Source organism: Equus przewalskii, chromosome 4 (genome assembly GCF_037783145.1).
Source record: "Equus przewalskii isolate Varuska chromosome 4, EquPr2, whole genome shotgun sequence".
NCBI classification, from domain to species: domain Eukaryota; kingdom Metazoa; phylum Chordata; class Mammalia; order Perissodactyla; family Equidae; genus Equus; species Equus przewalskii.
The window spans coordinates 64,555,945-64,786,692 of NC_091834.1; the positions used below are offsets into that span (position 1 = coordinate 64,555,945).

The window sequence follows — 230,748 nt, forward strand, 5'->3', positions numbered from 1 at the left end:
GGGTCAGAGAGACACTTATCAAGATGACATGGAAGATACAGAGAAGCGAAGCCACATTCTTGACTTCCAGAAAATTTATAATACATCAAAGGAAATAAAACATAACTTTTTCCCTCATCTCCCCTAGTTTATTTTTTTTTAAGGGCCCTATTCAGTTCTCAGCAAAGTGGATATCTGGGAGGAGGTTTTGGGAAAACGCAGAAAAATCGCCTTGAAACTTCCACGTAATTATTTTAGTCTTATAGAGAGAGTGGATGGAAAGAATAGGCTGTGCCATTTGCTTTAGAGCCAGGTATCCCAAAGCCTAGATGCCCCTTCTAAGAATTAGTTTTATTTCTATGAAGAAAAAGGACATCGTAGTAACTGAAAGCACTTTTTTGAAGGTTACTCTTTGAGAATTGTGCTGAGTCAAATATTTTCATTTAATGCCCATATTGCTTAAAATTATATATCTTCATTTGATATTTATGTACATATGCGTGTATGTCTGTTGTTGGGTGTCAGTATGGACTCTCAATTTCTGCCCCAGGTAAAATAAAAAATGTGAAGATGCTTCCCTCCAACCCCAGTCACATCCTACAGTCTCCTTGTCATATCTGTGTGTGCCCTACCTCAGTTGTGGGCAATCTCTTCCTTTATTCCTCCTCATCACCAGGTATGCTTTTTCTATACCATCTCTGGGGTCCTGAGTCTGTCCAGATGGCTGAAGGCCACCTCTTGCAGGCAAAGAGGCCAGATCCATGGTAGAACATATTGGGCACTATATTTAAGAGAGTAAAGGAAAAAGACAACTAGAAAGCCCCAGTCCTCTTGCCCCAGCTTCTGTTTCACTGTGAATTCATCAGCAATCATGGTCTTACTCAGAGAGGTTGCTCCAGAGAGCATTCCAAAAGGAGGGTATAGGCAGAGTCCCCAAACCTAGGCAGATTCCCAAAACCTATCTGAAATATCCAAAGCCAAGACAGACATAGAATAAGATCAGGAAACGAATAGGCAGTTGGAGGAACCAGGCCAAGCAGGAGTAAGAATGAGAGCATAGGTTACAGGTCTGAGGTTTAAGGCTTTAGATTTGAGACCAAGTTAGAAAAGACCACTGAAGAAGCACAGCAGGTAAGCTAAGAAGCAGTAAGGAATCCTTAGGACTATTTCAGATGCTTTTCCACCATTCCCATCCCAATCAAATACACATGGGCATTTGTATCTTGCCTTCTGAATTACTGGAATGGTACGCCCGATCATGTCATTTGCCTTGGGGAGAGGGTCTTTGAAACTAGGACAATAGCTCTGGTTTCCAGCCAAACAGACACCACAAGAGGTGTCCAAGAACATAAAGAACAGGAATCTGTTGTTATTCTAGACTCCCTATTCCTTGGGCAAGATATAATTTTAACTCAGTATTACCATCCTTTTCTGATTTTATACTAACCAGGGTCACAACAGCCATCCAAGACTTCCTCGGACACCCCACATCCAGCCAATAGCTGACTTCATCACCTTGCTTGCTGAGCAGTGGGGCAGCAGTTGGAGCCCCTTCTCATATGATCTAGTGACGACATATTTGTGCAGAAAATCTAAAACTAGTTGGAGTTGGCAAGATCAGGGACTGTAGACCCCCTTGTCACTCTACCTTCAGAGTGCTAACCTCTTTTCTCCCTCTCAGATTCATTCCATAGATCAAATGACAGATGCATTCTCTGCAATAGTGAAAAAAAAGACATTCTCAGGGAAGCCTAGGTGCCTTCCTGAATCAGACAGAACCTCTTATTCAGCTGACATATGCAGGATATCCGATATATTCAGCACACATTACGTTTAGAGTAATGAATCTTCTCCTACTTAAGTGACAAGAGATTGGGCTTATTAATTTTTTTTCAGCAAATGCATCTTAACATTGGTATTTCTAAGATTCTTTATAACATTAAAACAGAGTTTAGTGTAGCTATATGCAGTATGATGTTTTGATTCTGATACAAATTTGTCATATATGAGAGAAGGGAGAAGAAAAGCTGGCAGTTCAGATAAGAGTAAATAATTGACTGAGAAGCTCTTTTATTTGAGAAAGATGTAAAAGTAGAAATTGAAATCATTGACATGAACTAGAGACTTTGAAAAACCTTTATTCTGGAACTGAAATTACCCAGATAATTCCTGGCAGTATTCCATCCAAGGTCAGGGGTAGTGATATAGACATACAGCCCTTATAGTCCACGTTCAATCTTTATATTTTCTCTTTAAAGGGAATTTCAGCTTCCCTGTGGGGTAGGGATGCTATATCTTGGGATGGGAAAGTAAAACGGGCCTGGGACAATTCGTGGTTGGAGAGTGATGGTCTATCTAGACCCGCTGGAGATAGTTTAGACGCAAGTAAGTAAGTGGACTTGAGAAGAGAGCTTACACAACAAAGCATTCAAACAGCAGAAAGGTGACCGAAGAATAATAATTATGGTCCATCAGAATAAGATTAACCTATAAGCCTTGAGTCCATGACAACACTTAAAAAGAAAAATTAACTGAAGAATGCTAATAGTATTATATAAGTTGGAATATAATTACACTTGTGAGGTGTTAGTGTTGTTTATAGTAAGAGGGTTATTTGTCAAACAATTAAGAGAGTCCGGCACTGAAGTTTAGCCAATCCAGGTTACCCATGACAAGCTGCTTCTGCTCTTGTGGAGGTTTTAAAGCACAAAGCAGTCCATACAGAGATGGGGGCCTATGTTCATCTCTGAATCTAACTGGGTTCATGATTGCTTTAACCAGTAGACGATGGTATGGTAGAGGTGATGCTATGTGATTTCAAAGGTTAGGTCATAAAAGGCCGTCCAGTTGTGCCTTATTTACAGGAATACTCACTTTTGAATCTCTGAGCCACCATGTACAATGTTCAATTACCCTGGGGTTGCCATGCTGTGAGGAAGACCGAGCCACATAGACAGACTAGGTGTAGACATTCTGGTCAACAGTCCCAACTGAGCTAAGCATTAGAGTCATCCCAGCTCCAGTGCCAAGCATGTCAGTGTAAAGCCCTCTGAAATATTCCAGCCTGATGTCATTTAAGTTACCCAAAGTTTTCAAGTCTCCCCATGATGTCTAGCCTTCCCTAGACAACATGGAGTAGTGACAAACCATTCCTGCTATGCCCTGTTCAAATACCTGATTTGCGGAATCTATCAGAACAATAAAATGGTTGCTGATTTGTGCCACTAAGTTTTGCAGTAGGTTATTACAGAACCATACCTAATAAGAACATATCTAGACTTTTAGGTAAGAACAAATTATGTGATTAAATTCTCAGGTATTTATGAAATGTTGTTCCATATTATTATGCTTTCGATTGTGCTTAGAGATTCAGATGTATAATACATTCCAAAGACAAAAAATCAAGTAAAGTAGAAAGATAACAGATCAAGAAATTTCTACGAATATAGCAGATTTTGAACCACAGCAAAATGTGCATCAAAACAGCATACAGATCTCCTCCCTAAGACTCTTATTAATTGAAGTTCCCAAGAAACTATCTTAGTACAGTGATTCTTAAATTTTAATACATATCAATATCACCAGAAATACTTGGTAAAAAAACAGAGGCCCAGGCCTTTACCTACTTAATGTGCCTGAGTCTCTCTTCTTTATTAACTCTCTAGATGATTCTGAAAGTACATTAATGTTTGACAACCACTGATACAGTGTTACGGAAAGTAAGTAGAGAAAAGGGTGGAATGTAGATAAGACGGCAGTACTTCCTGCCTCTCTACCCACTGCATGCAGGAAAACTTTGAGGAGAGGTTCAGTGAAGGCAAAGCACGTGTCCTTTTCCAGCATTTCTCAGACAGTTTCAGAGCAGACAGTTTTTAATTGCAGAGCCTTTTCCCCTGACTCGAGTGAACACCCCTTGCTCCCACACACATTACCAATCTGAGGTTATGTGGCGATACACTCACACTACAGAGAGGAAAGGACCAACTCACTTGCCAACTAAGTGTGTAAGGGTGGATGTGATCTATCTTCATCATACAGAAAAACCGCAGGTACAATTGCTTTGTTTAACTCAATGGTTCTCAAACTTGACTGCACATTGGAATCCCCAGAGAACTTTCAAAATTCCCCATTGCCCAAGCTGTACCACAGACTATTTACAACAAAATCTGGAAGTGGACCACAGGCAATGGTTATGCATAAGGCTCCCCAGGTGATTTGAAGTCTATCTAAGGTTGAAAATCACTGTCTCTAACTCAAATTCTCACAAATGAAGCTGATTCATCCTGGATTAAGAGAGAAATCTGGAACTTTAAGGGTACTCTTTCTATTAGGATCTTCTCATAATTTGGTATCAGCTAAAGTAGTTTAAGATATGAGAAAATGTGGGCCAGCCCCAGTGGTCTAGTGGTTAAGGTCAGCGTGCTCCACTTCGGCAGCCCAGGTTTGGTTCCTGGGCACAGACCTACATCACTTGTCTGTCATTGGCCATGCTGTGGTGGCAGCTCACATACAAAAAGAGGAAGACTGGCAACAGATGTTAGCTCAGGGTGAATCTTCCTCAGCAAAATAATAATAATAATAGTAATAAAATAAAATATGAGAAAATGTGCAGAAAGAGAAGTTCCAGAGATCTAACCGTCCATATTCCTGCCCCCTCCTTACGCTCTTCAGTCTAAATGACACAATCCTAAGATAAATTTTCTGTTGTCTGGAAGAAAGCATCTACCATGTCAGTATATGCAAATAGCAAGCTGTGTAGACCTCATCCCTTTCTAAGACGATAAAGCAAAAAGTGACAGCAATACATATGGAATCCAGAATATAAAAGAAGTCTTAGAACTCAATAAGAAGATAAATAACCCAATTTTTCATATAGGCAAAAGATTTGAATAGACATTGAACCACAGAAGATATACAAATGACTAATAAGAACACAAAAAGATGCTCAACACCATTAGGCACTAGAGAAATACAAATCACCTGCAACTAGGATATACAACTATGTACAGGGAGGGGGGTGGGGGTGGGAAATAAAGCAGAAAAAAAAAAACAGATTGGCAACAGTTGCAGCACAGGTGCCAATCCTTAAAAAAAAGGAAAATTGGTGACAGTTTTTAGCCCAGGTGCCAATCTTTAAAAAAAAAAAAATTAAAAAAAAAGGAATACAAATCAAAACCACATAAAATACCAGTTTATACCCATTAGAATGGCTGTAATGAGTAAGACAGACAATAACAAGTGATGGTGAGGATATGGAGAAACTGGAACCCTCATACATTGCTGATGGGAATATGAAATGGTGCAGCCACCTTGGAAAATAGTTTGGCTGTTTCTTAAAAATTAAACACACCACAACCAAGTAGAATTATCACAGGTACATGAGGCTGGTTTAACATTCAAAAGTCAATTAATGTAATTCATCACATCAACACACGACAAAAAATCATATCAATAGATACACAAAAGACGTTTGACAAAATCCAACTCTCAGTGTAAAACTCTCAGTAAATTAAGATAGAGAGGAATTTTCTCAACTTGATAGAGAAAATCCACAAAAAACTTACTTCTAACATCATGCTAAATGGCAAGAAATTCAAAACTTTCTGGCTAAAATCAGGAAAAAAGCAAAGATATCTCTGTTCACCATTCTTTGCAACATCATTCTGGAAGTCCTAGCTAGTACAACAAAAAAAGAAAAGAAAAGCTAATAAATTTGGAAGGAAGAAATAAAATTATCTTTGTTCATAGATGACATATTGTCTATGTATATAGAAAATCCAAAAGAATTAGCAAAAAAATCTCCTGGAACTAATAAGCAATTATAGCAAGATTAAAAGATAGGTTAATATACAAAAGTCAATTGCTTTCCTATATACCAGTAATGAAAAGTAGAATTTGAAAATTTAAAACATAATATCATTTATATTAGCCTCCCCAAATTAAATACTCAGGTAGAAATCTAAGAACATAGGTACAAGATATATATGAAGAAAACTGCAAAACTCTGATGAATTAAGTCAAAGGAGAACTAAATAAAGGGAGAGATATTCCATGTTCATGGATAGAAACTCAATATGGTCAAGATGTCAGTTCTTCTCAACTTAATCTATAGATTCAGTGCAATTTCAATCAAAATCCAGGAAGTTATTTTGTGGATATCAACAAAATGACTGTAAAGTTTATATAGAGAGGCAAATGACCCAGAATAGCCAAAACAATACTGAAGGAGAAGAACAAGTTGGAGGATTGACACTGTCTGACTTCAAGACTTACTATAAAGCTATAGTAATCAAGATAGTGTGGTACTGGCAAAAGAATAGACAGACAAATGAATAGAATAGAATAGAGAACTCAGAAATATAACCACACAAATGTAGTCAACTGATCTTTGACAAAGGAAAAAAGGCAATACAATGGAGCAGAGATAGTGGTCTCAATAAATGGTGCTGGGAAAACTGGACATCCACATGCCAAATAAATAAATAAATAATAAATCTAGACACAGAACTTACACCCTTCACAAAACTTAACTCAAAATGGATCATAGATCTAAGTAAAATAGAAAATTATAAAACTCCTAGAAGATTACATAGGAGAAAACCCAGAAGACCTTGGGTATGGTGACAACTTTTTAGATAAAACATCAAAGGCACAATCCAGGAAAAAATTACGTATAAGCTAGACTAAAATTACAACTCTGCTTTGCAAAATACACTATCAAGAGAATGAAAACACAATCCACAGACCAGAAAAAAATTAAATAAATAAAATTAAAATAAAAATTTTGCTTTGCAAAATACACCATCAAGAGAATGAAAACACAAGCCACAGACTGGGAAAAAATATTTGCAAATGACGCATCTGATAAAGGACAAGTATCCAATATTTATAAAGAACTCTTAAAACTCAACAATAAGAAAACATATAACCCACTTAAAAAATAGGCCTGAGGGGGCTGGCCCCGTGGCCGAGTGGTTAAGTTCGCGCGCTCCGCTGCAGGCGGCCCAGTGTTTCGTTGGTTCAAATCCTGGGCGCGGACATGGCACTGCTCATCAAACCACGCTGAGGCAGCCTCCCACATGCCACAACTAGAAGGACCCACAATGAAGAATATACAACTATGTACTGGGGAGCTTTGGGGAGAAAAAGGAAAAATAAAATCTTTAAAAAAAAAAAAATAGGCCTGAGACCTTAACAGACACATCAACTAAAGATACACAAATGGCAAATAAGCAAATGAAAAGATGCTCCACATCACATGTCATCAGGGAAATGCAAATTATAACAACATTTTAATACCACTATACACCTATTAGAATGGCTAAAATCTGGAACACTGAGAACACCATATGCTGGTGAGAATGTGGAGCAATAGGACTCTCACTCACTCCTAGTGGGAATGCAAAATGGTACAGCCACTTTAGAAGACAGTTTGGAGGTGTCTTACTAAACTAAGCATTACATACAAACTCTTCCCATATGCTCCAGCAATCACATTCCTTGGTATTTACCCAAAGGAGTTGAAAACCTGTCCACACAAAAACCTGCACACAGATGTTTATAGCAGCTTTATTCACAATTGCCAAAACTTGGAAGCAATCAAGATGTCCTTCAGTAGGTGAATGGATAAACTGTGGTATATTCAGATAATGGAATATTATTCAGTGCTAAAAAGAAATGAGCTACCAAGCTATGAAAAGACATGGAGGAATCTTAAATGCACCTTACTAAGTGAAAGAATCCAATCTGGAAAGGCTGCATGTATGCTTTCAATTATATGCCATTCTGGAAAAGACAAAACTATTCTAAAACGATTTTGTTCCAAAACTAAAACTGGAGACAGTAAAAAGATCAGTAATTGACAGGGTTAGGGGACAGAAAGATGAATAGGCAGAGCACAGAGGATTTTTAAGGCAGTGAAAATACTCTGTACGATATTATAATGGTGGATCCATGTCACTATGTATATGTCCAAAACCACAGAACGTACAACAGCAAGAGTGAACTATAAAGTATGGACTTGGGGTGACTATGATGTGTCAACATAAGTTCATCAGTGGTAACAAATGTACCATTCTGGTCAGTGATATTGCTAACGCAAGAGGCTATGTATGTGTCGGGGAAGGGGGTATTTGGGAAATCTCTGTACCTTCCTCTTAATTTTGCTGTGAACCTAAAATGATTCTCAAAGAGTAAGTCTTAAAAAAAAGAATAAAGGGAAAGAATAAATTGACATATTAATGCCTTTTGTTTTCACTTTTAAAATTTATTTTAACTGGTTTAAAAATTAAACTAAATAAAAAGTAAAAAGAAAGATTCAAACATAAATTTATCATACAACTCAGATATTCCACTACTAGGAATCTATTCAAGAGAGATGAAAATATTTGTCCTCAAAGATTTGTGCATGAATGTTTATAGCAACATTATTCACAATCGCCAAAAGTGGAAATGACCCCAAAAGTCAATCAACTGGTAAATGGATATGTAAAATGTGGCATATGCAAACAATGGAACACTTTCAAAGTTAAAAAGAAAAGAAGTACTGATCCATGCTACAATATGGATGAACCTCAAAGACATGAAATATGAAAGAAGCCAACCCAAAAGTCAACATATTTTATGATTCTATTTACATAAAATGCTCAGAAAAGGCAAATCAATAGAGATAGAAAGTTAATTAATGGTTTTCCAAGGCTGGGGTGCATATCAGGAAGGACTGAAAATCAATGTAAGAGGTCTTTTTTGGATAACAGAACTGTTCTAAAATTTGATTATGGTCATGATGGTTCCAGAACTCTGTAAATTTACTTAGTCAATTGAATTATATACATCAAATTGGCAAATTTTATGGTATTTAAATTATATCACAATAAAACTGTTTTTAGAAAGACACAATGTGGAATTGGCTTTAAAGTTCTGAAAAAATAGGGGAAAAATAAAAATAAACATACAAAAATAAAGAAGATTAATTTGAAAAACATCACTTTAAGGAATAGAAGAAAAATTTAAGCTGCAGGAAGTTTTTGAAAAACTCATGAACTCTATAATTAGCTAAATATATTGAGTATTTACTATATATCAGGTACTATTCTAAGTGTTTTATAGGATTTTATCATATAAAAAATCCTATAAGGTTGATATTGCATCCCCTTTTATGGACGTAGAAACTGAGCCTAACTGGAGATAAAATATGAGATGATAGAATAAAAAGACAGACTTAGATTAAAAGGAAGATGATAGTGCTAATTCAGGGAATTAATAATGCCATCCAACAATTGTAAGTGGTATTAGAGAGAATAAAGACCCAAAACTAGTTTAGTGATGATCAGAATGGGACTGAAGACATCACAGACAATGCAGAGGAAAAGGAGAGAGATTAGCATGATCAGAGAATACATGATAGATAGATATGGATGACATAAAATGAGGACCAAAGAAAGGATAATAGTGTTCTGGGGGATACAAGAAAGAACCAACATAAGACAAATATTAAAGATATTATTTAAAGTTTACTCTTAGCTGAGGAGAATTCTAAATATAAATGACACTACAATTAACAAGAATAAATACCAGATAACAGTGTACCAAAAACTGCACTGAGCACTTCACACACAGCAACTCGTTTGACCATAACAGCAACCCCAAGAAGCACACACTATAATTATTCCCATTTTACAGATGATCCTTAGAGTGAGATGATTGTATATCTCCAGTTTGTCTAGGACAATGCTAGTTTACTCCTGTTGTAATATAATCAATGAAATAGGAGTAGAAGTTACTGGAAGAGGTTTCTGGAAAAGCTCCTTTAAAAAGCGCTGAGGAACCATTTGCTTTTCCTCCTTCCACCTTCCATTGGCTGGAATGCAAACATGATGGGACTGGAGTGTCCATCTTACAACCATATGCTGACCATGAGGATGGAAATCATTCACCAAGGATGTCAGAGCAGGAAGATACAAGGTGACTAGGACACTGATGACATCATGGAACCACTTCACCACCCCTGGCCTGCCACTGCTTCTTGACTCTTTGTTACTTGAGAGGAAGGAAAAAAACTCTCCTGCTTAAACCACACTTTTTCAGGTCTCTATTTCTGGCACCCAAAAGCGATTCTTAACTAATGCAGGATCATAAAATTAACATAGAACAAACCAAAATCCAATGTGAAAACAATAATGTGTGACAGAGAGTCACTTTGTCAATTGATATCATCCATGAGTATGCATCATAAATTTTTCTTTGATAAGAAATACAATAATACAACATCATTTGACAATAATACAACATAAAAATACATGGAGGAAAGCCTGTGGCAAATATAAAGAGAAACTTACAGGATTTCAATTATATTGGGAAACATAAGCAAACTTCTCCAGGTCTTGGAAAAATCAAGTAGACAAACTCTAATAGGGAAGAAAATAGAGGTCTGAAGAATACAGTAGAATTAATGAATGCCTTGATGCATATTCATATGTAAGTGTGTGTGAATTTAATTGTCTTGTAAATAGAATTCCATAGAGTTTTTCAAAAATCAATTATGTGAAAATTTAAAAATATTTCAAAATATGGATCTTGTCTCCAAAACATAATTCAAGAAATAAATAAAAATATAAAATTACATTGGATTGAATAAAAATATTTGAACAAAAAAACAAAAAACATTTGAAGTCACTCACAAGTAATTCTTAGGTCCAAGAAAAAATCAAAACACATATTATATGTATTGTATGAAATAATGAAATTAAGAATAACACATGTCAAAATCTATATGACATAGCTAAAAGCATATTCACAGGAAAATTCATTGCCTTAAATATGAAAGAATGAAAATAAATGTTAAGCATTTAATCCAAGAGTTCAGATAAGGTACAGCAAAATTAAGAAAAAAGAAGAAGGAATAGATAAAAAAGAAGCAATTATTAATCAAGAAAATATTTTGAGGAAATTATCAGACAGGTGCTCAAAGGTGATTGTTCAGTGCACAGTGCCTGAAAAATCAGAAACAACTTAAATCTCAGTTAATATAGGGATGATTGAATAAATAATTGGAATGTCATATATTAGCATTACAAAAAGATACTAAAAATAAACACTATATTCATTGATATAAAAGCCTATAATATGTGAAATTAAAAAGCAGAATGCAAACAGGGTGTGAAATGGAATAAAGGAAACCACGTTTGGAATGGAGAGGACGGAAGGTGGGCCTCTCAGGCACTACCACTTTGTGTCACTTATGCACCCCAACGGGAGGAAGCCTCAATTACAGACCCCAACAGAAAGAAACATGTCTTTCATTCCCAGCAGGATGATGTCTCTACTTTACTACCCCAGCAGGAGGAAGGAGGATTTCTCCTTGCCCAGCAACAAGCCCTGCCAATGAAACTGTTGTAACTCAGCCAATGAGAAGTCATCACCACCCAGAACTCTCATTTTCCTCAATGGACTTTTGTTCAAAGCACCCCCTCTCAACTTCCTCCTTTTTCTCTATGAAGTGACTTTCCTCTCCTTTGTTTGCCTGTACAGTTATATAACATCTACATAATATCTTTTATGTCAACAAGGGACCACATTTACAACAGTGGTCCAATAAGATTAGTGCCATATTGCCTTGGTGTGTAGTAGGCTATCCCATCTAGGTTTGTGTAAGTCACTCTATGATGTTCACACAACAAAAAAAATCACCTAACAATACATTTCTCAGAACGTATCCCCATTGTTCAGTGACGTATGGCTATAGTTTTTGCTATAGCATGCTTGTCCCAAATTGTGTTTCTCTGCTATTCCCAAATAAATTCATTTTTCTGGTAAAATAGCTGGCTGTTTTGTTTTTAAGGTCAACAAGAGTGTATGGTGCGATCTCACTTGGGGACTGAGGAATACATAAGCAGTTAATATAACTATAGTCTCTGCATATCCAGGTATTTATTTAGAGTAGGGAAGTTTTACTACTATAATTAGAAAAGTACAACCCTAAAAGCATGGACTGCTAATTCATATTTCTTCCCATGTCCTCTTTAAAGTAGAACGTTGTGTTCCAGTTCTTTAGGGAATATATCGCTTAATCACTGTAACATGTGTAACCTCTCATACCTATTAAAGCCAGCAATTACCAGATGTATTACTGCACTTATCTTTGCTCCGGGAGCCCAAGGGTTTTTCTCTCTGCTTTCAAAGCAATTTTCTCTCAGAGGATACTATTATTTCACACTAACAATTTAGAGCCCTCACCACCACATGAGAATGCAAGGCAAAGAGAACGGGACTATGGTGAGTTAACCGGCGTGAAGAGTCAATGATTGCCTGCAATTCCGTTTCTCTACTTGAAAAGCTCTCCTTTCCCCAGAGCTCTCTGCCCCTTTAAAATGGGGAAACTTGCACCCACTTTAAAGCAATATTCTGGGAATGAAATGCTGAGAAACACCGCAAGCACCCAGCACTGGGGTTAGGAGGAATTCCCCCTTTCCCTGCCCCATATTCTTTCCTACTCCTGCCTGTGTAATTAAAACTCCTCCAACCAATCCATATTTACATAGATTCTACAAGAGGCATTTACAAAGTCAAGGCCTAGGTGCAGCAGCTGTGATATATCTTACTAAAAAATGTGCAGCATCATGATTATGGTGAGCTTCGACTGTCGGCTCATTCCTTTGAGAGAAAAGTCATGGGGAGTAGAAGGTCTATTCGCACCTTAACCCTGAGAAATTCAGTCTCTGCAGGCGGTGCACATTCTGGGATGAGAGGATCAAAATCCTGCCAGAGGATGTTAATTTCCATTGTCCTAAATACACAATTACCATTCTGCACGCTGGTGGAAAAAGAAAAGTTGCCTGCTTCATTCAAAGTAATTACAAACACCAAACCCAAACGTAAAGCTCAAAACTGTGATGTTTGTTTCCTCTGAACTCAGAATATGAATTCCCTTTACTACTCACTTGGAGATTAGTCACACTCTGCCCGTGTCACCTACTGCTTTTGTGTTATTTTACTCTCCTCTCTGTGATTTAACCTGGAGCGTTTTATGTCTGTTCTCCCCAGTGAAACCACAAACCTCCCCACAGCACCTGATACAATGTCCTCCTCAATTAGCAATTGCTTCAGAGATTCTTTTGTGACCAACATTTTCAATTCAACACGACACACATTTTCAAACAGTTTGGAGGTGTCAAAAAACAACTTGGCACATTGGTAAGAAGAAACTTTATTTGAAAGGATTGTTGCAAGAGGGAGAAAGGCATCATTGCAATGATAGGAGAAGGGGGACCGTTGCAATAGGGCTAATGTTCCCCCCAGGAGATCTGAAAGAGCCTTAAGGGTTCAGCAAAGGAGGTTCATGAGGCTGAAAGAGGCAGGTGTGGAGAAGAGGAATGGATGGAGCGGCATGATCTGACGTTAGAGGGGAGAACGTTTGCCCAAGCAGTCAGACCATTCATGTGGAGGGCTGCTAAGGAGGGGCTGTAAGCCGGCTCAGGCTGAGGGCAAAGTTCAGCTTAGGGGAAGCACAGAATCTTAACCAAAGTTTGTTTAACCAGCATTTTGTTCTGATTGATCAGTGGGTATAAACCAGTTTAGCTAACTGTTTATGAGGCAAAGAAAGGGAACTGGAGGGTCTGTGTCCGGCCTTGTTATAGGTGTCAATGACCCACAGGGGGCATCCATGAGTATGATCTACATGAGAAGAGGAATGATGGTTACTTGCAGAAGCGTTTCTTGAACGTAAAGAAATGATTAATGTCTCTGTTTCCCAGGATCACCCGGCTCAGGTAAAGTTTAGATTGTTAGAGGATACAAAAAGATGAGGGGGCAGCTTCAGGAATTTGGAGACTAAATAAAGAGACAAGAAAAATTTACACACATAAAAAATCAGTCATAATTAAGAAGAAGGCAAGAAGGAAGACGTTAGCACTAATGGACAAGCATTATCTCACCTAATTCTCCCACACCATCATAGGGCAGGCACTATCATCAGCCCATTAGCAGACGAGGAAGAGAGGTCTGGGGCTGTCCACGGACTCACCGAAAGAGAGGCAACAGAGCCAACTTTGGATCCAAATAACATTGACAGTCCAGGTCAGAGTTAATACACGAAAAGTTCAAAATTTCAAAACCCCCTATCTGCAGGATCACTTTCTGCGGTTTTGGTTATCCATGGTCAGCTGCGGTCCAAAAACATTAAATGGAAAGTTCCATAAATAAACAATTCATAGGTTTTAAATTGAGTACGGTTCTGAGTGGCATGATGAAATCTCACACTGTCCAGCTTAGTCCTGCCTGGGACGTGAATCATCCCTTTGTCCAGTGTATCCGTGCTGGATATGCAACCCACACGTTCGTCATTTAGCAGCCCGTCATTTAGCAGCTCTCTCAGTTATCAGATCAACTGCTGAGGTTTCGCAGTGCTTGTGTTCAAGCAACCTTTACTTTACTTAATAATGGCCCCAAAGTGCAAGAGTAGTGATGCTGGCAACCCGGATATGCCAGAGAAGCCATAAAGTGTTTCCTTTAAGTGAAAAGGTGAAAGTTCCCAACTTAATAAGCAAAGAAAAAAAATCATATGCTGAGGTTGCTAACATCTACGGTAAGAACAAAGCTTCTATCTGTGAAATTATGAAGAAAGAAAAAGAAATTCACACTAGATTTGCTATCGCACCTCAAACTGCAAAAATTATGGCCACAGTGCACGATAATTGCTTAGTTAAGATGGAAAAGGCATTAAATTTGCACAGTAAGATATTTTGAGAGAGAGAGACCACATTCACATAACTTTTATTACGGTATATTGTTACAATTGTTCTATTGTATTATTAGTGGTTGTTAATCTATTATTGTGCCTAATTTATAAATTAAACTTTATCATAGGTGTGTGTATATATAAGAGAAAACATAGTATATATAGGATTTGATACTATCCACTGTTTCAAGCATCCATTAGGGGTCTTAGAATTTATCCCTCTCAGATAAGGGGTGAACTACCATAACGAATGAGTTCTGGGAAGGTCAGGAAATATCCGGGGGCTCCAGAACTCTCTGTCTCATTTACATAGGAATAACGAGAACCCTGTGGCCTTTCAGACTGCAATTAGGCGGAATGGCAATCCCTATTGATATGGACCCCAAAAACCATTAAAAATACATATATAAAAAACAAGTTGAAATATTTTGCCTATAATTTTTATTATAGCCAAAGTTTATGAACTCTTTCCTTTTAGCTTTATAGGAAAACAATATATTGGTTCCAGAACATAAATATTGTAGCCAAAGCTCTTATAATAAAACTATGAAGTAGGACGCTGTGAGGAATTTGTGGAACCTTGAGCATCTCTCTCCCAAACCTCTCCATCATTCTGTTTGCTGAAGCTGAAAGTCCTGTCCGAAGGGCAAAGCTTTTCATACTAGGAAGGTTAAGACTTAAAAAATAAATGCCCCTCACAGACAACTCCAAGGGGTAGGTGGCTGATATGAGACTGATTTTGAGCAAAGGTTTTCATAGTAGAGATGAAGAAGGGAGCCAGAAACCTGGGAAGGTGACCTTTGTCTAGAAAGGGAAGAGGTGGAAAGTGGAGGGCAAAGATACAGAAAGATCTAAAAACCAATCCAAGAAAATCCTCCTTCTTCGTAATGATCAAAATATGTGGAGATAATATTTAAAACTAAATTTGTTTATTCCTTTACCTCCTATTTATAAAATCCCATTACTTGTAGCTCAAGGGCATTCCCTGTGAGGCTAAGGAGCTGGGCACTCAACAGGCATATGAAAAGAAGTTCAACATTATTAACTATCAGGGAAATGCAAATCAAAACTACAATGAGATATCACCTCACTCCCATCAGAATGGCTATAATTAACAAGACAGGAAACAATAAGCATTGGAGAGGATGTAGAGAGAAGAAAACCCTCATACACTGCTGGTCGGAGTGCAAACTGGTGCAGCTACTCCGGAAAGCAGTCAAAAAATTAAGAATAGATCTACCACATGATCTAGCTATTCCACTGCTGGGTATTTATCCAAAGAACATGAAAACACAAATACATAAAGACACATGCACCCCTACGTTGATTGGAGCATTATTCGCAATAGCCAAGACTTGGAAGCAACCTAGGTGCCCATCAGGGGACGAATGGACAAAGAAGATGTGGTATATATATACACAGTGGAATACTACTCAGCCATCAGAAAAGATGAAATCCGTCCATTTGTGACAACATGGGTGGACCTTGAGGGTATTATGCTAAGTGAAATAAGTCAGAGGGAGAAAGTCAAATACCACATGATCTCACTCATAAGGAGAAGATAAAAACAACGACAAACAAACACATAGAAACAGAGATCGGATTGGTGGTTACCAGAGAGGAAGAGGGGAGGGAGGAGGGCGAAAGGGGTGATTAGGCACATGTATTTGATGATGGATTGTAACTAGTCTTTGGGTGGTGAACCTGATGTAATCTACACAGAAATCGAAATATATAATGATGTACACCTGAAATTTATATAATGTTATAAACCAACGTTATTTCAATTAAAAAAAAAGAGCTGGGCACTCGTCACTGCTTTGGAGGAAAAGAGTAACTGTAGGCTGGGTGATTTGTGAGCCAATGGCAGAGGGTCTTGTGGAAGCCAAGTCAGCTCCCAGCTGTCCTTTCATTGACATCAGGGAATAGCCCATAGTCAGCAATGGCCAGCATGTCCCCATAGACTGCCCATTAGGTGTAATGGTTATCTATGCCCTGGGATTTGGGGAAACTCCCCACATTCTGGCAATGGAAGGCCGGCTGGGAATCAGCCAGCCTGATTTCATGTGGTCCCTGACGTTGGCCACAGAGGGTGTTTGTTTCAGCTGAGGCTTTCAGGTTCTCCATCACGGCAGGAACACTGTCCATGTCTCAATAGCTACTAGAGATTGGAGAGTGACCAAGGCAGTGAGGAAGGAGGGATGGTTTCACTGACAGTCTTGGGCAATGTGCAGTGCCTTCCTCCAAACTAAATGCTTAACTGATAATCAGGAAAGGGTGGGGGAGTCTGAGGAGAGGAGAACTGGACCATAGCACGGACACAGGTGCACCAAAAAAATAAAAGGTGAGGGGTCGGCCTGGTGGCATAGTGGTTGAGTTCACGTGCTCCACTTTGGTAGCCTGGGGTTTGTAAGTTTGGATCATGGGCACAGACATACACATCACTCATCAAGCCACGCTGTGGCAGCGTCCCACATATGAAATAGAGGAAGATTGGCACAGATGTTAGCTCAGCAACAATCTTCCTCAAGCAAAAAGAGCAAGATTGGAAGCAGATGTTAGCTCAGGGCCAATCTTCATCACCAAAAAAAGTAAATAAAATAAAATAAAAAATAAAATGATGAAACTTCCAGACACCACTTCTTTTCCAAAGCCCCACAGCCTAAATGTGCCTCAGAAGCATGAAGAATAAGTGATACCTCGTAGTGCAGTTTCATAGCAGTTCATGTGAATTTCTGTTTTGATGTCTCCAAGCCTTGGTGACGTCTTCTTGAGATGCCCAGTCCAGGACCTATTGCCTTCTCAGGACAGAACTAAACTGCTACCTCCCTGGGATCAGAAAGGCAGAACGCATTACTGAACCACCCCAAGGGCAGAGAAAATCTAAGGCCGGAGCTGGGGTTTTATAACCCATACTCCCTTCCCTACCTGAAAATTCTTCCTTCAGGCTCTCATTGATATTTTTTAAGGAAGGCAATACTTAGTCCTAGAAAGGTGTTCCAAATTGCATGCCTGAGTGTCTCCAAAATGGAGGTTAGCTATGACTTCCTGGTGCTGAGAAACAGAGAACAAAACCTGGTGGCCCAATGACAAAGAAATGGAAAAATTCCCTGTGTCTCTGCTCCTCTGAGACTACAGGTACCCAGTGGCTCAAACTGGGTCTTGAGAAAGTAGAGCCCAGAAATGAGGTCTGCTCACTGCGGGTCCCAGGAGCACCAGAAGCACCAGAAGCAGCCCTCGGGGCTGAAGACCTGGCAGGAGCAGACAATTAGGACAGCTGCCCCAGAATGAATGTCGCAGGCAGCCAGCAAAAACCACAGACCGGGAGCCAGGTGCTAGAGATTGCTGTCCTCCTAGGACAGTGTTTCTCTTCCTTGGAGGCACATTAGAATCACCTGGGGAGCTTTTAAAAATCCCAGTGCCCAGGTTGCACCCCAGAACAATCTAATCAGAACCTTTGGGGTGGCACCCAGCATTCGTATTTTTTAAAGCACCCCATCTTATTCCAGGGTGCAGCCAAGACTGAGAACCCTGCCCTGGTACGCAGTGAACATGAAAACACAGGGCTTGGAGAGGACGCCCAGCTTTTACAGGGACTGAGGGATATGAGGCTCACTTGATTGCAATCTGTTGGGAAGCCATTTACCAAGGCTTGGGTTGGGGGGTTGGCAAGGTGAGGGAATGGTGGGCTGCCTCTACTGATATACTTAGCAGAGACCAGAGCTCTCAAAACAAGATAGGGTCACTGTGAACATCACCAGCAGGCCCTGCCTGGAGCTAGGCCCCCAGCACCATTGGACACTCAGGGCAGAGATTCCCACTGCACCTTGACAACATGCTGGGTTTGCGATTGTTGGTGTTATTGGTTAACAGCTAACTGATACAAAGCATTGAATTTTCAAATAATTTATGGGTTTTTTGTTAAAATAGAAAAGTTTCAAGGTCACCCTTATAGCAACATTACACTCATGCACTCACGTTCTGATGGTTTCCTTCATTCAACAAATATCTATTTAATACCTACTATACTCATGCCAATCACTATGCTAGACACTGAAGATACAGTGCGCAACATAACAGCTGTGGTTCCTGCTACTGAGGAGCTTATCATCGATCAAAGGGCAGAGATACTTAAACAAAGTATTAAATTGAGATAAGCATAATGATGGGTTAAGTAAAGGCTACCAGGAGGACACAAAGCAACAGGCTCTTGGTAAAGGTTCAAGGAAGCTCTTTCCTGCCATGACGCCTGACTGGTAAGTAAGTGTTAAAGAGCAAAGGATGATGTTACAACTAACAAGGAGGAATTGCCCCAAACTAGGAGCCCTTTCCCAAAGTTATGCAGAGCCACCATCCATGAAGGAAATTAATAGTTGTGGCAATTATTAACTATCATAATACTGTAATATAGTTTAGTTCCCTACAGGTTTGGGGGAATTTATCAGAATCTCAGTAATGTGGGAGGGAACGTTCCAGGTATGTGAACAACATTTTTCATATGCATCATATTAAAGGACCACAGAGTTAATGCAGGAAACATGTCTAAAGGTAATCACACTCATCTTATGCCTAAATGTCAATGGATTGATGCATTTCAGTCCCTCCTTAACTCCACTTATGCCCCCCACTCAACATCTCTCAGTTCATCCTTCTGACGACCCCATGAGCTTTGGTGTGCTTCTCTGGCATGGTGCTTCTCAAACACTAGCAGTCCTCAGAATCAACTAGAGGGTTTGTTAAAACATGAATTCCCTAGCCCCACCTCTAGATATTTTGATTCAGTAGGTCTGGGGTGGGGCCTCATAATCTCCATTTCTAGCAAGCTCCCAGGCGATGATGTCGATGCTTCTAGGCCAAGGGCCACATCTTGAGTATCTCTAGTCCTTGAGAGAAAATTCCAACTAAATTTGCAGCCAGCTGAGACTCTGCTCCATTCTTTATCTCTGACTACAATATCCAGAGAAGCTTACGAAGCAGGATGCAGGCTTGGAAACTGCTATCCAATTTTTGCTTTGTACCCATGGAAATGAACTTCCATAGCCCCTTGATTTCAGCCTGATATGGATGGGCAAGAAGAAACACCCAGAGGCCATGCTGCAGTAGATCTCTGCACGTGTTGAGATCTTCTCCTTTCGCCCCAGACCAGACTCTAGAATTGCTGCTGCCATTCTTCTGTTCTGTTGCAGCCATAGGCCAAGCAATGATGCACCTGGGCAAAGTATGCAGAAAAAAGGGCACAACTAGAAACCTCCGTCTCAGCCTATCTCCTGTCCATGGCACCCAGCACTTCCCTGCTCTAGGTTGCCATTTCCCCTCCCACCTCCCACCTTTTTCACGCTGTGATCTGACCAGCCTCTGACCCACATCTAGAATGTTCTCAAAGAAAAGTGCAGAAACTGTAAATGTATGTAGCTTGTACACATTTCACAAGTGGAACACCCTCATGTAACTATCACTCTGATCAAGAAACAGAGTATTACCAGCATCTCAGAAGCCTCTTCCTAGCCCATTCCAGCCACTACGCACTCAAGGGTTTCTTAGCTTTTATTTTATATAAGTGAACTTAAACAGCATGCATTCATTTGTGTCTAACTTTTCTATAACTTAAAATTATGATGTGAGACTTATGCGTGTTATTCCCAGTAGTGATAGATCATTCATTCTCATTGTCTTATGCTTTGCATGGTATGAATATCCTACAATTTATTTGTCCACTTTGCTGTTGATGATCACTTAGGTAGTTTCCAATGAGGGGTAATTACAAACAGAGCTGCTCTATTCATCTTTACATTTTTTTGGTTAACATAAGTGCCCATTTGTGTTGGGAAACTACTGGGTCATAGAATATGCATAGTTCAGCTTTAGATAATACTGCCAGGAAGTTTTCCAAAGGGCTTACACCAGTCACATCGCTACAGTAGTGTATGATCATTCTTCATCCTGCTCATCCTTACCGACACATGGTGTTTCCCAGCTTTATCATTTAAGCCTTTCTAGCAGATAGCTGATAGCTTTACTCTTAGTCCTGTGATCCATCAATGCCCCTCTCATTTTATGCAATCTCTAGGGACGGATTCAGGTGAGGAACAAGAAGCCATGTGTATTAGTTGCAGTTCTCGAGAGAAACAGAACCAAAAGGATATATATTTATATAGATATTGTGGAGGCCTGGAATTGGCCACCCCAAGATATGTCTCTTTGGTATGAGGATTGTTTGGGGCTGGTTACTTTTAAACTGCGGACAGGAAAGCAACTCTGAAAAGCAGAGTTTACTTACCCTTTGTTAAGAAACATTTACATTCTAAAGGAAATCTCCATCTGTAAAAGCGTCTCCCTCTCTGTACCAGGAAGAGGGGGGGATGACCTTATCTCTAGAAACTCTTTATCAATGCAGAAGACAAGGACTTAAATCTGCATCTTGTTTACTGTACTTGTGTGGTAATCTCCCATGATCAACTCCCCTTCCACCCCCGACATCCTCCTTTGTCTTTAGCTGAAGACGATATTTAAGGTGGTGCCTTCAGCCATTTTGGCGAGTTGCTCAGGTTGCCTGACCCTCTCCCATGTATACATGTTATAAAGCTGTGTTTAATTTTCTACTGCTATTCTGTCTCATGTGAATTTAATTCGTTCTCCAGCCAGAAGAACCCAGAGAGGGTAGAGGAAATGTCTTCCTCCCCTATGATATATTTATTTATATTATATTTCTATGTATTTATATTTTATATTTAAATATGTATTTATATTTATATTTAATAAATATTTATATGTAAATGTATGTCTATCCAATAGGATATACATAGAGAGAGAGGGAAAGAGAGAGAGAGAGATTATAAAGAATTGGCTCCTGTGATTCTAGAGGCTGAGAAGTCCCAAGATCTGTAATTAGCAAGCCAGAGAACCAGGATGCTGGTGTGTGGTCTAGTCTAAAAACTGTCAAGCTTGAGACCCAGGAAGAGCTGATGTTTCAGTTCAAGTCCAAAGGCCTGAAAAGACCAATGTTCCAGCTCAAAGCAGTCAGGCAGGGGGAGCTCCCTCATATTTGCAGGAGGATCAGCCTTTTTGTTCTATTCAGTTGATTGGATGAAAGCCACCCACATCAGGGAGGGCCATCTGCTTTACTCAGTCTCCTGTTTCAAAAATTAATCTCATCCAGAAACATCCTCAGACACATCAAGAATAATGTTTGACCAAATATCTAGGCACCTGGCTCCTTAGTGAAGTTGACACATAAAATTAACCATCACACCATGTTAGTTTTCCATCTGCAAACATTCCTTTAAACTGCTGTACTGTATTTCATGTGTATACACATACACATATACATATATATACATATACATCTACATATACATATGTGTATGTATATATACACATATATAGTAATATATTTTATAAATAAAAAATGTACTGTTTCATTTAATATTATGTTTGTGAGTTTCATCTATAATGTTATATTTCCTAAGATTATTTATCCTCATTGATGTATAGCATTTCCTTGTGTGACTACATGGAAATTTATTTATCCGTCCACTGTTGATGGGCATGTGGGTAGTTTCCAGTTTGGAGCTTCTCACTGACTTTGTCATCATGAATATTTAGGTTGCTTCTGATTTGTCTCTAAACAATGTTGCAAAGGCATCTTGTCGCATGTCTCCTTGAGCATGTACATAAATGTTTCTCTTGAGTAGCCACAGGTTAAGAAACCATCCATCCGGACCATGAGTGGAGGAAAAAAAAAGCACAACCAGAAAGTTCCCTCTTAACCTATTCCCTGCTTATGGCATCTACAATTTTCTCTCTCTCCACCCTCCCCACACTATGACTTAACCAGCTTTTGCCCTTTCTCAGAATGTCTCAGAGATTTTGTTTTATGAGTTTTTATTGAAGTAAAACATACCTACCAAAAGTGCATACATTTTATGTGTGTAGTGCAATGAAGTTCCCTAAATTAAATATACATAACCCAGGTATATAAGAAACCAAGATAAAGAGATGGAAAATTTCTAGCATCAAGAAACGGAAGGATGCATTATAGGCTACATAATTTCAGCTTTGCTGGAAACTGCCAAATTGCTCTTCAAAGTAACCATGTCATCTAACTCTTTCACCAGAAGAGAAAAAGTATACCCATTTCATCTCATTGTTGTCAACACTTGGGGTTGTCACACCCTAGTTTTCACTATGCCAATAGATTAAAATTCTGTCATTGCTTCAAGTTGCTTTTCCTTAATTTTTAATGTGATTGAGCATCTTTTCATATCTGTTTGTCAGTCAGAATATTCTTTGCTCATTTTGCTATTGGGTTGTCATCCTGTTTTGACCTTTTCCCTAGGAGCCCACAGCTCATCCAGTTTTCTGGAAAGCTCACTCCTATTTGCTATCCCTTCCTATAGACAATATCTTCTCATCTCTAGTACACTGTACTCTTCCTGGGCTGGACGGATTATACTAAATCTTTCCCAGGAAATTTCCCGGGCACTCCAGTCTTTTGTGATCATCGCTAAACCTGCTACTTCTTATGCCAGGCGTTATTAGGTAGTGGCTGCACATATTTGGCTCACAGAGCGTTTCAATTTAAGTCATCAAGTATTTATGCTTGGTTGCAAAACAAGCAGCTTAGTCCTTTTGTTTTACACCTGGCCTGCTACTCTTACTCATGTTAACTTCACTCCTCGATAGGCATTTGAGGTTCCATGCACATCAGTGTATGCTACAGTGAAAGCACCCCTCTCTGGGAACTTCTGAAGAGGTCAGTTATCAACTCATTTCCATCACCAGCTGGGGGATCTTGGGCAAGTCATTTCACATCTGAGAGCCAGTCTCTTCTAGTGAAAATGAGGACATAAGGATACGTTCCCTGGCTATGGCACAGAGTGATTTTGGACATCCAATGAAAGAACATCGAAGTGCTAAGAGTATTTACCAGGCATCACTCCCAGTCACATCATGAGGGGTCGTGGCTTACTGACTAATACAGCCCCCCCAGGTTTTCTGAGAGCTGCCCTGTGAAAACCTAGAGAAGAAATGCAGGTGTGAATACCAGTGTGCTATTTGCTCACATTTACTGAAATAACGTGCAGGCTACTAAGTAAATGGCTGGGTAAGGATTTTAAGTCAAAAGCCAACCTCAACTGAAACAAATGTGTAATTATGATTTGATTTCAGAAGTGCAAACATGATCTGAATTAATTGACCTGCTGCGTAGTCCAAATTCCTGTATTATCGAAGCTGGAGCAGAAGTGGAGTGCACTCTGGAAGTTAGGAAAAGCACAACTCACCAGGGAGGCCTATCCAAGGAGCCATGTGGGTCACTATAGGGGGGTTCCCACCTGTTCTCAGGGTGAGGCCCCCGCCCTGGGCGGGACTGCTGGTGATGAGGCTGTGCTGGCTACTGGATCGGAGCTGCTGAGGAGAGAGCGGCACGTGGATTCTCCCTGTCGTCAGGCAGAGCTCTTCATTGAGGTGGGCTCCAGGAGGGCTCTGAGCCTCTGCTCAGCCAAGCTCCAGCCAGAAGCCTTGGGAGGCAGAGGAGGCGCTGAGCTGCAGCTGCTGCCCAGCTCTCAGGCGGGAGCTGGACTCTCTTCCTCTGCTGCAGGCACGGGGACAGCCAGGCTCAACTCCGCCTGAGCCATGCCAGCCAACCTCACAGAGGGCAGCCCCAATTCCAACGGGACCATGCAGACACTGGATTCCTCCCCAGTCCTTTGCACCGGCACAGTGACTTTCACTGAAGTGGTGGAAGGAGAGGAATGGGGCTCCTTCTACTACTCCTTCAGGGTAAGTTTCCTGCCTTCCACTCTGAACACTGATTTTAAATAATGAGACAAGTAGAATTTAAGAGACTCAGTTAAAGAATTCTAGCCAATATATGTGGATGGGTGTAGTTTTTTCTCTTTACTGAAAAGAGTAAAAGAAAAATGATGAGCTAAAGCAACGAGTTTTTCATACTATGCAAGGACGTATATTATAGTTTATTATGAATACTGCTGGAGCTTTTCTGCTGCTGCTGAAAATGTGTGAATAATGAGTAGCGTTTATGAGTGGATGATTTTTTTATTTTCCCCCTTTCCTTAGGTGAAAGCACTTTTAATTAATCCTAGAGTAGTGCTTGAAATGTCTGTTTCTTGTGGGGGTTATTTCTGTGACTTTTTGCTAGGAATATCAGAGATGTGGAAAGCCCACATGCCCCAGGACAGTGCCTGGTGCAACGAGAGACACAGCACTGAATAAGGAAGGAAAGACCACGCTTTCTTTGTTGAGCCTTCCACTGAATATCAGTGAGAAATAGATTGTTTGGCTGTAGTTGGCGGTGCCACCGTTTACAACAAGTTGCCGCGTAGAACAAACGAGGATCTTGGAGTTTGGTGAGTTTCACCTTCAAAGTATCCAACGGCAACATTGAGGAAATGATCCTTATTAAGCTTATACTGTTCCATCTTCTGCAACAAGATCATAGCCAGGAACAAACCGGCATCTAGAAAACAACAGTTTCCTGCTTCTTGCATCAGCTGGGGCAACAGGTTATTTCACGCGCTGCCTGATGGTGCATTCAGTCATTGCAATAATTCCCAGGTCAGGATCAAACGGGTCTCTTATACCAATAGGGAAAATACTTCAAGAAAAATTCTAGCAGCTTTTTTTTTTTTAATCCTCTGAGTGTTCTTGAAATTATTTGATTTTTACTCGCCAAGGTAGAAATACTGTAATATCCACCTCTCGACTGGAGCTTTGCTTCTTTTTGAACACTCGGAATAAAACTTTCAGCAGGGAGCTGTCCCGGGAGGCAGCCTAGCGCTGCTCAAGGACCAAGAGACAACGTAGCAAAGCAGAGCCCGGACAAGTTACTTAGGCTGGCTGCAGGGGACTCAGTCCCTTAGAGCCACCTCCTAATGCGTGCGCACGCACAGCCCAGCTACCCAGCTCCACGATAGAAAATAGAAACTGAAATTGGAGTTCGTTGCCGTTTACCGCTGACTGAATAATCCCCCTCTATGAAGTCAGCCTGCAGACCCAGAGATTCTGTCTCAGAGAAGCAAGCTTTGTGCACCCAGGAAGCACACGGCTCCTTTCAGTGACACTGCCTCCGTAGCCTCTTTGATATTTATAGAACAGGACAGCAAACAAAATGAAGACAGACTGGCCATTGCAAAAGGGATAATAATCAGCGATAAGGCAGTTGGTCTGATACTCAGGTAATAATCATTCTCAGCTAAAATCTCATTTGCCATTTTTTGAATACAGCTCCTGAGGGGATGTTTTGAATATTTGGACAAACAAATCCTGGCTCACTCTCTAGTAATGTCTGCTCTCCGTCCTGGCAATATCAGCTCTAGGCACTAAAGAAATCACATCATTTTTATCTCGTCCCTAGTGATATGCTTGCTGTCAAACAACTGGGACCACTGGAGGAGGAAAGGAGCAGAAAGAGAGGAATTATGTCTGGCCAGGAGCTTAGAATGTTCCATTTCTTTTTTTGAGAGATGCAATCATTGACTACAACACAGTGATTTTTAGTTACACAGCAGTCAGCGGTGGTGTTTGTGGGACCCTAGCTTAAATGTCCTAGTGTGACTTTTTTTCATGGTCCCCTTTGAGCCCAAGCCATTTTGATGCACTGTTGATACAGAAATAGTTCTGGTGCAAAACTCGTGTTCACTGTGATCCTTTTACCCCACATTCTTCTCAAGAAGAAAGTCAGAGCTTTGCTTCTTGACCATCTTACAGATGTGTCCTTTTAATCTCCAATGACTTTACCAAAAGCAGTAAAAATATCATAAAAGTTAAAATGGTAACAACAGTAAAAGTAGCAGAAATAATAACAACACAATAGCCGTACATCTCATTTGCTGTGGGTTTTCTTGGTGCCAGGAACCTTTCTAAAGGACTTCTGTGAAGTATTTCGTTTAATTATTGCAACCTATCATGTATCTTTCCATCTGGAATTGCCTTCCATCTTCATCTAAATTTCACCCATTCTTTAAGGCTCCCTTGGGTTGCTTCCTCCATCATGCCCCTTGACTCATCCCTCCTCTGAGTCCCAGTAGTGTCATGGAGTGTACCTCTCTCCTTGCCACTTAATCCAGCTCTGTCCTCAACTGCTATGTCAATATGTGTCAGGTAAATGTGTAACAGTCATTAAGTTCCTTGAGTGAAAGGAATACCTAACGTTTGTTTCATATTCTCTCCAGAAACCAGCACCATGCTAGGCATACTCAATAAATATTTACTGCATAAATGAAGTGCAGTGTTCTGTTTTCTGTCACCTGCCTATGTTTTACGCGGCTGGGCAACAGAAAGCTTGCTTTCTCAGTGACAGAGGTGGGGGTCTTGTTCACCGTGGCTCCACATGTCTGCCTCTGCCCTGCCTGGTTTCTACCAGCTGTAGAGATCCTTCTCTGCAGGCACATTCTGCTCATCCTTATCCCATTTCTAAGCCCACATGACCAAGGTAAGTTACAGATTCCAGTGAGTGGGGTATGGAATTAGTTTTGGCACCAAAGACTGGTAACAAGTACCTGGTGTAGCCCTAAGGAACCCGTTCCCACCATGTTACAACCTTACCTAGTCTCAGCTGTCTTGCTCAGTCTACATGCCTGGGCTTCTAACCTGGTTTCCTACCCAGCACTCTAGTTCTCCTTGGAACCCCAAAGCTTTCTTGGCGGGAGGCAAGACATCCCTGACTAGATCTTACTAGCCCTTTCTTTACGGGCTTAGAGCCTTTTCCTCCTTCTCACCTCTACTCCTAAATTCTTGCCCTTGCTTCCCACTGCTCTAACCTACTCTGCATCCTAAGGATGTCCTTGGATATCACCAGGAAGGTTGGAGGTGAGTGCACCACCCCTTCCTCCATCACGGGCTTCATGTGACTAACCCTTTGTGGTCCTGGGTTCAAGATTCTCAGCTCATCCCCTGGTTTCATACATGGTTTCCAATTTCTCAGACTTTCAAGGTCCATCCAGTTCACCTCCTCAAGTCCCGGCCCCCAGCACTATATGGGCTTCAAGAATCTACCAGAAGTTTTCAAGGAGGCTGGGACCTAGTTCATCAGCAAGCGGATAGGGGACCTGAATATAAACCTGTCCAAGTGGAAGACAAAGATGAAATTCTTCATAATAGCCCTTAATTTCGTGGGTGAATTCTCTAGCAATGTTTCCTGAATCTCTGATTCTTAATGATGAGAAAATTAATTCAAAGTAACTGGGAGGGAAATCTGTCTGAATTAGTAAATTGCCTAAATTATAAAATAATGCAAATGAACTCAGTTCTATTACTCTCAGGTGAGGGGAGAAACATGAACCAAGACTGCCAAATATTACCTAATGACGATCTTTTATGGAATCTCCTTCCCTGGGGAGTTACAAATGATATGCAATTAGCCTAATTATTCTTTACAGGTAAATGGTTGCTTCTAAGTGCTTGGGGGTGATTGGACACAGTTGCTTCCCTTGGTTTGCACACACTCCTGCAAGCTGTCTTACTGTTAATTTTCTTGACACACCCATCCTCCATTAAGATAACAATAGCAAATTCCAGTTCAACTCATGTCCCAGTTATCTCACATTGGGCTTTAGCAAGAGCTCAGTTTAAGAAGCTTAGGTATACCCTGCTTGTTTTCATTATATTTAGGTTGACAATTTGTTTCTAAGAACTCATCCTACTTACTAAGTACTATCATTTTCACCTCCAGTGACTGTCATTTCAACTCCTCTCTGCAAACTTGTCTGCTTCCTTGAACCCTCCTTTTGTCCTATAATACCCCTTTGGGACTTCTTGTCTCCTTTCCTGCCTTGGACCGCAGAACAAGATCAGTTATGCCCTTTCTGCAATCCAGGAGCCCTGGGTCTCTGACCTTCCAATGTATCTCCTGCAAGTCATAACAGGAGGTCCTGCATTTACATCATGCATTTTTTTGTCCTCTTCTAATTAGTTTTACTCAATATGTTCATTTTGAGTTTCTACAGTTGAATTCTGCAGCTGTTCATAGGAAATTACTACTAGTTTTGCTCAGTGAAATCATTATTAAAGATCTGCTATTTACTGCCTGTTTCTACTACCCAGACTTAGCACTCCACTTTCCAATCTCCTACCCTGGGGAAGCTCTACCATGTCCAATTTCACTCCACATCACTGAGAAAGGCACAAATGTCACTGGTTGGCTCCACAACGGCGTCATGCCATTCCCAAGCAATGTACTCTAGTGTGTGAAAAAGGAAAACTTCAACTAAATTTCTCTTTGCATTACTAATACATCTGATGGCAGGAAACACAGTCCTAGTTAGTTCAGATAAACTCAGTCATTGCAGAGTTTTCAGCCAAAGAAGGGCTTTCCTATTTTCTGACTCAGGGAAGGCATCTGAGCTCTAGGGATGGTGCTTCTAGAGTGTGTTTACGTGTGTCTGGTGGGAGTGAGGGAGGGGAGCTGACCTAGGGAGGAATCTGGGCAAGTAGACATCAGAAGAGTCCTGTTTTGCCTTCAGAAGTGGTCATCCTGGTTCCAGACCCTTGTCCAGATCCCCATCTGGCCCAAGGCAGGCCCTTACTGTTTTCTGCTGTAGGATCCCTGTGTCACATTTCCTTCAAGTACACAAGTGCTCACATCTCCCTCTCTCCCTCTCTCAATCCTGGCTAAATTTCTGTGTCCTTACTGGAATGAAAAGTTTGGGTGCTTCCCTCCCAACTCTGGGCTATAGAAAACACGTGGTGTTGTCTGTGGTCCTCTCTCTTTACCCATGTGGCCATAAGAACTGTACAACTCCTCCTCATGACGGCTGGGAAAATCCCTAAGGGCTGCATTCCCTGGGTCTTATACAGTAAGTGGACCTCAGCACCCTTCTACTCCTGTGCTCCCAAACTGAGTGGGCGTTGTTTCTTCCTCTCTCTTGTTGTGCTAACCTTTGGAGGGGGCGATACAATGTTTTCTCATCTGTGTCTAAATTTCCTCCCATTCTGTACCACTGTTGTAACCTCTAACACTCCCGTCTTCTTTCTCTGTCATGGGGAAACTGACTCCACTGCTTTCTTCCAAACTTATTATTCCAAGCTCTCAGCTCTGAATACTCAAAAGACACATCCTCTTGCAAGGAAGAAAATAATTTCTCATCAAGCTATTTATGAAATCCTCCACGAAGGTATTTTGAAAGCCGGACGCTGACTTGTTTCACTGTCTGTATTGATAGAATAAAAATTGCACCCTGAGGGCAGATGGAGTAAAGCTCTCTGACTGCCTGAGCTGGGGGAGATTTTGTCAAGGAACTAGGAAGGATCGCATCCATTAATGCTTCAAAATGTCATCCTGTCATCTTTGAAATAATTTCCTGTTGATGTAGTGGGTAAGAATGTTTCGATCCATGTACTCAAGTGGACAAGAAAATGTAACTTTACTTTTCTGTAACTGAACTTAGCTTCTCTCTAGACTTCTCAGTCCACCTGATTGCAGAAGAAGTAGCCTAGTCATCCTTAGGTAAACTGAGGCTCTGAAGCCTTCCCCATCATTTTAGGGACGGACCAGCTCTAAAGCCAGACTGCTGGTGTCAGGTCCCAGCGCCACCAGTATCTAGTCGTGTGACTTTAGGCAGTTCACTTCTGCCTGTGCCTTAGTTTCTTCATCTGACAAATGAGGCTGTAAGAAAAACAAAATTCAACTAAGTTTTATAGATCCTATTGGCTTTATTCAATGACTCATGAATCGGGCAGCATCCCATCTAGCAAAGAGAAAGGAGCTCTGAGAGACCTTGTAGGACAACAGGGGAGAGACAAGGAAGTTACTAGTAGAGTGGACTGTTTGTGGCGAGGTCACTTTCCTTTAGAGGATGGCAGGGATCTATCAGGCAGCATGCCTCACTAGTGTGGACCAGATAACTCCAGGTTGACTGGCTTGAGATTCCACTCCCGGGAGAGGTTGAAACTGTAATTAAGTTAGGTATTAAATCTTGGTTTGGTGATGTGAGCTTAACCCCTATTTTGGCCGTGTTGTCTCTCTTTTTCTTTAAACAATGCTAATCATTGAATGTGCTTCAGAGGGTTGCTGTAACGAGCTAAGTAACTGGATGCCTGTGAAGCCGTTAAGAATGGAGAGTGGCCTAGACTACAGTGTTCAATAAATGTTAATTATTATATCCCCAGGAATTGGTTGTTTCACTCATTTCAAAAGCTATTTACTGAGAGATGAGGAGCCCACAGTCTCTATATGGAAGAAGCTTCTAAAGATTCTGGGAGAGATCACTGTGGATGAAGCTCTTCAGGACAACTTTAACACGCGTTAGGTCCCTAAACAGTGGTGGTGAATTCAGCTGTTTCTTTCCATTAGACCATGAAAAATGTAGAACAAGATATCTAGAGAAGATTCCATTTCTTAGATCATCCTGACATGATGTCTAATTTTTATCTATGCAAGCTTAATGACCCACTACAAGAAGGGCTATTGACAGAGCTGGGAAATGATGTCCCATCCAGAGAAAGGAAGGATGGGCTTCTACTGTGGCAAAGAAGATTTTCTATACAACAAGATGGCAAAACCACTCAAGGTCAAGGTCACGAAGAAGTCATTAAGGAGTAATCAGGGTGTTTTTTTTTTTCCCTCAGGCAATATTGATGGCTGCCTAAAATGCCTATACTTGTTAGCGCTTTACAATTAACAACATGATTTCACAGTATTTCATTTGATATTCCATCAGCTCTAGGAGGGTTAAAATATGTGAACATTAAGTCTGAGAGAAGTTAAAGGTAGGAACTGCCTAAAAAATGAAATAAGAAAGAAAACTAGAAAAAAAGAAAGATTTTAGTCAGGATAGGTTAGGGTCTGCAACAATAAAACTAAACCCTGAATCTCAGTGGTTTAACACAGTGAAAGTATTTTTCTCTCCTGTCCCAGTTTTAGGCAGGTCAACTTGTAACTCTGCATTCTAGAACAAGTGGTTTCCAAGGGAGATGACAAACCTTCTCTTATCTACTTTGACTTAAAATGACAAATGACTTTGACTCTGATTCCATTGGCAAGAATTAATTAGCTGATGGGCGTGAGAAATGTAGCTTAACTGAATGCCCCCAGTGTGGGGAACACAGTGTACTGCTCTAAAGCTTGGTTTGATCTTCACCGTCTGCATGATAAAACCCAAAGTCTTCAGCCTCGCCGCCTGTCACAGTCTGACCTGACCGCGCTCCCTGCTCCTCTCCTCACATCCTGGACCACGCTGGGCTGAATGTCTCACCGCATTCTAAGGAAATGAGATTCTGTTTACCTTTGGCAGAAATGCCTTTCTCACACCTTTTCCTTCTGATGTCACACCTAAGCTTGATTGCCCCCTTTTCTGTGAAGGCTTCAGATTCGTTTAATAGTCCAGCACCATCGCACTCCTTGTGCTCTGAAAGCACGTCAAATCTCATGACTCATCTCTTGACATGCATGTCCACCTACACACACAAACACAGACACACACACACCCACAGACATGAACACGGACACACAGACACACAGAGACACAAATGTACACAGACATGTGCAGTGTGCACGTGAACACAGACACACACATACACAGATACACACGTACACACACACACCCCAGATATCAGTCATTTAGGGGCACCTCTAGATTTCACTACCACTAGTATAGTGTCTGACATATAGCAGATAAATGGCCAATAAGTATTTTGTTGAATGAAACAGCACATCAAGAAACAAACTACATAACAAGTTTATTCCTAAGGTCTCAATAAATTCACGTGAACAGTTAGAGTGGAGTCTCTCTTCTACAAGCCATTGGGTTTGAATTTTAAAAGTGCTATGATTTGGAGGAGTCCTGGTGCCACAGCAGGCCATATTGGTGGGGGGTGGTGTGGAGACAGAACTTTAGACTTGAAGCGAACACCACCAAGGTCTGTCTGTTGTCCTTCACAAGCTGCCAGCACTGGTTCCACACCTGGAGACCGTTGACCTCTGAGCTCGAGACAGCAGGCAGGTATTGGGAAAGGCACATGTTAACATTCGCATGCCTGTTCTCCATTTATGTGTTCTCATGCCTGATTATAGAAGCTCAGCCACAGAGCTCCTCTGCAAGGTACAGTGGGCAGAGGGCAACATCTGTAGCCAATAGGAGCTGCTTCAATAGGGTGTATGGATCCAGCCTCATCTACTAGAATCTCAGTCAGTCACACATGATTCCTGTCTGCTGCCTCTGGACACTTCAAGCAGAAAATGTATCTGTCTTGTGAACAGTGAGACTACAGCTGCTTTCTTTGGGTAAGATCCTGTACTAGGTACAAGGGAGCCAAAGAGGATTTATCATTATCCTAAGGGGCTGGTAAACTAATGTTTTAATTCAACAAATATTACTAAAATGACTTCAGCCTTGTAAATTCTTAACACCTATAGATAAACATAAATATGTCTCACTCAATTTAATTTAAATTTTAAAATAAATTAAATATCATGTCTAAAAATAAATCAAAGTATAATAATGTAGAATACAATCTTTTAAACTATGTTCTTTCCCTCCCCATATGTTGTATACCCCTTCACCCTACCAAGTTGAGAATTGCAGATTGGCTTGACTGAGTGGTACCTTAGGCACTGGGGGTTCAGAGATGGACAAAACAGGTACTTGCCCTCAGGCAGCTCTGCCTAATTGAGAAAACAGACATATAGTCAATAATTATGATATAAGTATAAGAGAAGAGGATGTAGGCACTTAGATAAGGGAAGAAAAGGAGGGGGCTGGGCAGGGGCGGTATAAATAAATTGAAAAGAAGGATTTCTGCATAAAAAATCAAATGGAGCTGCATAGAACACAAGTAGATTGAAGCTCTGGATTTAGGTGGATGAGTTAGAGAGGCAAAAAGACCCAATGGACCATTAGACTTAACAATATGTATTTTTTTTCCTTATAGGCAAAAAGAAATCTTTGAAATTTTATTAGCAAAAATGTTGACAGTGAAATCTGTGACTTTAGAGAGATTAATCAGGCTGCAGAGTGTTGGACGGATTGGAGGGAAGGGTCACTGGGAACAGAGAGTCCGTTATGATGACCCAGTGAGAGGTATGGGTGCTCAGTCTGACAAGGATTGTCTGGGAGCTGAAAGGAAGAAGCAATGGGACGTCATGTCGGATCACATGCAGGTCCTTGGGCAATCAGAAAAGGTTGGCAGAGGCAGAGAAGAAAGACGATATGGGGGTTAAAATTGATAAGCTGATTCTAAAATATACATGGAAAGGCAAAGGAAGTTGAATAGCCACAATAATTCTGAAAAAGAATAAAGTTGGAGAACTCACACTAGCTGGTTTACAGACCTACTGTAAAGCTACATGTGGTTCTGAGGAAAAGATAGACATCCAGAAATGGAACAGAGTAGAGAGTGCAGAAATAGACCCACACATATATAGCCAATTAATTTTTGACAAAGGTAAAAAGGCAATCCAACGGAGAAAAGCACAAATGGTGCTGGAACAAAAGGATAACCGTATGTAAAAAGTGAACTCCTGCCAAAATCTTACACACTATAAAAATTACCCCCAAATGGATCATACCCCTAAGTATAAAACCTCAAACAAAACATCTAAAAGAAAATATAGGAGAAAAGCTCTGTGACCTTGGATTAGGCAAAGATTTCTCACATACAACATTAAAGGCATATCCATAAAGGAAAAATTTGACAAATTGGACTTCATTAAATTGAGTTTCTATAACTTGAAAGACACTAGTAAGAGATTAAAAAGGCTAATTACATAGTAGAAGAAAATATCTATATTTTACATATTTAATAAGTAATTTTTATTTAGAACGTATCAAAAATTGTCAAAGCTCAATAAGCAGGAAAAAAAATCCCAATTAAAAAAATAACAAAAGTTTTGAACTGACATCTCTTATCAACAGAGTGATTAAGAATTGCCTTTCAGGAAATCTGCAAAGTTGTGAAGCCAGAGCATGCACGAAAGAAGAAATCAGGACCTGAAAGGACCTCAGGACCAATTATCCTCCTCACAGAACCCAAGGACGGGGACATGACTAGAACTTGAAAGTTGGACTCTTATCAGAAGCATAGGATCCCTCATTCAGGAAGATCCGGTGTTAAAATTCATTTCCCACCTCATCACAAGTGTTTGGAACCCCATCGTAAATGTCTAGAACGCCATTGTAAATGTTTAAAACCTTAACATAAATGCTTGAAGCCCACCAATCAAGAACTGTCTCGCTAGCGTTTCTGGGTGCCAGCCTGTTCTCCTTAACCTCTTAAATTTCCCCCAAATCCTGAATTGGGGAGACAGATCTGAGGGCACACACCCCCCCGTCTCCCTGCAGGTGGATCTCGAAGAATAAAGCACATTTCTCCCCCAAAGGCTGATGCCATAATTAATTGGCTTGTTTACGAGCATTGGGCAGAGAACCCCTATTTTGTTCAGTGAAAGGACCACAGACAGTCAAATAGGCATTCCATTTATTCCACATTTTGGGCAGTTCAGGGCTAGCTCTGCTCCTATTTCTCTTCCTATTATTATCTAGATTAGAAACAGATTGAATAGACTTTTATGAACATTGATTCAGACTGGACTGTATTTTTCTGAGTAACCAACAAGTATCTCACTCTTCCGAAAGAAAAAGGCCTTAAATTTTTCAGAATGATTCTTTACTTTCCAGATAATGACAACGCTATTCATGTGTAATTTTATGGAAAAATACTAAAAGCACTTTAAAAACATTAGCTCAAAAACTACCCAAAACATCAGCTCATTTGTTTGAGACTGCTCAATAGGAGGACTTTTTATTCTCCCCTCATAGCGTATAGAATCACATCCTTTTCTGACTTGGGCTCTGGACCCTGAAGCCAGTTCTATATCGTGCCACCCTGACCACATCACAGGGCTCTCTGGCCCCAGGCGGCTCTGCTGAGGGAGCAGAACTGAGATGGCTTCTCTGCAGGATGGTGAAGTAGGGGAGGCTACAATTGTTACCTTTTGGGGAGAGAAGGAGGGAGGTAGTGGTGGAGGAGTTATACTCGCTAATTACCTGTGAGGACCACCCCCCACACCCAGCCCCAGAGGAGTGGACGGTGAAGGAGGACTGATGCCCTTCCCCTTAAAGACCAGCCTCTTAGACTCTCCACCCACCCAGACACTTCATCCTCCCACGCTCTCCAGCCACCCAGAACATTCCCCTATTGCCAAAGTTAAATAAAGCAGAAACTTCCTGGGACTCCCCCTTTTTGAGTTCCATTTTTGGAAGGAAAGAGACTTCTGCAGATAACAGTAGGTAATTGGAGAGGAATAAGAAGCAAGCAGAACCTTGACAGGATTCACAAGAACCCAGATTAAGCTTTCCTGGCCTCTCACAAGCCACTCCTTTCCCTTCCCAGCCTCCTCTGTCTGCTCTCCTCCCTATCAGGGCATTCAACGTGGACTTTGCACGCTCTGCTTAAAAAAATTTTTTTTCTCCCACCTCTTTTCCCTAGTTCTCCTTTCATCTCAAAATTTTTTTCCTCAAGGAGCAGTGTTGCAAGTCTTAACATAAAAGCAGTTCTGAGTAAATGAATTCCTTCCCTCAGGTGTCTCTCCCCGCAGCTCCCTTAACCATCTATGGCTATTTGCATTTTAAAGAGGACTTTGCTTAATGTAAATAAACCCCTACTCTCCTGAGCTCCTGGGGCCTGAGACTGCAAGGAAGGTCATCCTGGGTCTAGAGGATTGTTGGAGTATCTTGAAGAAGCAACAGCAACAGGGAAGAAGGTGCCCTTTCCTTCTTCTTCCCTCTCCTCAAGTCTCTTTGTGTTGCTCCTCTGCCGGGCTGGAGCCATGACTCACCCAGGCCTGCTGTATTCCAGGCTCTGCATGGGACCAGAGAGCTCCCACAGCACTCAGAATTCCACTCGCATATTGAACAGAAGTCAAGGACCATTATTCACAACTCATAATTTAATAAAAAAAGGAAAGGGAATATTGTTAGTGCCCAAATGCAAGTTTCCTTTCTTTCCTCTAGTATTGTGGACTATTGCCCTTGGCATCACATAGCAATCTATGCAAATAGAAAATATTCTTTTGATTAAGAATAAATTTGATTCCCTTTCCAATCCATTTAGTTCCTTTTGAGGGTCTTTTTTTTTTTTTTTTGCCTAGGTTGGGATAAATTCAAAAGGTATGCAAGAATACAGAAACTATTAGCCAAAAATAAAACTTAGAATAATTTATTGAATGCTATTTCTGCCAAGCACTTAGTCTTTTCCATTGATTGTTTTATTTATTCCTTCATTATGCAGGTTAAGCTAGATTATGCTGTGGCAACAAAAAAGCAGATATCATCAGAGAGTTAAAACCATGATGTTTATATCCTGCTGTTGCCACATGCTCATTATTGGTTAACAAGGGGCCTCTGTTTATTGTAGTCACTCAGGGACCCAGGCTGATGGAAACTCTATCTCAACACAGGCTTCCATAATATAAGACTCAGAAGACAGACAGACAAACAGAATAGTGAACCCCGCACTGACTTTTATAGCTGCTGCCCAGAAATGACACATATCACTTCTGCTCACAATTCACTGGCCAAAGTAGGCTCGTGGTCAGATCTGGTCTCAATGGAACAGAGAAATATAATCTTCCCTCTGAGAAAGGCAGGGGATATTGGCAATCCTAACAGTAACTCCTCTAACTCTAAAACAGGCATTATTATGCTGATTTACAGAGCAGCAAAGTGAGGCTCAGAGAAGATAAATTCACACAGTAGTTAATAGTCCAAAGATTAGAACCCAGATCTGGTACCAAAGCACATGATGTTTCCATCCTATCAGAACTTCCCAAAGGATATTCCACAGAACTCTAATTAAGAGAGTTGCTGAGCAGATAAAAGGGGACTATGGCCAAAAAGGTTTGGAAACAGCACACATTATATATCATCATATGCTTAGAGGATGTATTAGCCTATTTAAGTCTCTGAGAAGTCTTACAGAAAAGAAACCTGTTTAGTTCTGCCTAACCTGCGTTTCCCAAATTTGTTTGACTGCAGACATTACTTCGGTACCTCTAATGATGCTCCATGGAGAATGGTCCCTGAAAGCTCAGAAAACGCTCTGCCATGTCATGTTCTCTCCCTAAGGAACCTGCAGAATAACCTAACAGAGCCACATCTTTAGGCAGATGAAGCCCAGAGAGATAGTGATCTTCCTAAGGTCGCACAGCCAGTAAATAGCAGAGTCAGGACAAGAACAGTGGTCTCTAGGTTTCTGAGTCAGATCTCCTGGGCAGCTTGTTGGGAGGATCATGAAAATATGAGGGTACTTTAGAAACTAGAAAACACTAGTCAAAGTAAGATAGCATTAATTCTCAATGCTAAGCATGAGTGAAATATATAAAATATTTGAATAAATGAAAAAACATGTGGTGCTCCAGGACAGGAAGATTTAATTTTGTGAAGATATTGATGAGGATTATTTTGGACTGGTTACTTTTGAAAGCTGCAGGCAGGAAGGAAACTCTGAAGGGTGGAATTTGCTTGCCCTTTGATGAGAGACATTTGCATTTGTGAAGGAAGTCTCCATCTGTGGGGGTGTCTTCCTCTCTGTACCAGGAGGAAGGGGGGATGACCTTATCTCTAGAAACTCTTAATGGGGAAGGCAAGGACTTAAGTCTGCATAATAATCTTGCTCGTGTTTACTGTGCTTGTCTGGTAACCTCATGTAACTGACTCCCCGCCCCCCACCCCCCACCACCACCAACATCCTCCTTTGTCTTTAGCTGAAGATGGCATTTAAGGTGGTGGCTTCAGCCATTTACTTAATCCAATGTGATTCTTATCTAAAGTTGTAGGACTACCCAATAACCAGACCCCACCTGCAGTGATACCATTTTAACGACGTTTTTTTTTTACATATTCTTTCCTTTGTCTTGTAAAGAGATAACTCACATACCTATGCCTTAAATTTAGCCCTACCCTCAACCCATGTTTGCAGCTCTCACTCCCCATGGGTCCTGTCCCCATGTTTGCAGCTCTCACTCCCCATGGGTCCTGTCCCCATGCCTGCGGCTCTTACTGACCATGGGTCCTGTCCCCATGCTTGCAGCTCTTACTGCCTATGGGTCCTGTCCCCATGCCTGCAGCTCTTACTGCCTATGGGTTCTGTCCCCATGCTATTTCATACTATTCTCTGAATAAAAGAGCACTACTGTCAGACCTTGAGAGTCCAAGAAATCTTTCTTTCAACTCCTTGGCTCACCAAGCCTGCATCAGATATCAATTCTTCCCAAGTTATCTTATAATGTTTAAAACAATTTTAGTCAAAATTTCAATGTGACTGTATTAATTTGACAAAATCATTCAAAAAGTCATTGAAAAAAAAACCAGGCGAGAAAAGCTAAGAGATTTAAATATAAAGGCTAATGAGGAAGAGGGATTTTTTTTCCCTATTGGTTATTAATAAAGATAAATCTACATTAAGCAAAACATTTTATAATTAGTACAATAATTAACAGACCAATAATAACAAATAGTTAGCCCTGAAAATAAAATCCTAGTACATATATGAACTTAATACTACAAAGAAGCTATAAAAATTTGTAAGAAAGGATGATTGGTTTGGCAATGATGGGGTGCAGGGCAGGCCTCCCCAAGATGCGCCACTGTGGTATGCAGATTATTTCAAGCTGAAGACAATAAAGGCTCAGACTCAGCAAGAACATTCGACCTTTCCCCCCAACTACCTAAAACAAATTTAAAATAAAGGCCTGTCTCCAGGACAGGCCATCACCATAGATAACTTTGGGTTCAGTAAACTGGGAGGATCCTTGCTAAGCCCACTCTTATCAAAGTTCTATTTACCAAACACTTGCTTTTCCATTTCCATGTGGGTTGCCTTCTTTCCCTTTGAAGCCCCAAATCACTACCCCAAATGTCCTCCTTCTCTGTAGCTGAAGATACGTTAAACAGGTAGCCTCAACCAGTTGGCTGAGTTGCTCAGTCTGCCTGAGCCTCTTCCATGTATACTTGTTATAAAGCTTTGTTTCATTTTCTCCTGTTATTCTGTCTCATGTCAATTTAATTCATTCTCCGGCCAGAACAACCCAGAGCAGGTAGAGGAAATGTCTTCCTCCCCTGTGGCAACAAAAAGGGTGGATGTATGATGATTCTTATCCCATGTAAAGATATAAGATCAATTTCAGTTGGATTTGGAACTCAGTTTTTTAAAAATAACTAGAAAAAAAGTATAATTATCAGACTGATTTTGGGATGAGCAAGGACTTTCTGAGCCTAAAAATAAAAATTTAAAGGGAAACAACTGAGAAAATTATTTGCAATAAAAATAAATATGTATAATATTATAGTCAATAATATATATAATAATTATATGACAAGTATAACGTGATTAAAGTGCTTAATACATAAAGACCAGAGCCTTTAGAAGAAAAGAAGATATTTCTAATAGGGAAGATGAGCAAAGAAAATAAAAAGAATTTTAGATACAGTGTAGAGTTAAAAGAACATATAAAAATATTTTCTAGTGGTCTGAACAATACAAACAACAATAAAATATAATATGAGATATCAGATTGGGTAATATTAAAGAAAAATATTACATAAAGCATGTGACAGTTCTATAAAACTGTTGGTGGGGAAGTAAATCGGGACAACAAACCCAACTTTTCCTGAGAGAATTTTGGTAATATACAGCAAGCCTAAACAATGTATTTGCACTTTGATTTAGTAATTCTGCTTGCAGGATTGAACCATAAGAATTCTAAAGAAAGGGTCAAAGAAACTTCAGACACAATCTTAGATTTAAGCTGTTTTATTCAGTATGTATCTGAGAATAGAAGAGTAAAATTGTTACATAACCATAGGATGGAGTATTAAGGAATATTATCAACCTAAAACAACCACTGCTCCGTGTTCAATATCAAAGGTTCTTCTAAAGCACAATAAAATGTAAATATAGTATGTAATGTAAATATAGTCCAAGTTTTATAAGCTAAATAGATATTCAAGCAGAAAATATGGAAAAGAATATAACAAAATGGGAAAGTGAGAAATTCTCTTTGGATGGTAAGTTTTTATCTTTGTACTTTTTTTTTATCTTACTAAATTTTTGATGGTGAGCACATATTACTTTTATTATCAGAAACATGTAATGATAATCATGTAAAATGCACCATGCAGCCTCTCAAATAGATTTTGCACATTGTATTTCCATGAGAACAAATGAAAGGATCAATTTCCTCTGCAGTGAAACCTTAAAGGAGGCTCTGAAAGTGTGCCGATGGAGGGAGAGCAGGGTCCAGACAAGTACTGGCCCCTGAGGATCACATGCGGAAGGGTCTGGGAGCTGCCAATGTCTCTGTAGTAATGAACTATGTGGGTGGGAGAGGGATGTGATCTTTACATAATTAAGGCTACACATTTCCAGAGCCACAGCAGAATTCAGGAATTTGCTGGGGGCAATGCGATGATTCTCCCATTTCATTTCTTTTCCCCCTCTCTTGTATAGCTCCCCATATAACTGTTTTCCCACTCCAACCCCCAGATGAGATTGATAGTGATTTCTGGTTAGGCGTGCAACCTGTGAACTATCTATTCCTTTGAAAATCCATTTTTCCAATCTTGCATCATTTTTCTGTTTTCATTGGGATGGGCTGAACCAGAAAGTGTGCTTGGACATCATGTCAAACAGAGAACAGTAGGAAGGTGGATTAGACAGAGGTAAGCTTCAGGCTAGAGGACTAACCTGGCCTGGTGATCTGGCCCCTGCTAGGAAACCAGGGCTTCTGAGCATAGATCCAAAGTGGTGTGGCCAACTCCATCAAAGTCCAAGAAGCTCAGGTGGGAGTGATGCTTGGAGGCAGGTAGGTGGCTGCATCTGTAGACCGCAGATAGGCTCCCATGGAGTGACTGATGAGAAGTGGAGGGACTCGCACCTGACCCTGGACAGGGGTGGCTTGCAAGACTCAGATAGCATATAAGGGACCAGAACATGCAGGCAAGGAAATGAAGGGACAAATGGAAACCAAGGCAGATGACCAGCTGTATGAATTGGGTGCACACTAACTCATTAGCATTTTAAACTCTGCTGACCAACCACCCAACTTAGATGCACAGAAAATGAAGCCCCCAAGAGAAGCAATTTAGGACATCTCCCTGGAATCCTTGTACTGAGCCCCTCTCATGCTCCCTTCCCCTACCTGTTCTTATCTACCAGATGATCAGCTCCATACCCTGGCCTCCCATCTGCTTCTACTCTTCCATTTGCTAGCTCTCCCAGGTTTCTTTTAGCTCTTGATTCTGAGTGTCCTAGACAGACTGGAAACTACAGACTGAAGGATCAGTGTCTGAGTTGAGATGGGCTCTCAGGGGCAATGTTCCTCAGACGCTTTCCCATTTATTAGTGCCTCCAAAACAGAAAAAAATTCCCAGAGGCTTATATTTTTTAATTATGTGGATCATCAGGAAGAATAGTTCCTTGATATTTTTATTACATAGTGATTACTTTGGTTTCTACTACACTGTAGAGATTTGGACCTAATTTATCCAAATGTTAGTTTTCTATATTTCAGTGGTCCAAAGCTCAAATAGCAATTTTAGTGTTAATCTCCATTCTTGGTACATAGTAGATGCCTCTTTTGTTTGTTCAACAAATATTAATTACTACCTGCACTTGGAGCCCGGTGGGTTTTCAGATGATTTCTAACATCTGTGTTCTGGCATGTTATGGGAATTCAGATGGAATCCCAAAATTTAATCGCCTCAAATCTTCCAATACACCCTATTTGTGATTAATCTGGAGATCCTCATGTGACCCAAGAATGGGTCACAAGAAGGGACTCACGTTAAAATGAATGTGGGACTCCGACATTTCTGTTTCTGGTGAAATCTGAGAATTTACTAGTAACCAGAAAGCTAAATCAGACAGTCATGCAAATACAGTCCCATGCACCAAACTTTGATTGGAATGAGAAAAACTAGGCAGTGGGAAATTAACATTGTTAATTAGATACTAAACATGACCTGCAGCAATAATGATAAAATACTCCAGACCAATAGCTAACCCTTTCTGGTCAGAGTAGAAAGAGCCAATGCAGTTGTTCAATATGTCCTGGAGGCTAAGAAATAATCATTAGGCAGTGAATCACTTTCCTGTTCAGCTCCAGTTTGAAGGAGCTAAATTTATATTCTGTCCCCTGTGATAATGGTGTTGAGGGGTAAGGCAAAGGCAGTTCAGGCCATGGAGACAATTAGAGATGATTCCAGATGGAGAAGAGTCTTCTCTTTTGATACCAGGTTCTTCTAACTCAAGACAAAGACCCAGGGTGGTCCTTGCCCCATTTTTTAAATAGTTGCTTTTCGGGACAAAGGATCACTTTCTCATTAGAAGCCCTTCTCTGCTCTGTGACAACACCTCATGTTCGCGGATGGCCCCTCTCTGGCCTCTTTAACCTGAAAGTTTTCGCCCCTCACTTAGACTGTTGCCAGGCATGCTACTTCTTTGCTTGGCTACTTCTACTCATTTTTTCAGACTCAACTCACATATTAATTTCTCCAAGTTCCATGTTTTGACAGGCATGACCAGCCCCTCCTCAAGTTCTACAACACGTCCCTTACTTGGGATTCTACAACATCTCTATTATGGTAGCTCACATTGAAAATTACTGTTTGTATATGTGCCTCCACCATCAGACTCTGAGCTCCTTGACTTAGCCTGCCTTCTCTCCCCAAAGCATATTGAACTTTGCTACTAGATTCTCAATAAATATTTGTTGAAGTTGATTATACAGAATGCAACCCAGCATAATCATGTTCACAACAACATGATTTGAAGGACAGTTTCCCACTTCAGGACTGAGTATCATTTCTACACCAACATATCTGTTCCAAGGCTCTCCCCTTGGGGTAAATGCCTTCCCCTCTGATATACTACATGGGAATTCACAGAATAACTCTTAGCCCACAACTATTTGGGACCATCTTGGGCCACAGCCCTGCTGTCAATCTCAGCAGACCAGGCTGCCACACCACCTCCTAATCCTTTCACATCTCTCTTCTTCATGCGGGAGGCCCACCAGCCCTTAGTCGGAGGGTGCAATCTACATCCATGCTCTGGACCCCTGTTAAAGCGAAGTGAAAAGCCTTACAAAAATACGAAACTGGAATTAACATCCACACTTAGATATAGCTTTATGGAATTTTCCTATTTTTTAATAAGAGTAATTAATTTGAAAATCTACTTACATATTTTTCATAATTGAGTATTAGAAACGAAGGCTACCCTCAGTAATCAAAGATAGAGTTCCCATAGTTCCAAGTAAAACAGTTAGAAAAGGCGAGTGCAGATAGAGAGTTGTGATGACAATAATTCACTTGCATTTGCGAGGGTGTCTCCCAGCTGAGTTCCTGGGAGGGTGGTGAAAGTGCAGATTTTCCAAAGGGGCATCATCAGGAGGTGATGACTATGGGGAAGAAGCCCAGGTGGGCACTCCTGAGCAAGCCCAGTCCTACCTGCACGCCTCCTGGTTGGCCGTCACTGGTTGTCAACCCCCTGGCAGTGCTTCTGAAGCAGCAGGGAGGGCAAGACACAGGGAGAAGTTGGGACAAACTCCTGAATGAGAGGTTCCCAACTTTTCAGAAATGGCTCCTGTCCAGGGGTTTCCAGAGCCTCCTAATGTATCTCATTCCCACAGTCTAATTAAGCAGCTCCAGCAATCCAAAGCTTTGCAGTCTGTTCCTCCCGGTCTCACTTGAGATTGTGCACTCCCTGGTTACAGAGTGACTCATCCTCGATGGAATTAGACATTTTCAGATATCAGCTTTTGATATTGCCAACCCACCTAAGCAAACTAATGAGACCTGGAGCAGCCTCAGAGCCCAGGTGCCGTGAATGTTGGGTGGCATACGGGTCTCAGTGACAGGACAGCACAGCTTCTTTTCCTGCTCGCTGAGAACTGAGGCTGAATCATAACCTTTCTGAGACTTCATTTCCTCTCTTGGCATGTAAGATATTTTTGCTCCTTCCAGTGTCTGCGATATTCATCTGCAACATCGCAGAAATAACAATAACCATAAAATGAACAATGAAAATGTAAGGAGTACAGAAAGTTCCGTGATGCAGCTGTATCTTCTGTGATGTTCTTGACTACTGTTGTGTGGAAGCCACACATGGCTCCAGTGTCCACCTATTCAAACACATATTGAGCATTGACCTTACGCTCAGTCCTGGACAACACAGTTTGACACCGACCCAGCTCCGGACACCCAGGTTCAGACAAGTTTTGGGTCAGAAGGTGTTTCCTACTTGAAAATCGAACGTAAATGAGGCAAGTTCACCACCAACTGGTCCCAGATTGGAGCAGAAAACTGCTACAGTAAGCAAGGCATGGACTTTTCAGTCAAGCAAAATGGTGTTCGAATCTCAGCTGCATCACTTATGAGCCAGGTAGCCCAGGTTAGAAGTTCTCTGAGTCCCATTTCCCTACCTGTAAGATTGAAGACAGTGACAGCTCATCAGTCAGGTTGTGATGATTAAGTGAGAAGTATGTAAAGCTTCTCAAATGGTGAGTGGCAAGTGAAGATCAACCAATAACAAACATTTATTAACACCTACTGTACATTACAAACTCAGTCAGTCAGGTGCTAGGCAACACATTCAAACAATATTAATTCCCATTCACCCTATGATTGTTAAAGGTACTTCAGACTGGTTTTTTTTTTCCAGATTCCAGTACTCCACTGGAAAAGAAGATTATTATTCCTTGAATTTGGATAAATCATGTCTTCCTCTCCAGACAAATCTGACATGTCTAATTTCAGCTAGAGTACCCAAGTAAATGTCATGCATTTCCTGATGTAGTTCCCATTTCAGGTAACCTTTTCTGTGATACTTATAAGTACCCTTGCACTTGTCATCCGACAACTATTTCTTAAGCACTTTCTGTGGGGATGACAGAATGCCAGCCTGGAATGGAGACCCAGACCTAATGCCTGCCTTCATGGGCATCCATTTGTCTCTAGAGGCATATCCCATGGTGCGCTTGGGATATTATGGGATATCCCAGGATATCCCACAGATATCAGCCCTGTGACATCACCAGCATCTTCAAGGGAATCCAGCAATTCATCCCTCGAAATCCCAGGTTGTAATTTTCTGATCTGCAGAGGGCTGATGTCACCGCTTGGTCTCATAAACTTGAGGTTGAAAACCAATTAGTTGTGAGCCCACAACCATGTAACTGAGTTGAAAGCACTGTAGTCTTTAGCCATTTAAAAATTCCAAATTCGCCTATTACTTCCACTCAGTGCAAACTTCTGTCTGGAATTTTTCCTCAGACGACCACTAGGGGGCATTTAATCCCCAACTATACTCGGCAATAATTCTGAGAATGGTGTTGGGACACCATCAGTCCCTTGGCGGGTACCAGGGTGCAGAGGTGGAGTGCCTGTTAGGCTCAGGTGAAATTCCAATAGACTGGAACTGAAAATATGACAAAAAGCATGAATTCAAGCATCATTTTGAAATGGTAGTGAGTTATTTATAAATCACTCCTCAAATCTATATGTAGTCAATGAAACTAAGGAAAGAGATAAACCAATTTTTATTGTGTGTATACTATGCATCAGGCACTGAGCTAGAAATCTCCATTTTCATTATCATATCTATTCATCACAAGTATCCTGGGGCAGATTCTACTTTTATCTTCATTTTATCAATGAGAAAACAGGCTCAGAGAGGTTATCACTTATTGATGTATCACACATCTAGAAAGTAGCAAAGAATCTCACTCCACATCAGCTTGATTTTAAAGCCCACCCACTTTTCTACCAAATCGCTCACCTGATTGTGATGCTCAAATGCCTTTGAACTTGTTTCCTCAATTCCCATTGTCATAATTTTCCAAATCCTCATATTACCCTGGGATTTGTGTGTATGTGCATGTGAATGCATGGGTAAGAATGCTATGAATAAATGATCTTACAACTAAGTGTTTTCATACTTAATGATCCTTGTACTACTTGGTGAAACAGGATTTAAATTTGGCTGAGTATAATTTATACACTCTACATTTTTTTCTTTTTTTTTTAACTTGAGGAAGATTTGCCCTGAACTAACATCTGTGCCAATCTTACTCTATTTTGTATGTGGGTTGCCACCACAGTGTGGCCACTGATGGTGGTGTAGGTTGGCCCCCAGGAACCAGGCCTAGGCCGCCAAAGCAGAGCACAATGAACTTAACCACTAGGCCATGGGGCCAGCCCCTACACTCTACATGTTTTATCTTCCCTTGTGATGCCAAGACGTTACACTGTAGACAATTAATTGATGCTGAATGAATTAACAAACAAATAAACAAACATGGCTCTTAGGAAGACTCCAGAATGCAACAGTGGGGGATTTCCTCCATCTGGAAATTTCCTGAAGCTTGTGAGATAAGGTTAGATTGTCTTCAAATAGAAAACCCCCAAGCAGGATGAGGGGGCCTGAAGTCATGGGATTTGCTCAGCCTACCTCATAGCCATCATCTAATCCCAAAGAGAATAGACCCTGACCTATTTACAGAGCGCCTTGTGTCTACCAGCCCAAAGCACAGTTTGGGCAAGCTCCTAACATAAAGGTTCAGCCAAGCCAGCACCAGCTATGCCAGCCCTCCTGAGGCCTGACTTTGAACTCACTGATACATCTAGCCAGGATATTTGATTTGCAGTGTTTGTCACGCTGTGCTTCCCAGCAGAGCAGATCTGAGCCCCAAGCTTACTTGGAAGAGATTGGACGCCTGGGTCAGGATTGTGCAGTACAAAGACAAAGAAAACAGCCCATCCATGCCCACTGGGAGGCCAGAGATCTCCTCCCCTGGAGAGAAATGTGATTTCTGGAAATCTGACCTTTGGTGCCAGCAGCATAATCACCAGCTCGCCATGAAAAAAGCAGACCATTTACCCACTTCCGGGTTGTTTTTCTGGAAACATGACCTAATCATACTAACCACAGGCAGTTGGTTAAGTGAAGAAAGGGGAGCATGCAGAGAGAGATATTCTGGAAAAAACGTGGACCCACGTTAGTTCAAAATTACCCAGAATTCACTTGATTAATTTTTGTCCTCTAATTCTCATCCAAAAGGCCTTCAGAGTGTAATTTTAGTTGGAAAAAAATCTCGTGTCAGAAGTAGAAAATAGGGAAGGTTGATGGAAAATTGGAGGAATCTCTATCAGGTTTAGACGTTCTGAGGGCAGGGCAGACTGACTCATTTACTCTCTCACATGAAGTAAGAGTCTCCCCAGAGAATCAGTGCAGGGGAGGCTGGCCCCGGGGGAATTACACTACAGGAAGCGATCAAAAGCTCAGACTGTGGCAGATTTCTGTGGGAAGTTCACTGAATGTTGCTGACCTGATGGCCGAGATGGGCGACCAACTGCTTTCTCCCAGTAGAAGGAATGTGGGCAACTGGGCAGGGCCTTAGATGGTGCTGGTAAGGACAGACTCTCAGGAAGGAGGCTGTATCCACTAGCCCTGTATCCACTACCTTCCTGACACCCTACCATCACCGGCAGAGTAGCATGCCTCCATTATCTGCTTCCAGAATTTTCTCTCTCCCCACTCCCCACGGAGATCTGTATTTCTGGTCTGGCAAAGAAATATTAGAAGCATTCTTTTTCCTTCTTTCTTCATCTGAGGCTGAAAGAGTTCAACAGAGGTCAACTTGGTACAGTACAGGTGTGGAAATGAACCACCCCTACCATCACCCAGGCTGAGAAAATTTGCTGGACACAATACAGTGTTCTGTAATTCGAAGAAAAGAAATTACTTAAAAGCATCGAAATGCTTCTTCCTATGAAACAGATTTCCTGAAAGAAACAGGAGAAAATCTTAGAAAATCTCTCATTTGCATTCTCAGCAGGGCTTGAAAGGACTTTGCACGCCCACACCTGTCACACCACCTGCTCTAGGCTCTCCTTCATCTTTTCCTGAACCATAAACACCTTCCAGGACACCATCATCTTCTCTGAGGGCAGACTATATTAGGACTATGTTGGGGACATGGATGGCTCATCCCGCACCCCAGCCCTCAACTGCATGATCTATCAGCATCATAGTGTCAGCAAGACCTCCTGCTGACAGAGAATTCCAAGCCATCTAGTTTCTAACATTGGTCCCCAAATTGCTCTACAAGTTTAAAAGGTAGGCCCTGCAAGTTCAAACCACTCATTTATGGCCAACCACCTACACACCAGCTGCTGAATGAGAAACCACAATCTAGTCCATCAAAGGCCTCCCCTGCTGGATCCGCTCCTGATGGCGTAACTGTCCATCAATCTCAAAGGAGAGAATTCTCTTAGAAAAACTCATTCCCTCAGTCCACCCACAATAGCTCTTTTTATAATAATTAGTTTCCATTCCTGATGCTTTCTCAATGCCACCCATATCTAGACCTCTAGAGAAATGAATCATCCAGAAGAATACGCTCCTCCTGCTCAGAAAAGCACTTGAGAAAAAGTACATGGCCTGGTCTTGGGCAAAGACCCCACTCTCCAAAGGGGAGATAACATAAGCATGCTGGAGTTGAGGTATCTGCCACCTGTGCCCTTCAAAGTAGCAGAGATTGTCAACTCTGTGGTCCTCCCACTCCACTTGTGTACCCACCCTCCCCCCAGCACCGCCACAATGCCCATCCTCCTCAACTTCCACCACTAGGCAGTTCCAAGGCCCTGACCTCCACCCAGGGCCTCAGGAACCCATCTGTAAATCTGAGAAGGAGAACCTAAATATCAGCTTGATAAAGTGCAGGACTCATGGAGATGCTAGCTCCAGCTGGACTTCTGGAAGGATACGGGCTGGAGGAGCAACTGTGAGACACTGCCCCTAGCTCTGGAACCCAAGAGAGCAGGTTCAGGCTTCCACCTGGCAATGCAAGGGAATCCCAGTCATGTTATGGTCAGGGAGAATTAGATGCTAAGAAAATCTGGGCTGACTCAGTACGCTTATCAGCTCCCTCTTCTCCGTCAGTCCATATGCTTCCCTACGTCTTCAACGTATTTCCAGTACGTTTAATCCATTTCTTTTAATTGAAATATTGTATTCCATTGAAAGTATGAAAGTACCATCTTTTATTTAGTCATTCCTCCAACTGACTTAAAAAGCAAGTTCCACAATGTGTAGAGTATAGTAAATATCAAACTAATATCCACACAAAAACTACTATATATTTGCTATGGATATGTATGTGTGTGTGTGTATGTCAGTGTGTGTGTGTGTGGGGGGGGGTGTTTATAAAGTATTTTTCAAAGGATTGGAAGGATATACAATGTACTCAAAATGATGTTTACCTTCTGGGAGAGGGGAGTTGATCAAGATGGAGAGTGATGAAGGGAATTGAGATTTATCTGAATTGTTAGACTTCCTAAAGAAGAATTATTCATCTGTTATTGTATAATATAAAATTAATTTACTTTAAGAAAAAATGCTGCCCCGATGCCTCAGACACTCAGGGAGTGTATTAGTCAGGGTTCTGCACAGAAAACAGAACCAACAGGTGTATATAGGAACGCAGAGAGAGAAGGACTTATTTTGAGGAAATTGCTTACGTGCTTGTGGCGGCTGGCAAGTCTGACATCCATAAAGGGGGCAGCAGACTGGAAATTCAGCCACGATTCTTATGTTACTCAAGGAATTCTTGAGGAAGAATTCCTTCTTCTCTAGGAAATCTCAGTTTTTGCTCTGAAGGCTCACAACTCATTGGATGAGACCCACCCATATTATGGAGGGTAATCTGCTTTACTCAAAGTCAAGTGATTGTAGATGTTGCTCACATCCACAGAATATTTTCACAGCAACGTCTTGCACTAGCATTGGTCAAACAGCTGCGCTCTCTAGCCTGGCCAAGCTGAGACATACAATTTTACCACCACAGGGGTTTCTTCAGGCTCTTCTGATCTTCTCCTCGAAACAGAAGCAGCTCTCAGATTTCTGTCTTAGACTTCTGCATTCTGACCAGAATTCTTCCCAGACCTTTTGGGTTGATGCCTCTTGGCTTTTGATTTCAGGCTCACTTCTGGATCGCCTTGGCCCCACACTCTTCACTCAGGGCCCAGCCCTACCCTGCTCCTCTGTCCAGTCTATCCCAGAGCCCTGGCCCTCTGCTTATTCTGGGCGATGGACTTTAAACAGATGAAAAGCTCTGTTTGAAGGAATCACGAAAAAAATTTTAGGAAGGACTTGGAATATTAAATGAGTAGCATTCCTGATTTTTTTGTTTGTTTGTTTTTACTAACTATACATTATTCAGTGGAACTTTAATATTGCTATATTATAAAATTCTGCCAAAGGAAAAAAGAGTAAGATAACCCATAATCACATTACCCTAAAATAACCACTCTTAACATTTCAGTCTACTGCAGTCTTTTACCTACGTGTATAATTTTGCAGCGTTGTAATCATACCCAATATGCAATTTTATCATGTTTCTCCACCTACCATTATAAGCATTTTTAATGTTACTACATAATCTTCACGGCTGTCATCGTTAATAGCTACACAATAGTTCACTGAATTGAAGTGCCTTATTTACTTAACTATCCTGTTATCTTTAAACAATTTCCAATTTCTTCTTACAATAAATATGCACATCTTTCTGATTGTAGTGTTCTTTATTCATACATTGAATTCTTTCACATGGACTTAAAATTGCTTGGTCAAGGCATATATACATATATATTTTTGTCTCGACATATATTCCAAATAGATTGTTTTTTAAGTTAGCATCAATTTATACTGCTATCAGTGCAAATAAGGACCACTGTGTCTTTGTTCTCTTGAGAGAGAGCTTTGACGGATGGGGATAGGAGAACAGGCGGAAGACATTCCAGCAACAACCCTGAGCCTTGCATTCTATAAAGTACCCTGGCCCTCACTGGGGCACCGGTTTTGTGTTGCTTTGTTTCTTACAGACTGAGCAGCTGATAACTCTGTGGGTCCTCTTTGTTTTCACCATTGTTGGAAACTCCATCGTGCTGTTCTCCATATGGAGGAGGAAGAGGAAGTCGAGAATGACCTTCTTTGTGACCCAGCTGGCCATCACAGGTAAGTAACTACGCAGGTGGGAGAGGAGGAGGCTGTGTGTAAAATTGCTATGGCTCCTCACTTCCAATTATTTTACCACTAGAAATGGTATCTTATCAGTCCAAAGGCATCAGCAAATGTGGGAGTAAATTCTATAGGGATATAAATCCCATGTTTGAATTTTTCTTCCAGGAAATTTAACACATTTAAATATCCATAAGATTCCATTATTAAAATAACTCAGTATACACAGACTTGAAAGTACCATCATCAGTGCCACGAAAGGGTTCTATAAGGTTTCACGCTTTCTATACACAGAAGCCTCCCTAGTTCACTAAGGTAGTATTAGTATATCATACTATGTTATGAGCTTAAGGAATATATCCCAGAAAATGGACCAGCATTATCTTTATTCAATACTAAATGTCAAGTCTCAAGTGTTTTGCAGATTTGAGTCTGTGGGCATTGCTTTTTAAATGTAAGTGATGTGTGACACCACTACTGGGCATAGTATAAGGACATGAGATAATATCCAGGATCAAGATGCCAAAATGTGGATTTTGGGAATGGCCAGTACAGTCAAAGTGCGAATGCATCACACCTAGAGGGGCAATGGTGATACATTCTTAAGCTAAAAAAATGATCTGTGAAAGAAAGAAACCCACAGAGATGGGTAGAGTCCAAATAGATAGGGCCCACATTCAAAAGGATAACATAACCAGGGAGAGTCATGTTGCACAGGCCAGAGAAGAGAGTGGGCATATGGGATTCCCAGAGAGTCCAGCCTGAGACAGGCTTGGTGTCCTGAGTTCTAGGAACAAGATGGCAATCACATGAGTTCAATTTGGGTCAGACTGTAAGGCAAATGCAAAAAATTGTTTCAAAGTGTTAAGTGCTAACAAGAATCAATGGTAGATGACTGTCAGAAAGGGTTGTTTGGTACATTTCAACCTGTGCTGTACTCTCAGTTGCGGTAATGGCAGTGGAGAGTTCTTGGGAATTTAGTCTTGGGTCACAATATTACACTGTAACTTACAAGAGAACCTTAGCCGTACATTGTTGATAGCCTGAAATTCCCCTACTTCTTTCTCAAACAAAGTGTAGAAATCCCATCTGTCTGAGTTACAGTGACCAGGATGAAAAATAAAGGCACCCTTGAGAAACATAGAGATGGTAAGAGGAACCTGAGCTAAAAAGTGCAACTTATGATGGGTAAAACTCTAGGCTATCCTGTAAGCAGGAGCCCCATTTCTCACTGCTATGATTGTAGGAGTAAAGAGTAATTAGGATTATCCAGCTAACGCTAAGATGAGAAATCCCTCGATGAGGGTGTAATAATTTACTTTCGTTATATTTCCTCAATTGCAGCCCACATTTTATGGAACTATGTGTTCCATTAGAGTGTAAGAATTTAGAGATGGCAAGGAGATCAGCATGAAATTTAAAGTATTGTCAAAAATAATCATTAAATGAATAACTGAAATTTTACCATCTATTATCAAAGAGAAAAGTTGTGTGTTCTATTCAAATCCATAGTCTGCCATATTGACCTGGGCTTAACTTCTGATGATTGTTCTACCTAGTCTGTTTTTTATTTGCTAATTTCCTCTGGAAAAACTCAAGAGGTCAGACCAGGAGCATTTCAAGATAAGAATTCTTGGAGAGGAAAGTTTTGCCGAGAAAGCTAAGTTATTATTTAAGATATGAAAATTTCCTCCATATACCTTTCACGATGGTCTCAGATCCTTTGGTAAGAAAGCTGAGAATATTTATCTGAGTCTTCAGTATGTATATTAAGGTTATTCAGCTATCAACTGAAGGATCCTATTCTTTGAGATTTATATAAATTTGATTCGAGACCCCTATTCCATGTTAATGAGCTCCCCAAGATTTGTTCCGATTTTCTGGACTTTATATTCTTACTCATCACTTCTGCTTCTTACTCCCTAACTCCACTCAACTGCTCTCTTTCACGGCCATCTCACTTTCCCTAGTTAGTCTTTTTTTTTTTTTTAAATCCATACTGACCCTAAGAAGGCATTCAGCTCCCTTTTATTTTCTTTAAAATGATCCACAGAAACATGACTTTCTATGTTTAAAAGACTTTACTAAATGTTTCAGGCAACAGAGGGAGATTGCATTACAGCAAAGCAAATATATTAAAATTAAATATTATATAGTTTCAAAACTTTCAGCTGCCACCAGAAATTTCTTGATTTACCTTGCTTTAGGCTTGTGTCTTATTTTCATTTTTCTACTTTCTCTCTCCTAGAAATACCTATTTATTATATGCCAAGGAGTTTTTTCTCCTATTCTTTTCAAACCACGACCTTGGGGATATTACATCTTCCAAAAGAACAAAAAAATCAGGCATTTTTTTTTAACAAAGGAAGTTCCTCCCTAAAAAAGAACCCTGGAGCCAGCTACAAAAATAGAGAAACAAACATACACATTCATGTTTATACTTACTTATGTACTTACATATGTCATGGATAAAAATAAAGTAGTCTGAATTGTATATAACTGTAAGATACATAATGATAGTTCAAGAATATATTATGTGATCTTCAGCTTTCAAAAATTTTGAACTTGTTCGTTTAAGAATAATACTCCTACCTACAACAATTAGAAAATCTGGACAAGTGTAAACATTTATTAGAATGTATCACAGAGCTACCAAGACAGCAAAGACTTTAGAAGCCAAGATGCCATAGAGCAGGGAACCCTGAGATGTAAGTCCAATATTTGGCACCACTATTCCTCTTAAGACGTTAGCTGATTTAAAAGCAGAGGGTGGGAGCTTAAGAGCTGACTAGAACTTTTGTCAGCCTTACTGGACTGATTGGGCAAAAATTGCTCTGCCAAAGTGTAGGGGCTTTCATAAATACCCCATGGTTTCTATTGGGACTGCTGAAAAGCTACAACTTAAAAGTAAGAGTAAACTGAAAATAGGGCTGGCCCTGTGGCCAAGTGGTTAAGTTTGCACGCTCCGCTGCAGGCGGCCCAGTGTTTCGTTGGTTTGAATCCTGGGTACAGACATGGCACTGCTCATCAGACCACACTGAGGCAGCGTCCCACATGCCACAACTAGAAGGACCCACAACGAAGAATATACAACTATATACTGGGGGGCTTTGGGGAGAAAAAGGAAAAAAATAAAATCTTTAAAAAAAAAAAGAGTGAACTGAAAATAGATCAGCCCTCACAAAGACTGAAATACAGCTCAAACCCTGAACTGGAGTAACATGACCTACCTCTGCACTTACTCAAACTTCTGCCAAGAACAAAAGTAAATCCTCTATGGATGAAGATAACATCATCAATAACATCAAATTACCCATAATATTTCATGCATAATGTTCATCACTTTTAACAAATAACTGAGGATGCAAAAAGGCTATAATTGACTAAAAACAAGGAGAAAATAGACAATAAAAAGAGTTGCTCAAGAGGTTCAGCTATTGGAGTTATCAGACACGTAGTTTACTACTGTTACTAATCTGTTTAAGAAGTTGAGAGATAGGATGAAGGATTAAATGTCATAGAAAATAAGCAAACAGAAAATTTAAGAGTAAAATATGTAAAATAACCAAAGCTATTAATATAAAATACAATAGATGGGTTTAGTAACAAATTAAACATAGCTAAAGAGAAATTATTAAACTGGAAGATAGGTCATAAAAAAATAATCAAATTGAAGCATGGAGAATGTAAATACAGAAAGAAAATGAGAAACGTATGGGCACAGTGAAAAGGATTCCCAGAACAAGATAAGACAGAGTGGGAAGAAACAATATTTGAAGATATAGTGACCATCAATTTTCCGAAACTTCTTGAAAGACATCAAACCATAGATTCACAAAGTACCATAAAGGTAAGCAGGACTAAAAAGCAAACAATCAAACAAATACAAAGTGAATTAAAACACATGAAAATTATGAGACTAAGTAAACTCTACATAATCTTGAATTTGAATTGGAAGTTATGTTAACTCATGGTGTATTTTATGTTTAAAAAAGAATCCTTATCTTTTAGGGATACATACAACATGTTTACAGGTAACGTAAAAACATGTCTTGGATTTGCTTCCAAATAATTTGAGTGCAGAGTTGGGTATACATAGATACCCCAAAAAATTGATAAGTAGTGGAGTTTCTTTATTCTTCTTATACTATTTTCTCTACTCTTACATATATTTGCAATTTTTCATAATATAAAATTTAAAACAGAAAGAAAAAATATACATGATAGCAATGGAACAAAAAAAGGGACTTGGGGAGTTAAAGAGTTTGAAGTCCTTGGATTGTCTTGGATATAGTAAAAGCACTAATTTATATTAGATACTAATAAGTCAAGGACCCAACAAAATCTATAAAATTCAGGTGCCATCTAGTAAGTAACCAAAGAGAAAATCTATCTGATTTCAAAATATTTGATTATTTAAAACTTCTCCATATGATTAAAAGAACATTTTATAATTTTCGCAGATTTCTTGTTTTCTTCCCAATAATTCTAAAAAGCTATTATTGAAGTAATGAGTCACCATAAGAGTAGTTTACTCCTATCCTTTCCTCTTTCTCCAAACCACACCAAACAGTCTCTATTGATTAGCTTTTTTGTTCTACTCTCAGTCCCTTTCACTTCAGATAACAGACCCTATTTCATGATTTTTATTTAAGTGCTCTGAATGCATTCACTTGCGTTTTCCCCTATACTAAATGATTTGGGGTATACGTGCATTTCTAAAGTACCTATTGCAATAACACTTCAGGACCTAAAAAAAAAAAAAGTCAGGGAAGTGTGTTGAAATCTTTAGGATAACCCTTCAAATTATAAAAAAGTATATTACCAGCAATCTAAAGGAGATGTAAAATGAAATATTTAAAATACACAAACATATATAAATTTATGTATAGTATACATGGGTTATGTATAATCTAAAAGAAGTTAAGAAAGGAGAGAGAAAAATACTACAATTATTAGAACAGGAAACACAAATAAGCTTGTACATTTATCTTCAAATATATCAGTAATTGCAATAATTGTAAAGGGACTAAATACTGCAAATAAAATAACAAGATTGTCAGACTAGATTTAAAAATGTCTACTTTAATCTCTTATAAAAGATATATACCTTAAATATAAGGATAAAGAAACATTAAAATAAAAGGAAAGTAAAAGGATAGTAAAGTAAAAGGATGAAAAAATAATAAACTGAGAAACACAAACTAAAAGAAAGCTGATGCAGTTGTATACATATATCAAAAATTTAAATTTTCACTGTGCTTCTTGGAATCACTGTAGCCATGTGTGTCAGCATTTGCTTTGGTGGGAGCACAAATGAAGACAGGAGGACTTCTAGCACTAGTAATGTTCTATTTATTCACCGTGATCATAGTTACATGGATATGTTCCCTTTGTGATAATTCATCAAATTATATACTTATTATTTGTGCACTTTATACAGTTTATTTCAATAAAAAGTTATTTATAAAGCACATCATTTCAATATAGAGCAGGGGTCGCAATCTCAATTGCCTTCAGGAGTCGAGCAGTTAATGCAAATGTGTGAAAGAGCCTGGGGAAGAGACGAGCAGAGATGGAGACTCAGGTGAACTGGAGAATGAATGCTGCACCTAAGGGCATTCAAACTCAATTTTTGTCAAACACTGTGCTGATCAAAAAAACCACACCTACAGGCCAAATCTGGCCTAAGGGCCACTGGTTTACAACTGCTGATATATAAAATGTTTAAATCAGAATTTGAAAAGCTTGTGCCCTTATAAAATTCTAGCCCACCCCTAAAAGTATGAATCCAACCTTCAGTTTGTGAGTAGAACATTAAGCTTTTTGGGTGGGGTTGGGGAGAGTGAGGGCAACGTGGGGAGCTCGACATTTATAATGGTTTAGGCAAATCACGTGTTTGACAAAGTTTTAAAATTCATTCATTTGTCTCAAAGTTTTAAAATCCATCTCAAAGAAGATGCTATGTTGGGGCCAGTCCTTTGGCTGAGTGGTTAAGTCCATGCGCTCTGCTTCGGCAGCCCAGGGTTTCGCTGGTCTGGATCCTGGATGTGGACATGGCACCACTCATCAAGCCGAGCTGAGGCAGCGTCCCACACAACACAGCCAGAGGAACCTGCAACTAGAATATACAACTATGTACTGTGGGACTTTGGGGAAAAGAGGAAAAAAAGGGAAGAAGAAGAAGATTGGCAACAGATGTTAGCTCAGGTGCCAGTCTTTAAAGAAAAAGACAAAAAAGAAGATGCTATGTTAGGGCTTTCTTCTCCAGTTTCTTTTGTTATAATGTTTTTTAAAAAACTGAACCATTATGTGCTGCAGGAACACTAACAATGTGAGTGAAAACATAAAAGAAATTTCCTAATGATATCAAGTGCAACCTATATAACCTGAGGTCTTCATGATTATCAGATGACCACTTAGATTAAGAAGAAAAGTCAAGATCAACACATACTCATACCTGCTTATCACTGAAACTCTTCTATCAGAGAACCATGTATTGGTTCTCTATATGAGGAAAAAATGGTGACGAAACACTGGCCCTATAAAACACTGATGTTATAACAGAGGCTGATGGCTTAAACTCAGCATGAATGAGTTGCTCTCACATAAAGATGCTGCTATGATTAGTGTGTCCCTGCAATGCCAATACATTTGCATAAATATAGCTATAATAGTATAGGTTTTCCTCTTGGCATTAAGAAGAGGATGTCTTAGTCTGCACAAACTGTCATAACAAATACTGTAGACAAAGTGGCTTAAACACCAGAAATTTATTCTCCCACAGTTCTGGAGGCTGGAAGTCTGAGATCAGAGGAGTGCCAGCCTGGTTGGGTTCTGGTGAGAGCTCTCTTCCTGGCTTTCAGAGGGCTGCCTTCTCGCTATGTCCTCACATGGCCTATCCTCGTGCCTGCACATGGAGAGAGAAGCTCTATGCTGTCTCTTCTGACATGTGCACTAATCCTACCAGATCAAAACCCTACCCTTATGACCTCACAACATTAATTGCTTTGGTAAAGGACCTACATTCAAATACAGTCACTGGGGATTAGGGCTTCAACATATGAATTTTGGTGGGACACAACTATTCAGTCCATAACAGAGGGAAAAAGCTAGGTGCAACAGAGAATTACAAATGGCTCAGAATGGGTGGAACACAGCATGGGGGGATGGAGACCCTGGATGAAGAAAGATAGTAGTAAGAAATAAGAGGAAGTGGTAAATGGGAGCTTCATAGGCCTTGCAAAGATGTTCAGGCTTTACTTGAGCACATCCTCTGTCCTGCTAGCTTTGTTCAGTCCACCACCACCTTTTATGTGGATTACTGCAAAAGCATTAAGGTATAAGAAGTGACAAAACAAATACTTAAATTAATCCATGGCCAGGTTTTGCCTGTAAGAGAGGAACACAAGAGAGCAAGGAAGTTAAACTTGTTGTCAAGAGGGTGATAGAAGTGTTGGACCAAAAAGACTATGTCTGTAGAAAGAAATGAAAGTAGGGCAGGTCAGAAAGACATAAACACAGTGGAGGGTTAAGGATGAGAGGTCTCCACAAAGTCTTAAGGTGACTTTAGTCAGAGCACCTGAGCAAAGAGGTGGAAGGAAGTGAAGATGCACTCAAGAAGCAAGATATTCTCAGGTGAGTGTTGCAGAGATGGTATAGTTTGTTGTATCCATTGTACTGAGGAGCTAAAGTGAAGTGGCAGGAAAGTCATTAGCAAATGGGGCCACAATAATGGAAGCTAAATTTTGTTAAATGCTTATTATGTATCAGCCTCCATGTTAAACGCTTTATGTAGATTATCTCATTTAATCCTCTCCATAGTTCTATGACCTAGCCCTGCCATAATCCCCTTTTTACAGACTTGGAAATTAAGACTCAAAGAGATTCAGACCTTGCAGTGCATGGTGGACCAGAAATTAAAACCCAGGCAGTCTTTCTCCCAGTCTTGAGATTTTAATCATGATTGGGTGCACCTTCCCAAGGGGCCAATGTGTAGGGTGGGTGATCCATGGGTACACTGAACCACCTCAGGATAATGGAAACCTGGTTAGAGGAAGCAAAAGTGAGAGTTTGGCGCCAACATATTTAATAAATGAGTGGTACTGACCAAGCTAGAGCATAAGAGTAACTAGGATACGAGGATGTGAGAGCTGAATATAAACCTCAAAGGATGTTTGAAAGTGCTATGATTCAGTTTAAAAATATCTGTAGCTGACCCCAGTTGGCTGAATTTGTAGCCTGCACAGTGGGTGCCAGGATTGCCTTACTAGTGGACAACTCCACATGCAGGACAGGACAGCAAGAAGTCCTTCTGCCCCATCCCAATGCCTCTCAAACCTGTTGACGTTAGCTGAAATGTCTGTCACTGGAGAACCACTTCTTTGAAGGCTGTTAAAGTGAAAGTACTCCAAAAACAGACCTCGTGCTTCACTTTGTTTGTTGCTTCCCAGTGAATGAAATTCTTAGAAAGGGAGGGTCCTGGAGGGAACAGACAGCAAGGGGTGGGGAGGCGGCAACGCCATTGAAGACAAATTGCGCCCATTTCAGACTTTTCCACTTCAAATCCTTTGGGGAGGCATCGGGAGTTACATAAAGGCAAACAAAATTTAATAGTTCCAAATTTGGGAAAGAGCCAGCTCTGGCAACATTTTTAGTTTTCTAATTTAGTCAACACTCTGAATGAAGACAGAATATTTTCAAAGTATCTATTCTTCTATCAACTAGTGTACAAAATCACTCTTTAAAATACACAAAAATTTCCACAAACATCACTTTGAATGAATATTTTGCTTCGCCAGTGTTTTAGGTTATTCAAACTTGGGTTTGAATCTCACAATTCTACTCCCTAGGTCTGTGGCTTTGGAAAAGTGAGTTAATTTCTCTGAATATCAGTTTCCTAATCCAAAAAGTGGGATACCTCCCAGAGATGTGGAGAGGATTAAATGAGATCCTATCTATGATGTGCCCAATACAGTGTGAGGCACAGAGTAATTGTTCAATAAACGCTAGTTGTTAATGTTACCATTGTAGTTGTTTCATTCATCGAATTGAAATGAATGAAATGACTAATTTAAAATCCTTCAGTCACTTGCTGAAGAAAGTTCTCCAAAAGGCCTGAAGTTCATTGCCGCTCTCAGCTCATTTGCTCTTTTATTCAGGACAATGTACTTTGCTCAGGTGTGTCTTTGTCTCTCAAGTGTTGCTTTGAGGGATAACTAAACCTTTTTCATATAAACATATTCTTAAATCATCAGATTTAACTGACATCATCAGTGACACAAATATTTGGAACACTACAGAGACATTATAACTGACTCTTCTGAGGGAGAAAAATAAGCACTAACAGTTGTTATTGGGTAAAGCAACACTAATGCCCTTCATTAAACAATATTTCCTGTCAAGTTCCACCTCTTGACAACAGCCTCCTACTTTTAGACCAGGAGACATGAGTGATTCACTGAGGAACATTTTGACTTCTATTTGGTCTTTTATTTATTTACTTGGTGAAATCAGTTGGAATTCTATTCAGCCACACATCCGTGAAATCTAGATAATGGTGGCTTAAGTTTATAAGGATTTATTTTGAACTAATGTAAAGAATTTTACAGATAGGCAGTCCAGGGCTCATATCCTGCTTCCTTATTGTTGGGGAGCCAGGCTGCTCTATATTGCTGCTCTATTAAAGGACTTTCATCCCCAAGGTCAGCTCCTGGTACAGATGGCCCTTGGTTCCAGATGGCTGCAAGAACTCCTGCCATCATTCACAAATTCTAGTGAACAGGAAGGAAGAGGAGAGGATAGACAAGAGGGGCCCATGCCAGCTATCTGTCCTCTTTTTAAGTGGAATTCCCAGAACTCCCACCCGTTAACTTTTGCTTGCATTTCATCTGCCATCTCTTACTGAAGAAAAAGCTATTTGTTTGCTTCTTTGTTTTTAACATGGGCCCATTGGCCAGAAAATGTCAGATTTCTTTTCCTAAGGAAGAATGAGAGAATAGAGGTAGGTAGCAGTCTCTGGCATAGCTTGTCTTCCATACTCTAATCTCCATTCAGAACTGAGAAGTTTAGACAATGAATCTCTGTTTGACCACCCATTCCCCTGCTTTGAGAATGCTTCCTCCAGAGTGCCATGCTCTCTTCTGACCTCTTATCTTAGCAGCCAGCACTTGGCATGCCCTCCATACATGGCAGTAACCCACTGAGTGATTGCCCTTTAAGTGGATAATCTCCCATTGTTGACTATTTACATTTCCCACACCTCCCCCAATTTTGGCTATTATCAGCAATTCTGCCTTGAGTATTCTCACAATTAAATCTCGTAAGAATTTATTATTTATCTAGGAAAGTTTATAGAAGCTGACTTACTGCATTAAAGAAAGACACTTTGGTGACTTTCAAATTGACCGATATCTTTGGGGTCACTCAGTGGTAAAAGATGATGGAAAATGTCATAAGACAATTCTCTAGAAGCCATCAACATAGATCCACAAGGAGTCTTGTTTAAAAAAGTCCCTGAAAACAAAAGCCTTATTGGTTTGCAATAGCTCTAGAATCATCCCCAGTTCCTTGAGGGCAGAGATTCTGTCTTCATCTGCTAATGATACTTACACACCTACTCAAGTATAATTGGCTTATTTTAAAAAGAAGCATTTTTCTTCCACCCTAGCCAGTGTGTCAGAGAAGAATCCACACCTGATTTGTCTTTTTTTTTCCCACAGTAACTATAGCAGCACTCATGTATTTGTGAAAACAAAGAACACATCACTTACCAGAATATTTGAATGGAGAAGTGTTTTAATTTTGCGTCTGTATGTTTTAACTCACTTTCCCCTTCTCCACATTTCTGATTCCTTCAAAACAATCTTAACTAATTCTTCTTTATATATTCCATTAGGAATTTTGGCTGTAGGATTAGTCTTGAGAATGGAAGGAAACCAGAAAATCTTGAAGCTGCACATTCTGCAGTTTTTAGCACTTCCATTCTAACAATTTTCTGTATGAATTTAATGCCTGTTTATATTCTATGAGCTAAAGTGCCAATTAAAATTTATTAGTCATTTCTCATCTTCAAGACTGATTTGTCTGTTTTATTCAAATGCAATAAAGAACGGGAGCTAATGAGAGCAACTCCTGTTGCGTGTTCCACAAAGGAAAGATAGAAAACATATTTTTTGGCACACATTCAAATAATTTCCTTCTTCTGATAGGCCCAAATCTTCTCATTTTGCTAAAGGAAATTAGCTTTGCCTCAAAGCATTTTCTGGAGAACAATTTGCTAATGAACTCAGGAATTCTCCACCCTCGAAACCCTCCTGCTAATTATCTGACAGAAGAGAAAATTGAGAAGTTCAGCAAGGAGGTGAGACCAGGAGTGCTGAGGTGTCCAAAGCCACATGTGGAGTTCACTACTACTTTCCTATGCTGATTTCATTCATTTTTTTTCCTTAATTCTTGAGTCTCATACTCAATTCATTTACTTATTTTAATTCTGCTCACTCATTTTTTTTCAGCTTTGTTGAGATAAAATTGACAGATAACATGTGTAAGTTCAAGGTGTACAAAGGAATAATTTGATACATGTATATTTTGTGAAATGATTACCGTAATAAGTTTAGTTGGCACACATCATCTCTCATTGTTAAAATTTGTGTGTTAAGAACTTTTAAAAATATACTCTCTTAGCAACTTTCAAACATACAATACAGTATTGTTGACTATCAATATAGTCTATCAATATAGTTGACTATCAATATAGTTGATTATCGTCACCGTGTCATACGTTACATCCCCGGAATGCATCCATCTTATACCTGGAAGTTTGTACCCTTTGACCACCTTCACTCATTCCCCCCATCCCCCAACCCCCACCTCTGGCAACCACCAACCTGTTCTCTGTATCTACGAGTTTGGTTTTTTTAGATTCCACATGCAAGTGAGATCATACAGTATTTGTCTTTCTCTGTTTGACTGATCTCACTTAGTGTAATACCCTCAAGATTCATCTACATTGTCACAAATGGCAGGATCTCCTTCTTTGTTATGGCTGAATAATATTCCATTGTGTGTGTGTGTGTGTGTGTATACATTCTTTATCCATTCATCCACTCATGGACACTTTTGTTTCCACGTCTTGGCTATTGTATATAATGCTGCACTGAACATGGGTGCAGGTATCTCTTAAAGATTGAGATTTCAATTCCTTCAGCTATATACCCAGGAGTGGAATTACTGGATGATACGGTAGTTCTATTTTTAATTTTTTTAATTGAAGTAAAATTGGTATAAAACATCATATAAATTTCAGGTATTTTTAGTTTTTTGAGGAAACTCTATACTGTTTTCTATAGCAGCTCTACCAATTTATACTTTTACCAACAACGTACAAGAATAAGGATTCCCTTTTCTCCATACCTTACTAACACTTGCTGTTTCTTGTCTTTTTGATGATAGCCATTCTAGCATGTGTGAGGTTGTATCTTATTTTGATTTTGATTTGCATTTCTCTGATGATTAGTGATGCTGACCACCTTTCCTGTACCTGTTGGCCATTTGAATATTTTCTTTGGAAAACTTCTATTCGGGTCCTATGCCCATAATTTAAATGGATTATTTCTTTTTCGGCTATTGAGTTGTATGAGTTCCTTATATATTTTGGATCTTAACCCTTACCAGATAGATGGTTTACAAATATTTTCTCCCATTCCGGAGGTTGCCTTTTCATTTTGTTGATCATTTCTTTTGTTGTTCAGAAGGTTTTTGGTTTGATGTAGTCCCACTGCTTTATTTTTGCTTTTGCAGCTTTGTGCTTTGGGTGTCGTATCCATGAAATTATTGCCAAGACCAGTATCAAGGAGCTTTTTCCCTATATATTCTTTAGGAGTTTTAGGATTTCAAGCTTTACATTTGTCTTTAATCCATTTCAAGTTTTTTGTGAGTAGTGTAAGATATCAGTTTCATCTTTCTGCATGTGATTATCCAGTTTTCCCAGCACAATTTATTGAAAAGACTATCTTGTCTCCATTGAATATTCTTAGCTCCCTTGTCAAATATTAGTTGACTATATATGCATGGGTTTATTTCTGGGATCTTGATTCTGTTCCATTCATCCATGTGTTTGTATTTAAGCCAGTATCATGCTGTTTTGATTACTATAGCTTTTTATTAGATTTCAAATCGGAAAGTTTGAAAAAGAAAAGATGCCTCCAGCTTTGTTCTTTCTCAGGATTGCTTTGGCTATTTGAGGTCTTTTGTGTTTCCACGTGAATTTTAGGAATTTTTCTATTTCTGTGAAAAATGCCATTGGAATCTTGATAGGGATTGCATTGAATCTATTGATTGCTTTGGGTACTGTGGACATTTTAACAATATAATTCTTCCTATCCATGAACAAGGGGTATCTTTCCATCTATTTGTGTCTTCAGTTTCTTTCATCAATGTCTTATCGTTTTCCATGTACAGAGCTTTCATTTCCTTGGTTAAATTTATTCCCAAGTATTCTACTGCTTTTGATGCTATTATAAATGAGATTGCTTTCTTTATCTATCTTTTAGATATGTTAGTGCATAGAAATGCAACTGATCTTTGTGTGTTGATTTTGTATCCTGCAGCTCAAATCAGGTAGAAAGGCCCACTGAGCTCCATAGCCAGATGGTACGCCACACTGGGCTCTTCAGGTGGGTAGAGCCACTGGTTTGGATCTCTGCTCAGGTACAGCTGTGAGGAGGAATGCTCATATCTGACAAGATATGAGCACTGGTTACTAAAAGTCCCGCCCTTCATATCCATTTGTATCTCCTCCTCAGCCATCAAGCCTCGCAGATTTTTCTGGTGATCCTTGCGAGGTGAGACCCTAGCAGGCCTCCTAGGATGCATCCTGCAACACTGGGGAGCTGGATGTCCACCTTGCAATCTTTGTTTCCCACTGGAGAAAGTGTAGGCCCAGGTGGCCCCTCTTGGTGTGGCATTGCTCCTGCCTGGGGAAAGGCAACGTAGTCAGAGTGTAGCCACTCCTCTCCCCCTTCTAATGTGGTCCTTCCTGGTCTCTGTGGTCCATGAGGGTGCTTCAGCCTCACTCCTGGAGTCTGGGATTTTCACAAGCATGTCTTGTCTATGGACAGTTGCCAGTTGGTCTTCTTGTGAAGGGGACTGAAGTCAGGAATGACCTGTTGCCATCTAGATGACATTACTTGTAATTCTTCTCATTCATGATGAAAACCTTTAAGACTATGCATTTTTTCTGCTTCATAAATTTTTATATGAGATAATGTTATTGTTTGTATTTTCTAAATATCTCATTTGTGAAGTTTTTATTTCTTCTTTCATACAATAACCACCTAGTAGTTTTTGGTTATTGTTACTTTTATTTTTAATTTCTAAGGGACTTTATTTTCCTTTAACATTTTATAATTCACACTTACTTTTATTGGCTTGCAGTCAAAGAATATTTTTGGAAGAATTCCTGCTCTTTGGAATTTACTAAAAGTAACTTTGAGGTGTAACATGTAATCATTTATTTTGAAACATATTTAATGCATACTAAAAAATAGGATAATTAATGTTGTGAGAATAAAAAAATACCACTCAGATGAGAACAAGAAATGGTTGTTTATTCAGAGTTTGCTAGAGCAAGGGAGTCAGCCACCCTCCTTTGTTTTGGCAGAGACTCAAAGGTAGGCAGAAGAGTAGGAAAACTTTATAATGGAAGAAAAGGGAAGACATAGGGTATGCCCTGATTGGAGGCTGTCAGCCCCAATTGGAAGCTGTAGCCAGGGTAACTAGAAGCACGGCATCCTATATGATTGGTTAGCAGTGCATATTTGGCTTTCTCTGGTTGGTCCTAAGTTGGAAGCAGGTCAAAAATTAGGGAAGCTGTCAGTCATTAATCAAGTCCTGGCAATTTGGGGTGGATTACTACAACACTCATCATTTGGCTTTCTGGATAGGTTGATACAGAGGCTAGGTTGGCTTCTTTGACTGGTTCTTGCAGGTTGTGGGTCAAAATTCTATTTTTGTATACAGTCTGGGCATTTAACAATGCATATTTAGTCCCTCAATATATTCTTTGTACTTATCTTTTTGAATTTGCCCTTATTAATTATACTCTTCAAATTTTCTCTATTTTCATATATTTCTGACCTATCTGATATGTCATGGATGACTAACAGTGCTGTTAAGAACTTTCACACTTTCTTTCATTTTCTCCTAATAGTTTTTATCAATATTTATTTCATAAATTTTAACATTTTATTTGGTTCCTAAAGGCTCCTGACTAGTTTATCTTTAATATAGATTTGTGTGCTTTATACTACACACACACACAATCCTTTCAGTTTCATTTATTAACTTTGCTTTGAAGTTTATGTGATATTAATATTAAGTGCATCTATTTCCTTTTTATTGCATTTATTTGCCAAACACTGGACTAAACATTTTAATAACCTCTCATTTAAAAAATATATTTATGGCATTTGTCTTCTGCTTTGTGGCTATGCTTGCAATAATTATCAACAGATCTTTCTATGTCTGAATGTTTCAATGCTCCCCAACAGTTGGCTTCCCCATTCTTTGTTCCTCTATTTTGATACAGCTCTCAATTTTCTGGAGTACTTGAGTGATAATTTTTTTCCCCTTTCAGGGTGGGTACCTGGATAGCAGTCTCAAGCACCCAGCATTTATGTAAAAGTCTTTCTCTTGCCTCCACAACAATGACAATATATATGGGTATAGAAATATTGACTTCACAACTCAGATCTCCATAGATGTTGCTCCATTAACTCCTGGCATTTTGTGTTACAAGGGAGAAGTTTAAAGTTAGCCTGGGATTTCTTCCTTTGTAAGTTATCAAATTTTGTCTTTTGTTTCTAGGTTTTTTTTCTTTGAGGATTCACGCTTTTACCTGGTTATTTCTATTTGTTGGTCTGTTAGATCAGTTCTGCTCTTTGCCAAGTCATCTCTCTTGATTTGCAGATTAAAATGATTTCTTAGCTCATTTTATTTTTGTCTGAATATTGAATACTGAATTCTGAATAGTAATTCAGTATTCAGACAAAAATAAATATTAGTAAATTTGTCTGAATAGTGAATACTGAATATTGTCTGAATTATCTTCCGTTCGTTCTGATCTTATGTTTAGGAGAACTATCCACACATCAGTAACTATGGTCTTTCTCTCTCATCATCTAAATATCTTGGTCGTATTCCTCTATGTTTGGAAGAGTTATTTCAACTTTTCCTAATCATTGATATGATTTTGATTCCATTATTAGCTGTATTAACTCTACTTTTTATTGTTTCTGAAGTATCTTAAAAGTTGCCTTTCCTATGATCAGTTTCAAATATTCGTTATATTATCTAGTGTCTTTTTATTTCTGTCAACGTCTCAGTATTTCCTTTTTCACAACTATCTAATGTCTTATTATCTCATCTTTCACCTTTTATTCCATAATGTCAAAGTGTTCCTAAAATGTAAAAAGAACACAAAACACACTGCTGAAAATTTCGGTATGTTTCCTGAACTAGAGTTTTTTTGAATGTATATTCTTTTCCTGACATTTGTGTGTTCTTTTCTACTTCCTTAATGCCACAAAATCTCTCTACCTTACGACTCACTCATTTCGCCAAAAGTTGTTTAATTGGCCTCATCTGAATAAATGCGTGTGCCTTTCCTTTAGATTATCCCAACAGTGGCTGCGTAATACCTTCATTGTTTCCTACTCTGAGAAGAGCTGGTCTGTGTTTATAAAGAAAATCAGTTCCACTTGAGCAGGAAAAGAAGGTGTTATCCCATCACTATGGGAATAATTTAACTAAAAGGAGCGAACTCTTCTCCCAGAAAAGCCTTTTCTTCTGCAGAGAAATTGGGTTTCTTTTTGTTCCCTGCCTTTGCTCCACCGCTAGCACACAGCGTGACCCAGGAAGGCACTTACCCTCACTAAGCGTTCATTTTCTCATCTCTAAGATGAAGAGGTTATCTGGATGTCTTAAGAGGACAAAGTGAACTGGTTTTTATAGTCCTGTGCTTCTAATTAGAAATTTCCAGTTATAAAAGTTAAGGAGAATTTTTACATCTTCAGATAACTGCTAATTAAACAACTTTTGCTATAATGAGTGCCGGTCACCTTTATGAACTAGCTCTGTCACTTAATGGGAGTATCTGGCTCTGGCCCACACAGGAGAAATGTGGCCAATGGAATGTAGTCATGAGGTTGACTCACTCCCCTGTTTCTTGCTGCCTCACTGGGCTTCCCAAGTCAACATGCTACAATTCCACACTTGGCTTATTTATTCACTCCCGCCTTTAGTCATTCAGAAAATAGTATTAAGCATTTACTATGATGAGGCACGGTTCTAGGTACTAAGGGCAAGCTGGTGTACTTGGTTATAAGGGACAGTTCAAACAATACAGCAATAAAGGGGACAATTTTGCTTTTGTCACGCAAAGCTCAGCGGCAGACTAAGCCTTGGGTTTGATTTGCTCTAGCAATTCAGCAATGCCCTTAAGGACTCTGTCTCTGACATGGTATAAGGCTTTACCCGAAGCCGAAGCCGTGTTCCCCATCCCTGTTATAGGATGCTATATTACTTTCCTAGGGCTGCCATAACAAAGACCACAGACTGTGGGGCTTAAACAACAGAAACTTATTTTCTCACAGTTCTGGAAGCTAGAAGTCCAAGATGAAGATGTTTGGCAAGTTTGGTTTCCTCTGAGGCCTCTCGCCTTGCCTTGAAGATGGTCATCTTCTGCCTTTGTCTTCATTTGGTCTTTACTCTGCATGTGTGAATGTCTGTGTCCCAATCTCTTTCTTCCTATAAGGACACTAATCGTATAGATTAGGGCCCACCCCCATGACCATATGCTTACTAATAACTCCTAAGGAATTCTTATCCACATGATGGAGAAAGACTGACTTCTAGAAGCTTTCTTAGAAGTGTAGGAAGGCATCCTTCCCAGCAGTGCTTGGCAAGCCTCTATGTGCCCCTCACTGACCTAACTTGAGTTTTATGCTCATATTTGAACTAACTGGTATGAACAAGTTATGCAGTTACGCTGATGAGGACAGGCTGAAGTCAGTGCCCCACTCCTAGAGGTTCGGCTTTCCCCAAAATACATGGGCTGAGCAGGTGGGGTGGCTACTTGAATTGAAAGCCATGCTGCTTAGCAAAAGAAGGAGAAGTAGTTGTTGGAGAGGTAACCTTAATGCCTACTACGAATGGTAAGGGGAAAAAAGACAGGGTCCCTCATGAGCTTCTAGGTAGGAGCAGGAAAATGAGATTTTTCTCAGGGCTTCGGGACAAGGGTCGCTGGGCAGTTAGTGCCTGGATTCCAGAGCAAGGCAAAATATGCCTTTGCATAAGAGTTGGAGATTAAAAACATTATAACGCTGCCTGAAAAAAGTAATATTTATGAAATTATAAATTTAACTTATTCCATTCAACTCAGGGGAACTTATACAGATCAGATAAACTGCAATTGTGTTTCTCGTCCTGATATTTCTATAGAAAGGTGAGTGGTGAGCACTAACCTTGAGGATGTCTACAAATCTCATCCCTTTCAAGCTTATAGTAAGCTTGTGAGATAAATAGCCCCATTTTCAGATGAGGATCGTGAGGTTCAGAGGGGATAAGAGGCCTGCCAAAAGTCTTCGAGTGCCTTTTGCACTTCACCATTGTGCCTCTTCAGTGTGAGGGGCGCAGGAATGAGAACCTGGAGTTGCAGGTGGTCATTTTTCCCTAAAGGGGCTTGAGAGCCACTAAGCATCTGTTTAAGACACCTTTGAGAATTCGGCAGCCTCCTACCCTTTCCAGGAGTCCTTGGGGTCACACGCTGAGGATTCCCAGGAGTAGAGAGACTTAATTAGTAGCCCCCCTTATCCACGGGGAATACGTTCCAAGATCTAAAACCACGGATAGTGCCAAACCCTGTATATACCATGTTTTTTCCTATATATACATATCTATGGTAAAGTTTAATTTATAAATTAGACACAGTAAAAGATTAACAACAATAACTAATAGTAAAATAGAACAATTATAACAACATACTATAATAAAGGTTACCATAGATCTTGACAACCTCAGCATACGATTTTTTTTCTTCCCTTATTAAGTAGAGAACTTTCACCTTTTGACTTAAAGGAAGCACTTTATGGCTTCTCTTTGGCATGTCCGGATTGCCAGCGTCACTGCTCTTGCACTTTGGGACCATTATTAAGTAAAATAAGGGTGACTCAAAAACGAGCACTGTGATAGCTGACAGTGGATCTGATAACAGAGCGGCTACTAAGTGAGTAATGGGCAGGCAGCGTGTACAGCTGCAGATATGCGGAAAAAGGGGCGATTCACGTCCTGGGCAGGAGGGAGTGGGAGGGCACAAGATTTCATCACAATTGTGTGCAATTAAAAATCTATGAATTGTTTATTTCTGGAATTTCTCACTGAATATTTTTGGACCACAGTTGACCACTGGTAACCGAAACCATGGGAAGTGAAACCTCGGCTAAGGGGGGACTGCTATATACAGGCAGGTATGCAGCTCTGTCCTGTGCAACTGTGCCCTTGGCTTAGCTATGACTGCCTCTGTTCTGGATGAACTCTGCCAAAAACTCAACGTCAAGAATTGCTGCCTGTCCCTAGTTTTAATAATTAAAGGAAGTTTTACAACTTCCAGTGACTCTTAACTCAGTTTTCTTTGGCTTACTATTTCTTGGGCATTAACAGTGCTGTTATTGTTACACAGACAAAGGCTGGACATGATCTATGATCAATTTCTTCCTCCATAATAATCTCATTGCATCCGCCTGAATTCCCAAGGTTTTTTGTACCATTTGGTCATTGTCTCAAAATTCAAGGAATCAACACTCATGTTAAAATATGTTCTTGTAGCATGATTTTTAGGCCAGTCCACTTTACAATGCTGCAGATTTATATATCCCACTGCTTTCTCAACGTGTCTAAAAATGCCCTTCTTCCTGCACAGCTTTCCCATTCTCCACCAATGCCAACACATCTTTGCAGTTGCTTAGAACAAACATGAAGTCATCCTAGATTCCTCTTTTTCTGTCACACCACACATCTGATCATCAGGAAATTATCTGACTTAAAAAAAGTACATCTGAAATACAACCACTTCTTGCCATTTCTGTTGCTTCCAGTCTGTTTGAGCTATCATCGTCTCTTGCACAGATTACTTCAGTAACTTCCTAATAAGTTTTCCAGCTTCTATATGTGCTTCTTATAGTCTACACCAAGAGTGGCAAACAATGGCCCACAAGCCAAATCCAGTCAGCTACCTGTTTTTGTAAATGAAGTTTTATTGTAACACACCCAGGCCCGTTTGTTTACATGTTGTCTATGGCTACTTTCGTGTTAAAACAACAGAGTTGAATAGATGAGACAGAGATTGTATGGCCCACAAAGCCCAAAATATTTACTATCTATCACTTTAAAGAAAAAACTTCTGGCCTCTGGAATATTCTTAACTTGGCAGTCTGAAAGATCCTTTTGAAACAAAAATCAGATCAGGTCATGCCTCTGCTCACATCCCTTCTATGACTCCCCATTCTACTAGGAGTAAAATCCAAAAGGATTTACGAAGGCCTACAATGTTACATGATCTGGCTTTTCCATTACCTCTCTGACTTCCTCCCTACTGCTCTCCCCCTCATTCACTCTAATCCAGCCCAAAGGCTCTTTACTGTTCTTCCAAAATGCCAGGCACAATACCACCTCAGGGCCTTTGCTCATGCTGTATTCTGCCTGGAGAACTCTTTCTCCAGATGTCTACATGGCTCACTTTCTCATATTCTTCAAATCTTTGCTCCAATATCATTTTTTATGGGGCTTTCCCTGAACAACCTAATGAATACAGCCCACCAGTCCCAGACCCCAGAATTCCTGAGACTTCATTCACTCTATTCTACTTTTCCTTTTATTTCACAGCAGTTGTTACATTCTACTATGCTATAATTTACGTATGTTTTGAGTTTATTGTTGATTGCTTGCCTACCCTCCCTAAAATATAGTGTGGGGATCTTTGTTCCATAGAAAAGGACCTGACACAGAGTAGTCATTCAATAAATATTTATTGATGGTGTGAATGAATGGGAAACAAATATAAAATATTTATAGGCCGTAACACTCTACTAAGCATAATGGGAGAACAAACACACACACACACACAAATGTGACATATTTCTTTACATCAAGAATTTACTACCACATACACAGTTGAAGAAATTCAGGGAAAGTACAATGGAATGTAATTAGCACTGAAATGACTAGTATAGCCAAATGAACAAAGTAGATTGAAGACAAAGAGCAAAGAAGGACAGGGTTGTTTGGGAAGGATTTGTGGAATGCCATGAACCACTCCCAGAATAATGGAGAGAAGTAAATGGATTGCATTAAACAGTGGGCGGCAGGAGGATTCCGTAGTATTCCATATGAAGGGCCCAGAACAAACAAAGCCAGGTAAGCAAGAAGATGAATCTTTACCATGCCTGCTGCTCAGTAATTATCAGTCAGCCCTAACTTAATCCAATGCTGAAGTTTTGATCTTCCTCCATCAATCAGTCAGTCAATGAATCAATCAATGAGACATTGAGGAGCTTGGTTTAATCCTTCTGGAGGGTCTGTGCAGAGAAGGCAAGCTATGGAAGGGAACGCGGTGCCTCCTGGAGGACACCTGGCAAGGTAGTGCTGGAAGAGTGCAGGTGAGGGGCACGGCTTTAGTCGAGCGTCTTTGCATCTGCATGTAGGAAGTCCTGGTGGGCATTCACGGAGCCCCTTCCCAGGACATGGAAGTGAGGGGAAGAAGTTCTCTTTTAATGATTAAATTTACTAAACCAATCCATGATGTGAAAAGGCAGAATCTTCTAGACCCACTGAAATAATTTTACTATAGTTTAATCAGTGATATTAAATTCTCTATATAAGTAATATAATTTATAATGATACATGTATAGATATATAGTATATATAGATATATATCTATATATTAGATATATACATTACATATCTATATGTAACTATATATAATATATGCAGACATTATATTATATATAATATACAGGATATATATTTTATAATGTATACAGATATAATATATAGATACATATTGTATCTGTATTTCTATACATATGATGTAGATATATAGATATAGGTATATAGATTCAAAGGAACTAACAATCTGAAATTTTTTAATAAAAAGAAAGATACTTTGGAATTAGGTATGTACTACTGGCCACAAAAGAGATGCACAAAATCAGGTCAGTAGAGTGGTGTTCTGTCCTTTGAATCAAGGACATGTCGTCAGGCCTCACCATGATTATATATCTATTCAATCAGCCAAAACCCATTAGGCGTCTGCTACGTTCCCGGCTTATGCGAAGTGTCAGGAATTGAGTGGAGAGAAAAACAGACAGTGCGCCTGGCCCTGTGGAGCGGAAGTCTAGCACAGATGCAGATACTAAACATATGCTAGTAGAGAAGGGTGGGAGGGGTCTCCAAGACCAGCCACCAATTCTTGCTCTGATTCATGACCATGAAACCCCTTTCAGATGACTACCTCGGTTTCTCAAGCAGACCGTCATCAGAAAACTGTGAGTTTTTTGGGGGTGGCTATAGATCGGAAGCCCACTTTCTGGCCCTGCTGTGCTGAGGACTAATGCACAGACCCTGGCCAATTCCCCATAGGAATGCCCTTTGTAAGTACACTGCCCTCCTCAGAGAGACCTTCCCACTCGCTTCAAAGTGCCCTATCAGGAGAAATGTTTTCTTGGGCTTCCTTTACTTTTCCATTTATATTTTTCTCATCTGTTCCCCCTTTTTGGCCCCTCTCTGTCTTCCCCCAAATAAGCTTGTCTTGACTTACCTTGAGTTCATTTTGCCAGATCGCCTGTTGTTAATTCAACTTCGTCATTGCCCCTCTCAGGATTTTCCTTTGCATCACAGCAGAGAAATCAGCATGTCCCAGAATGGTTTTTCCCATTTGCTTCCAAGTCAGATTCTGCCTCGGAGAATCTACGCCTTGAGGGGTACAGACGTGAGACTGGGAAGACAGAAGAGAAGGCGAGAGCATTATTCTCTAGCGGCAGGTCTGACAGAGCATGAGCAGATGCTAAACATGAGATTACCATCAGCACCTTCTAAACAAGTGCTTGGAAATTACCTGATTTCCAGGTGCTTCCAAAGATTCTTAAGGTTTGCGGAGACCCCAGGTGAGCTCCCACAAACCACCTGTTTTGATGCTGCAGGCGGCAAAGGCCATCTGCAGTAGCTCTCTAGCCATTCAGGTGCTTTTCAATTTCATGAACTGAAGCCAAAACTTCCCTTCCCTCTTAAGTCTCCAATTCCCCATATCCAAAAACTCTCCTCCTTGGAATACCTGGAAAGGCCGCTTTCTAACCAAACCCGACAAGTTCGAGTTTGGCAGGTTTGTGGGGGAAGGAGTAATCCTAGTTCTTTTGGCCCTCCCCTCCAGATCCTTAGATTAAATATGCAATGGTCTCCCCTCAGAGAGAAGAGAGAAGCTGAGGACGGGAGGGAAGAAATCCACTGTCTGTGAGTCTAGATTCCACTATTAGTGACTAAGCTGTCCTTTGTGCTTCGTACATTGAAGTCACAAAAGCCATGAATAATTAGAAGCTTGAAAAGAAGTTCTTCAGCCAATAAGAGATAGACCTTTCGGGACCGGCCCCATGGCCAAGTGGTTAAGTTCCCGCGCTCTGCTTCAGCGGCCCAGGGTTTCACCAGTTCGGATCCTGGGCGTGGACATGGCACCGCTCATCAAGCCATTCTGAGGCAGCATCCCACATGCCACAACTAGAAGGACCCACAACTAAAAATATACAACTATGTACCAGGGGGCTTTGGTGAGAAAACGGGGGAAAAATCTTAAAAAAAAAAAAAAAAGAGATAGACCTTTCTATTTAGCCTGATATTTGATAACTGAGAAGCTCTCCTGGGTCTGTGGCCTATTCGATGGGGAAATACTGGTTTGGGATCTACTATACGCAAAGCCTTCTGCGAGGCCCTCTGGAGAAGAGTGACGTTAGTAAGAAAAGTCTTTCATTGGGGTCTGCCATAGAGCAGGGAGAAATCAAAGTTGTTAATTGAAATGATGAAAGACAAAGGAAAATGTCATGAAAAAAATCCATAAAAGCAAGAGCTAAGAGAGTTTCAAAGAAGGTGAAATTATATTTTCATGAGAGAACTCAGGAAGGCCTTTCTGGAAGACGTAGATCTTAAATGCTGGATAGATTTCCCAAAGAGATAGTCAGGGAGCTGTCCTGGCCTAGAAAATAAGATGCCAAAAGGTATGTGGTATTCTCAGAATATGGCCAACAGCCTTGCTTCGCTAGAGAATGGGGACTCCATAAAATTACAAGCACTGGAAGCAGCTCATAGAGCCCACAGGGCTAGTGGTTCCCAGTCATCCTGCAGATAAGAATCAACTGCAATAGCCGTTAAAAAAGATAATACACTAATGTCCAGGCCCCACACTGAAGATTCTGATTTAATTGGTCTGGAGCCAAGCCAAGACATTAGTATTTTTTCACAGTTCCCCAGATGATTTTAATATGCGGCTAGCATTGAGAAACACTAAGACGATGCCCATGAAATGCCTAGCACACATCTTGCTCTAGAAATGTTAACTTTTGTTCTCGGCTGTCATTTTTGGGAGATCTGAGAGTTGGGTGCAGGCTTCCTGGAGGAGCATCCTTTCCATGGCCCCACAGCTGCCTAGAAGCTCTGGATAAAACCAGACAGCACACTTCTCAGCACCGGCTGCACATTCCCATCAACCGGGAATTTGCAAAAGTACCAGTGCCCAGTCCTGCCCTGACCAATTAAATCAGCATCTCTGCGGTGGAACCCAGATATCAATTTTTTCCCTGTTAATTATTCCACAATCTGCAGCCATATGAACTGTTCTCTATTTCCCTGTTATAATGGACTAACAGCTCTCTATGCCATTTCACTTTTCACAATATGCCTAGTATTGTAGCTGCTTGTTTATATTCTCTCTCCCACTGTACTGTCATCCACTGAGATTAAGGATTATGTTGTGTTTCATTTTGTTTTTAGACAATCTCTTTCCCCTTGCACTCAGCCCCCAGCAAAGTCCTAACATATGACATATTTTCAAGTCATATTAATGTAATTAATTGCATAAGGCCACAGATACCCATCTGGAACTCTCTGAGTTCTCCAATCTTCTTCTCCATTTACAATACTTTCCATGTTTTCTTTTTGTTGTTTTGTTTTAATGTTCTTCACACTGTAGCCAAAGTGATCTTTCAAAATTCAAATCCATTATTGATGCTGAGCGGTGGGTGTAATAGTATATATATAATGATGTAGTTAACATGCAGGTTAGTTATAACGTTCCATTGATTTCTGTGTATGGAAGAAGGCATCCACAATTTATAAAGGTTCCAGTGATTCAAAAGTGTACCCAAAGTTAAGAACCAGCTCTAGGGGTAGGCTGAGGCCAGATTGTGGAAGTCTTCAGGGACCAGGAGTTGGAGTGTAATAAATTAGGGCACGGGGTCATCACTGAAGTCTTTGAGCAGAGACACAGCTTAAGCAGAGATGTGTTTAAGCATGTAAAACAAAACACAGCAAGTGAATATAAGAAGGAGACTTGATTACTTCTGTAGAGTCCTTTATTCATTTCTCAAAGGACTTATGTAATCATCTCCATTCTGTTTCCAGTTCCCTTCCTTCCTTAATTATTTCTTTCTCTGTTCACTTGCCCTGATAGCCTTATATTCATTTGAGTATCTGTCAAAGGGTCACATTTCAGTATATTAATTCTCTTGCTGAAGGTTACAGCTTGAACTCCCATCTGCTAGTTTTATTAAAATCTAAATAGAGAAAAACCCCTCTCCATTATCTGAGAGATCCGTGTGAGCAGCCTGGCCCCATTAGCTGTTGTCTGCAGTGGAGATGGATTACGAGCGGGCATGATCTTAAGGACTCGGCTCTCCGGTGGTTGTTAAGAAGAAGCACAGCCTGGGCAGAGAGGCTGCCTGCCTGAGCGATAGCTACCATCGCTGGTCCCCAAAGCAAACCGAATTTCAATTGTCAGATCCATCCTGCTGGAACAAAAGAACACAACTGTGAGTTTAATAATCTAGAACATCATTTCATGTTTCTGAATGAATTTGCATCTTTTAAAAGAGTTAGCACATTCACGGTTTTGCTAGCACAGTCTTTGTGGTTTGCGCAGTCTTTGCTAGCACAGTAGGGAAAAAATGCTCAAAAATATTCTAGAAAGAAGGAAAGGAAATCAGCTTAAAATGTTAGGTGGGGCAGCCTCTGGAATTCCTCCTTTGTAGCCCACCTTCACTCCCCATTTCAAATTAGAACTTCTTGAAGAAACATATATTTACAATTTAATAATTTAGTTCAAAGGCAGAAAGTAAAATCTCCAGATTTCAGAAATGGAAAGGAAATCCTTAGGCAGGAAGGCTATGGGAGCAGAAGCCCTGGAGAATGTAGCAGAGATAAAGATGGAATACTTAGCTGCTGTGTTTTCACGTCTCTGTAGGGAGGTCAAGCCTCCAGGACTAGAGCATAGAACGGGGCTCACTGAATAAAGCCTGGAGCTGGGGAGACCCTGCACTGTCTGTGATTAGGAAATGGAAACTCTCCCCACTGGCTGGGAAGCCAGCCATCTGTCTCAGGCCTTGTCCCAGGTCCCTCCAGATGTAGGAACTTCAAGAAACAGGATTTCGAACCAACTGTGCACCGTACACTGGGCACCATGTCTACTGGACACCTCCAGAGAACATCGTTCACATAAACAAGGGTCCCCTGTGCTGATCAGGAAACCAAGCAGGGCACAATGAGGCAGCTCGTGCTTTATCGGATGCCTAAAAATCCCCACTGCCAGTAACATTGTACCACCCACTCACTTTCTAATGTCCAAAATTCTGTGAGACAGGACACATTCATTTTGCTAAAATATAAAAGTTCCAGGGAGAAGATGCATAGGAAGACTTACGGGTCACATAGACCTCAGTGTAAATTAATTTCCCAGCTTCCTTTTCTGAAAGCAGCTTAGGTGGAAAATATACTTGAGATGAAAAGTGTGCTCTAAATTCTGTTAATGAAGAGTCTTGCTGCTCGAACCCTGAGATGATTATAACAAAAGCACAGCCATCCAGCCATAGGAGGAAACGAGCAGATGAATGACATTTGCAAACATATAAAATGATGACAAACATCACAACTTTCTAGGCACTTTACCTGGTACCTTAGAAAATTTGAACAGGAGAGAATATGTATAGGTAGCGGCTTCCAGAAACAGGGTTTCTGGTTCAAATCCTGGCTCTCCTGCTTTCTACTGGAAATCTTCTTCTTTTTCTTTTTTTTTTTTTTTGGTGAGGAAGATTGGCCCTGAACTAACATCTGTTGCCAATCTTCTTTTTTTTCTTTTTTCTCACCAAAGCCCTCCAGTACATAGTTGTATATCCTAGTTGTAGGTTCTTCTAGTTCTTGTGTGTGGGATGCCACCTCAGCATGGCTTGATGAGCAGTGCTAGGTCTGCACCCAGGATCTGAACTGGTGAACCCTGGGCCACTGAAGCAGAGCGTGGGAACTTAACCGCTTGGCCATGGGGCTGACCCCTCTATTGGAAATCTTGCAATGTAATTACTTGACTTCTTTTGCTCCAATTTTGTCATCTGTCCAATGGAGATGAAAGTAGTTTCTTTTTCATGAGGTTAATACAATAATTACATGGGATCATGAAGTAAAGTGCTTACTACCATGTCTGACACGAGTCCTAAATAAATGTTAGGTATCAGGATTTCACCAAGATCCTTTAAAGTACTAGACAGGCATCTCTACTGCCTCTTTACTCTCTTTCCCATCTAAATGCCTAAGACAGGCCACTTCTCACCTTTCCACAGGTGCCGTGCAATTCCTAGAACACAGAACTGCACTGTGGGGTCTCACTCCAGGATGAGGGCATCACAGCTTAAGGGTCCTAATTCCTTTCTCTGGCTCTGTGTATCCCAAGTCTCTAACTTGCCTCTGTCCTTGTCTGCTTCACACAACACTGAGCAGATTACATGGAGCCCTCTAGCTGCTCTTCTGCGGATGAGAGCTTCTCTTAGAGGAAGAGAGGCCAGACAATTCCCTCCTTGGTGTGCTTTATGGGGTGCCTAAAAATCCCCACTGCCAATAACATTGTACCACCCACTCACTTTCTAATGTCCAAAGTTCTGTGAGACAGGACACATTCATTTTGCTAAAATATAAAAGTTCCAGGGAGAAGATGCATAGGAAGACTTACGGGTCACATAGACCTCAGTGTAAATTAATTTCCCAGATTCCTTTTCTGAAAGCAGCTTAGGTGATGGGGAGATGTATGAGAGAATGAAAAGCCTGAGGATGTGAGATGCCACTGAGAAGGGAAAGGACCCAAATTAGAACCCCAGAGACAGTCACTGTGCAGGTGCTGTTAGATGCGGAGCTGTTTCCACTCCTGCTCCGAAATGGCCGTGCCCCAAAATGAGACCAACGCCCCAAAGGCCCAGTAGGGCTCTCAAGGTCTCCCCCTCGGAAGAGACTACTTTCAGATCCTGGGATTGTGGAGCGTGTAATGGTAACCCGAGGAGCTACCCATCAGAGAACAGGAAGTAATCAGTGTGCACATCCCGCAGGCGTGGGCCCTGGAACCAAAGGCATTTTCATTAGGACGCATCCTACAGGGGAACTTGTGAGTGCCACCAAACATGTCAAGTGGCTTCCCTCCCTTCCACTTAAACGATTTGGGATCCCCAGGCCCTATCAAAGTGCCACTGTGGCCCTTTGGGGGAGCATAAGCACAGGAACAAACATAACAGATGGTCAAACGCAGCCAGGAGTTGCCCTGGCATCCTACTTTAGAGCAGCAGTTTAAAACATTGTAGTTTACCTGTTTAAAACTAACCTTGAGGTCCCCAAAGAACTTTTGTTTGTGTGGGTTAACTTATCTTTACAGATGTTCACCACTTTAGAAATTAAAATTGAGAAATTTTTTAAATAATTATTGTCATTTTAAGTAACAATAATAAAAAGTTAACACAAACAACATACATTACGAAAAGTAACTATATTTCTGAAACAAAACCCAAAAATGGTTGCATTGTTTCTTCATCAGTCAGCTGTGATATTATGCGTTCTAGGGAATTATCAAGCAGGAGGTGGGGAGAGTTATGGGAACTCCCAAATTTGTAGTCAGTTGGGCAGGAGGGTGTGTCACCTGGGCACCCCATTTGAGGCTGGCATCTGAAGTGGAGGCAGTGTTCTGGGACTGAGCCCTTAACCTATGGTGTCTATGCTAACTCTGAGAGTTAGTGTCAGAATTGTGTTGAATTGTTGGACACCCAGTTGGTGTCAGAGAATTAGAGACATGTCACGTAGCCTCCGGAAAAGTCCACTGTGCACGCATGAAAGAATGAGAGTGAAAAAAGCCAATAACATCTTAGCATTGTTGTAAAAATAGTCTTGACTTTGCAGACCTCCCTAAAAGGCTCTATGGACCCCCAGGAGCCCTTAAACCTCACTTGAAGACTGCTGTTTTAGAGAACTGTCTTCTGTGATTGGGCTGTTCTGAAACTATCTGTTCCTTGGCTCCTGAATACCTCAGGCATATCTCGAAGGTCCAAGGAAAGGTTAGAAACAGCTTTTTCATGGTTAAGAGCACGTCTAGATACAAGTTCAAGACCACAAGGAGTCCTGGAGTTTGCAAACTACTTATGGATTAGGATAGAATAGAATGCTTGCAGGTTTCCTTGCTGACCCTCTATGTTGGTGAGTCTGGAGGCCAGAGAGGAAGCAGCCCTGGCCTAAAGAATGCAGACTGAAAGGACCTGAGTCTGCCATGTCATCGCTGCACAGGCTGGGGGAAAGTCAGCACAGCCTTCCGAGATTTCCTCATTTGCAAAGTAAAGATAATAGGCCAGGACTCTGCAGATATGACCTTATTTCACTCACATGCACATTTTGCACGCAGAGACATGCAAATTCCGGGAGATACTGTTACCCCTTTTTACAGGGGAGACATCACATGCTCAATCAAGTTCCCAGTAGACACAAGGTGACCCTGTCCTCTTGGAACCCAGGTTCATTTGGCCTCAAAGCCCATGCGTTTCCTAGTCCTGCTGGCTGGGTGAGAAGGCGTCCAGAGTGGCAGGAAGCAGAGAGAGGTGAAGAACAGACTTTGTTCTGTAAGTTTATCCAGAGCCTGTGGCACATGGTAACCATGCCAGGAGTGTGTGAGCACTCAGTATCTAATAGCTTCCCGGGGAGGATTATACAATGAGTGGAAATAGCATAGTACCTGATTGCTTGTCAGAAGGCCGGAGTGAGGGTAAAGGCCCTCAGAGCATGCAAATCCCTTTCCCCCAACCCTGCACCTCTAGGGGAGAGATGAAAGGGAAGCTTTTTCCTGTCCTTCCATTTAGATGCTGTTGCCAGGCATAATTTGCTGCAAGTGTTTCCTGTCTCACGACTTAGTTAGAAGAATGGAGTCAGATGGTTAGCATGTTAGATTGTTCAGAGCTATACTGAAGCAGCAGGCGACCTAGAAAAGATCTACTCTAAGAAAAAATTGGTAACACGCTGTCCCTCAATACTGATGGCATTCTGTCTCCATATGCCCTGTTAAGAAGTTTCAGAAATATTATTGGAAACAAGAAAAGGATTTTTCATACAACTGGCACTTTACTAAATAAATGTATATTTCATACCTGATTCTTTAATGAGGATTTAAAATGTATTCTCATACTGCTGCCAGAGTACGTTCTTAAATCACAGACAGATTGTTTTCATTCTCTTATGCAAAAAATCTAGATGGACTTCCAGTTCAAGATTGTGCTTGGCTCCCAGCCCTCAATGCAATCTATCCCATTTTCTCACTTTAAAAATATAAGAAAAAACGAAAACTCCCATTACATTGAAAACCACCCTTTACAGACTATCTAATGTCAGAACCAGAGAGGAACTGACACTACTTACTTACAAGGCAGATGGCATTGCATTGAGAAACTCCAAGTCAAGGAGCTGTCTATGCCACATCTAGACTAATTTCACAGAATACAGACTGTGAACAAAGGCAAGACAGAGGCACTCTCCGCAGCCTGCTCTGACCCACTGCATAAGGAGAAGCCCATCCCTAAATGCTGCTGAGCCACAAGGCAAGCAGAGGGTAAACTCTTTACCCCTTAACTACTTTCTGGAAAAGAATAAAAGTCCCAGGCAAAACAAAAGGCATGACATAGGAGCAGACTCAGGATATAACGCCACATGCAGTCCCACAAGTAAAGCGCTGAGTGCAAGAATTGAGGGCAGTCCTCTAGTAACAGACCCAGGTTAGGAGTTACGTGTGGTTTGTTTGAGGGGTGTGTGTATGTGTATATGGTTTGTGTGTATAGGTGGTGTGTGTGTGGCGTATGTAGGTAGTATGTGTGGTGTGTGTATGTGTATGTGGTGTGTGCAAGTAGTGCATATGTGTGCGTGTGGTGTGTGTGTGGTATACGTACATGCATACATACGCATGCAATATGTGTGTGGGGGGGTGTGCATATGTGTGTGTGTATATCTAACTATAATAATTAAGAGTCCTAAAGAGTCAAGCAATTGAAGGAGAGGGAAGACTTCCTTTGGCTAAATACCCATCAAAAACTTGGAATTGGCCCTAAACAGTGCACATTGACCTGGCCTCTTGATGCATCTCGGGAAAAGGTATACTTGGTTCACCATACGCTAAACAAAGAGCAGGAACGAGAGTAATTCATTTGTCATATCTGTTTCTAGTCATCAAATCTGAAAAGAAATCTGTTTATTTTTTGAAGAAAATAAGGAAGCCATCAAATAATTTGAAACTATAGAAGCATACTTTATACCAAGGAAAAGGAAACAACATCTGGAAGGCTCAGAAGAAAAGGATATCTCTGAAAAAAATGTACCTCAATGACTAGAAAAAGACATTTCCGGGAAATGTTTTAGTGTCATCCAAAGATGTAAGAAGGCATCAATAGGAACAGTATCATAAGCAGAAAGGCAGGATGAAGAAAGAAATGAGAGAATATGAAAGGAGCCGTTGTGGGGAAAAGAGCAATCAAAACAGCACATGAAGCAACAACCGAAAAAGGCCCAATCCATGGTGTGGAAAACCCCAACCATTACTGGAAGGACAAATTTGAGAAGCCTTTCCAGAATGCCAAGAGAAAGGCTAAGGAAGAAATAGGAATGGAAGACAGCAAAGAGGGTTCCTGGATGAGAAACACGAAGAAAAGGAAGAAAAGCAGAATCGAACCTGTACCAGAAGAAATTCTGCCTGACCTTAAAAACAAGTGGGGGAAGGGGAGCTTGTATAAGCAGATTCCAAGGGCTCACTATGTTTAGGTACAGTAATTAAAAATACACCCCCGCCCCCACTTGTACCACCATCTAGTCACACCTGAGCAAAGTATTTTTATTCATTCACTCAACAAATACTTACTTTATTCCAGCTAAGTGCCAGACACTGCAATTACAAGAGTTAAAGAAAAAGTCCCCAAAGTTTTAGGTAGAAGAAAATTGTTTACTTACAATACACACAATGACTTTAGATTTCTTTGCCAAACCAAACATCAGAACATTGTGGAAAGGTAGCTATAGTTTTAAGGGGATAGTTTGTGGCTCAGAGATTTCATATGCTGCCAAGTTGCCATTTGTGTGTGAAGGTAACAAAATGACGTGCCAATGCACAGTGGTTTAAAACCATGGCATTAATGTTGAACGTTGAAAAATATACTTAAAGTTGTTCCACAACCAGTAGAGAGTTGGAACACAATTAAAAGCCTAAGATTGAGGAAGTCATAATACAGAAGTCCTGAAATTATTAAAATACAGAGAAGCATAAATAATTGGTACATGAGGCTATAAATTGAAAATACATATCAAATATTATACTAAATAAAGAAGATATATAAATGTACATACTCTTAACTCAACAATTTCATTAGTTAAAAAAATTTCCCAAGGAAATATTTAAGGATGGGTATAATGCTTTCTAAACAAAGATATAATTTACAATGTTACTTATAAAGTGAAAAAAATTAGAATAAGACAAAACAACGGTGGCATTTGTTATATAAACAATAATTTATACGTATAATGAAATACAATAGAACAATGTAGAGAAAATCCATTGATAGGATAATGAGCTGTGATATGTTGTCATGTAAAAAAAAAACAAGTAAAACCCCAATATTTACAGTACAATTCTACTTTGAAAAAATATTTATGCATGTAAGTAGAAAATTAGGTTTAGGAATCTCTGCAGTTAAATGCTAATAGTTGTTATGTCTGGGTGGTAAGATTTTGTATGCTTGTTATTTTTTGTTTCATGTTGGTTTGGTTTTGGCTCATCTGGATTTTCTAGTTTTTCTGCCAATTACATGTACAAGACTTAAACAAGGCTGTGGCACAATATGATTTTCAAGGGTAGAGACAGGATAGCAGGACCAGTATGAGAGACACTGTGATTGAAGCAAACCAAGTGAGAGATGATGGCAGCCTGAAGCCAGACAGGGGCAGTAGGAATGGGTGGGCAGACTTGGGTGATTCCAGAGACAAGGAACTGACAAGGCTGGAGATTGGTTGGATATGGGAGTGAGGCTCCAGATAATTACAGTGTGGTAAGAAATCATGCCTCCTCTGAGTGTTAAAGGATAAGGAAGAATCGGCTAGATGGAGAGAGGGGAAGGTCGTTTCAAACAGAAGTGTGTGTCCCACTATTTGACCTGTCTTACAGCCGCCTTTCCCAACCAAATTACAAACACACTCACCAAATTTGAATTAACATTTTCAAAGGGAGCAGAAAGCACGGTCCCTCTGGAACCTCTGAGCATGCTAAGTCAGAGCAAATCCGTCCATCCTGGCTGTAACAGTCCCCAGACACTGCAGCCCAAGGCTGCTTTGCAGAAAGAGGTTATTCTCCGCTGAGCACCTCATTTACTCCTGACTTGAGAACTCCTGGGAATCCTGGATCAGCCAAGCACAGTGCACCTAGTATTTCTACGAAATCTTCATTTGACGCCAATGACTGGCAATAGCTGAATGATGTCCCATTGTCTAGTAATAATCACTGTGACCTTCATGGAGACTGAAGTGTCCTTTCCCCAGGGACTTGCTCCAAAATACCGCCCAGCAGATCTGAGCTCCTGTCAGAACATGAAGATTCATCATGCTGACAGCCTCTCCCGGAGGACTCCAAGTGCCTGAGAATTTGAACAAAGCATCCTTTTATATGCAGGAGGAAGGGGACACAAATTTCCAAATGGCACAAAATAAGGTGGACTGTAATTATCTAGCCTCTGTAGACATTTGAAGTAGGAATATGTCATTGAGATTTCCATTTCAAATCTTCATCGAAATTCTTTATCAAAAGACTTCTTCTTCACTTGATCTATTCAACATTTCTTACCAGGTATAGTTTATAACAATAATAATCATCATCATAATAAAATAATATGAACTGTAGTTTGCCTTACCCTTTTAAAGATAAAAGATAAAGAGTTTAACTTTAAAACAATCACAGGACGAAGGTAACCCAATTTCTACAGATGTCAGAAAGAAAACTTCTACATTTGGCTGAACCAAAACCCATCTACCTCCCACATTAAGGAGTTAGACTTTTGTTTTAATAAAATGCTATTATCAAGACAGATAATCACTCATTATACTTTCACTTCGACCTTTGCCCTCAAGCTCGCCCAAACCTGAATTACCAGCTGGTTTCTCCAACAGCATAATTAATGTTGACTTTCTTTTCATCACCTCCTATACTAGGACTGGAAAAATGGTATAGTATGAAGGAAGATCTCTAAACAGTATACCATATTGCCACAGAAACAGATGCAGAAAAAAACCCTTAGGACTCTAGAGAAAGAAAGCATATTATATAAGTTTTCCCCTAGAGTTTGGCAGCCTTTGTTTATAGTTGGATATAAACTCATTCAGTTCTACAAATAAGCCCACACAGATTTACTTCCTGACATCTGTTCTCTCCTCCCAGGATCTGGAAGGTTTGTTTCTTCTGATAAAGTATAAAATGTTTGTGGAGATAAGGTGTATCCAGAAAGAGAGAGAAAGCAGACATCCTGGCACCCAGGAAGCGGGATTTTTTTAACCACTCCCTCAAAGTTATCTTACTCAGGTGGTTTTGGAACAATGTTTTGAAACTCTCTGGAGTGGGTTATTTGCTGGTATGCACATAGGGGTTAGGAGGATGACGTCACAGAGTCTAGAATCAAATCCCAGCTCTATGTCTCACCAACTGGATGAACATGGCACGTCAATTAACTAAGTCAGAATTTTCCCACTTATTAAGTGGAGATGATAATATATGAAAATTAATGAGATTATATATGCAAAGTGCTTAGCACAGTGTCTAGATTACAGCAGGAAATCAATAAATGGGAGGAATTATTATTATATTATATGAAAAGCACAAAACAGATAGTACTACATTATGCACGATGCCCTCTTTTTATTGGACAGAAATAATTCAACACAAATCCCAAAATATCTGCTGCCTGTGAGGTTAAATCAGAGAAATGTCTAATGGTAATAGACAACAAATGTTACCAAGCTACCGAAATAGATGATCCATTTGAATTCCACTTTAAAAAGCAAGAAAAAAGGAAGGGGACCTCTAAAACCCTTCTCAGCACAAAGAACAGACTCTCAGAACAGTAGACTGCCAACTGCAAGGTGACTGCAGATACAACTTGCATTACCACTCCTGAAATCACTCATATTCCAAGAAGAGAAAATACTTGTAAGACTGGAATTTAATACAGCAAAGCCAAAAAAAGACATCACAATGAATAACATTCATAGTAACACTTACAGAGAATTGACTATGTCCTATCAACTAGACCGAATCCTCTGCTCAGATTAGCTCTTTCTAGCCCAACAGCCACCCTAGGGTAAGTGTTAGTTTCATCTCCAGCTGCAATTCAGGGTACTGAGGACAGAGGGATTAAGTAATTTAGCCAGGCTGCACACCTCATAGGCAGTGGAGCATCAGATCACGCGTCCTCCTAATCCGTACTGGGTAAAGGAGGCGTACTGGAGGTGGGCTGGGCTAGGCTGGGCTGGGGGGTGTGGGAGTGGGGTTCATGCCACCAGATCCAGTTTTTATCTGGGATGGTGATGCTAAATAGAGAGATGAGCCAGTGCCTCAGCCCTGACAAAGTTCAAAATCTCCACATGGAGCTAATGCTCATGCCTTAGTCTCTAAAATAATTAGACTTTGATCTGGCAAAATGAAAGTGGAGAAATTCTCCCTCAACTCTTGTCTGCTCACCTAAGGTTTTTCAGGAACCATCCAAGCATTTGAACAACAGTGACATCGTCTCCAAAGAAATCATCTCAGCTCCAAGTCTGGTCTTATGAAAGGTCCTCAGGAAAAACTCCTCTTCTGGGCTTGAGACCTCTGACAACCACATGCAATGGTTTTCTTCTCACAGGAAGCCAACAGGCATTGTACTGGAGTAGAATTCGCTACCCCAAAATGTCTCTTTGGCTTGATTATTTTTAACAACACAAGACTCAGGAAGAAACTTTGACCTTCCCTCTAACTGCCTAAAAGAATTTAAGATAGAAGGCCTGTTCCAGGAAGGAACTATCACCGTAGATAACCATAGTATAACATGAGTTAAGTGTGGTAGGCATGAAGGAACCCAGCAAGGCTCATTTGATCAAAATCCTCTCCATGTCCCGCTGTATCTGCATGACATGGTGCACATTTGTTTACCAAACATTTGCTTTTCCATCTGCATGTGAATTGTTTCCCTCCCCTTTGAAGTCCCAAACCACTACTCCCAGCATCCTCTTTTGTCTTTAGCTGAAGATGGTATTTAAGGTGGTGACTTTGGTCATTTTGGTGAGTTACTCAGTTTCCTGAGTTTCTCCCATGTATACATGTTACTAAACTTGTTTGACTTTCTCTTATTATTCTGTCTCATGTCAATTTAATTCCTAGACCAGACAGAAGAACCTGAAAGGGTAGAGGAAAATTTCTCCCTTCTTTGTGGCGTGAAGACTGCGGCAATTGATCATGGTTTCTGTGGGCCTCTTCTCAGATAAGCTGCAAATAGGAGCAAAGAGAGAGCATAAAATGTCTATAAATTCTTCATTACAGTCCCTTTTTGCTGAGAAAGCATTTTTGCTTGCTTTTTATATTTCTATTGAAGAAAAGAGAGAAATTTTTTTTCCTGTGTCCCAAGAGAAAAATGAAAGATTCAATTTCACAGTGTGCCCACAATTTCTGACCTAAGGAAAGTAATTAAGGGATCCAAACTCTTTCCACCTACCCTTTGCAAGAACCATCACCCATTTTCCCCCTCAGAGGTTCAGCTCTGAGTCAAACCATTCTGAGCACGTCATCCTCTCCCAGAGAGCCTTGTCAGCCCCAGGGTCCAGGCTATGCAGAATCCCCCTCTGGCTGGGGGCTGTAGTAGTGCTGGCAATCACTGGAGACTGCTTAACCTTACACTTGAGAGAGAATACAGGAGGAGTAAAATGCCTTCACTGATTCCTGTTTGCCTCTGACTCCTGAAATTTCCATCTCCTTGGGAATAAAAGAATCAAAGTATGCTCAATCCCAGAGAAGAGTGGCATCCATGAGCTTTGCAAGCTTTAAACATCTTGAAAAAATAGACCAACTTCTGATAGAAAAATCAATGAACACACACAGAGTTTCTGAAGTTCAAAAGAAACTTCCCTAAGGAATTTAACTAATGCAATTTAGTAAGAAGACAACATAATAAAAGATGTAAGTAAAGAAATGAGTGAAATTATCAGTTTGCAAATGATATGACTATCTAAGAAGAAAGCACAAGATTGTTTTGAAAACCCACTGGGCCTAAGAAGAGATTTAATTAAAGTAGCTGATTACATAACCAACAAATATAAAAAGCAATTTGCTTTTCTATATACTAGCAATAACCTATTAGAAAATATAATAAAAAACTGAAGATTGAATTTTCCATAGCAACCAATATACAAAATGCATATGAACACACTTTAAAATAAATGGAGTGACTTAAGCAAAGAAAATTACAGGTGTTTACTGAGCAACATTTTAAAAATTTAATAATTGAAAATCCATTCAATGTTTCTGGTCAGAAGACACCATATTGGGAAGATTCGATTCTCCTCAGATCAAAATTTTAGTTTCATGCAATTCAGATGAAAGCTCCAACCAGATTTTTAATTTTAAAACCAGCAGATATTATTTTAAGCACATCTGGAGACAGATGCTCTTGATATTTTCCAAGAAATGTGAGAAAAGGAAAACTGTGTAAAATGTAGTCACTCATCTGAAGACAAAGCTGTGTTGGCTTAAGATTGGAAAGTGAGGGAACAGATGAAAAGCCAGAAACAAATCAAATATACATAAGTCTTTAGGAGTGCTTTTGAAATGAAAAGGGGAAAAAAAGGTAGTTGAACAAACAGCGACGGGACGCGTGCTCCGGCAGATTGATGCCCCTGCCTGCCCGAACACGCTCAACTCTGCCGCCGGCTGCCCTCCCTTCTGACTTGCACAGTCCTCCCCCAAAGCTATTCCTGCTAGATACTCAATGTTCCCTCCTCAGTGAGGCCTTCCTTGACCTCCCTAACTAAAATAGCAGCCTGCAGAGGGTTTGAGGAATTTCGGGGCTGATCAATAAAAAAGATATGACCATGAGGTGGCAGTAACGCACACAAGCTTTGTTTAGGCACCTTGACAAGTTTGCGTGTGAGGGAGTCCCTCACAGCAACCGATGGCCCAGAGGCTAAGGCGCAGGGGTCACTGCTCAGAAGGGGAGGAGGACAAGCGGAGGAGGGGCGAGATCGATCCGAGAGGGGTTTCCGCGTCTAGGTGATGTCACTCAGCTGCACAGTAGGCAGTCTAGGGGCAGGGAGCTCCAAAGTTGACAGCATTTGCTTGGCGTCTTTATAGCGCAGGAGTTTATCTTATTAGGGCTAGCAGATGTTGGGCACAGGGTATACAAAGCAGAGTAGGCTCTGGATGGCTAAAAATCTGTTTTGGGGGGCCCGGCCTGGTGGCCCAGGGGTTAAGTTTGCACTTTCTGCGTCGGCCTGGTTAGAGTTGGATCCCAGTTGCCGACCCTACGCACCACTTGTCTACCCACTGTGGCAGGCATCCCACATAAAATAGAGGAAGATGGGCACAGATGTTAGCTCAGAGCCAGTCTTCCTCAGCAAAAAGAGGAGGATTGGCAGCAGATGCTGGCTCAGGGTTAATCTTCCTCAAAAAATAAACATAAAAATAAATAAATAATTTTTAAAAATCTGTTTTGGGGGGGCTATATTTAAAACAATGGGATGTAAAAGTTTGAGTTTGGTGCCAGCCTGCTGAGAAGTAAGCAAGCAAGGAGCCAATATACAGAAGCTGACCTTAGCTTATTCATCTAACACACCACCACCCCATTCTGTGGCTCCTTACCCTACTTCATACTTTGTTATGGCACTTACCACTCTGTGATATTATAATCCATATTTATTTGGGCTTTATGTTCATTATCTGTTTTTCTCATTACAATGTTAACTCTGTGAACACAGAAACTGTGTCATCCTTGTTCCTTGCTGTTTCTCCAGTGCCAAAAAATCAAGTGTCTGAACAGAATGGGAGCTCAATGAACATTTGTCAGAGGAAGGAAGAGAGGAAAGAAGGGAGGAGGGAGCTATACTAAAATAAGCATCAAAATCGGTGAAGGATTCCAATAGAAGCATAAAATTGTTTTTAGGAAAAAATTTCAATAATTAGGGTGGAGAGAATTTTTCCAAGTGGGACATCAAAGTAAAAATTGTTGAGAAAGACTAACAAATTTGCCTAAAAAATGCAAAACATAAAATTTAAATCATAAAATTAATTTTTAAAAAATAAAATTATAAACTAATTTAAATATAAGTAGTATTTACATAGCCGATGAAGAGTTAATTTACTCACCAAATATGGACTTCTGAAAAGTCAATAAGAAGATAAATAAGTAATAAAAAAATAAACACAAATATGTGAACAGGAAGATAAAAGGAAATGCAATTCACCATGAGCCAATTTTAAATGTTTAATGTTGTCATCAATTAAATAAATGCAAATTAAAAACAGTGAGCTGCCCTATTTGCCTGTTAAGAAAAGGAAGTAGGTTTCAAGAAATTGGTAGCGCATCAGGCCATTTTTATCAGATCAAATCTGAAATGGTGTAAACAAAACATTAGAAAGTGTTTATCCCTGGGTCATATTTTGCTTGTTGGTACTTTCTCATTTTCAACCAATATGTACCACTTATGTAGTAAAAAGCAATTATACATAAAAAATAAATAGTTGTAATAAACCTCTGGCTCCCAGGATGGACCAATTCTGAAAATAATTTTCTGGTACCAAGACCTGCCTGGGTCTGTTGCACCTTTCAGCATCAGAGAAAAGAGGGTGATTTTTCTCTGCTTTGGATGAGGGACAGAGGATGAGGGTTAATACCACACAGATGGATCTTGAAGGCCCAGTAGAGGTTTTCCAGGTGGTCAATGGAGGAAGGAATTATAGGCAGAAGAATAGAATGTGCAAAGGGGCAGGGGCGCAAAACAACATGGGGCACAGTAGCGTCTTAATAAAAACAGGTGGCAATCTGAATCCTCAGTTTCCAGAATTCACAACTGGTGCTAAAAGTCTATCATGTAACAGGCCTCAGTTTGAAGTTCATCTCGCTGGTAATGGGTAAAAGACAGAGTTTTTGATGGAACTTGCAAAGTAAAGGTCAGCAAGAAGAGTGCCTGCCTCTAATCTCTCCGCGGGGAGTGCTGGGACAGGTCATGAGTGTAGTTCCAGGGGAGGGACCAGCTGCTCAGCTTTCTTATTCGTCAAGGGATTGGGCAGGTTTATCAATGAGGAGAAGGGAGTGGTGGGGGCAGGAAAAGGGCTGCTTGGGCACTAGGCAGTGTGGTTTAGATGTCAGTTGTTTACAGCAGTTGTTTAGGAAAGCCAGCTGCCAGCTTGAGCCCCAAGGGAAGTTGAGTTCAGATGCAGCCCCGTCACCTTCCATGGGAAAAATCCATTGTCCCGACTGGCTCATCATCCAGGCAACCCAACAAGAGTTATCAGGGTTGCCTTTGGACTATTCCATTTATCCATATCAGAATCTCAAGGTCGCTTTTGTACAATTCTGGTGTCGATACCAGAGGTCCATGACACTTTATTAATTCTGCTGAGGCTGGATTTGACTTACCCATGCTTTAAGGGTAGTGTGCAGAACACATCACTAAACCAGCGAGTGGGGCTAGCTGACCATCCAGGGTCACATCTCTACTAGGCTTATTTTTCTGTATTTATCAGCACATACACATGAACACTTTTACGATGAGGCTGTTATTTTGTGAAAAGTAGGCACAGCAAGGGTGCTAAATGCCAATGCTAGTGGTGGCCATAAAGAGCAAGAAACAGATAGTTTTAAACAGAAAAGAGATGTTCTGGATAAATGCCAAAGAAGAGATATGTATCTATTTGTTAAAGCTTGAATGTTAAGTCCACCGTTTAGAAATAAGTAAAAGTGATTCATGAATCTGTTTTAATGACTGCCTGAACCAATTCAAAAATTGCTCATCCACTTAGAGATAAAATAAATGAATGATGAAATGGTGGTTAACTTGGAGCGTTAGCAGGTGTTTGACTTTACAGGAACCCAAGCACAGCGAAAGTACCATTAAGGCTTTGATAGCATATGCTGAAAAATAAAAGTTGGTTGTAAATTTTAGGAAATATTTTTTTCTTTTCAGAATTTAGATAATAGGCCTTTGTGAGGAGGAGGCTTCTTAATCATACCTCTGTACAAATGTGGACTCTATAGAAATGATTAACATCATTCATGGTTCTTGGTCCATGCTACTGTAGACATGTAATACAATATTGTGTGGAGGTTATTTTCACGAAAAATTTACTGTAATTGCTATTTAAATTACCTTAGTTCTGCATTTATAGAGTCATGGAATTCACAATTTTTTTAGTTATAATATACTGCATTATACGGAAAGAAATTATGACATTCAAAAATACGGAGTTTACAACTGTCTTGAGATATTTCCCTTACGAATACCAAAGACTACTTTGGCACTGCTATGGGGCAAACTGGGAAGGAAAAGGCTTGGGGGTGATATTGAGGAGATGGGAGGGTGGAAGCCCCCCGTGAGGTTGTATCTCAAGGCATGCATAGGCATCAGGGTCAGGGAAGGGTCACAATCATAGGAGTGACAGAATCAGATAGGTTTCCCTGGAAATCAGTTCCCCTGAAAGATTCCCCTGGAAGGGCTGTGGAGGACAGATTGGTAAGGAGCCAGATGGGAGGAGAGTTGGCAATCTAGACTATTTTAGTAGTCCTAAAAAGATGATGAGGATCTCAGGTGAGCCTCAAATCCAGTGGTGCTCAACCCTGGCTGGATACTAGAGTCACTTGGGGAGATTTTGAAACGACAGATTCCTAAACACCATTCCAGATCAATTACATTAGAATCTCTGGGGGTGACGCCTGGCATCAGTATCTTTTAAAGTTCCTCAGATGATTGTGATGCTAGATGAGAGTTGAGAACGCTGCACTAAACCCAGCAATGGCAATAGATGTGGGTATATTCAAAAAACATTTAGGAGATGGAACTTGGTGACGACTGACTGATAGAAACGGAGAAACAAGAAGAATCTAACTTCAAGATGTAGGTCTTTGACAGCTTGGAGGATAAAGTGACACTTATTAAGGTGGACAACATGGAGGACCTTCTCAAATTGAACACATTTCAAGCTTTGAATACACCGGAACGTGAAGTCTCTTCAAATCCTAACCTGCCCTCCAAACCTACAACCTTGGAGTGGCAATCAGCAAGGAAAGCCTCTGTTATTAGAAAAATAATTCTTTGCTAATGTTGGGGAAATTATATCCTCTCAAAAGTCACAAGAAAAAATGGCTTGACTATGGATGCCTGTTCTCAAGGGCAATCAATATCGAAACAGCAACATCTCATTTTGAGGATCTTGCTCCTATCTGAGATTAAATTTATCATTTCTTTTCTTTAAGATTGAGGTGGATCATCTGCTTAGAGGACGGTGTTTCTCAGCAAATTGATCTAAATGGCCATGAAGTTCCATAGAAATTATTAGATTTTAGTCTTCTCGAAAACCCATGGCCACTTGCAAGTGTACTCTCAGTAATCTTCTGGTGGCCTTACCTATTCTTCTCTTGCTTGCTCTCTCCTCATTTAATGGTTGTACTTTTCTCTGAGACAGTGTTTCTCTCAGGCAGGATCTCTTCACAAGGGACCCCGGCAGCAGAAGGCTTATATTATCCTTAGAGCTAGTAACCAATAACCATGGCCATGGGATGGACTACTCCGATTGGCCAAGCCTGAGTCATGAATCCACTCTAGGTGGAAGAAAGGGAGTCAACACCACCTAAATCATGTGGATTAGGACCTAGTCGAGGGAAAGATAAATGAGATACTCTCGTCAGGAGAAGAAATATGCACCTGGTAAGCAAAAACAACAGGTAATCATTAAAACTTCAGTAAGTCTCCAATTTTCCATTCCCGAGCCTCACTAGGGTGGTGTGAATCCCAGGCATGATCCAGGGATTACTGTGTTCCCTTACCCATCTCCATGCATAGCCACATGCGGAGGCCGAGAAGGCCACGCTTCATGGGGAGGCCCTGGAGGTTTTAGAGAAAAGATCACCCTGGAGACAGAAGCTAAAATGAAGGCCAACTTGTTGCACTGTTCATAGCAGGGCCATCCCTCTTGTTTCCTGTCCCAGAGCCCTGTGCCTCTCCTCTGTTTTGCTGACTTTGATAAATGAATAAACAAATAAATGAATAAAGGAACATATATTTGGGTCCTACAAAAACATTCCCCATAAGCCCCATGCCAGCCTTCCTTCTTTCCTCCAAAAAATAAATTGAGTGATTATTGGAATATAAGAGCTGAAAAAGTGAGAGCTCTCAAATCAGGATTCAGAGAAAACAAAATGGGACTTGTAAAGGTAACACTTAATGAGTTAACTTCCAAAAGCCTGAAACAGAGCTTTAAAAATGTTCATTTCTTTAAAATAGTAGTTAAGGTTTTGATCATTTCCCTTGAGGAAGTCATCTAAAACTGCTGAGAAAGCTTTTTGCAAGAGATTTTCATCACAGGGCTATTTATAACAGCAGAAAATTATCAACAACTTAAATGTCCAACATTGAAAGAACAGTTAAATAACATATTCTATATCTCCTCAAAAGATATAATATGCCATTTAAAATGGTGTTAATAACAAATTTGTAATAGTATAGAAAACATCTCATAAAGTAAATGAAAAGCAACAGGGAAAATTATATATGCATAATGAACTCCAGCTATACAAAAAATTAAAGCTTATGTAGAAAAAAGAATGTAAATGACTGCTGTTTTGGTGATGATAAAACATATGATCCTCCTTCTCTCTCAACTTTCTACTTTTCTCTAGTTTCCATATTTTTGGTAAGCATAGCCAGTGTTCGGTTTTAGTCATTTGATTAGCCTGTCAGCAGAATTTGACACAGCTGATCAGTCTAGAAACTTTCTAGACTTGCCTTCCAGAACACCATACTCTCCAGGTTTTGCTCTCGCCCCACTGGTTCCCCCTTCCCTGTCTCTTTTCCTTGTTCCTTGTTTTCTCCCTGATCTCTTAGTGTTGGGTCCCAGAACTTGGTCCACCCACCTTTACTCTTCTCTAGCCACACCCACTTTCTTAGTGATCTCATACAGCAGCATGACTTTGCATATTATCTACATGCTAATAACTCTCCTGTTTCTATCTCCAGACTAGACCTCACTCCTGAACTCTAGATTTGAATATACAACCCAGTACTAGACATCGCCTCAAAATGATATCTCAAACAATTCACATCCAAAGGTTAATTCTTGATCTTTTTCCCCCAAACCTACTCTACTTGGACCCTTTCCCATCTGTATTAGTCCAGATTTGGTCAAGAAATCAGTATCATTCTAATTATTATAGGAATAAATGGATATAGTAGATAAATTGGTGTTTTCCCAAGTGTGAGCAAAGCTGGAAGAGTAACGATCAAGAAGATTGAAGCCAGAAAGTCAAGGAAAGACCCCCAAAAGCTGGTGGTTCTCAAATGTCCTCTGGGCAACTACAGCAATTCTCAAGGTCTATAGCAAAGCTCCCATGAATTGTCTCAACTGCAGAAGTAAAGCAGGCTCTTCCAGAAGCCTGAGAAGCCACTGTGAACCTCACAGCCACCCACACATCTGCTACTGACAGTAATGGCCACTCCTCACTTTTACTTTTCAAATCTCTCATTGGAAAACTCTAGGGCCGTCCTGTGGCCGAGTGGTTAAGTTCGCGCGCTCCGCTTCCACAGCCCAGGGTTTCTCTGGTTTGGACCCTGGGCACGGACATGGCATCGCTCGTCAGGCCACATTGAGGCGGCGTCCCACATGCCACAACTAGGAGGACCCACAACTAAAAATACACAACTATGTTCTGGGGGGATTTGGGGAGAAAAAAAAAGAAGATTGGCAACAGCTGTTAGCTCAGGTGCCAATCTTTAAAAAAAAAAAGAAAGAAAGAAAGAAAAACTCTAACCTGGAACCATATAGAGAAGGAAAATGTAGAAAATGCAGTTCCTAGATTCTCCTCTGCCATGTGGACGAGTCCCCTAGAAGTAGATGGAAGGATGTAAGGTAGGTAACGGACAATCCAGCACAGCATTCCAATTGACAGCAATGCCATTCTTCTGTTTCTCAGGACAAAATCCTTGGAGTTTGACTCTTCTTTCTCACTCTACTTCCAATGTGCCAGGAAATCCAGCTGTTCCAACCTTCAAATATATCCAATACTGACTACTTCTACTGATATTACCTTGGTCCCAGCCATGTCTGTCTGAATTCTTGCAGTGGCCTCTTAACTGATATCCCTGCTTCTACCCTTGCCATCCCCACCCCTAGACACTTATCGCAGCAGCCAAAGGGATTCTTCTGAAACATGTCAGATAATGTCATGCTCCTGCTCAAAACCCTCCAGTGGCTCCCCATTTCATTCAGTGAAAATTCTATAATGTCCTATGAGACTTTACATGATCTCCCCTCCCGCCATGCCCCTCTGATCTCACCATCTACTATCTCCCTTTTTGCACGTTATCCATTCCACAATAGAGCTATGTAATAAACTAACCTGAAACTCAGTTGCCTAAAATGACAATCATTTATCTTTGTCATGATTTGCAGGTCAGCTGAAGGTAGGCTGGTCTAATCTGGGCTTGGCTCCAGCCTTTAGGTTGTGATTCCCGTGTGCTCCGTATGTCTCGCATTTCACTTGCAGGGGGAAAACTGGGGCTATATCCTTCACATGGTAAGAGAAGAGGCACAAGAGAACAATTTGACCAAAAAGTATGCTTTGTCTTTAAAGAACCTTGTTTTTCAAATATCTCCTTTCTTTAGAACCTTCAAATCCTCTCTCTATACAGGTGTGTTCCCATCAACCCAGAAAAGGTGGAAGCATTCACCTTCTGAAGAAACAAAATGTTACCTTTATCACGAGTCCCCCTCAAGCTTCCAAGTCTCTGTCTTCCCATCTAAACTTCTCAAAAGAATCCAACCCTCTCTGTCTTCAATGCCCTCGCTGCCCATCGTGGTTCTGGTTTTGCTCTCATGTGAGTTATGAACGATCTTTTTCTAGTTGCATAATGCAGTCCTTATCTGCCGGACTGTTGTGCCACGCCTGTCACTGATCATCACTCCCTCCTCTGTGAAACTCTCTTGAACTTGGTTTCTGTAACTAGACCCTTGTTATTCCCCCTCATTCTTCTCTGACTTCTGTCTTCATCTCCTTTTTTCCACTTGCCTCTAAATTGTCAGCGTTTTCAGGTGGCCCTTAGAGCCTCTCATCTTCTCCCTCTACTCTCCCTGGGTGATTCTCTATGTTTTGCCTATATCCTACATCATAATGAAATTGTCCTCTGCATCTCTGCTCCTCTGCCTAGCTTATCCTCTATCACCTACCTCCCTTCTCCTTCTCTCCCTAAACTCCAGTGTAACCCATCTAATATATAATTGGAACGTACCATTTTCTACTCAGAAATCTCCAAAGCTCTGGACTGCTTGTAAGCCTCTCTCTATGCTGTTTCCCCTGCCTGGAATTTCCTGTCCTGATCCTTCCTAAACAAACCCTACTCATTCTTTGTGCTACAAGCCAGTGTCATCTTCTCCAAGAAACTTCTCTCTTTGGTTAACCTCATACTAGATAATAAAAGTGTCTGTTTGTGTGTTTGTTTTACACACAAAGCTGAATTCCTTGACTGTGGGTACGGTGTTGTACTCCTTCATTTTTTGTCCTTTTCCCCCGCTTCTTACCCAGATTAAATGCTTAGTCATTTTTAATTAATCTTTCTTACATACTCAATTCCCTCTGCTCTGCCTCTTTTCATCATGTTGCTTGGCAAAACCACAACCCTGGTAAAATCTCATTTTCCATCTCTTTGCACTTAGGTAAAACAGGCTGATAAAATGACAGCACACTATGCTGCTGACTACCCTTACTTTAATAACTTGGACTCAAATAAGTCATTAATTCCGCCCAGCAACCATATGCCTATTCCCCTACGGTTAGTTGAATTCTCTAAATAAATACATCATATATTTACCAAAGACTGTAGATGTTTTTAAATGTTTGCACTTTTTCGTATGACCTTGTGATGAGAACGCAGTATTTCATACTACATCTCTCACTTTCCTAAACTATTTCTTACCTTCTCTCTCCTCCAACTTCCAACATCTTCTCTTTCATTCTCCTTCCCTCCAGATGACTTTGCTTCTATTCCACTAAGAAAACCAAAGTAGCAGAAGGGAACTTCCTCATTGTCCTGCAATCCTATACCTTTCTGCCAACATCAACATCCATATTCCCTGCCTTCCCATCTGGTGACAGGGGTAAATTCTCCGTGCTCCCAAGGCCAACCAATTTTCTCATGCTTTAGATATCAGTACCTGTTACCTACTCTGGTTCATTGCTCCAGGAATTTCCTCCCACGCCAATTAAGTTTTCCCCTTTCTGCTAGATACTAACTATCAACATTTAGCATGCTGTTGTTTCTCAACGACTTGAAAAACAAAAAATCAAAAAAGAGTTTATTCATCCAACTTATCCCTCCAGCTACCACTCTATTTCTTTACCACCCTTTAGAGGAATACTTCCTGAAGGAGTTGTCTATATTCGTTGCAACCAATTCCTCTCCACCCATTCCCATTCAAATCAATCAGTCAGGCTTTTGTCCTACCATATCAGTAAAGCTGCTTTGGTTTAAATGTCCTCTATTACCTTCATACTCTAAACCTACGAGCCAATTATCAAGCTTCAATTTATTTGAACTTACAGCAGTATTTTACATAACTGATCATTCTCTTTTCCTGAAAACACTTTTCTACTTGGCTTCAAGGCACCAAAATCTCCTGGTTCTGCGTCTATTCTGCAGACTGCTCCTCTTCAGTCTCTTTTATTTGTTCTTTCTCTTATTTCTGATCTCATATCAATAGAACGTTTTCAATTCTGAGATCAATGATTTGATCTGCACTTGATGGCATTATCCTGTCTCATGACTTTCAAAACATTTATATGCTGATGATCCCCAAAGTTGTATCTCCATCCTGGAGTTCTCTCTTGAACTCAAATTTCCTAAGTCCAACACATGCGATGTTTGTTTTCTACACCCCCCCACCAGAGTGTAAGCTCCATCAGAGAAAGATTTTTATCTGTTTTATTCACTATGCCTTGAACAGTGCCTGGCACATAGTGGGCATTTAATAACTATTTGTTGAATGAGTGAATTGGTAATGCCATACCAGCTCTCTTTTGCTTACTGTTTGCATGGAGTATCTTTTTCATTCTGTTTGTGCCTTTGAGTCTAAAGTGAATCTCTTTTAAACAGCGTATAGTTGGATAATGATTTTTATCCTTTCTGCCAATCTCTGCCTTTTAGTTGGAGAGTTTAGACCATTGACATTTAAAGTAATTACTGACAAGAACAGACTTACTTCTGCCATTGTGCTATTTGTTTTCAGCTTATAGATTTTTGTTCCTGAATTCCTTTATTACTGCCACCTTTTGTGAATGATTGTTTTCTTGTAGTGTTTAGTTCTTCTCATTTTTTCTGTATTTTTTTAGTTAAGATTTTTTTTCTTAGTGTTACCCTGGGGATTAAAATTAACATCTTAACTTTATAACTGTTATAATCTGTATAATCGTTTGAATTAATACCAACTTAGTTTCACCAGGATACAAAAACCCTCCTCCTTTACAGCTCTACCCCCTTTTCTGTTGTAATTGTCACAAATTACATCTTTATACATTGTGTGTCCATTAACATATATTTATAATTATTGCTTTATGCATTTGTCTTTTAAGTCATATAGAACAAAAAAGAAAAGTTACAAACCAAAAATGCAATAGCACTGGCTTTTATGTTTACCTATGTAGCTAACTTTACTGTTGTTCTTTAATTTTTCCCAATGGATTCTAGTTGCTCTCTAGCGGCCTTTCATTTCAGCTTGAAGGATTCCCTTTAGTATTTCTTCTAGGGCATGTCTACTTGTCAGGTACTCCATTTTTCATCTAGGAATATCTTAATTTCTCTTTTATTTTTAAAAGACAATTTTGCTGGATAGAGAATTTTTGATTGAAAGTTTTTTCTTTCAGTACTTCAAATGTGTCATCCCACTGCCTTCTGGCCTCCACGGTTTCTGAAGAGAAACCTACTGTTAATCTCATGGAGAATCCCTTGTGGCAAGTCACTTCTCTTTTACTGCTTTCAAGGTTCTCCCTGTCTTTGGCTTTCAACAGTTTAGCTGTAAAGTGTCTTTAGTGTAGATCTCTATGTTTATCCTGCTTGGAGTTCATTGGACTTTCTACATCTATAGAGTCATGTCTTCAAATTTGGGAAGGTTTTGGCTATTATTTCTTCAAATATTCTTTCTATCCCTTTCTCTTTCTGTCTCCTCTCCCAATGAGACTCCCTGAAGTGAAAGCTTAGGATCTTCTAAGGACTTTCCTGAGAATTCGTCCAGCCCTGAGTACATACATGAACTTCTTGATTCACCTGTATACACAGGTACTTTTAAAAGCCCTTATTCCACCACATATCTTCTTTCCCAACCTCATCCTTATCAAGACTTTTTGATCTGTCTCTTGCTTGTCCCTACCATTTTCCCTTGCTCTGTGCTACTGTGTTCAACACCTTTGCCTTTAAATGGTTTCAGCAAGTGCCACATGGGAGACTCTTCGGTGCTGGGAATGCGCTGAGTCAGATGAAATAAAGGCACGCTTTGTACCAGTCCTTGAGGTGGCTGCCAGACAGGTCAAAACAAACCACCACAGCTCTTTGAAAATAAGGGTTGTATTGTTCGCTGTGGCACAAGCAACCTGCATCAGGGGTGCAGTGTTTTCACGACCACTGCTGATCTGGAGAGTAGGGGGTGGCAAGCAGGCAATTTAAAAGGCCATAGCACTCTTACCACAATGCAGCAACTTCTTTCTGTGTTATCTTTCCCCTAGTTGTCGTAAGTATTTTACTATATTCCAGACTTCCGTCAAAGTCGATCCTGGCAGTTTTTGCTGGCTTATTAGTTGCTGGAGGCTGGAACCCTGGAGTACCCTCCTCTGACATTTTTGGTAACATCACCTCACCTTTTTCTTAAGGTAGACTCTTGGATAATTTATTTTCACACTTTCTTCTTTTCTAATATAAACATTTAGAAAGCATAAGTATTTCTCAAAGACACTTTAATTACGTCTCGCAAGTTCAGGTAAGTATTATTTTCATTAGCATCTCATTATGATTAATTAATCTATAATTTCTGCTATGATTTCTTTTTTGACAGATTGTTATGTGTGTTTTTTAATTTTCAAAAGTACCAGGCTTGTCTAGTTATATCTTTCTCATTGTTTTCTAGCTTAATTTCTTGTATGTTTTAGATATTTTAAAATTGGCTAAAACTTGACAGAAGGCCTAAAACATAATAATTTTACAACATGCCATGTGCCTTTGAAAATATGAGTTCTCTAGATTTAAGAAGTATTAGTTATATATTTACATCAGGTCAAGGTTGCTCACTGTGTCATTCAAATGTCCTCTATCCTTAGTGAATTTTTTATCTACTTGATCTATAAATAACTAAAAGAGATTGCTAAACTCTGCAGTCATGGTGGTGGATTTGTCTATTTCTCCCTGTAGTTCTATCAATTTTTTACTTAATTTATTCTAACAGGTTTAAAATTGCTGCAGTTTCCTGGTGAATTAGACTTTTAATCAATGTTCAGTAACTTTCTTTACCTCTAGCAGTGCTTTTAGCTTTAAAGAAGGTTTTACTTATATTGATGTAGCTATAGCATCTTTCTTTTAGTTAATATTTGCCTGATATGTCCTTTTTTTATTCTAACATTTTCTGTTTTTATGTTTTAGGTGCTTCCTTTTTTTCTTTCTTAGAGCCAGTATTTGTGTGTCTAGCCCCGCATCCAGTTTGACCACCTGCTACAAGGAGGGCAGTAGACCTCAGGATAAGAGGAACAGGGAGAGCAGAGGACTTGGAAAGAAGCCCTGATCCTGGCACCTGACAGGGGTCCAACAAATGTTTGTTGAACTGTCAAAGCGAATTAGATGGCCAGGTCTTCTTCCTAGCGTTGGCCTTGAACTCAGATAAAGTCTCCCCATGACATCTTTGTGTTGGAACTCTAGGTGTCACATTAAGAAGCCCTGATCCCCAAGACCTTCTGTTCATGATGAACACTCCATTTGGTTTGTGATTCAAAACAGCCATTATCTCCGTGAAGCTATTTCCTCATCCTAAAGCTGTGGCATTGTCTGAAACTAGTATGGGATATTTAAAACCAGGACTTTGTCAGGTTTCCTGTATCTGAGGACTGGCATCCTTCATTGATTATAGGAAATTCCTAGCCACTATGTCTTTGAGTAATGCCTCTTTTCCATGCTTTTTATCTTCTCCTTCGGGAACTCCAGTGAGATTTTTGTTGGACTTTCTCATTCGATTCTCTTTGTCTCTTAACTTCTCTTTGATCTCCTTCTTTGTCTCTCTCTATTGCCTTCAATGTAATTTCTTCAAACCCATCTCCAAGCTTCTTAATTCTCTTTTCTTCTGGCTCCAGTCTACTGTTTAACTTGTTTATTGAGATACTAATTTTAATTCTCACATAATTTTCCTTCATTTCTAAAAGCTCTATTTTGTTCTTGTTTTAATGTATCTGGTCAATTAGAGAGGAATTTTCTAATTCTATCAAACTTATAATGCCCTGCTTTATTTCTTTCAATATATTTTTAGATGTTATATAATATTGTTTAGCTGATAATTCCAATACGTAAAATCTTTGCATATCTGATTCCTGTGTATACATAGATGTTTATGTTTGCACAGAGGAGTTTTCCAAAGGCCATAGTACACTCATGAGAGAATGGAAGTAAAAAAGGCAAATAAAATCTTAGTATTATTATGAAAGTAATTTTGACCTGGTAGAATGAAGGTCTCAGGGACTCTTAGGGGTCCTCAGACCCCACTTTGAGAATCACTTCCCTAAAGCATCCATTGATTTAATGAATTATTTATCTCCTATGCATCCAGAATTACCCTTGGAAATTGCCCTTGGGACCTTTGGGAAAGTGCCAACCTTGGGAATATTGAGAAAATTAAAACACCAATTATTTTCCATAGGGCTTAATTTTCTCTGAAACTCTGGTTGAGAAAGACTGCAAGCAATAAAAACAGCATGTCTAATGTAACGATATAAGGTTTTTGCTTCTTAAACAATGTGTTTTTCTCCCTCCCCTCTTTAGAATTTCTGTCACTACATAATCTGCTATTTGGAAGACTGTATCATGAGGTTTTTACCGCCACAATGAAGGTTTATTGAAAGAACATGAAAACAAAATAGTCTACTTCTTAGCTTTTCAGTTCAAGTGCTTTGGAAGAAAAGATGAAAAACCAGGGCCCAGTCCCCTGGCTAAGTGGTTCAAGTTCCACGGGTTCTGCTTTGGCAGCCCAGGTTCGCAGGTTCAGATCCCAGGCACGGACCTACTCCACTCACTAACCACACTGTGGAGATGTCCCACATACTGAAAAAAAAATACGGAAGTATTGGCACAAATGTTAGCTCAGGGCTAATCTTCCTCAAGCATACAAAAGAAAAAGAAAAAGAAAAAGAAAGAGAGAGAGAGAGAGATGAAAAGCCAGGCTACCTGGATTCAGGAACGGCCAAGGGTGAGGAAAGCGCGCGCAGGAGACAGCTCAGCTGTCAGGGCTTTGCTGAGAAGGAGATCTTGAGCCTGAGCTGCTCCAGGGCAAACGTTGAGGGGGATATGGGAGGGAAGATACAAGTTAGAGAAATTCAAGAGCGGGGGATCTGTGACCCAGTTTCTCAAGAGATAGTCCACAGAGTGGAAGGCACTGGGTTCCCCCTCCACCCAGTACTGAAAGTGAGATGAAATGTCTACATGGATGTCTAGGCAGAGAACTGAAACAGCCACATACAGTCTGTGCACCCTGCGTCCTGGTGCAGGAGCAGAGAATGTATTCTGAGCAACCAAGAACAAGAGCTGGTGGCCTTAATGGGGACCTGCAATTAGAACAAGGGCGGCACCACTTTGATCCGCTGACAACCAAAGGCAAGACAGGGTGCAGGACATCTCAGTAGATGCCAATGAGGATAAGAGATGACACCAAGGACCAGAAACCCCACACACGCATGCACACATACACACACAAGTACATGCACGTGCACATGCACCCACATAGACAACTTGATACTATGTAAACTTTCTAGAACTTTAAGAGGAATACAGAGACACGGGAAGAGCAAACACTTAATTGACTGCAATTAAGCTTTTGACATCCAGCAGAGTAGGAGTTCATACTAGCAATTAATTTCTGTTTAGAAGATGAAGAATGTTATTTTTCTTCTACAACTACAAACAAAAATGTAATGAATGCTCACATTCTAGGGTCCCTCAGCTGCCGTGACAGGTGGGAGGAGGTGAAGAGGGGATGGAGGGAAGGGATCTGGGCACGGCCGCCTCGCTGCTTTCTTACTATGGGGACCCCATCACAAATGAGGCTCGTCGTGGCTCTAGGCATGTTTACTGCCTGGTTCTGCTCAGCAAGGCTCTCAGCCAGAGAACATAATTGATGTGCACCCAGCCGGGGCTCTTGCCAGCTCATGGAGCAAGGGCCTCTAATTCAGAGAAAAAGGAATTGGGCCTCTGTCAGTCATGTACCTTTTATACTTTCATATGAGCATCAGTCAGACCCTGATTTCAGTCTGACAAACAGGGAAAAATAAAACTGTCAGAATCCGGCATGCTCTTTACTGGTACTTTTAGCTTGGTAATGGAAGGGAATGTTATTGCTCTAGGTATTTGCATAATCTCTATTGATCAAGGCTCCTTGATGCCACTATTCTTCATGCTAAGTGCTGGCAGCAAGGGAGGACTGTTTAGGTCTCGCATCGCAGCCTCTTCATACTCAGACGGGGTCACGGTTCTGACACTGCTCAAGAATGGGGCGAGAAGTCCCCATTGTGATGGAACAAGAGGCAGCCTCAGGCTGGGGCAACAGGGTGAGATGGGGAATGAGGCAGTTGGGTTTTATTCACAGCTTTGCCACAGCTTTGCTGTGTGACCTTGGGCAAGCTGCCAGCCCATTCTGTTTCTCTCTGCATTCCACACTGCCTGGAACCCCTCCATTAGAGAGTCCCTTCTGGGCCAAGGTTTAATGCCCCCATTAAAATGAAAATGCTGTTGAGAGAATAAGTGGCTTTAGCCATCAGCCCTGGAGAATTAGTCTGTCAATTGTTTACAACAGAGAGCTCTTTGGTTTTGGTGGCTGAAGTGGGGCGAGAACACATAGGAGGAAGTCAACTGGAGTATTGGGAATCTCCTGCTGGGGAGGGGGTGGGTGACACAAGGAAGGATCCCAGTGAGTCACTATAGAATCCTAGACACAGGTCTGGGAGACACGGCTTGGGTTATTGCATCCATCTCCCCACAATGCCTGAATCCCTGACAAACAGTCTGAGGATCTTCCCATAATCTCCTCCAGTAAAGGAGATAATCAACTCCCCCTAGCGCGAGCAACTTGGAAGCTCCAAGACATTACTGAGAAAAGGCCCTGAGGCCAGCCACATACTAGTCTGATGTCCAATGCTTCTCCCAGATGACAGCCCTTAAGGGAATGTATGACAAGCACACATTAGAGAGTGACCTTGAATTTTCTCTTCTTCCAGATAAATAACGTCTTATACCTTCTCTGCAAAGTGTGCAACCCCAACAAAGCTGAGCCGCCTTCTGGCCAGTCTCAGCCTGAAGTTGTACTCGAAAGAAACATCCAACTTCAGTCTAAAGGAACTCTCTCAGAAGCAATGGCATTTATCAGTGGTAATAAATTGCGCGAAACACAGCAAAATGTCTTAAAATTCCTCTCTATTCATCCTTTTATCTCTCTCAAAGTCTCCATCAGCTGCTCAGAATCTCTTCATTCTCTGTCCCCTAGGCTCTCTCTTCCCAAAATTTCTTCCTAAACCTTCCAAGGAAAGAGAGAAGGGGGTAGAAAGTGAACTGAGGAGAAAAAAGGAAGGAAAGCTTGCATTATTGAGAGCCTGTTATGTTCCAAACTCTTTTGACATTTAATCTTGGCAAAGTATACTTATCTCAATTTTGTAAGGTCATAACTAAGACCCAAGATGTCTAAGAAAGTTGCACAAGGTCACAGAGCAATTAAGTGCCAAACAATGGCTTCAGATAGTGCCCATGTCACAGGCAAGACCCAATTACACTCAAAATAATTCATATCCTCCTGAGAGCCTGAGAGCCAAGCCTCGCAGACCAGGGGTGGGGCACTGAATAGGCCAGAAAGTCCAGAGGAGACTGGCTGCTAATCACAGATGGGCCGTGATTATGACAACTACTCCAATTAAAGTCCAATTTCACCTCCTTAGAAGGTTTCTTTTATATTCTGAGTCTGATGGGAAGTTCACATCTTAAAAATGGAGATCAGTTGAATATTTAAAATTCAGCACTCCCTTAAGGCTTGAAGAAGACTCTTCCTGTGTTTGTCCTTAATCTTTTGTTTTTATCTGATATTAGTGTCCAGAATTTCACTAGGTATTCGGGGGATTGGGGAGTAGAGAGAAGCTTGAGTTGCAAGTCTTATCCATGAGTCTCTCACAATCTAGTTGGAAAAACTAGTAAATTAAATGTATATTAAATGATGTGACAATATGTGCTATGTCGTATTTTCATGCCTGACTCATGCTGCTCTCTATACCTGGACACCCTTCTCTCACTCTGATCTGTCTAGCAAAGCCCTGCTCATTCTTCAAGGTACAGAGCTCAAGGGGCACCTCCGTGCAGCCTGGCTTGTCCTCTTGGTTCCTACTCCAGCAGATTTGATCAGTCACCACATCCTTTGTACAGATATCATGCAATGCTGCGTTTAGTTATCTTGCATGCCTCCCTTTGACTCTAGAATATGAGCAAGTTGAGAACAGGAATGGAGTTTTCTTCCTTATATTCCCAGCACATGGCATGGTACCTGAAGCCTGGTGGACAGCAATCAACAGTTATTGACTGATGATCATTTAAAGAAGTGCTAAATGAAGTGATGTAAATCAGGGTCCTTCAGGGAAACATAGTGGGAACTGTATGGAGGGGATGGAACTTGCATTGGGTCTTAGAGAATGGATAGCATTTGGGGTTGTTGATGCTGCCAAAGGTTCAGGAGAAAGTCACTAGCTAGAAGGATAAGATGGAATAAAACTTCAGAAATACAAGGATGTCTTCCCAGGTGTTTCATGGTGGTCCTGGTTTCAAATATTCCATCCTGTTGTCTGATATTGCTCTAGCTTCAGAATGAGGAAAATGGTTTCACGGGGAAGATGATGTTAGCCTGAATCACAAACACAGTTGAGTACTCATCACGACCAGAAGTCTGCCCAAAGGATACCTAGAGTTTCAAAAACAAAGAAGGCATTTCGTTACTTTATCTGGGTCCCAGTTCAACACTGGGAAGAAGGCCCAGCCATCTTGAAGCCACCAAATTCACTTTGACAGTTCAACGAACATGTGCAGAAAGTTTGGCAGTTCCAAGAGGGTCACCAGCACTGGAGCTCCTTCCCGTTTCCTCTGCTTTCCCTGACCGTCTTCTGAGGTCTACCTTTGTAGTAGGTGGCCAACTGGATATAGGATTAAGTACATCAAAATTTGCTCTTGGGGGCCAACCTCACAGCCGAGTGGTTAAGTTCGCAAGCTCTGCTTTGGTGGCCCAGGGTTTCGCTAGTTGGGATACTGGGTGCCGGCATGGCACTGATCGTCAGGTCACATTGAGGCAGTATCCCACATGCCACAACTAGAAGGACCCACAACAAAAAAAATATGCAACTATGTACTGGGGGGATTTGGGGAGAAAAAACAGGAAAAACAAAAAGATGAAGATTGGCAACAGTTGTTAGCTTAGGTGCTAATCTTTAAAAGAAAACAAAACAAAAAAACTTGTTCTCAGACAGAGGATCTTCAGGGCGGTGAAAATACTCTGTGTGGCACTAAAATGGTGGGTACATGTTCTTATACATTTGTCCAAACCCCTAGGATGTACAGAGCCAAGAGTGAGCCCTTATGTACACTGTGGACTTTGGATGATTACGATGAGTCAGTAGGTTCATCAACTGAAACGAATGCACCAATTTGGCGCCAGATGTTGATAATGGGGTGACTCCACTCGTGCGAGGGCTGGGAGCATTTGGGAACTCACCGTACTTTCCGCTCAATTTTGTGGAAATCTAAAACGTCTCTAAAAAAATAGACTTTATAAAATAAAACAAAAACTTGCTCTCAGGACATAATTAGAAGAAAATAAATACACACAATATATACAAGCAGACATGTTCTTGTGCATTCAGTAGCCGTCTCTGGATATTCTGTTTAATGCTAGGAATAGTGGCTGCTTTGGGGGAAGGGACTGAGTGACTGAGATAAAAAGTAGGAGAAGGGTGCCATTCTGATTGCTAATTTTTACTATTTTTATTTTATTATTTTTTATGAGGATTAATCCTGTGCGCACATTATAAGCATCAGCTGATGACTATTCACAAACTGAATACCCTGTGCAACCAGCACCCAAATCAAGAAACAGAGCATTACCAGCTGCCCTCGAGCCCCCTCCACTGACTTCCATCATTACCCCTCACCTCCAATGGTAATCCCCGAGGCAAAGATGAGTTTCATCTTATTTTATACTTTATCTACATGGAATCTTATAGTGTGTATGCTATTTGTGTCTAGCTCCTTTTGCTCGGCATTCTGTTCAAGAGATTCATCAACATTATTGCATGTTGTTGTATACGGTTCTCTCTCTACTCTACAGATCTACAATTGATTTCTCTATTCTACTAGTTACGGGCATTTGGGTAATTTCCAGTTAAAAGCTTTTATGCTATATTACTGCCTTGACCATTCCAGGACACATCGTTTTGCGAGACACTTATTTTTATTACTTGTACAACTTTTGTGTGCTTGTATTACTTTAAAAAAAAATGCTTTAAAAACACCTTCCAGGGCATTTTAACTTGGATCAGAGACTTAGTTCGAACTTGCCTGCTGACAAGTAGGCAGAAACGAATAATAATAGCAACTATTTACTGAATGCTCACTGAGCCAACTCTTTGCAAAATGAACAACAAAAATATCGTTACATATATTTCTCATTTAATCCTCCAAATTACCTGAACTAGAGGTACTCTCATTACTCCCATTTTAGACCTGTGGAAGCCGAGTCTGAGAGAGGTTCATAACCAGCCCAAAGTCATACAGTTAGCAAGTGGAGAACTACAATACAAACACAGGGCCCTGATTCTAAAGCTCTTGCTTCAACCTCCAACTGCAGAGCCTCCATGAGGCAGGGCTGGGCCTTCAGGGAGCCCGTCAGCGTGCGGAGGAGGAGCTGGAACTACAGCACCTCGGACTGCCAGCTCAGCGCAACACAACGGCATGAATTGTTCTTTTCCCCCTTCATGTCCTAATTAATCAAATCCTTTTGAACATGAAACAGAGCGAGACTGGATTTTTGCAAAGATGAAAGAGAGGAATCTGTTCCCATCTGGTACCTTCAAAACTCTCCTGTGTAAGCCAGCAGGGAGCCCTTGAATGCAACCTGCGTGGCAATTTAATAATTCTCCAAGAATGCCAGATTTGGCAAAGTCACAAGCAATCTGGATCCACCAGTACTTGGACATAATGGGAAGATCAGGGTTTAAGGTCTAGAGGTAGGATCAGACATATTTTTCTGTAAAGAGCCAGATAGCAAACATTTTAATCTTTTTGGGCCCTATGATCTCTGTCGCAGCCACACAACTCTGCCGTTGTAGCAAGAAAGCAGCTGTGGGCAATATGGGAGTGAATGGGCATGGCTGTGTTCCCGTAAGACTTGATTCTTGGATACTGAAATTTGAATTTCACATAATTTTCATGAGCCATAAAATATTTTTCTTTTGATTTTTTTCAACCATTAAAACATTTAAAAAGCCATTCTTAATTTGAAAACTACAAAAACAGGTGATGGAGTATGGAGATCTGGATTTAAATCTTGGCTTATCATTATCATTTCTGAGCCTTTCAACGCATTACTTAAATTCTCCTGGCTTCATGTCTCCCTTGAGGAAATGAGCAGAGCAGGTCCCATGCATCCAGGGCCTCTTTTGTGGCTGGCACTGAGGCACATGCTTTATATGCTGTACTTAATTTAATCCTCATAATGACCACAAGATGCAGAAATTATATTATCGCCTTTCTTGGGACAGTCACGGTGATAGAAAGAGATTCTGTATGTAATTATACCTGACCTGGACTTCCTTGTTTGCTGCGGTTGACCCTTCTTCTCATATGCAGAAGTCTCTATGGTGGTTCAATAACAGTGTTCCTGCTTCTTCTAAGCTTCTGTGATTTTTCTGAGTATCTGTAGGTGTGCTGTACCTTAGAGTGAGTCGTTTCATCTAATTAGAATTACTCTATTCAATTAGAATTACATAAAAGTCCAATTTACACTCCAAATTTCACTGAACCAAAAGCCGAGTGCATGCTCTGAATGGTCACTAATTCCATTTATGTGCACAGTAGAGAGTTCAGCTCAGATACACTCATACAGAACACTACATTAAATAAGATAATGTATGTTAAATGCCTAGCACAATGCCTGGGACAAATGTAGTCAGCCAATATTTGTCCCCACCCTGCTTGGTGACAAGGATCAGACTCAGAGAGCTATTTCTTGGGAAATGTGACTGTTGCCCGGAAAGATGGAGCCAGACCTTATAAGACACACCGAAACAAGCAAACCTTTCCCGAGGAAATAAATGCAGTGTCCTGTAAGTGCGTACTAGCTCTGAAGCCCAGCCAACTTTCTTGTTCCCAGGCTGATCCTTCAGTTTCTGCCTTAATCAGTCACCCACTTGGTTGGGCATTGCTTCCTCTCGCTCTGCTCTTCTAGCGAACTGACCTTGACCAAAACCCTCCAGCTTTCTTCTGACCCTGCCATTTGGTTCTGCTTCTCTCTTTTGCCTGTTTGTTCCTACCTTCTGACATCTCCTCTGAGCTTTTGCTCCCTTCCCCACTCAACACAGACAACTCACTTCTGTCCCAATGCATTATACTGCAGCTCAGACTCTTCTAGATAACTCTGAACTTGGACACCTCAGCTTGCTTTACAAGAACATTTGGAAAGAATCATTTCATTGCTCAGAGGCCCTCAAGAGGCAGAATGGTAGGGGGTGGTGAAGAGAGAGCCTAGACTCTGGAACTACCCTGCCTGGTTTTGAATTCTGGCTCCTCTACACACTAACAGTTGAGTGAGTTACTGACCCTGTCTGTGCCTCAGTTTCGTCACCTATAAAATGAGGGTTATAATAATAGCAACCACTTCATAGGATTGTGGTGAGGATTAAGTTAGTTCTTATCTACAAAGTGCTTAAAGCAATGCCCAACACATGGTAAGCACTGTATCTGTTAGCTCGTGTGATTGCTTGTTTGTTTTTTAATAACATCTATATGTCTGGGCCCTAGACCACCCTACCACCAAAGAGGGTACAGATGTAGAGTCTCGCAGGCCCTAAGGGACAGATAGCCTGCCTACAAGTCTTTCTCTGTGCAAATAAGGAACACACACATTGCACAAGATCTTGCCAGGAGGGCCTATACTGGTCTGAATGAGAAGAAACTTACCAAACAATTATAAAACTCACTTCCTAATATAACAGCACCCTTTGCTCAGCATGTTGCCCACATCCTCAGTGCTGTGCAAGTTCACAGATGCTGCAACCTGTAGGCTGTGCCCCTATGGGCTGAGCAACCATATCACGTATCCTTCCAACCAGCACATTTTGCATTTCTAGCTTCTTATTTTGATGTAATTTCAGGATTATAGAAAATCTTCAAAAATAGTACAAAATATTTCCATGTACCCTGTATTCATAGTCCTCAAATGTTAACATTTTTCCGCATTTGCTTTATCAATTCCTTCTGTCTATCTATCTGTCCAGCTATATCTCTCTGTCTATCCATCTGTCCATCCATCTAAATATGTACTACTATGTAATCTACAAACTTGACTTAAATTTCACCAATTGTCCTAAGAACATCCTTTATGGCAAAAGAAAATCCTGGGTCTTGTATCCCAGTCAGTTGTCATGTATCTTTAGTCTTCTTTAATCTGGAATAGTTCCTGAGTCTTTGTGATTTATGCCGTCAACACAAATAGTACAGGTTAGTTAAATAGTACAGGTTAGGTATTTTGTGAATGTCCCTCAATTTGGATTTGAGTGGTGTTTCCTCCTGATTAGATTTAGGTTATACACTTTTGAGAGGTATGCCACAGGAACGACGCTTCCATTCCTCTTAGTATATAATATCAGAAGGCACAGAATATCAGTTTGTCTCATAAGCGGTGATGTTGTTGTATTATTTCTCCAATGTAAAGATACTACTTTTCCCTTGGCAATTAACAAGTACCTTAAGACTGTATAACTATCCTGTTATTCCTCAAACTTTCACTTACAACTCTTAGCATCCAGGGCAGATTTTTGCCTGAATCATCTGTGAAGTTTTCCAAATGATGATTTTCTATTTCAATCATCGCTTCTGCGTTCATTAGTTGGCTTTCTGCTATAAGGAGGAGCTTTCCCTTCTCCCCCTGACTTATTGACTTATATCAGTATGGACTCATGGATTTGCATTTTTATTCAATGAGTTATAATTTGATGATTCTCATCGTTTATTTTGATGCTTAGATTGCCAATTGGCCAGGGACAGCCCTACAACTTGGCTCTTGTTGCTTTTGAAGTGTTTCTCAACAATTGTTCTCTCAAGTATTGGCTTGGTTCTATTTACCTTGTCAGTCAATCCGTTAATTTAATCACCACTGTCTTCTTAGTGGATGTCCAATGTATTAAATTAATTACCATGCCTTAGAGCAAATAAAATTACCAGTCTTTATGGTAGATCTATTTTAAAAAAATCCTCAACCTCTTATTTATCCATTTTTTTTGGAAAGCTATCTTCCAGCAAACTGGCTGGGAGCTCAAGATTTATGGCAAAACACTCCCTCTCATTCCTAATCCATGCAGCTCTCTGTAGAGTCGTTCAATTCTATTCATTGCCTCTTCACCAATAAGATGCACCGAGGTTTTATTTGCCAAGCATTTTACTAAGCACTTTACATGCATTATCTCATTTAACCTTCACAATAGTCTTATAAGTCAGTTACTCTTATTATAAGATTTTTAGAAGAACCTGATTTTCATGGTGCTTAGTGACATGCCCCAGATTGCACAGCTATCATATGGCAGAGCCAGCACTCAAAACCCTGCAGTGAGGCTCCAAGACTCATGCTGCATTCACTGCTTATACATGTAACAGCATACCCAATATAATGAAAAATACACAGTAAAATATGAGGATCATGGAACATGTCAAATCGTAACTACAGAGACAAAGAAAAATTAGGTTTTGAGGTACTACACAGTTACTGCAGCTGAGCATATTCCATTGTGTGCTTGCTGGGGGCCAAAACTAAGGGTGAAACTCATCAGATATGATTCTTTTGAGCCTTGAGGGAAACGTACGGCAAGATGTTTCCTGATCAGGAACAGTGATTCTGTGGAGCTTTATATACAGGACTTTGATAATACATCAGGAAAATGTCCTCAACAACGTCCTTATGACGAGTGAATAAGAGATTCTCACAGACCTTCAATAGGAGCCAAAAGCCTGATGCCTAAGCTCAGGCGTGTAGACCGCGCGGCAGATGGCTCTGAGCATAGCAGTCATCAGCGATAGTAGTTTCTAGATCCAGATAGCTTTCTCAGTGGCTTTAGTTTTGAACAAGCTGAATTTTTGCTACGATCTTAGATTATGTGAAGAGGCGGCCTTTAAGACCATCCCTAGACAGCGCGTGATCTTGCGTCCCTTCCTGCCTTACCTTTTGCTGCTCATGGGGTTCTCTGGGAAACAGATGCTGAAACAGAATAAGGCATGCAAAGGTTTTGGGGGAAGTAACACCTATGAAAAGAAAGAGGAAGAAGTAGGACAGGAGGACCCATCAGAACATGGTGGCGACCTTACAGTCTCTGCCAGCTCATTAAAGGATTCCCATGTTGAATAAAAGTGACTGGACACTTCTACCTGCACCTCTCTCAGTCACTGGCAGAGCTTGTACTAATAATAGCATAATCTCAACCAGAAAGCTGAGGCAAACCCTAGCCTAACATCTGGAGGATGCCAGTGAACCACACACCTCATCTGGACAATGAATTCTTTCTTGAAGAGGGGTCTGAGCAGCGTATTTCCATGTCTACCTCACCACCCTATGAATAAACCTGTACTTGGTTGCCACAGGGTAAAATAAGAACCAAATATTTCTTATTACAATCTACCACTTCCATCCCAACTTGCTACAATTCAGCTGTTCTCCAGCAAGAACTGCAAAGAAAAAAAGACATTCAAGGGACTCATTCCTTGGCTATCTACAAATGGAACTCTCCTCTCCTTCACTTGGATTTCTAAACAACCCAGACCACTGATGTCAATTCTTCTTACTAACAGAATCTCATTAAAAGAGGAAACAAGTTGTCGATTTCTTATATTTACACTCAGAGTCAGTTTGAGCCCCATATTACACAATGTTGATTGTTTACTACCAGGTCTCAAGAAATTTCCCCTTAAAGTGAAGAGAAGAAACAGTAATGACTCAGTACCTTATTTTCCCTCATTTCAAGAAACTGTATGAGCTTGCTGAAACTGATGTTTGCACATGCGTAAGAGTTATTCACCACTCAGCAATGAACAATGACGCAGGCCAGCCAGTTGGCCTCACTCAACGAGATTCTTGGCTTTTGCACACATCAGAAGCAAAGAGAATAGATTTTAGGACGACTTGGGTTTCTTTAATTAGACACATGATTTTTATTTGTTTGGTAGACCAATGGAGAAAAGGAGAGGCTGGTGGTATTTATGACTTGTTAAGACTAATTGAAAATCTCAGGAACAAAGCTTTCTGTGAAGACAGTGCTCTAATGAGAATGAATGTGATGATTATTTACCTAATTGAGCAGTAATGATTGAGGTGCAGGCCACTTTCCTGGGATTAATAAAGAGCTGGGGAGTTGACAGTTTGGGCCATTAAGCTCTGCTAGTACTTGATCTTGGAGAAGGGCACAGTGCCAAGATCATATTAGTATTGTAAAATGTGTCCAAAACTTAGAAACACAAGAACTTATTTTTTTGAGAAATAATTTTAATTGGCAATTAAGTACTTGACATCAGTTTGGGCAATGCAAGTTCTATTATTAAACAAACTTCCACATAAAGTCTTCAAATCTTATTCCATTTAGAGCATACTCAAGCATTTGGTTGTTAGAGAAAAGTGGGAGAGAGAGAGACCCTTAGCAATACCAAAAGTAGCTTCTTGTGCACCCACGAGCAAACAACCTATTATCCTCTCCCTTGCTTTTAAAAACAAAACAAACAACAACACTAAAGACATTGAGTTGAGCTGGAAGCATTGCACACCCTGGAGAGTCAGAGTTGACATTGTTACCAGTGTCCCTCCAGGAAAACCACACCACCTTTCATCCAGTGCAACAAATGTTCTTGTGCTCCTCACTTGCCAAAAAAAAGCGTTAGTCAGCTTACTAGGCGTTCAGGATTCCTATAGTTCTGCTCTGCATGGAAAAGTTCAAACATCAGCTGAAAGCAAGAAGGAATAGTGCTTCAACTTGCTCTCTATGCAGGCTGAATCCTACACGGGCGGACTTGCATTTTCAACAAGTTTGCAAATCTATTTAATAGCCATTTCCTCCTTATCTAGCAAGCACTGAATGTCTTGTAAGACAATATAAAAAGGGATGAGACTATAAGCATGAGTAAGTCACAGCCCCCACCAATCAGGAGCAGAGATCTTACAATCCAGACAGCTCTTTTACTTTTTTGGGGAGGGAAGGATAGCCCTGAGCTAACTACTGCTGATCGTCCCCTTTTTGCTGAGGAAGACTGGCCCTAAGCTAACATCCGTGCTCATCTTCCTCTACTTTATACATGGGACGCCTACCACAGCATGGCTTTTGCCATGTCCACACCTGGGATCCAAACCGGCGATCCCGGGGCCGCCAAGAAGCAGAGCATGCGCACTTAACTGCTGCGCCACTGGGCCACCCCAGACAGCTCTTTCAGAAGTCTACTTGAGGATAAAAATTTCTAATCATGTTCCTCCGTCTAGCATCTCGATTCTGTAGTCATTATCTTAATCCACAGTGAAGGAGATGGTTAATGTGTCTCAGTCTGCTCTGTGAAACCACCCTTGCTGCAGCCAGCCAATCAAGCAAGAGCAGTAATAATGTAGTTGTTTATTTAATGGAAAGTTACTAAGCTCTTAAAATATAACAAGACAAAATTAGGGGCTGGAGATATGAGGATGAATAAGAAATAATCTCTATTCTCACATATTGTAGTGGAATTAGAGAGAAATACAAAAAATATATGCATTCATGTGTTATAGGTACTTTGAGGGAAGGGCAGAGAGAGGCCCAGAGGAGAGAATCAGCCAATCTCAGTAGTCAGGAAAGGCTTCATAAGGAAGTAAACTGGAATTAACCTAGAGGGAGTTAGGAGATGTCCTTCCTGTAGAGGTGCATAAGGAACCTCCCAAGTCAAGGGAGCAACATAAACAAAGGAGCTGGCAGAGGGAACAGCTGGGGAAGCTCATGGAACAGTAAGGAGTTCCCAATAGAAGCTCTCACAGCCACATCTTCTTAAGCACCTCACTGAATTAACCAACCCTCTCCATTCTTTGTGCAAAACAGCCTCATTAACTGAATACCCATGACTCGCAGGGCAGCCCCCAGTGAGCCTGTCCATTTCTTCTCCCATCTCTTGGGTTTTAGGAGTCAGAGGTGTTTGTTCCCCAACCAGTTTACACTGGTCGAACTCATTATTGAAATTGTATAATTTAACTAATATTAAAGAATTGTTGTTTCTGTGAAAATTAAATTGGATACTTTGGAAAGGCTCGATATTTTTTTTTTACTGAGTAATTAAAAAAAGCTGCAATAGAATTAAGCTCAAGGAATGCAACTATAAAAGAATGAAGGAGGATTATAAAAATCCCTACAATGAGATTCTGCCCCAAATTGCTTTGCTAGTATCTCAAGTTCTCACTCCAATTTAAAGAAACCAAAACTGGAAATCATGAAAGATGCATTATGGATGTGTTTTACGCACAAAAAAAAGATGATGAATACAATCAAATAAAAATCTTGGCCCTACATTAAAGAAATGAAAACTAAATGCATATTAGTGTTTTATATTAAAATGTTTTAAGGTAGGTTTGTGTGTGTGTGTGTTTGTGTGCTTCCTTTCTTTAACCAACATTTTGGTCAGTTAGCCAACTGTCAGTATTGATGTGTCAACACTGATGTTGAGAGAGTTTCTCTTATAGAACGAATTTAAGATGGGATGAAAAAAGATCAGACTGAAGAAGGAAGCGGGAGAGCTCCAAACGTCACAATAGGGCATTTGGAGTTTATTTTGTAGACCAGGGCTTGGCAAACTACAGCCTGCAGCCTGAAGTTTATTTTTATAAATAAAGTTTTATTGGGAGACAGCCATGCCCATTCAGTTAAGGATTGTCTACGGCTCCTTCCACACTACAATGGCAGAGTTGAGCAGTTGTTGCAGAGACTACGTTTGGATACGCAAGGAAGCTTTAGGCCATGCCTGCAGGAAAGGCATGAAACCCCGCCCTCCTACCCAGTCACATCTCTCAACAAAAACCTTAGGCCGCTGTGAGACCAAATAGTGTTCCCCAGAGCACAGGGAAAGGCACAGAAACAAACAGTAAAAACCTCTCAACTCTTGGGGATGGAGGCATAAAGTGGCTGGCCCAGGATACCATACTGATACCATTAGAAGTCTCCTACCACTGGGGAAGGGCATGAAACTCTCTCACACACGAGACCCACAACAGATACAGACAGGAGTTCCATTGCCATGAAGAGGTATGGGAACCCTGAGAATGCCCCACCCCCAAGGGCCAAGCACACAGGTCTATGTAAGACTGAGGCTGAGCCAGGACAAAACAGAGCCGTACAACCATCAGCTTAGCAAGCACTGAGCAACAGGCAGTAGCATGTTATAGGAATACAGACGCAATTCAAGGCAGCGGGTGGGGCATTAAAACCCTCCAGCACCCAGCTCCCACCCTAATAAAGCATCCAAAGAGGACTCTGAAGGCTGTAGGGGGCTGAGGATAACTAACATCATTAACCGTTAGGGAAATGCAAGTTGAAGCCATGATGAGAGACCAGTACACACCTAGTCAAATGACTAAGAAAAAACATACTGACCATACCAAGTGCTGGCAAGGACACAGCAGCACTGCATCTCTCGCACATTTTTGGTGGGAATCGCAGTGGTGCAGCAACTCTGGAAAACTGTTGGGCAGTTTCTAACGAAGTTAAACATATACTTACCCTGTGGCCTGACAATCCTCCTCCTGGGTTTTTACTCTAGGAGGATGAAAGCTGATGTTCACACAAAATCTTATACATGAATGTTTATGTCGGCTTTATTTGGAACAGCCAAAAACTGGAAACAAACTCCAATATAATAAGCTTAACCTCCTGTATTCTCAGGAGGCACCACCATCTACCAGGAACCCCAGCCAGGAAGCCATAATACATTGTAGACTTCTCCCTCTGTCTCACACTTAAAGTACGAATACTCAGTCACCAAATCCTCCCTGTTTTACCTTAGAAAGTATATCTCAAATCTGCGTCCGTCTCTATATCCCTACTCCTATTTGACATGCACTCGGTCCTAATCATCTCCTTCTTGAACTTCTGCACAGTTCCCTAACAGATATAGTGGTAATTCCAGTATTGGACCTACCAAATTGGTCCCCTCAACAGTGGCTAAAGAAATCTATTTAAAACACATTTGAATATATAAACATTCAATAGCTTCCACAGTATATAGGAAAACGCGCAAGCTCCTTTTTGGCATGAGAGACCCTGAAAGGTCTAGATTCTTGTCTCTCTAGCCCTGTTTCTTGCCACTTTCAAGCTCCTGTTCTAGGCGGTTGCAACAGCAAACTGGTGTTGTTTCATGTACACAAGCCGTTTCGTTTCTCATCTCACTTTTGCTCAACTTCATAACTTGTTCATGCTGTCTTCTGTCCCTTGAATCAATGTCTTTCTCTTGCTTTCCACCTGACCTATCCTTACTGACGCTTTAGGGTTCAGCTCAGGCGTCACCTCATTCTTGATTTCTCCCCACTCCACCCATATTCATGCTTCAACTGGGAACCCACGTTCATGGTTGCAAGAAACTGTTGACGGAACGATAAAGCCTGCTGTGAGCCTGTTTTGGCTTTTCTGAGTATAACAGTTTCCTAGGATCTTTCATCGGACAAATTTTAAAAAGCAGGAGTAATACATGGACGTGATTAAGCCTTTAAAGTATACCCTTTGTTCCCAAGCTTCTGTTAATTACCATTTAGGAAAGGCTTATTTGCAATGTACTCAATTACTTAGGTAACTAAATGGCTTTTTACTTATCAGATACTGCATCGTTTGCTTAATAGCAAATAACAAATGCGGTGGCACAGTTCCATTAATAGTCTACTGCAAGACATGGGCTTATTTAAGATTGAGCTCCAGGGGAAAAAAGAAATCTTGCAGGAGTGCATTCTAATTGTTCATATAGCCACTTAGATCTGAAGAAACATAAGTTTAGTTTTTTCCCATTATTTTTAATGAGATATTTTACTTGAATACCCAAGCAGCTCCAATGTCCATTCCACTCATTCATCCAGTTCATTCCCGCTGTGAAAAGCTTCAGGAAATCCCTATTTGATCAGGTCACTACCCACAAATCTCAAGGCCCTGCTCAAGTCTGACGTTTCAGTTAGAACTTCTCCAACTGTCCAGAACTGTCACGAGATTTCTCTTCTTCAGTCTTTTGAAACTTTTCTTGTAGTTCCCATGCACTTACCAACGCTTCTCATTGTTGTTACCTATAGAGAAACAAAAAGGAAGGGACAGACAGACATAAAACTGGGAGGGCCACCTACTGTTTTGGGGTGGACCGTAACGTGTGAATGGTCAAGGAAAGCTTCTGGAGAAGGGGACATGTCACCTAGATATTGAAAGCAAATAATTCAATAGGCTAATACATGGAGGGAGGCCATTCCAAGCAGAGGAAACGTATATCTGACAATACAAATGTGTGATGAATATGATGTTCAATATAAAAATGCTGGATGGGGCCTCGGCAAGAGGGAGGCAAGGCCAGATCATGGAAGGCCTTTCTGCTAAACCAGGAGGCTAAGGCCTTATCCTGCTAACAGTGAAGATTTAGAAAGGGAAGCTTTGCCTCCCCAGTTTCTCTAGAGGAATAAAAGAAACTTCTGTGGGTGAGCAGCCCTATAAATAAAAGGGAGCCAGGCCAGGAATAAGCTCAAGGGAAGAAGACAGGGACTCTTTCCTGCACACTAGTCTGGGGAGTAAAAGAGAACAGATATAACAAGAATTAGAAAGAAAAGTAAGAAGATATGAAAGAAGGAAAGAAGGAAGTAGGGAATGAACGAGGGAAGAAAGAGAAAAAGAAAAGAAGGAAGGAAGGGAAGATACAGACACTGGCATCGAAGAGTCTGGGTTACAAGCCCGGGTTCACCTCTAACTTGCTACGAAATCTGAGGAAAATGTTCTAACTTCACTTATTTTACTCATCCATAAAACGGGGAACTTATCTTGTAGTTTTTTGCGAGATTAAAAAATCTTTAGATACTTTAAATACTTAGAATCTTGCCAAGGATATAATAACTGCTTAATAACATCCCTTAAGTTCATGCCCAATGTTGTACAGAAGCCTGAATTAAGAGTAGTAATTCTCCTTTAAAGCACAGAACCAGCTCTAGCTTCATAAGATATTAACATTGAGGGGAGTTGGGTGATGGGTACATGAAACTTCTCTATTTTTGCAACTTCTTGTGAGTCTTTAATTATTCCAAAATTAAAAAAAAAAAAAAAGCCATGGTGACTTTTTCAAACTACAGTAACAATTCTTTTGACAAATATGTGCTGAGGACCTACTACATTCCATACTCTGCTCAAGAAGCTGGGCTCCTTCTGTTCCAATATTAACAAACCTCATTTTCCAGTGTTCACAAAAGGAATTAACCAAACGACAGCATGATTTTCAGTTTTTGCTATTTCTCTTTAGCAGAAACCCAGCAATAAAAACCAATCATTGGAAATGGAATTGTGAATGTCCTAGCTTCATCCCCAAAGTTGGAGTTTCTTTTTTTTTCAGCTGTTCAGTTTTCTGAGAGCCTACATCTAGCTGAGTGCATATTCTTAATTTCTGAGTAAGGTTCTGCCCAATCCTCTGTCTGAGTAGAATTGCACAAAACCACAAACTCTCTCCCATAAAGCCTAGCAGTGTTTCTCAACAAAGCCACGATTGAAATTTTGATCCGAACAATTTATTAAAGGGTACAGTCCATGTGTCATCCAGGATGTAGCTGACATTCGCGTGTCTTTGCACAACCCAAAGCCAGGGTGCATATCTTCATGACAATAATGACAACTCAAATTCAGCCCCCACTCACCCTCCTACCACAACAAGGCATGGCACCCTAGAGCATGAATAATCTGCACAACTCCATTGAGAGCCTGCTGCAGAATGCTTAGCATCCCTGGCCGCATCCACTGATTGTCTGCAGTCAATCTTAACTTCAGAGTTTCAAGTAGCTTACCTGTGTTCCACCCATACCTTCCTTTCCCTCATTGCGTAGACACAGTTCTCCCTCCATCTGCTGATCACAGCCATTTACTCTTGCAAAACTGGTGACTCTCCTTGCCTGCTGGTTCCCAGACACAAGGAGTCCAAAGTGCCCTTATGACAGCCATAGCTTTTAGTTCCAAGGGATCCTTGCTATGTCCCCTGGCATGATCGCACTTCCTTTTGAGACTAAGATCGCCAGCCTGAAGAGCACAGAGGTACACAAAACTCCCCGGGGGGTGGTGACTGGGAGTGATGTTAAGTGAGGCTATTCCTGCTTCTACCCTTTGATTCTCAAACCTATGTATACCTCCTGTGAATGACGTGTTACTATAAAGAGGCCTCTGATTTAATGCATATGCAACATTTGAAAGGATAGCACTCCATCCTTTCAAGTATTGCCATTAAGCTAGCACTTCGTCTGTGCCTTCAATAGTCCAATCCAGTGCTCTAGGACAACAGCTACTTATGGGTGGTGCACTATGTGATGTAAACAGTGGATTTCACGATCATGGGTTCAATCCTACGCCCCCTTCACTATGCAGTGAGTCCCCTGATCAGATACTATGTTGTATGGGATTCCATTCCTAGTGGGCAATCTGAAATTGTCTAGAGGGTGGTGAGTGGTGTTGACTACAGCTCAGAGGTCAGGGAAGACAAGTTCATAACCAGAATAGGTAAATCTCTGAGAGGAAGGACACCTATCCCTTGCAGGATGGAAGGGGCCCAATGTACTCGACTTGTCACAAAGTAATCAGGTCTTCTCGAGAAATAGTACCACACTGGGGCTCAGTGTTGGTCTCCATTGTTGGCAAGTTGGACGTTCAAAGACAGCAGTAGCTGGATTGGCCACAATAAATAGTATCCCTCATGTTGACCAATAAATGGTCTTCCCGCATGTGTTGCAGAGCCTCCTCCCCTGCTCCAGGCCCACTCAAGGCCATCAAACTTCCATGTCATTCAGTATATGAGCCAGAGCAATATTCCTAGATTTGGAATGTGGGGCCTCCAAAACTCAAAGAGGCCCACCAGGTATTGTGCTTCCTTTCTTGAGATAGGGGCCTGAAACGCAGCAATTTCTCTTTTGCTTTGGGGAGAAGAGTATTCTAGCTGTTCCTCACTACTGGACCACTGAAACTTTACTGATGTGGCACATCCCATAATTTTCACAGGGTTTATCCCCCACCCTCCAGTGTACATGTGTCTTATCAGGGCCTCTAACATACTAGACAACTCTTGTCCTGCCCAATAACATGATGTTATCAATGTGAATGGATCAATGGGATGTTCTGAAGAATGTCCAGATAGTCCAGGCCTCCTCAGTCCTTATTATGACAGAGGATGGGAGAGTTAACACAGACCTGAGCAAAACAGTAAAGGAATATTGTTGTCTTTTTCATGTAAATGCAAACTCTTTCTAATCTTTTCGGGTCAGATTAAAAAAAAAAAAAAAAAACACTTTTGCCAAATCAATATCTGCATGTCATGTACCTGAGGCCATATTAATGTACTCTAGCAAAGATACCACACCTGGTACGGCTGCTGCAATTAGGGCTACTACTTCTTTGAGCTTCTGGCAGTCTACAGTCATTTTCCAAGATCCAGCCAGTTTCTGCAGGGACAAAACTGGTAAATTGAGGACTTCCACTTGGCCTTCCTCACTGTAATGAGGAAACCAGTATGGAGTTATTACAACTGCCAAAGATATTAATCCCAATCAGACATTCACAGACTAGAGAAACGACCAGCGGAAGGCCTACAGATCTAGCGGACCATTCCATTGCAGCCAGGATTCTAATTATCACCTGGTCCTATAAGATTCCACTCTTATAGTGCAGCCGTAATGACGCTTCAGCATCTAGGTATCATATCAACGTAGACTTTGTGCCTCATAGTCCTCAAAATGTTTAGATATTCTTTCTTCCCCGGTGTACAGTCTCCTAAATAAATGGCCATAGGTCTCTTTGGGAAAAGAATAGGAGAATCTGTACAGTACATACTAACAATAGTGCTACAAGAGCTGGCTCCATGACCACCTCTCCTACCATTCACCCTGGCCTGCAGATAGGAGTCACCACTGAGCTTCTGCCTAATGCTGGTGCCCCTCTCACCAGTGCATTCCTGGTGTCCTTGATGAATAATGTGTCTTCTGAGCCTTTCCATGGAAGATAATTCTCTAATTGTTCTTCTGGCTTCACATAATTTATCCAATACAATATGACCACTTCCCTCGGACTTTTTATTCTTTTCTCTACTGCTTGCTAGGGCAACTCAGGCATTTCCATTTTGTCTGTGAAGGACCATCACTCTCTCCAGCCTTCTAACAGCTACCCTAGCAATGAGTTTTCCCTGCCTCTCAGGTCCTTGACAGAGCGCTATATCCCATGTCCCAAGAAAGTGACCCAAATCAATGAATTCTTGCTATCCAGCCTTAAGGTTCAGTCCTATCCATCAATCAGCAGAGAACCCCTACAACACTGTTTTGAGAAAGATTCTGGATCACATGATCAATTGTAATATTTGCATTGGAAGGGTGAGAGGAAGCTTCTAGACATATAACATATTTTACCATTTCTGCTATAGACCTCTGTACAACTTACATAGTCTGTAACTATAGAATTAAGTAAAGAGGATCATAGGAGCTCATAGTCTCTGATCTTGGTCTCAGATCTTGACCTCAGTTCCTCTGTGGTTTAACCAACTAAGTTAATTAAAATGATAGCTCATGCAGTTGACTTTTTCCAAGGGCAGATGTTGAAAGGGGAAAGGAGAAGAAAGCAGAGGATCCTGGGGGCGGGAGGATTGGAATTCGGTGGTAGAGAGGTAACTAGAGATTCAAGTTGTAAAACAATGCGTGCAGAAAGTGGAATTTGAGGAATTATTCTCAAAGACACATATTTTCTTGTTCTCTATTTTGTCCTTTATTGAAATTCACACAGTCCTTGTTTTAGTACAGGTCTAAATCCCCTTAAAACTCCTCTTCTGTGACTTGAAAGGTCCACTCTATGATTAGTATGATTTTCCTTTAGTCGTTATCAAAATCCTTCCTAGGTGGCTACATCTGAGTGGTAATGAGGCTCCAGTCATAAAAGTCAAACAAGTCCTGCCTTGCCTTACTTTTCCTCAATGGCCATCTGATAAATCTGAAAAAACATTTCCCCAGAAATTCATTTCTGCTATGGCAAAGCTGCAAATCTGGAAAAGACTGAAATTAACCACTTGCGTGTTTTTGTTAGACTCTTTCACAGGACTGGTCAACATCTTGACCGATATCATCTGGCGATTCACTGGAGACTTCATGGCCCCTGATCTGGTTTGCCGAGTGGTCCGCTATTTGCAGGTATGTAGCACCTTCCAAAGGTGATGAGACAAACTGACACCAAAATTAACTCATGGATTCTTCCTAAGAAAAATGATATAACATCTATGCAGCAAACTGCTCACTTCCTCCTAGTAGAAAGGACAAACAAAATTTGTAAGATTTTTTAATGTCTTTTGCTAAAAGTAATACATATATAAAGAAAACACAAATAAGCAATAATAACATAAATGTTCATATTGAAGGATTAAGTAAAATTTCTGGGTTAACATTAAGACATTTGACATATTGTGGCTGTCTTAATCCATTCAGGCTGCTATAACAAAAATATCACAGAATATTATACAATCACTGATAACTCATCAAATTTGAGCAGCAAAGGCTAAAATAGTGCTCTCAGAATATGAGCTGAGGACTCCCACATGACAATTCTCTGAATTCTTATTAAAAAATGCTAATTCCTGGACTTACTTCAGATCTCCTGAGATAGGTCCTGAGAATCAAGACGTTTTGCTTGCTGATTCTGCATGTTGACTCTTCACACAGGAAATTTTGAGAGCTCCTGGGCTTTAAGTTGTAGTGGGGGCCAGGAAGTAGGTAGGGAAGAGAAAGAAAAGAATTGAGAGAAATTTTCCTATTACTAGGCAAAGGAAAAATTAGATGAAGTCGTGTGAAAGACACTTTTACACAGGGAGATGCTATCCTAAGCCCATTTTAAAAGGGCTCTCAAGCTGGCTTCAAAAAATGCTCCAGAGCCTGCTGAAAAGCACAGCTCTCAAACATGATGCTGTTGGATTACTGTCTCTGCCCAGTGGGGATGGTGCTTAATATCCTGCAGAAGCAGGATGTCCAAAAGAGCAGTGTCTCGTCCTGGGGAGGATGAGCAGCCTCACAGGGCAACCCCAGGGTACCTTTGTGTTCAGAGCTCCCTGAATGGGAAGAAGTGGGTGGAGGTGGAAACAGTCTCATTAGGAATGAACGTGAAGCTGTGCAAGGATTAGTCTGGATAGAGAACTGCTAGAAAAGAGCTTAGTCAATAGGATAGCCGGATTCCCGTGCCCTAGGCTTGCCCTATTCAGCTGAGTCTGAACCACTTCTTCTTACTCATTTTTGGTCAATACTTTGTTCATATCTACAAATGCCACTGTAAGTGACTGTGCATGAGAAAAGGACAGATAAACACGAAGATAAGAAGGTCCCCACTGGAGCCCGTTTATTGCCAACTAACAAATGTTTACTCAGATCTTCAGAATTTAAATGAGCTTTCCTGCTATTCTCCTTGTGCCTCCTACCCTGCCCCAGGCCACTGCAGGCAGAGGCCTCTCTCCCTGGATGCCCTGTATTTTTTTTTTAGGAAGATTAGCCTTGATCTAACATCCACCACCAACCCTCTTATTGCTAAGGAAGATTGGCCCTGAGCTAACATCTGCACCCATCTTCTTCATTTTTGTGGGATGCCACCCCAGCGTGGCTTGATAAGCAGTGCTACGTCTGCGTCCAGGATCCGAACGCACAAGCCCCAGACCGCTGAAGAGGAGAGTACAAACTTAACCGCTCTGACTCCAGGCTGGCCCCACCTTCCCTCTTGATGAACAGTCTGGAAAGGCTGGAGCAGCAGCCCCCACGGACAGTGGTTACCAGAGACTGATAAACACAAATTCCCTTGTAACTCATTTCTTTTCTTCCTGCTTGAGAGAATGAAGATATAAAGCAGAGAAAGAAAATACCAGAGAGTAAGTGGCTTATAAACAGCAAACACTTATTTCTCACAGCTCTGGAGGCTGGTAGTCCAAGATCAGGATGCCAGCGTGGTCAGAGGAAGGCCCTCTTCTGGGTCTCAGACTTCTCTTTGCATCCTCAGATGACAGAATGGTCTAGGGAGCTCTGTCAGGCCTCCTTTGCTCTTTTATATGGGCACTAATCCCATTCACGAGGACTCCACTCTCATGACATAACCATCTACCAAAGACCCCACTCATCATCATGCTGGGTATTAAGATTCCAACATATAAAAATGGGGGAAACAAACTTTTAGACCATACATAGCAGTGCCTAAATAATGTCCAGAAAACATGTCAAATTGGGTTTTTTTTTTGCCTTTTTCCCCCTCAAACTAACCTAACACTGGCTACTATTCTTTTTGAAAAACTTTGGCAGTTTGTTAAAAATAAGTATTGTCTCTGGTTGTTTAAACTTGCATTTCATGTATTACCACCTAAATTCGGTCTTTAAAAATATCTATTGGCATTTGAATTTCTTCTCCTCTAAATTGCCTGTTATCTGTTTTCAATTATTTTACAGCTAGGATACTTGTTATTTTCTGAGTTATTGCTAAGATTTATTTTTGGATTAAACATAGTTACGCTTTGCTTCAATATAAGAATATGCTTCAATATAATATATATATATATATAGTGTAAAGTATTACACATACAACATATGCATATATTATATGATTAATATAGTATATACATATATAATATAGATTAAAACATTTCAACTAAGTATGGAAAGAATAGACTATTTCATAACTGCTATTAGGAGTAATGTGTTCTGTTTCTGAGTTCTTAAAATTATTTTCCATTAATATATTTCTATTTTGATGCCAGTACTTTAGGTCTAAATTATTGTAGCTTTATGGACACATAATGCGTTTCTGGAAAACTTTATCCTGCTATATTCCATTTCTTTGTAGGATTTTTTAGAATCTTTGCATCCATATTCATAAGCGAGATTATGATTTTCATTTGTTCGATCATTTTCAGATCTTGATAATGGAGTTAATCTTCAGAAAATGAGCAGAGAGTTGTTACAACTGCAATCTTCTTTTGCGCTCTGAACATAACCTTGAAAGTTTGGTAGACGTAAAAGAGCCCCTATTACTCTCGGGGGTGCTATTTTCTCAGGGGTAATTTTTGAAAACATATTTTAATTTCTTCTTGAGGATTTTTGCTTCTTTGTAGATAAATGTTTTCAATTGCTTATTGTATCAATTGCTGAGAAACAAATCATACCAAAATCTAGTGGCTTGAAACAATAAACTTTTATTATCTCACAGTTTCTATTAGCCAAGCATTTGGCAACAGTTGGGTCTGGCAGATCTAGCTAAAGGCTTATTATAAGCTTAGTTAGGAGTTGCCTAGGACTACAGTCATTAGAAATTCTGACCAGGGCTGGACAATCACTTTCAAGGTGGTTCACTCACATAGCTGGCAAATTAGTGCTGGCTTTTGGCAGAGCACTCATTCTTCCTCACAGGGACTTTTCCACAGCTCCTCACAACATAGCAACCAGATTTCCCAAGAACAAGCTATCCAAGAGACCAAGGTGGAAGTAGGAACATATTTTATGAACTAGCCTAAGAAGTCAGACACCATCACCTACACATTATTCTATTGGTCACACAAATCAGTGCTGTCTCAGTATAGGGAGAAGGGAACCACAAAAGAGAGTAAAACCAGGAGACAAGGACCACTGGGGATATCTCAAAGGCTGACTGCCACACTGATGTTTATCGAGAATATGTTGTAATCTGTTTTTTTTTCTAATTGTTAACTTTAAAATGTCTTCTTGATCCAGAATTATTCATATCAGTAATATTTCTTCCAATAGTATTTACAATGATAATACTATATTAAAATATATCTTGGTGACATAGCAAAAATGGCAGAATAAGAAACTCTTATAATTTTATCCTTCATAAAGGCAACAAGAAAGCAAAAATTGTCAGAATCAAATTTTTAACCACTCTAGAAATTCACCAAAATTTTGCAACAATCAGGGGAGCATTTTTTTCAATAAAATAGCTGAATTTCAGTAAGAAAAATGGTATTTGGAGTCTTTTAGCTTCCACTAGTCTAATTCTCCAGTTTTCAGCTTTGCGGTAGCCTTAAAAATTAACATCTTGGGCGCCAGACCCGTGGCTGAGTGCTTAAGTTCACGTCCTCCGCTTCAGTGGGCCAAGGTTTCACTGGTTCGGATCCTGAGCGTGGACATGGCACTGTTCATCAGGCCATGCTGAGGTGGCATCCCACATGCCACAACTAGCAGGACCCACAGCTGAAAATATACAAGTATGTACCGGGGGGCTTTGGGGAGAAGAAGAAAAAGAAAAAAAAATTAACAGCTCACATTCACAGTGAAAACAAATAGTCTGGCAGCCATTAGAGAAAGAAGGAGAGGACTTGAGCTCTTTAAAAGCTTCATTCTTGGGAAATTGTCATCATTTGACTTGTCTGGTAATTCTCTGTAAGATCCCACTTGCAAGACTGTCTATATTTTGCTGATTCAGGACTTGCCCACTGTGAAAAGCCTTTTCCCTACTGGCATTTGTCAAAAACAATTACAGACAACTGATAAAATTCACACATGCTTGAGGTATTGGATAACAATTTAAGAAAACAGTAGATAGATTTAAAACTAAGCTTAGGGGCTGGCCCCGTGGCCGAGCGGTTAAGTTCGCACGCTCCGCTGCAGGCGGCCCAGTGTTTCGTTGGTTCGAATCCTGGGCACGGACATGACACTGCTCATCAAACCACGCTGAGGCAGCGTCCCACATGCCACAACTAGAAGGACCCACAACAAAGAATATATAACTATGTACCGGGGGGCTTTGGGGAGAAAAAGGAAAAAATAAAATCTTAAAAAAAAAAAAAAAAACTAAGCTTAAAAATATAAGCTTGGAAATGAGCTATTCATAGGGACTTTGAAAATCTCTGACGTAGTCCTGAGAATCTGGAAAACCAAGTCCATACTGAGGACTGTACCTCTGCTCAACAAAAAAAAAACAGAAAAGGCCCTAAGCTGTCAACTTTGGCTGACTTGAGGCTTTGTGCAAGAACGAAGTGAAGGTAAAGACAGAGTTTTCAGCTGCCTGGCTGAATGTCAAAACTATGCCCCAAAATTCACACTGACCCTCTCTGCAATGACTGGGAAACATATTGGTTCCAGGCATTTAAGAAAATCTCTTTTCCATTATTAGCTAACCACTAAGCTGAGGAGTTTAGTGACTGCACAGAACAAATAATGCACACTTTACAGAATTTTTTCAGAAAAGTCACTAAGCAAACAACAACTATAAAAATCAGCAACAAGCACAAATCCTAGAGAGGAATACAAATTCAATTTCCAGAGTCATCAGTTTTCAACAACAACGATAAAAATAGAGGACACATAAAGAAACAAGAAAGTGTGGCCCAATCACATGGGAAAGAAAATCAAAAGAAACTGTTCCTGAGGAAGCCCAGACATTAGATTTACTTGACAAAGACTCTAAATCTGATATTTTAAATATGTTCAAAAAGCTAAAGGAACCATGTGTAAAGAACTAAGGGAAAGTATGAAAACAATGTCTCAGCAAATAGAGAATAACAAGAAGATGTAGAAAGTATAAAACAAAACCAAATAGAAATTCTAGAGTTGAAAAGTACAATAAGTGAAATGAAAATTTCACTAGAGGGGATCAACAGAAAGTTTAAGCAGGTGGAAAAGACAATGAGCAAACTTAAAAATGAGCTGATTTAAATTATCCGACCAGAGGAATAGAAAGAAAAAATATGAAGAAAAATTAACACAGCCTCAGAGACCTATAAGGCACCATCAAGTATACCAACACAGTCATATTGGGAGTCCAGGAAGAGAAGAAAGAGAGAAGGGGGCAGAGATAATACTTGAAGAAATGATGGCTGAAAACTTACCAAATTCAATCAATAACATTAATCTACACACCTGAGAAGTTCAGTAAATTCCAAATAGGGTAAACTTAAAGAAATCCACACATAAATACATCACAATCAAACTCTGAAGACAAAGACAAGGAAAGAATCTTGAAAGACGCAGGAGGAAAGCAACTCATCATGTACAAGCTTTCCTCAACAACATCGGCTAGTTTCTCATGAGAAAGCACAGAAGCCCATAGAGAATTAGATAACATATTTAAAGTGGTGAAAGAAGAAGAAAAACATGAGAATTCTATATCCAGTAAAACTTCTTCAAAATGAAAGAAGAACTTAAGACATTGCCAGATTAAAAAAAACTGAGAGAATTTGTTACTGGCACATCTCGCCATAAGAAATTTTAAGGGGAGTCCTTCAAGCTGAAATAAAAGGATGCTAGACAACATCCATTCATGATTTTTTAAAAACTCTTAGCAAACTAAGAATAGATGGAAACTTCTTCAACTTCAACTTCAATGAAGATCATCTACAAACCACATACAGCTAACAACTTATTTAATCTTGAGAACATAGAAGCTTTCCCAGTGAGATCAGGAACAAGGCAGGAATGTGCCTTCTCACCACTACTTTTCAACATTGTACCGGAAGTCCTAGCTAATGCAATGAGACAAGAAAAGAAAAGAAAAGTTACATGGATTGGGAAAGAATAAATAAAAGTGTCTTTGTTCACAGAATATATGATAGTTTATGTAGAAAGTCCAAAAGAATCTGACAAAAATAAATTTCTGGAACTACTAAGTGATTATAGCAAGGTTGCAGGATATAAAGTTATTATACAAAAGTCAATCACTTTCCTATATACCAACAATGAACATGTGGAATTTGAAATTAAAAGTATAATACCATTTACATTAGCCCCTCCCATAAAATTAAATACTGATGTATAAATCTTATAAAATATGTATAAGGTCTCTATGAGAAAAATTACAAAATTCTGATCAAAGAAATCCAAGAGAACTAAACAAATGGAGACTATTCCATGATGAAGTATAGGAGGACTCAATATTGTCAAAATGTCAGTTCTTCTCAACTTGATCTATAGATTCAACACAATCTCAATCAAATCCCAGCAAGTTATTTTGTGAATAATTGACAAACTAATTTTAAAATTTATATGGAAAGGCAAAAGACACAGAATATCCAACAAAACATTGAAGGAGAAGAACAAAGTTAGAGGACTGACACTACCTGACTTCAAGACTTACTATAAAGCTGTAGTAATCAAGACAGAGTTGTACAGGCCAAAGAATAGATGAGTAGACCGATGAATAGCAAGATCAAAGAATAGCCAGCCCCAAAACAAGCATGCATAAATATAGCCAACTGATCTTGGGCAAAAGAATAAAGAGAATACAGTGGAGCAAATATAGACTTTTCAGCAAATAGTACCAGAACAGCTGTACATCCACCTGCAAAAAAAAAAAAAAAAGGAATTCAGACACAGACCTTATATCCATTAAAAAATTAACTCAAAAATGGATCACAGACTTAAGCATAAAATGCAAAACTATAAAATTCCTGTAAGTTAAATGAGAGAAAATCTAGATGACCTTGGGTATGGCAATGACTTTTTAGATACAACACCAAAGGCATAATCCATGAAAGAAAGAATTAATAAGCCATACTTCACTGAAATTAAAACCTTCAGCTCAGCAAAATACACTGTCAAGAGAATGAAAAGACCAGCCACAGACTGGGATAAAATATTTGCAAAAGACATATCTGACAAAGGACTGTTATCAAAAATATACAAAAAACTCTTAAAACTCAACAATAAGATAACAAGCAAACTGATGGGAAAAAGTGCCAAAGGCCTGAACAGGTGCTTCACCTGAGAAGATGTATATGGCTAAAAGCGTATGAAAAGATGTTCAGCATCACATATCATTAGGCAATTGCAAATTGAAACAATGATATACCAATGCACAACTATTAGAATGGACAAAATCCAGAGCCCTAACAACACCAAATGCTGCTGAGGACGTGGAGCAACAGGAACTCTCATTTATTGCTGGTAGGAATGTAGACTAGTACAGCTTCTTTGGAACACACTTTGGCAGTTTTGTACAAAACTGAACATATGGTCCAGCAATTGTGCTTCTTGGTATTTACCCAAATTAGCTGAAAACTTATGTCCATACAAAAGCCTGTACGCAAATGTTTATAACAGTTTTATGCATACTTGCCAAAACTTGGAAGCAACCAAGATGTCCTTCTGTAGGTGAATAGATAAATAAACTGTAGTCCATCCAGATGATGGAATATTATTCAGCACTAAAAAGAAATGAGTCAGCAATCCATGAAAAGACATGTAGGAATCTTAATGCATATTATTAAATGAAAGAAACCAGTCTGAAAAAGCTAGATACTGTATGATTCCAACTATATGGACTTCTGGAAAAGGCAAAATAAGGAGACTGTAAAAGGATCAGTGGTTGCCAGGGGTTAAGGGAGACAGAGGATTTTTAGGAGAGTGAAACTGCTCGGTGTGATACTCTAATGATGGATACATGCAATTATACATTTGTCAAAACCCATAGACTGTACAACATCATGAGTGAACCCTAATGCAAAGTGTAGACTTTGAGTGATAATGATGTGTCAATGAAGGTTTAGTGATTGTAACAAATGTATCACACTTGTGTGGGATTTGGGTAACAAGAGAGGCTATGCATATGTAAGGATTGTGGGCTTGCAGGAAATCTCTGAACCTTTCACTCAGTTTTCCTTTAAACTTAAAATTGCTCTAAAAAGTAATGCCTATTAAAAAATGGAATGAAATATCCAAGAACTGCGGGAAAATTACAAAACACATAATAAACATGTAATGGAAACACCAGAAGGAGATGAAAGAAAGGAGCAGAAAAAGCATTTGAAGCAATAATGGATGAAAATTTTCCAAAATTAATGATAGACACCAAGCAACAGATCCAGGAATCTCAGAGAGCTCCAAAGCAAGATAAATATGAGAAAAATCTACTCCTAGACATATCATATTCAAACAGAAAACCAAAGACAAACAGAAAATTGTGAGAGAAGTTAGAGGAGGGGAGAAAACCTCACCTATAAAAAAACTAATGATTACCTCTGACTTCCTATCAGAAACCATGCAAGCATGTAGAGAGTGGAGTACAAAATTACACAAGTCTTAAACTGATATCCATGTAAAGAAGGGAAGAGCATCAGAGAAAAATAAGCAAAAGTAAAACAAAATCTTGTATTTTTCTTATTCTCAAGTGATCTATAGATAACTGCTAAATGTAACAATAGCAACAAAGTATTGGATGATTATAGAGTACGGATCAGGGAATTGTACTGTCAGACCACAATGAAATTAAACTAAATATCTGTAACAGAAGGATAGCTTGAAAATCTCAAAATATTTAGAGATTAAATAACACATTTTTAAGTAACATATGAGTCAAAGAAATAATGAAAACATAATTTGTAGGATGCAGTAAGAGCAGTGTTGAGAGAAATTTATAACATTGAATCCTTGTATTAGAAAAGAAAAAAGATCTAAAATCAATAGTCTAATCTTCCACCTTAGGAAACTAGAGAAAGAAGATCCATGGAAACCTAAAGCAAGTAGAATTTTTTTAAAAATTAAAGCAGAACCTTCTCTTGCTTTGGGGTCCTCTGAGATTCTCTTCTTCCACACTGTTAAGTCATAAGCTCATGTCTATTTAAAGAAAGGAAGAACAGCAGAGAAGGAGTAAATGAAGATTCGTATACAGTAGTCAATTGCTTTTTTAATATTCCGGCAATAAACAATTTGAATTTAAAATTAAAAACACAATACCATTCACCTTAGCATTAAAAAAATGAAATACTTAGGTATAAATCTAACAAAATATGTACAAGATCAATACAAAGAAAACTACAATGCTCTGATGAAAGAAATCAAAGAATATTTAAATAAACGGACAGATATTCCAGGTTCATAGACAGGAAGACTCGCTATTGTTAAGATGTCCATTCTGCCCAAGGTGATTTATAAATTCAACGAAATCCCAATCAAAATCCCACTAAGTTACTTCATGGAGTAGACAATCTCTAAAGTATATATGGACAGGCAAAAGACACAGAATAGCCAACACAATACCAAAGAAGAAGTTTAAAGGACTGACGCTATCTGATTCAAGACTTACTATAAAGCTACAGGAATCAAGACAGCATAATATTAGCAAAAGAATTGACGCATTGATCAATGGAAGAGAATAGAGAGCCCAGAAACACATGCACACCAATACAGTCAGTGGATCTTTGACAAAGGAGCAAAGGCAACGCAATGGAGAAAAGATAGTCTATTCCAGAAATGGCATAGACTGCTGGAGTCATTGGACATCCACATGCCAAAAAAATAGCAATTCTAACCACAGACCTAACACCTTTCACAAAAACTAACTCAATATGGATCATAGACTGAATGAACTGTGCAATACTATTAAACTACTAGAAGATGACATAGGATAAAATCTAAGGAGCTTCGGATTCCTCAGTGACTGTTTCGATACAACACCAAAAGCACAATCCGTGAAAGAAAAAATTTAAAAGGTGGACTTTATGAAAATTAAAAACATCTTCTCTGTGAAAGATACTATTAAGAGAAGGAAAAGACAAGGCACAGAATGGGAAAAATGTTTGAGTAATACATATTTGATAAAAGTTTTGTATCCAAAATATATAAAGAATGCTTTAAACTCGGCAATAAGAAAACAGCCCACTTGAAAATGGGCAAAAAAAATCTGAGTGGACACTTCACCAAAGAAAATACACAGATGGCAAACAAACATATGGAAAGAAGCTCAACTAATGTTATATGGCATTAGGGAATTGCAAATTAAAACAACAGTGAGATACCACTACACACCTATTAGAATGGCTAAAGTTCAGAGGCTGACCCCATGGCCGAATGGTGAAGTTCGCACGCTCCGCTGGAGGCGGCCCAGAGTTTTGTCAGTTCGAATCCTGGGCGTGGACATGGCACTGCTCATCAAGCCATGCTGAGGCGGCATCCCACATGCCACAACTAGAAGGACCCACAACTAAGAATATACAACTATGTACCGGGGGGCTTTGGGGAGAAAAAGGAAAGAAATAAAAAAAATCTTAAAAAAAAAAAAAGAGTAGCTAAAGTTCAAAAAACCGACAATGCAAAATTAGTATTTCATCCTCAGCTACTGAGGATGTGTAGCAATAGAGACTCTCATTCTTTCCTTGTGAGAATGCAAAATGGTACAGCCACTTTGGAAGAAAGTTTGGCAGTTTCTTATAAAACTGAACATACAGTTGAGCGCCTAGGCATTTACCCAATTGAGTTGACAACTTATGTTCCCACAAAAGCTTGCGCAAGAATGTTTATAGCAGTTTTATTTATAACTGCCAAAAACTAGAAGCAAGATGTTCTTCAAAAGCCAAATGGGAAGATAAACTATGGTATATCCATACAATGAAATATTATTCAGCAATTAAAAAAAAATGAGCTAGCAAGCCACAAAATGATACATAGAATAAATAAACTGTTACATTCAATAACGGAATATTGTTCAGCAATAAAACAAAATGAGCTATCAAGCCATGAAAAGTCATGGAGGAATCTTAAATGCACATGCTAAGTGTGAAGAAGCCAGTCTGAAAGACTGCATACTGTGTGATTCCAACTATGTGACATTCTGGAAAAGGTAAAACTGTGGAAACAGTAAAAATCAGTGGTTGCTAGGAATTGAGAGAGATTTGAATAGGTAAAGGACAGGAGATTTTTAGGGCAGTGAAACTTTTCTGTAAGATATTGTAATGGTGGCTACATGACATTATGCAATTATCAAAATCCATAGAAGTGTACCACACAAAGAGTGAAACAATACAAACCATGGACTTTAGTTAATAAATGTATCAATATTGATTCATCAGTTTTAACAAAGGAACCACACTGATGTAAGATGTTAATAATAAGGGAAAGTGTGTATGTGTGTATGTGTGGGGGGAGTAATATGGGAATTCTGTACTATCTGTTCAATTTTTTCTATAAATCTAAAATTTTTCTAAAAGTAAATTTTATTAATTTTTTTAAAGTCAGTCCAAGAATCCTCCTTTAAATGAATATGAACCCAATCTGGCATTTTTCTAAGTGAAAATTCTCTAAGCTTCCTGTGTTTAAGTTTCACTTCTCTGCAAGATTTTCTTTGGTTTCATAGTTCCTGGGTCATTTTTGTCAGAATTGAGGAGTGGGGTAGTGAGAATTCAGACATATGTCCTTAAGCTGCCGTCTGTTCTCCAAAAGGCATCCCATATGTTGTTGATGTGTAGAATTTTCATTGTTGACATTTATGAATTGACTATAATTGTACTTTGATTTCCTTCTTGACTCAAGCTAATTATAAGGGTGTTTAAATTTCCAAGTGGTATTTAAAAAAAAACATGATACTAATTTCAGCTTTTATTGCTTGTTTTAAATATGTGAATTGCATAAGTTCCACTTTTTGGAATCTATTGAGGGTTATTTTTTTTCTTGGTAGTTTAATATGTGACCAATTTTTGAAATTTCATTTAGATTTTTCAATAATGTATGTTATTCTTAGTTTGTTTAATTTTTTCTATCTAGGCATTATTGTGTTTTTTCATCTGTAAAACTTTGAACACTTTAGTTATATATATTTAGTGTTCTGTTACTTGTTACTTGTAAGTTTATGAATATTCTACTGCCACTTACATTGTATCTTTTATCAATATAAATAATTGCTTTATCCCAACTAGTGCTATTTGTTTTTAATTTAATTTGTCTAATAGTACTATTGTAATGAACGTTGCCTTTTAGTTTTTAGTTGCTTGGTACGCCTTTGATCATCACTCTATTTTTAAACTTTAATAATCATTTGGTTTTAGAGGTTTCTTTTCTAAACAGTACACAGTGGGATTTGGGGAAGGGTTTTGTAAACAGTTTTTGGTTTAGTGAGGGAGCTTAAGCCATTTACATTTTTTGTGACAAATGGTGTTTGGTGTCATTTCAGTCACCTCATTTTAATCTTTCTGTGTTGAATTGTTTTCCTATCTGTTCTTCCTTTTTTATTTGGTTACGAATTATAGTAGGCTGAAAAATGGCCCCCTAAAGATATCTGAATCCTAACCCCTGAAACCTAGGTATGTTACCTTACATGGCAAAAAAGGATTTTGTAGACGTGATTAAGTTAAGGATTTTGAAATCGGAAGATTGTTCTGGTGGGTCCAAATGTGATCATACATCTCCTTGTAAGAGAGAGGCAGAGGGAGATTTGACACCCAGAAGAAGAGAAGGCAGTGTAACCACAAACTCAGAGATGGGGTTGATGTGGCCACAAGTCAAGGAACATGGGCAGCCACCTGATGCTGGAAAAGACAAGGGATGGAGTCTCCTTCAGAGGCTGTGGAGGGAAGTGGCCCAGCCAACACCTTAATTTGGACTCGTTACAATGCTTTCAGACTTCTGGTCTCTCCAGGACTGTGAGAGAATAAGTTTATATTGTTTTAAACCACAAAGTTTGTGGTAATTTGTTGCAGTAGCCATGGGAAACCAATACCTTCTTTTATCTCTATTTTTATTTCATTCTATCATAGCTGACCTTTAATTTTTAAATTTAATGTCTCTATTAAAGTAAAAAACAAAAGAGATGTCTAAATGGAAATTTAACATGATTTCTCTCTCCCCTCGCTCAACTCCCCAGATTTTTCCCCTGGAATGTTTCCTAACTGTATTCAAAGTAATTTTGTAAACATTTCGTGTTTTTCTGGCTCATTGGTTACCGTAGCTGTTACTGTTCTATCCCCTTCCCTCTGCTTGAGTTCTTAATTCTGAAACAATTCTGAATCCACAGAAATATTTCCTCAAGGAAGATTTTTTCAGGAAGGGTATGTGATATTTTCTTCCTTTTTATGTATCTAAGAAAATTATTCTGTGCCTTGGCACAGAAATGATATTTACAAACTTCTTGGATCATAATTTTCTTTTCAAACCTCTGAACATGTTTTGATACTGTTTTCTGACATTTGTTTTTGTGGAGGAGAGGCGTGACAATTTGGGGTGCATTTCTTTTAAGTAACCTTTAAGGTATATATTTTTTACCCTGCCTAGATATTTGAAGACCCTTGAAATTAGATGCTCTTGTTGACCATGTCTTAAAGTAGATCTCTTTTTATGACTGTCACCTGCTCCTCCGGGCACTCTTTACTGTGCCTTTCCTCCTGCTTCAAAGTCTGAACTTGTGTCGGCCGCTTCTCTCAGCACAGCCACAGGTGGTTGAGATTCTTAAGGCCTTCTCCCCGCGACATCCCACTCTACAGGGTTCTGCCCTAGGAAGCTCTCTTTCCCATCCTTCTCTGATGCCACCTCTTCAACTGGGTGTGGCCAGCCTTACCAATTCTGAGTTCATGGATCACACATGCAAATCCCAATTTTGTCTAGGCAGTCATCTGATTTTTTTTGGGGGGGGGGTTAATTTGGCCATCATTTTTCACTCTGTCATATATCACCTTTTTAGCAAGAGGAGAATTTCTTCTTATATCCTTTAGGGCAGCCTTCAGTCTCTCATCAGTCCTCAGAATCCCCTCCCTGTGACACCTTCCACAACATTAGCACTGAGGTGCATTTGTAGTAGTGTTAGAGAAGTAAAAATAATAAAGAACAATAATGTAGTCGATTGCTATTTGCCTAGGCCAGGGAAAGAACAAAAAGGCACAAATTCAGGACAAAATTATTATCAAAGTGATGTTTTTTCTATTTTGCTTTAGAAGAAATTCAGATACTCACCCCAAGACTTCAGTCTTCAAGTTACTTTTCCACTGGCTCTGGATTTGACCCAAAGGTTACAAAGCAGGATATGGCTGGAATCTTGGTAGAAATGAGGCTCAAAGTCACATTTTCCACCTTGCCTATCCTTTCAGAGATATTTCATTTAACTACATTTTTGAGTATGCTCTTCATATGCAATATACTAACCTATTATATTCCAATTTTTTTCTCTGCAAAGTATGCAAATTACACTGTAATTAACACAAGATAATTTAAGGGCACGAGTCAGGTTAATAAAAGAAGATGGGAAGGAGGAAGAGGAGACCCAAGGACTGACTAGTGACCAGCTCTGCTAGAGAAGTGCTGGAGGAGGGAGAGCTCTGAGGGTGTCAGCACAGACGATGACAAATGCTTCAACACACCACGTAGTCTCCCTGAAGCCAGATCCTTTCTATCTGTCAACAACTCACACTGATAAAAGGCAAATGAACTTTTGTTTCTAATTATTCTGGAATGTCAATTGTGGCAGAGAAAATTAATTTAGCTTTAAAAGTCAATTACAAACAAATGTACCATGCAAATGTCAAGAGGGACTGATCCTGAAATACGGAGTCTCCAAGAAGCCAAATGAATGAGTGAGCAAGTGAAAGCTGGAAACCTTCTCACCTGCCACCGCTGGTAACGCAAATTCCAGTGCCAAGAACCACAATCCGCTTCCTGACGTGGGCAGGCAGTCATTCCTCTCCCTAACCCAGACCTCACCCCTCCATTGGTTCAGTGCTCAGGTTTCCAAATAGCACAAAATGTTCTTCTTTCTTGATGTACATTCCTCACTTCTATGAAGTCATCCACCTCCTCTCATTTCTGCCTTCAGGTTGTGCTGCTCTACGCCTCTACCTATGTCCTGGTGTCTCTCAGCATAGACAGATACCACGCCATCGTCTACCCCATGAAGTTCCTGCAAGGAGGTGAGCTGGCTTGACCAAGTGCTATTCTGTAAGGAGTCATCCTTGAGGGAAGGTGGGATTGTTATCGCTAATATTATACCCTTAACAATGGTTCTCTTCCTCCCCGTTTCTTCTCCTCCTCCCCCACGTCATGGATCTGACGGTCCAAAAAAATATAGGAAAGAAAGTTTGGGTGCCTGAGAAAATGCTGATGGTCCACGGGTGGCTAAGAACCACTAGGGAAGGTGGTTTGCTGACCATTCACCTTGGTGCTAATGCCTCCAGCTTTGTCCTTTAGAGCAGTGTTGACACACAAACCTGTCCAAAAAATGAACACCCCAGCTTCAACTTGTTCATTTTCCAGAAACAAACCCCTTGCCGTCCTTGTCCCAAAACCATAGAAATAATTGGAAAGATATTTTTAGTTGATAATCATCCTGGAAACAAGGAAAATCCTTCTCAATCCATAGATAGTGAGGAATTCCTAAAAGAAAGAAGAAGCTGGGTCAGAGGGAAGACTGAAACCACATAGCCCAAAATACCCACAGATGATGCCGCAGCACTGTGGGAGGAGTATTGGGAGCACGTCCTGAAGGGACCGTGTAAACTCTCAGAGCAAGAAGGACTCAAGGTAACTGGCAGGGTGATTCCTGGAACACAATGAGGAGGGTTAATCACAGCATGTCTCCCTTCCTGCCATCCTCCCCCTTCCCAGACGGATAGCTAGGATGGAGGTCCCGGGATGGTGGGTACCTAGTCACAGGTCTAATTGTCCATTACTCTGTCTACAGGCAGAGCCCACTCTCCTCCATGACCCCTTAAAGCAAGTAAGCACTCAACGTTTGTGGACCTGCCCTATGCTCTCCCGAGCAGGCTGTGAAAACTGATAAAATGAGGAACCTAGTATGAAACCTTGACTACAAAGATGAGGTGCAATCAAATATCATAAAAAATGTGACGAAGCCGAACTGGAAAATAGATAATACATTTAAAATACCATTCTGCAGAATTTACACCTAAGGAAGCAAAATTAGTAGAGCAAGCAGAATTTTAGAATTAAGTTGAATTAATGTCATCAGTTACTCTTGAGTACATTAGACAGTCTTGGCACAGATACTTTGAACGGCAAATTAACAATATCTAATTAAAATATAAAATGTGCTGCCCTTTGACATAGAAATTCTACTTCTCGATATCGTCTCTGGAGAAACACCCACATGTGTGTGTGTATACGCATGTGTCGTGTATTGTAGCCTTACTTAGACTAGCAGGAACTCAGTGCGAACCTTGATGTCCCTCAATGGAGGAATGTCTATCCCACATAGGTTTCAGTTGCTTAGGTTTCTTGATTGCATACTATGTGCCATTCATGATTCTACGTTCTTTAGGTATGTTAAACACTTCAATTCTCACAACAGCTCTGTGAGGTAGGTTTTATTATTATCTGCACCTTACAGTCTGGGCAATTGCAATTCAGAGAGTTAAAGTAACTCGTCCAAGGTCACACAGCTAGTAGGTACAAGGGGCAGGATTTGAACCCAGACGTGGTCTGTCTGGGTCTAGCTTGGATGCCCTTAACTACTACACATCCTGCTTCTCAATGAGGAGATAATTGAGCCATGGGCAGTAGTACACACTCACGTGAAAAGATCTACATCACAATTTGAGTGATAAAAACAATGAATACAATAATCCATGCAATATAACATTAACGTAAAGAAGGAAACTCAAAACAATGCTAGACATTGTGTACAAAGAATGAGAAAGTTAAGAGCAGAAGGAGAGAAGGCAAGAAAAAGGGAGGTCCCACAATAATAAGAATCGCCTACAAGGACACACACTAACCTGTCCTCATTTCTGGGGAGTTGGACTAGCCATAGTGACCACAGGGACTTACATGCAAGAAGGTAATTTCACACCAGAAACATATTGTTGTGTTGGGTGCAATTAAAAGTAATTCAAATTAGAATTTACACCCTTTTTAGGCATTTTCTAGGTTTCGTGTGTGTTTCTATGGAAGCTGTGCAACCAGCACCAAGCCTCCTGGACACTGTCAGGCCCTAGTGGTTATCGTAGAGAAGGAGGCAGAGAATGGGATGAGGGGAAACTAGAGAGACAGTTTATGATGTGTGTATGCAAGAATGTAATACACTGATTCATCCATCTACTTATTTACGCCCAGCAGGCTCCAGCAAGAGTTGAATGTAGTGTATACAAAAAGACACCTACATTAGAGTGTTTCAAGGGGAAGAAATAGGAGCGAAGGGAAAATAAGTATAAGAAAATGTGTAAAGGGTGTCCCAGGATACTTGCTGGAGCTGAAGACTTCAGGATCCATAGCCAAGAGGGAAACATGGTCAGTTACATATCTCATCATATACATCAGGCCAAAAAAAAATCAACTGTTTAGCTCAGGGGAAATATGACTAGTTCTAGGAGACACTGTGCAATATCACAAACAGACTCCTAAATTACCAGAAAGGCAGCAATGAATATTATAGCGTTCTTTTAAAGATGTGAAGCAATTTATTTCATCACTACAAAATTAACAGAGGCTCGATGTAGGGCGCTTGGAAAATAATCATCTCCAATAGCTTTGGGGAAAGATGAAAGCTTGGAAACAGACATTAGCCATTTTCCCTTCTTCTGCCCCATTCCAACTGAAGTCATGGAAGAAACATACAAATGGGGGAGACCTGTAGCTGGGATGGGAGCCAAGGAGAGATGCCATCCAAATATCAGAAATTTCAAGGAATTCCCAGTACACAGCGAGCAGGTTTAACATGGGGATCAAGCCCCCTCAGAAAGCTGCATGGCCTTGTAGGAAGTCGGAAAGGTCCTCATAGTTATAGGGTGAGGTGGTAGGTGAGAAGAGGGCGTGAGAGGGTCCAGGGAACCTACGCTGGAGTCGTCTTGGGGCTACAGCTCATGGGAGTTCAAGGGCAGCTGTAAGGGGCAGCGTTAGGAGTTTATGCATCTTATCTGAGAAGCCAGGAGAAGGAGATTTCTCATGGAGCAGCAGAGCTCTCCCACGAAGAATGGAGCAGGTGGAAGCCGGGAGGGAGTCCCACGTGGCTGAGCAGACACAAGGCAGTGACAACCAAACCAGAGGAAGGAGAGGACACTGGGAGGCCACATTTTACTGATTTTTTTTACTGCTTTTCACTGAAGTGGTAGTTTCCTTAGCCAGCAACTCCAGAGAAGTTGACGATTTTCAGGCTCTTCAGGAAAAAGTAAATATGAGAACAATTGGGAAAACATCAACTAATAATGAAGCTAGATCTGCAGTGCCAGAAATTAAAACATAATATAAAACTTGATAATTAAAACAAGATGACACTGGAACCAGAATAACCTAATGTAAAGCATGTGGAATACCAAATCAGTTAGAAAAGAATGAATTAGTCAGTACGTGGTGCTAGAATAGCTCTCCAGCCATTTAAAAATACGTTAAATCACCACCTGTCACAGCTAATTACAGAGAAATTCCAGTTGGACTGAAAAAGTAAAAATTTTAAACATGAAAGGATATGGGTGTGGGTAAAACTTTTACAGTTTTGGTGTGGAAAAGATCTTTCTAGGAATAATACCAAAAGCAGAGACAATAAGCAAAACATAGATTTTACTATATAAAAATTTAAAATTATTTATATAAATAATAAACATTGTAAACATGTTTAAAAAACAAAATGACAAATAGAAAACATTTACATATAACAGGCAAAGAGCTAAAGATCCTTATAAAGAACTCTGGCAAAGCGATTAGAACATACCAATTGAAAAAGTAGGCAAAGGACATGCACAAAGTGTTAAGAAACAGGGAAACACAAATGAATAAAAGATATACAGAAATGCTCTTTTCACTACTAATTATGGAACTGCAAGATTAGACATTTGCATAGAAAATCTTACCAACCAAATAACAAGATTAAGAGGAAGAATCTTCTGGGGGTGAGAGAATATAAGTAAATGGGAACTTCTGTACACTTCCTGTGGGAGCCTAAAAATTGTAGACACTTTTGGGGGAAATTTAACAATATTTTCCCAAATCTTCTGATTATAAGAGTTCATCCTAAGGAAACAACCAGAGCAGTGCCAAGAGATACCTATGAATTATTTATAATAAAAAATAATTGGAAACCATTTAAATACTTAATAATAGGCTACTGATAAAATCGGAGTTTGAGGTAACCATGGAAAAATGTTATTTTATCAGTACTCTTCAAAGGGCACTTCACACACTGGCCCACTGAGGGCTCAATTTGTGGAACTACTCCAGGGCAGGTCTGGAAGTTTCTGGTTCTCACCCAGCTTCAACCTGAGCTACCTGGGCTTCCTGCACTGGGCTGAAGATAAAATTATATTTGAGAAAAGCTCTTACTACCTGAAAAATTCTGAATGCCACTTGTATAGACGCAGAATTCTTGACACAAAAAGATGGTCAAATTGTTTTTAGAGAAAATAATTAGGTTAAAGCATATATATTATTATTTCATCTTTATATATATGTAATCTATACATTATGTATGAATGTATTATCAAAATTTAAACTGGATGTTTCTGGGGGTGCCACTATGCTACAACAGAAGGACGCCAGACGGACCAAGGCTGCGTCCCTGCCTTTGAAGATCAGCAGCGTAACCAGAGGCACGCATTCGCACAGCAAACCATTAAATGTATATGGGACAAACGGAGCTCCCTGATACTATGGGAACGGATGCCTCGACATTTCAAGTCAGGAGAGGGGAAGTAGCAATTAGGGGGCACGGCCCTTATGCCAGGCAGGGTGTCAGCTTCTGTGCAGGGGTTCTCCCTAATCTCTCTCATCCTTGCATCAGCCCCAGATGCGGGTCCTGTGATCCCCATTTACACATGAGGAAACTGAGGCCCTGGGAGGTCCAGAGTTCCTCTCACATAGAGATCCTTTTCTATACTCGACTCCAATTGTGCTCCCCAAAGGATGTTTCCAGATGCCCAGCCATCCCTCTCTTTTCTTTGAGCAGAAAAGCAAGCCAAGGTCCTCATTGTGATTGCCTGGGGCCTCTCTTTCCTGTTCTCCATTCCCACCCTGATCATATTTGGGAAAAGGAAGCTCCCCAGTGGTGAAGTACAGTGCTGGGCCCTGTGGCCTGATGACTCCTACTGGACCCCGTACATGACCATCGTGGCCTTCCTGGTGTACTTCATCCCTCTGACCATCATCAGGTAAGAGGCCAGCAGGCCAGACCCACGGGGGCCTTCCTGGGTTGCCAACTGCTGCTCTCTCCCCTGTAGGCCACTCATTATTCCTAGTGTCCTTGGGAGAACAGGCCAGGCCACAGGATTTTACCTAAAGCTACTATGTGCTAAGTCCAACTGCTCCAAAGCGGAAGAAGGAGGAGGGAACTAACCTTTTCTGAGTAACATGGAACAGGCTTTGTACTAAATGACTACCAATTATCCCATTAACCACACTACAACTCTATGAAATAACTATTGCTGTCCCCATCTTATGAATGATAAAATTCAAGCTCAGAGAGGTTAAGTAACTTACCCAACATCACACAGGATTTAAACCCAGGTTTGTCGCGTGTCAAACCTGTTCTTTCTCCTATATCATGCAGCCTTTCAAATATAAGACCTGGTACCGCTTTCATAAATCTTGTAATTGAAAAAGTAGACATACTTGAAACAAAACTGAATAAAAAGCACAGTACGCACAAAAACCATGCTAGAGAGTGTGTGCAGTGAGGTCAGGTAACGGCAGGGAACACTTTCTGGAAGCCACCATTGAAGGAGGGAAGGATTCAGACAGGAGAAGGGGAAGGTGGAAAGAAAGCAGGTTTCCTGGCCAGCAGAGGTCAGAGTGTGTGGCGACAAGGAAGGACAGGCAGACAGTGCCTGTGGGGGAGAAGTTGGCAATAAGCTCTTTCTGGGTGGGGTGAGGCTCCATGGTGAAGGGCCTTAGCAACCAAGCCATAGGAGGTTCTTTTTGTCCTGCAGCCAATGGTGAGCCAAAGATGGTCTTTCAGCTGTGAAGACCATGACCACCTGGACAAGGCAGGGTCTCACTAGGTCACATGGCAGGATCGCCTCTGAGAGGGTGGCCCTGCAAGGGTGGATGGGATGGGGGACTGCAGGGAGTTATCTAGCATGTTGAGTGTGTACGTGGACCATGCTGCTCCTGCACCTCTCATGCATCCCCAAGCCCGCCATGATGTGTCCCATAACTTGTCCTGGGAGATGGAAGACCAGCCTTGGATATTGACAGTATAAACAATGCTGTGATAAAAATCTTTGTACTTAAAATTATTCATGAGTCTCTGATGATTTCCTCGGAGCTCAGTTTAGTGGAATTGCTAGAGCAAAGATGATGTCCATTTTAAGACTTGTGACAGATATTCATAAACCGCCCTCCAGAAAAGGCATATTCCTGCCAACAGCAAACAGGAGCTCTGACTGTTCTTCCACTGACCCAACAGAAGTGGTACCATGTCTTCCTTACATCTTTGCCAAACATAGAAGTTAAAAAATGTATCTCATTGTTTCAATATGCTATTCTTTGATTATTAAGGGGTTAGGTATTTTTCAAATGTTTTCTGACTTTATGGGTTATCGTTTGTTCGTGCTTTTGGCTCATCTTTATTCTCGTAAAATACTAAAGCTGGAGAAATGCTGTCCATCATATAGTCCAGCCCCTGAATTTTCACAAGAGTAGACTTAGGGCTAAAAGAAGCAAAATGACTTGCTCTCCATCAGAGGTCAAGCTGGGCAGGAGCACGGTGACCTCCATGACCAGCCCAGCAGCCTTGCTGAGATTTGAGATTGTCCCGTGATCTCTGTGAATTCACAAATTAACATCTACATTTTTATCTCAACTCACTGCCTTCCTCTCCGCCAACTTGAACTTGGGAGGAAACTTGAAGGAAAGGTGAAGGTTATTTAGACAGTCAGTCGTAGGTAAGTCATAGCTGCGTTCGAGGGGCACAGGGAAGAGGAGAGAGGCTAGTCATAGTGGTAAGAAAGCAGCTCAGGCTGTCACCGGCAACTGACGCATTGATTTCAGTAACAGTGCATGTCCTCGCTTCTCTCCTGATTGACTTCCCATCAGCTGGTGAAATCAGTCAAAACTCCTGCTCAGCGGGGCGGATACAGTGCGCGAGCCACGTGGCTCATGATGCGCTGTCTGAACAGATCTATCATTTGGCTCTTTTACTGTCCTAAATTCCCCCCATTAATTCGAGCTGCTTCTTCCCACCAGGACCTCTCCCGAAACTTGCCTGCAGCCCAAGTTGTGCATTATTTAGTGTTATTGGGAAAAGCAAAGTATGATTTGGTGATTAGAAGGGATGTCTTCAAAAGCAAGTTTCACTCAGCGCTCATCAGACTAAGGCCTCCTTAAATCCTCTTCACACTCCTTGCTTCCAGCCACGGCAGAACTAAGGAAGTCCCAAATGAGCTCCCTCAGTCCTTGCGCTTCTCTGAAGCGTTTCCTACCTGCCCAGTCGTTACGTTCACTCTTCCGTGGTCAGGCTCCTGCCGAAGAAAGAGCTTCTCTCTGGGCACACAGCATCCTCTACCTCGGTCAGCTCCTCCTCTCTTCTTGAACCAAGACCAGGCCCTGGTGGAATTTTGTGAGGAATTTGTTTTCCAACTAGTTCCTAGGATAAGTTGCTTCAATTTTGTCTCTCAGAGCTAAGGTTTAAGTCCTTTTTTGTTTTCTTTCTTTCCTTTTTAACCACACTTTGCCCTCTGAGTTTGATTCTGTTGCTTTTGGCTCTTTTAGATAAAGTTAAACTCTTAATTCCAAGCTTAACTAGACAAAAGATACCACTCGAAGAAGGCGTTCACTCACTTTGTTAACCGTTCCTCATCTTCATTATTACTCATGCATGCCATATACATGTATATATCTTTACCAAATTGATATGTGCTATATATATATATATATATATATATATATATATATATATACACATATATATACGTAATAGGAGTTGTATTATCTGTTGCAAACTCTCCTGAGAGCTGTGTATGAGTAAAGAGTTAGCTGTTCTGTCATCAACTAAATCAGGCTCCTGAGACTTGAAAGCGTAGTGACTGACAGTAAAGGCAATATATTGTTTTCTGGGTCAACACAACTCCTGTTGTTTCAAAATTCACTTGACATAACTATCTAACTCTTTCTGAGGAGGTTATTAGCCTTGGTGTAATTGCTGTACTTTGGCTATGGTTATTTTCTTACCATCTCATTGATTTCTCATTCTCCTATCATTTTTATTTCTAGGAGATAAAGGTAAAGACATAAAAGATCCATGGCTGACAATTGCAAAGGAATAAGTAGAAAAAAGCATGTTTGTCATAGAGCATTGATTTGTGTTATATGAAGATACCAATTTGTTTTGCTTGAGGAATGGGCACCAGACTGTGGGAAATCCCCATGCTGAGGCTGGTAGCCTTGTGGAATACAAGGCCATGATGAGCCAAAGGACCCCAGGGGCCTGCCCAGCACTGTCCATGGGCGTGAGGTCCAAGGCCAAAGAAGAAGACCCCTCACATCGGTGAAGGAAGTGACATCCTATACTGTTACCCAAGGGGTGATAAGAGTTATGTCTTTTGAAAAAGCCATTCTTACTAGTTTGCTAGGTTATGGTAGATGTTTGTGATTAAATTTCCAATATCCATTCCACTCTAAGCTACACATGGCAACCCCTCCTCTCGGGCATGTGAATGGTTCAGGAATGGCCATGTGATCCAGTTCTAACCAATGAAATGTGAAGGAGTATCTCCTAAGAGCTTTTGGAAAAGATGGTTTCTCATCTTCTTCTGGACATCGCTGTCTCTGGATTGCACCTGGAGCTGTTGCGAAGACACCTACACTGAAAAAGAAAAGAGGAAGGGATGGAAGGAACCCAGATTTCTAAAGGTCAGCTTTGAGAGGCCAGCCTGGCAGGGGTTAAGTTCTCATGTTCTGCTTCAGCGGCCCAGGGTTCGCGGGTTCGGATCCCTGGTGTGGACATGGCACCGCTTGGTAGGCGTCCCACATATAAAGCAGAGGAAGATGGTCATGGATGTTAGCTCAGGGCCAGTCTTCCTCAGAAAAGAGAGGAGGATTGGTGGCGAATGTTAGCTCAGGGCTAATCTTCCTCAAAGAAGGAAAGAAAGAAAGTTCAGCTTTGACCCTTTGAAGTCCCAAATATGGGAAAAAAGAAATATTCTAATTGTTTAGACCAATTTGAGTTGGGAGTTTCCTGTACCTTGCTACAAAAAACATCCTCACTGATACCCAACTGTCCATACTTACTGGTTCCAGACATCAGTGAATTTATCTGAACTTCTGAAGTCATCAGAGTAAACTCTGACCTTTAGGAAATGTCAGTTAATTCAGTGGTACCAAGTGAATCACTAAGGGCATCCCTTTGATTGGCTTTCTGTGTCCTGAGAGCCCACTGAACCTGATACCAATAGACTGTATATATCAGGACTTTAAGTTTTTCTTAGCTTCTTAAGTACCAAGCTATTACTACATTTTCCCCAAAAGTTGTGTCTGCCTTCACATCTCCCTGAGCCCAACTACACACAGATATGCTTCTGAGACCCTGACCCTTTATGCCTCTTTCCACTCATTCATCATTCCCAGAAATACCTGTAGGGCACATATACTCTGCCAGACACTGGTCCAGGCTAGGGAGATAGAGAAATGGCAAGACATACATAGTGTCTGGGTTCAGGGATCTTCCTGTATAACAGAGAAGGCAACCAATTAAGAGAGAAGTTACAACACAATGTAATGAGCGTTATGGCAGAGTATAGAGAGTCCTATGGGATCCATAGCAGGGGGGGATCTAGGAATCAAAGAGGGCATTCAGGAAGTAAATAGAAACATATAAACCACATGTAGCCCAAATACATGCCCCAGAGGAAATTGTGCACCCTCCTTGCTGTGAGACAACATCATATGCTGGTTAACAAGCCTTTGAAGTCAGAGGATCCAGACTATGGTACACCTCTGCCATCCTCCAGCTTTTTAAACTCAGACAAGTTACCGAACCTCTCAAAGTTGAAGTCTTCCCATCTAGCAAATGGAAATAATACTAGCATCGACCCTATAAAGTAGTTGTAGAGAGTAAATGAGATAATTTCCACTAAGGGCTTGGAATAATTCTTGGTTGACTGTTATAGTGAGCAAGACGCTACCACTGTCACTATCAACATCACATCAGAGCTTTGGTGGCCAACAGACCTTGATTTGAATCTCATCTCTGACACTCTCTAGTCATGGACCTCACCCTTGTTATCCATAAAATGGGGGCAATAAAGTCCTCTGCCCATAGTTCATATATGAAATCATAAAGTAAGAACTTGTGTGAAATAAAACTGACAATCAATATGTATTAAGCATTTACCACACAGTGCCCAGTACCATGTTAACTGATGAAGTTAATGAGACAAGGATGTAAAGTGCTTTAGAGAGAGACTGGCATACTGCAGGGCTCAATACTGCCCGCTTCCCTCCTGACCATGCCCTCATGGATACTGGGGTGAGAAGTGGGGCACACGACTCTTGTTTCTCTTTCAGGATTCCTAAACCAAATGGCTCAGATTGCTTCCAGAGCATATTCTCTCTTCCCTATCTTCAGGCCACGCTACCGTAGTCATTTCACAAAGAGATGGAATAAAATGCAAAGACAATTGAGTCGGTAGACACTCCCATGACTATCGCCATCTTTCACTCAGTCTAATTAAATGACTTCCTATCCACTCTTTAGCCTTTTCAATCTCTGCTCCACACCACAGCCAGGGCCATCATTTTTATTTGGGAAATTGCTAATCATACAAAAGAGTACGAAATAAAAAGTAAAAATCTTCCTCCCACTTCCCTCCCTGTCCCACTCCTCAGAAGTGGCACTGTTAAGAATTTCTTGTATACCCTTCCAGGACTGTTCAATTTCTATCCCAGCATATACCTATGCATAGAAACAGATTAAATATACTGAAGAATGTCTGATCTTTGAAAGAAAATGTTTCATTTCACTTTCCTGCTTAAGCCCTTCAGTGGATTTCCATTGTTTCAGGATAAAGTTCAAAACCTTTAACCCCACACACAAGGCCATGCATGATCTGGTCCTTGCCTCACTCTCCATCCTCCTCTTAGGCCACACAAACTGTCTATGCACATGCTTCAGCCACACTGTCTTTCTCTAAGTTCTTCACATGTGCCATGCTCCATCCTGCCTCTGTGCCTTTGCATATGCTGCTCCCCCTGCCTGAATGATCACCCCCATCTGCATTTAAAAAACTATTTTATCGTTCAGATCTTAGCTGAAATTTCACCTCCTCTGGGAAGGCTTCCCTGACCCCCGGAACCAGTCAGGGTCCCTATTACATACTCTTGCATCACCCCACATTTTATCTTCACAGCATTCTACTCCATTGTAATCATACATTACTTGCATAATAAATGATTATAAGCAGGGTGATGATGTTCAAGGTGAAGAAGGCCAGGAAGGTTGTGGGAGGCTTCAGATGTCCTGCTTAAGAGACTGGATATTATCTTACAGGAAAGTGGAGGCACTGGTGGGGTTTTACGTCAGGGAATGGCTGTCTGTCCTAGACCTCCAGTTGAGATGGCAGCCTGGGCATTCGAGATGGTAGCAGAGTGCTCGAAGATTATGGAATAATCAGGCAAGAGATTATAAGGGGTGCTCCCTTCATCAGCGCATATGTTAAAACTGGAACAATACAGAGAAGATTAGCATGGCTCCTGCATAAGGATGACACACAAGTTCATGAAGCTTTCCATATTTTTGCATTTAATGGGTACAGAGATTCCGTTGGGGAAGATGAGAAAGTTCTGGAGAGGGATGATGGTGATGTGCACAACATTGTAAATGTGCTTAATGCCCCTGAACTGGACACTTAAAAATGATTGGAATGGGAAATTTTATGTTATGTTTATGTTACCACAATAAAAAAAATCATCAAAATATACAAAAGAGATTGTAAGTTTCCGAACTGATGCTGAAGAGCAGGAATGGAGAGGAAGGTACAAATTATGGAGATATCAAGGGGGCAATCCACAGAACTTGCTGATTAACTGGATGAAAGAAATGAGAGGGAGGAGAAAGGAGGCCAATATAATTCAGAGGTCTCTCTGATGCATGATGTTACACTCTGAGAAGCCCTTGATTTGGATAATAAATGAAGGGGGCACCTGGGTTTTCCCAGCTACCAGTGAAGCTGGAACTGGCTTTCCACTTGCCTGATGGTCCTAAGCACATGAGGTGGGGGCCACATAGGCCCAAACCCCTAACACATTAGACTTTTCTTCATTTTCTATTATGTGTATGGTTGATGGTCAATAAATATTTGAATTATTGATCAATTAAGCACTGGGAGTGCATTGATAATACACAATTAATGCTTCAAGGTGGTTGTAACCTTGCTTCGTATTTCATTTCCCTGGAAGAAAAGTTTCCTGCTATAACAGATACTTAACTTAGAGTAAAGAACAGGCGCCTAGTAATGTTTTTCTCATTTTTTCCTTAACGTAGACATACAAATTCCAGAAAAGTCCCCGGGCAGGTATATGAGAAGGAGCAAGGATACCACAAAAAGGCCCCAAGCTTTCCTGGAGCCCTTGGAGGGGTTCACTGAGCAAGAAAGGGAAAAGCAACAGGAGCAGAGGGTTTACCACAGTCATTCATTGTTATATTCTAAACATTATTAAAAGCAATTAGTGCTTTGTCAGCTACTGCAGACTAGAGCCCTGTTTTAAACCAGTGACTCTCAAGAGCGAAGTCTATGCAGTTTTAAAACAAAGCGGTACTTTCTCCCAAAGTTTTTAGTCGAAGTACTTAATATATTCAAAATGTCAAATAACATTTTTAAAGGATATAAATTTTTATATTTATCAAAGGGAACGTAAGATACAAAATTTGCTGATGCTTTTGAATCATTAATGCATTTTCCTGTTAGACAGAGATTATATCAAGAGTAGATGTGATATGATGTGAAAAATGGAGAAAGAAGAAGGTAAGGAAAATGACATTTATTGAGTCTCTGCTAATTTTCAAGCACTGTGCTTGGCACATTAAATGTCACGTTTGATCTCTAAAAGACTCTTAAGAGGTTTGTATGATTAACTCCATTTTACGGTCTCAACTGAGGCCCAATGTCTTAGTCCATTCAGGCTATTATGACGAAATACTACAGAATAGGTGCCTTGTAAATAACAGAAATTGATTTCTCCCAGTTCTGGAGGCTGGAAGTCTGAGATCACGGCTGGGTGAGGGCCCTTGTTGAGGTTGCAGACTTCTTGTTGAATCCTTACATAGTGGAAGGGGCTTGGGAGCTCTGCCGGGTCTCTTCTTATGAGGACACTAATCCCATTTGTGAGGGGTTAGACTTCTTGTTGAATCCTTACATAGTGGAAGGGGCTTGGGAGCTCTGCCAGGTCTCTTCTTACGAGGACACTAATCCCATTTGTGAGGGGTCTACCCTCATGACCTAATCATCTCCCAAAGGCCCCACCTCCAAACATCATCATATTGGGCATTAGGATTTCAAGATATGAATTTTGGAACGACACAAACATTCAGCTCAAATTACTAAGTGTATTAGTTATCTATTGCTGGATAACAAATTTCATGAACCTGGTGACTTAAACCATTATACCTTAATTATCTCATAGTTTCTGAGAGTCAGGAGTCTGGAAATGGCTTACCCGATTCATTTGCTCAGACAAGGCAGCCATCAATGTGTCTGGGGTGCCATCAGAGGCTCAACTGGAGAAAGATCTTCTTCTCAGCTCCCACTGGTTCTTGAGAATTAATCTCCTGGGACTGTAGGACTCATGGCAGCTTGCTTCTTCCAAGCCAACAACGGAGAGAGACACTAGCGAGACAGGAGCTACACTCTTATGTAACCACAGGCATCCATCCCCTCACCTTCACCCAATGCATTGATTACAAGCAAGTCACAGGTCCCGCCACACTCAAGGGGAGAGGATCACATGAAGGTATGAACACCAGAGGCAGGAATCATGGGGCCACAATAAAAACAGTCTAAAGTCAAGGTCACACAACCAGCAAGTAGAAGAACTGGTTACAAATCTAAATCTTTCTGACTCCAAATCCTGTATTTGGATTCTGATCTCAGCTATATCTCTCACCACTTGAATTATCTTACAGAAATCCTTTAACTTCACCAGTCTTAGCCTCCTCATGTGAAAAACAAGTAGCTGGGTCCAGCTCTGTGGCCTAGTAGTTAAATTCAGTGCACTCTGCTTTGGCAGCCCAGGTTCATGGGTTCCGTTGCCTGGCATGGACCTACACTGTTTGTCAGCCATGCTGTGGTGGCAACCCACATATAAAGTAGAGAAAGATTGGCACAGATGTTAGCTCAGGATGAACCTTCCTCAACAACAACAACAACAACAAGTAGCTGCATCCGCTGATCTTTATGGTGCCTCTTGGTTTTGACCGGCTGTGATTCTATAATCAGCAAGTGTAGGGGGCAGGCGGGGTTGAGAGACGCTCATCCATACCTCACAATCAGGGAGGCGGGAGCCATCCTCTCCCTGTGTCCTCACAGTAGGGATCCATCAGCCATTTTAATATCACCTTTGGTCCTTTCCACAGCGTCATCTATGCCATTGTGATCCGAACTATTTGGACTAAAAGCAAAGCCAGTGAGACGGTGATTTCCAACTGCTCAGGTAAGCCTCCACTCTGCATTGCCCCACTCAACTCTTGGCTGATTTTGTTTCTGCAGAGGTTTTTCCTTGAAAATATGAGCTTAGGTTTTCTGGATCTAACAAGCCCGCTCTGTTACGTCAGGGCCCAGCTCGCAGATCAGACCCATCAAAGGCTGTCCTGGGCAGGCTCTGCCTTCTCCAGGCGGCCTCCCTGAAAACTGGAAGAAGGAAGAGGGACTTTGGGCCTGGCTAAGCTGTCTCAGCACAGAGTCCCCTGAAGCAGGCCTTGAGCCAAGATCCAAGTCTCTCAGGCCTGGCCAAGAAGCACCCTGGAGGACATTGTGATGAAAAGAGAGGACTGACTGAGGAGGACACCACACATGCAGCAAAACACGAGGATAGCCACTTCTATTGGACTTGAATTTACAGATGGAGAAAACTGCCATCTATCCAGAGAGCAATGCTGGACTCTAAGTCAGTCAAGGCACGGTCCATGCTTTCCCCACTGTCCCAACACACCAACTCACACCAGACCCAGTCAGAGATCGCTGCTATAGCCGGTCCCCGAATTCCATTTCAGTAAACCTGAGCGCAGAGCACCTCCTGCACGGCTGGTGCTGACACTTGGAAGCCTACCCTGCTTCCCAGGCAAACACTGCTGGACCGGACTGAGGTCAACACGGAGATAACACAGCAAACCAACTGCCGGAAAGAGAGGAGAAAAGGCTCCTGATTTTCTATTTATTATAATGTGACTACTTCTGTAGGAGGGATCTAGCTCTGCTCAGGTTCCGTGCTTCCTGCTATTCCTTGTACACACATACACACACAACACAGGCCCACATGCACAAATGCACGCATTCACACACCCAGTCACACATCCACCTTCTTATATGCTCATAGGCACACATGTATACATACTCACCCACACGGACTCACACAGGGCAGCAAGGTACAACACAGATATCTGGGATGAGAAGAGAGGGTTCCAGTTCCAGACGTGCCACGAAGAGCTATGCCACCTTGCAAAGTCATTTAAGCTCTCTGAGCTCCGAGTGGTTAAAATGAGAGGACAGACCAGAGTTTCTCCAAGTCCTCTTAATTTCAGACTTTGAACTGAGATCTTTACTGGGCCAAGAGGGAGATCGTTCTCCTCCCTCTTAGAGCTACTTCTTCCAGTGTGGCTGTGAGAAAGTCAAGAGGACTCACAAGTACTGTTGGGCACTAATAATCTATGTCCCTTTCCCTCGGAGAACTAGTAGAGATGTATGAGTCTTAGTGGCTTCATCTGAGTTCGGTTCAGTTCTGCTGTGTTCCTCCACACATCAGGAGTGGGACAAAGGACTGGGAATCCCAAGTGGAGAAATAGCACAGGTCTTGAGTACAGGAAGTGTACAGTCTCGTGCATTGGGTCTCAGCCCTGGCTGCACAATAGCATTGCCTGGGGAGCTTTGCAAATGCACCAGTGCCTCGACACCACTGCCTGAGAGATTTTGATTCACTCAGTCTGGAATGGGGTCTGGGCATCGTTACTTGAAAAGCTCTTTGGATGATTTTAATGTGTGATGAGGTTTGACAACCCCTAGTCTAGTAGGAGACAGTCACAGGCGGCTGACTTTCACGTTGAGTGATGAGAGTAACCCAGAAGTGTGCACTGGCTGCTTGGAAATTTTTCACCTGTGAAGAACCTATCACTCAGCTTGTGACTCATTCTGGCCTCCACACAGATCCTTGTGCCTGCTTCGTGCTCGTGTAATCTCCTCACCCTGCTTTTTTTCTAGAAAAGAAAGAGCGATCAGAGAGGATAAACACAAATGTATTCATTTTATTCATTGTGAGTGTCTCTGGTCAAAGTCAGAATATTTGTCTGAAAAAAAAATAGATGAGAGCTTCCTTCCTCTATCAGATATCAAATAAATACATTAAATACTATAATTGTTGAAGAGGGTATCCCTATCATAGAGTTATACAAACAGGAGAATAGAACACAACAGAAACTCTAAAGGAAACCTTGGGAATTTAGGGTGTGATGAAGTATTGCAAACTGATAGGGAAATAGAGATAGTTCAATAACTAATATTGAGAGAACTGCCCAGCAATTTGGAAATAAATACGCTTAGATTCCTATCTCTTATGCTATAAGGAAGTAAACTTCTGATTAGAGGTTTATATGAAAGAGAGAAACAGAAAATAAAGAAAATATAAGAACATTGTTTATAATCAGGAAAAAATGAAAAAGTTCTGAATACCCTATAATGATGGATTGAGCATAATAATTGCATAGCCATATAATGAGATATTACAGCTATAAGAATTATTGTATAGTATACTTATTGCAGTAGAAAGATGTCTACAAAGTATTATATTAAGAAGGAGAAAAAAGTATGATATCGTTTTTATAAATATGTGAATATATAATATACATTAGAATATGTATGTGTATGTACAGATAGATGATAGCTGAATGGATGGATGGATAGAAAGACAACGAGCGAGAGAGAAAGTCAGGACAAATACCAAATGTTATAGTGATTATCTTTGAGTGGTAGAATTATAGTTGATTTTTCTTTTCTTTTTTTTTCTTTCCACCTCTCTGTGTGTTAAAATTTTCTACAATTACATAAGTTGTATAATATGAAATAGTAGCCTAGTGGCCCTTTAGCCTGGGTAAATAGCCATTATTATGCTAGCTGTATAAACGAGATATTCATTTTTTTTTAAAATCATCACTCAGTCCCCACAAAAAGTACACTTTCAATGCACTTCCCTGTGTAAACTTCATGCTTGGACCCCAAGAGACCCAAGACTGAGACTCTCTCTCTATATATATATACACATAGTTCTTGAATCTATGAATCTTTAAACTTTCAAAACTTACATGCTCAGTGAATGGGTATTGACCAAGATCAGATATATCCTGATATATAGATAGGCTCTACATGCCGAGCCTTCCATGAGGCGTGAAATTCCCACCAATGGAGTCAGTCCTTCTTTGTCAAGGTACTATCTCTAGGAGAGCCCAGGAGAAGTACATTTGTCACCTAGGCTGAGTAATGTGCACTATACAAGCAACATATTGATCAAGTTATCCCTTAACAGAGTGCACGCCTCGTTTGGTGATGAACAGACCAAGTGTGATGGGACCAGAGGGTTTTGGAAGGTCCAGAGCTTTGGGTTGGAAGGGCATCAAAGAGAAAAGGGGAATGTCTTTGCCCGTTCAGGCTTCCATAACCAAGTACCATAGACTGAGTGAATTAAACAACAGAAACTTATTCTATCACAGTTCTAGAGGCTGGGAAGTCCAAGATTAAGGTGCTGGTCAATTCTGTTCCAGGTGAGAGCTCTCTTCCTGGTTTAAAGACGTCTGCCTCCACCCTCTTGCTGGGTCTTCATACGGCAGAGAGAGAGAAAGCTCTCTGGTGTCTCTTCTTATAAGGGAACTAGTCCCATCATAAGGTCCCCACCCTCATGACCTCATCTAACTGTAATTACCTTCCAAAGGCCCCATCTCTGAATACCATCATATTGGGAATTAGGGCTTTAACATAAATTTTGAGAGAACACAAAAATTCAGTCCATAGCAGGAGGAGAATCAGAAAAAATAAGACACTGTGGAAATAAACAAAGACCAACCAAAATAGAATAGAAAAAGGATATTTATTTAGAGCTTGCTACAGCAAGAGAGTCAGCCACCATCACTTGCATTTTGGCAGAGATTCAAATGCAGGCACAGGAGTGGAAATCTTTATAGTGGAAACAGGGGAAGGCTGCAGATGTGCCCTGGTTAGTGGCTGTGGCATGAGAAGCTGTAGGCTGGCTAAGTAGAACCACGGCATTCTATGTGACTGTTAGGGGTGTGAATTTGGCTTTTTCTCTTGTTGGTTTTAAGTTGAAAGCAGGGACAAAAATTAAAGTCTCTGTCAGTTACTAATCAGGTCTTGAGTATTTGGGATAGATTGTTACAGGACTGTGTGATAGAGATAGAGGTCTGACTTCCTACAAGTCTGACTTGTACATAGTTGCTTGGCTTCCTGGTCTGGCTGTTGATAATGTGTTGTGTTCCTGGACTGGTTGTTGCAGAGTGTGGGTCAGAGTTCTATTTTTATGTCTGGTCTGGCCATCATCCATTTGTTTGTTCAGTCTGTCAACACAGACTGACAGACAGAGGGACAGACAAAGCATCTCCTGTCAGCCACTTCACTAGATCCCTCCCACACTTTATCTCCCTGAATCCTCACACAGCCCTGCAAGCTGGTATTATCATCTATCTTTTACAAATGCAAGACAAGCTCGAAGGTTAAGCAATTTGCTTGCTTTCATAGGTAGCACATGACACAGCCAGAATTCAAAGGCACAGATGATTGACCAGGAAGCCTATGATTTCTCCCCTGCATCAGGCTGCCTCTCAGAAGGAAGGACATTACAGAAAGGGACATGGTGAATGACTGAAAAAAAGAGTTCAAAGTGAAAAAAAAAATTTTTTTAATTAAAAAACCCAAACTTGAGATTTGGGGCATGGCTTTTTTTTCTACCTCATTCCTTCTAGAGTTTGCCTTCAGAGCACTATCCCAGTCTCATCTCCTGAAGTGCTTTGTTTTAATGTATTTAAAATCTTAAAGGAGACCACTACTGGTAGGTGCAGGGCCCAATTTTGTTTAGGTAGGTTGAGGTCTTCCTGTACTTTGACATTTGAATCAGATTGCTTTAAACCCCTGTCCTCAGGTTTTCACCAGTTCCAGGAAGTTGGTGTGTCTCTCCCTGCCTGCCCCTCTGAGCTCTCGCCCTCACTATCTCACCTCCCACAGCTCTCTCTGTTCCCTGTGCTCCTGGTCCAACGAACGATGGAATCCTCCTCATTTTCCTTGAGTTCACCACTCACAAGAGTGAATAGAGCAAATGTTGCCAGAGGTGATAGAAGGTTTCCACCTTCTGTCAGCTACCCCACCACCGAGGGTATCTCCCACTCCCTCTTCTCAGCAGGCCTTTCACCACTGTGATTGGGCCCCTGTCTCTCTCCAGAGTCCCCCATACCTCTCTGCTATTGGATTTTCCAGTCCCTGCACTCTTGGTTTTCCCCATTCTCTGGTCTCTAAAATAGAACAAAGCCACATAGAGATGTGTCTTCCCTCTGATACACAGTATACCATAATCCCTCCCCAAAGGTGGAAATGGCCTCAGTCAGTTTTTATTCTTTAGTGCAAGTTTATATCTCCATTACACCTATTTTTTAGTTATCTGTATCTTTATGTCACCATCAGTGACCCCCTTCTGGAATGCGGGGCAATGGTAGTCTCCAAAGCCCATATGCTCTCTGTATCTTATTCATTAATGGAACTCGTTTGATTTCCTATCTATCGTTACAGCCAGGCAGCTCTGGAGTTGGCTGGTAAACAGATCTCCAATGGTGTGAGCACGCCAGGATTATTGCTCATCAACAAGGGGACATCAGCAATGATTAGTGTGAACAGAAGCTCACTTTGTAAACACAGGCTGCAAAATTCAAGCCATAATTAGTTTAAGAACCACTCTTCTTACTAGCAAATATGTCTATTTTCTCCCCCTCAAAGGCTGACAGAAAGAAAAAAAAGAGAACTATTTAAAAAAATGATCAAAAGACTTTTCCACAAATAAGTGTGGAGAGCAAGAGATAGAGGGGATGAGGTTTCCATTTCATAAATGAGCATGCCCTTGATGCCCAGGGGTATCCACTTGTAAAAGAGAGCACCCCCTGCATGGCAGCAGGAGACTGCGAGGTGCACCCTGGAATAGACTAAGTGTAACACATCTGGACGCAACTGCATCTGGCCACGATGACTTGGAAGATGTGATAAGATCCATGCTATACCCAAACTACATGTTTCAAATTAAATGAGGCAGAATGAGGAGGAGAAAAAAGCTTTGGATTAAGATCTGAGTTAGAGTCCTATTCACGTCTAGCAAAATGAATTTAAGATAAGCCCATTAACTGCTCTCAGTACCTGTCTTCATCAGTAAATGTGGGTAAAATGGCTTCTCTACAGATAAGTGCATTTAGCAAAAGACGTAAAGAACTTTATGGGAAAAACTATAAAGACACAAATAAACGAAGCTTGTAGCATGTTCGTGGACAGTAAGATTCAATACTATGCAGATGTCAGTTCTCCCCAGCGGATCTACAGATTAATGCAGTTCCAATCAAAATTGAAATGGGACATTTTATTGAGCTTGAAAAGCCAATTTTAAAATATACACGAAAATTTTAAGAGCCAGGAATAGCCAGGAAGGCACTCTTGGAGAAGTGGAACAAGGTAGTGGAAGTCTACTGTACTAAATATTAATATTTATCATGAAGTCAGAGTGATTAATAAAGTGTGATATTGACACAATACAATAGATTAATAGAAAATAAACAGCCCCAAAGCAGAGCTACATATGGATGGGACCTTGATATATGTCAGAAGATCTTAGGGAAAGAAATGAAATTGAATCTTTACCTCAGTCCATAGACAAAACCAAATAAATTTGACTCTGTAATATTTAAAAAATCAAGTCACAAAGTGGCAGAAGCTATTTGCAACACATATACCTAGAATAGATGAAGAGCTCCTAAAAATCAATTTTAAAAAAAGATTTTTGAAAGAAGATAAATAGAAAAGAAATGGGCAAGATACAAACAGGCTTTTCACAGAAGGGAAAATAGGAATAACCAAAAGTAAATCCTCAACCTCATTTTATAGTCAGGAAAGCGCATATTTAAATTCAATTAGATACAATTCTCCACCCACAGGATTGGTAAAAATTTTAAAGTCTGATATGTCTAAGAGTTGACAAAGATATAAAACTCATGGTTTATTTGGCAATATCCTTCCTCAAAAACTTAGTAGGTTTCCGATCCATTCACTTCCAATCAGTTTCATGCGCCAGCACCATATCCAAAAAGGCTTTCTTAATATAATTCTCAGGTCTAACTTGTTTCTTTGCTTCCTCACCCAATCCCTGTCTCTCAACTTAATGGAAGCTAGCTTGAGACCATCTGAAACAACAGGTGGGAGGCCACATCCTTATCTGATCTTTGCCTCAGGAATGATTCTCAATGGATCTTTGCTGGTTAAAACTTCTCAACGTTATGACTTAACCTGGGGACCAGGGCCAGCAGTTTCATTGACATACGACTGTACACTTATAAAGGGTACATGTTTCCTTTAATGCTCTGCCTGCGTTCTCGTTTTGCACTGGGCCACGCAAAGTATGTAGCTAGTACTATTAGAAGCTAGAAGCAATTGACACTTGCAACTCTACAGGATCTCAAAGTTTAGGAGTTTAATTTCCTTTCTTTTTTTTCACAAGCCAACCAAATCTTGTCTGAGTTCATCTCTTTTGTCTAATACCTTGCTAAATAAACACAGCTGGTAGCAATCAGCACACATTATTAACATTCTGTTTACCAAGTGTGATGGTTAATTTTACGTGTCAACTTGACTGGGCTAAGGGATGCCTAGAGAGCTGGTAAAACATTATTTCTGGGTGTGTCTGGAGGGCATTTCCGGAAGCATTTGAATCAGTAGACTAAGTAAAGAAGATCGTCCTCACCAATCTTGGTGGACATCATCCAATTCATTGAGGGCCTGAATAGAACAAAAAGCCAAAGGAAGGACAAATTTGCTTGAGCTGGGACACCCTCTCCTCCTGCCCTCAGACATCAGCATTCCTGGTTCTTGGGTCTTTGGACTAGGACCAGGATTTACGCCACTGGCTGCCTGATTCTCCAGCCTTTGGTCTTAGACTTGCTCCATCATCTCCTCTGGTTCTCTCGCATTTGGACTTAGACTGAATTGCACCACAGCTTTCCTGGTTCTCCAGCTTGCAGTGAGCAGACTCTAGGACTTCTCAGCCTCCATAACTGTGTGAGCCAATTCCTATAATAAATTTCCTCTTACATTTATCCATATGTATTCCTATTTGTTCTGTTTCTCTGGAGAGCCCTAACTACTACACCAATCTTGTCTCCTGGGCTCCAGGCTCAGTAGGCACACAATCTGCCTTCCTAGGAATCATATGTGGCACTTCTATCAAATGGATCTCCCGTGTCCCAGCTTCCAATATCAGTTTCATTGCCACCTGCTGCCTGCCCACTAGGTCAATGCCACATGATTTAGAATTTTGTTGTGACAGCACTGTATATGAAGTACCAATTTCTGCTTTAGTTAAGGAAACACTAGCAGCTATAACAGAGTAACCCCAAAATAGAGTTGCCTTAAAAATATAGAAATTTGTTTCTTGCTCAAAGTCCAATTGATGGTAAAGTTAAAAGGAAAGAGTACTGCTCCATGCAGTCATTCAGAAATGCAAGCAGATGGAGACTCTGCCATGCTTAACAGATGGCTACTACAGTATCCCTTGGCATCAACATCCAGGAGGAAGGAGCAGGGGGAATAGAGAGTGGAGGATTACTCAGGTGGTTTATCTGAGCCAGGTCTGGCACTGGTATATGTGGATTCTTCCCATGTTCCCATAGGCAGAACTTAGTCACATGACTACACCCTGCTGAAAGGGAGGCTGGGAAATGTAGTCTAGCTGTGTGCCCTGAGGGAAAAGGGAAGGATTTGGTGGACAGCTAACCAGTCTCTGCCACAATTATTTTAGGCCTGTCAGGTTTCACCTGGGCCGAGGAGCTGAGGAACAGAGGAACAGAAAAGGCTGTGTGTCAGGTGTTAGGTCATACCTCCTCGTATCTAGCTGTGACCTCTGGTTTGTTAGAGGCTCAAAAAAAAAACAAAGGGAAAGAAATGGCCAAAGTCCCACAGCTAAGCAGATGAGACCCAATACACTAAAAATATTTAACATTCAGGTTATATTTGTAAATAAAGAGGCCATCAATAATCAATCAAAAATGAATTTCAAATTTAAAAATTTTAGAAATCAGGCATAACTGCTAAAAATGTTTAATTTTTAAAATCAACCAAAACTACACAAAGTTCCCAACACATGGAAAAATATTTATTTTAAAATATTACCATGTAGACTTCCTTGTTAACAAACAAATCATCTGCACTCATTATAGGTCCACAGATGGCTCCTCAGGAATATCCCCCCAGGAATAAATTCCGCTTCATTTAAATTCCCAAGATACCAGTTGCTCCCCCTTCAGGTGCTCAGACCCTGAGAAGAATGGGTTCCCAGTGGCTCTGCAAGGGGCGTGGAGGGTGGGGCAGGTAAGGAGCAGGAACTGACCACTTGGAGACTAAATTTCTAGCTTGGACCCCCACTAGGGATGCATCCTTGAACTGAAACAGCCTAAAGCAGCACGCTGCTTCTAGCCCTGAAGCTAAAGGACCTGCCGCCCCTACGCTATCCCGGCTATTAATGCACAGTGACGGCTGAATTTAACTGCTTTTCACTCCAGCTCAGCGCCAAGCCTGAGTAGAAATAATCCTTTTATCTCCCAATAAAGGAGAATTACCAGCATTTTGTAGCTCAGCTCTCTTTGAAGAGCCATCTTTAGAAGCGGGAGGCTGTGCATTTCCTAGAGTGGTCAGATTAAGGACGCTTTACACTGATCTCATTGGGAGATCGAAGGGCAGGTAGTTAATTATATTGTCACCCAGTTGCCCTGTGGAAAGTACTGCAAGTTTCCATTTTAAACAGATTCCAGAGCACAAATGTCATTCTTGAGAACTTTTCTGAAAAACCAACAAAGTCTTCAGGGCCATACTGTTTAGGAGCCAGCTGTGACTCCAGCAAATGGGGATACTTTGAAAGGACGCAATTCGGTCCGCTGCCTTTTTTACTTGCCTCCCATGGGTATAATCTCACTCTGATCATTTTTTGATGTATATAAGTCCTATATATAGATAACATTGTATAGTAGACTATCTAAATGTAGTAATACCTTCTGTTCACTTCCATAAAGGCAGCTCATGTTCCCCCTGAAATAATGTTAAAACCTCATTCATCCCAACTAATATTGGAATTGACATTCTCAGCATGGGACTTGGCATCTTGAATACATCCTCAAAATACAATAATCCTCAAAATAACTCTGTGAATTTGATGTTTTATGCCTCGTTTTTGAATTGGGAAACTGAGGCTGGGAATGGTAGGCAATTTGCCTAAGGTACACAGCTGGTAATCGGTAGAGCAGAGGGTGTGTTCAGGTGGGACCCTGAAGCCTGTATCCTTGACAAGATACCACCCTGGAAATCAGAGCTTTTCCAACCTTGCACTACCAATGTTTTGCACTGAATAATTCTTTTTTATGGGGACTGTCCTGTGCTTTGAAGGATGTTTAGCAGTATTTCTGGTCTCTACACACTAGAGGCCAGTAGCACCCCCTCCCTCCTGCCGTGACAACCAAAAATGTGTCCTGACACTGCCAAATGTAACCCCAGGGGGCAATATTGCCCCCAGTTGAGAACCAGTGCTATAAATGCTTCTGAAGCATTTGCTTCCTTACACCACTAAAGTTTTGTGGTTCTGTGAAATGCGTGGAATAATTTGAAGGCCCTAACATATACATAGTGACTAAGAGTGGCCTTACAGCGTAACCATTAAGAAATAAAAAATCAATTATAATTAGCATTTCAGTTCACTGCACATAAAAAGCCCCTATTCCTATTATTCCTGGTAACAGTTTGTCCTCTCCAGTGAGTAAATGTTCACACTGTGAAAACATTCAGAAGCTTCAGTGGCTCGTGGCTGCCTCAGAAATTCAGCCCTAACTCCTCACAAAGACATTCAAGGTCTTCCCACTTTGGCTTCAGTTCTTCTCCTCACCTTCCAACCCAAATCCCTTTCAGGCTCCAGCCAAATGAGATGACTCACCATGGTCCAAACACATCCTACATTTTATGTTTCCATGTCTTGGCTGAAGACATTCCCTCTGCTTCACACATCTTTCCCAATCCCATACCCACACCCTCGGCTCCATCTTTGGAATCTCTGCATCTCCCCAGCATGGTAGTAGGCGGTCGACTGTCTTCTCTGTTCGTAATTGGTTTGCGTCTCTCTCATCTGAACCAGACTTGGGAAGAGTGTGTGATCTTTCCTTGTAGACTGAAAGTTCCTGGAGAACAGGAACTCTGTGTTAGCCTATTTAGTTTGGTCCTTGTCTCTTAGCAGATGGCTATGCTTGTGGGATTGTGCTGGATCGGATTGGAGAGAAGATAGAATAAATAGTGCAAAGGTAAACTTCAGACCACTTTCCATGGGGATTAAAGTAAATTTCAAATGTAAATTTCAAACAATGTAGCAAGGACAAGTGAGGACAGCATTTGGCCTCTAGTGTACAATCTCTCTTCCCCATATGACTTGGATGCCCTGAGCAGCCCTCTGACCTGAGCCACCACTAGGATTGTGCCCACTAAGCCCTAATCAATGCCACCTGGCTGAGGGTACGTGGGACTGGCATCCCGTCCATGCTTCCCTCACTGAGGATGCACTCTGGGGCAAGGCTGCACGCATCCAGAGGGAGGGCAACTTTTCCCAACCTTCACAGAGGCACCACATTGCCTGGCAGAAGTCCTGACAGTAAAGACTCTTCCATGGTGTCCAATAACTCCATCCCCAAATTTGCTATCTATCCACTCCTTTTAATAAGAGCTGTTGCACTGAATTCTGCCCACTTTAATCAACTTTTATTTTACCACTACTTCCTTACTAGAGAGAGGTTTATATTAATTCATTCAACAAATATTTATTAATCACACACTAAGTTTAAAGGATACAGTATTGAAGAAAACAAAGTCCTTGACTCCATCAAGGTTATATTCTCATGGATTCTTATATTTACCCCTCATGTGTTTACCATCAAACAACAGCCCACATAGAATTAAAGTTATATCCAGGCTCCTGTTTGGGACAGGATGTTTTTGAATATCCCTGGCTTGAGGTTTTATTGAGAGTGGAGTTTCTGAGTTAGATGAATGAGTAGTCTGGGGTAACCATTCTAAGAAAATGGCTTTGCCCTAGGCTGCTCAAGTGACCAGATGGGTATCTCAGCATCCTCCTCTGTGGTCACATGGCTAATTCGAGCTTCAGCTGATTCAGGGCATTCAACCAAGCCTCTTGAGAGAGACTGGATGTCCCAATGCATTGCATTTTATATTAAGCTGCAAACTGAGCAGTTTCCAGTATCCAGCCCAGAGCCATCTTTACTCTGAAAATGTCCAAGGGGTCCTCCTGGGCGTAGGTGAGCAAGATATAAGTGATCTCCTGACAGCCACGAGTCTAACCTGAGACATTCCTATTGACAGAAAGAGCTCTCCATTTTACCGTTCCCTTTTTGTATCTACAGATGGAAAGCTGTGCACCAGCTACAACCGAGGGCTCATCTCGAAGGCAAAAATCAAGGCCATCAAGTATAGCATCGTCATCATTCTTGGTAAGTAATGTCCCTCCTTCTGTCACAGAACTGTGTGAAAATTCCAAAAGCAAACCTGTACCTAGGACCTGGTGGCAGAGAGCCCACATAAAAAGGAATTTGTCTACGCACACTTCTACCTTTGTCTGATTGGAGTGGAATGTGTGGAACTTGTCGGTCCAACTGTGGCTCCTTCAAGGGCCCACATTTGATTCCTAATCTCTCTCTTTATGAACATAGTTGCCCACCAAGGCCATGGGGTGGATAATTTGGAGAAAATCTGATTAGGACATGACTAGCTAAAGCTGATGCTCATCATCACCTAGTTGAACCAGTTACTTTCTTTAAGGCATACTCTCCTCCAGGGCTAAAGTTCATGAGACAGAAGTGGCATTTCATTTCTTCTGGATATTTAATTTCAGGGTCACTATAGATCCCTCCCTGTGGCCGCTTTATCTTCTCCCCTACCCTCCTGTCTTCTTTCCTTTCCTTTTCCTTCCTCTCTGCTCTTAAGACCCATAAAGTCACCTCATCTTAGGGGGGAAAAAAGGCATTTCTAGAACACCTAATATGTGTCAGATTGGTGTGTGTTTGTTATTCTCAACCTTTCAAAACTTTCTCTCTTTTATACCCTCTTAGCTAATGACCTTCCTTTGTATTTCACTAAGAAAATACTATATCAGAATAGAACTTCCCATTCTCCCACTTTCACGTCCATCAACCTATCTGCATCTCCACTATGTGCTCAGTCTTTTCTCCAATTACTGTGGATAAACTAACACTGCTTCTTTCTAAGTCCAAAATGCTTGCTGGAGCCCTGAATCCCATCCTTTCTGCTTATTCAAGAATTTTGCTCCTTCAGATATCTCCTCTCCCCCGCAAATGTGCCCCTTGACTGGATCATCCGCACGTAAACATATTATTACAGCTCCCTTGATGAAATCTCCTGGTAACAGACCCAGTTCACCACCCTTTTTTCTAGCACATCTCCTCCACTCTTCAACTCCCATTCTTTGGAGGCTCTTTCTATTAGCTATCTTTCCTGTTACTCCAGTAAAACCACCCTTATTAAGGTCACCACAACCTCCAAAATGCCAAATGTCAATTCTCAGTCTTCGTCTTGACTTTCATCAGTCACTCCTTCTTAGAACACTTCCTTTGCTTAGAAATTGTATCTATTCCTACTTGAGATCAGTATTTGTATTTCTAGGAAGCTTCTCATACTCAGCATGTTAAACCGGAAGTCTTAGCATGTTCTCCCACCCACTGCACAGGAACACTTCTTCCTGTTGCTGTCTCCATTTCAGCAAATGATACCATCTTTCACCCAGCATCCACACCAAAAACCTGAGGATCATCTGTCAGTCATTATTCTATTCCTCTCACATCCCACGAGTCTAGTTCATCAGCAAAGCCTGGAGGCTTTACCTGCAAAACAGATCTCAAATCTAACCATTTCTCAGCATCTCTACAACTATTACTGTCTTGGTCAAAGTTTCCACCAGCTTCTGCCTGGAACATTACAACTGGTATACTCTTATTCCTTTTCTGCAAAACAGCCAATGTGATCTTTTAAAAATGTAAATCAGATGCTATCACTACCTCGCAAACCTATCTATATCTTCCTATTATGTGAGAATAAAATCCTACCCTTTTAGCATGCCTTACGAGGCTGGTGTCATCTGTCAACCAGCCAAGTCTCCAGCCCATTCCCATTGCTCTCCTCCTTGATTATTCCATACCAGTCACACTGGTCTTCTTGCTATTTCTTCAAAATGTCAACTTGTTCACACCTCAAGAAGGTTACACTATTCCCCCCAACCTGGAATGCTCTGACTTCAGGTGCTAGCGTGGCTTACATGGCTTACTCTTTCCAACACTTTTTTTTTTTTTCCCCAAAGATTGGCACCTGGGCTAACAACTGTTGCCAATCTTTTTTTTTTTCTGTTTTATCTCCCTAAACCTCCCCTGTACACGGTTGTATATCTGAGTTGCATGTCCTTCTACTTGTGGGATGTGGGACGCTGCCTCAACGTGGCCTGATGAGCGGTGCCATGTCAGTACCCAGGATCCGAACCCTGGGCCGCCGCAGCGGAGCGGGCAAACTTAACCACTTGGCCACAGAGCCGGCCCCTCCTTCCATCATTTTGTTTTCCAACAATGCCACCTCCTCAGAAAGGCCTCCTTGACAAGTCTTAAATAGCCTTCTTCTAGTCTTTACCCTACCTTATTTTTCTTCATATTCTTACTTCTACCTGACATTATTGGATATCTATTGATTTGCTTATATCTGTCTCCACTGCTGGAGTAATAAATCCATGAGAGCAATGAGTTTTGCTTTTGTGTCCCTTACAGTATTATCACCAAGCCCTTAAATAGGGTCCCACACCCACTAAGTGCTTAATTAATATTTGTTAAATGAATGAATGAATGAGGATATGCAGAAAGGAAAGGGATTTGTGCTATTCCTTTTTCCTTAGCTCAAATGCTGCCCCTCCCTATTCCTCTTGCAGCTCTTCGGAGCTCTGAGAAAGCAGAGCTCTCATGTAAGCTGCGTGTCAAATCACAAAAGCAGTCAATTTCACCTTTCTAAAATGCAACTGAAAAATGCCAAACACACCGCATGCAGTGTGACTCAGCCGGCAGAATATAGGCACAAAACAACACTGCGGGCAGACCTGGGGATAAAGCAGATGCCACCCACCAGGGCTCACAATCCTTTCCTAGAGGCTTCTGAAGTAGATCAAAGACTCCCTAGCCTTCCCAGACAATCAGAAGCACAGATACACATCCCCTGGAGGTTGAGTCAGGAAATGTATCTTATACGTGTGTTCCTGAGCCAGCATAGCCCTTTGTAATCAGGAACCATATGCCCAGGCCCTGGGGGTCCTTTTAGTCAGAAAGCAGGGATGCCCATGAGAGGGTCAGCCAGTGTCAACAGCCCAATCAGACCAAATCGGCCCTCTCTATAACAAATATTTTGTAATGCCCTTTTATCATCCTGAAATGAAATGCGTACATAATACTATCTACTTAACATAATTCTTAAAAGACGAATATACTGCCTAAAAGGAGGACTGTATAAAGGAGGAATGGAAAGAAAATCGTTTAGACTAAGACAATACAGATTCCAATGTGCAAATCATTGGACACAGCTATCTCAGAAGAATAATGAAATAGCCAGATACTTACACCCAGACTGTAGTTATAGCTACAGATAAAAACCAATACGGTGTGTTCTCATGAAGACATAAAAAACAAGCATTCTTGCTGTCAGTGATTGATTTTCTGAGCAAGTGAAAAAACCCTGGTAAAGTCCCACATTAAACAAAGTACTCTTTCCTCCATTTGCAAGGGAATTGCATTTCTGGAAGATTCAGTATTTATTAAAAATATTTGTGTTCACATCTATAATAGAGTTCGGTTTCTAGCGTGGAGTGGTTATAAATAGGCATCTCTTCTATGTAAATATCCAGTTGGGCATTCAAAGATGCATGGGACATGGCTGGGACTGCCTGCATTATGCAGGACGCCTGGTATCCCTGGAAAAACCAGAACCCCTCTCACACACACACACACACAAACACAGACACATTTTCCAAATGCTTCCAAAAGGCAATTTTGCCCCTCCATGCCCCAGAACCACTATTCTGGTCCAATGCCAGGGTTAACCACCAGAGCCCAGAATGTTCAGTGGTCTTTGTGTTTTAATCACTCCCCTTTAATACATTACCAAAATCTTGGGGGAAAAAACCTGTGTCAGTCAAACACTTATGAAGGAAAGTTGGTGCCTGCAAGCAGATAGTCAAGGAGGCCTGACTTCTCTGAGGAAAAGTCCTATGGGTGAGAAAGAGAGAAAAGTAGGGTGGAGAGAATGTGGCAAGAAAGTAGGAGAGCAGATGTGCATGTCTAGTCAACCCTAGAAAGGTTTACCTGTGTATGTGGGTGTTAGTCTGGGTTCTCCAGAGAAATAGGAGATAGATATATATGTAAAGAGATTTATTATAAGGAATGGGCTCATATGATTATGAAACTGAGAAGTCCTAAGATCTGCAGACCTAGGAGAATCGACAGTGTAATTGCAGTCCATGTCTGAGTCTGAAGGCAGGAGAAGACAGTCAAGCAGAGACAGTGAATTCTCTCTCACTCAGCCTCTTTGTTCTATTCAGGCCTTCAGTGGATTGAATAGGTCCACCTACATCGGGGAGAACAATTAGCTTTTCTTAGTCTATCAATTCAAATGTTAATCTCATCCGGAAGCACTCTTAGAGAAACACCCAGAAATAATGTTTAACCAAATATCCCTGCACCCCATGACACAGTTAAGGTGACACATAAAATCAACCATCACACTCTCGATCTCCATTTTCCATCCATTTTCTTTGAGGGTTTGGAGCTAAACAGAATCAGGGTCTCACACACATCAATTGATTTGGAGAGAAGTATAGGGTGGGTGTTTTCTGAAGTGGCTGACTTGGGAAAAAAAAAATTGAGAACACTGTGATTAGCCAGTCTGTGCTCTGAAAATATTAGGTACAATGCTTTCCCCTTGCCATACCCTAAAACCAGGGGTCACTATCTGATTGAAATGTTATCTGTTCTGTCTTTTCCCATAGAGTTTCCAAAGGGTTTTGCTGGTTTGCTTCTGCACTGTGTGGGACGAGAAGCTAAGGCCACATCAAGCAGTTCCCAGGCTTTCAATAGAGTCATGACAGTCAAATCAGACCCTCCCTTCACAGATAGAGAGCTCCAGGAAATTTAGTCAATTTTAGAAATGTGTTTGTGGGATGTGGACATTTGTATGTGTATATGTGTGCATGTGTGTGTTTAAACAAACATGGCATTAATGTCAACACATGATATTAATGTTCTAAATATCCCTGAGATCCCAGGTGCAAAGGAATCTCCTAGTTGAAGCTCCCATCAGGGTCAACTCAGAAAGCCCCCTGGGCTGTGGCCCACTGTGGTGCTAATGACTCTCCTCTCCTCAGCCTTCATCTGCTGTTGGAGTCCGTACTTCCTCTTCGACATTTTGGACAACTTCAGCCTCCTTCCAGACACCAAGGAACGATTCTACGCCTCTGTGATCATTCAGAACCTGCCAGCCTTGAACAGCGCCATCAACCCCCTCATCTACTGTGTCTTCAGCAGCTCCATTTGTTTCCCTTGTGGGTAAGGGGCACTTCTGCCTGGGCCAGACACACTGATGGCCACTACACTCCCACTCCTACATTCATCTTCCTCATTCCGGAGCCCTTGGCAGGTTATAGGTGAGACACTTGAGGGTCAGAAAGATCCCGCTAGTGTGACAAATTCAAACCCAGGCCCCTGCTCTTTCTCCAATACTACATCACCTCCTATAGCAACCGTCTTAATCAGGTCACCTATAAAAGACCTCTCTTTTGTTCAAAGCTTCTCCTTATGAGTTGCCTCAATACAAGGCTGTGGTGATGGCAGGACTCAGAGCGTTATTACCATTTTACACATAAACAAATTGAGGCTCATAAAGTTAAGTGATATTATTGAGGTTATTTGAAAAATTAGTAGCAGAGCTGAAATTAGATCCCTCCCACTACTCAGTCATTTGGCTGTTTTTCAGCTGTCTCCCTACACAAGCTACAGGGAGTAAGGGGAGAAATCTATAGAAGATAGAATAGCAGAATGGTTTAAGTCTTGGGTTTGATGCCAGTCGCCGAAGTCCTGCCACTGCTGATTCATAGTTCCGTGTGACCTTGGGCAAATTATTTAACTTCCATAAACCTCAGTTTCCTCACTTGTAAAATGCGGCTAATAGCAGTGCCTACCTCTTGGGCAGTGATGTCTCTGTCCATTGGGCTCTGGTGCTGACCAGTGGGAAGGAGGACTGTGAGTACTGGGGAAGAAGATGGGGCATATTACATGTCAAGTGCTTAAAACAGTGTCTGATCCTTAATATATTCTCCGTAACTATTATCTCTTAACATCTCTATTTCCCTTTTCATCATCAAATGATTTTCCCTTCCTGTTTTATTCTTTCTTTAGGGACCAAAGATCACAGGATTCCAGAATGACATACCAGGAGAGAACCGAGAGGCACGAGATGCAGGTTCTGTCCAAGCCAGAATCCATCTAGACCCTGGGGGAGTGGTAGTGCTGGCTGAACCCCATCAGCTCTCCTGGGTCCTTGTCACCACCTTGGGCATGTGCATGAAGCCTGAGCCGACTTCTCCACCCTACTCCTTTCATCACCTGGGGGATGTACAAGGCAAACATCCTAATGAGTGTGTGTCACCTTCATTAGCAAGTATCAGCCAATATGACATCACCAACTACTCATGCCAGCCAGGAAAGATGCCCCCTCCTTCCCCACCACTCCCAGCTCTCTTTTCCAGTGGTCAGCACCAGAGCCTAATGGACAGAGGCATCACTGGCCCACGTGGTCCAGTCTTGGGCAAGCAGAGGGGACTGAAAAAGCATGGTTGTATATGAGTCTTCTACTTACAATTTAAGAAGTAAATGAAAGACTTACCGAGACCTAAATTTCCCCCCCATTTCTGGATTGGAGGTTCAGTAGTTGTAGCCAAGAAGATGTTTGTCCTTGAAATGCCAACAAATTCATTTCCAGGCATTGGCGCTTTCCATCTCCTCTGCAGATGGCCTTGGTTTGCAGATGGGTATGTTGGCAGCAGTCAACCTCACAATTCCTTTGTATCAACAAATGATTTGTGGAACAATCACAACTGCTGGCCCTCCAGAGCAAGGTAAAAATTGAGAGGAACTTTCTCTGATAGGAAAAGAAATAGTGCTAAGAAGTCATGGGCCCCAGACCTCTAGTCTCTGAGAGTTGGGACCTGGGTCTCATATGTCTTTAAGGCTCTCCAAAGGCTCCTCCCTTTGCATTCAACATTTGGGCCACTCTGGGCTCCATTCCTCACACCTCAGGGACACTTCTTCCCCTTTGAACTCTTTGAGCCTTATCTTAGTTAGAAGCTGAATTCCTGTGGCTTTTCCAGGCATGAGGTTTCTCTAAGCTCTTTATCGTTTTTGCACGTCGCAGCCCTTGTCTATCTCACACCTCGCCCGGGAAGCACAAGTGGGCTTATTTTGACAAGTCTGGAGTTTGGTATTTATAAGCATAATCCAAGTGAAATATGACTAAATGTTTTCTAGTCAATTTTTACCGTTGGATTTTTCCATAAGTGGAAGTGTAATAATTTAATTTGATTATATATACATCCCCACCCACGGCTCTGGGATGCGCCTGAGCTCCTTATTTTTAGCCTCACATACGTTCTTGACATTAAAATCTCCTTGGCAAAATCCTCCTTCCCAGAATTATTCTGAGCTTAAACCCTTTTTTTTTTTGGCCTACTGCTAGCAGAGTCATTAAAATGTGCAGTGTATTTTAATAGCACTCCATTCCTCATTATGGTGTCAACCCAGAGACTACATGTTTAAGGTCACAGTGGCAATTTTTCCATAAACTCTCTTTTCAATTCCATCTGACCTTAGGGAAAGTCTCTCCTTAGGCAGAGATTAGACTCCTCAGTCACCATTTCTCTGAGAATTATTCTCTGAATTTGAGCAGCCTGAATAATCTAGTTTGATGTCTACATAACAGTTTTGAAGGCTGCTTCACTCTCTGTCCCATTAGAGCCACCCTGGAAGCTTTGAGTGGCTGAGAAGTACTTTAAATCAAGATGTGCCACAAAAGACCTACAGAATCATTGCTAAAATAGCTGCCTGCATGGGAGCCAATTAACAGCAAAATCTGGCGAGTGTCCTAGATGGCAAAACAGGAGGCCTGGGTTCCCTTGACAGATGCTTTCAACTTCTGTCAAGTTCTGGTCTGCAGAAGACATTACATGCCTACCTCATCCATCAATAGATTCCAAAAGTTAAAGAGAGACTCGAGTGAGGGGCTTTATGCTCTTTAGGAGCTGTGAATGTGGTTTTGTATTTGTTGGAATGCTGTATCCCTTATTCCCTGAGAAGACTGGAGATCAGTAAAAGAATGGTACAGGTTGCTGCAGGATAAGCTGCCATTAAAATGAAACTTGCTGTATATATTGGTGTGGATTCTGGAATCCCCATTTCCATGTATTTGCTGAGCTTGAAGAAACATGGTTTAAAAATTGTGAGAACACTGGAAATTACTTGTCTTATGGCCTTGGACAAATCATTTAATGTCTCTGGGCATCAACTGGCTCACCTGTAAGATGGGAACAAAATAAGACACCAGAGCAGAGGGTCTTGTGAGTTCTTTACAGATACAGGTTCTGAGATTGAATTGGCCTAAATTGCATGCAGAGAGTCAGAGCTTTTGGACTTCTTTCCCCAGGGGACCTGTGACTCAGTGACTCAGTGCTGAGTCATTTGCCCTTTAGAAGGTGTAACTTCCCCAACTATCACTTTGAAGTCAGAGAAACATCATTTCCCAACTGAGAAATACAGTTGGAGCTCTTGGGAACAATGAGAAGCGTAGTGTTGTGATGTCACTGTTTGTAGCCTTGGAAGCCCAAGTGGGGTCAGAGAAGTCAACAGGTTGCTATACAAAGTACAGATACTTACTTCCCACACCAAGATGTCAGAGAGGTCTACGGTTACGTTGTCACAGAGCTTCAGGTATAGGTGAAGATTTAGCATAACCAGAGTAGGTGTGCTTAATATATTCAGCTGCGCTATAGAAAAAAAGTATTTCCACTTTACTGAACTAAAATAAATGTGAATGGTAAAAATTTCTCTGATTTCATGGCTTGTGTGAAGCATAATGTAATTGAAGTTTAATTTCACCAAGCAACATTTCCCACCTTTTTTCCCCAGAAAGTGGTAACACCTTTTTAATGGCTTTAATTTGTGATTAATCGTGAGAAAACAAAGTATCCCTTTTAAAGGAAACAAACATGCAGCTTGAACTTGTTCCTCACTTCATCTGGACCACTCTATCTACACATATACAGAAAGGACTTTGCTCTTCCTCCCGCATCCACAGTGTGGAAAGGGACCAAATCCTGGCTCTGCTGAGGAAACAGGAAAACAAAACTATTTTAGCAGGAAATAAAGTGATTCCGCTCTTCTAGAATCATCTTAAGTAAGCTATAGACATGCAGGCAACTACAGTTCTTTTACAATCTTTTGAATATGCCTCATTTTTATGCAGATTTACCAATATTCCTGCAGCTTTTCAATTGCATTTGATTGAAAGGAGATGGTTGTAACTGTGTAAGTGCCAACCTCCTTGCTTTTGGAAACATGAAAAACCCATGTCTCATTTCTCTGCCATTGCATTTTAAGGATGCATTATCCACAACAAGGCTGGTGCAATTAACATTTGAAAAGTGCAATTCCATGCTTCTAGAATGTTAAAGTGGTTGGAGGCTTGGATCTTCTAGACTCATGGTTTTCAGACTGCTCAGGGACCCCCTAAGGAGTTCCAAGGAGGTGATTCAGTACTGATATTCATACACACAACAATAGCATGTAAGTCTAGAGGAAGACAGATGTAGTTAAGTTGTTTAAAAGTTTTTGAATTACCTGGGATGATGATAGAATATAGGTTACCATTAGACATTGATACACCAAAAAATTGTTAGTGCAGTTGAGTCAATTTCGACTCCTAGCGACCCTGTGGAGCAGAACCCTGTCTTGTCTTTTTGTGCCCTTCTCTCACCTTCTGGCACTATATCAGACAACGCTCTGCTGCTATCCATAGGACTTCCATGGCCAACTTTTTTGGAAGTGGGGATCAGGCCCTTCTTCCCAGTCTGTCTTAGTTTGGAAGCTCTGCTGAAACCTGTCCACCATGGATGACCCTGCTGGAATTTGAAATACAAGTGGCATAGCTTTCAATATCATAGCAACATGCAGCCACTACAGTCTGACAAGCAACAGACAGGTGGTGTGGTTCCCTGACCAGGAATTAGCCCAGCCCAAGGCAGTGAAAGCACCGAATCTTAACCACTAGACCACCAGGGCTGGCTACACCAAGCACGTGTGTTGTAATTTCAAGAATGCATGTTGTAATCACTAAAATAATGGAAATGAAGAAGTACATAACTTCCAACTAAAAGACAAAGGAAACTGAATAATAAAATCACTCACACAGTCCAAAAGAAGGCAAAAAAAGAGAGAAACAGGAACGTGAATGGCTGGGCAGATAGAAAGCACACAGGAAGATGATGGGTTCTTTATCCAACTATCTCAGTAACTGTAATAAATGTAAGCAGATTAAATGCTCCAGTTAATAATCAAAGATTGTCACACTGGATTTTTTAAAAAAGCCAACTGTCTGGGGGCTGGCCCCGTGACTGAGTGGTTGAGTTCGCGCGCTCCGCTGCAGGCGGCCCAGTGTTTCGTTGGTTCGAATCCTGGGCGGGGACATGGCACTGCTCATCAGACCATGCTGAGGCAGCGTCTCACGTGCCACAACTGGAAGGACCCACAACAGAGAATGTACAACTATGTACCGGGGGGCTTTGGGGAGAAAAAGGAAAAAATTAAATCTTTAAAAAAAAAAAAAAAAAAGCCAACTGTCTGTTGTTTAGAAAAGACATGCCTAAAACACAAAGATACAGAAAGTTTGAAAGTAAAAGAATGGGCCAAGGCATTCCATGGAAACAATACCAAAAGAAAGCCAGTGAGACTGTATTAATAAAGACTAAATAAACTTTAGGGCAAAATCATCAGTTAGAGTTAAATAGGGATACTTCAAATGATAAATGTTTTAGTTCAATAGCATGATATAATAATTCTAAATTTCTGTGCAATTAACAACATGGCCTCAAAATATGTGTTTTAAAAGTTGTCAAAACTACAAACCAATAGATAAATCCACAGCCATAGCAGGAAATTTTATCATACTTAATTCTAGTCATTGAGGCAGACAAAAAATTAGGAATAATCTGGATAATTTGAACAACACAAATAACACAGGCAGAACACTTACACGACCATCCCAAAATAAACAGTCTCTTCCAGCGCACGTGACACAGTTACAAAAGCCTACTACATGCCAGGCCAAAACACAAGCTTCAAAACTTTCGGAAGACTGGGCTCATACAGTCTAGTTTCTCCAACCTCAGTGCAATTATGCTAGAACTCAAGAGCAGGAATATAACTAGAAAATTCCCATGTGTTTGGAAATTAGGAAATATACTTCTTAATAACTTACGGTCAAATAAGAAAGCATATAGAAATTAGAAAACAGTTGTATTGAATGACAATGGAATTATATATCAAATGTGTGGGATACACATAAAATAATGCTTAAAGGAAAAGAAGAATTTAAAGTCAATGAACAAATCACCTGTCATGAAGTTCTAAAGATTCACCAAAGTAAATCCAAAGGATATATAAGGAAGAAAATAATAAGTAAAAGGAAAATTAATGAAATAGAAAACAAACATATAATTTAAAAGGCTCAATAAGATAAAATTCTGCTCTTGGAAAAAATAATAAAATTAATAAACCTCTGGTGAGACTGGTCAAGGGAAAAAAAAAAAACGGATACAAATAAGCAGTATCTTTTCTTTTTTTTTGAGGGAGATTAGCCCTGAGCTAACATCTGCTGCCAATCCTCCTCCTTTTGCTGAGGAAGACTGGCCCTGAGCTAACATTCGTGCCCATCTTCCTCTACTTTATATGTGGGACGCCTGCCACAGCATAGTTTGCCAAGCCTCGCCATCATGTACACATCCAGGATCCAAACCAGCGAACCCCAGGCCGCTGAAACGGAACCCGCAAACTTAACAACTGCGCCACTGGGCGGCCCCAACAGTATCTTGTTTTTTCCCCTAAGGCTATCACTGTAGGTCCTGGAGTCAATAAAGAGATAATAAGAGGATATTATGACCCAGTTTATCACAAAACAAACTGAAAATATAGATAAATGGGCCAACTTCCTATTATTAACATAAGAAGAAATAGAAAATCTGAGTATTACCATTACTACTAAGGAAATAATACACCTTCATTGGTCAATTCTACCACAATTTATGTATAAAGCAACACCAATTTTATACACTCCTTGGGAGACTAGAAAAATGAAGACTTTTAAAATTATTTATGAGACCAAAAAACCTTAACACCAAAACCCTACAAAGACGTTACAAAAAGGAAAATTACAAGTCAACATTTGTCATGAAAATAAATACAAAAATTCCAAATGAAATATTCACAGGGGCTGGCCCCGTGGCCTAGTGGTTAAGTTCAGTGTGCTCTGCTTTGCCAGCCCAGGTTTGGTTCCCGGGCATGGACCTACACCACTTGTCAGCAGCCATGCTGTGGCAGCAACCCATACATAAAATAGAGGAAGATAGGTACAGATGTTAGCTCAGGAGGAATCTTCCTCAGGAAAAAAAAAAATATACATATATATTAGCAAACCAAATTCAGCAAAATATAAAAAGACAAAAACATGTGACCAAGTTGCATTTATTCCAAGACTGCAAAGTTGGCTTAATGTTAGAAAGCCACTCAAATAATTCGTTACACTAATAGATTACAGGATTTAAAAAAAACCAATGTATTATCAACTTAATAGATACAGGAAAAATGTTTGATAGAATTATTTGACATCCAGACATGATAAAAGATTTTCACAAACTTGAGATAGAAAGAAATTCCTAACTCTAAAGTTATGTACCAAAAGACCTAATGATGAAACTTTGAAGGTGTCCCCTTTGAAATAAAGAATGAGTGAAGAATGGCAGCATCATCACTTTTCTTCAACTCTGTACTGAGATCCCAGGCAATGCAGTAAAGCAAGCAAAACAAATAGATAAAAGGTATAAGGATTGGTAATGAATAATATAAACCAACAGTATTGGTATAAATGCACAGTGGAATATCCAAAATAATATACAGATAAATAATTAGAATGAATCATAAAGTTTAGTAAGGTTGCAAGATACAAAATCAACATGCAAAAATCTATTTCATTTCCACATAGCAGCAACAAATAGAAAATTAAATTTTTTAAATTATTATTTGCAATAGCCTCAAAAGATGGTGTTCTTAGAAATAAACTCATAAAAGGTGTGAATCAACACAGAGAAACCGTAATACTATTGAGAGATATTAAAGAAGGACTAATTAAATGTAGAAATAAAAATATCATGATTATTGTTTGAAGATTGAATATCATAAAATTATCAGTTCTTCTCCAATTGATCTCTAAGATTAATACAATGACACTCAAAGCTCCAACAGAAATTTTGTAGGACTTGACTAGGTGCCTCTAAAAATTTATGTGAAAATGCAAAGGGCTAAGAATAGCCAAGACGCTCTTGACTAAGAAGAAAAAGATGGGAAAGTTTGATCAACCAGATGCCAAACCTTATCATAAAGCCATAATAATAAAGCTTGTGGTATTGTCTCCAGAGTAGACAAATTAGCAAATAAAACAGGAAAAGAATCCAGAAAATAATGCCCGGATATAAGAAAACTTGATTTATTTCAGCGGTAGCATTGTGGAGGAATGGAGAAAAGGTGTTCTTTTCAATACATGATGCTAGGACAATTGGGTGTTTACATGGGAAGAAATTAAAATGATAGCCTAGTGGATTGTATGCAAAATCAGTTTCAGGTAGATTATGGATCTAACTGCATAAGACAAAACAAGCTTGAAGAAATAATATAGGAGAATATCTTTAAGATCTCTGAACAGGGAAAGAGTTCTCAATCAAAACACAAAAACCACTGCTCACAAAGGAAAAGATTGATAAATTTGATCACTTAAAATTAGAAACTCTGCTCATCAAAAGACATCATAAAAAGGGTGAAAAGGCAAGCTGTAGAGTGGGAAATGATATTCGTACCTCATACAACTGACTAAGATCTAGTATTTAGAATATATAAAAATGTATGCAAATCAGTAAGAAAAGAGACTAAAAGACAGAAAAACGGGCAAGACTTGACATCAGAAAAGAGGTTATCCAAATGGCCAATAAACATATGAAAAGGTGTTTAATCTCATTAAAAGTCAGAGAAAAGTAAATTAAACCACTGTGAGATACCATTATGCACCCACTAGATTGGCATAAATATCACAATAGCATGTGGTGGTGAGGATGTGGAGAATCAGAAGTTCTCATTCTGTTCTGGTGGGTGAATAATTAGTACAAACTTTCTGGAAAATTATGTGCCTTTAACTAGTAAAATTAAGGATTCCTATACCCTATGACCTTGACATTTCATTCCTGAGTACACATACTACAGAAGAGTGTAATTCTGTGCACCATGATATATGTGAAAGAATATTCATAATAGTATTGATTGTAAGAACCCAACTGAGGCCAAAAAAAATGCCCCTCAACAGTAGAATAGATAAAAATAGATTATGGTATATTTCACACAATGGAATACTTGACATCAACAAAAATGGGGAAAAAACCACACAGCTGCTTGCCACAACGTGAAAAGATCTTTAAAAACGTGGTGTGAAAGTAGACAAGACAGATATCAAAGGCCACTATATGATTCATTTATTTACAATTCAAAGCCAGCCAAAACTATACTATTGTGTTTAGGATGCACATCTAGGTGATAAAACGCCAAAGCAAAGCAAAGCAGTTACTTTCTAGAAAGGCCAAGACCTGGGGCACTTTGTGGGGAGGGAGAGAGCTGTGTTTGGGAGTGGGCACACAGAAGAGTGACTGGCAAGTTTCTATTTCCTGATCTGGGTGGCAGTTACAAGGGTGTTCACTATCTAATTACTCATTAAGCTACATATTTACGTTTTGTGCACTATTATGAATGTGTGTTATATTTCACAATAAAAAGAGTTTCTAAAACTATATTTTTAAAAAGGCTTTTAGAACGATTATTCTGGAAGCAGCGCCAGAGAAGGGAGCCAGACTGGAAACAGGGAGGTGATCAATTAGGTCTCAGTTACATACAAGAAACAGCAGAGTTGGCTGAAAGATCCTTCTGGGTTCCTTTTCTGCATTTGGAGCCAACATGTATCACTAGCATCCAGTAACAGGAATATTGATGCCAACATTTTTCAAAATCCGCAGAAACATCTTGGCTCTTCCACAAAACTATGGGAGCCAGTTCAGCAGAAATGGATATCCATCTTCTGTTCTCTTCTTCCGTGTTGAGGGGGCCTGGAGTCCTTAAGCTTTTCTCTTGGCCTCCCACCTCCAAGTCCTTCCAAAGAGTCTCCTCTCCCTTGTCTCCATCCTTTCTGCCCTTCCTCAGCCCTCATGGTACAGCAGGTTTGTAATGCACCTGCAAAGATGTCACTCCCAGCGGGCAGCTGAATGCAGCATTTCTCAGGAGAGGATTTGCATGTAAACAGGGGCCACTGGAGGGGGTGCTGCCCTAATCCCCAAAGAACTAATCACCAAAGATACGTATTTGGGCCACAGTAGGCAGCTGGGAGAACTATTTGGAGCCAGCAGCATGTAACTCACACATAACTACCTGACAGACTTTAAGGAGGCTGATCAAATGGCCCCAAACCTGGCTGCACCACAGAATCACCCAAGAAGTTAAAAAAGGAAGTACAGATTTCTAGATCCCCAGATCCAGAGATTCCAATTCATTGGGTTCTGGGTAGAGCCTGGAAATCTGTATGTATAGCAAGCAACTCAGGTGATTCCGGTGCAAAGGGTCCTGGTGCATCTCTTCAGTGGGCTGGTATTTAGGAGCCCAAGTTCCACAGGGCCAGCAAGTGTGCAGGCTCTCTTCGCTTACCTCCGTCCAGCTGCCCTGGATCCAACCTGAGGACCAATGTGTTCTTCTAAGAGTCCAACTTTATCATCTTGCAACTCTCCAGATATCTGTTAGGTAAACCCAGGACATCTCTAATCTCTTCTTCTTTCCACTCTGGATTAAATGCATTTTTCCCCCACGAGGATAGATCTTAATCTAAAGAAGTTCTGTGGGCGTGTAGATACATATAAGAGAGTCAAGTTGGGAGGTGTGGCCATGTGTTTACGTGATGTCTGGGAAGAAGGAAGGATGCCTCTGAAGAGGTGTTTTGGGGGCTGTAACAACCTGCAGAGGTGAGACCACACGAAAGCCCTCGAGAGCAGCCTTTCTTACCTCTCATTGGTCTCAGGACCCCTTTATGCTTGTTTACGTGGATGTACCCATTACTGCATTGATGATTAAAACTGAGAAAATGTTTAAGAGTTATATATGGATTCATTTACAAATAATAATAAACTCATTAGATATTAACTTAAATATTTATTATATGTAAATCAAGTATGTTTCCCTCCAAAAAAAATTTCAAGAGAAAAGTGACATTGTTTTAACTTTTTGCAAATCTGTCTAAGTTTGGTTTAATAGCAGACAGCTGGATTTTCATATCTTCTGCCTTCAATCTGCTACAATATGTTGTTTTGATGGAAATATATAAAGAAAATCAGGCTTCACACAAATATGTAGTTAGAAAAAAAGGATTATTTTAATCTGCTTCTGCACTCAATCTGTTGTGCTATTACATGCCATGTAACCTCTGGAAAATTCCACTGCACACAAGAGGGAATGAAAATGAAAAAGGCAAATAACATCCTGGTACTGCTGTGAAAATAGTTTTGACCTCACAGACCCCCCACTGAAGGGTCTCAAAGACATGGCCCTCCACCCACCTGGCCCACTCTTTGAGGCCCACTGCCTTAAAGAAAAACAGCGTGTTCATTTGTTTGCCAACAGCATTAGCCATTGCTGTAACGCTGCTGTCTTGGATGCTAAGCTGAGGAGGGGGCGGTGGGCAGGCTGAAGGACCACATGCATCTGTTTGCAAAGCTGGTTAAAGCACCAATTATAGGCAAACCTGATCGAGGCTTTGCTCCAGACAACACCTCAGCAGGGGAACCTGGTGATTAAACCCGCCTCTGCTAGGGGCCGGAGCCTGTGGTGCTACTCCTACCAGTCGCTCAGGGTGTGTCCAGGACCGGGGATCAGTGATTACTTGCACTGAGGAACAGAATGGTCCATATTCATCTCAAAAGCTACGGTGTTTGTTAGGATTGTGAGTGTGGGTGAGAAATAACACCCCTCGTTTGCTCAAATGCACTTGCTAAGTGAGGCCTTGTATAATGTATTACAACCCAGACCATGGTGCTTAGTAGAGCAACTGCCAACCCAGCAATCCTGATCCCCCTCATGGCTCTCTGTTTTTCTTTGCACTAGCATTTTCCCCTTCCAATGTCCTTTGTAACGTACTTACTGGTTAGGTTTATTGTTCATTGCGTGTATGTCCCACGAGACAGGGATCTTTGTTTTGTTCACTGTTGTATCCCCAGGACCAGAACAGTGTCTGGAATAAAGTAGGCATCAATAAATATTAGTTTTATGAGTGAACTAGTAAGATTGACAGATGGAGGGGCAGAGAGAATACCAGCTTCCTGCAAGCAGCCTGCACCCAAGAGAAGAGGAAGGCTGAGCTGAGCATGCCCAGTTTATTCTCCCCAAACTCATGATGCAGATTAGGCCATTCCTCTTTCCTTGGGTGATTGAAGGGCAAATAGAAGTTTGGAATGTGACATCTCCACAGGAAAGGAAACATCAGGAACGGATAAGAAGCATCCATTGACTTTCCCCTACTGTGTTCTCAATTTGTTTGTGCTTAATTATGAAGCCTGTAGGCAGCCAGGGGCATGGCGATCCTCAGAGGAGGAGATCAGAAGTTCTATCAAGACCTTTCTGCTCCTCCCACATCAGGCACTCTCCCACTGCCGTCCACTTCATCCAGGCCCTTTATGTCCCTCCCCTTTCTCAGTTCCAACCCACTCTTTGACTCCATTCTTGATGCCGGGGCTGGGACTCTGCAGACCACATTTCCCAGACTCCTTTGACAGATGTTTCCGATTAGGCAGGGTTTGCCAAAGGGGATTGGGCAAGAGATTAGAAGGAAGAACACAATTTGGGGAATATATGGGACTTCTTTCCTGTCCGCCAAGCACCAGCCTCACCATCTCCTCCGAGTTACTAGCAGCATCCAGGCCACATCTCTCCTTCTTGCGTGGAGATTGCCCCAGGAATCCCAGCATCTGCCTTGGGGGCCCTCCTCTGAACTCGGATAATTTCACCTCTTTACTTTTGTTCCCCAGTCTTGGGACTGGTAGCAGCTTCCTGCAGTTATTAATCTCTATGTTACTCTTCCTTTTACTTCTTTCAGTCCTCCAACACCTGTGCACCCAGTTCCCTTCATTGAGTCCGCTCTACCGGAAATACCTTCTATGGTTCCTCTTTCCCTGACAGGATGGCCCCTGACTGGTGGCTCCTTTGTGGATCCTCCAGGGACCACTGGTGGACAAGTGAGAATTGATCCCCAGAGAGCTTTTATGTGGATTAGAAAATCTTCATTAATTAAATCTATTACATTGCTGGAAATTCATTCTCTATTCCGTTTCTCTTTCATAATTATGTCCTTCCACATTGTCTAACATAACTAGAGTGACCATACATACCAGTTCACCCAGAACCATCCAGGTTTAAGCCTGTTGTCCCAGCATAATTATTAATAGTCTCCTTTCTCTCTCAAAACTATCCTAGTTTGGGTGGCAAATTATGTGATCACTCTAAATATAGACCATTATATGTTCTACAATGAAATTAAATGACATTAAGATACTCCAGCAATAAAATACCAATTACAAGAGGTTCCAAATTTGAATATCTACCCCTGCTCATCATAAATTTTCTAAGAAGAAATTAAAGTTCAATGATTAAATTCAACAATTAAGTTAAAATCCAAAGATATTAAAGTCCAAAGGATTTAAAGTCCAAAATCATATTCTCTTCCCCTTGTGATTTAAGGAAATTAGAGTCCAAAACTCATCTCAATTTGTTATTCAACTCCTATGTTTTATTTCTCAATGTTCCACATCCATGCACCAAATGTTGGAGTTGAGAGCTCCAGAAATAGCCTCTCTCTTCCCCATGAGGGTTTTGAACAGATTATAAAATAAAGGATGACAGAAGCGAGATTAAAACAACACCCTTATTACTAATAAATGTGGCTTGTACCTACAGGCAAGAGAGCCGACTAATAATGAACTCTAGGATTAGCCTTCCCCACTGTGGCATATACAGCAACTGCTCACCAACATCTGTATTCACCCCTTCTCCCGGGCACAACTGCCTATATATTTCCCAGCCTCTCTTATAGTTAACTCTGGTCATGTAAGTTTTGGCCAATGGACTGTAAGAAAAGTTATGCTCACTCTCCTAGCCCGATCCATAGAAACTTGCCACGAGTGTTTCTCATGCTTCCCCTCCTCCCCGCTCCCAGCTGCCAGCTGAATGGAGAAGACTCTGAAGGCTTAGAAAAGGATGAAGCTACTAAATTTCTAGAAGCTGTTTCTTGCAGTGCTTAGCCTACCCTGCCTGACCTACCCACTGACTTCCTGGGAGCACTGACCCAGGACAGGTATTCCCTAGAGCAGGGAGTTAGCTGCTCAGGGAGACAGAGGAGCAGAAGAAACCTTCTGACCCTGCAGACAGCCCACGCCCGAGAGAAAGAGGGTGGGGCTGAGCTGAGAGTGCTCAACATAGTCTCCCCACATTCACACTACTCAGATTAAGCCCCACCTGGTAGCAGTGAGGGAGCCTCTTTCCAGAGACTAAGAAAATTACGCCTCCTTGTGAAAAGAAATATCTGCCCCACAAAAATGTGTTTTCTTTTTGTGCATCTCTTGTTTTGATGTCTAACAATCTTTCCCTTGCTCCCAATACAGATTCTGTTAGCATTTTCCCAAGAAATTTCCCAAGAAATATATTTTCTATATCCCCTCCTAACTTCCTTAACAGGTAGAAAACAGAGAGGAGCTATCTTTGCTTCTCTCTTGTGCCTAGCCCATGGAAGGCCAGTCAAATAGTCCTCTTTGGGCAAAGTTGGGTAAAAGCCAAAGAAGAAACAGTGCTTCTTGACCCCCTCTCCATCTGCTCTCCAGATTCCAGAGTCCACAAAGGGTCATTCTCAGTAGACATAACAGGAGATCACTGGCATGTTCTTTTTTTTTTTTTTTTTAAGAATGATGGCACCTGCTCATGAATCACCAGGCTGTTTCTGCGGGACGTTTGTGCTCTCAGCAACTTCCAGAGTCCTCCTGCCATGGGGACCACCTTCCTTCTCCTGTCTTTACTTGAAATGGAGAGAGAAAAGCCCAGATCCTCACCATATTAGGAATAATGCTATCATGAGCCTGCTTTGGTGTGCTTGCTATGCCCACAGTCTCAGTCCCTTCTGGGGTACACTTTCCTGCACAGCCCTTAATACTTAGGTCAACATTTGGTCCTATGTGGCCTAAAAAGCCAAAGCAGATTAGGCCAAGGTAGACCCCCAACCCATGGGGGCTCATCCATAGACTGGTCAGCAAACAATGGCCAAGAGACTCAGCCAGTTAGTGGGAATTGAAACCCAAAGTTCATGACAGAGGATTCAAATGGGAGGTCACAATGGACCATGTCAAGCCCATAAGACAGCAGGACCCATGAATAAGCAAAGGAAGTTGACAGATAAAGAACAATGGTGCTGCCGTGCAGAGAAATGCAAATGGAGAGAGGAGGGGAAAGAGAGACAGGAGAGGAGAGAAAAAGAGAGAACACAGTTTGGAGAAACTCATCCATGGAGGTATCTTGGATCCTGACAGTTGTCCAGTTCTTTCCACATCTGTCCTTGTAACAAGCCCCTTTTCCTTGAACGGACTTGAGTGCATCACTGTGCCTTGTCTGACTAGGACAATTCATTTCCATAATTGTGTTATCAGACTATGATGAGTTATCCCCTAGAAAACCATGATCGTATGAGCTTCGTCCTCTTCCCACCTTCCTGTCAGATGCCTTGAGCTACTAACTTTTGGAAGAAACTGTGAATAAAAAATAGTTTTTATTTTATTTTATTTTACTTAGGAAGAAAGGAGAATAAAATAGGTGAATCTTTGTGATGTTCTTTAGTTTACTATGAGGTTCGGAGGTTAGGATAAAGGAAAAGTCACCCACAGCAAAACCCATGCCAAACTGAAGAATTCTCCAGGCTACATGAGGAAACAAGAGAGGTTTCTTCAAGGACATCATGGTGCTGGCAAAAAATAAGTTGACTTTCTCTTCTGCTCAGAAGGGTAGAACTAAATCCTGTCCACCTTGTCATCTTTCCATCAAGGAAGAGACAGATTCCTTCCCACTATAGGTGTTGAGACCCAAGTGAGACCCTTCCAAGTAAACCTAAGGAGGCTTTAAGTACAAGAACCCATAAACATGGGCTGCAGTAAAACAGGAATCCAGAACCCTCATCCATCATCGAGACCAAAAGATGTGCCCGAGAAAGGGGGCGGTGGTCCTGACAGAGCTGCAAGAGCCTAGGGGCTTAGTGAACCCAACCTCCAAAGCAGGGTGAATTGGAGGAGGAACTGGTGAGAGAGCTTAGCCCCAAGCCACCCTCTGGAGGGGATGGCACAGTGGCAGGTGAGAAGATTGGGAGACCCGGATCTCCACATGAGACAAGAGATCCTGGCACTTGATGACACACAGTGTACCTCCTGTCCCCATCTTCAGGAAAGGCTTGAGGCTTTTTGGGGCCCAAAAGCCAGGAGCTGCAGAAGACAGGCAATAGGCCAGATGAGCTCATCAGCCCCAAGAATGCAGGCCTAGGGGCAATGCCCACTTGCCAGTAATGTCTCAGGTCCTACTGGAGAAACACATCCAAGTCCCCATGACCCACACCTGTCATAGCTATGGAGGAGTGCCATCTTTCTTGCTGGAGAGTTCCCTCATCACCCAAGGAGCAACAATGATGATTATTTTGATCTGGAAATGCAAAAAGGGTCATTGGAGATGTTAGTGGAACTTCTCCAAGAAGCAACACCTCTTAAGAAATCATAAAGTAAGTGGCTCCCACTGCTCAACAGCCTCCTTGCGGTAGTGTTCCCAGCCTGGGTTCTAGGATAAGTTCCAAACAGTCTCGCATTTAATGAGAATTCAGTTGTGAAAAGGAGGCATTCCAAAATCTGTGGACTGAATAAACTAACAAGGTACGTCTACCCCAAATGGAGAAAGCCCGGTCAGTTTTATTTAAAACTTTCAATCTCTAAAATTTATAATGGGAAGCTATAATATATTGAATTATCTCAGTCTCTCCCCAAACAAAGAAATTAGTGAGGAAATCAAATGAGATGACTCTGAGACTGACAGTTCAACTATCCAAAGAACCAAATAATCTAGTATACATAGTAGAATGTTATTAAATAAACCCTTGTTAAATTCCCACTATTTTAAGAGCAGGGAGCCAGCAGGAGAAAGGCGGGTTCAGAAGCCCAGGAGGTATGTGGAAGTGAAAGTGAGGAGGGGTCTGGAAACCCTTATCCTCTTTCACTAGACAGCTGAGGAGGGACCAGGTGCAGCATCCTGCAGCAACCCCCAGCCAGCACCCCACAGCACTCCCTTATGCCTGCCTGGCCTCTCAGTCTCTGTCTCTGCCTCAGTCTGACTTCAGTAGCTCTGATCCGGATGGGGAGAAAATTGAGACTGGGAATTTCAGCATCCCTGACCAGTGAGAGTTGAGGATCCCTCAACACAGAGTAATCCCCAAAGTCAAGGGAAGGGAATGAGATAGAATACACAGGTGCACTCGACAACCAGCGTAAACCCTAGCAGTGCCCGCCACTGGAACCTAGCAGTATCTCCGCTTGTCCAGCAGATGGGTGGGGTAAGCCTGCTCTTGGCACGAGTGAGAGAGAACCCACAGTAATGAAAAGAGCTAGGTGCAGCACAGCATAACCCAGTCAGGCAAGCTTTGTTCTCACAGGAGAGAGGCAACTTGGGGTACAGTAGTCCCCCCTTATCCATGGTTTCGCTTTCTGCAGTTTCACTTACCATTGGTCAACCATGGTCTGAAAACATTAAATGCAAAATTCCAGAAATAAGCAATTCATGAGTTTGAAATTGCTCATCATTCTGAGTAGCATGATGAAGTCTCATGACATCCCACTTTTTCCCGCCCGGGACGTGAATCACCCCTTTACCCAGAGTATCCCGAGTGCATTCAGTATCTGCTGTTAGTCATTGAGTAGCCCTCTCGGTTATCACATTGACTGCTGGGTATCACAGTGCTTGTGTTCAGGTAACCCTTATTTTACTTAACAGTGGCCCCAAAGCTCAAGAGTAGTGATGCTGGCGATTCCGATACCAAAGAGAAGTCATAAAGTACTTCCTTTAAGTGAAAAGATAAAAGTTCTCAACTTAATAAGAAAAAAATTTGTATGCTGAGGTCGCTAAGATCCATGGTAACTTTTATTACAGTATGTTGTCATAACCATTCTATTTTGTTGTTAGTTATTGGTAATCTCTTACTGTGTCTAATTTATAAATTAAATTTCATCATAGGTGTGTATGTATAGGAAAAAACATAATATATATAGAGGGTCAGTATTACCTGTGATTTCAGGCATCCACTGGGGATCTTGGAACATGTCTCCAAGGCCGATAAGGGGGGATGACTACTATATTGTGGTATCGGTCACTCATGTTTGTCACCTTAGCTGGTCTCTATGGACTTCAGTTTACACATGTCAGAGCTGCTTTGTCGTCCTCTGTCAAAATATAATACAGATGGGGAAGGGGTGCTGCCCAGGCTCAAATCACCAAAGGCCTGCATGGGGGTGGCCCAAACACGGAGGCGCCAGGTCTGCAACACCAAGCTTCTGAAAGGAAGCAGGGGCTCTGCAGAGGGTCGAGAGCAACCTCTCCTGAGGAACTCCGTTAAGCATTTAGGGGCTGGGTTCAGAGGAAACAAGTCCCATAATGACCATTGGAGGAAGGAAGACTGCCCATCTTGCCACCCTCCAAGACAGGGCTGACACAGTCTGGTAGCAGGCAGAACTGTTCCTGAATGACTCTCCCTCAAACTGCAGGGGAGAAAGTGCCCCTCATTACCAGGTGAAGACAAAAATCAGCTCACAGGGACGGGACAATAAAACAATGCAAGTGACACAATAGAATAATTCAAGGGGAGGAAACACAGGCCAAGTCATTCATAGTGCTTGAAAGTGATTATTCTAAAATGCAGATTTGGTGACATCAGTTCCTGTTTAAAATCGCTGCCTTTTCTCCATTCCCACACCCCCTGCCTTAGCTCAGACCGTAATTAACTACTGCTAGGATAATTGCAGTAGTCTTCCAGCTGCCGCCAGTCCTACCTCCCCCTTCCCCATTATTGCTTTTGGGAATCACGCCTGAACCTTTCTTAGGGATGGAACTGGCAGGGCTGGGGGTGGAGGTGTGTTAGTTGACAGACATCCCAAAGCAATGTCTTTCTGAACTACAAATCATGGTTTTTGTGCCAAGTGATGCACTGGGACTTGCTTATAATTCATTTCATTTAATTTCAGTGTCACATCCCCTCGTGAGGCAAATGTCAGTGTCTGCATTTTGCAGATGAAGAAAATGAGACTCAGAGAGGGTACGCCAAATGCCTAGGCCACAGAGCCATAGTGGGGTATGGGTTTTGGACTTGGTGACATTTCCTTGCCCTCACCTACCCTCTTCTCCCTCTCTTCCCCTCAAAGTCTCACTACAATGTTCACTGATTCTGCTACCAACATCTCTTCTCTGATTGCTGCGGTCTATGACTTAACTAACCCTCACTGTCACCTTCTGTCCCACCTATCCTTTGCCCTATGCTTCATATCTCCCTCCTCGCCAGCCCTCCTGGACCCCATCAGAGTTTACTATAGCTTCACCCTTTTTCCATGAGAAGAGATGAGTAGATCTCAGCATGTCCAAGGCCTGTGGTATTTCCGAGGAATGTGGGAGGGCCCAGGCAGGGGCTGTGTGAACAGTGGCTGTTACAATGGGGCTTTCAGGGCTGGGCTAAGCATGGCCCACACACAATGCATTGCATTTTGTCTCTTAGCCATCCCCTGCCCCATCTGGCTGGTTCCTGCCATTGAAATCCTGTAACATCCGGTGAATAAAGAGCCATTGTGCTTATTTCCCAAACAGAATTGGGCCTGTCATTCCAAATGTGGCTAGGAGCCTCGCCTTTTTAGTAATGATTGCAGTTCTACTGTCCCCACTGGTCTTTATTCTCCCTTAACAATAGCAGCCAGGTGTTGCCAAGAGCTTGAGTTGGCGCACCTAGAGTCCTCCAGGAAGCACTGGGGTTTGAAGCCCTCCTGGAGATGGTTTGACTCCTTACCTTAAACTTGAGGATCTCCAGTCTGCACTTGAAGCCTCTGATCTCGTCCCTTCAGTGTCGGGCAGAGGAAGCAGCTATGCTCTTCGCAAGATGTTAGCCCTTAGAATAGGGCTTCTCAAACTTCCACGTGTCTAAGAATCACCTGGGATCTTGTGAAAATACAGGTTTGGATTCAACCTCAGAGTCTGCATTTCTAACAAGCTTCCAGAGGAGACCAGTGCTGCTGGTCCGGGAGCATGTTTGTATTAGCAAGGGCTTAGAGACCTGCTCAGCCACCAGTGGTAGGGCTAGAGCTGACCACCCAAAGGGAGTATGAGAGGCTGTGAGGAAGCCACTTAGCTGGAGTTGGCCAGGAAGCCAGTTGCCCCCTCACAGCAACACCTAGACATAACAGTAGGGTCTGGCCCTCGGGAAAAAGTTGAAAAGGATGAAAGAAATAATCAGAGATGCTCAAAGAAAAAAAAGGATGTCTGTGGCAGTATTAGTTAGAAGGTGAAAAGCTGAACTGAGGGACGGACTGTATGTCATATGAGGAGTTATGAAAATGAGATCACACTTGGGCAGACCCAGGCCCTTATCCATTTCAATAGATTTTTCTTCTTTCCCGGAGTCCTCTCTTCCATGTCAACTCTGGAAGGCCGACGCTGCAATCACCTCAAGGAGAAGGCTAGAAAGAAACTCGGACAGCCAGACCTCGCCGGGCTCCTCTGCTCTCACTATGTGCTGCAAGTGGCCTGGGCCTGGTGCCACTTCTGACTGCCTATGACAGCACATGGACACCGGTGGCTCTGAAAATGGGTCACAGCAGGCCGGGCTGTGTCCGAATCACCAGGAAGGCTTGTCAAAATGCAAAGTTCTAAACCTAGAACCTCTGACACAATAATGTGTGGGAAAGAGCCCAGGAATATACAAACAATGTTTAAGCTCCCCAGGTGATTATGAAGCCCAGCCAAACTTGGAAAGTCCGGATTTACACAAAATAAAATTGCCATCCAACCATTAAAAATGAAGTTAACAAAAGGTATTTAAATGCCAACATTATAAATAGTATAACTCCAATGTCGTGTGTGTGTATATATATTTACTTTGCAGTATATAATAAATAGTATAATTCCAATTATGTAAATACACACACATATATTAAATACATAGATATCTGAGGGGTACGATGACAGAGTTACAGGGTTTTCTTCTATTCCTTTCTCAGTTTTCTAGGTTTTCTACAATAAACACATACTCCTTTCGTAATGAGGGTATATTTTTGTGAATGCTGGGGAGCAGATTATGACATATTTGGAACTATCGTGGGGGTTTCCTAGAAATGCAATGCCTTCCAGCGAGGCATGCTGTTCCTCCCTTTCGTCTGGAGAAAGTTCAAGGTGTCCCCTTCGATACACTCTCTTCATTCTGACTAGTGGCCTGCATGACTGGCTTTTGTAAACATTCCTTTCACTGGGTTAAACAAATACAATGACTTGTTTTTTTTAAGGGGAGTTAAGGAGAAGTTCAGGTACCTGGGCATATATTCAGGACAGGGCTCCAGTCAGCAAGAAGTGGGAGGGCTGAGCAGGGAAACTGAGGCTAAAATCAACATGGCAGTGAGGAGGGGCAGCTGCGGCTCTGGGGAGGCTCTGAGGCTCCCCCCAGCCCCTCTGATGCCAGAGCCCAGTCATGCCAGGGCTGGGTCTGCTGTTGCTCATCCTGGGACTGGAAGGGAGAGGATCTGTTCTGAGTCCAGCTTGACTACTCACCAGCTGTTTATAACTTCGAGTGCCCAACTGAAATGCTACAATCTCCATTTTCTCACCTGCGAAAGGGGAATAGCAAAATCCACCTCAGCATCATGGTGGTAACTTAGAGCAGCTCAGTGTAGGGGAGCAGAATTTGCTACCCTAAAATTTGTCTCTTTGGCTTCATTACTTTAAGAATGAAAGACTTAGGAAGAAAATTACCTTCCCCCAAACACCTAAAAGAATTTAAGATAGAAGGCCTGTTCCAGGAAAGAGCTATCACCATAGGTAATCATAGTATAATACGAACTAGGTGTGGTAGGCAGGGAGGAACCTAGCAAGGCCCATTTGATCAAAGTCCTCTCCTTGTCCCATTGTCTTTGCAAGGTATGGCAAACATTTATTTACCAAACACTTGCTTTTCCATCTCCATGTGGATTGCCTTCCTCCCCTTTGAAGTCCCAAACCACTACCCCCAACATCCTCCTTTGTGTTTACCTAAAAATGGTATTTAAGGTGGTGGCTTCAGTTATTTTTTCAAGTCACTCAGTTTTCCTGGGTTTCTCCCATGTATATGTGTTATTAAATTGTTAAATTTCCTCCTATTATTCTGTCTCATGGCAATTTACTCCTTAGACCAGACAGAAGAACCTAGAAGGATAGAGGAAATTTCTTCCTCCCCTACATCAGTGTGGTATCTGGTACACAAAAGGCCCTCAGGGAACACCCCTCCCCTGCCTTCAAGATGGGTTCAAGTGGTGAGTGGATAGGAAATTGCAGGTGGTAGACTCCAGAGGCTCCCAGGAGAGACAGCAGGGGCCAACAAAGCACAATGGAAGGAGAAAAGCTGCCATGTCCTGGGTTCTACACAACCATCCTGGAAGAGGCCCAGGCAGCACAAAGAGCTCTCTGGGAAGTCTGAGCACTGCAGAGGCTCTACCCTCACCACGCTCCTGCTCTCCACCTTCACCAACCAGAAGATGGGGGTGAGCTTAGGCTCCCTTGTCCCCGTGTGAGTGTCTGACAGGTCACTCTGGTCTAGAGACAACAGGCAGGTGATGTCAGGGAGGCCTTGGAGCAACACACCTGTGCTCCAATCCTAGCCTCACCATGTACAAGCTGGACAAGGGACTTCATTGTTCTGTAACCGTTTCTCCATTTGTAAAATGAGGCTAAACAGTACTTTCTTTGGGAGGCTGTTTGTGTCCCTGGCACGGAGCATACTGCTCAACAAAATGTTTTCCTTCTTGACCCCTTTACAGGAAATTCCTTCAAATTCGTTTCCAGTTAAGTCTCTAGGGCATGAAATATTATTTCTTCCACTTATCTCTGAGGGGTACAGACACCCTTCTCTGTATCATCATGAAATTCATGAATCCTTTTCTGGCCAAGTCCTGACCTTGTGTGGAGCCCCCAGCCCAGGTCCCAGGGTCTGATGCCACTGCCGAGGCAGGCTCTGCTAGTGGGCATCCTCTCAGAAGATGTGTTTTATTATCCTCCTCCAAATACATGCACACCCTTTCACCCACCCCAACCCAGAGCATTTGGTCCTAGGGTCTGTTTCTGGGTTAAAATGTGCCCAGGGTTTGTTTTAATCAGGTGTGTTAAGACATGTAGACACAGATAGGACTATTATGAAGGAAGAAGTTTATACTCAGAGATCCCTGGAAACAGGAGGCATGCCCCACCATGCAGGGTGAGATGGGAGATGCCTTTAATGGGGTTTTTCCAGGAAGGAATGGGCCAGGCAGAGTGGGTACGCTGAATAACTTGGGATAGGATAGTTTGAATAATTTTGGCAGGCTCTGGGCTCTCTGGGTGGCCCCTAACTGTCCAGGAGCTGGCCCTGGGGTGATTTAGGACAGGGAGAATACTGGCTTGGAGTGTGAGAGTTTGATAAAGCAGATGGTCAGGGCTGTGGGGTCTGGCTTGGTTGGTTTGTATATCAAAGGTGCCCTCTCAGGGGAATCGGTTGCTATCTCTAGCAATTAGCTGGCCCTGGGAGGGGCAGTCTGTCCAGGATCAAGTTCCCAAAGGCCAGAGCATCAAGAATACAGAAAATGTAAAATATTAGTCAATACAGTTTTGCATAATCAACCTTCAAAAGTGCCACTGAGGTCTTTAGAAGAGACAGAGCAGAATCGATGGCAGGGTAAGAAGTCTTGCGTGTTCTGGACAAACCTGTGAGGTGGACACAGACTCGAGTTCTTCCACCTTCCTCTTTAAATGATGACCATCGTAAATTCAGCACCAACTTTTACAAAGCACTCTCTTTCACAAGTTTTATTTTACTTTATTTCTATAACCATTCTATGAGATAGGCTTTTGGTCTCCATTCACTTCATAAAGAAACAGTCTGGTGGGGTTTTTGGGGTTAAGGAACTGAAAACTAAGGGACAAGTTAACATGTGTTCAGCTCTCCTGAAGGGTAGGTGGCATTAGCCTCATTTTACAGATGGGGATTTGGAGGCTCAGAGAAGTTAAGTGCCTGGTCGAAGCCAGAAGCTGAAATGTCCCCGGGTTGGGCACTGAACCCACACTGATTTGATCTCAAAACCCTTATTCTTCCCACTATGTTTTTTTAACTCAAGCAATAGTGTTGAATTCCCGTATACTCTAGACACTGTTTTATTTTTTTTTTTAAAGATTTTATTTTTCTCCCCAAAGCCCCCTGGTACATAGTTGTATATTCTTAGTTGTGGGTCCTTCTAGTTGTGGCATGTGGGATGCCGCCTCAGTGTGGTTTGATGAGCAGTGCCATTTCCATGCCCAGGATTCGAACCAACGAAACACTGGGCCGCCTGCAGCGGAGCGTGTAAACTTAACCACTCAGCCACGGGTCCAGCCCCACTAGACACTATTTTGGACGCTGGAAATACAAAGCTGAGCAAAATAGATGACATGTTCCCCGCCCTTGGAGAGCTTACAGAATAGTAGGGGGAAAGATATTAATCCATTAATGACCAAAAAAACGTAAAATTGGAACAGCACTAAATGCTTTGAGGGAACACTTCATGCACTGTGAGACCACCTCCAAAATCCTGGGCCAAGGTCAGGGTCCATTTTACCAACCATGCAGCCCTGGGCTTGGCGCCGAAGCTATTTCCTTGTCCATAATAATCCACCCAGGGCACCGCAGGCATATAGCCCTCCTTCAGAAAGGGCCCTGCTTGACCCCCCACTGCTCAGCTTCTCCTCCTGCAGGTCAGTGGTCCTGATGGCCACTCCAACCAGATTCCAACTATATCAGAAGACATGGCACAGCAGAGCCAAAAAATAAAGTGTTGAGAGTGGTTAGGAAAATCCCTAGGATGGGAGCCTCACTTGTTCACCTGCCTGAAGGCACGTTCCTTCCTTAGGAAGGAGTGACAGCATTTGTTTTTACCGATACCAAGATACCCAGACTGTTCACTTTTCTTCAATTCTGACTGAGGGGGTGTGAAGAGAAGACTTTTTTGAGAAGGAGGAGCTGCAGGGAAAGCTCCCTTGCCCTTTAGGGAGAGGAACAGGAAGAGACACTGAGTGTTGAAGGGTCTGGCTGTGATGTCCGGAACTGCTGCAGCCAGCTCTGAGCCTGAGGATAGAGCCAGCACACAGTGAGGCTGAGCAGACAGGAAGACCTAGGTCCTCAGTGCCATCACTGAGCCACCAAATCAGTTGTCCCTGAAGTCCACTGACCTCAGAACTTCCTGTTACCTGAGATAATAAGGTCCTTGTTTAAACCAGTTTGAAATGGTGTTCCTGTTTCTTAAGGATGAATGTATTTTAACTGATGCATAAGAATAAGTCTTATTTTTAGTATGGTGAAGTTTATTTACAACATCACGGGAGTGAAATTATTGATGTCTTCTACCTAGATCAAAGGTATCTTTTAAAGTAAGTATTTTATTGAAACACAGCATACATTTAAAAATGTGTGAAAATCCTAGTGTACAATTTGACGAACTATGATAATGGGAACACACCCAGGCAACCATCTGGGTTGGACCTAGAAGAATGGGAAAAATTTGGATAAGCAGAAGTTAAAGGGCCAGCCAGACACATTAAATGAAAGGAACAACGTGAGTCAAAGTCCCAAGGTAGGACCTTATGAGTACACTGGTGAGGCTATAAGGATACAGGTTTGACAAACATGGATCATTGGGATAAGGACAGAATGTCCATTCAGACTCATTCATTATGTGAATTTTAATAGACTTTTCTTGCTTATGGACCCAGCATCAGGCGTGCGATGTACCTGTTAGGAATATAAAGAAGAGGAGCACAAGAAGTGCCAAATCTAAGGTGAACTGCAACTTAGGAAAACACAGGTTAGTATACACACATATATTTCCTTGCTCTGTCAGCTCAGAGAGACTAGAAGCAATGACACCCCAGTAGCATCAAAAACACGGTACTTTCTAATAACATTCTCCAATTTAAAAAAAAAAGCCAGGACTCCCTAGAGAAATGGCTGATTCTAGCAGTGAGGCAGGAAATACACAAGATGAGCCTGGAGTGTCTTGTAGTGCCAGAAATAAGGAAGTTCTTGGGAAGGAAAAAAAGCCCACAATGATGGAGATGTCTCAAAGGAGCCAAGTGAACACAAAACCCCCATGGCCAACCTGGAATAATTTGAGCAAAAAAACAAAGTAGCGTTGGGCCATAATCCACAGCATAAAATAAATATCCATGAGTCCGTACTCACATAAAAATGGTTGAATCAATTAATACATAGGAAAAAAGAGACAAATTTCCCATGCAGAAAATTTCTAAAAAATATGTGTGGATATTTCACCCTCAAGGATGAGGAGTATAACTCTCCATCTCTTAAGTGTGGGCTGCAGAGAGCAACTTCCAAAAAACACAGTAAGAAAAGAAAGAATAGAAGAGTAACTTTGCAGTAGAGAAAGCTGACAAACTACCTCAGTCAGGTGATCAAGATCAGCTTCCACAGTCCCTAAGTCCTATTGATGGTATGTACCCTTATATGATGTGATGGAAATGGCACTTTACCTCTGTGTTCTTCCTCCCAAAAATACAAAACCCCAGTGTAATCATGAGAAAACCATCAGACAAATCCTAACAGAAGGACGTTTGACAAAATACTTCACCTCTTCTCCTCAAAACTATCAAAGTCACCAAAAACAGGGAAGGCCTGAGAAACTGTAACAGCCAAGAGGAGCCTAAGCAGACACTACCGTATTAGTGTCCTAGGGCTGATGTAAAAAGTAACCACAAAATGGTGGCTTAACGCAACAGAAATTTATTCTCTCGCAGATCTGGAGGCTAGAGATAAGAAATCAAGTTGTCGGCAGGCCCATGCTCCCTTTGAAGCCTCTAGGGGAGGATCCTTCCTTACCCCTGCCAACTTCTGGAAGCCCCAGGGATTCCTTGGGTTGTGGATGCATCACTCCAATCTCTGCCTCTATCATCACATGGCCATCTTCTCCAAGTGTCTTCTCCTCCTCTTGTGAGGACACCAGTCATTGGATTAGGGGCCACCCTACTCCAATGTGACTTCCTCTCAACAAATTACATCAGCACCAACCCCATTCCCAAATAAAGTCACATTCACAGGTACCAAGGGTTAGGACTTCAGTATATCTTTGTGAGGGACACAATTCAACCCACAACAATCCTCACAGCAATTATCATCCCCACTTTACAGATGAGGAGCCAGGACGGCAAAGAGGAAAAGAGCACCCAACTAGCAGAGCGTCAGTTCTAACTCAAGTCTGTCTGGTTCTCCAGCTTGGGCTTTTTCACTACATTATACAGTCCTTTTCACACTGCACATCCCCTCCTGCCTCTGCCTTCATTGTTCATCTGCTTTAAGTTAAAAAGGAGCAAACTGAGGTCCAGAAAGGGGTAGTGATTTACCCAATGTCATACGGGGAAAAAACAGGTGACAAATTTTGAGATTGGGATCTTGAATTAATATATTTCCATTTAAAAATACTTCTTGGGGCCAGCCCTGTGGCTGAGAGGTTTAAGCTCTACACACTCCACTTCCATGGCCTGGGTTCAAGGGTTTGGATCCCATGTGCGGACCTACTCCACTCACCAGCCATGCTGAGGAGGCGTCCCACATACAAAGGGGAGAAAGACTGGCACAAATGTTAGCTCAGGGCTAATCTTACGCAAGCAAAAAAAAAGAGAGAAAGATCGGCAATGGATGTTAACTCAGGGCAAATCTTTCTCACCAAAAAAATAAAATAAAAAATATTTATTAAAAATCTCACCACTCAGCCATGTGCAGGGAGAGGAAGAAAGAGAGAGAAGTAGGGAAAAGCCTTGGGAATTTGTAGGATCTGGATCTGAGGGTCTTGTGTTTACCATGAAAGAGTTGCCCCTGGCATCGAGTCTTCAGCTGCTTCTTCAGTTTTTCCTCCCATGCCACTATCTCTGGAAACAGTGACCTAGAAGAGAAAAGAACAAAAGAAAAGGAATTGTTAGAACAGTCATCTCCTATCATCTATCAAGGAGTTGGAACATCGAGGGTTTCATGGTGCACTTACCAAGAAGCCCATACCATAGATCCATAGACACACCCTCTGTCTTCTTTGCCTGGGAAAGTTCTGTGCATTTTTCTCTAAGAATGCAAGAGCCAAAATCATTGGCACCTACTTCTGTGATTGATTTTACAAAGGTCACAGCTATGATGAGAGGCTGGAAATGTCACTGCCATCACTTATCTCTCTTCCTTGCGGATGGCCACTGACAGGGCTGATGTCAAGATGGTGTTGTGGGTTGAAAAATGGCCACCCAAAAATATCAGGTTCTAATCATTGGAACCCAGAAATGTTATAAGGAAACAAAGGTCTCCATAGATGTGACTAAATTAAGGATTTTTTTTAAAGATTGCCACCTGAGCTAACAACTGTTTCCAGTCTTTTATTTTTCTGCCTTTTCTCCCCAAATGCCTCCAGTACACAGTTTTATATTTTAGTTGTGGGTCCTTCTAGTTGTGGCATATGGGACAGCGCCTCGGCATGGCCTGACAAGTGGCGCCATGTCCATGCCCAGGATCGGAACCGGCGAAACCCTAGGCCACCAAAGAGGGGTGCACAAACTTAACCACTCAGCCATGGAGATGGTCCCTAAATTAAGGATCTTGACACAGGAAGATAATCCTGGATTATCAGGATGGGCTCTAAATGCCATCACAAGTGCCCTTAGAAGACAGCACAGACAGCGGGAGGTCACACACAGAGAAGAGAAGAAGGCAATGTGACCACAGAGACAGAGGCTGAAGCAGCCACAAGCCAAAGAACTCCGGCTGCCACAAGAAGCCGGAAGAGGCAAGGAAGAGATTCTCCCCAAATCCTCCAGAAGGAGGGCAGTCCTACCGACACCTTGAGTTCAGCCCACTGATACTGATTTCACACTTCTCATCTTCAGAAATGTGAGAATAAACTTCTGTTGTTTCAAGCCACTAAGTTTTGGGGAATTTGTTACAGCAGCCTCAGGAAACTCACACTGATGGTAAAAGATGCATTCCACTAATAAGTGAGACAAACTCTCGAAAGCAAATAGAGGTCTCCTGGTTTATACGATGCATCACTGCAGGAGTGAGGTGCTGTCTGGTGAGGCCCAGGTGCACACTTCTGAAGAAAATAAAGTCAGTGGCCATCAGGCACGTGCGTTTTATCTTTTCTGTGGTTTGCCATGGCTGCCACCATCTTCAGCTCTCACCCAAGCTCACCCTCCCAGGTTAGCGATCTTTCTTTGCTGGCTGTTCCAGGTCTTGTCTTGGGTTCATAGCCTGCTGTCCTGGGAGCGGTCCCCTAAGCAGGGGAGAATCTGTTTCCTTATCTTTTTCGGAATCTAGAAGTTGCCTGTATTCCGCTCACCTCCAAACTCTTGCTTCTGTTGTCACATCTCCTACTACTGACTCTGAGCCTCCTGCCTTTCTCTCATAAGGACCCTTGTGATTACGTTGGGCCCACCTGAATAATCTAGAATAATCTCCCCATCCTGAGACCCTTAACTCAACCATATCTGCCAACTTCCTTTTATTATGTAAGGTACAAGGTTCCGCGACTAGGAGGTGGACATCTTTGGGGGGCTATTACTCAGCCTACTGCAGGGGACCAGAGCTGGTGGTGCGGGATGGGGAGACCGCAAGCAAACCCTGCCCCATCCAACTGGCACTGCCTCCTTCAGGGCTGAGGCACTGATCCCATGTCAGAGGGCAGCTCTGGCCCCACCAGCTAGTGGAGGGCCACACTAGCCACTCTGCATGACCTCTCTCCTGCACCTGAAGCTGCTCATCTTCCTCTGCTGGCAAGTGACCTTGCAGTTCCTTCTCTCCCTTCTGACTTTTTCCTCATCACTAGCCTGATGGAGTTGTGCAGTCCTTGGTTCTAGCCTTGGATGCCCTTATCCATGTTCTGCTCTCCTCCCTGGGGCCCTCCTCAATTCAACATTTTCCCCAGAAAGCTCACCATGGCCCTATAAGTTTTGTGAATTTGAGCACATTAATGTTATAGCAGAAAGATGGAAGTATGCCCCCTCTTAAAGCCAAAGATAGGATTTGAGGGCGGCATGTGGAAACGAGGAAGAGGTCACAATGCTTCCTTCTGTGTTGTGAGCAGAGTATCGTGCATGATGAGCAAGGGCAGAGAGGAAGTATAGCATTGGGGCAACTTGGGGACAAAAGCAGAAAGATTTGTCATAAGTGGAGGTGCCTCAAGGGGAGACCTGCCTAGGAAAGATTTGAAAATGAATGAGGAACCCCCGGGGATGTAGGAAGTTTGTCTCTGGGACAGAGAAGACAGTCACTGCTTAGGACAGCAGGGCTTAGGGGATCGTCTCCCCATCCCGCACCACCAGCTCTGGTCCCCTGCAGTAGGCTGAGTAATAGCCCCCCAAAGATGTCCACCTCCTAGTCGCGGAACCTTGTACCTTACATAATAAAAGGAAGTTGGCAGATATGGTTGAGTTAAGGGTCTCAGGATGGGGAGATTATTCTAGATTATTCAGGTGGGCCCAACGTAATCACAAGGGTCCTTATGAGAGAAAGGCAGGAGGCTCAGAGTCAGTAGTAGGAGATGTGACAAAAGAAGCAAGAGTTTGGAGGTGAGCAGAATACAGGTAACTTCTAGATTCTGAAAAAGATAAGGAAACAGATTCTCCCCTGAAGTCTCCAGAAGGATGTCTTTGTTTTAGATTTCTGACGTCCAGAACTGTAAAAGAACAGGTTTGTAGTCATTTGTTACAGAAGCAATTGGAAACGAATATCCTCCCGTGTAGTGCAGGGAGGGCTAATGAGTGCACACTGGGGCTTTAGGCTTTTGCCAAAACTTCAGAGGGCAAGCTATACTGCGAATGGCAACATCAGTACCTTCTGAGGTCCCCAATCCATCTCTGGGTCATTCCTGCACTTAGCAGAATGCTTTCTATATTGGCAACAAGGTCGTCCGTAAAGGTGGTGAGGTTAGTGTCCACCTAGAGACCTTTGAGGCCCTCCTCTAGGTTGATAGCATGGCATTTGTCAGTGCCAGAAGGGCACAGCTATTCCACCTGTCACAAAGCTTGTCACTGAAGCATGACCTGCCTCACCCTGTCACTGGAGGGCTCTAGGAGTCTGCTCTTCTTTCCTGACTCAAACCCAAATAGAGCAAAGCGAGCCAGGGAAAGCAAGTTCAGGCAGACCACAGGATGCAAGGAGGGTGCTTCTCCAGCCCCAGACAGCCCGTGAGGCCAGCACCAGCTACACCACCCTGCTAACGGCCCCTGCCGGCTGTGGCTGGCATCCCAGATGCTTGCAAATTGAAGGCGAAGAGATAGGAACCTCAGGCTGCCGGCAGCCTCCATTTCTCCATTCTGCGTGTCCCATTCCCTTAACAAAGGCAATTTTCAGGCTATCTCCCTGCAGAGCATTAGCGTAACAGGCTGAGCTCTGGCAGTACCATCCAGATTCTTTCATTTGAAGCACATGCTCATTACAGACTTTCTTTCAGATGAATCATATTGCTGGCTCCAAAGGAGAATATTTCTCTGGGCTCTCATGACAACCCAGAAGATAAGAACAACACCCCAGTCTCTGTGGCATGCCAGGTACTAGGGCCTTATTATCACAAGCTGGAGAGTGCCTGGAATCAGAGCTGTGTTCCTAAAATAATAACCAGTGATCCGCAGGTGCATTTTCTATGGGGAATGTCAGTTTGCATGCAACTGCCCTGCCTGAAGGGGCTGGAACACCAGGCTGTAGGACATCAGGGGAGGACCTCCGTCCAGGCCCTGGAAGGCTGTGTAAGGCAGCTGTCCCAGGCAGAGGTGAGCTGGCACCAGAACACAGAGCCTTCTAATTCCAACACCAGTACTCTCTCAACCACCCATTCTGTATCACTGTTGGTAACCCGAATCCTTCTGATGAAGGCCCTCAAATTTCAACACGCCTCCTAAGGGTAAGTGTAGCTCTCCAACAGGCCACCTAAATCATATTAGCCTTTTTTTAACCTAATTTTCTAAGGTGGTCCAAGGGAGCAGAAAATGGTCAGAGCCCAGGGTATTCATGCATGCACCCTCTGCTCCCAGGGGCAGGCAGACCTGGGTGGGGCCTCCTTATCCAGGCAGGTCCAGTCAAGGCTCTTTCTCTTCTACCTCCACTCCGCCTATAATTGGGTAGGAAATTTAGGCTGGTGTCTTACATTTTCAAGGAAGGGGAGTAAAGTCTTTCTTGGATTCTTATCTCTGCACTGGGAGTTGTTGCATCTGGCACTTATTGAAGAGGTACATTGACTTCCATTTGGCTACTAATCCTTGTGTATAAACCACTTACCAGGAAATGACATGAGGAGGCAGGTGTGATTGAGCCCAGAGCCCTTAACAACTCCTACAGCTCAGGAAATAATGCCGTTGGAGGTCATATGGTAGGCCTTGGCAGTAAGTAACAATAATTGAAAGGAAAGGAAATGAATTACATACTTTGAGTAGTCCACACTTAATTCTCATAAAATCATACCATGGTATGTGGGCATTATTAAAATGACTTGAAAATTGGTCTTGATAAAGCCAGTAAATGCATTTGCTTTAGGATTGAGTTGTGACCAACACTTGTAGGACAAGGGCAGATCTCTGTGGGGGGCAGAATGATGGCCCCCAATGATGTCCACATCCTAATTCCCAAACCTATGAATATGGTAGATTACATGGCAAAGGAGAATTAAGGTGACAGATGGAATTAAGGTTGCTAATCAGATGACCTGAAAATAAGGAGATTATCCTGGTTTATCTGGGTCAACCCAACGTAATCACCGAGGTCCTTAAGTGAAAGAAGGAGGCAGAAGAGTGAGAACCGAGGACATGGCACCTGAGAACTTGGCCTGACATTGCTGGCTTTAAAGATAGAGGATGGGAGCAACAAGTGAACACATGCAAGTGGCCTCGAGGAGCTGGACAAGGCAAGGAAACGGATTCTCCTTTAGAACCTCCAGAAGGAATGCAGCCGTACTGACACTTTGATTTTAGCCCACTGGGAATCATTTCAGATTTCTGACCTCTAGAACTGCAAGATAAAAAAAATTGTGTTGTCCTGAGCTACTACGTTTGAGGAAATTTGTTACAGGAGCAATAGGAAATCCTCTCAACCAGAGTTTCTCAACTTCAGTACTATTTTTTTTTCTTCTTTTTGAATTTTTATTTTTTTTGGATGTACATCATATTTAAAATTCTGGATACATTACGTCATGTTCACCACCCGAACACTAATTATAGTGCATCCTCACACGTGAGCCTAATCACCCCTTTTGCCCTCCCCCCTCCCCTCTTCCCCAATGGTAACCACCAGTCCAATCTCCAATGCTATGTGGGGTTTTTTTTGTCGTTTTTATCTTCTACTTATGACTGAGATCATATGGTATTTGGCTTTCTCCCTCTGACTTATTTCATTCAGCATAATACCCTCAAGGTCCATCCATGTTGTCACAAATGGCTGGATTTCGTCATTTCTTATGGCTGAGTAGTAGTCCATCGTGTATAAATACCACATCTTCTTTATCCATTTGTCCCTTGATGGGCACCTAGGTTGCTTCCAAGTCTTGGCTATTGTGTATAATGCCGCAATGAACATATGGGTGCAAGTATCTTTATGCCTTTGTGTTTTCAAGTTCTTTGGATAAATACCCAGCAGTGGGATAACTGGATCATATGGTAGATCTATCCTTAATTTTCTGAGGATACCCCAAACTGCTTTCCATAGTGGCTGCACCAGTTTGCACTGCCACCAGCAGTGAACAAGGGTTCCCTTCTCTCCACACCCTCTCCGACGTTTGTTGTTTCCTGTCTTGTTAATTACAGCCATTCTGACCGGAGTGAGGTGATACCTCATTGTAGTTTTGATTTGCATTTCCCTGATAGCTAATGATGTTGAGCATCTTTTCATATGCCTGTTGGCCATCTGTATATCTTCTTTGGAGAACTCTCTGTTCAGATCTTTGGCTCATTTTCTAATTGGATTGTTGGTTTTTTTGTTGTTGAACTGTATGAGTTCTTTATATATTTTGTATATTAACCCCTTATCTGATATGTGTTTTGCAAATATCTTCTCCCAATTGTTAGGTTGTCTTTTCGTTTTGTTGATGGTTTCCTTTGCTGTGTAGAAGCTTTTTAGTTTGATGTAGTCCCATTTGTTCATTTTTTCTTTTGTTTCCCTTGCCCGGTCAGACATGGGACTGGAAAATATGCTGCTCAGACCAATGTCATAGAGCGTACTGCCTATGTTTTCTTCTAGAAGTCTCATGGTTTCGGGTCTTACATTCAAGTCTTTAAACCATTTTGAGTTGATTTTTGTGCATGGTGTAAGGGAATGGTCTACTTTCATTCTTTTGCATGTGGCTGTCCAGTTTTCCCAACACTATTTATTGAAGAGACTCTCCTTTCTCTTGGCTCCCTTGTCGAATATTAGCTGTCCATAAACGTGTGGGTTTACTTCTGGGCTCTCAATTTTGTTCCATTGATCTGTGTGTCTGTTTTTGTGCCAGTACCATGCTGTCTTGGTTAATATGGCTTGGTAGTATAATTTGAAATTGGGGAGTGCGATACCTCCAGCTTTGTTCTTTTTTCTCAGGGATCCTTTGGCTACTCGGGGTCTTTTATTGTTTCATATAAATTTTAGGATTCTTTGTTCTATTTCTGTAAAAAGTGCTGTTGGAACTTTGATAGGGATTGCGTTGAATCTATAGATTGCTTTAGGAAGTGTGGACATTTTAACAATGTTAATTCTTCCAATCCAAGAGCACGGAATATCTTTCCATTTCTTTGTGTCTTCTTCGATTTCTTTCAACAATGTTTTATAGTTTTCGGTGTACAGATCTTTCACCTCTTTGGTTAAGTTTATTCCTAGGTATTTTATTCTTTTTGTTGCAATTGTAAATGGGATTGTATTCTTAATTTCTCTTTCTGCTACTTCGTTGTTAGTGTACAGAAACGCAACGGACTTTTGTACATTGATTTTGTATCCCGCAACTTGACTGTATTCCTTTATTATTTCTAAAAGTTTTTTAGTGGACTCTTTAGGGTTTTCTAGATATAAAATCATGTCATCTGCAAAGAGTGACAGTTTCATTTCTTCTTTTCCAATGTGGATCCCTTTTATTTCTTTTTCTTGCCTGATTGCTCTGGCTAGGACTTCAAATACTATGTTAAATAAGAGTGGTGACAGTGGGCATGCTTGTCTGGTTCCTGTTCTTAGAGGGATAGCTTTCAGTTTTTCTCCACTGAGAATAATATTTGCTGTGGGTTTGCTATATGTGGCCTTTATTATGCTGAGGTATTTTCCTTCTATACCCAATTTATTTAGAGTTTTTATCATAAATGGATGCTGTATCTTGTCAAATGCTTTCTCTGCATCTATTGAGATGATCATGTGATTTTTATTCTTCATTTTGTTAATGTGGTGTATCACGTTGATAGATTTGTGGATGTTGAACCATCCCTGCATCCCCGGAATGAAACCCACTTGATCATTTTTAATGTATTGTTGTATTTGATTTGCTAGTATTTTGTTAAGGATTTTTGCATCGATGTTCATCAGTGATATTGGCCTGTAATTTTCTTTTTTTGTGTTGTCCTTGTCTGGTTTTGGTATCAGGATAATGTTTGCTTCGTAGAAGGAGTTAGGAAGCCTCCCCTCCTCTTCAATTTTTTGGAAGAGATTGAGAAGGGTAGGTATTAAGTCTTCTTTGAATGTTTGGTAGAACTCACCAGGGAAGCCATCTGGTCCTGGACTTTTATTTTTTGGGAGGTTTTTAATTGCTGTTTCGATCTCCTTACTGGTGATCGGTCTATTCAAATTTTCTACATCTTCTTGGTCCAGTTTTGGAAGTTTGTATGTTTCTAAGAATTTATCCATTTCTTCTAGATTATCCAATTTGTTGGCGTATAGCTTTTTATAGTATTCTCTTATTATCTTTTGTATTTCTGAGGTGTCCGTTGTAATCTCTCCTCTTTCATTTCTGATTTTATTTATTTGAGCCTTCTCTCTTTTTTTCTTGGTGAGTCTAGCTAAGGGTTTGTCAATTTTGTTTATCTTTTCGAAGAACCAGCTCTCGGTTTCATTAATTTTTTCTATTGTTTTTTAGTCTCTATTTCGTTTATTTCTGCTCTGATTTTTATTATTTCCTTCCTTCTGCTGATTTTGGGCTTTGTTTGTTGTTCTTTTTCCAGTACCTTTAGGTGCCCTTTTAGATTGTCTATTTGGGATTTTTCTTCTTTGTTGAGGTAGGCCTGAATTGCTATAAACTTCCCTCGTAGAACCACTTTTGCTGTATCCCACAGATTTTGGCATGTCGTGTTTTCATTTTCATTTGTCTCCAGGAATTTTTTAATTTCTTCTTTGATTTCTTCATTGACCCAATCATTGTTCAGTAGCATTTTGTTCAATCTCCACATTTTTGTGACTTTTCTGGTTTTCTTTCTGTAGTTGATTTCCAGTTTCATACCTTTGTGGTCAGAAAAGAGGCATGGTATTATTTCGATCTTCTTAAATTTATTGAGAATTGTTTTGTGGCCTAATATGTGATCAATCCTGGAGAATGTTCCATGGGCATTTGAAAAGAATGTGTATTCTGTGGTTTTTGGATGGAATGTTCTGTATATATCTACTAAGTCCATCTGGTCTAATGTGTCCTTTAAGGCGAGTGTTTCCTTATTGATCTTCTGTTTGGATGATCTATCCATTGGTGTAAGTGGAGTGTTAAAGTCCCCTGCTATTATTGTGTTACTGTCTATTTCTCCTCTTATGTCTGTTAATACTTGCTTTATATATTTAGGTGTTCCTATGTTGGGCGCGTAGATATTTACAAGTGTTGTATTTTCTTGTTGGATTGATCCCTTTATCATTATGTAGTGCCCGTCTTTGTCTCTTATTACAGTTTTTGATTTAAAGTCTATTTTGTCTGATATAAGTATTGCTACCCTGCTTTCTTTTCTTTGCCATTTGCATGGAATATCTTTTTCCATCCTTTCACTTTCAGTTTGTGAGTGTCTGTAGGTCTGAAGTGTGTCTCTTGTATGCAGCATATACATGTATCTTGTTTTTTTATCCAGTTGGCCACCCTATGGCATTGGATTGGAGCATTTAGTCCATTGACATTTAAAGTAGCTATTCATAAATGTGTATTTATTGCCATTTTGTCACTTTTTCTTTTTTTGGGGTGTTTTAGTAGTTCTTCTCTGTTCCTTTCTTTTTCTCTCGCTCTCTTCACTTGTGGTTTGATGGCTATCTTTAGTAATATGTTTGATTTCTTTTGTCTTACTTTTTTTCCTGCTTGTTATAGGTTTCTGGTTTGTGGTTACCATGAGGATCCTATTTAATATACTATGCATGTAACAGTCTATATTGAGTAGATAGACTCTTTAGTTTGACCTCTTTCTAAAAGCTCTACTTTTTCACTCCCCTCCGCCCACATTATATGTTTTTCACATCATATATAGTCTTTTGTTTAGTGTGTGTCTATCCATTATCCTCTTATCATTGAAATAGGTGATTTTAGTACATTTGTCTTTTAACCTTCATATTATCTTCACAGATAGTTGATCTGCTGCCTCTACTATACTTTTACCTTACAAGTGATTTTATTGCCTGTTTTTTCTTGTTGTTGTTTTGGGATTTTTTTGATAATTTTTTTCTTTTATCTCTATTTGTGGTCATTGCTTTCCCATTTAAATAAATCCCTTCAGCATTTCTTGTAGAACTGGTTTCCTGGTGATAAACTCCTTTAATTTTTACTTGTCTTGGAAGCTCTTTATCTCTCCTTCCATTCTGAATGACAGCCTTGATGGAGTGTTCTTGGTTGTAGGTTTTTTCCTTTTAGCACTTCAAATATGTCCTGCCATTCTCTTCTCGCCTGTAGGGTCTCGACTGAGAAGTCTGCTGACAGCCTGATGGGCTTCCCTTTATATGTCACTTGTGGCCTTTCTCTTGCTGCTTTTAGGATTCCCTCTTTGTCTTCAATTTTAGACATATTGATTATAATATGTCTTTTTGTGGGCCTCTTTGGGCTTCTCTTGTTTGGAACTCTCTGTGCTTCCTGAACTTGGATGTCTGTTTCCTTCCTCAGGTGAGGAAAATTTTCCTCTATTATTTCGACAAATAAATTTTCTGCCCCTTTGTCTCTCTCTTCTCCTTCTGGGACCCCTATAATCCAAATGTTAGCATGCTTGATATTGTCCCAGAGTTCCCTTACATTGTTTTCATTCTGTCTAATTCTTTTTTCTCTTTTCTGTTCTGCTTGGGTGATTTCCTCTAGTCTTTTGTCTAGCTCGCTGATCTGTTCTTCTGCTTCCTCTTCTCTGCTGTTGAGTCCCTCTAGTGAATTTCTCATTTTGGGTATTGTATTCTTCATTTCTGATTGGTTCTTTTTTATATCTTCCAGTTCTTTGCTGATGTGCTCACTGTGTTCATCCATTCTTCTCTGCATATCTGTGAGCATCCTCATTATATTTTGTTTGAATTCTTTGTCAAGGAGGTCGCTAGTTTCTGTTTCACTTAGTTCTTTTTCTGGTGTTTTGTAGTGTTCCCTTGCTTGGAAAGTATTCCTTTGCCTCCTCATTATGCCTCTTTCTCTGTGCTATTTTCTTTGTACTAGGTGAGTCAGCTATGTCTCCTGATCTTGGAGAAGTGGCCTTATGTATGAGATGCCTTATGAGGCCCAGCAGTGTGCTTCCCTCTCATCACCAGACCATAAGAACCAGGAGTGACCCCTTTGTGGGCTACTTGTGTTCTTCTGCTGTGGCAGGGTTGCTCTCCCTGCAGGTACCCAGGGAGTCTGATCTTTCCTTCCCTGGCCAGCTGTTTGTAAATCCGATTTGGAGGGGCCTCAGCACTGTTGGCTACAAAGTCTATTAGCACACTCTTATTGCAAGTGTCCTCTTAATTGGGTTGGTACCCAGTGTAGCTGGTTGCTAGGCTCAGGGGTGTACAGTTGTGATAGGCCTGAGGCCAACAAGGCTGTTGTCAGTTCTCTTAGGAGTGCAGCTGAGTGGGGCTAGCCCTTGGCATGGGGGCACTCAATTGTTTCAGGCTTTGGAAGGTGGGGCTGATCCTTTTTATGGCTATTTGTAAAGCACAAGTCTTCTCCCGCTGATAAGCCTCACCCCCTACTGGACCACATACACTGTCAACACAGTCCTGGTCCATGCACACTTCTCAACCCCCTGGAGCGTACCCCAACGCCACACTGCAGAGGCCCCCACCTCTGCCCCAATGTCCCCACAGTTTACCTGGTCCTCACACAAGCCCTGCCCCACAGAGGCAGGCACCCTTGCCTGCCTGTAGAGGATCAAGGCATTCAGTCAATGCAGGCTGAAAAGTAGCAGCAGGCTGAAGGCTTGCTGTTAGGTGGGGCCAGTCCTTAGGGCGGGTTGCCTGCTCTAGCTGAACTGGATTAAATCTGTGCTCTAGTGGTGTGGCAGACTCCTGGGCTAACAGCCCAAGGGATGCACCTCAATGGCACCCACCGGTGTCCGTACCAGCATGCCTGGACCAGCTCAGAACAACGGCCCCAACCAATGTCTCTGTCTCAGGAGAGGATCCTCCTCTCACCATGATGCGCCCAGAACCCACCAGGTGAGTCTTGTTTCACCAAAGGACAGTTAGCCTTCTCTCTGGTGATTTTAGGTTGCCGCAATGAGTGAGTTTGTGTTTGGGCCCTTTAAGACCCCGATCTTTTTGGCTTTCGGCTGATAGCTTTTCTGGGGTGTCCTCGCTGCAGTTAATAACCAGCAAAGCCAGACAGTGAGACCCCCCCCCCCCTCAGTTGGGCTGAGTCCGAAGGATGGTTATAGCAGTATTGCCCCCGCTCTGGACCTCACTCCTCCAGGGAGGGCTGCGTACCTTAGGGTGGCTCCCGCCTGGCCAGCTGAGAAGCTCTGCTGCTCCCAAAGGTGGCTTTTTTCCTCTCCCGCCAGAGTTACTGCCTCTTCTGCTTTCATTAGGACTGTCCCTTGTCATGGGGGTTCTTTTTATCCAGTTTTCAATTTTCAATCCAGGGTGATTCTTCCCAAAATTGTTGTAACCTGGTTGTGTTCGTGGGAGGAGGCGAGTTCAACATCTGCCCACAGTGCCATCTTGACGAGCATTTCAACTTCAGTACTATTGACATCTGGGCTTGAAAATTCTTTGTTGTGGGGCTGTCCTGTGAATTGTAGGATATTTAGTAGAATTTCTCACCTCTACCCATAAGATGCCAGTAGAGTCCCCCTCTCCAAGTTGTAACAACCAAATATGTCTCCAGACATTGCCCTGAGGGAGAGGGGAAAATCCAACCCTGGTTCAGAACCACTGCTCTAAACTCACCGTGGTTATCCATTCTAATATGCACTTGCCTTACACACATGGATTCTGGTCACTGACATTTTCTGTACGGATGCTTCTGGATGAGGCCTTTGATGCCAATCAAAAATTAAGTGCCTAGGGAGATACCACACAAAGCTGTCATCAGTCTCTGATGCCTCAGAGTGTTTCCATCATTTCAACCAAGCTGGTGTGATGGAGAGAGAGAAAAAGGAATCTGAATGTGCTATTAAGTAAAGAGAAGGAGATAGAACTCAGGTCTAGAAAGGTACAAGATGAACCGTGCCTACTGCATGCAATGCTCTTTATCATTTAAGCTGGGGTGGAGCATGCACACGAGTGAGGCGTCATTTCTGCTCTTAGGACCTCACTGTCTCATAAGGGAGACTTGCATACAATTTTTTTTAAAACCTCAATAGACATGAAAAGGACTCTAAACACACTGTGGTCATGTATTCTGAATCAAGAATCCATGGTCTGGATGCAAGCTGTAAGAAGGTATAACAAGAGGACCAAATATTTGAAATCAAGACTGCCTCAGAAAATGTGGCCATGCAGCCTGTAAGAGGCGTATGCAAATTTCTACTGGAAGCTTCCAGAGCAGGGATGTACATGAGAGAAGAGGAGGAGGAGGGAACCACAACCCATGTAGGAGAAACAGGCTCGCAAAGATGCAGGACAGGAATGCATATGGCACACTGTTTAGAATTAATCAGCAATTCCAGATAGATGTGGCTGTTTGAAGATAATTCCAAATATACATAACTAAAGTTTTGAAAGAATAGATAAAACGGAATGATTTTTATTTAAAAGTATACTATTGATCAAGAAATTCTTCAAGGGTCACGCTGAGGATTTAACTTAGATTCTTCTCTCTTTCTAATCATCCATGGTGTAACCTTGTGCAAAGTACTTCTCTGGCCTATTTCTACATCTATAAAGTGGGAATAGCAATGTCTACCCTCAGGTTCGTTGAAGGAGTTGCGTACTCATGTAAAGCCCTTGGCAGTGTGCCTGGACCATGGTAAGCGCTTTATAATTGTTCCTATTCATATCATTGAAAGTACTATTATTAACAGTGCTTAAATACTGGACAGCCTGTAGTTCGCCTGCAGGATTTCTTGCTACAGGGCAGAGTGTTGGGTTCTATCCCACCAAGACACTGGCACTCGCTGTTTGGGGAGAGACTCAGGAGCAGGGAGAGCAGCCATGGTACGGAGCACTCTGGGGACAGGCACCTGGAGGAGCACTGTGGAGAAAACCCAAGGCTCCCAGATCAGGGAGGGAGGACTGTGTTTACAACCTCACCTGTGTCGTCTGGGCTCCCAGACTGACAAGGCCCTGCACGTATTATACAAGGGCCCTTCTACAGAGCAGTCACTGAGGACTTCTCAATCTGCAGCCCTGATGGATATTAGGGAGTAGTGGGGCCTGCGGGGGAAGTGGGGGTGCAGATGCCTTTGGAAGGGGAGAGTCTCCCCTCAGTTCCAGCCAATTGCTGTCATATGAGAGTGTTAGCAGATCTCATTTTTAAAGAGAAGCTGGAAATTGAATTTTTGAGGAGAACTTCCCAGTTTTAAAACACTGTGCAAGATAAATTAGCTCATTGGTCTGTCAGCTAGATTCAGCCCGTAGGCCACCCTTGTGAGACCTCAGGTTAGAGGCTGATGAAATAATCTTTCTTGCCATGTCCTTTGATGTGAGAGCACCACCAGCAAGAAGTCTGGATACTTTTCTTTTAAGACTCTGACAAGCCCCAGAGGAAGAAATTATTTCTGACTTTTCTCTAGAAGAATCTATCTATTGATTAAAGTAGTCTTATTACCTTAACATCACTTTACCACCACTTTCACTGCCTCAGCTGGCAGCTTGCCAACCTCTTCAAGGCCAGGAGGCCAGGAGTCCTTTGCTCTCTCCTTCTCCTTGCCAGTACAGCCAACCCATGACCAAGTCCTCAAGAGTGGATCACTTCAGCGTCTCGTAGCTCTGTTGCTCCCACTGACATTCAGACTATGCCTCCCTGTTGCTGAAGGCCTGTCAATGCTTCCTGACAGGTGGTCCTGATGCCTCCACCTGACCAGGTCTTCCTGTACACTCCACTCTGAAAAGTTGCCATCCAAAGCATACGTCATGTAAGCTGGTGTCACTGCGTCGCTTGGACCCACTCAAGGTCTATCACTAGAGAGTGATGTAGGGAGCTCCTTCGCATTACATACATGTCCAAGGAGTGGTGAATATTTACATGTGCCTGAGTGTTGGGGGCAATGGAAGCCAGGAACATCAGGCAGGGTCCGTGTTGTGAAGAGCCTTGAACATGGTGCTGATAGGTTGGCTGTCTTGTATAGAGCAGCATGGAGCTAGGGAAGTTTTGAGGCAGAGAAGAACGAAGTCTGGTCTAAATTTTGCAAATCTCAACACTGTTTTCTTCCTTTGTAGCACTTATCACAGTTTGTAATTATTTCATCGGCTTGTTTGTTTTTTTCCATATCTCCCATTAAACTTCAGACCATGAGAGGAAAGGAACCAGGCATGTTTTGTTCACATTTTTTTTCTCTGCTACCTGCAAGTGCCTGGAACATAGTAGGAATTCAGTAAAAAGTTGTTGAATAAATGGGTAAACAAATGATGAATGTGGGAATGAATGAGCAGAATGAACACAAAATTAACTATGGGTTCTAGTCGACCCACACCTCACCATTCCTGTTTCTATATGAGATCCTGCAGAAAGACATCAGATAAGATGTGGCTGCACGGGAGCTTTGTAATGCAGGGTGCAGCAGCAGTGACTGGACACCAGTGATGTGCATTTTTATTGAATAAAGCACAAGGCAGAGCAGCAACTGGTAAGTAATCAGAGAAATAAGACCTTCAAAAGTATACACATGCCATGATTAATTGAAAAATCTACTCACTGTCACTGGGAGTATAAATGCCAAGATTTGGTATTCAACTCGGTCTATAAGCATGAACGATCAAGAGAATTAGCAAGTCTTTATTCAAGTATGCCTTCCTTTAATTCAAATCGATTAAGTTCTTGAACAATTTCGACATACACTGAAATGTGATCAGTAGTGTTCTTCAGGTAGCGAGATTTTCTCAATATTCCAAATTTTCAGTAATAAGCATACGTTATGTAAAAAATCAGAAAAACAATAAAACCTTAAGAAATGATTCCTAAGAAGGGAATCAACTTATTGTTGTTGTCTGAAGCCCTGTAATTGATATTTTTCAAATCCTTTCAATACCATTTTGGTCCTTAGAATCATGAATTTTTAGAGCAGGTGGAAATCTTGCAAGATCATCTCATAGCTCCTCATGTTTCGCAGGTAGGTTTTTGACGACTCTGCGCCCTCCCCTACTGCATGTGATTCTAGTAAAACTATCAGAAATGGGAATCAGTGAGGTGAGGGGGGTGTAGAGAGGCTGAAGAACAAGATCCAAACTAAACAATCAGAGTAATTTAAATCATTTCCCTGAAAACAGCAATTAATCTGGCAGTGTTCACATGACTCAAATGGCCATTCAGATTGCTTCTGCTGGGGAAAGAATTATTCTCTTTGTCTTGGCCCTCAAGTGAAGGAAAGACATGGGTTTGGAATGGTCATTCAAACCTTGAGTGACAGACGAGCCTGGCCCAACTCCTTGCACTTCCCAGAAAGCTATTAAGCCAGTAAATTACCCTTTTTTTGCTGAAGGTTTGAATTTATTTTCTGTCACATACATACATCAAAAAGACTTCTTAATAAATAACCACCCATAACTAATGTCATTTTTCCCCTTTATTTTATTTATTATATTTTTCTAAAGAAAGGCAGACTGCCACATGCAGTGCCTCATTTGGATGTGTCTGGAGTCTTGGAATCTTGACTGCCCTATGTTCTCCTACAAATGGACCTTCAGAGCTTGACTGGAGGTTCCAGAAGGGGAACACAGCTACTTATAAACCTTTGACTGAAGAACAGCTCTCCTCTACCAAGGAAGGGTGCACAGCTCTGGGAGGGGTGCACATGGAGCAGTCAGGGAGGAAGGGGACACCTGCCTAGCCAGCTAGATCAGCCGAATCAGCCCTGGTGATCAATGGGGTGACAGATGTTGCAGCCAGATCACCTTCACATTCTGTCCTCTTTATTAAGGCCTCCATGTAGAAGGTCTCCTATTTCAATGAGTTTTGGTTTTAGAATAGTGATAGTAAAAAAAATCATTCCTTATGTTCAACTTAAACTTTCTGCTATAATTTTAAGTTAAAGATTTCTGCTTCCACTTGAGATAGAGTAACAGAAACTGGATTTGCCATCCTACTGAAATAACCCCCCAAAACAGACAAAATATATGAAACGAAGATTTTCAAGTCACTAGTTATTAGGCATTGAAGGACAGTGATCCTTAAGATGGCTAACTAATGAGGTGAGCCCTATAATTGCCCCAGATTATGGCCTTGAGAGAGTCTACAGTCTGCAGCATAAGAAAGGAGAAGCCAGGGGCTGGCCCCGTGGCCGAGTGGTTAAGTTCGCGCGCTCTGCTGCAGGCGGCCCAGTGTTTCGTTAGTTCGAATCCTGGGCGCGGACATGGCACTGCTCATCAGACCACGCTGAGGCAGCGTCCCACATGCCACAACTAGAAGAACCCACAACGAAGAATACACAACTATGTACCGGGGGGCTTTGGGGAGAAAAAGGAAAAAATAAAATCTTAAAAAAAAAAAAAAAAAAGAAAGGAGAAGCCAGATAGAGGCTGATGGGCTCCCTGAATTGAGAGTCTGGGGAGATGAAGGGAGCTGGAGCTTGCAAGACACCGCACCAAAAGGGAGAGAACTGCAGAGAGAGTGATCTGTAGAGGTTCCTTCTCAGGTATTCAGCACAGTACTGATCAGCATATGCATTTAAGGAAACTACTCGATGCTAGGGGAAAACCATCTGGAAGAATTAGAGGACAGTGCCCAGTGCTCACACAGAACTGTGAATAGTGCCTCTTCCTACCAGCCAGAGGGAACAACACATAATTCATGGCACATTGGGTAGGGTACTCAAGAAATTCATGCCTCCATTGTAGGGAATAGATAGTCCTAGACTGAGCACAGCTCTGAACCCCCCCCCCCAAGAAATCAGAAAAGCAAGAACCTAAAGGATCTCTTTCAAAGTAACTTAATTGTGTCCTAGAACAAAGTTCAAGGATATTTATAGGAATATAAAAATAATCAGCACCAAACAGGATAAAATTCACAATGTTTGGCATCTAATAAAAGATTATCAGATATGCAAAGATGCAAGAAAACATGACCCATAATGAAAAGATTAATCAAGCAATAGAAATTGACCCAAAACTAACACAGATGGTAGAACAAGCAAAGAAAGACATTAAAACATTATAACTGAACTCCAATACATTCAAAAGTTATGTAGAGACATGCAAAATACGTTTTTTTCCCCAAGGAAGATTTGGCCTGAGCTAACATCTATTGCCAATCTTCCTCTTTTTTTTTTTTTTTTGCCTTGAGGAAGATCCTCCCTGAGCTAACATTTGTGTCAATCTTCCTCTATTTTGTATGTGAGTCGCCACCACAGCATGGCTGATGGGTGGTGTAGGTCCATGCCCAGGAGCCAAACCTGCAAACCTGCGGCCACCAAAGGGGAGCATGCAGATCTTAACCACTAGGCCATGGGGCTGGCCCTGGAAAATGTTTTTAAAAGACCCAAATGGAACTTTAGGGGATGAAAACTATAATGTCTAAGATGTAAAGCACACTAGATGACATCCCCAGCACATTCGACATTTCAGAGGAAAAGATTAGTGAACTTAAAGGCATAGCAACAGAAACTGTCTGAAATAAAACAGAGGGTAGGAAGAATCTCTCCCTCCTGCCCCGAAACAGGAAAAGAGCATGGGTGAGCTGCAGGACAATTACAACCAGCCTAAAGCTTATGTAGTTGGAGTCTCCAAAAGAGAAAATAGAGACAGGGATGTGGACTGAAAATATATTTGAAGAAATAATGGCTTAAAATTTCCCAAATTTGATGAAAACTATAAACTCATGAGTCAAAAAAACTCAATGAAACCCAAGCACAAGAAACATAAAGAAAACTATACCAAGATGCAGCACAGTCAAATTGCTTAAAACCAGGGATAAAAGCATCCAGAGAATAATGACATGCTACGTACAGGGGAACAAAAACAAGAATTACAGCAGATTTCTTCCTGGAAATGGTGAAAGTGGGATGACAGTGGAGCAACATCTTTACTGAAAGAAAAAAACTGTCAACCTAAAATTCTTTCCTCAGTAAAAACATGTTTTAAAACATGGGCAAAATAAAGACTTTGAAAATAGACATTTTCAATTATGCAAAAGCTGAAAGAATTTATCACCAGCAGACCTGCACTACAAGAAACGTGAAAGGAAGTCCTTCACGCAGAAGGAGAAGGATACCAGATGGAAACCTGGAGCTACACGAAGGCAGGAGAGTGCTGCAGCCGTATACACAGGAGCAGACACGCGAGATTTTTCTCTTATTGTTTAAGTGAGTCTCCCTTCACTTGGTCCTCCATGACCTCCAGCTCTTCATTAAAGCCTTCACATAAGCAAAGATCAGTCAAACTGCCTTTTATCCATCTTTCCTTCTAATTTAACATTCTCATTTCTGTTGATTTTCTTTTTCCTCAGGGGACTTATTTTGTGTGCCTTAAGGACTTGTGCTGCTCTTCTTTACACCACCTTGTTGAACTGGCCAGAACAAGTGTCATCAGTACCAACAAAGCCGTAAGCAGCTTGACTGCCCCCTGCTCCATGAAAGGACGTCTGATTCCTTCTGAAGACTCGCACATTATCTTTGTCCTGGAAACTCATGGTATGTATTGGCATATTAAAGTTTCCGAGAATGTCACTACTAAAATATTTTAAATCATTTATCCCCAGCATTGTCCCAACTTATTGACTACAGGATCCTTGGGACATATTTTGAAAATCTTTGATTGCATTCAATGTCCTCACTTTATAGACGAGAAAACTAAAGTCCAGAGAAGTAAAGGTATTTACCCAAGATCACACAGATGTTAGTGTCAGAGCAGAGACTAATACTTAAGTCTTCTGGAGCAAGGCCAGAGCTCTTTCCTCAGCCTTCACCCAGAAACTTTGGAATTCTTGAAACCTTCCTTAGGAATTTCCCATCCTCCCAAAACCAGTCTCACAGCCTACAACTTTGCCGTTCACTCTCAAGGTTTTATTCCAGCATAAAATGTTACATCTCTAGGAACCAGAGGATACTTGGGCATTTGGACGGGAATCAAATCTTCAAATCATAAGCCTCTGCAGGGAGAGGAGGCTAATTGTGAAAATCCATCGGGGAAGACAATGCTGTGCATTCTCAGAAGTGGCAGTTCTACTTGGAATTGGCAGCCATTTCCCTGTCATCACTTCATCATTTTCCTGTTCAGTTCAGAAAGTGGCCCTGGCTCTGCTGGGAGTGACAGACGCTCTGCCGGGCCGAGCCCCCAGCCCAGCCCACCCAGCCAGGCCCACTTCAAGCAAAGGCTGAGTGAAAGGAGCAGATGTGAAGCCAGACTATTTTGACAGGGGATTGATTTTCTCCCTCCTCCCCAGCAAAAGCCTCTTTCTCTCCTTATGTTTGGGTGAATTATTCCTGTTCTCGATGAAAAGCAAAGAGGAACAGCAAGAAATTGTTCCAGAGGGGATGGGGAGACACCCGGGAGGAAAAGCAGAAAAAGAAAACTTCAGGAGTTTTCAGCATTAAAGATGGTTAGTGATCAGATCCCCCTGATTTGTTCATCAGCGCCGGGCACTCTAAGTAAGGAAAGGGGAAGGGAGAGAGAGGTTATTTTTTTATTTAACTGTCTACTCTTTAAGCTTGATAATCAGAGAATTCATTTCAAAGAGGGTCCTGATCTGCTGGTTGGGAAAAATAACCTAACAGACACATATGCCTATGAATGTGAAGCCGCCTAGGAATAGACTACCTAGATAAGAAAGTTAGATAAAAGAGTCGAAATCAGCATCTCCAGGAGATCTTAGCACTCCCGTGTTCACTGCATTCACAATAGCCAAAATGCAGAAACATCCTAAATGTCTACCAACAGATGAATGGATTAAAAAATGTGGTGTGTATATATATATATAATGGAATATTATTCAGCCTTAAAAAAGAGGGAAATCCTGCAACATGTGATAATATGGATGAAGACAAAGACACGATGCAATAAGCCAGTCACAGAAGCCCAAATACTACATGATTCCACTTACATGAGGCATCTAAAATATTTAAACTGGGGGGCTGGCCCCATGGCCAAGTGGTTAAGTTTACATGCTCCGCTGCAGGCGGCCCAGTGTTTTGTTGGTTCGAATCCTGGGTGCGGACATGGCACTGCTCATCAAACCATGCTGAGGCAGCATCCCACATGCCACAACTAGAAGGACCCACAACGAACAATATACAACTATGTACTGCGGGGCTTTGGGGAGAAAAAGGGAAAAAATTAAAAAAATCTTTAAAAAAAAAATTTAAACTCATAGAAGCAAAGAATAGAATGGTGCTTACCAGGAGCTTATGGGAGGGGGAAATGGGGAATTACCCATCAACGGATATGAATTTAAAAAGGTTAACATGTTGCCTAAGCTCACGTCACCTTTTCCTGGAATGGCAAAGCCAGGCTCATACCCTGCTCTGACCCACCCCAGCACATGTGCTCCTGACCAGTCTGCTTTTGATAAAGTTTCCCTGTCTCAAACTTAGTTCTCGATCTCCCTGACAGTAGGGAGTGTGACTTATTTATTCTATAACGCTGGCCCAGTACCTGGCATACAGCAGGTACTCAATATGTGTATGTTAAATTGCAACCAAAAAATGAAATGAAATCCTACAAGTTCTGTCATGAGGAATACTCTTTAGCTAGCTCAAAAGTTATTCAATTTGCCTGAGATCACAAAGCTAGACTGTGTCTCAGATCTGCCTCGATTAAACATGTACTGAGGACACTCAGGGGACCTCCCAGTGGCCCTGTGAGCACCACAAAACCCTGCAGCCTCCACACCTCTTCTTCAGGGCAAGGGAAAAGGTCCCGAGGGGAAGCAGAGAGATGGCATCACATAGCATCCCCATGCACAGGGAAGGTCCTGCCAATTCTTTTCCACTCGGGCTAAGATCCTAAAGTGAGGGCGCAACAGCAGGCAATGGGAGTCTGCGTAAAGGGAGAAATCAATAACGGAGTCAGTCATTCGCGCTAAAAACAAACAAAAAAATGCTTCGCACACAGACCGTGAATGACAAAGCCTCCCAGTTTCAGGAAATTGATTCTGGGCAGAAATCTTTGTTCAGCTTGAGTCTTTTGGTTCCCATGGGGATCTTTTGGTGATAACAAAAGCTCTGTGTGTCTGGAGTAAACAGGGAAGCACAATGACCATTTGCACAGATGCGAAGTGAATGTCTAGTCATCTGGTAGCAGAAATAAATTCAGTGTATCAGAAACAAGAAGCAACGGGAATCAAGAATACACTGAACTAGAGTCCCCGATGTGCCTTCCTGCGTGCAAGCTCTCCGGGGCAAGTCCATGGCTCTTGTTCTCCTGTGAACGTGCTGCTCTCTGCCTGAGTGTGTGGGGGGCTGACGACGTCACATCATTTCAGGCTCCTCATCTCTTGCCATCATGGGTAGGGAGTATAGGAGGCAACTAGCATTTATTTCACTCTGGCTATAAAACTTTTACATACAATACTTCACGCAATCTTCATACCATTCATACAAGACCGGCATTATTTCTTATCCCCATTTTACCCAAGGGGAAATAGGCTTCCCAGGATGTAACCGACTTGTACTGGCTCATAGACCTAAGCCTTAGGGTCTGGATTCCAACCCAGATTCAGTGTCTTCCCGAGCCCATGTTCTTCCCATTGTTCCAAGGTGAATGGAATGCGGTGGGCTAGGACCCAGGAGCTACTTTCTAATTTCAGCTCTACTGCTGGGTACTAGTGCGAGCTTGGGCAAATCACTTCCCCTCTCAGAGCCTCAGTTTCTTCATTTGTAAAAGATCTTGACTTCAACCTTGTCAGCAGACACTTTCTCCTAACAGTCTGTGGTCTTATTATCCTAAGTAGTCACTGCTGGCCTTTTAAATAAGACATTGTTTCCTTCATCCCGCTAGTCCCCTTCACATTGAACTGAGGGTCCATCACGTGCCAAGCACCAAGGGAAATCTTATTTAGAAACTGCGATTCCTGGAGAAATTGAGGATTTCCTCTCAGCTTCTTGCCACACCTATTGTAGATTGTTTTTTAATGTATATTAGCATCTGACAGTGTCTACTTGTTTTTTCAATATTGAACATCTGTTGAAGAATGTATATAAAATATAAATAAGTATAGTAAAATTACATCCACGTATCCACTACCCAGTTTCAAAGAACATAACTAACAACTTTGAAGACCCCTGTGTGCCCATTCCCCATTCCATCCTCTGAGAGAGGACCACTAATCTCATTTGGTATTTATCATTCACTTGCTTTTCTTCATGTTTTATCATGTTTTAATCCCTTAAAATATATTAACCTTACCTGTTATTGAACATTCTATAAATGAACTCACATCACATGTATTCCTCTGCAAATTAAAATTTTTTTGCTTAATAATATTTCCCTGAGAGTCACCCGTGTTGTTGCCTAAAGCTGTTCTATAGTCTTCCATCTTCAACAGGACACTACCAGATGACGAAACCCCAGTCTGTGTTCATTATGCTATTGACTCCAGACACAGTTCACATGATTTCCTGGTGTTCCGCTGTTATGAACACTTGGCAGTGAACTTCTCAGACATGACTCCTGATGCACACATGCAGGAATTCTGCAGGGTGTATATCTAAGGAGTGGAGAAGCTGGGTCATAGGATGCACATTCTCAAATTTATCAGGTGATGCCTTTTATTTCCAAAACAGTTACCCTCCACTGGGAGTGAAGGAGACGTCATGCTGTTCCACCCGTTTCCCAGAACTTTAGAATTTTTACCAATGCTGTGTTATAAATGTTGTCATTATGGTTTCACTTTGCATTTCCCTGATTATTAGCAGGTTCGATTTTTAATGATTATGGGCCATTTGCGTTTCTTTTTCTGTGAAATGTCATGTCTTTGGCCATTTTTTCTAATGAGTCCTTTGTACTCTTACTGTTTGGAGGAATTCTTTATTCTGGACACTAAACTTTTGCCAAGTATACATGTTGTAGATAGCTTCCCTACGTCACAGCTGGATTCACTCTTCCTAACGAACGGAAGTAATTAACCATAACATAGTGAACTGATCATTCCTTTCCTTTACAGTTAGTGTTTTTTTGGATTTCAGGAAGTCTCTCTTTGAGGAAATCCTCCTTGAAGACATAAAGCTACTACTGTTTTCTAGGTTTTATAGTATTGTCTCTCATACTTAGGTCTTTCATCTATCTGGAAGTTTATTTTTATGTATAATGTAAGGTACGGAAACAACTGGGTTTCCATATAATCAACTGTCAGCCTCACATATCAGATTTACGCATGTTTCCTCTTGAGTTATCTGTTCTGTTCTACTAATTTCTATACCCTTGTGCCAATATTTCTACAGCTGTTGTGATAAATCTTGCTATCTGGTAGGAAAAAGTGCCCCTATGTCATGTTCTACTTCAGACTTGTCTTGATTATTCATCCATAAAAATTTTACATTCAGCTTGTCAAGCTCCATAAAAAGCCCTATTTGTATGTTGATTAAATTATAGGTCAATTTGAGGAGAGCTAGTATCTTTACATCTTATGTTCAGTTTATTCCTAGATTCTTGTTTGCATTCTTTCTTCATGAACATAATAGACCGGCAATTTCCCTTTACCGCATTAACCCCACTCTGTTCTTAGTATTAATGATACAATCACCTAAAAACTGGAGTTCTCTTATTTCCTATTCTCTGGATGTTTGTATAAGACTAGATAATCAGTATCTTGAATGTTTAGTAGAACAAACTTGTAAAACTGTCTAGATACGTTGTTTTCTTTGTGGGGAATATTAATTCAATTTCTTTGCTGGGGATAAGATTGTTCTTAATTTCTATTTCTTCTTGGATTAGTTCTGTTAAGTTGCATTTTTCTAGGAATTTAACCATTTATCTAAGTGTTCAAATTTATTGACAAAGTTGTTCACAATATCCTCCTGTTACCTGTTTACTCTTTGCAGCTTTGGCAATTTGCCATTCTTAATTTTTTATGACTTCTCTGTCTTCTCGATAATGAAGATTTCAAATAACCAACTTTGGCTTTGTTAATCTCTTTGTTTTCCATTTCATCACGTTCTGCTTGTTATTTCCTCCAATTTGGGGAAAGGGAAGCTATTCTGCTGCTCTTTGTCTACAGTCTTGACAAAGATACTTGAATTCATTTTTAGTTTAGTGTGTGCATTTTAGACTAAATAGGAAAAACGTCTCTCTCTAGACTTGCCTTAATTAAACCCCACAAGCTGTTTGTAGTATATCATTGCCCTATTTTTTCCTTGATTTTTCATCATAGATTCTTCTTTGTCTCATGTATTATTTTAAACTGTTTATTTTTGTATTGATTTCTAATGTAAGAGTTTTCCATTGTTAATCCTTTTTGAGAATTGCTGTTTAGCCCCATGTATGACCTTTTTTTTCATTCAATAAACATTTACCACCCATATATGCCAGGTACTGTTCTAGCTGCTTGGGTTACATCAGTGAACATAATAGACCAAAAATTCTTGCCTCTCCGGGATTCATGTTCTATTGTCAATTCTTGCAAACGCCCCACATGCTTGAATCAAACCTGTAGTCTTCATTTGTTCGGTGCGGTTGTTCTATACATGACCATTAAATCAAGATTGCTTTTCTTACTACTCAAATCATGTACATCCTTACTGACTTTCTTGCCTGCTTATTATACCAATTTTTAAGAGAGGTATGTTAAAATTTCCTGCTGCATTTGTGGATTTGTCTATTTCTCCTGTTTTTAATAACCACCCTAGGAGGCATATCCTTTTGAAAGACAAGAAAATTGATTCTCAAATTAAGAAACAGCTTATTTTACAAAGTTTGTAAAGATGGATCCAGGATTCCAATTTAGTTGTCTCAATTATGACAGTATTAATTGTATGACTGCTGTCATCTGTTTTGTCTAACATCCTCATCTAGCAACAACACATCGGTCTCTCCCCATCCTCTGAGAATTCCTTCTTCCCAGACTTTAACCAAACTCCTAATCAGAGTTCCCTGCCTCCTGGCCAGCAGTGAATGTGCCCAGGACTGGCCATCAGTGTCCTGGGCCACACAATGCAAGCCATGCCAATGAAAGCCCTTGCTCTGGAGACAGGCACGTCTGTCTTTGCCATATTGCTTTCCAATAGTTATTTGGTTACTAGCCATGTCTGAATGTATCAAGGTACCCGGTCAGGATATGTCATGAGGTTAATTTTTGTTTAGCTGTTTATCAAGGACATTCTTCCCCTATATATAGTAATCTCATCTGAAGATGAGCTGCATTTCCTTATTATTTCATCTTCAGAGCTAGAGTACATAATCTTCCATTTCTTTTAGTTAAAAAAAATGTTTTTTAGTGCCATCTGGAATTTACTGCGTTGTTGCTTAAAGTGTAGTATATTTCAAACATCATTAAGCATTACCACAGGAACTGTGCTAGAAGGTATTGTGGATTCAGAATGGAGTAAGACATAGGTCCAGTCTGTAAGGACAAAATGCAGTAGAATAAGTCATGTTAAATTAGGTTATAGGAGCATGGTCAATAGGGCAGTTCACTCAGCCAAGAGGTATGCAGTCAGGGAAGGCTTCACAGAGGAGGTGACATTTGAGTTCCATCTTGAAGTGAAAACTCATCAAGGAAGCATATTCTAGGTGAAAGAAAAAAGCATCTGCAAAGAGAAGAAACAGGATTCTCCAAACTAATATTAAACTGTCAAAGGGATTTTTAAAGTAATTTCTTTTTATCTATTTTTTTGCTGCTATATTCCCATTTCTCATTGACACTCTAACCAGGGTTTACAAATATGTGGCCCCTATGCTGCCCCTCTCCAACCCACTCCCCATGGCAGATATCTCTACCTGAGCATGCGGTTCTTTCGTTAAAGAGTCTACTCAACACTGGGTTTCATGATTGGTAAAGTAGGAGCTGTCAATCATTATTAATAAAAGAGAGTGTGTCTATGAGAGAAACTTGCCTAATGTTTCTAGTTTGAGCAGGGACGCCAGAAGGGGGTCTATCCAGAAGTGAGGCAGGGAGGCCAGCTTCTAAAACGTCACCCGGAAATTTTTTTAAAGTTCCAAATCTCAGGCTGGCCCCAGGCTGATTAAATTCTAGTCTCCAGGGGTGGGGAAAAGGCTTCAGCATCTTCAAAGCTCCCCAAATAATTTCCAAAGTGCAGGTAAGTTTGAGAATGACTGCCATAAGGGGTCCTTGTTAGAAAAAGCCAGTTCCCCACAGATCAAAAGGGCTGGAAGGATTACTGAATTTGCACTTCTTAGGAAGAGGCTGTTCTAGGGCAAGAGGGAGACCTCTGAGTCTGGACGCGGGTTGATAAGCAGTTACCAGGAGTGACGACCTGAGGAGGCTGGCCAAGGAGCAGGCGTAGTCTCCGAAAGGCAGAGCCACAGGCGGGGGCTGTGTCCATACAGCTGAGCTGAGGACCTGGCCTTCAGGCACCCTTGTTTTTTTTAAATCAGTTTTCATGGCTTGGTGCCAAATAGATTCAGAAATGGTCATTCCTTATTTTCATTTCTTTCTCTACTTTTAGAAATGGGTTAGTACTGAAGCTTTAAGGGCACTCAGCACAATTGAATGAGCTTCATTTTGCTACATTCAACTTTCTTTTAAAGTATAAAATTTGCATATGGCAAAAAGCAGCCTATGTACTTAAAAATCAATTAAATGATACCATGCTGAATTAAAAAGAACATGCCTCTGTAAACAGAATAACCGGTGGCACTACCATTTATTTGAAAGCCATTTTGACAACATACCGCTAACAAGGTAATAAGAATTTTGGGTTCGAGATAATTGAGTACAGAAAACATTGTTTTGAATCAGAGCCAATATCAATCCTATCCTAATCTCTTTGCAAAAAAAGAAAAATCCACCTTTTAATGACACTACAATGACTCAAAATCTTAAGAGAAGTCTTCAACTCTTATATTCTTTCAGAATTTTAAAATCTCTCTCATGGGAGGAAAGGCAAAAAGAAAGTTTTCAAGGGCTCTCGTTTGTTCTTTTCAACTTTGAAGGTACACAGGTGTGTCTGTACTGATGCAGAACTGAGAAGTAAAGATCGACTCAAGAATGTCAAGAGGTTTCAAAGCTGCTCCTCTTTTCCTGCATAGGGGACAGTTTGACTGATTTAAATTAGAAACTTCTAGTTGGGGGGAGGGGGAAGGGAAGGAAGAAGAGAGAAACGGGTGACCCATGACCCAGAGCTGATCCTTAGCTGCTCTCCAATAATGAGAGAAGATTGAGGATTTCTGGGGCCAAACAAAACTAATACAGTGGAAAATGAAGTGTTAAAATCCACACACATCACTGAATTTATCTATTTTCTTCTAGAGAAAGTAATTTTACAAAAGGATGTTCGATTTCAAAGGATTTCACTCTTTTTCCATCTCTGAACTGAAAAGAAACAGGCCCAAGCCCAGCCTAGTTCACAGCTTCAAAATATTTAAATGATTCATAACTCACCTCTTCAGTAAACACGACACAAATAAGCTGTATTAACGTTCTGGTTAAAAATTACTGTACCTGTTCTTTGCTCCTTGCAAGGTCCGTTCAAGTAGTGCCCCCTAAGAGACAAAGACGGGACTCCAGTAAAATTCAGTTTGCGAGGCAGAGACTCTCTAGCGTGTCCCACTGGGATAAGCGCTGTCAGGAACGGAGCGCCCCGGAGGTCAGTGTTCCAGAGAGTCTTTTCCCCTCCATTAGAGCAGTGGTTCTCAAATATGGGCCCCAGACTAAGAGCATCAGCATTACCTGAGAACTGGTTAGAAATGCAAATTCTGGGGCCCCACTTGTCTTAGTTCGTTTGGGTACCATAACAAAATATCACAGATCAGGTATCTTATAAACAATAGAAATAAATTTCTCCCAGTTCTGGAGGTCAGAAGTCCAA

The 230,748-nt window shown here is 41.2% G+C and overlaps 1 protein-coding gene, 1 long non-coding RNA gene and 1 other non-coding gene across 3 annotated transcripts; all 3 read left to right on the top strand.

Annotated features, from left to right (window-relative positions):
• The first annotated feature begins 24,233 nt into the window (after positions 1-24,233).
• On the top strand, positions 24,234-177,022 carry NPSR1 (neuropeptide S receptor 1). The gene is made up of 9 exons (XM_008535273.2): positions 24,234-24,493; positions 51,610-51,742; positions 126,436-126,539; positions 141,892-141,985; positions 146,968-147,169; positions 156,586-156,662; positions 168,913-168,999; positions 173,970-174,150; positions 175,000-177,022. The coding sequence occupies exons 1-9, from the start codon at positions 24,347-24,349 to the stop codon at positions 175,088-175,090; spliced, it is 1,116 nt and encodes a 371-aa protein (XP_008533495.2). The 5' UTR covers positions 24,234-24,346; the 3' UTR covers positions 175,091-177,022.
• Positions 102,207-104,608, top strand: LOC139083122 (uncharacterized). The gene is made up of 2 exons (XR_011539693.1): positions 102,207-102,620; positions 103,277-104,608. It is a non-coding gene; the product is annotated as an uncharacterized lncRNA (long non-coding RNA).
• LOC139083142 (U6 spliceosomal RNA) lies at positions 153,646-153,752 on the top strand. Its single transcript, XR_011539711.1, has one exon. It is a non-coding gene; the product is annotated as a U6 spliceosomal RNA (small nuclear RNA).
• Positions 177,023-230,748: the final 53,726 nt, after the last annotated feature.

Coding starts and splice junctions, on each gene's coding strand:
- NPSR1 (XM_008535273.2), top strand. CDS start 24,347: ATGCCAGCCAACCTCACAGAGGGCAGCCCCAATTCCAACGGGACCATG. Junction 51,743..126,435: donor GACCCAGCTGGCCATCACAG/GTAAGTAACTAC, acceptor TGTTTTTGTTAG/ACTCTTTCACAGGACTGGTC. Junction 156,663..168,912: donor GGTGATTTCCAACTGCTCAG/GTAAGCCTCCAC, acceptor TTGTATCTACAG/ATGGAAAGCTGTGCACCAGC.